The 288358-nt window shown below is 37.5% G+C and overlaps 5 protein-coding genes across 15 annotated transcripts; 2 read left to right on the top strand and 3 right to left on the bottom strand.

Annotated features, from left to right (window-relative positions):
• Nucleotides 1–88624: 88624 nt before the first annotated feature.
• On the bottom strand, nt 88625–111241 carry LOC122751687 (protein-lysine methyltransferase METTL21E-like). Of its 7 annotated transcripts, none has more exons than XM_043998825.1 (7): nt 111088–111241; nt 110705–110860; nt 109812–109886; nt 97356–97424; nt 93238–93404; nt 92081–92198; nt 88625–90210 (listed from the first exon to the last, which is right to left on the bottom strand). In XM_043998825.1, the coding sequence occupies exons 3-7, from the start codon at nt 109876–109878 to the stop codon at nt 89807–89809; spliced, it is 825 nt and encodes a 274-aa protein (XP_043854760.1). In that variant the 5' UTR covers nt 109879–109886; nt 110705–110860; nt 111088–111241; the 3' UTR covers nt 88625–89806. The 7 variants fall into 7 exon arrangements, with proteins under 7 accessions (XP_043854760.1, XP_043854758.1, XP_043854763.1 ...); XM_043998823.1 differs by having other exon boundaries at nt 110779–110860; XM_043998828.1 differs by lacking the exon at nt 97356–97424.
• Nucleotides 111242–118339: 7098 nt separating this feature from the next.
• On the bottom strand, nt 118340–148477 carry ERCC5 (ERCC excision repair 5, endonuclease). 3 transcript variants are annotated; one of them, XM_043993144.1, is made up of 16 exons: nt 148444–148463; nt 147932–148184; nt 144872–145047; nt 144290–144405; nt 143292–143378; nt 141584–141644; nt 137928–138071; nt 136900–137107; nt 135043–136218; nt 133374–133630; nt 132652–132771; nt 131165–131378; nt 130356–130500; nt 127331–127531; nt 125428–125512; nt 118340–119274 (listed from the first exon to the last, which is right to left on the bottom strand). In XM_043993144.1, the coding sequence occupies exons 2-16, from the start codon at nt 148017–148019 to the stop codon at nt 118681–118683; spliced, it is 3672 nt and encodes a 1223-aa protein (XP_043849079.1). In that variant the 5' UTR covers nt 148020–148184; nt 148444–148463; the 3' UTR covers nt 118340–118680. The 3 variants fall into 3 exon arrangements, with proteins under 3 accessions (XP_043849079.1, XP_043849078.1, XP_043849080.1); XM_043993143.1 differs by having other exon boundaries at nt 147932–148477; XM_043993145.1 differs by lacking the exon at nt 125428–125512 and having other exon boundaries at nt 127471–127531; nt 147932–148477.
• Nucleotides 148478–151994: 3517 nt separating this feature from the next.
• On the bottom strand, nt 151995–192215 carry BIVM (basic, immunoglobulin-like variable motif containing). Of its 3 annotated transcripts, none has more exons than XM_043993148.1 (10): nt 192069–192215; nt 184992–185572; nt 181408–181534; nt 179171–179266; nt 178461–178565; nt 176771–176865; nt 158090–158222; nt 156075–156158; nt 155289–155385; nt 151995–153778 (listed from the first exon to the last, which is right to left on the bottom strand). In XM_043993148.1, the coding sequence occupies exons 2-10, from the start codon at nt 185470–185472 to the stop codon at nt 153485–153487; spliced, it is 1512 nt and encodes a 503-aa protein (XP_043849083.1). In that variant the 5' UTR covers nt 185473–185572; nt 192069–192215; the 3' UTR covers nt 151995–153484. The 3 variants fall into 3 exon arrangements, with proteins under 3 accessions (XP_043849083.1, XP_043849081.1, XP_043849082.1); XM_043993146.1 differs by having other exon boundaries at nt 156075–156161; nt 192069–192214; XM_043993147.1 differs by lacking the exon at nt 192069–192215 and adding an exon at nt 191873–192049 and having other exon boundaries at nt 156075–156161.
• Nucleotides 192216–194938: 2723 nt separating this feature from the next.
• Nucleotides 194939–213987, top strand: POGLUT2 (protein O-glucosyltransferase 2). The gene is made up of 10 exons (XM_043995400.1): nt 194939–195522; nt 197005–197210; nt 200173–200378; nt 201198–201275; nt 204828–205000; nt 205199–205436; nt 207458–207667; nt 208751–208840; nt 210527–210634; nt 213919–213987. Exons 1-10 carry the CDS (start codon nt 195341–195343, stop codon nt 213934–213936), a joined length of 1509 nt encoding a protein of 502 aa, XP_043851335.1. The 5' UTR covers nt 194939–195340; the 3' UTR covers nt 213937–213987.
• Nucleotides 213988–226358: 12371 nt separating this feature from the next.
• On the top strand, nt 226359–249177 carry TEX30 (testis expressed 30). Its single transcript, XM_043996460.1, has 6 exons — nt 226359–226591; nt 242759–242832; nt 243097–243342; nt 246706–246757; nt 247632–247837; nt 248831–249177. The coding sequence occupies exons 2-6, from the start codon at nt 242815–242817 to the stop codon at nt 249002–249004; spliced, it is 696 nt and encodes a 231-aa protein (XP_043852395.1). The 5' UTR covers nt 226359–226591; nt 242759–242814; the 3' UTR covers nt 249005–249177.
• The last annotated feature ends 39181 nt before the right edge of the window (nt 249178–288358 follow it).

Raw genomic sequence — 288358 nt, 5'->3', positions numbered from 1 at the left:
CCATAGTTATACTATGCAGAAGAGAAGAAGTTTAACAGTATTGTCGGGCAAGTAAAATGCTGGAATTATGTCTGCAGGAGTATATATGAAAATTCTGTTTGAAACCTTTGTTTCTTTGGATTCAGAAAATGTAATCATTCGTCAGTTGAATAAACCCCTATGGCAAATTTGTGGTACAGACAAAACCAATGCTAAAGAACTCCAGATTTTCTACCATAAAGAACATTATGACAGCATTAGAAAAATCAATGACAATTCAGAAACCCCTGCCACTTTGCCATGCAGAGAATTGGGGAACCAGTTAAAACAATGTGGTGTATCCCAAACTCTAGCAATATAATAACTTAACTTTAACAAGCTTTTCCTCATACAGGTAAACCACTGAGAGCACATGGCCTTGTTTTCTGGCCTACCTCAACCTCCCCCACCCTTTCCTTTCCCCCACTTAACCCTACTTCCTTAAAAGTGTTTTGTTTTTGTTTTTGTTTTTGAAAGGCATTGAAAAGGCTTTAAATTCACCACATACTTAAGTTTCCTCACGAACACAAAAGAGTACTTAGCAAACCTTTTGCTTTTTTGGTTTTGGGTTTGGTTTTGGTTTGGTTTTTTACTTTTGTTTCTTTTGCTTTCTTTTTAACTCAATTTTGTAAACTGAGTAAATTTCAAAGATATTTTAAGTATATGCTGTGGGGCCATTGGGCCTCAGAAGCTGAAGAGAACCATGGGTTTAATGAGTTTGTTTATGGGATTATGTTTAAAAAAGGGGAGGGGTATTGAACCCTATTGCCTGGTTTATCAATGAACATATTGAATATTGAGTCTTGCTGATTGACATCTTATTTCTTTTTGATAAATTGATTATCACGTCAAGTATATATTATTATCATACTAGATAGAGAATTCATGTACAAGATGATGTCGTTTACTTGCTAAAAGAAGGTTATGTAATAATGTTTAATATTATCAGCCATTTACATTCATTTATCATTTATATGTCATTGTGACTATGTCTACTCTGGGTATGGTTTGGAATCATTGTATATATTACAAGTATATCCTCAGTTATGCATCATAATATGCATTTTTACCATCATGTTGTCTTTGGTGAAATTAATATGAGATTTATGAATTATGGAAACATCATTTCAGAGACTAATTGCTCTTACAATGACCTTGATGCAGGCCCTGGAAAGAATATATGTACAACAGGAGGAGAGACAGGTATACATAAGATGTCCATATTTTGCTTATGATGGCGACTCTGTAGACCACAATTACTGGACATAGTCCAGTTTCTTCCTCTCTCCCTCTGAAAATAGCCTGGTGTCATGGAAGCTCCAACACATGCACCTAGTTTAACTTAACTTGTTTTCTTTTTTTCTCAGTCTGATGGCTTGGCAGAATCCATCCACCTAGGGCCTAGCAAAATTACTGGATGTCTTAGAACCATGAGATGTGGTATGGTAACCTTTCCATAATATTTTCAGGTGTCATCATGGACATATTACTAAATTTGGTCTTGATGCAGACACATGGTGGTAAGAAGTGTTATAGATTGTATAACTGCCTCAACTATGTATTATATGGGTATAAATCCTCCAAAAGGGGGGGAGGAATGATATATATATATATATATATATATATATATATGTATATATATAAAGTTTGAGTATGGGCTATATTTTGAAGAACTCTCACTGTTTAATTTGATCATTGACAATGCTATGCTAAAAATTAGTGAAAATCCAGTAGTTCAACAGCTAAAGAAGTGAGTCCAGAGATAACCAGAGTCCAGACCAGAGTCCAGTTTTCCTGATAACATCCCACCACTCCAAGAGGACAAGATCTCAAAGACTTTAAATGAACAGTTTCGTTTTGTTGTTTTTCTTTTCCCCTTCTGTTATTATATACACCATTTGCAACATGTATTCTCTGAAGAGGCTCTCCCTCTGCAGGCAGTGTCAAAGAGCAGTTCATGAGGGACTGCCCCTCTAGACAAAATTTCCCCTTTCTCCTTTTCCTATATTGTTATTTACATATTGTTTATTAGCATAAGGTGTGTTTCATCAAGGAAACACTTGTGTTCCTAGAAGAAACAAAAGGGGGAATGTGTGGTATGGAATAATGGAATGTGGTAGATAAGGGAATTTAGCAGATACTCAAAGGCCCACCTGGAGATTAATCTAAACTGATTGAATTAAGTGAGAGTGATTGACTGCTGATTAGCCTACTTCAGTTAACTAGATTGTAAGCGCATCTGGCTGGCCCTTAAGAGGGTATTGTTCTCAGAAGCTAAAAACTTTGAACTTAACTTGAGACCACCTTCAAGTCCAGTGAACCAATGGATTTGAATGATGCTATTCGATCAGCTTGAAGAACCTCCCATTTCTGGGAGGAGAACATGAAGGAGGAAGTTGATGCTGGCAGAGGACTTCTTCTTCTTTGGGTTCAAGACATAGTCTTGGTGGCAGAACTTCAAGTGGGAGGCTAGGAAGGCTAGGATTTCCATGCTATAAGAAATCTGTTCTCAATCTTTCTCTCTCTTTACTATCTTATATCTTTTAATAAACCCTTAAAAGCCTAAACTCTTGGTGAATTTATCGGTGATTTTAGCCAGTTTCCCCCCCAAACTGGGGGGGGCACAGATTAGAACCCACATTTAGATTTTTAAACAACACAATGTATAGAGCAGTGAGAGTACTTGCCCTGGAGTCAGGAAGACCTGAGTTCAAATCTGACATCAGAAACTTACTAGCTGTGTGACCTTGAGCAAGTCACTTAACCTCAGTCTGCCTTAGTTTCCTTACCTGTAAAATATGAATATTAATAGCACCTACATCCCAAGGTCATTGTAGGGGTCAAATGAGATAACAGTTGATAAAGGGCTTTGCACATATTATTAACCCAATTCTACAAGCATTTATAGACTAAGTACTTACTGTTTGTATAGCTCAGGTGAAAAGAAATATACCATACACATGATAACATAAGGAGAAGAAAGAGTAAGGGAATAAGTATTTGCTTAGTGCCCACTATGTGTTAGATACTATGCCGAGTGCTTTACAAATATAGCCTGTACTTAAAATTGCTGGAGTTGAGAAAGGCTTCCCATAAAAGGTGGCACACAAGCTGAGTCTGAAAGGAAGCTAGGCATTCTTTTTTTTTTTTGGTGAGGCAATTGGGGTTAAGTGACTTGCCCAGTGTCACACAGCTAGTAAGTGTTAAGTGTCTGAGGCCGGATTTGAACTCAGGTCCTCCTGACTCCAGGGCCAGTGCTCTATCCACTGCACCACCTAGCTGCCGGAAGCTAGGCATTCTAAGGCGTCAAAGTGAAGGGGGAATGTATTCCAGATATGGGAGACATCCTATGCAAAAACACTGGGGTGAGGAGAGAAGGAATGCAATGTCCTTGGAATAGCATAAAGGATCGCTTGGCTGGAAGACAGATTATGTGACAGAGAGTAATAGGAAATAAGCCTAGACATGTAGACTGGATTATGAAGAGCTTTAAATGCACAGCTGAGGAGTTTGTGTTTTATCCAAGAGTCAATAAAGAACCCCTAAATACTCTTGACATGACAGACTCATTATAGAGAGATTGTATCTGCAGCAGTGGGGAGGGTGGATTGGCAAGGGGTGAGACTAATAGGGGGGAATCCCATTTTAATGGTCCAGGTTAGAGTCCATGAGGGTCTAAAAAAAAAGATAGAAGTCATTGTAGTAGAGATAAGAGGACATCTAAAATATATTGTAGAGATAGAAGCAATAAGATTCCAAATTATATAACACCTGCAAGTAGGCACTGACAGGGTTTTTCCAGTTACTGCTCTGGTATAGTTCAAAAAATGAACAGGAGAAAAAATGCCTAGTATCTAAATGGTTATGGTAATGAAAGTTTACACAGCACTGTCCTCATGGCAGCCTGGGAGGTAAATTGTGCAATAACATTGTCCTTGTTTTACAAATAACTAATCTAATATTCTGAAAAGTTAAGTGGTTTATCCAGTATTATGGTTTGTTCTTGCTGTTCTTCAGTTGTGTCCTCCTCTTCATGACCTCATTTGAGGTGTTCTTGGCAAAGATACTGGAAGTGGTTTATCATTTCCTTCTCCAGTTAATTTTACAGATGAGGAAAGTGAGGCAAACAGGGTTAACTGACTTGTCCAGATTCACACAGCTAGTAAGTGTCTGAGGCCAGATTAGAACTCAGGTCTTCCTGCCTCCAGGCCCTGGCCCTCTATCCACTTCACCACCTAGCTGCTTATAGTACTACAGTTAGTGAATGCCAGAGCCAAGGCTTGAGCCCTACAGCTCCTGGTTGTAGACCTACTGCCCTTTCTACTAGATTATGCAACTTTGACGAACTGAATGATCCATTGCTTTTCTTCTCAATGGGTGGGGGAAAGGCTAGAGGGAGGGAGAGAATATGGAATTCAAAATGTAAAAAGAGAATGTCAAAAAATAAATATTTTTAAAAGAAATAACTGAATAGAAAAGAAGAAAGGGAAACTGCTGGAGATAGTTCAGAATACCAGTAGAATCAATCAACATGAATTTAGTAGAAACCTAATATGTGCCAGGTACTGGATTATATGCTAGGGTTGGATATGTGTTGTTGTTTTTGTTGTTTAATTGTTTTAATTTTAATTTATTTTATTTTTAATTTATAGAATAAAACAAGCATTTCTATAACATAGTATGATAAAAAAAAAAGATGATTGCACATGAAACTGCAATTCTACTATGTAGAATTCGCTATTCCTTTCAAACATAAAACAAGATGATTATGTCAATTTCTTTTTTTTCTTTTGTTTCTTCCCTACTTCTACCCCCCACCCCAGAGATGGCTACTATTAGACCCAAATTGGTATGTATATGTGTGTGTGTGTACTTTTTTTTTTTTAATGAAACACTCCCTACTCACAAAGTGCTTACATTGTAGTGGGGGAGTAAAAAAAAAGAACATATAGAAAGTAAACATAAAAGAAATATAAATAGAATAAATACAAAGTGATTAGCAAGGACGGGCACCAACAGTCGGGGATCAGGAAAGGCTTTGTGAAGAAGGTGGTCCTTGAGCTGTGTCCTGAAGAGAGGGATTCTGGGAGGCTGGGGACATGCATTCCAGGGATGGAAGCCCAAACTAAAGTTGGGAAATACACCTAAAAGGAAACAGAACATATAGATACCCACAAGGTGGTGATTTGAATCCTGGCCCAGTATCAGGAGATGTAGATTTAATCCTAGGTCTGACACTTACAAACTACATGAGTATAGGCCAATTCCCTTACCACATCGGGCCTCAGTTTCCTCAGGTGCAAAATGGGGCTTATAACATTGCTTTGTCTATCTCAGAGGGTTGCTGTGAGAATAGTTTACTATCCTTGCAATGCTAGATAAAGATAAGTCATTATTATTAATGACAGCAGGGAACAGGGGAAAACAACAGGGAAAGTATGAGTTCCCACTATTCTCAAAGTCTCCTACCCTATAATAGCCTCCCCGTTTTTCCAGCTATTACCCATGTTTCTCCCTGGAGTGTGCCTTATGTACAAAGTTATTTTTGTTAAGTGCTTCTGCATTGTCTCTGTATAGCTGGCTTTCATCTCCCCACAAAGTTTAATAAGTGAGCATACTTGCAGCCATCTCAGTTCTGGAAATGTGTTTGCAAGATTTAAACAATGGCAACATCGATTTGACTTATTCACTGGGCAGCCTTGACGTGCCTCTTTCTCCTTTTGTTATGAATTTGATTTGACGGGTATTGATTATAAGTGAAGCTGACATAGGACACAAAAGAAAATTCAGTATTGTCTAGAATCCACATGCAGAGAAGCATAGTTTAGCAGTGAGCTAGATACAATGTATTCACTTGCTTTACTGTTAATAGGATTTCCTCAAACTCATGAAGACCAAACATCAGCAAATTACAAGGACCTGAGGCATAGAGATCCATATAATATTAACCCCTTTACTGGGGACGTTAATGGGCATCATTGAATTACCATTGGAGGAAAATTACCGTATGTACTAGTACATTTTTGTAAACACTGCAGAGTGATGCTGTCAGCCAAATTTTTCTATTCCCGATCTCTATCTGAATGTATGCTTAATTAAACATAATTACTCTGACAAAATCACTTGGTATATAAGAGAGAACTGAAATGCTTTTCAAATTGTATACAGTTGACCAAAAATTAATTATCTCAGGCTAACCTACTCATTTATTCTGAAGAAGATCTAAGGGAGATCGAAATGGAAGGAAGTTTGTGAGTGTTAATAAGAACATAACAGGTACTCAGAGAAGTGCTAATTGAATGAACTATGTAAAAAAAAAAAGTTGGAAAACAAATTCATAACTCCTTCCACTATTCTTTCTCTGGATTTGGAGAGCCTTTTCCATCATGAGTCCCTTGGAACTTTATTGTACCATTGTATTGGTGAGAAGAATCCAATCTATCACAAAAACTGTCCATTTCTGAAACATGCCTCCACAAGTACCCTTATCCTGACATGTATTGTTTTCTCCCATTAAAATACAAGTTCCTTGAGGCCAGGGACTGCCTTGCTTATTTGTACTTGTATTCTCAGAGGTTAACATAGTAACTGGCATATGAGCGATTGCTTAATAATTTGTTTATTGTTCATCTTTCATTTCACTCTTTAACTCAGAGAAAGTTTTCATTAAGGTTGGTCTACGGTGACTTTTACAAGGGCACCAGTATCTTCCTACAGGAGGCAACCCAATTCCAATTTCTTACCCAATTCCAACTGCAAGATCCTTTCATCGTGGTACTGATTTCTCAGGCCAAGCTTGCCTTCCCAGCCACTCTGCCTTCTCCAAGAGTTCATGTACAGGCAGGGAGGGCGGCTAGGTGATACAGTGGATAGAGCACCAGCCCTGGATTTAGGAGGACCTGAGTTCAAATCTGGCCTCAGACACTTGACACTTACTAGCTGTGTGACCCTGGGCAAGTCACTTAACCCTCATTGTCCCAGAAAACAAATAAACAAACAACATCAACAACAAAACCATGTAAACCAATTTCCAGTCCACCTTGGCATTCTCAGCTTCACTGTTCATTCTATGATTTTATAATCATTCTCCTTTTTATCAGGTAAGAGGGTAGGAGATGGGGACATGTTCATCTTCAAAGTATGGCCTTAGCAGCCCATAGGACACAGCCCCAAACCCTGTAAGCATCTATTACCTATTAACAAAAGGCATTAATGACCTGGAGTGTTGGTTAGAAGTGCCCGAAAACCCAGACAAGTTACTCAGGGTAAGAACAAGGCATGAGACAATGACCCACTAGTCAAGTAAGACAGTGGTTCAAAAGAAGGACGATCGTGCCAGAAAACCCTGAAGTGAAAAACATATCCTTACCCTCCTCCCCACCATTGGAACCTACCTATCCTAGGTTGTGGAAATGATTTACCTAAAGAACTCGACAGACCCATCTTTGTCCACATGTAATATGACTTCTGTTTTCCTTCCAAAAGTGTCCCCCCAAATAGCTCAGTTCTCAATATTTCCCTGAATATACTAGTAGGATGTTAGGGGGAAATAAGGATTAGAAATGGTGTGGCCGAGTTCTGAGGCAGAAGAAATCATTGTCTTCCATGGTATACTTGCTAAGGTGGTTCCTACCTGGGAACAGGGCTATAACTATCCTGATAGCCAAGGAAGTACCATGAAAAAAAGCCCCAGCGTGAGCAGCATAAAGGGCAGCTAGGTAGATAGTAGGTAGTGGGTAGAGCACTGGGCCTGGAGTCAGGAGGGCCTGAGTTCAAATTTGGCCTCAGGCACTTAATAGTTGTATGACCCTGGCAAGTCACTTAACCCTGTGTGTGCCTCAGTTCCTCATCTATAAAATGAGCTGGAGAAGGAAATGGCAAACCACTGCAGTATCTCTGCAAGAAAACACCAGATTGCATCACTGAGAATTAGATACTACTGAAATGACTCAACACCAACAAGAGCAGCATAAAAGATGTACTCGAAAAATTTGGAAAACAATGTAGTACTACAGAAAGATCACTGGATTTGTCATTAGAGGATCAGGGTTAAAATCTCAATTCTGCTACTCATTACCTCTTTGACCTTTGGCAATTACTTTGGGCCTAGTTCTTCATCTAGAAAATGTGGAGGTTGGACTAAATGGCCATCTCTTCTATTCTCACCAGGCTTCAGGAATCCCTTCCTGCCTCTCCCACACTTCACCCTACTTTTCAACTTTTTTTTTTTTTAGTGAGGCAATTGGGGTTAAGTGACTTGCCCAGGGTCACACAGCTAATAAGTGTCAAGGGTCTGAGGCTGGATTTGAACTCAGGTCCTCCTGAATCCAGGGCCAGTGCTCTATCCACTGCACCACCTAGCTGCCCCTCAACTTCTTTTTAAGTGTTGTCTTTTCCATTTAAAGGAAAGCTCTGAGGGGCAGGGATTCTCTCTGTCTCTGTCTCTGTCTCTGTCTCTGTCTCTCTCTCTCTCTGTCTATCTTTCTCTCTCTCTCTCTGTCTTTCTCTCTCTCTGTGTGTGTCTCTCTCTCCCTCCTTCTCTTTTTCCCTCTCCCTCCCTCCTTCCTTCCCTTCCTCCTTTTCCCTCCCTCCCCATCCTCTCTCCCTGCTTTCCTCCCTCCCTCCTCCCCTCCTTCTCTCTGCCTCTGTCTCTCTCTGTCTCTCTCTGTCTCTCTCCCCCTCTGTGTGTGTGCCTCTAGTATTTTTGCTTTCTCTGCATTTAACACAATGACTGCCACATAGTAAACTCTTATCAAATGCCTGCTGACTGACTAAATTAACATTTACTCACTATGGGCAGGAGCCATTCTAGGTCCTGGGAATACAATGACAGAAAATTTTTAAATGAAAACTGTCTTCGGGAAACTGAGGTTAATTGAAGTAAATTGACTTGCTCAAGGTCACACAGAGAATCGGGTCAAGGGCAGAACCAAGGTGAGGTCTCACTGTGAGTCAGAGCTCTTTCCATTATAGTTCCTTTTCTCATACATAAACCAGACCACTTCAAATAAATATTTACATACAGTGCTTTAGGTTCTGATTTAAGCTACATCCTTTTAAAAATGGGATTTTCCTCTAATGATTCACTTTATCCTTTTGCCTTGCCTCATGTTTTTGCAATGAACCTCCAGGATCCACATTAGAAACCTAGAGTAGAATTATGGGATTTGAACAGTGAAGCAAACTATTACCGTGCAGTTGTCCCTCTTTTATCTTGGTAACCACAAACCAATTTCTTCAAGCAATTTTCACCCGCAAACATACGCACTTGAACATTTTCTTTTAAATAAATTGCTCTCGAACAAACTCCTAGGATGCAATTAGTTTGACAGCACATTTCTTACTATGAAAGGCTGAGCCAAGCCTTCTTCCATTGGGCACGAGTGGCAAAGGTTAAAGATGCCCTCCTGTAAAGTACCGCACAGTTAAACAAAGCAATTTTGTAATTACCTGCTACACAACTGGATAGACTCCAAGTTTCATAATTAATTTAACCTACACATGATCTACTGTGCAGACAAATTAGCCCAGGGTGTGGAGAGGTGGGAAGGGGGATGCAAGGGAGAGTGGGATGGATTTAGCTTCTCTTGAGCAAAGTTTGGACATTGGGTTTTTTCCCTCCATTTGTTCAGCAACTTTTCATAAATAAAAACACCTTTCTATTTCCCAGGGTAACTGTCTTCTCAGGTAACTGTCAAAAGATTTGAGGAATTTTAGCTGAGTCACCAGGAATCTCTTCTGGGGACTTCAGGAGTCTTGATACTACTAAATAAACCATAAAGGGATACCCAGCACATTTTAAAATCAACCCCCAAGATCCCTAATCACAACAGGTGCTCAACTAATGCCTGATGTGAAACTGAAGGAACTCATTATAATCATCACGTAGAGTCAAAACTCCATGAAAGAGAAATCTCTGTTTCCCAATGGGCTCAAATTACTACCACATAGCAAGGCAGGCAAATTCCCATCATGCTATGCTGCTGGGCAGTTTCCAGACATAACAGGCCACTAGTTGCTCCTTCTTTCCCCATCCTAAACGAGTGAAAGAAAGCCAGGCTCCAGCAAATGTCCAATTTGGGGATGGGAGGGTGGAAGAGAAGGGAAAGGAGGGAGGGAAGGAAGCTAGTCAAATCCTGTTCTACAACTGATGAGGAGTAAGGAAAAAAAAAAAAATATATATATATATATAGTAGTGCCAGAATTCAGCACACCAAGGTCTTTAAATGATCTTTTTAAAACTACCATACTGACCAAGGATTTTTATTCAATATCCACAGGACTTGGCACATTTTCTCTGAGTATTAATCCTGATGTTGGCCTAAAATCACTGCTGAGTATGCCAACCTATTAATTATTCTATAGTTTCAGCCTGAAAATAAAAAAGCTAAATGAGGAAGGATTGTTTTTTTCCAGTGGAGTTTATCTCTTGCCATTAGATATCAGTAGCGTGAAGAAAAAGAAAAAAGAAAAAAAAGTTAAAATTCTTTCTGCAAATTGATAGTTGCCCCGGAGTTTGCAGCTGATAAAAGAAAAATTACAAAATTTCTAGCTAAAATTAAATTGCCAAAACTGGATCTCCTGGATAACGAGAAACTGATTGCCTCTATTACTGAAGAGGAAATGAAAACAGCAATAGAGAAACTTGCAAGTACTGCGTCTCCTGTGGTGATGAGTGCCAATTGGAACTGTGTTCAGCTTTTCAGGAAGAACCAAGAGATTTGTTATGCAGGATTTGTGAGGAATGTGTATATGAGAAAAAATGAATGCCCCAATACAGGTACCCTCTTACTTGTGATTTTTCAAAAGAACCTGGGGTCCTGTTTCTTTAATCAATTGAGATGCAAAAGTCATAGCATTCAAATGGATCTCAATTAACTAAATAAAACAGATTGGAAGTAGTTCCATGGATAGCTGCTTATCACTGATAATCCATGTAAAATATCTAATCAGTTATAGCTGGCAAATAGATTAAGCCTCCCATCTCTGATGATTTATGAATAACCACAGAAAGCCTTTGAAAGGCTAGAATGGGAATATTTTCAAGAGGTCCTAAATAGGTTTTATTTTCAAGAGTCTTAATGAATGAGTTTTCAAGAATTGCAAATTATTTGAGATTATTCTTGCCCTTATTCAAGGTTCACCTTTCTTCTTAAGAAGAAGTGTGTTTCACTAGTCTCTAACGTTGTTTGCAGTGTTGCTATTGCTGGGGAAAAGAAGCTCTCAGTCAATGCAAAACCAAAGTTACTTCAGGTGATAACAGATTAATAAAGCCTAGCATACAAATAAATAAATGAATGAATGAACAAATGAATGAATGATAGATAGATAGATAGATAGATAGATAGATAGATAGATAGATAGATAGATAGATAAATGCCTCTGGCTGTTTCCCATGTCTGCAGGTTCTCCCTCCTCCACCCAGACTATTGACCTCCCTAGCTTCCTTTAAGTCCCAACTAAAATCCCACCTTCCACAGAAAGCCTTCCCCAACTCCTCTTAATTCTAGAGCTTTCCTTCTATTAATTATTTCCTATATATTATATATAGTTTGCTTTGTATATATGTGTTTACATATTGGCTATCTTATTAGATTGTAAGTCCCTGTACTGCCTTTTGCCTCTTTTGTATTCCGAGCTCTTAGCACAGTGCTTGGCATTCAGTAGGTACCTAATAAATGTAAATTGAATTGAATTGAATTCTACTCATTTCCATTTATTCCATATTTCCAATTTCTTTACAGCCACCTCTCATCAAAACTCTTCACAGCGGTGCAGCTAGATGGTACAGTGGATAGAGCACCGGCCCTGGAGTCAGGAGGACCTGAATTCAAATCTGGCCTCAGACACTTAACACTTACTAGCTGAGTGACCCTGGGCAAGTCACTTAACCCCAATTGCCTCACTAAAACAAAAAAAACAAAAACCAAAAAACCTCTTCACAGTCTGTAGGTACCATTGCACCCACTTTAGACAATCAATCAACTATTAAGCCCCACCCCCTTGGAATACAAATAGAAGCCCCCCCCCCCCAAAGGCACTGCTTACATTCTAAAGGGGGAAGACTACACATAAAAGGAAGTTGAAATGAAGGTTGTGGGGAAGACAAAGATGTAAAGTGCCTTCTCCAAGATCCCCTAGAAAATGTATGATAACCCATTCATCACACTACCCTATCAATAGCCTAATCAAAAGCTATCGAGGCATTATGAAACAGAAAGAATGTTGACTCAGAAATCAAAGTACCTGGATTCAAATTCTATCTCTGAAGGCAGAAACTTCCTTTGGGATCTGGGAAAAGTCACTTAACCTCTCTAGTACTCAGTCTGCTTATCTGTAAAAGGAGGCAGGGGTTGAATTGAGGTTCCTGTCACCTCTACATTTGTGATCCTCTGACAAAGTATGGTATCCTCCATGAAACTGAGGAGATCCTTATTTTTCCACCACAGTACAAAGCACTTTGCAATTAATCATTAACTTAGTCCTAGTAGTAGTAGGCTTCCGCCAGTCTCGGATGACCATGGATCAGCGCCTTAAAGAGCCATGGGCCACAGTGTGGCTGTGCAGTCCGATACGGAAACCGCAGCTCCTGTGGCAACGAGGACATCATCGGAAAACTGTGCTCTCTGTTGTCCATCGGTTCCTGTGTCTCATTCGTTTTTCTTCTTCCTGAGCCTGAAGGCCCATCTCAGCTGAGAGCAAGCTGCTCCTGAGTACTGAACTCCCTCAGGCACGGTCCTTGGCCATCTCCTCCCAGCTGCCGATGTCTATTCCCAGAGCCCTCAAGTCTCACTTGCTTACATCTCTGTAGCGAAGCTGGGGGCGTCCAGCAGGTCTTTGGCCCGAGGCTAACTCGCCATAGAGTAGGCCTTTAGCAATGTGCCTGTCTTGCATGCAGTGCACATGACCGAGCCTGTGCAGCCATCTTTGTTTCAATAGCGTGTAGATACTCAGAAGTTGCGCGTTGGAGCACTTCTATTATAACTTCGTCCTATTGATTTTTAAAATCAGAATCACTGAATGAAAGTTAGAAGGTATATTGTGATGGTTTCTGAAATGATTCTATAGACCTCTGCAAACACAGACTTGGATGTCTTATTCCCATGATTTTGGGGGAAGGAGGGGCAATGAGGATCAAGTGACTTGCCCAAGGTCACACAGCTAGTAAGTGTCAATTGTCTGAGGCTGGATTTGAACTCAAGTCCTCCTGAATCTAGGGCCCATGCTTTATCCACTGTGCCACCTAGCTGCCCCCATGATTTCTTAATCACTACCTCTATCCCAGCACTTGATGGCACCTGGAAAATAACACTTCCCTAAGTGACTGAAACATTCCAAAGGCTAGATCTATTGAGGCAAAAGTTTATATTTGATTTTCAGGCCCTGAATCATGGAATCATAGAATCTTAGAGATTAACAAGACCTTAGGGACCAACCTCTTGTATCTATAATAATCTCATTTATAACAGCTCTAGCAGGTATTCATCCAGCCTCTGCCTGATCATTTCCAAGAGTAGATATTAAATATCTTGACAATTCAGGACAATCCCAAATGTTCCTTCTATTGAGCTGAAATTGGCCACCTTTTAATTCCATCCATTCATTGTTTCTAGTTCTTCCCTTTAAAAAAGACCTAATCCTTCTTCTGCATCATAGGCCTTCAAATATTTGAACAAAGCTAAACTCCATCTCTCACCTAATCCTAATCCATTTCTTTTCTCTAAGCCAACCAGTCCCAATTCCTTTGAGCAATTCTCCCGTGACAATGATTTTGAAGGCCTCATCATAATGGATAGACCAGTTTGTCTCTTTTTAAATTCAGTATCCCCAAATTCAGCACAGTATTCCAGATGTGACCTAACACAGTCACTGCCTCCTTTGTTGTGAATGTCATTCTTCTGTCAATATAATGACAGATTACATTCAATAGACTATAAACTCATCAAAGGCAGAAATAATTTCATTTTTGTCTTTGTTTCACCAACACCTAGCATGGTGTTTGGAACTTATCAGGTGCTTAATAAATGCTCATTCAATAGAATTGAATTAAATTTTTCATGTGATGGATGTATTTCAATTAATTATTTTCTCACCTATATTTTGTATTGACAGAGATGAGTTACTTCCCAGAGAATGACTCTGAGGATAGTGACTAATGTATTAAAAAGCTGCTTATATTCACAAATTGGATAGTCTCCAGAGAACTCTTAGAACCTTTGAAAACATTAGCATCTTTATAGCAATGTCTATAATAATTTCTGACTTATAAACAGATTGATTTTGACATTGTCTTTTCATCTAATTGTGTGTGAAATACATTTTTCCATTTTCTAAATATCAAAACCAGATTGAGTGAAAGTGAGCTGTCGAATTTTATGTTTATGAGCATAAATTATTGTATTGTGCTGAAAGTACTAAAAATTATTGACAGAATCACAAGAAACAACATGCTGAGAAAACTATTAACTAGCATTTATGGTTTGGATGGGAATAGTAATTTCATGTATTAAAGAGAGGATGATATCCTTTGATATTAGTTCAATGAAGCCATGAGTTCATTGATATGGGTGTTCCCTCAAGAGATACAGCAACCTACCTTTGTCTTTTTAACCTATTGACCTCTGATCTATAGTCTCCCATGAAGATATAGACCCCCTTCACATGGTGGGTCTAACCAATGTGCTTAGAACCTTCTTAAAAATCTCCTGACATTGGAGGGATATCAATATAGCATAAGGGTTTCTCATCCCTCCTCCTCACTAAAGGACTGGCCCATCTCATCTTCTAGATATGCTTCTGATTGATTTTCTACCACACCATGCACATAATTCATCATTTGTAATGTACTACACACAAGTTATACTCACCATGTATCTTTCCATTGCCTTGGAGTAACCTGAAATTTTGATTCGTTCCTGCCATATGGCAACACTAGAAGAATATTGGTGTGGATAGAGCACCGGCCCTGGAGTCAGGAGTACCTGAGTTCAAATCCGGCCTCAGACACTTAACACTTACTAGCTGTGTGACCCTAGGCAAGTCACTTAACCCCAATTGCCTCACTAAAAAAAGAAGAAGAAGAAGAAGAATATTGGTATTCCAAAAAAGCTGGAATTTTCTTTCGAGGAGAAGTTTGCAGTCATTAAAATCAAGGGACAGTTTCCCAAATCAAATTCAGATCACTCTGTTACTCCTGTGTAATTCTGGACCAGTTCCTGGACCATTGTCCATATCTGGCCAAAGTACACATATCAATGATACAGCTCTATGGTTTTGTAAATCTAATTTCTTATCACAGTCTAATCAATATGCTGTTATCATCCTTAACTTCAAGAAGGATATACTAGGTATCTTTTATATATGAAAGGTAAAAATCTTGATGCAGTTGCTTGCACACTTTACCTGGTTTCCCAGTGAATATGTTGTCTTACAAATTAAGCACAAATATAATGCATTTCATAGGGGTAGGGGCTTGATTTCACTGATGTAAGAAACCTGTGTTGGGGGCAGCTAGGTGGCGCAGTGGATAGAGCACTGGCCCTGGATTCAGGAGGATGTGAGTTCAAATCCAGCCTCAGACACTTATCACTTACTAGCTGTGTGACCCTGGGCAAGTCACTTAACCCCAACTGCCCTGCAAAAAAAAATAAAGAAAGAAAAGAAACCTGTGAGATGAGGAAATTCCCTCTACCAATGCACCTTCTCTCCAACCTATTGTCTTGAAGAGTTTCCTAGAGCACTGAGAGGTTAAAGTCAAACATCTCAACAAATGTCAGAGATGAGACTTGAACACAAATCTTTCTGGCTTTGAGAACATCCTACCAACCACTACACCATGCAGTCCCATCTTTCCATAAATTAGACATCATTTGAACGTTGTATCTCAGCTCCTTTCATCAGAACTATGATGTCCACTTTAATACTCTGACTGTAGGAGAGGACCCAACTACTACTAATAATAATATGAAGTATCAGACATACTGGATAGAACCCTGGAATAAGAGCCAGAAAGACCTCGATTCATTCTCCTTTGCTGGGTCTTCATTTGGGTCACAAATATTAATCATAGGTGTCAATCCAAGGGTCTGTCCTGGGCTTCTTCTCTTCTACCGCTATATTATCACTCCTTCCTCTTTTCTGCTGCGTGGTTTCCATGGTTTCCTCTAAGTTCCAGCTAAATTCCCTTCTTCAGGGGCAGCTAGGTGGCACAGTGGTTAAAGCACCAACCCTGGATTCAAGAGAACCTGAGTTCAAATCCGACCTCAGACACTTGACACTTACTAGCTGTGTGACCCTGGGCAAGTCACTTAACCCTCATTGCCCTGCAAAAATGATGATGATGATGATGATGATATAAAATTCCTTCTTCTATAAGAAGGGTATTCTGATGCCCTTTCAAGCTAGTGTCTTCCTTATGTTGATCATCTCCCATTTATCTTGTGTATCTCATTTGTACATTACTCTTTTTTTGTTGTTGTTGTCTGTCTCCCCCATTAGCCTTTGAGTTGCTTGAGATTAAGAACTGTCTTTTGCCTTTATTTGTATCCTCAGCACTTAGCAGAGTGCTGGGCATATGGTTGGTGTTTAATGAATGTTTATTGACTATCTTTCCTGGAGATATCAAATCTGATACCTTCAATTATCATCTCTACGTTGTTGTTATTGTTTGTCCTTTGTTTTTGAAGAGGACCAAAGGCATCAGCAGGGTGATATCTTGACTTGTGAGTGAATTGGATTTAAGTGAGGCAGAGCTGTGCAAAGTCATCTGCCTCACTCTCTCTCCTCCAGGGTCATCTGAGTCCAGTGGCAATACATAGATCAGAATGACTGGAGATGACACCACCACCACCACCACCATCTAACCTCTCCACATCCAGTCTCACATTTCTAGATATTTATTAGAATAGACATCTCAAGTAGGATGTCCCATAGAATTCTCAAACTCATAAAGTCCAAAAAGAACTCATCATTCCCTTCAAATTCTTCCTTCTTCCTAACTTTCTTATTACTGCTATGCTCCCAATTACCCAGGCTCATAATCTAGGTGTTATCCTTGATTCCTCACTCAGCCCCTGTGACCAATTTGTTGTGAAGGTCTGTCATTTCTACCTTTGTAACATCTCTCATATATCCCCTCTGGCACTATAGTCACCTTGGTGCAAATCCTCATCCCCTCATACCTGGACTATCACAATGGTCTACTGGTTAGTCTCCTTGCCTGTCTCTCCCCAGTATAGTTCATCTCCAACTCAATTGCCAAAGCGATCTTCCTAAAAGGAAGGTCTGACCATATTGTCCTCACTGCCTCCTCACTGAATCATACTGTCCCTCTATAACCTCTAAGATCAATGATAAAATCTTGTTTGGCCCATCACAACCTGGCCTCTTCCTACCTTTCCAGTCTTCTTACACTTTCTCCCTTCATGTGCTCTAAGATCCAGCTACAACAACCTGTTTGCTGTTTCTCACATAAGGCATTCTTATCTCTCTACTTAGCACCTTTTCATTGGCTGTCTCCAATGCCTAGAATGTTCTGCCTCCTCATTAACACCTCCTGGCTTCCCTAGATTCTTTCAAGATTCTGCTCAAATTCTACCTTCTATAAAAGGCCTTTTTCTGGTCTCCATTCCTTCTTCCTTCCTTTCTCCTCACACATCCCCCCGACACATCCCCAACCTCACCTCCACCTTTTCTCTGAGATTACCTCCCATTTACACTCTATATAAATAACTATTTGCATGTTATCCCTCCCACTAGAATGTGAGCTTCTTGGGGGGGGGGTGGCAGGCACCATGATTTTCCCTTTCTTTGTATTCCTAGCTCTTAGCACAGTCAATAGCCATGTATTTTGTGCTTACTAAGTGTTAGGCACTCTGATAAGTGCTGGAAATACAAAGAAAGGAGATGAAAAGCTCTCTTGAATTTCTCAGCAATGTGGTAAATCATGCAAAGAGAAGGCCTATTTTAAGCCTGTCCCAGGGTACAACCAAGATACCTAATTACCTAAATTCCCTGAAGGACATCTTAATGGCAAGGAACTAGATAGTGGGAGGGGAAATTGATCATGAATCATAAACAGTTGACACCTACAAAAACAAAAATAAGTGAACTAGGTAGCAGATAAGCAATTTGCTCTAAAACAGATTTTAATTTCATAGCATGGCAAAACTACTTTGAAATCACTTTTCTATTCTGAATTCTCACCCAAAGGAAATACAGCCTTATACAAATATAAGCCTCCCAATGTTAATTCACTTGAGTCATTCTGAAGAAATAATAATGATTCTTTACATTTATAAGACATTTTGTAGTTAACAAAGTAATTACACAACCACTGTTTCATTTAAGCTTCAAAAACAACCCCACGAGGTCAGAAAATCAGGTGTTTATTGGGGAAAAAAAGTGTTGGTGAGAGAAGTTAATTGACTTGTCAAGGTCACACAGCCAATTATTGCCAGAGCTGAGAATGGAACCCAGGCTTCCAGCTAGTCTATTTATTGCTCATTTGACTACACCATGCTATTTGGTGGTTTGCCCCATGGAAATTAAACTTGGTTTTAATGTGATAACAGGTTTAGAGGTAGAAGGGATCTTGCAGGCCACCTTCTTCAACCTCTTCTTTTTATAGATAAGGAGGAATCTGAGGCCCAGAGTGTTTAAGTGACCCGCCCAATGTCACATAAAGTCAGAGGCAGAATTTGAACCCAACCCCTCTGACTCCAAATCCAGCACTCTTTATAATACCATGCCTCTCTGAGAAATAAAGTTTGCAAAAGGCTAAGCCTCTTGCCAAGATGACACAGCTAACTATCAGAGAGAGGATTCAAACCCAGATCTGCTAATGTCAAAGAACAGCATTCTCTCTATTGCACCATGCTGGCTTCTCTCTGAGGGAGAGTTAGAACAAAGTCAGCAAATCAATTAATTCCAAACAGCACCTAGAACAGTGCCTGTCACACATTAGGCATTTAAATGCTTAATGAAATTAATTGAAGCAAATCCATTTTTTTCCTCAGGCCTTTCTGGTTATCTTGTGCCCTGATCATACAATCATTCTTTTTTTTTTTTTTAACAGATAGAAAGAAATAAAAACATTTTCTATTTCATGAAGCACAGGCATTTTTGAGCATTTGTGTCATAGTTACTGAAGAAAGTTGTGTAGAAAACAGATTGCTTGGTACTGTGTAAACAAATAGAAAATAGATGATGGCATCCCTTATAAATGGTATCTACAATGAACTAAATAGATCATTAAACATTTTATGGGAAAGCTCCGTGGAGTGCTTGCTGTACTTTGTCTGCAAGGCAGGAATCTCCCTTTGAGCTTCTGTGACATAGGACATCAAATCTCATTCACTGTTATACTGTTATGGGATTGTACTGACCAATTTGAGTGTTAAACACTTTTAAATTAGATTATGAACTGCTAATTTCTCTCAAATGACTTGAACTAGTGGAAGACATCTGTTTTCTCAAAGTAAAATGAGCAATGACCAGTTTCAAATACGTATATGTGTATTCATGTGTATGGATGCCTCATATGCATGGGACTTGGGGAACATATATGTTATCTGTTTAATTCAGTTATAATAAATTCAGTGATCATCTAGAGATTATACAGCTATATGACTAGCTTTTGACCTTGAGCAAAATGATTAATCTATCTCAGCTTCAGGGTTGTTTTTGCCCCAATAACAACTTACAGGGAATGGAGAGAAACAACAAGACTATTGTTTAATGAAAGTTTTTTTTTTCTTAACATCTATATTATATTATTTTAAAGCCCTTGTTTAAAGGTTCACAACTTGGACACTGAAAATGAGTTTAAGTTCAGGCTTGATCTTCTATTGTCAGCCTACTCTTTTTGTTGTTTTTGCTTTTTAAAATGAATGTATCTTTATCTGCTAAGAGAGTGTAAGGTAGCCCGGACAGAATGCAATTTGTAGTGGGTGAATAACCTAAGGCACAATTACTGTGACAGAATATCATTTCTCAAAGAAGAACAAAGAAAAAATATACCCCAAAACATTTCATCTTGTTAAATAATAAATGACCAGAGGAACCCAAAACGAGAAGAATTAAGAGGCCTAGGAAAAGGAGGGAACGAATGTTTTCTAAAGAGAATTGCAAAGGACTTCTGGTGTCACAAATTATATTGCCTTTCACTGCAATTGGGTTCCCTAGGGGGAAGTTCTAAAAGGCTTATTTGAATTTTTCAGAAGTTTGTTTCAAGTAAAAATTATGGGATACACCAGACAATCCATTAAGAAGCACTCTCCATTAAAACTAAGAAAAAAGAAACTTATGAGTTAAACACAGCATTTGAAAGTATTAAACACTAAAAATAATACTTGGGTACATTTCCACCTGATGTAATTTTGTGGAAGGATATTATCCATGGAACACTTGTTAGAGAGCTTTTTAAGCACGTCAGCAGCCTCTAGAAGCTTTTAACCCCATCAGACAAAACTCTACCTTCCTTAACTCTGAGAAAAGCCAATCTTCTGAATACAATTTATCTTCATTCAGATGAACAGAGGCTGGCATTTTCCATCTAAGTCCCATGTTCATGATGCTTTAATGAAGTAGATATCCCCCCTCCTTGTCTCCCTACCTCGGCCAACCCATCACAGGCCCTGCTTTCTTCTAGGACTAGTGGCTAAGCATGGGGATCAATTCCAACTTTTGTCATGTCATCCTGTTTCTGACTGGGCCATCCCAAAGACATTTAAGTGTCCTAGAAATACCTTTCAGAAGAGCATTGCATAATCAGTTTCTATGAACTTGGAAAGAAAACTGATAGCTACAAGATACTGAGAATGTCCTGGACTCAGTGTTCTGTCACATAAATATGAGGCCTTTGAAATCTGTCAAGGTTCAGTGTGTAGGGGGTAAAAAAAACCCTCCTGTGGATCTTGAATAAATGCCATGTTGAGAGAAAAAGAATTTTGTTTTTCAAGAGGGCAGAGGAAAAATGTTTGTATTAACACAACTCATGTCTTCCATGTCTTCCCTACTTTTTGAGAAAAACACCCTTTCCACACCAATCACCTCATCCCTGTCATTTTATTTCCCCTTATTTTACCACATCAGAAATGGCCAAAATAAATGATAAAGATGAAAACCTTACAAGATTTCTGCTATATAGTCATCATCTCTATTTTATTCCATGGGTTCCTTCTCTCTCTCCCTGCTACCCTTGTATGTCTATGACCTTATTAAATGTTTAATTTAGACTAAACCCATTATGCAAAAAAATTCACATTAATTGAGCCTATTTGAAAAGAGTTATGCTAGGTCTATAAAAAGGGAGTAGCAAAAGGTTCTTTCCCTTAAGCAGATGGTATGATATAAGGGAAAGAGAGCTAAACTACAAATCAGAAGACATTGGCTTGAATCATGATTCAGAAAGTTACTAGCTGTGTTTCAATGGCACATCACCTAGCCTCTATGGGCATCAGTTTGATCAACTGGAAAATGGGGATAATAATAATTCTACTATTTACACCAAAGGGTTGTGAATAAAATGTTACATAAACTGCTATATGAATATAAACTTTATTAATATCTATTTGAGAAAACAAAAGTTACTCTCACATAAAACATTTAACTAACTATACAAAGTCGTATATAACTGCCAAGTAAGTCCAGAGGTATCAAAGAGTGAGCCGTGCCACCAGCCAAATTCAGACGTGGCTGGAACCAGATTAAAAAGTAATTGGGAAACAAAATAAATAAAAATGCAATACAGCATTTTGTTGTTGTTCAGTTGCATCCAAATTTATATATACATAGTCCATGGGGTTTTCTTGGCAAAGACACTGGAGTGGTTTGCCATTTTATATATGGTTAACTAAGGAAAATAAGGGTTAAGTGACTTGCCCAGGGTCATACAGATAGTACACATCTGAGGCTATATTTGAACTCAAGTCTTCCTGACTCCAGATCCAGTTCTCTATCCAGTATATCAGCTAGCTGCCTGAAATTTGCAGGAGCAAAAATTTGTTCTGGGCCATAGTTGCCAAGAAATTCTTTACAAAAAGATGCATTTAATTGCTGGTGGAGCTGTGAACTGATCCAACCATTCTGGAGAGCAATTTGGAATTATGCCCAAAGGGCTATAAAGTTGTACATACCCTTTGACCCACTTTGGGGTCTTTTTCCCAAAGAGATCATTAAAAAGGGAAAAGGACCCACATGTACAAAAATATTTATAGCAGCTCTTTTTGGGGTGGCAAGGAATTGGAAATTGAGGGGCTGCCCATCAATTGGGGAATAGCTGAACAAGTTGTAGTATATGAATGTAATGGAATTCTATTGTGCTGTAAGAAACGATGAGCGGGAGGAGTTCAGAGAAACCTGGAGGGTCTTACATGAGCTGATGATGAGTGAGATGAGCAGAACCAGAAGAATGTTGTACACAGTATCATCTACATTATGTGTTGATCAACTGTGATAGACTAGATTCTTCTCACCAATCCAATGGTACAAGAAAGTTCCAAAGGACTCATGATGGAAAAGGATCTCCAAATGGGGGGGGGGGAGGAGGGAGGAGGGAGGGGGGAGGGGGAGGGGGAGGGGGGGAACTGTGGAATATGGATGCTGAATGAACCATACAATTTCTTTTGTTTTTGGTGCTGTTGTTTTTCTTTTTTGAGGTTTTTCCTTTTTTACTCTGATTCTTCTCTTATAACATGACTAATGCAGAAATATCTTTAATGTTATTATGTATATATAACCTATATCAGATTACCTGCTGTCTAGGGGAGGGGGGGAGGGAGGGAGAAAAATTGGAAATTGGAAATCTTATATAAGCAAATGTTGAAATGAATTTTCTACATGTAACTGGAAAATAATAAAATACTTTTATCAGAAAAAAGATGCATTGAAAAATAAGTAGAATTTGGGTAGATGGGGAGGAATGTGAAGTAATTTCAAATGGAGGAAATGAAATGAACAAATCACAAAAGCAGAAATGTAATTGTTGTACTTAAAATCCAATGAGGACAGGCCAGTCAAAGTGATATGTTTGTGTTGGGGAATATTGCAGCATAAGGTTTAAAAGTGATAAAGTAGATGACACAAAGGTCTCATTTGTAAGTCAAAAGTATTGATGTAGCCAAATATGAAGGAAAGGTTTTACATCAAGATGGCTGTAAGGGGAGAATGACTAGACTAGACGAGACTAGACTAGATTAGATTGGACAGGACAGGACAGGACAGGACAGGACAGGATAGGATAGGATAGCATAGGATAGCATAGGATAGGATAGGATAGACTAGGATAGGATAGACTAGGATAGGATAGCATAGGATAGGATAGGATAGGATTGGATAGACTAGGATAGGATAGGATAGGATAGGATAGGATAGGATAGGATTGGATAGACTAGGATAGGATAGGATAGAATTGGATAGACTAGGATAGGATAGGATAGGATAGGATAGGATAGGATAGGATAGGATAGGATAGGATAGGATAGGATAGGATGGGATGGGATGGGATGGGATGGGATGGGATGGGATGGGATGGGATGGGATGGGATGGGATAGGATAGGATGGGATGGGATGGGATGGGATGGGAAAGGATGGGATGGGATGGGATAGGATGGGATGGGATGGGATGGGATGGGATAGGATGGGATAGGATAGGATAGGATAGGATAGGATAGGATAGGATAGGATAGGATAGGATAGGATAGGATAGGATAGGATAGGATAGGATGGGATAGGATGGGATGGGATGGGATGGGATGGGATGGGATGGGATGGGATGGGATGGGATGGGATGGGATGGGATGGGATAGGATGGGATGGGATAGCATAGGATAGGATAGGATAGGATAGGATAGGATAGGATAGGATAGGATAGGATAGGATAGGATAGGATAGGATAGGATAGGATAGGATAGGATGGGATGGGATGGGATGGGATGGGATGGGATGGGATGGGATGGGATGGGATGGGATGGGATGGGATGGGATGGGATGGGATGGGATAGGATAGGATGGGATAAGATAGGATGGGATGGGATAGGATAGGATAGGATAGGATAGGATAGGATAGGATAGGATAGGATAGGATAGGATAGGATAGGATAGGATAGGATAGGATAGGATAGGATAGGATAGGATAGGATAGGATAGGATAGGATAGGATAGGATGGGATAGGATAGGATAGACTAGGATAGGATGGGATAGGATGGGATAGCATAGGATAGCATAGGATAGGATAGGATAGGATAGAAGAGAAGAAAAACCACTAATAAAAAACTCTCAATGTATTGAACATACAGTATCAAACTCTTCTAGTCAAAAAGCTAAGTCTCCATTGATGAAAATGTCTCCTAGAGACAGCTAAACTAGGTGGTACAAAGGATAAAGTGCTGAACCTAAAGCCAAGAAGGCCTGAATTCAGAATCCTACCTCATAATCTTATGAGTTATGTGGCTCTGAGCAAATCACATAACCTTTCCCAGCCTCGGTTTCCCCATCTGTGAAATGGAGTAATATGTATCTCACAGGCTTATTATGAGGTTCAAATGAGAAAATATTTGTTTCACAGACTTTAAAGTGCTATGTAAATGCTATTTAATATTAGTTATCATTGTTATTATTATTCATAGACCCACCAGCTCACAAGACAAAACAACTATATCTCCCAGAGCTTCAGAAGTTAAATTCTATTCTGGCTTACACTAAAAATACTTTTTACCCACACAAAAAAATTTTTGAATGACTATAGGATTCATTTCTTCCACTTTTATTTAAAATGTCCCTTAAACCCCTTTTTAAGGGAGTTATTTTAGGACTCATAGACTCGACCCTGTACCCCACAAACATTTGTGAATTATATTAATATATTCTTTTTTTTAACAGATTTCTTTCTCTTTTTTTTGCTGGGCAATGAGGGTTAAGTGACTTGCCCAGGGTCACACAGCTAGTAAGTGTCAAGTGTATGAGATCAGATTTGAACTCAGGTCCTCCTGAATCCAGGGCCAGTGCTTTATCCACTGAGCCACCTAGCTGCCCCTATATTAATATATTCTTAAGCCCAAAGTTTTTTCTTGAGGTTAAATTAGTTTGAGAAAGCCTGTTCTCCACAAGGGTTATCACATTGTTAATACTAAATGTTAATAACTATTCATCTCACTATCATGATACAGTATAATGGTCTTTCATAGAGTAAATGGGACCATTGATCAATGGATCATTTATTTAGAGCTAAAATGAACCTTACTGGTAATCAAGCCCAACCTTCTTATTTTACAGATGGAAAACACTAAGGCCTAGAGAGGTTAAGTGACAGAGGCCATTATTGGCAGCGGTATGATTCAAATCTAATTTTTCTGATTCCAAATACAGTGCTCTTTCACATTATACAATGGAGGAATTGTAAGGGACCTTAAGGATGGTGATCTAGTCTACCTCTCCTATAACAGATGAGGAACCTGAAGACAAGAGAGGTTAAGCAATTTGTCCAAGGTCACATAGGAAGTAAGTTAACAAGCCAGGATTTGAACCCAGACCATCCGACTGCAAACTAGCATTCTTTCCACTCAACATGTTCTGCCCTTGATGGTACAAGATATCAGGCATCCAGTTTATTCCAGTGGACAGTGGTAGAACTGCCAATATCATGTAGATCACGTACATGCTATACCATGAGAGTACAGATGTATTTCGGTGGAACTCTCTCTGTAATCTCTTTTTGGTTCCCATCACTTTTAATATCTTGGCACTAGGATTCAGAGACTACTTGTACTTATGTATAAAACAAAAAGGAAAAAAAGACTTTTGACTCTTTTGACTCTCTGTCCTTTCAAAATTATAGATGAAATGATAAAAATTATGGAGATCTAATATCCTCAATCCAACCTTACAAATTCAAGCTAATGTCTTTGCTATCATATTAGATAAGCATAAAATGTAAAAGTTGAAAGGGACATCACTTAATATAATCAATACCCAAACCCCCTCTACAAAATTCTGGACAAGTGCTCATCCAGTCTTCCTTCCAAGACTTCCAGGGAAAGGGAGAACTGCTATCACCTAAGACTTCTCATTCTACTGTTGGATATCTCTAATTATTAGGAAATTTTTCATTCTTTCAGACCTAAATAAGCTTCTATTCAATGTCCAAACACTGTTCCTACTTCTGACCTTGGAGGCCACACCAAATAAGTTTATCCCTCTTCCATATGATAGCCCTTCAGATACTTAAAGATAACTGTTATGTGTTAGGACAGTGGTAAGCTGGGGGCAGCTAGGTGGCACAGTTGATAGAATACTGGCCCTGGATTCAGGAGGACCTGAGCTCAAATCAGGCCTCAGACACTTGACACTTACTAGCTGCATGTCCCTGGGCAAATCACTTAACCCTGTTTCCCTCAGTTTCCTCATTTGTAAAATGAGCTGGAGAAGGAACTCTGACAAGAAAACCCCAAATGGGGCCACAAGGAATTGAACACAACAGAATAAAAATTATGTTTTAAGTTTTTCCTTTTCCTACCTGAACCTTCCAAGTTCCTTTAATCAGTCCTCAGATTACATGATCTTCAATATCTAATTAAACAATGCACACAAATACATCAATTCAGCTATTGTGTAACATCTAGGTGTTATTTTATTTTATCTTTTCTTGGGGGGTGGTTGCGGGGCAATGAGGGTTAAATGACTTGCCCAAGGTCACCCAGCTAGTAAGTGTCAAGTGTCTGAGGCCAGACTTCAACTCAGGTCCTCCTGAATCCAGGGCCAGTGCTTTATCCACTGTGCCACCTAGCCGCCCCCAACATCTAAGTTTTATAAAAAATAATAATAGCTAGCATTTACATAGAACTTTAAGGTCTCAAAAACACTTTACATATGCTATCTCATTTGAAACTCACAACAACACTGGGAGGTAAGTGCTATGTGCTGTGATTTTTGTCATTTTACACATGAAGCTAAGGAAGTGACTTGTCCAGAGTCACGAGGCTACTAAAAGTTCTAAGGCAGTATTGGAATGCAGATCTTCCTAATTCCAAGGCCTATCCTCTATCTACTGCCCCATCTGGATGTCCATATTTAATAATGACAACAACAACAATAAAGGAAGATTGGAGAAGACAAGGAACAGAAGTATCAAAATTCGGTGGGGACTGTGGCCAGTCCACTCTCCTGCCTCCCGGCCTCTCTCTCTTCTCTCTCCCTTGCATCCCGATAGCCTCTGTGAGCCTTCCTGCCTGGCTTCATCTACATCTCAAAAAGGGTAATCAGCCTGGTACAGAGCCAAGATGCTGTACAAGTCGGTGATGATGGGCATGAGGTGGGCAAGGGTGTGCTGACCATCCAACTGGTCAAGAATGGCTTTGTGCCAGACCATGACCCCACCATTGAGAATTCCTACCTCTCATATGGCTGAGTCACTGGCTGAGTGACCCTGGACAAGTCATTTAATCTCTGAGCAGTCTAGATCAAACTCAAATAGAAATAGGGGCCACTAAGCCATACATAAGGATCTCTGGGCCTGCAGATTGAAAACCACATACACACTGGAACTATTCTAGCAGAATATGAATGATAACCTGCCACAGAGGCTGTGTACTATAACCAACATTCCATTCAGTAATTTTAATAAGAGCTTATTCTATTCAAGGCATAGTCTTAGGCTTTGAGGACACAAGGACAACAGTAAAACACCCCTAAATATTATATAATATGTCTAGAATATAATATAATATTATTTATACAAATAATATATCAATACATTAAAATCAGAAAGGCACTACATTTTAATCCCATTCACTTAGCACGGCAGGCGGGGTGGGGGGAGTGAGGGGAAGTGTTGGCTGCATGTGGCCTGTAGACTATGTATTTGATCCCTCTGCTCTAGGCAACTTGATAAAACCATCCATTGCAAAAAAAAAAAAGTTGCTGATCTGCACTACTTGAGGGAGTTTCTTTACCTAAGCTATGCTGATGAATTCACAAATCCAGTCCCTCTCCCTACCCCAATTACACAGTGCTTTATAATTTCTAAAGTGCTTACTCTACAACAGCTCAGCAAGGAAGCTAAGGTTCAGATGGGTTAGTCCATAGTGACCCACCTCCTAAGTCGTCTAGCCAACAATAAATAGCAAGTCTAAGTCCCAGGCTCTTCAAGGTCAGGGGTTTGTTTTTACTGTTGTCCTTGTATCCCCAAAACCTAAGACTGTGCCTTGAATGCAGTAGGCGCTCGTTAAAGTTATGGAATTGAATTTTGGTGATAGCACACTGCCCCTCTGGCGGGTTATCATTCATATTCTGCTAGAACAGTCCCAGTGATAAGCAACTCTCTCCTGAAGTGACTCTTCCCAATTTGGGACAAGTCTAATTGTTAGACTTTCTTCCTTATGTAGTACTCAAGTCTACCTCCCTCTCACTTCTGCCCCTTGGTCCTCTTTTGTTATCTGGTGCTTCCTAGGATAAACCCTTTTCACATGACAGCCTCTCAAATGCTCATAAGAGAGCTATAGTCACCACTAAATATATTCTCCAACCTGAGCATCCCTATTTCCTTCAACTTTCCTTTATAAAACAAGACTCAGAGGTTCCTCACCATCATGATTACCTTTCTATGAATGTGCCTAGATTATTAATGTCACTTTGAAAACATGGAATCTGTCTTTTTTTTATTTTTTGTTATAAATGATAGATTTTGGGGGACAATCCCAAGTGGAAAGGAAAATTGGAAAATAAAGGTGATGTAAAAATAAATTATATCAGGGGCAGCTAGGTGGTGCAGTGGATAAAGCACTGGCCCTGGATACAGGAGGACCTGAGTTCAAATCCGGCCTCAGACACTTGACACTAGCTGTGTGACCGTGGGCAAGTCACTTAACCCTCATTGTCCCGCAAAACAAAAAAACAAACAAAAAAAGAATAATAAAAATAAAAGGATATCAACAAAAATTTTAATTTAAATGTGTGTATTTATGTGCGTGTGTGTGTGCGTGCGTGCGTGCGTGCGTGTTTGTGTGTGTGTGTGTGTGTGTGTGTGTGTGTGTGTGTGTGTGTGTGTGTAAAATATCTAGTACTTAGAAGGAAGCTAGGTAGCACAGTGGATAGAATTCTAGGCCTAGAGTTAAGAAGACATCTCCTGAGTTCAAATCTAGTCTCAGACACTTTCTCTGTGACCCTGAGCAGGTCACTTAACCCTCTTTGCCTCAATTTCCTTTTCTATAAAATGAGGTGGAGAAGGAAATAGCAAATCACTCCAGTATCTGCCAAGAAAACCCTAAATGGCATCACAAAGAGTAAGACATGAGTAAAAACTGAACAACAACAAAAAGTACTTAACACAATACTCTACATGTGATCTGACCAAACAGTAGATAATAGGATTGCAATCTTTTCTTTGAACACTATTCATCAATCAATGCAGCCTAATTGTATTAGAGTAGAGGTTCTCAAAGTATGGTACAACTACCCATATGGGTCTCCAACCTTGCAGGGAGTCCAAGAGATAAAAACTATTTTCAAAGTTATACTAAGATGTTAATTTTCCCATTGAAATACAACCATTTTCAACTGCATATCTGTGAAAGGCTGGATTTTCATCATATACTTCAATCAAAACAACACATCACAACAGATTGAATGCAGAAACAGATATGAAAAACCAGCTGTCTACTATTAAGTGAGAAATTAAAGAGATCTACAAAAATATGTAAAACAAGGCCACTCTTCTCACTAACTTTCTTGCTTTGGAAAATATAACTATTTTTTATAAAATGTGTTATTTATGTTAACATGTAATGTGGGTTTATTATTGTTATATTTGAATGAATTAATAACTTTTAAAATGTTTCAGTTTTAATTTCTAATACAGTAAATATTGACACATATAGCCCACATAAACAAAAGCTCTTTGGGGTCCTCAACAACTTTTAAAGGTGTTAAGAGATCCTGAGATCAAAATATTTGTGAACCACTTCATTGGAGGCAGCATGGAATAATGGATAGAGAGCCAGACTATGAGCAGGAAGACGGGTTCAAATTGTAGACTCAAACATGCTGACTTTGTGATCCAGAGAAAGTCACTTAATCTCCCAATATTCTAGGCAACTCTCTAAGATTATAAATTACAGAAAAGGTGCCAGCCTTAGTTGATAGCAGGAGTTTCTTCATCTGGAATTTCCTTTTACTGGTGAAATCATAAGTCAAGTCCCTATCCTATGATTGTATTAGCTACTTTATCATCAACAGTTTCTCATATTGAAAATACTGTCAACAAAAAAACCCCAAGTCCTTTTTAAATGTAGCAAAAGATCTCCTTCAGTTTGTGTTTGTGCACCCCATGGAATAGTTAATAGAAGTATTCTCAAGATGGGGCAGGTAGGTGGCAGTGGATAGAGTGCCAGACCTGGAATCAGGTAGACTCATCTTCAAATCAAGCCTCAATTGTGTGGTTCTGGGCAAGTCACTGAACTGTTTGCCTCAGTTTCCTCATCTATAAAATGAGCTGTAGAAGGAAATAGCAAGCCACTCCAATATCTTTGCCAATAAAATCCCAAATAGGACCACAAAGAGTCAGACACAACTGAAAATAAGTAAACAACAATTCTCAAGATCACACAGTTATTAGGGAAGTTTGTCATAATCATTCAATTCGGTTTAGCAAAAATGGTTCAGTATCTCCTATATTCAAGGCACTGTTCTAGGCACTGAGAATAGAAAAATGAAAAAATGTCACATTTCCTGACCTCAAGGAGATTTATAGTCAAGTAGCAAAGACATGACCTCTGCACAAAGGAAGTAATTGATACCAGCTTTCAAAGAAATAGATTTTTAAAAGTAAGATGAGGAGGGAGCTTATGCAAGACCTGAAGGACTGAAAGAACTATTCCCTAAGAATGTTATTGAAAAGGGGGTGGGGTAGAAGAATCTATCTGTAAAACATATGAATATACATGTATATATGTATGTGTAATATATCCATGGTGACAGTCACAAAAATGACTCATGTCAGAGGATTAGAAAATGGTGAATGCTGATGAAATTATAGGTATATGCATTTGGTATATGCAAAAACTAGAATATTATTTTCCTACAATAAAAGGCATTAAGAATTTAAAAAATACGGATAGATATATGAAGAGGAAAGAATGAGTCATCTATAAACTAACTGAAAGTCTGCAAAGTAAATAAATAATGATACTGATAATATCAACAAAATTTAGAATAGTATACAGAAGAGGATTCAGATGGAGAAATGGAAACAAATGATGCCTTTTTGTTACTATCTTTATGACATTAAAATACATATTTGATGCATTGATCTCCATCTAGATATATACATATAGACACATTTCTATCAAAATGTAAATAATGGAATTTATGGCTTTATGTATAACCGTTGGTCATTCTTTTCTTTTTTTTTTTTTTAGTGAGGCAATTGGGGTTAAGTGACTTGCCCAGGGTCACACAGCTAGTTAGTGTTAAGTGTCTGAGGCCAGATTTGAACTCGGGTACTCCCAACTCCAGGGCCGGTGCTCTATCCACTGCACCACCTAGCTGCCCCATTGGTCATTCTTTTCATGTATTTGAATGTGTGTTTTTATCAATGATTGATAATTTAGAATTAATCATTTTTTAAATCCCTAAAGAATTGATTCAGGCCCCACTTCCTCAGTGAAGCTTTCTGGAACCCCACTACTGACAGTGTTCTTTCCTTCCTCATTTTTTCTTAAAACACTGTGTCTGGACCTCCTTATATTCTGCCTTGTATTTGTGATACTTCTCCTTTCCTCCCTAATACCACCTAAGAGGAGGTGTGGTTGGGAGTATGCCAATGTACATGTACACTGGCAGAGGAATCTGGGGCAGAGGATTTGGGTGGTGTTTACCTACAGGACAGAGTTTTAGAAGAGAATAGAGAAAGCAATGAAAATGGGAACAAAGCCAATCTGTCCTTGCCCTCCAGCCAATTGCCTTTACTAAGATTTTAATAACCAGTCTACACATCCTTTGGGACATGAGATAGATCTAGGTATTAAGAAGTTAATTCAGTAGAAACAGGGAAGAAACATACCATAGCCAGTGGAGGTGGGAAAATGGGAATCACCTGAAAGAGACCAGGACCAGATGCAGTCTACATACAGAAGCTATGCTATCTTCATATTAATTTTGATTGAAACAAGGGTTTCTACAGAGCTTATGCTCAAATCTTCCTTGGAAAACTAAGGATGCCAAGGACAAGGTTACTCATTGTTTGTGCCTTTGGGGATGGTAGATAAGACTAGGGTCCTTAACCTGGGGCCCATGGGTAGTTTCAAAAGAGTCTGTGAACTTGGATGGGAAAAAACCCATAGCTTTATTTCATTCATCTCTAACTGAAATAATTTTTAATTATTCATAGTCCATAGGCTTCACCAGACTGCCAAAAAGGGTCAATGGTTAAAAAAAAGGTTATAAAACCCTGTTCTTATACATGTTTTTATATATCTATATATACATGTATAGATATATATATATAATATATTTGTATTTCTATATTAATTTAAATTTAAAATATAAGCCCCCTTGAGAATAGAGGTTATTCCATTCATTGTATCTGTGTCTTCAGTGCCTACCCCAGTACCTGGTACAGAGTAGGTAGGAACTTAAGAAATAATCAATTGATGAAATGGTGGATTGACCAAGGGAGAGACGAGCATCAACATTCTAAATTCTTGATTTACTCCAACAAATTGGACACTAATTCTGACCTGCTAGGAGGTTTTGCCATGAAAAGAAAAAGCCCAAGAGCAAACACCTTCCTTGTTCCTTGTGACAGTAGCTTGTGGAAGAGGAACCAAAACTACCACATTTGGGCCTTTTTTTTTGGCAGGGCAATGAGGGTTAAGTGACTTGCCCAGGGTCACACAGTTAGTGTCAAGTGTCTGAGGCCGGATTTGAACTCAGGCCCTCCTGAATCCAGGGCTGGTGCTTTATCCACTGTGCCACCTAGCTGCCCCCATCCACTCCGCCCCCTAGCTGCCTCCTGGGCCTTCTTGATGATACAGTTTCTGGTTGGATGAGGACTGTTCAATCTTGGGGATATCTACAGAGTGTGTGCTGATGTTATTTACTTTATTCATTTCTACTATTCTGACTAAAGTATTAAACCATATGTTTCATATGTGAATCAATGACAATCAGTAAAGTAATAAAATGGAGAAATTTTCTGAAAGATCAGGGTTGTCTTGACATGATTGCATGATCCATACACCAAACCTAGACAAGTAAGATAAAGATAAGGGCTTTCCCCACAGCTCCCACAGCTCCCCATGTAAACAGGTTGGGAGTCCTGTGGGTGCCTCAGACTTAAGTCATGATTTATCTCTCCTCTCAGTCTTACATGGTGATTAAAGCACTTTGTTGTAACATGCTACACTTTACAACATGCTCAGATTTCCATTATTTTTGAAAATAGCTTCCTATTTCCATCTCCTCAAGCTAGCATCCTCAATACACTTTCAGTCTTCAACCCATTGCAAATCAACCCCATAAGTCTACTGAAAAAGATTTTTTCCTGTAGTAAAGACTTCTTAAAGGCCAAATTGAATGATCTTTTTTCAACATTCATTCTCTCTGGACTTTGGAAGATTTGATGCCACTGACCACCCAGTCTCCTAGATATTTTCATCTCTCTTGACTAACAATACTGCTCTCTTCTGATTTTCCTTCTACCTAACTGACCATTATTTCTCAACCTCATTTACTAATTTATTTCTGTTTCTCTCCCACCCCAATCCCTGATATGATGAAATAAGAACTATTGTATTGGACTGAACTCATGGTCAAGTCAGTATAGGGGTTGAAGTTTCATTGAGTCAATCAGATCATACCACCAAACTTAATGTAACTATCAAAAGTAAACACTAGGATATCTTTATCAGTTATGAACAATTCCATTGAGTAAATCAATTAATCATAGGTATGAACTAAGTATGAATAAGGAATAGGCATCTCTATTGCAATGATCAATCAAAGGTTTTACTTAAATGCCAAAAGTCCTTGTAAGATATTGTATAAAATGAAGTGACATTGTACAGGACGTATATTAATACATAATTTTTTTTGGTGAGGCAATTAGGATTAAGTGACTTGCCTAGGGTCACACAGCTAGTAAGTGTCAAATGTCTGAGGCCGGATTTGAACTCAGGTCCTCCTGAATCCAGGGCCAGTGCTTTATCCACTGCACCACCTAGCCACCCCATATATTAATACATATTAATAAATTTTTGAGGAAAACTTGGTCATATTCTCTGGATTTTGCATAAAATAGCAAATCATGGAATCCAAGTATCCAAGTGTCTGGCAGCTGAGAGGAGATAGCCATCCCAGCCAAACACCCAAGAGGGAATCAGTTGGGCATAAGAGACAAGACTCCATTCTCTTCCCCTACAACAGTTCACCAGAGTAGGATCTTGGGAATTTTGGAGGGTGGGAGGATTAGCCTTTTTTAAGCACCCTAATAATGCTCCTGGAATAGCAGTGACAAGCATCAATGTTTGCATTAAAATCCAATGGCAAATTGGTCCCCTTCTTAAGGGGAACTTCATGAGTACCCTCCAGAAGGGGAGAAAAAGACTTTTAATCAATCAATAAATATTTATTAAGAGACAGGAACTGTACTAAGCTCAGGAGCTGTGAGCTACCTCATTAGCACTTATGATATCAAAGTTTGACTTCACTTTCCCTAAGACTATGTATATACTGGTGGAAAAGTGTGTCAAAGACTTTGGGAAAGATGTTTTGTACCCAACATTCTTACTGTACCACCTTAGTAAATAGCCCTTCTATAAGCTAATTACTTCTATCAGATGAATTGATATTAACTATTGTTAAGGGCTAAAATTCTAACTAGTCTGTCTAAAACATTTAATGAGTGGTCGCCAATAAATTATAAGCTTTAGCAAGAGTTAGACTTTTAAGCATTTATTAAGGAGAATAAGAATTTGGTAAAGAGAGAGAAAGGCCTAGATTCCTATCTATTAAAGGGAGAGCACATTTCTAGCTCCGCTCTCCACCACAGTCCAAAGGAAAGAACCTGAGACCGAGCGCCAGTCTCTTCCTTCCTCCTCCCACTAGCCCGCGTCACTTCCTGACGCCAAAGAAAAGACTCCTGGTCTTGCCCTCAAAGACCTTCGCTTCATGGGCGGAACTCTTCTACAGTAAGTCTCCAGCAGGTGGCATCATTCCAATCGTTACACTATTAATCAATGAGGAAATGCACCAGTAGAGGCTCATGAGTTATAATCCCTAAGAGTTGACCCTGATAGGAGATGCCAGAGCCACCTTCTGAGGACTCAGGTTGCTGGTACCAGTAGGGCTTGGAAGAATGCCAAATGCTTATGCTACACCAGTTCTACAGAGCAAGCTGATTCATAGTTTCTACCCTGTGGATTTGTCCCATCTTCCTCATTAACATGGAAATCTGGAGAAAGTAGAGGAAGGACTATTTTCCATTGATTTTTGTTTTGTATTCTATTTTTATTTTATTTTTAATTTATGGAAGCATTTCCATAACATAGTACAATAAAAAAAAATGATTGTACATGAAACTGCAAAGCTACTGTGCACAGCTTGCTAATCCTTTCAAATATACAAAAAATATCATGTACATTTTTTTCTTCCCTCCCCCACTTTGTGATGTTTAAAATCTAATTGCTATGACTAAAAAATCTAGTGTGTGGTCACCTTCAATTAGATTCTTATAGCACCATTCTTTGGGCATTAAATATTTATTAAAGTATATTAGGGCTTAGTAAAGTGAAAACGTGTAGTTTAGAAGGAAAGAGCCTAGCTCCCTGGACCTGTTGCTCCTACTGTGACCTCCAATGAAAAGAAATATCCCCCATTCCCCTCAAGCAGAAGCTCCCTGTGGGAGCTCCCGCACAGTCCCAACACACAGCTCCAAGCTAATTGGCTGGTAGCATTGATTGACTTGACTTACAGGTGGTTCTGTGAATAGATGTAACAGTTCTATGAATAGATGTAACTTCTGGATGCTAGCCACATGCTTTCTCCTCAGGGGGACATTGCCCTGGTTCTCACAATGTCTTTTTCAATAGGGGGATGGTGCTCTGATTCTCACAACCTCTACCCTAGAGATGGTTACCATTAAACACAAATAGGTATATGTGTGTATGTATGTATGTAAAATTATTCTGTATATACTTCTATTTATCAGTTCTTTCTCTGGATACAGATAGTGTCTTTCTTCATTTGTCCATTATATAGTTCATTTGGATATTGATTATAGACAAAATAACTTATTTGTTCAGTCATTCTTAAAACAATATTGCTATTACTGTATACAATGTTCTCTTGGTTCTGCTTATTTTGCTCTTCATTATCCCATGCAAGTTTTTCTAAAATCATTGAGCTCATAATTTCTTATAGCAAAGTAGTATTCCATCATAATCATATACCACAACTTGTTCAGCCATTTCCCAATTAATAGACATCACAGCAATTTCCAGTTCTTTGCCAACACAAAAAGAGCTGCTATAAACATTCTAAAACAAAAGGTTCCTTTCCTTTTTCCCTAATCATCTTTGGAAACAGATCAAATTTCCATTGATTTATAAGGTAAGGAATTGATTTCTATTCATTTATGAGGAATTCTGAACAATTTTATTCAATCAGTTTTCCCATATAATCCTGTTAAATGTTTTATTATTTGATTTCTGGTGATTTGCCCAGTCTGTGAGTAGCATCTGCACTGGATAAGGACTTGAGCCAAGACCAAATTCCCCTTGCCCCACAATGAAACTGAGTGTAATGCCATATGGGTCTCCCGGGATGAAGTCGGAGTTTCCCTGTTACATGTATCCATTTGTACCACTTTAGAAGATGCTACTGTGGGAAGTCACATTTCCTTTTACTTTATTTAAATGTACCTCTTACAGCTTTCAAGGGTTGAACTCTACTTTTAATATTCCAGAATTTCATGGACAAGTCAGCAAGCATTTATTAAGTAGCTACTTAGTGCCAGACACTGTGTTCAGCACTGGCAAATCTATTCATACTTTAAAGGCCTAACTCTGCTCATGATTTTATAAACTTCTATCCTTTTCTTTTTCAGTTTTTGTCTTTTCAGCATGAAAAGTGGGCATCTTTTGAGTTTATACTTATGCAGAACTATTCTCAACCCTTTGAAAATATATTTAACCTCTTTCATTTGCATCATAACATTTTTGATGACTAGAACCACACTTCATATTCTAAGGATGTGTGGGCAGTGCTTTTTTTCAGAGTAGAAAAATATTCCATGTTGTTTCCAATCATCTTTTGGAGGGTAGCAGCATTTTGTTGACCTTTCCTACTTCATAATCAATAGGTAAATAATTGTTTTCGGGGCAGCTAGGTGGCGCAGTGGGTAAAGCACCGGCCCTGGATTCAGGAGTACCTGAGTTCAAATCCGGTCTCAGACACTTGACACTTACTAGCTGTGTGACCCTGGGCAAGTCACTTAACCCCCATTGCCCCGCAAAAAAAAAAAAAATGTTTTCAGGAGTCTCCAGTGACTTCTAATTCTCCTTCCTTGATCATAATTTTGTTTCTCAAGTCCATCATCATATTGGTTTTTTAAACTTACTTTTCCATTGTATTTTTGTTTACACTGAAACTCATCTACTATTTTTCTGCCAGATCTATGTCTTCATGAGCCTTTCCAGATCTTACCAATGTTTATCCCTATGGATTTGGCAATTCACCACCTGGAAGAATTTCATTTCATCTGCAAACTTAGTGATTTTATTGTACATTCCCTTTTCCAGGTCACTTACTAAAATCTTAAGTAAGAGTATTTCTTGCACTGCTTCTAATAGAACTTCAATGATATAACTTTACATTCTTCTATTTATTGCCATTAACTATTCATACAATTGGCCTATTTATCTCTCTCTGTTGTTTTTTGTTTCTAAGTTAGAAATTTATTCATGATTTTAAAAAAATAGTTCTCCCCTTGTGCCTGTCCCTAGGTGTGTTAAATTTTAATGTCCTTTGGTATAAAAATTGTACAAAAATGTTTGAAAGTTTAAACAGATTATGTCCATTTGCTTCCTTTTATCCATATATCTCCTTAAAGAACTCTAATCAACTGTGAAATTTCAATATTTTGATGTTGTAATGGATTTGCAATTTCATCAATGTGTATAGTCCCTTGAATGGTGCAGAGAGCAACACATCCATTCCTTATATTTTGCAAATACTGTCCATGCCCTTCCACAAATCCTCTAATGGGGGTCCCCCTGAAAGCTAGCTACCTTTTTCTAGATTCCTTGGAATTCCATGTTTACCAGTGGAGCTCTTGAGCCAGCCACAAGCTGTCTATTATTCTAATCACATGACTGACCTACCTTCATTCCAATTATTCATCTCAAAGATGACAGTATTTATACTACTTCTCCTGTTCAATTCCTCATTGGTAATATGCTAAAATCTATTCAAGTCATCATAAGCCTTTTCACTGCCATTAGCATGACCCTGAATTTTAATTCTTTAGCAACTGTGGTGTTTTATTACTCAGAACTACAAAGTATTACTGGAATAATACTAATGTAAAAAAGTTGGGCCTTTGCTTCAAGAAAAAGCTTTTCGTCAATCTCCCAAAGGCTATCTGAAATGTTTTCCTCCTGCTGCTCAATTTTTTGTCAGGCTCATTGTGCATGCATGGTGTCTATCCCAGATGAATGTAGTCCTAAGTGCTATGGGGAATCTGGGTTTTAATAAATAACATCTCATCAATTGGTCAGGCATTAGATTAGGCTTGCTAAATTCAAACCTAGAAAGTCTTCCTAGAGGAAATCCTACACACACACACACACACACACACACACACACACACACACACACACACTCAACAATATATCTGACATGTCCAAAAACTGAACTCATTATCTTTCCTCTAAGACCTACCCCTTTTATTAAATTTACTATTTCTAGTGAGGGCACCACCATTCTTCTATTCATCTAATTTTGCCATGGAATTAATTAACCTAGATTCCTCAATCTCACTTGTCTCACCCTAATCGGTTGCTGAACTTTATCATTTCTATCCCCACAATATCTCTCATATCCATCTCCTTCTTTCTCCTCTAGTACCTATTATCTCAGTAACCCTATTTTTGTTCTTTAACACTTCTTGCCTAGACTATGTGAATACTCCCTAATTGACTCTTATGCCTCAAGTCCTCCTCTCTGATTCATCCTCCATAGAGCTGCCTAAGTAATTTTCCAAAGTACAGTCAAACCAAGTCACTCCCTTCCTCAATAAACTCTTATGACTCCCTATTGATTCAAGGGTCAAATAGAAACTTTCTGTTTAGATTTTAAATTCCTTCACAACTTGATACCAACCTACCTTTTCAAGCATTTTACTCATTACTCTCCTTCATGAACATTAGAGTTCAGCTTTCTTTCTATTCCTTTCATATTCTTATTAACACACCTTTGCAGTGCTTATCCACCATACTTTGAATGCACTTCCACCTCACCTCTTCCTCTGAGAATTCTTTGACTGCTTCAGAACTCTCCTTATGTGATAGCTTCTACATGAAACATTTATTGGTACTTCCAGCAACTAATATCCCACCCTCAAAAATCACTTTTTAGATAGGTAGATAGATAGACAGACAGACATTTATGTACTAGTAGTCTCCCTTGATAGAAGGCAAGCTTCTTGAGGGACTATTTCATTTTTGTCTTTGTATTACCGGCTTGGTACATATCAGGAGAGTAACAAATGATTGTTGATTTATTGGAATATTTTTCAAGGTCTTTAGTGAAAGGAAGTCTGGAATTCTCTAATCAAAAATGACCCTCCCAGGGGGCAGCTAGGTGGCTCAGTGGAAAAAGCACGGGTCCTGGATTCAGGAGGATCTGAGTTCAAATCCAGCCTCAGACACTTGACCCTGGGCAAGTCACTTAACCCTCATTGCCCCACAAAAAAAAAAATTACCCTCCTCACCTACCAAATACCCAGGATTCATAACCTTGACATCTATCCAGTTTCAAAAAAAAAAATCCTTTTTAGGGAGTGAACACTGGGTCAGAGAATGGACTCATTTCATTTAGGAAAGCACCTAGCCCAGTACTTCCACAGACTGTCAATTCTTAGCTATTATTTAAGCTAATGATTTTGATAATTGCAGTGATTCTATCACTATTTCCTTCAACATCCTTATATCAGTCTATCAATACCACTTTGAATGGATGTGAAACTGTTTTGAAAAGCACAATGTGATATGCAAATGTAGGGCATTATTATAACAACTACTATCCTTTCAAAATTGAGTTGGATCAGGCTCTTCTCCAACAAGAAGTAGATTTCAGAGAGGAAAACAGTACAACTAACTGAAGTGAGGTTCCTTTGTGCTGGACACAGAATAAATCAATACCTAGGTTTTATTTGAGTACAGTTTATAAAACTACGTCTGATAATTTGTTCCTCCTTTTCACAAGCAATACAGAGCTCTTGATAACTTTATATTTTAAAATCTAATGATAAATATGGTCATGTTTTCCATAATCATACATGTATAACCCATATCTGATTGTTTGCTGCCTCAGTGAGGGGGGAAAAAAGAAAAGAAAAGAGGGATAAAAATTGGAACCTAAAACTATAAATAAAAATGTTTATTATTTTTAAAATCTGGATTACAAAAAGAAAATAACTCATGGATGACTTAGGAAGAAAAGAAGAAGAAAAGATGGGGGGGGATATAAAGCAGGAAAGGAATTCAACATAAAACTATCTCCTATTTATCTCCCCTCAGTCTTACTAGTAGTTGATAAATTTACCTAAATACAGCAGTTCAAAGGCTGAAAGACAAAGACTTTAGAATTTTCCAAGTACAGCAACAAAAGAAAACTGAAAGCCAGTGGTTGGAGCATAGTGTGCCTGATGCCACTAAAGTTAAGTTTTGGTCTCTTCAAGCACATGAACCCTACTATCATCAAAGCTCTAGGTCCTTCAAATGGTGAACACAAATATTCACAGTAATGGAAAACTCAACATGGCCCTGATTACCATTAGGGAATCAATGAATAGCTCCATCTTACTTGAAAGGAGAGAGCTCCAGCCAATAATAGTCCACAATAAACTCAGAAAAGTCCATATAATGTCTCCTAAATATTTATTTTATTTTTAAATATTTATTTTGTCTGACATTTATGGAAAATATTGATGAATTTTAATGCTTTAAATTAGTGTTTATACTATGCTAAAATGTTTTAGAAGTTCTACGTAGCAGAAAATACTTTGCAAAATATGAAGATCTTGCCCTCAGGAAACTCAAAGTACAATAAAGAAAGGTATTTTCAGTTTTAACCAAACACGAGCACACCCTGAGTCAGGAAACATCCAATTTATAAATGTTAGTTGTTGTTTGTCCTTCATTTTTGAAGAGAACCAATGATATCACAGAGTGATGTTTTGGCTTATGTGTGAATTGGATTTGTGAGGCAGAGTTGCACAAAGTCATCAACCTCACTTTCTCTTCCAGAGTTATCAAAGTCCAATGGGAGGACAAAAGTCAAGACAATTGGCAATGGCCTGGGAGGAAGTGAATAACCTTGGCTGTCTTTGATGTCTGACCAAGCTCTGTTTATTTGTTTGTTTTGTAAGCTTGCTTCAGCCAACTTCATGGCCATTGGAACAAATTGTTTTCATCTGCTCATTCTTCTGGGAGAAATCTTTACATACTTGGGGGTAGTAACCCCACTTAACATGGTTACCTTCAACTTGGATTAGTCTGTCTGCCAAGATAGTTTACCAGGGTATGGCCACTGGACATGCTACAGCATCTTGGATCTCATAGATCTTAAATTAACATAAACTCTGATACTTGGTGACTTCAATTCAAAGTGGGGAAAGATGGGGAGAAATACATGGGCAAGTAGACATCATGGACAAGGTTTGAGAAGAGGCCAAAGACTTGTAGATTACACAGAACACTCATGTCTTCTTATCTTGAACACTTTCTTGGGAAAAAAAAGAATTGGTGGGTGATACATATGGAGAGCAACAAAAAAACATTGAAAAGAAAACAAAATAGATGTATTATACTATATGGTCATGGACTTATTATTGATGTAGAAATTATTTGATATGAATCAATGGCTTGTGCACAGTCAGACATTATCTTGTGAGAACTATAATCAGATTTTGAGGGAGGGAAGAATGAATAATGATGATAACAATATAAGGAATACAAATGAAACAACTCAATCCTGGACTATCTAAACAAATAATTGACAAAAATAGGAAACAGGCAACAGAAATTTAAATGTCTTAACCAATTTCATTTTTTCAATATTTGCTTGATTATTAGTATTGTGGCAGCATTGTTTTCTATGATTATTTCATTACAAGTAAAAAACAATAGTGATGTTAAAGAGACTTATCTGAGCTACCACAGAAAAGTTACAATGACATTATATTCTTTCTATGGGAAAATGTAATCCAAGTCCATAGAACTAATTTAACAAATGGATGTTGTTAATACAACCCACTTAAATTAAAAACTGTTGTGTATAGTGTCAAATAAGATAATGTATATAAAAACACATTATAAACCTCAAAGTTCTTTGTAAATATACTAATATGGGGTTTTGCTACCTTGTTTTTTAAAAATGGTGCAAACACTGCCCGATATAGACTGGAGATGTGCCTGCTCTGAATATTGGCCTGGAATTATAGAGTGAAGTAGCTAAAGTGTTCCTGAAATGAAAGGTTCTAAACTTAAAATGATAATAATTCAAAAAATGAGAGAATCTGTTTGAAACACAGAAAGTATTTACCTTTGGTTGATTTCAATTGTAACAAAATCTGGCTAGTTTCAATATATTGGAGGTTACTGGCAAAGTGGAATTTTTAAAGTTAAAACAACTATATTATCAAACCTCCAGTTTTCTCTTTTATAAAATAACTATATTCATTTCCCAAATCTGACACTATGGTCACCAATTCCCTTTGAAATGATATTCACTCACAGGAATGTGGCAAGTTACAATGACATAAGACCTTTTTTTAAACAATGGATATTTTCTTAGCAGCCAAGTTGCAAGTGCTTAAAGGAAATGTATACTTCCTCAACTTTCTAATGGGAACCTTTAACATATGTAGCAAGTCTGTTAAAATTCATGTCAATGAGTATAAAGAGCTTTTGCTGCTTGCCGACAGAGTAGAAGCCATGTATTTTTGGCCCAGAAATAATTAGATTGGCTATCGCTTTGGGCTAATTTTTGGTCCTTTGATATCCAAGTAAAATATTGATAAGAAGGAATAAAATGTTAACGTCTTTTTAATGCATAGAGATTTCAATGACCAAGACTGAAATGTAAGGAGACAACATTGCTGAAAATGCCTGCTCTTAGTAATGTCACCTTTTTCTAAAACCAGGCTTAATGTTGTATTATCCCAAAGAAACCTTTGTGACCGATTCACTCTATATGAGATGAGTCAGGGGCGTGAGCCCTCTTCTTAACAGAGGCTTGGCACAGAATCCTTCACTACTGTTGACAGCAATTAGCACTAATTGGTACCCTGGCTAGCAGGCTCACAGAAAGGTCAATGGTGGAATTAACAGGAAGAACAAATTGCCCTCTCACTTTGCAAGGAAATTCACTGGTGAAGTAGCAGATCTTGTCTATGGATGCTGGTGCTGTCAGGTATGGCAGAGGGTCCATTTTCCAGGACTTTCATGCAAACAATAGAAATTTATGTAACTCAATAAGCTTCAGTGGCTCCCTATTACTTCTAAGATCAAGTACACACTCACCTTGTTTCCATTAAAGAGGGATGGAGAGGGGAATAGATTTTACTTACTATCTTCTATTTTCTTTTGACCCCCCCTTCCCATCTCTTCCTTTAATCTTTGATTCTTACATTCTCCAATATTCTTAAATATTACAAAAACTATCAAGGAGCAAATATTCTGTAAGCATTATTTCTAGCTAACCCCTCTAAAATATATGTTATTTATATGTAATCCTTATAACCAAACTCACAGAGTATCTAGGCAAAGATGGGGGGGTCAATCAGTACATATCAAGCATCAAGGCATAGTGTTAAGTGATGGGGATACAAATAAATGCAAAAGTCTTTGATCACTATCTACTGGGGGAGACAACTTGCAAACAACCATATATCTTTGATCTCTATTGGTTAGTCTTTGTTTCCTCTTCTACAAATTTTTCGCCCTAACTGGAATGTGGAAGAGGAGAAGAGGAAAAGTATTAAATGAAATTATGTTTGTGGACAACTTTCATCATGATGAGGAATTATTATTATATCCCTAAATTATATAATTAATTATGAGTCAAGATAGAATAGTGGATAAAGCTGACCTTACGGTCAAGACCTTACTGTCTTTAAATCTTACTTCTGACACATACTGTCTGTATGACCCTGAGCAAGTCACTTAACCTCTGTGTGCCCCAGGCAGCTCTCTAAAATTATGGAGAAAAGTTAAAAATCTATATTGGTGGAAGGATTTTTCTTTCCATGAGCTCCTTGTACAATTCAAATCATGAGTTCAGTCTTTATATATGCGCACATATATACACATATGACATATATCATATGCTCATATAATGATATACAATTACTTTTTGGTGCTGATCTATAATTTTTTGGGATAAGGAATTAACTCCTAATGAGAAAAAATTCTCCCCCAATGCAAATCAGTGAGTATTCTGCAACTTCTTTCTTGGGAGAATTGCCTTTTTAAAAGGTTGACTTATTCAGAGTCACACAACCAGTATATATCAGAAGTGGGACTGGAATGCTGGTCATCCTGTCTCCAAGGCTGGATCTCTATCCACTCTACTATGCTGCTAATAAATTATATTATTTTGCTTATTGTTTTAATATTCATATTTTAGTATACTATGTTAGTAATAGAATTTGCCAATAAATGCCATTACTAAATAAGGTTGCATTTTTAAACTGAATTTTTTTATCTTAGTCTCCTAAAATTAGAGATTTGGGGAAAAAACACTAAAGAATTATCAGAGAATGAACATTAATTGTCCCTTTCCCTGCTGTGCATAACACCTAATGGACTTGGTGTCATTCACAGGCGAATAGGAAGGCAAAGAAATGCTGGCAGCCTACCACCCCATAAACCTAGAGCCTCCCTTTCATTCTGCTCAAGAGAAAAAATATTTCAGGGGACCGAGTGGGAGGGCAAGAACAGGAAGTGGACAGGCAAGTGAGCAAGTTCATCATAAGCAATAATATCAAGAACTAAGTCAGGGGGCAGCTACGTGGTGCAGTGGATAGAGCACCGGCCCTGGAGTCAGGAGGATCTGAGTTCAAATCCGACCTCAGACACTTAACACTTACTAGCTGTGTGGCCCTGGGCAAGTCACTTAACCCCAATTGCCTCACTAAAACAAAATAAAAAAAAGAAAATTATTCTAAGAACTAAGTCAATGCTCTTCTGCCTTTCCCATCTAAGGTAGGAAGTAATGCTTCATTATAAGACAAATTGTACTTCTACCTTTGGCTATCTTAGAAAGATAAGATGGAAAGCTTCAAGAGGAGCTCAACCAGAATGGGGAAGGGCCATCTGAGAATCTTTTGAGGGAGCTAAGAGTGTTTATCTTGGAGAAGGGAAGACTTGGGGAAGGAGACATCATAGTTTTCTTCAAGTATTTGAAGGGCCATCATATGGAAGAATGATTCATCTTGTTCTTCTCAGCACTGGGAGGTCCATACAAAGATCAGTATGTGAAAGTTGCAAAGAAGTAGATTTAAGTGTAAGAGCTTAAAGAGACTATCAAAGCCAGAAAAGAAGGACAGGTAGAAAATATGGTCATAAAGTAAACTGATCAGGGGCAGCTAGGTGGTGCAGTGGATAAAGCACCGGTCCTGGATTCAGGAAAACCTGAGTTCAAATTTTTAGACACTTGATACTTACTAGCTGTGTGACCATGGGCAAGTCACTTAACCCTCATTGCCCCACCAAAAAAAAAAAAATCCCACAAACCAAATAAAATAATCTGGTCAGGGTCTTATAAAGACTAGACCAAATGTAGATCACTCCACCTGGACAAACTGATTCTAGTTTAGAAAGGTCAAGAGAACAAGTCATCCAGAAATCTGGATAACCAGGAATCCAGAAATAAAGTCCTTGCCAGTTGTTATTTTCTGGTCAGTGCAGCACTGATGCCCTGGAGGGCAAGAAGGATAAATGATTCTAGTACCCAGACCAGTAGTAGCTAAGACTAGTACTCAGCCAGGAGCAATGTTGCATTGGGATATGAATTTTGTGAGAATAATGCTATGTAGAAACTATGCTAAACCTGAGTCCACTCTCCCCAAAGATCAAGGTGGTATAGGTGAGTTTTGAGAGAAAACATTTTTACTTTTGCTCTTGCTATATTTTCAAAATATTGTAAATGAAATGTGTGCTAGTCACTGGTTATTAACAGTGGGGAAAACACAACTGGTGGGGGCTTGAGCTGATAGTATTAAAGAAGAGATACCCCAAAACTTTCAGGATCCCCCTGGAATCCTTATGGGAAATGTTGCAAATCTTTCTCTAGAAAAGTGTGACAAGAGAATACTTGCTACACTTGTTAGTATCTTTAAAAATTGCATTTTAAGGGCAACTAGGTAGCTCAATGGATAGAGCATGGGGCCTGGATTCAGGCGGACCTGAGTTCAAATCCAGCCTCAGACGCTTGACACTTACTAGCTGTGTGACCCTGGGCAAGTCACTTAACCCTCATTGCCCCTCAAAAAATTGCATTTTATATTACTTCTATGTCTGTGGTATTTAAGAAAGCAAATCCTATTCTACAGGTAAGTATGAAATGGTATTTCAATAATGAAATCTGATTTTCATTCTTCATTGCATTTCTGATTTTTTTCCAATTCTATTTGCTTTTACCCCAAATGGAAACTCTTATTGAAGAATTGGTGTTCTTATTTAAAAAAAAAAAGTTTTGGCTTAAAAACCTATCTAACTACTCAAGTTCCAGAAACACAGAGCAAGCAGAGAAAAGTGGACCACATCTCACGACTAAGTGCATTTTATACATGTCAACCAGTTACTAGTGGCAGGGACTACTTTCAGAGCTGAGTTTCTGGCCCCTCCATCAACCCCATAATAATTTCCTGTCTTTGCTCTGGACCTCTGGGAAAACATACGTGTACATTATTTATATCTTTTGCCTTTGGCACCTTGAGTGCACACATTTCAAAAATGTGGACAAAAGATGGGCCCAGTTGTGCTGATGGGCACTTCCACATTGCAAAACATCCCTAAAAATTACTTTTTTATCTAGTTTTCCCTCAGGCATTTTAGTGCTGCTCAAAACTCACAAAGCAGGTAAATTCAAAAACCTCACACCAAGTGTAGCTGGCAGAGTTTTATTCAGTTGATTTTTTTTTTAAAAAGCATTTAATAGTTATAAGCATCTTAAGCACTGTTTAAGCACAATAAACCATTTTGAAGGTTTTGAATCCATATCAATTCTAGACCATATAATTATTAAGGCTTCCTAACTAGTGCAGAATAGAATTTTATGTTATATTCTTTTTTCTCTTCCTTTGTCTAACAAATCCCAGGACATTAAGAATAAGATCCCTAATCACATAATGTCCATATTGTAAACTTAAACACACAAAAGTCAGGAAATTTAAAATTAAGATTCTCATAACCATTTTGATTCATCTATGTGCCAATAATACAGAAATGTAGGTTCCTGTTTGTTTTCTAGCTATGCAATTTTATTGCACAATATACAAAGTATGGATAGGTTAACATTGCAAAGAGAATGTTAACTTTTACTTCTTTTGACTTTAGTGTTCTTAAATGAGTACACATTGAACATACAATTCTGCATTTAAATGCAAATAGTGAAAGGCTTGATTTTTCATATTTTACTTATTTGTTGGCTAGGTAGATAGGATAACTAACTAAATTAAATATGCATAGTCAACTTTTTGGACAGCTAGATGGTGCAGTAGATAGGGCAAGAGTCAGAAAGACCTCAGTTCAAATCCAGTCTTAGACACTTATTAGCTATGTGACCCTTATTCCTGTATGTCTCAGTTTCCTCTTCTGTAAAATGAGCTGGAGAAGGAAATGGCAACCCACTCCAGTATATTTACCAAGAAAATCCCAAATAAGGTTATGAAGAGTCAGATATGACTCTTCAAGAAGAAAATCATTGTTTTTCCTTTAAAAAAGATTTTTCTCTTTCCTCTTCAATAATGACACCTCACATTTATTGTGTAATATAGTGGCAGGAGTACTAAAGTTGGAGTCAAATGAACTAGGTTCAAATCCTGGTTCTACTATTTCCTATTCGTATGACTTTGGCAAGTCACTTAACCTCTCCTGGCCCCAATTGCTCATCCATAAAATGAGGGTATTGGACTAGACAATCTCTAAGGTTCCTTCTGGTTTCAAATCTTTAATACTATTACATATGATATAAAGATTGTAAGCTCTTCCATTAGACTATAAGCTTCTTGAGGGCAAAGATTATATTCTGCCTCGTTTTGTATCCTCAAGGATTAACACAGTGCCTGGCACATAGGCACTCAATAAATGTTGATTGATTGATTGATTGATTGATATAGCATATGAACGTTTTTAAAGCATTTGCTTCACAATAACTGCATATTAAATATTATTAACCCCATTTTACCATGTGAATACTAAGGCTCACATCTAGTAAGTGATTTATACAAGATCAATTACACAACTAAAATAATTAAACCCCAGTTTCCTCACTACAAATCCAAAACATTTTCCATTGCATCATGCTTATGTATTCACTAGAACATACCCGACAAGCCAGATATGCAAGAGAATCCCTAGATAAATTGCACTTGGTGTTGGCCATTTTTGCCTTTATTTTTCAGTAAGGTCTTTTCTTATCCATTCAATAGAAGCCTTAGAAAAAGTAGAAACTTTTTAAAATGCAAAACTGAGAAAAATAATTTTTCCTGAATTGTGGGAAGGTGATGGCATGTTAGGAACCAGGCAACTCAAAACCCCCACATACAGCCCACTAAAGCTCTCAAAATGTACCAAAAGTAAAGATGATTAAGAAAAAGAAAAAGCTATAAATTCCCCCATCCAATTGAGGAACACACAAAAGACTGCCAGAATCTTGGGGAAGCTCTAATGGAGACGAGTTGAGATAGGCAGAAGGCAAAGCTCTGAAGTAGCACAGATGCAAAGCATGCCATAGTGCCATACAAGCCCTCACTCAGCCCCACCAAAGGCATGAAGGAAGACAGGTTAGGGTCATCAGTAGCCAAGCACCCAGGCCCAGGCAGCACAACACCATGCAGCAACACACCAAGGCAGCCCATGCCCAAAGCCACAGCAAGGACAAAAGCAGGAGAAAGGAACAGGAAATAAAGTGCTACCAGCACAGTCAATACTATCTGGTTGGGGCTCCTCAGTTTTATATCAAGGGATGGAGCCATCAGGAGATTAATAACTATTCAAGAAGAGGGAGATAGAAAAGGAGGCAAGACCAAAACTCAAGTCAAGCTTAGAAACAAACCAGAAACTGAGCAAAACCCCAGGAATTCCTGCAGAAGATGGAGCCTTCTCTTAGCCATCACATCTAAGACCAAATGGGGTTTGCCCAGACCATGAATGAGAGAAGAGTCTGATCCAAACAAAAAGTTCCACTACAGAAACTAAAGCTGGAGAGAGGAGTAAACAGAAGAAAACACTGAGCACAAAGAAAAAATATTATGGAGTAAGAGAAGCCCAGAAAGAGATAAATCCAGACTAAGGTAATTCCATAACAAATGCAAGTTGAACCACAGAGAAAATGTCCTGGACATAAGGACTACAAGAGTCCCTAGGGAAAATAAAATGATATAAAAATGTAATGTCAAAGGAAATGATAGCTAAGGAGGAAAGAATGGCAAACAGAATTAATAACTTGGAACAGATGACAGTAAACTTTTTCCAAGAATTAAGCTCCCTTAAAATTAAAATAGGTTGAACAGAAAACAGCAATTCCATATGATTAAAAGAACTGTTAAAATAAAATCAAAAGATTGAAAAAACTTAAAATGTGAAAACAGGTCAAGGAAAAATAATCTAAGAAATCTCTAACTACCTGAAAATTATGACCAAAAAAATGAATAAAGCCTGAATATGATATGCCAGGAAATCATAAGAGATTCAGAAGGCAGAATATAAATAGCAAGAATCTACTGGTCACCTCACGAATGAAACCTCAAAATAAAATCTCCAAATAATATCATAGAAAAAAAATCCAGAGCTTCCAGCTTTGCCAAGCAGGCAAAAAGAGAAAAAAAAAGGTACCACATAACTATAACTGAAAGGAACTACAATATTAGAAGGATAGACTGTGAATTGGGAATTAAAAGGAAATAAAGAAAAAGTAAAAACCTATGGTTAGGAGTGAGGCAAAGCAAAGAGAAGACATTCAACAAATTGGAAACCACTTTAGTTATAGATTATTGATGTTAAGCAAACTTTTCTTTCACCATCTTCTATAAAAGAAGAAGAAAAAGTATGGTATAAGATGGATGGATGTATATAATAAATTGTTTTAACCAAGAATGTACATGAGATTAATTTATCCATAAAACAGAAAATACCCAAATGGATTAGAAAGCAGAATCTAATGATATTTTGCAAAGAAATGTACATTTGAAACATTAAGATTTACAAAGAGTTAAAATAAAGTAAGAGGCAGGAGTAAAATTTACTATGTTTCAGGTAAACTCCAAAAAAACCCCCCCAAAAGAGTAGTAATCATTGTTTGAGACAAAACAGTGGTAAAAATGAACACAATAAGATAAGATAAGGAAGGTAACTACATTAGGTTTAAAGATACCATAGGAAATAATATTCATGCATGTATGAATTTGAATTAATAATAAATGTATATTCATACATGAATATTTGTATGTGTATATTTATATAATATATAGGAGAAAATTCATGTACCTAAATAATTTCATCAAGAAAAGATAGAAAAAAATTGATAAATTGAGTAGGTAATTTAAAAATAGAAAACTCCATTAAATACCCTAACTAAAATTTAAAACCTTAAATAAATACCAATATAGAAATTCTGAAAATTAAAAAATTAATAAAATTTTAAAAAATTAATTGATAAAACAAGGACCTTTTCAATTTTAAAAATAATAAAATGGAAAAACAGTTAATGATAGTTAATAAAAAGATAAGAAAATTCAATTATTTATATCAAGAATTTTAAAGGCAAATTCAGAATAATTGATGATGAAGTAAAGAAAATAATAAGGAAAATTTGGCAATTTGTCAGTAAAAACTGATAACTTGGGTGAAATGGATAAATGTTTACAAAAATATAAAATACACATATTTACAGAATAAGAGAGGTTAATTAAATAAGCTGATATCAGAAAAAGAAATTTAGCAAGTCATAAACTGCACCCCCACCAAAAAAAAAAAAAAAAAAAACCTCCGGACCAGATGGAATTACAAGTGAATCCTACCAATAATTTCAAGAACAATTCATTCTAAAATTACATAAATGTTTGCAAAAATAGGAAAATTAAGAATACTTTCAATGTCACTCTATGATATAATCTTGATACCTAAACAAAGTAGAGAAATACAACTATAACTGCCAATGAATACAACAGTGATTCAAAATATCAAATAAAATATTAAAAAAGAGACTACCACATATTAAATAGATTGTGCACATTATGAGGTTGGATTTATGCCAGGAATATAAGGTTGGTTCAATATAAGGAAAGCTATAAACATAATTTTGTTGTTGCTCAGTTGCTCTTCAGTTGTGTCTGACTCTTCATGACCCCATTTGAGGTTTTCTTGGCAAAGATATTGGAATGGTTTTCCCTTTTCTTCTCTAGTTTATTTTACATTTGAGGAAACTGAGACAAATAAGATTAAGGGACTTGCCCAGGGACACACAACTAGTAAGTGTTTGAGATCAGATTTGATGAGTCTTCCTGACTCCAGGTCCAGCACTCCATCCACTGCATCACCTAGCTGCCTATAAGAATAAACTAGAACATGAAATCCAGAATATAAGCATAAGCAAAGAAAAAATACAATCACCCCTTTTTCAGGTTATATGATAGTTTATTTAGGGAACCCCAATGTATTTGATACAATAATTTCAGCAAAGTTGCGAGATATGAAATAAATCAATATAAAATCTTCTGCAGCTCTGTATATCACACACACACACACACACACCAGAAAGAGATAGAAAAAGAAATTCCACTTAAAATGGAGTTTACTTGGATGTCTACCTACTAAGACACATACAACTATAAATTTACAACTATAAAATATGTTTTACAAAAATAAAAATGGATTTAAATTAGAGAATACTAATATCTCATAGGCAAACTATTTCAATATGATAAAATTATAATACTACATTAATTTACTAATTCAGTGCCACACCAATCAAATTACCAAAGGATTACTCTATAGAGCTAAATAATAATAATAAAATTCATATGGAGGAATAAATGGTCAAGAATATCAAGGAAAATAATGAAAAATGTAGTCAAGATCAGAAACTCACAATACCAGATCATGAACCATACTACAAAGCAGTATTCATCAAAAGATTTGGTTGTATCTAAAATATAGGTCTGCCAATGGAAAAATATAGGCACACAATATATGGCAGCAAACACATATAATGGTATTATGTTTAATGAACCCAAATACCTCAACTACTGAGGTGAGGATTCACAATCCAACAGAAACTGTTAGGAAAATCAGAAAGCAATCTGGCTAACAGAAAGGATAGTTGAACATCCCACACCATATGCTAAGGTAAGCTCCAAAAACATTCATGACTAAGATGCTAAAATATAATAATCAATATCTTGCACCATTTACCAAGATAAGGTCAAAATGAATACATAACCTAAATATAAAGAGAGATATTACAAGAAAAATTTGAAGAATAGGGAACACATTGACTATCAGACTTATGAATACAGAAACAATTTCTGAATAAATAAGAGAGAAGACAGAGTAAGGTATAAAATGGACAATTTTGATTACATTAAATTAAAAACATCTTTACAAATAAAACAAATGTAGCCAAGATCAGCAAGAAAGCAGAAAATTGCGGGGGGGGATCTTTTAGACATATTCTCAGATAAAGAACTTTGTAAAATCTATAATAATACAAATCACTTTCCAATTGATAAATAGTCAAGGAAAATGAACAGGCAGTTTTCCAATGAAGAAATCAAAATAATTTATAGTCACATGAAAAAATGCTCTAAATCACTATTGATTAGAAAATCACAAATTAAACAACCTTGAGATATTATTTTATACCTATCAGATTGACTAAAATAATTGAAGGAGAAAACAAGTGTTGATGGGGATGTGGAAAAAACAGGACACTAATTTAGTGTTGGTAAAATTGTAAGCTAATCCAACCATTTTGAAGAGCAATCCGAAATCATGCCCAAAGAGTTATTAAACTGCCTATACCCTTTGAACCAGCAATACTACTACAAAGTCTATTTCCAAAGATGATCAAGGAAAGAAAAAGACCTTTATGTTCTAAAATATTTACAGCAACTCTCTTTGTGTGGGCAAAGAACTGGAAATTTCAGAAATGCTAGTCAATTAGGGAATGGCTAAACAAGTTGTGTATATTATTTTGATGAAATACTACTGTACTATAAGAAATTATGAGCTCATTGATCTTAGAAAAACGAATAGATTTGCATGAAATAATCAAGAATGAAATGAGCAGAACCAAGAGAATGTTGTATACAGTAACAGCAATATTGTTTTAAGAACAACTTTGAGTGAATAAGTTATTTATAACTATTATAAATACCCAAATTAACTACAAAGAACATACAAATAAGACACTATCTGTATCCAGATAAAGAAATGATAAATAAAAGTATTTATAGAATGATTATATATATATAAAACACATGTCTGTATATAATGGTAACCATCTCTAGGGTGTTAGTGGGGGAGGGAAGAAAAAAGGAGGGGAAAAAGAAAGGTACATGATGATTTTATTTTAAATTCAAAAGGAATAGCAAGTTGTATAAGGGCTAAAATTCTAGCTATGATGTCTAAAATCTACTAAAATCTAATGAGTGGTCACCTTAAATCAGAAGCTTTAGCAAAAGTTTAGATTTTTAAGTATTTATTAAAGTGCAATCAGAAGTTGGTGAGGAGAAAGAGAGAGATAAAAGGCAAACTTCCTCTAACTACCTAAATAGACCCCAGCATCCGACCCCCCAAGCCAAGGTCAGGAACCCAAGAGACCAACGCTTCAGCGGCTACTCCCAGAACCTCTTGTGAAACAGGAAAAAGGACCATCCACACACACAGCTCCAAGCTAATTGGCTGGTAACTTTGATTGACAGGACCCATGAGCAAACATCACTTCCTGATGGCAAACTGACCTTCAAAACCCCAGAAAAGGTCACTTCCAGATACTAAAGTCACATGGTTTCTAAGTCACATGTTTTCTCCTCATGGCAGAGCTTCCCTGCAATATCTCTCCAGCAGGGAGTGTCATTCCAATTCTCACAGTTGTACATAATAGATTTGCAGTTTCATGTGCAATCATCTTTTTATTATACTATATTATGGAAATGTTTTTTTATTCCATAAGTTAAAAATAAAATAAGACATAAAAAACAATAAGGGCAAGGAAGAAAATACTTTAAACAATTATTGATAGGGAAAGAGTATATGACCAAACAAGGGATAGAGAGTGTCATGGAAATTAAATGGGCAATTACACAAAATTTAACAGGTTTTATACAAGTAAAACTAACACATTTAAAATTAAAAGGGAAACAGCTGATTATAAAAAAATTTCCAAGCAAATTTCTCTGATAAAAGTGTCATATCCAAGTCATACAGGGAATTGATTTAAATATATGAGGAGACATTCCCCAATAGATACATGACCAAAGAATTTGAATAAGCAGTTTTCAAAAGAAGAAATCCAATCACATGAATCAACAATATTAATAGTCATATGAAAAATATTCCAAATCACTAATAATTAGAGATGTGCAAATTAAAGCAACTCTGAGAAGACAGGAGGAAGGAAGGAAGGAAGGAAAATAAAAAAGAAAGGAAAAAAGAATCACCAAAGCATTTTAAATGCACAGGAGATAACAGAGAAAAGACAAGAAGAATGGCAGCTCAGCAGAACAGCTTTAAAAATCACATCTTAAATTTGTTGCATATTTTAAAATAAAAGCCTACTGACAAACTAGAAAGCCAGCATTGAAAATTACATGTTGAATTTATTATATAATTTTAAAATAAACGTAAGATACACATCATGGTAATTTGTGATTCAGGTAAAATTATTTTGTTGTTCAACTATGTATATGGGGATGATTATTTTATTTGGTGTTTGTTAAGTTTAGAATTTTCAAAAATATATTTTGATAATAACCACCGTAATTCTACCTCTCCAGCCCACAGCCCCTTTAAACTGTAAACCATACTATCTTCCAGCATAGCTCTGACTGCAAAGGACGTATTATTGGCAGCATTAAGTGCTACACAAAACATTTTAAAGTCTAATTAACTTCCAATCCAACAAACTTCTTGTCATCTAATCACAGCTGCCAAGCCAGCGTTCATAGCTGGTGTTCTATTAAAATGCCAAATTAACTTATTAGTTTCTTTATGAATTTTTTCAGCATATGTATACATGCAAATTGTAAAATTCAGGAGAATTCTGCTGTTGATGCACCGCAAATGCTGAGAACCGTTTCAGATGTGGAAACTACAAATCCTGAAAAAAAAATCATCTTAAAATTAATCATTATTGGAAGAAAGGAAAACATTTTTTAAAATGCCTGTGTAGTAAGACCATCTCCTAGTAACAATTGCTCAACAGCATTTATTTATTAAGCATTTTCTCTATGCCAAGCACTGTGTTGGACACTGGACAAAATGAAAACAGTCCTTGACTTCACAGAGCTTACAATAAATACATTAGGGAAGGGGTGGGGGTAGGGAGGGAATAGGAATGGTGGGTTTCAACCTGGAATAGATAAATAAACCCAAGAATATACATATATACATACATACAGATAGATAGATAGATAGATAGATAGATAGATAGATAGATAGATAGATAGATAGATAGATAGATAGATAGATAGATAAAGTAACCTGTTCTCCTCTCCTCTCAAGATTCTAGACTCGGACATATGAGCTTATATGACTGTCATGTATGTGAGAGCATGTCTGTTCATGTGTTTCATAGCATTATAGATTTAGAGCTGAAAGGGACCATAGAAGAAGCCAGTAAGTGATCAGTTTCACTTGAAAGGCTTATTAGTTATAATAAGTAATAAAGCTAAGTCAATTCAAGAAATCAGCTCTAAAGGTCCTCTGATGCCATGGGCCTACATAGGCCTCTGATTTAAAACACACTTTTCCATACACAGTACGGGCTGACCTTTCTGACAATCCATTTTTTGGCATGGTAATACTACAAAGGATGGACAGGGAAAGTGACCCTCCAGAAAAGAAAACTCAAAGACATATGTTTAGCTACTACTTGAGCTGGAGGAGACTTATTACTAAAATTAAACTTAAAGACTGTTATGAATAAGTTTATGTATCACCTTCAAGATTCAGAGTAAGAGCCACAGGCCCAAGAGATATGCTGAATGCTATATTCTAAAGTCCTGTCCTTGTTACTTAATGATAAGAACCACATTCATGAGTGTCTTTTTGACACAGGTTCTCCCAGAAGCAATACACCTATTACCCATTAAAATAGGTAGCTAATGTAAAGTACCACACAGGTTCAAAAATTTATCTTTGCAAGTATAGGGTAAAGAAAGAACGGTTCAAAATGAGTTAGTGTGATCTGCCAGATAAAAAACCTAACCAGGCCTTAGGCTGCATTAATAGGAGAGGAACTGGAAAGGCCAAATGAGAACATGTGAGCACTTCCCAGTGTTCTTTGCTCATTCGTCAGCCATGCCATTCCTCCTAACTGGTGTAGTACCAAAGGCTTTGTCTCAGGCCCTCTACTCTTTTCTCTTTCTAACGTTCCTTCTAAGCTATTCTCTCAACTAGCACTGGCACTCACACACACAGGTTGGGTCCACAGGAGAGTAAGTGCTACCCTTCAGGTCCTAGGAGGTAATAAAGTTGGGAAATGGGGTAGATTCTAAGCTCCTAGCAGTATGCTTTCCATTAACAATCCCCCAATAGACTTAGTTAGCCCTTGTTAAAGGCATTAACAGAGGTGATATAGTGAAAAAAAGTATAAACATCTCCCTCCCAAAACCAGGGACACACTCTCCCACAAATATATACAGCATCCATGGGAAGACTGGGCTGAAACCTGAGTCCTAAAACTTGAATACAATGGTAGGGAGACACACATATAGGTAGCACTTGTGGAAAAAGATAAATAAATCACACCTGATACTTCACAATGTAGAAGTCTTTTCTCTCTTCATAAAGTCCTTTGACACTTGGTAAATCACATCTGCTGAGCAGGCTGCTCAATTGTGCTCTGAGAGATAGTTCCTTTCTTGAGCATGTTGTGGACATGACTCTCCAAATGCAAGGGACCATGCTTCCTGAAGATACCTCCTCCCTACCTCCTTAAGAAATGATACATTTTTTGACACATCTCTCAAACATGTTAAGGATCAGAGAGATGCTATTTTTTAAATGTCAGAGATCAGAGAGGTAGGTGGGAGTGATATTCTGATAGCTCTCAGTATCTTCATACTTAATATCCTGCTTCAGCCATCTATCATATGTTCCATGAAACTCTATTTCCAATCATTTCATTTCTTTCCTTTAATTTTCCCTTCTGGAAGATACACTTAATGAAAAAATCTTAGGTCTAAAGTCTTGGGTCACTTCTGCCTCTAACTGTTTGAAAACAAGGTAACAAAGAAAAAACTCAAGGTTATCACTTTCATGTCTTCTTCCATTTAAAGGCAATCTTTTTTTAAAAAAGAGAAAGACAGATATGTGGATCTAATGTGAATCTATGTGATGTTAAAGAATAAGGTTTGATTTTCCAGACTACAGATTACTTTATTAAGATGACAATCTCCTAGAAAGGACAAGGAAGAAAAATCAATCAGTAAACATTTATTATGCACCTACTGTATTCCAGATGCTGTGCTAAGGAAGAGATGCTGTGGCCTGAGTTTTGAAGAGAAATTTGATAAGCAGAGAAATGTCAATATGAAGCTGTAATCTGGCTACTATAAAGGGTGACAGCTATGACACAGAAGGACCATTAGGGAGGAGGTGTTCAATGATTCTGAGTAGAAAATAACAGGAGAGTTAAGAATAGTAACTACAGCTTCTGTCATCTACATACCAATGAATAGATTATAGGCAATAAAGAAAGTAAGCTTAAAATTTTAACCCAAGCAGAATGGGAATCCCCTAGTCCTGGCAATGGGGACTTTATGATGTAAATACAGCAAAGAAACAAGTATATTTTGTCAAATTAAACTACTAATTGAAGTATTAGGGAAGTCATGACAAAAATACATTGAAGTGCCCCTAAACAAGGATGAATATAAAATAGGAGTAATCTTGGGAAGCATAAAGCTCAGACTAAGCAGAGGGCCTGCAAAAAATTTTCTTAAATCCTAAGGAGAGCAAAGGGAATTCGTTTTAGCCTTTTGTTAAGCATGTAAAGAACAGAACATGGGTAAGAAAGGGCCATTGCTTGGGGGGAAGGCAAGGTAACATAGAAAAGGTGGGGAAATGCAGTTCTCATCTTTGCTTCCTTCAAATAGGATGGCATTCTAAATAGAAAAGATATGACAAATGTGATTAAAATCCAATTAGAAAACAAGATTACCTTCAAGTTCAGGTCTCTAGGAACAAAGTATGGCCTATCTTATTTAAAGAACTTGAAGATATGATCGAAGAACTCTGTCAGCAGCCTTAATATATCTATGGTTTATATATACATACACACACACACACATATATATATATATATGGTTTTTGTGCAGTTGTTTTTCAGTTGTGTCCAACTCTTTGTGACCCCATTTAAGGTTTTCTTGGCAGAGATGTTGGAGTGATTTGCTACTTCCTTTTCCAGCTCAGGTTACAGATGAATAGGGTTAAGTGACTTGTCCAGGGTCACACAGCTAATAAATGTCTGAGGCTGCATTTGAACTCAGGAAGATGAGTCTTTCTAACTCCGGGACCAGCACTCTATCCACTATGCCACCTAGCTACCCGCTACCAACACTGGTAGCAGTGCTTAAATATTAAATATAGGCAAACATAAAACCAATTGTCCAAAGGACAAGAAAGTTGATTCCAGTGATCTTTATGTCAATTTCCACCAGAATTATAAAATTAATTATTATAGATTATGGACACTTAGAGAAAAATGCAGTGGTGACTAGAAGTGATCCCCAAAATAAACTTTGAATTAATCCATGAGAGTTAATCAAGAAACATTTTTTAAGCACTTACTATGTGGCAGGGACTTTGCTTAGCAAGTCATACTCTGATTATATCACTAGACATATGTTTTTTTAAAGACAGGATAATAATTCTACTCTATTCTTTTCTAGTTGCAAAATTTAAGAGGGATATATATATACAAATTATAGCCTATTCAAATGAGGGCAATCAGGACAGGGAAGAGTCTGGAAACCATAATATAAGAAATGGTTGGGGTAGCTAGGTGGCACAGTGGATAAAGCACCCGCCTTGGATTAAGAAGGGTCTGAGTTAAAATCCGACCTCAGACACTTTACACTTACTAGCTGTGTGACTCTGGGCAAGTCACTTAACCCGAACTGCCTCACCAAAATAAAAAAGAAAGAAAGAAATGGTTTGTAGAATCAGAGATTCTTAGCTTATTATGTAACAGCAGAAGTCATCACAGTAAATGATATTTGTGACATTTTGTGGTCTTAAACATAACCATTTACTTAATAGTAAGGCAAAAGAAATTATAATAACACCATAGATCGAATATTATTAAAGCAAGTTCATAAATAATAAATCTTATAAACATCAAAATCCACAGATAAGCTTCAGTTCTACCCTCCCACTAATCCATCCATTGTAATGAAATAAATATAAAGAAAATTGGATATAACTTACAGGAATCTGACCAAAAAAAGGAAAACCCACATGCTTAAGGTACCTCCCAACTCTGGACTATGGGTTCTGATATTAATCCGTTCAAGGAGTACTTGCACCACAAAAAAAAAAAATTGCTGGGGCAGCTAGATGGCACAGTGGATAGAGCACCGGCCCTGGAGTCAAGAGTACCTGAATTCAAATCCGGCCTCAGACACTTAACACTTACTGGCTGTATGACCCTGGGCAAGTCACTTAACCCCAATTGCCTCACACACACAAAAAAAATTGCTACTCTGCTCACTATTTTACTTGTTGGTAATCACTACTCTTCAGCTCAAGAAATCTTCTCTTTTGTATTCAAACACACATTTACACAAACTCCTTCAATTTACAATCATCCTTAAAAGGACATCTAGGAAACATTACCTTTTTCCTTTTCTTTTTTGTAACTCTTGTCAATATGAATGAGTTTTCTTTAAGCCAGAGAATGACAAAACCCATAAAACTAGCTTATCTCTGAGCTAAAGAGACCAGGCCATCCCAGTATTCATTGATCCTGATGCTTCATTCTCCAGCCATAACAGAGTTCACAGCAACACAGCTCAGGCTGCCAATGCCCTTTAAACAGACTTAGAACCAGGATATCAAAGCTACAAAAGAGGATCTGTTTTTTCTTCTTAGGCCAGATGTGGCATCAGAGAAGATTCACCTCTCTCCACCTCTAGGATGTAGGTGGTGTGGGGCAATAACCATCACTGGAACTCTTGGCCAACAAAGTTAATTCTCTTCACACACACGCCCATCGCCACCGCCACCACCACCCCCATCAGGAATCACTTAGCTAAAGCCTTCTAACAGCTTCTAACTCCCACAGATCCAATAAAACAGCATTTCAGTCCTCTGCTATAGTTTCAATTCTCCTATACAGGTTTCCTATATACTTCTATGATTTAGATAAGAGCCTCATGACTCTCAGTGGCTTCAAAGTCTACTTCAAAAATTCATTCCAAAGTCCCCAGATTTCCCCCCTAGCAAATCAGTAGTCTTTTTTTAAATTGTACCTCATCTCCAAATGTTTATGTGGCCATATTTTTTTAAATTCTTTAGTCACAAAAAATGCATATGCAAATGATCTGAGGTACCAAGAAAGCCTTGCTATTCCTAAGGAGCACAACATGAGACTTTAGACACTAGCTTAGCTTTTCAAAATGAAATTACCCAATGAACACATTCACAACAGATGCCACAAAAGACCACTGTGGACACATCCAGGAGTCAGAGCTATGCTCAGAGGTAAGTCTGATGGAAAAAAAAAGTTGACTAGAGGTAGAGAATGTCACTTTTGCCCAGCCCTGTGACATACTTTCTCTGTGTAGCCCTGACACGTCAGGACTATAGGTAAGGAAAGGGAGACAACTGTGCTCATTCCCATTAATTGTTTAAACTACATTTTTTTAAAGAAAAAGAACTGCCCCCAACCTCCAGGAATGTTGCTTCTTCATTTTTGTTAGTTTATGTTGTGTCCTTGCTGTCTAAATCTTGGATATAAACATGAAGAAAACAATGTCAGAGAAGTGACACTGGGCAGGCAAGGCTCTGAGAAGGGGTGAGGGCACCTTCCCTTGAGACCTGCATTTAGTTCTCTCTTATCTCCCTTATACTGTTTTCTCTTTCCCTTGACACTAGCTCCCACCCTGCTAAGGATCACTTCCTGAATAACACCTGCTCAGTGCTGCGTGGAGAGAACAGAATCCCAGTTCACTGAAGCTGAACTTTGAGGGTTTGGGGAAAATGCTGATGTTGTGGCTCATTGGGCAGACAACAGGCTTTATGTTTAACATGGTAATATTCTCATTCCTATTGATTAGAGCAATTAATTTAACCTAGAGCAGGGGTCAGGTGGTGGGTTTTCTATCCTCAGAAAACAACTAATTAATCTTTATTGACTGTGCTCCTGGGAAAATGGATCAAAGAATGTGGCTGAAGTTGTTTGCCAATATATTTGGGGGCTTTCATGTGGAAAATTCTCTCATTAGTAATTATGAGTGAGAAAAACTGAAATTCACAAATGATTTGGTAAATCATAAATCGGGGACAGAAAAAAATGGGGTCTGAAAATTGTCTTTGTTTTTTCTGGAGTTTGAGTTCTGGTCTTATTATTGTTGTTATTGTTCTTGTTGTTGTTCTTGTCCTATGATTTCATCAATATGATGAACTTTAGGTGTGGAAACTCTCTCCACTGGTGCAGATCCACAACTCATCTATAAACTATATGCTTGCTGCACTGAGAGATTAATTGACTTGTCCAGAGTCACATTGCCAGCCTGTATCAGAGGTTTAAATCCAAGTCCTTCTGACTGAACAACTGACATTCTAGGTACTATCTATCCCATATTGCCTCTATTCTTTGAGTTCAGGCTCATAATTGTAAGAGAGAAAAAATTCCTTACCCCCAAAAGTCATATTTATCTAATATTTTTATTGATATCCTTCATCGTGATGATGACAATGATGTCAATGGATCCCAAGATTTTAAATTCCTTCCTAATTTGTGAGGGTTTGGTATTATTATTTATTTGATAGGTGTTTATTTTGTTTTATAGGTATTATTTGTTTTACAAGTATTATTTTATGGGTATTATTATTTGTTTCATAGAAGAATCTGACACTGATTACTCACATGCTCAGTTGAAAATGGAAACTATACCCAACTCCTACACCATTCTACCTGTTGCCAAAGTAAGCCCACAAAATAGTTCACTAATTACTTCTCTCTGCCTTCACTTCCAGTCTAATTAGCAGCAGCTGCTCTGGCTACCCTGTCCAAGAGGATGTCTGGCAAAATAGCCAGCTCAGCATTTGCCTCGGTTGCATAGGCAGTCTATCAGAGGATCATAGGGTCATAGGCCTAGAGCTGAAAGGGACCTTTGTTTTGAAGATCAGGAAACTGGGGCTCAGAGAGGTGAAGCAACTTGTCCATGATCACACAGTTAACTTCAGATATGGAATTTGAACACAGGTCTTCTGACTCTGGAGCCATTTGTCTGTCCCTTTGCCATGGTGACATAGCCACTAACCCTGTATCTATATTATGTGACAGAGACAGCACTCAAAAGGCACCATGAGGATGGGAGTTGTATCTTAAAGGTCAGGTGTATCATCATCGCCATCATATTAAAAAATGAGAATAATTTACTGACAATACAACTGTAAATAGGCGCTATCTTGAGCTTTGGACAAAAAAAAATTTTTTTAAATACCCACTGCATCTAGAGCCAGAGGAACTGATTCATGTCCTACCTTGTCACTTCCTGTTTTTGTGGACTTGGGCAAGTCACTTAACCTGTATAGCCTCAGTTTTCTCATCTGTAAAAGAAAGAAGTTGGACTGGATATCTTCTAAGATTCCTTCCCACTCTAAATCTATGATCTTATGTATATGCCCTATCTGTCACTCAGTCCCTTACAACCAATTTAAATTCTGGAACTGGTCTTGGGGAGATAAAAACATAAATTAAACAACCCCTGCCCTCTAAGAGCTTAAATTCTATTGGGAAACAAGAATTCCAAAACTAAAGCAAGGTTCCAGGAAAATTGTCTCTACCCTTTTCTAACTGAAGAATAAGTGATTTTCTAGCACCTCCTGTGATGATCCGAAAGCACAATCCCCTGTTCAATATATTCAAGTGGTAGGTTACCATATTACTTTTATAATCAAATACAAATTCCTATGTTTGGAACGTAAAGCCCTTCACAACCTGGCTCCAACCTTCCTTTTCTGCTTATTAAACATTATTCCCCCTCACACACTTTAAGATCCAGCCAAACTGGCATCATATGGAGCATTTCATCTTCCTTCTCCATGACTTTGCATAGGCCATCCCTGGTGCCTAGAATGTACTCTGTTCTCAGCATTACTTCTTATGATCCACTGTTTCCTTGAAAATTCAATTCAAGGACAATCTCCTCCCTGAGGTTTTCCTGTTCTTCCCCGGATACTATTTTTCTCCTCCCAAAAAATTATATTGTATTTACTTTGTGTATAATTTGTATCTATGTATTTTACAAGTACTTATATATGTATGTGTTGTCTCTACTCATATAGCATAAGCTCTTTGAGAGTGGGGAACATTTCAATTTTGTGTATAACTATCACACTGAGGTTTCATGTTTGGGAGGCCAATGCCACAAGCCAAATATTAAACAAATATTCCTTGAATCCAGTTGTCATGGTTAATGGACCTGGAATTATAATCGAGGGTAAGAGGGTCCACCATATCCAATTTAGTGCCCAGAGTGCATAGAGAAGACATGAAGAAATGAGAAATCCTATTTAGCTTCCAGCTTAGTCACAGTACCCAAGTACCCACCTCCTGCACTTCAAGGTGATTGAAAGCTCCCATCTAATCTCCATCTGCCTCTCCATATCCCACATTAATGTCTCACTCAGTCTTTCTATTTTTGTTGGATAGACCCATGAAGAAGTTTTGCAGGTGCTCAAAAGAAAATTCCATCTTTTTGTATAGTAAGAGGAGTTAAAGAGACAAAAGGCATTTCAGCTGTCTTCATGTGGTTTATAGCACTTCCCTGGTCATCAGAACAATCTTTTCTAAATATTGTATTTAAGGCCATAACACTTAAATGTGAGTAACTCAATGGCAGGCACTGTGTTTGTTTTGTCTTGTTTTGTATCCCTAGTGCCTAGCATATTGCCTTGCACCTAGTAGGCATTTAACAAATATTGGTTGAATTTAATTAAATGCAGGATAATTTTATTTTCTAGCTCCATCTTGTGTAACTCCCAATTTTCTAATCTAAAAGCATTGCCAGAGAGACTCAGGATACCAGTAGTATCTATGGCAACTGAGTATGTGTTTACCCAGACTTCATAGGACCCTATGACATTAACCTTGGCATTGAGATGAACTAAAGGGAGAGGCACAGGATGAAATGCATCTTGATAGAGCCACATGAAGATATGTAGGGATAGACTGAAACATTTAAGGTTCATTCCAGTTCTGATATTCTGTGATTCTGTGACCATTGTCCCATTAACCCAAGCTTAAATAACTTTTTTTAAGGAGTTTTGGCTCCTCTCTTCCCCTCTACACACACACACACACACACACACACACACACACATCTATTCAATTACCAAATCCTGCCAGTTCTACCTCAATTTCTCATATATGCCTCTTTTCCTTTTCACTTCTACTGCAACCTCCCTAATTCAAGTCATAATTCCCTCTCATTTTAATTATTATACTAGCCTTCTAACTGAATTTTTTGCCTCTGGTCTCTCCAATAGCCCCCTCTACAGGGGATTCATCTTTCATATGTGTGCCAAATAATTCTTTCTAATGTACCTGTATAGCTGTGCCAATCTCTTATTCATAAGTCTCCAGTATTCTCCAGAGAACACTCACTGCCTTTGGAATCACTGAATCTGGGTTCAAATCCTATGTCTGATTCTTACTACCTTTGGGCAAATTACCCAATTTCCTTGGACCCCCATTTCCACATCTGTAAAATGAGGGGAAGAGAGAGGAATTAGATGGCCACAGAAGTCACTTCTCTCTCTACTCTCTCTACGATCCTGTGATATATTCCCCCTTGCCTACAGGATGAAATATAAATTCCCTAGCCTAACATGTAAGTACCTTCACAATCTGGTTCTAGCCTACCTTTCAGAATAATTTCACACCTCTCTACTCCATACTTTAGCCAACTGAGACTACAAGCTGTTCCATTATCTCACCCTGTTCTTCCCCATGGCCACAGATTTACTCACACCTTCCCTCCAGCCTAGAATAGACTGCTTCACAGGCATCTCCACCTACAAAAAGTCCTCCAAAGGCCCAAAAGTCCTTCAAGGCCCAACTCAAGTACCAACTTCTCATGAAGTCTTCCCAAATATTCCTAGTTAGAAGGATTCCCTCTCTCCCAGAATCTCTCCTGCTTCTTTGATCGCTCCTATTCACTATTACATTTTAACCTGGATTACTGTTATTTGTTTCCATGCAAGGTCCTCGAAGGTAGAGACTAAGTCAATTCTTTTTTTCTCCTTCACATTTTTATACGGAGCACCTAGCTACACTCCTTGAATAAAATAGACACTTCAGAAATCCTAATTCATGATGGAGTCTGAATGCAGATTGAAGCATACTATTTTCACCTTTTTTTTTGTTTTTCATGGCTCTTCACTTTTGTTCTGTTCCTTCTTTCACAACATGACTAATAGTAGTGGAAATATGTTTAACATGATTGCACATGTATAATCTATATAGGCAAGATTGCTTACTGTCTTGGGGGGGTGGAAGGGAGGGAGAAAAATTTTGAATTCAAAATCTTATGAAAAAAAGAATGTTGAAAACTCTTTACATGTAATTGGAAAAAATAAAATACTATTTACCAAAAAAAAGATAAAAGAAACCTTAATTCAAACTTGAATTGAGCCTGTCTTCATTGCTTCTTGTACCTATCCTCTTCCATTCCATTTTCATTCCCCCTTCCCTAGCCCTGACTCTCAGTACCTCTAACCTGGACTATTGAAATAATCTACTGTCGCCAATAATCTCCAGTCTATCCTCTGTACTTCGGCCAAATTAATCTGCCTGATGCAAAAGCCTGACCTTCACTCTCACCTGCTCAAAAATCTTCAATTGCTACCCATAGTTAAGCAAATGAAATGTAAATTCAATAGACAAGCATTTAAGGCCAGGCTTAATGTACCTCCTTGTCCAATATCCTTTTCACACTACCACCATTCATGTACTCTACCAACACCCAGAATGCACTGTTCAACAATCCCCAAACACCTCTCCAATTCTCCCACCTCTATGCCTTTGCTCATTCTATTCACAACTAAAATACCTTCTATCCACCAATAACCCCATTTCTACCTGTTGCTGTTCTAGCCATCCTTCAAGAATTAGCTCAAATGCCATTTCTTTCATGAATCTTCCTCCATTCTTTTTTTTTTTGAGGGGAGGGCGGGACAATAAGAGCTAAGTGACTTGCCCAGGGTCACACAGCGAGTATGTGTCAAGTTTCTAAGGCTGGATTTGAATTCAGGTCTTCCTGAATCCAAGGCGGGATGCTTTATCCACTGCACCACCTAGCTGCCCCCTTCCATTCTTTAATGTTATTTTTATTATTCTTTAATATACTCCAAGTCAGAAATGATAGATTTTCCTCTTAAAACTCAAAACACTTACCTTGTACTTGTCTCTCATTCTATTATATTTTGTTTTGTTTTAGGATTATTTGTATACTTCTTGTCTTTCCATAAGTTCCTTGATGGTGGGAACCATATCTTATTTAACTTTTTATCTCTTTTGATGTTTAGCACAGTGCTTTAGAAGTCATAGATTTTTGTTCAACTGAATTAAGGATGAATATATCAGTCTGGGTGACTGCCCTGTATATAGTAGGATGAATCAAAAAAGATTCAATATTCCAACATGCATGTGATGCCATTCACAAAAGTAGGGAAATCTGGGAGTGGGTGTTGTTTAGGGAGGAAGATAAGTACTATTATGAACATGTGGACTTTGAGGTGATAGAGAATCAAACCATCAAGTCCCCAAACTCACCCAGTCAATGAGGCTGAATTTTCACCCTGCTTCTGCTTCCTAGATCTCTACCAAACCATATCTTTTATGATCGATGCATAATGCTTCTCTCTCAAGCTCCCTAGATTTTTTCCATAGACATTTCATAGAATCATGAAGTCTTGGAGCAGAAAAGGGCTTTAGCAATCTTCTGGTTCAGGAGCAGCCAACAGGTGTTTTGTAAGTACATAAGTGCAACTCTTTTAGCCAAAACAAATGACTGTCTGTATCACTTTATTGCCTCATATCATGGATTATTAGCCTTGGAGGAGAGAAGAGCTCAGGTTTTTTAACTTTATGTTTTTTCCACCCATAGCAGATCATAGAGCCCCACCACCCTGCCCCCATCCCTCCTCATCCCCCTCCACCTCTGGGCCCCGCATGGGTCTCTCCTCAGTCATCACTCTCATTGTGCAATGCTGTTTCCTTTCCTGCTGCTTCCTTCTTCTTTCCCTGTCTTCCTCTTGCTCTAACTCTATACCTCATCTCCTCAGGGACAGATTTTCCCTATCTTTCAAGATGAAAAAAGAAAACAAATAGCTAATCTGATCATTCATAATGAAATAAAGAAGGCTATTGGACCTCCTAGAGTTCTCTCTCCAATCTCAAATCCAAGTATATATATATTATACCAAGTGTCTTTTCGGAAATGGTAAATTGTTATTTGGTTTTTCAGTAGAACTATTGCATTAACTTGTGTGAATTAAATAAAATAATAAAGCTGTATATACCAGCACAGATGAGATCACAGATGTGCTGGAACCAGCTCAAACCAACTCATGATTGTTAAATTTTCAGGGTGAGCATTTATACCTCAGAAATCAGTAAATGTTATAAATCAGGTCTTAATTGTTTTGTTAATCTCTAGATTTTAAGTGATGGAGAAAATGTTAATAATGCAAATTAAACTTAAGTGTCATGAGGGGGCAGCTAGGTGGCACAGTAAATAAAGCACTGGCCCTGGATTCAGGAGGACCTGAGTTCAAATCCAGCCTCACACTTGACACTTACTAGTTGTGTGACCCTGGGTAAGTCACTTAACCCTCATTGCCCCACAAAATAAACAAATGTGGCATGGGTTTATTTGGTAGGGGGAGAAGCTTATTAACATACCCCTGGATAAGATTGATATAAAATATTTCTCTGGCATTAAATGTATATGTATATACATATATACATGTGTGTATATACATACACACATATTTTTCTGTCTACTTACATATATGTAGATATATAACATGATGTAGTTCTAAAAATTTTACTCTGTCTCTTCTTCCTAATAAAGTTGCTAAATTATGACCTGATCTACTCCTAAAAAATTTCTCAGATGGGAAGACCAGAGGTCTAGAGAGATTAAATGTCTTACTGAGTCACATAGCTCAAATGCAGGACTGAGACCATAACCCAGGTCCAGAGCATGTAACCAGGTAAACATCTAATAAACAACACTAATCCAGAGCTCTTTACACTATGTCTCTACTCCAGCTCCCTATTCATATTCTTTTTGGACTCCATAACCCACACTACACCTTTCCCAAGTGATTAAATGTGCCATTTGGAAGGAATTTTAAATTTTCCTTTTAACAGAGTAGGATGGATTTTGGACACTGACATTTTGCACTGCCACCTGAACCTACCCCCCACCCCCAAAAATCGTAAGAAAATCATGTCATTCTTGTCCATGTTGACTGAAATGAGCCAGTAGCAAAAGTCTTCACAGCTTATCTCAAATGGTTCAAACTGGGAACTGTTGGAAGCTAATGAACCCCAGGGAAGCTAAGTCCAGCCGGCCCTGTGTCTCAGGCTGTGTGAGTGAAATCTGACCATTTGCATTGCCTCTTCATTCTACTTCTCTCCCACACACGAATACCCACAGAACCAGATGGATACTTATGTAGGATTAAAAGGCCTACAAACAATGTGGAAACTAGCCCTTATTTCCCCCTTTCCCGGTGAATTCATTTCATAATATGTGCATATTATAGGGGGTAGGGGGTGGAATTTAAACAATCCCTAATTAAGGAAGAAAGCACCACATATTTATCACATTATACTGTTGTGTATTTACCCCTTACCGCTTTTGATGCATTTGCATATAATCTTTCATAATTCAATTCACTTGTTTAAATCTTTTTTTTTTTAATTTTTAGATATTTATTCAGAAGAATGAATTTGTTCTACAGATCACTGGGGACTCCCAGTGGTGATCCGGTGTAATTTCAGACTTAGATTTCGATCTTGAAGAATAACAACAAATCTTAAGTTTTCTTTTTGCCTAGTTGTTAGATGCAAAAAATCAAGAGCACCTTTGTACGTCTTGTCTATTTCCTTTATACCAAAGTTGAAACCCCTCCAGGTGTTGTTTTACAAGTAGGGGCTCTTGCTTTCACTAAACTTTCCTTTCTGGTCACTTTATTGCAGATATGACAAGGTAGGCTTCAAGCTCTACTGGCCCATATAAGAATGCACCCTAAACTCTCCACAGAGCCTGCTTATCCTTAGGAAAATACAGGACAATGAAGAGAGTGTCAAATTCTAATTTTCTGTCTTAGTTGGCTTTGAGGTTTTCCTTGGGGTATTATACAGTTTTCCAACATCCCCAGTTGTCCAAAGTTGTGACTTACTGTCTGTCCTCCAAGGTTTTTCATTAGGCCATCAGAATCATGCCTCCTGGACATTACTCAGATACTGCTTAGCATTCCCCTGTTCCAGAATTCTGGCCCCTCCTAAAACTGTTCTCACTAAGCAGCATTCTAACACAAGCCTCTCCTTCTAAACCTCTACCTCCAGTCCAATATCCTGTTCTTTGCACTCAGTGGTCTGACATCATGAAAGCACACTGAAGCTTATCCCATATCAGTTTACCCTCTGTGTGTCTCCTTCAGCTCAGGATGGGGCTTAACTCTGCAGCGCTGACCCGAGCAGAAATGAGATGCCTCTTACATAATGACCATCCAGAAAAAAGAGCTCTAAGGGACCATTTCTACTAAGCCAGCATCATACTATGCCAGTGTACTTCAGTCTTTCCAGTATCTTTGCCCTCCTGTCTTCTGCTCATGAAGGCCTCATTGCCATGTGTCTTGGTTGGAGGGATTACTCAAAGGCAATTTCCATGAGCTGGTATTCTCACATTGCTTCTAGGATTAACTCGCTGCTGATGTGGCAAGCCATCCCACACAGAACAGCGGTCACAAACAGATCCCGTGTTTCAAATTACACCCCTTCCTTGGCTCACACTACTGAAAAGCTGAAGACAAGAGTGCCTAACGCTTCATTTGCTTCTTTCTCTCTGAGCCACCTAGAAGGAAGCCTCTGCTATGACAACTCCTCTACAAAAGCTGTCTCCCCTCCTCACATGTGCAGACATGAGGTCAGCTGGTGCTATTAAATGGACTTGCATAGTGTCTCTCCAAAAAATCTCCTGCCGACAGGAATTTATTTCATGAGTTAGTACTCAGAGTACACAGTGGGAGATAAAGACCCAGTAAAGCCTGATAGAGATCTCATTTGAACTGACATGAATTCCACCCAACCTGTCCCAGACAGTGTACTTCTGTCACTGAGTGGTGGTGAGGCAGTAGTAAACACTAGCTGAAATGACTTACTTCAAGTTAACTAATGTCCAATTTGAACTTTAACAAGTTTCTCAGATGCAGCTGTACTGAGAAGGTTTGTACCACAAAGAGCTATACCTGGCAGGTGGTCTTCCATCCAGAAACTCCCTGCTTCATCAAAAGAGGGACTGAAGGGGCAGCTAGGTGGCACAGTGGATAGAGCACTGGCCCCGGAGTCAGGAGTACCTGAGTTCAAATCCGGCCTCAGACTCTTGACACTTACTAGCTGTGTGACCCTGGGCAAGTCACTTAACCCCCATTGCCCCCCCCCCCAAAAAAAAGAGGGACTGAACAGGCACAATAATAGCTCACATTTGCATAGTACTTTAAGGTCGGACAAAGTACTCTGCAAATATTATCTCATTTTATTCTCACAACAATCCTGGGCTGTAGGTGCTATTTTTATCCCCATTTGAAGAATGAGAAAACTGTGACAGGGAGAAGTCAAATGATTTGCCCAAGGTAATACAGTAAATAAATGACTAAGGCCAAATTTGAACTCAGGTCTTCCTGACTCCAGGGTTAGCACTCTATCCACTGTAGTTCCTTATGATTTAAGGTTAGGTTTTCCTATTTCCTTTAAAGGGTAACCAGGTGGCACAGTGGATAGAGTGCCAGGCTTGGAGTCAGGAAGACCTGAGTTCAAATTTAGCCTCGGACACTTCCGAGCTGTATAACCCTGGGCAAATCAAATAATTCTGCTTGCCTCAGTTTCCTCACCTATAAAGTGAGCTGGAGAAGGAAATGGCAAACCACTCCAGTAAGTTTGCCAAGAAAACCCCAAATGGGGTCACAAAGAGTTGGACAGAACTGAAACAACTGAACAACACCCCCACTAAAGCCAGAACTGAGTTCAGTTAAAATTGCATTGAATAGCACTACTTTGTCTCAATAAGCTTTGCATTAGACACCCTCCCCCTTGAATTAATGATAGTAATTGCTAGCTTTTATATAGCACTTTAAATTTTGCAAAATGCTTTAATCCTAGGAACAACTCAAGAGGTAGGTGATATTATTATCTTCATTTAATAAATGAGAAAACTGAGGCAGACAGAAGTTAAGTGACTTGCCCAGGGTCACACAGCTAATAAACGTCTGAGGATAGATTTGAACTGAAGTCTCCCTGATTCCAAGTCCAGCACCCTTTCTATTGATCCACTTAGCTAACTAATTAATTATTTAAAGCTATATCTCTAAATACTCTGCACATTTGAGTGTATTCCCAATAGTTTTGGTACAATATAAGGCCTCCCTAAGACCATCTCCCCCAAAAGAAATAGCATTGCTCCACATTCAATTCCCTTTGCTGGTATTCAAGTATAAAATAGACTTATTTCCTCTTATTGATCATCTTCACTTTTAACCTGACTGTCAATATTTTTAGAGAGTGGAAATGGGTAAGAGTGTTAATCATTTACTAGCTATAAACTGTACTTTTACCTACAAGCACTGGTGGGCCCAAAGCACTACTCACAGAGAATTTAAGAAGCTCGTACACTTCCATAGCATCTTCTTTAGGCTTCCTTACAGTGGATTGTGACAAAGAACCCATCAGCACCACTGTGGCTTACTATCAGACACAAAATACAACACAAAGAAAGTCCCACAAATGTAATTGAAATCAAGGCTGTGAAAGAAATCCAAGGAGGCAGAGGGGCCACCCAGGAATTAAAAATAAACATGATGAAAGGCTCAAAATATATAGACTGTGGTCTGTCTAGATGAGGAAATGTAAAAAAGCAATTCTGCAAAAGCTAAGAAATCCCCCCAAACAGTCTTTGGCAAGTGTATTTTCATGTCAAATATTTCTGTATATTATGAAACAAGAATTTTCCATATTTATACAGGAAATGAATAGTGTATGCTAATTTTCATTCCTCTTGGGCATTTCCTTACAAAAACCATTAATCCCTAGATAATACAAACTCATTCTGGATTAAAAATGTTTCTTCTTTATTCATCCATCTAAAAAACCTGCCATAAATAAAATTCAGCATTTGCCAGACCCTTTTATTTTTCTTCAGTGTCAAAAATCATAAAGAATAAGCATTTGAAAAAAAAAATCAATCATTCTTGATGACTTTATAACTGTCCCTCAAACTTCCAGCATTTTAAAACACATGAACAGTGTACAATGTTAACTACTCCGATTCTGTATCTGAGGTTGAATTGGAGGGAGCTGCTATAGAAACTTAAATAAAGTCTCACGTCAAATCCGTGAGTGAGAGAAAGAACACTGCTCTTTGAGCCTGGCCAATAAAGTGTCAAACATAATAAAGGGCAAAGGCCAATTCAACAGAATAGACAGTCAATAGTGTGTGCACCCAGAAGAAATCTAAACACAGCACTGCTAAGTACAGTCCTGGGTAAACAGTAATGTTACAGCACAGGAAACCTGTGGGGAAAGGAGTTAATATGACCATGGAATTAATTGGTACTAATGCCACCTGACAAGCAGCTTACATATTAGTGCTGCTAGTCCATTAAATGGCATATTGTTTTCAGTTTTGTGTAAAGCATACAGCTAAGTAAATATTGAAATTGGACTTGTAGGTAATATCCTAGACTTAATTTTGCATCACAACCATAAACATGCCAAAACATGGATGGTTAAGGATTGTTATTCTAATTCTTTGTGAAGTAGTTCTAGGCTTACTAAAGAAGAAAGATGTGTATGTAGGTATACGGACACATATGTATATATGCACATAGAATAATAAATGCCCACGCATATAATATGTTGTGTATATAAGTTATGTATGATGGTTTTCTTGTTCATGTATAGAAATATATGTGTATTCTATATAGTATAAGTATTGTTAACCTGGAAATTAAGGAAATATAGGAGAAATAAGGTCTTTAATTAGAGCAGAGGAACAATAGCTCCTGGTATCACAAAGCAAGAAGCTATGAATGGGGTAACAGAACAAAAGGGAACCAAAAGATTGCTCCAGAGTCACATATAACTACTTAATGTAAATGAATCTTTGACAAAAGACACTATAGAACTGCTCTGGAGTTAAGTATAGATGCTACTTAACTCTAAATAGAGACTATTTAATGTAGGTGGACCCTTTACATAATAACAAAGTCCAGGTGGGGGATCGTAGGGAGAGGATAGTTTTCTTGGGGGAGATCCATAAGTCATTCAAGAGTCTGGAATTGATAAAGATTGGTTAGCCCCAGGCAATTCACCTGCCTATGTGGGGGGACTGGGTGGGGAATCAGTCAGTTCTCAGTAAATTTGTAGGTATTATATATGTATAAATATATGTGTATAATATTTTGTGTTTAAAGCATAGGTACATATATACTGTACACATATGTGTATATAAATATGCTAACTGTTACTTTTTTCACATTTAAAAGTTTCCCTTAGTTTTACAATGGAGATTTCAAGCAGAATTGACTCACAAAGCAATAAAACACAAAGAGCTTGGTGTCAGAAGGAGTTAAACCAGTTAATGCCAACGCTTCTGAAAAGAGGACAACAAAAAGATACAAAATAAAAAAGATCTGCTGGTGTGCAGGACTTCTACGGTAAGCATAGTAGAATCCCCATATTTAGACTCTGGCAATGTACCCCCTTGGTACTTGACATACTGTGCGAAAGAGTAACAAGGTCTTTAAGATGAAATTGGGAAATTTGACTGGACCTGACAAAATACAGAAAATCACATATACTGAAGACCCCTAAATTTTAAAGGTACTTGTAGACTTGTTTTCAAGGTACTATAAATCAAATTAAGAAAGATTTTTTTTCTAAATGAAAAGACCATAAATAATAAGTAGTATTCAGGGGTTGGTGTGATGCTGAAATGGGATGATGGCTATAAAGCACTTTGTAAACCTTAAAGCATTATATCTATATTTCTATCTATACCATCTCTATATCTCTCTACGTATGCCTGTTGTTGTTAGTCTCCAGTCATCAGGACTCCAATCTAATCTTTCTACCATATTTCTGATAAGCTCAAACGATGCTTATAGAGGAATACAAGGATGTGCTGGTTAATATTTAACAACTGGGCTGGAGTGGGGAGAGGATAAGAGAATCACAGACACTTAAATGTAATATGTATTATTAATACTTTCTTAAGTCTAGGTAATCATCAGAACAATCAATCAAGCTCTGATTTATAGTTATTACCTATTTCTGAGGTGTAAATGTTCACATTGAAAATTTAACAATCACTTTGCAAGTGTGTTAAAACTGGCTCCAGCAATCAATCAATCAATCAACATTTATTATGTGCCTACTATGTTCCTGGCACTGTTCTAAGCACTGAAGATACAAAAAGAGGCAAAAGACAGTCCCTGATCTCGTTACTTACAATCAAAAATGGGGGAGACAACACACAAACAAATCTATACAAAGCAAGCTATATACAGGATAAATGAGAAATAGTTAAAAGAAGAAAAGCACTGTAATTAAGAGAGACTAGGGCAGGCTTCCCATGTAAGGTGGGTTTTTAGATGGGATTGGAAGGAAACCAAGGAAATCAGTATCCTAAGTGGAGGAGGAAGAGGGTTCTAGACATGGGGGATGGCCAGAGAAAATGCCTGAACCAAGAGATAGAGTATCTTGTTTATGGAATACCAGGAGGCCAACATTGCTGGATGAAAGAATATGTGTTGGTAAGGTGTTGGAAGACTGGAAAGATAGGAGAGGGTTATGTTGATAAAGACCTTTGAATGCCAAACAAAGCATTTTTGTATTTAGCCCTAGAGGCAATGGGGAACCCCTGTAGTTTATTGAGCAGAGGGATGATAGAATAAGACCCATCCCACCTCCCCAAAAAGACAATATGTCGACATCCTTTCTAATTTAAACTCTACGTCTGTTTCTAATCTAAAACCACATCTCCTGTCTAATTTATAAAACCCCCATGATATTGATCTGGATGGCACAGTGGATAAAGTGCTGGGCCTGGAGTCAGGAAGACCTGAGTTCAAATCCAGCCTTAGACACTAATCGTGTGATCTTGGGCAAGTTACTTAACTTCTTTTTTCTCCATTTCCTTATATGCAAAATGGGGATAATAATAGCCCCTACCTCCCATGGTTGTTGTGAGGATCAAATAATAATTGTGTAATGATTGGAGTGACGCCACCTGCTGTAGGAAAGCTCTGCCATGAGGAGAAGGCATCTGAGGGCAAGCCATGTGGTTTTCCTTGGTGTCAGGAAGTGACATTTGCTCGTGGGTAATGTCTATAAAAGAGGCGAGGCTTGCTCTCTCGGGCTCTTTTCTGGAGGACCTCAGAGGGGAGAGGAGCTGGAAACATTGGTTCACTGAGATAGACAGCTGAATCTAGGCCTCTTTCTCTCTCTTCACCAAATTCTTATTCTCCTTAATAAATGCTTAAAAGTCTAAACTCTTGCTAAATATTTTAGACAGACAAGCTAGAATTTTAGCCCTTACAATTGTAAAGTACTTAGTATGCAATAGATAGATAAATGATAGATAGATAGATAGATAGATAGATAGATAGATAGATAGATAGATAGGTAGGTAGGTAGGTAGGTAGGTAGGTAGGTAGGTAGGTAGGTAGGTAGGTAGGTAGGTAGATAGGTAGGTAGATATGTCATGGGGAAAATAGGGTAGGGGGGTTGGGATAGGGGTAGGGGTAGGGGTAGGGGTTTGGGGTCCTTAGGAATTCCTCTTTAAAGAATTATACCCTCTTGCATACAAAAGCAGTTAGAATAAGATAGTCATTTATTTAGAGGAAGGGGAAGGGAAGGGAAACCATGAAAGAAATCCTTGGACTTCTCATGGGGAGAAAGGCATGGCAGAGTGTGGCTCTGAGATACCAATCTCCTCAAGCAGGAGACAGGCAGGTACTTTTATAGAAGACTAATGGGGGTGACCATCTGACTGTGGAAAGTGAGGAAGGACCATCCCCCACTGGTGGTGGCTGGAGGAGTTGAGTGAGGGGTGGCTGAAGGTCTCTCAAGCCATCTCCTCAGGACACAAAGGAAGCAGCCACAGCTAATCTTATCACCCCAGGGTTGAGGGAGACTAGAATAAAGGGTGGGGGTCCCAGAGCCAGCTCAGTCCAATCTGGTTCCACTTATCTCTCTAGGTGTATCTGTCCTCTGGTTTAGTTTCTCAAGGAGAAGGTTCTTTGATGTGCCCCAGATAACTTCTGGGGTGCTATTGATGTGGGCTGGAATTTGGGGTCAAATTGATCATGAGTCATTCCAAAAGAATTACAAGACTCAGTGACTCAGTTTACTAAGTTTTATTGCAATACTGTGGGTGACCACAGGGAGAGAACCAGAATATTGGAAAGGTATCTCTCACATAAGGAAAGGAAAGACAGTTATATTTATAGTATAGATAAATTGATTATCAGTCTTATTATAATAATCTCCACCTTGGGGAGGTGCAGGGGAGGGCCTGTCCTACTCATTATAATATTCTCCACCTAGGGGTGTTACAAGGGAGGGCTTATCCTAATTTGGAGTTCCTGGGGGTCCTAAGCCAACCCCCGAGTCGGGTACCTTTCTCAGTGGAGGTGTGTTTTGGGGGTTTACACGTCATAAGGTGAATCTGGGGACAAATTTGGCCTTTTCTGCGCATGTCTCTTTCTGATTCCCATGGCTAGTTTCAAAATATAATCATTTTTCATTAGAATTTCTATAGGTTGTCTTTTTCCTTTATTGTTATTTTGACCTGACCCGTTCTGGTCTGTTATGAATGTTGATCACCACGGGTATGAGAACCTAACATAAGTTATCCATTAACTGGGATCTGACTCCCTTTTAGAGCTAATATCTGAATTAGAGCTTGGGTCTTAGGTTTTTCTATTAACCCCTTTTTGCCTCCTACATCATTATGGGCCCATAACAGATAGATAGATAGATAGACAGATAGACAGACACAGATAGATAGATAGATAGATAGATAGATAGATAGATAGATAGATAGATAGATAGATAGATAGATAGATAGATAGATGCAGTATTATTAATATTACCTACATATTTATTAAGGACTTCTTTAATAAAAAAATACAGGAAGGGAATGGGCAGACTATATCAACTGATTTTGTACAAGAGACCACATCTCATTCCTAGTCATACAAATGACTCAGAGAAATATAAGAGCTCACTGGGCCAAGGGAAACATTTCAATATGAAAAACAAACATGTATATGGGGGAAAACATGGGATCCAGGGAGAAAAAGAATAGGTTTTTGCAGGTTGATCAACAATAACCCTTTAAAAAGTATTTGACTTGGCAGAAGGAAGCATAGCCCTAAAGGTTGTTTTTAAATGAGAAGCCTCCCACATATATGACATCATTGAAGATTCCATATCAGATGAGGCTGCAGAAATAAAGGGAGGCATAAAAAGGAGACATACATACAGTATACATCCCCTAAAGGTATTCATCAGGTCAAGAAGCACACAGTATTTTCAGTGATCCCAAGTTACTCACTGTGGCAAAAGTCCATCTTTTTAACTGGAATATTTTCCTTACGATGCTATAATGGCTGTGGTAAAACAGCCGTTCTCAGTGTGACATGAATCGTATTTCTGCCCCAGTAGACAAGCATAGGCCTGTTTCAAATCGACCCCAGTCATGAAGCATCTGGGGATGGCCATGTCTCTGAGGACTAGACACAAGAAAAGAGTCAAAGAGCAGCTCAGGGAGGAAATGAGACAGAGAAGAGAGAAAAGAGTACAGGTGCCAGAGGGTTTTCAAGAACACAGATCACATTGGTATAAACAAAGATTCACTGGGTCAGAGAGGAATAGGCATATAAAATAATAGATAACACTGTGCTTTAAGGTTTGTAAAGTACTTTACATATACTGTATTTGTTTTTTATCCTCACAACAACTCGGTAAGGTAAGAGCTATTATTATCTTCACTTTTCAGATGAAGAAACTGAGGCAGAGAAAGGCTAAATGACTTGCCCAGGGGCACACGATTACCTGAGGATGAATTTGAATTTGAGTCTTCTCAACTCAAGATCTAATGCTCTATCGGCATTGAGCTAAGGGGCAATGAGAACTATAGGTATCTATCTACAAAATTATTTGTTAATAGTAATGTACTAAACAGTGTTTTCAATCATCCTAGAGTGTGTGCTGCAACAAAAGTCAATCTTTTAAACTCATTATGCTTGTTAATTCTCCTACAGCATATTAATGATCATTTATGTGCAAGTGATAAAATGGATCAATAAAATGCACTTTTAAGATATGATGCAAAAGACATCAAAAAGCATATATGCGAATGGAAAAGAAGATTGGCAGACCACTTTATGGAGAAGTAGAGTGGTATGCTCATGCATATGGTATTTTTTTTCATGAATACAATATTCAAAGAACCAGCAGAAGACTTCAAACACCTTGGAAGATTTATGGGAAAACATAAACAGGAATCACGCAAAGTAAGAAGGAATGTATGGGTTCTGTAGAAGCTGGCTTAACTAAAAAAAAAAAAATCCAGTTTTGAAAATCTTTCCTCCATTAGGCATGAAACAAAGGAACTTAAATGTCAGTATTCCCCCTTATCCTGGTAAACTCAAATTGTTCAATTTTTTTGTAGTGAACATTGGGGTTCTACTTTCCTGTGCTCCGGAGAATGTCACCCACTGTAGAAAACAGCTTAACCTAAGCACCACTTAGGTGATTTCTAAGTGCCTGTCTTTGCCTCGGCAAATTCCTCTCCTTTTTCCTTTGCCTCGGTAACTTCAAGATGTCCCAGTTTTTATATAAGGAAGTCTAACTCTGAGACATTCTGGTGCTCCCTTTCGTTTTTGACTGACTGGTATAAAAAATTCACAATACCGAAATCCTATGAGGCAGTTATCTGCTTCAAAGTTAGATAACTGACTCATTTTCAAATAGAAACTAGGCAAAATCTGACCACCTGGAGAATGGTCTTTATTCCACAAGAATTTCAGTCTGTACCAGTGGAGAGAGCCTCCCTACCAACCACTGAAGTGACCAGGTAATTAGGTAGAAACCAGCAGTCACTTTTTATTTTCATAATGGGTACAGTACTGCTAGGTTGCACAGTGTGCCAGGTCTGGAGTCAAAAAGACTCCTCTTTCTGAGTTCAAATCTGCTCTCAGACATTTACAAGCTATGTGACCCTGGGCAAGTGAAATAACCCTCTTTGCCTCAGTTTCCTCATCTGTAACAAAAAGCTGGAGAAGGAAATGGCAAACCATCCCAGCATCTTTGCCAAGAAAACCAAATGGGGTCATGAAGAGTCAAACATGGCTGAAAAACTGGACAAGATTTTTCTTTCACAGCGAGGTGTTAAGCAACTAAAATTTATTCGTTAGTGATGCTTTTTTTAACTTTACATTATTATCAAATAGTCATGTGAGCAGACACTGCTGAAAAATCAACTAGACATGGGATTTTGTCATGGTTTTGCAACTAAATACCCGTGTAACTTCACTTCTTTCTTCACTTTGTCTCTTTGTAAATGAGGGTATTGTACCAAAATGATCTCCAAGGTCCATTTTAGCTCTAATTCCTTTGATACTTTCACCTAGCAGGCCACATCAGGATTTCTTAATCTTTTCTGTGTCATGGACCTCTTTGGCAGTCTGTTGAAGCCGATGGACTTCATCTCAGAATAATGTCTTAAAATGCATAAAATAAGGGGCGGCTAGGTGGCGCAGTGGATAGAGCACTGGCCCTGGATTCAGGAGGACCTGAGTTCAAATCTGGCCTCAGACACCTAACACTTATTAGCTGTGTGACCCTAGGCAAGTCACTTAGCCCCAAATGCCTCACTTTAAAAAAAAGAAAAGAAAAAAAAATACATAAAATAAAACAAATGGGATTGCAAAGGAAACCAAATATATTAACATATGGTTATAAAAATATTTTTCAATTCTAAAAATAAATTCATAGACTGTCAGTTAAGAATTCCTGTCCCAGAAGTTTACAGTGATGTTCTAGATCAGTAGTTAAAAGTTACTGAGGACTCCCCAAAGAACTGTTGTGAATGTGGGTTATATCTATCCATATTTGCCATGTTAGAAATTAAAGCATCTTGGGTATTTTTATGAAAATAGTTTTGACCTTGAGTTTCCCTGAAACAAGTCTGGGGAACTGCCAGGAATCTCAAGACCAAACTTTGATAAACACTGTTCCAGACTGGAGACCAAACTCCTGAAATATGGGCCATAAGTACAAAAAGAATGTATTGTTACGAGTTCTTCTGATCAATTTTCAATGAGCTCATTCAACCAGCTGCTTCGTCTGTTATGAGATTTCACAGGTCCACCAATTACCCATAAAGCAAGAGGATAGGGCATGGGTCTGGGTGTGGAATGAGGGAAGCTACTAAAAAAATTTCAGGAGACCAAAATAGCAATACGTAAAACACGATAAACTAGTCACTTCTGTAACAAGGATTTTGGTTCCAATCCACTGTTTCCTCTGCTTAGTTGGTAGAGTCGGGGTTATTGATACAGCCTGGGGCATTCAAGGGTACAACTAGGAGGTGTAGACAGTAATGATCAAGAAGAGTATTATACTACAGATTAGGGCCTGATTTACTGTTTTGTTGATTCTCTAGACTTAAGAAAGTAGATAGAGAAAATGTTAATAATGAATACTAAACTTAAAAGTATGTCCTACATACATTTTTTTCAGTCGGTTCTTGAACATTTATCAAAACATTTACCAGCACACCAATGAATCCTGTCTATATATCTGACACAAAAAAGCAAAAATCAGGTAACAATCTCTATTGAAAACTTGACAGTGAACAACATTCATACTACTAAAACCTCAGAGAAAGACTGTAAGAATTAAACAGAGGCTTAGAGGGATTCACTCAAGCCCAGCTTGCCAAAAAAAGGAAATCCCACACAAGGACGACTCCCCTGGGATGACGTAAATATAAACCAGCCCATGACTTTGATGCAGGTGAAAACAACTTGGCTTAAGAAAAACCTGTCAAGAGCTTCTCAAAATAGAGGCTGCTGAAATTAAATCAATGTAAATTAGAATTCAGGAAAGAGGAAAGAAACTGTAACAACCCAAAGATAAAGAACAGATGTGTACCCAGAAATTAGGTGACACACTGGAAACAGGAGTGTGTGGGTGTTGCAATCTGAAAAAAAGAATGAGGTAAACAGGATGAAACAATGGAGATCTCGAGTTTGGGGTAGCTGCTTTGGAATACAGAAAAGGAGGAATTTTGAAGGGTAACACAGGTAATATGATCCTGGCTGTCCTTGGGAGAAAGATATCCTGTCTTCCTTTCAGGAGAGCAGTTCATCAGGCAAACAAGTCCCCTGCAAGATTAACATGTTAGCTTCCAACCAGTTCTTATACAACCTGGATTGATTTAACAAAAACAAAACAACAACAAAAAAACCACCATGAGATATTTCAAAAGCTCCATCTCTGATTCTGAAGCAACTTTCTGATCTATATTGAATTTCTTGTACTAAGAATGAGGAGAAATGACATCAATATACCATGCCACATTTGTAGAGCACTTCAAAGCTTTTATATATATATTGGTTAATTTCCTCTCCTGAAAGAAAAAAATCCTGTTAGGAAGGTTATCCCATTATATAGATGAGGAAACTGATGTTCATAGAATTTAGCAACTTAGACAAGGTCATAATGCTAGCCGAGAAAGAATTACAGAATCCAGGTCTCCTAACCCTAAAATATATCCAGTAACTGAAGAAGAATCAGTCCTCTTGGTACAGAATCCCCATTGTAAACTTAAATTAGGTCACCTTGTAAGAATTCTGTCAGTAAATATCTCCACAGGGTACCAAAGAGTAGTTTCTGTACTAAGAATCAACCTATAAAGTAGTTTGGTATGCTGAGACCGCATTGTAAATGAAAAGAAATGGGGGCGGAACCGAACAGTATTGGAGTTGGAGTTAGGGGAAGTGGATTCAAATCTCGCCTATGCTATCTGCTATCAGTGTGTTCTTGGATAGGTCACTTCATTTCTCTGGACCTCCATTCTGTGATCTATCAAATGAGAGGGTTGAACTAGAGGACCTCTAGGGTCCCATCCTGAACTAAATGGATGATCCTAATTATAATAACCAAGCTTAGTAGCTGACAAGAGCTGAGAAAATGTACCTTCCTTCATTACATGTAGGAGACTTAGAGAGCTGGAATATTGCATCTGCTGTTGATATGTTGGTTAATTTTGCTGAACTACTATTTTTTTCCTTTTTTATGATCTTGGTTTCTAAGTATGATTCACTGGATGGAAGATAGATGGATATATAAAAAATTAATCTGATGAAAAAGCAGAAGGCACAAATAAAAATAGGAATATGCCTAACCAACAATAAGATCATGGGGGCATAGACTTAGAGCTGAAAGGGTCCTTGGAGATGATCAATTCTGAATTCCTTATTTTACTGAATAGACATCTGAAGACCACAGTGTTTAAAGGGTTTGAGATTAGAGTGGTTGGCTTCGTTGTGGTGACTAGTGTGGGAATGGAACCTGAGGTTTCTACTGCCCACTCTTCACCCATCCACTCACTGCCTAAGAAATTCTTCACTGTCATGGATGTCTGCTTCATGGATTGCAAACAGAGACATCTGCATGTGTTATTTTTTTTTTTGAGATCATTTTATCCCAGTTTTATTTCCATTACATTTTTTGTGCTTATCAATCAATCAATTGCTAAGCATTAGTTAAATGCCTTCTATTACAAAGAATGTGTGGGGACCAATTTTTAATTGAGGAGTGTTAGCTAAGTAGCTCGCCACAATATTGGGGCAAGGAAGGAGACTGGCAGCCTCCCTCAAAACAGAGCAGGATTTATTTTAACATGAATGAACTTAAAAAAAAAAAACCACAAACAGGATCAGTAGGATCAAGGGAAAGGAAATAAAATGGGGAAAGGGAAATTATACAACCTGAAATACACCACCACCCAGGAATCAGCTGAGAATACACAGCAGAGCTCCTGTTGCCTTCCAGATTCCAGCTAGAATGCCAGGGGGTGAAAAAAACAAAACTCCCTTCTTCCCAGCACACCCCACCCAGCCCCCAGCCAATTGGTTGGCCACTCTGACAGTCACATGACTGCCCTCACTAGGCTTCCAATCATTATAATTTTGCCAGGCCCAGGTAGGCATCGGCGAGTGGTGATGATGTGAGGTGCCAGTGCGATAGCAATGGCTACAACCAGTGGGTGGAGCACCACGTGGTTTGCGGAGCCCCAGGCCAGTGCACACAGAGGTTTGTTTTTTTTTTTTAATTCTAGCCAAACATCTGCATGTGTTATAACTGAGGGTAGAAGGATTGAGGGGATTGGAATCTGTTGTGGCCAAAATTATTGGTGTAAATGTATCATAAAGATGAGCTGTGCCACCTTTTTGAAGTAAAAGCAACCTAAATTTTCTTTTTGATTCATGAGCAATGACTGGGTCTCAGAGTAGAGATGAGATGCTAACTGCAGTTTTCAAAGACCTTGACAAATATTATACCTGTGTCAGTAGGTTACTAGGTTATACAACTGTATTCTTCCTTTCAGAAAAGGGAACCTTTTTTGTTCTTTCCTTTTGTAAGCAGAAGAGAGGATTTGAACCCAGGTTCTTTCAGCAATTTTTTCTACTGCATCATGTGGGGAAAAGCTTAATCATGGCTACTATAGAAAGAAAGCAGTGTTGCTGAGTATGAAACTACTATAGAAAGAAAGCAATGCTAATAAGTCTGAAGACTAAAATCTTGAGTCAACCCCCAATTGCAATTAGCTGACAAGGCTGCTTTACCCCTAAATCTATTGGGGTACTAGGATTCATGGGATCTTTTGGCTTTGGTCTTCTATCTTTTAGCATACTATCAAAGTTGAAATCACAAAATAACTACACAGTTTTGCTCTAGAAATGTATTTAACATGAATTATCAGAATATGGGATTTGGGAAATCTTAATTCAATAATGAGCATCCCAATCTAAATTGAACTACCTTAAACATTCACCATGAATAGTTAGAGGAATTCTTAGCTCAACAATATATAAATCTATCAATAATGAAATCTATAGAATAAAAATATAATCCTTCATAATAATACATGGGTACATAAGTATTGCTATAAAGAGAATGGTACCAGATTACCTGCTCTACCTACAGAAGTTAAACCTCTGGTCAGCCTCCTTAGAAGTAATATAATGCCAGCGGCAGCTAGGTGGCACAGTGGATAAAGCACCAGCCCTGGATTCAGGAGAACCTGAGTTCAAATCTTCCCTTAGACATTTGACACTTACTAGCTGTGTGACCCTGGGCAAGTCACTTAACCTTCATTGCCCCACAAAAACAAACAAAACAAAAAAAAAAAGAAAAGAAAATTACTGAGAAACAAAGAGATTGGACGTTATGGTCAAGACAAGGTAAAATAATGCCTATTCATATTGGAAACCTGAAGGTGGCTCAATACTCATCCACAATGAAAACTGCCTCAGACATTGGTTTGGGACTCTGACCCCACCCTCCCATTAAGTAAACAGAGATCCATCTTTCTCCTCCAAGGCCACAGAACTGAATCACAAGGGAACTGCCCTAGGTCTAGGATAAGATCCTATCTGTGACCAACTGGGGGACATTTCTGTACTGCCAGGAGGTAGGTGGGGGAGGGGAAATCTCTTCTATTTCCCTCCTCCCCCATTTAAATAACCAAGAGGTACACTGTCAATCATGACATTCCAAAGGATATTGAAACTGAGAAAATCTTGGAACATTCCCCCATCATTCCCATTGGTAGGCCGATTGTGCAATATCCACCATCAATTATGCCCACCATATTATTTACAATGGGAGAAGCTAAAATATCCATTGGCAATTATGGCATTATCAGAGAAAGGGAGGGGCTAGAGATACCTTGTAACAATAGTTACCACCTATTACTGTCTTAACTATTACTCAGCACAAAATTCTCACTAGACTGTGTTTGCATTTTGACCCTAACGGACTTGTGCTTTATTCTAATATTTAAAGCACAAGTATATAATCACACAGAATTACAAATATTTGTGACTTTGTTCAACAGAAGAGCTTTAAATATGTTCAGCCATATACATCTGGGCATTTGAGTTTAGAATTAGAGCCCTACATCTTCCCATCTATATCTTCAACCTTGTTCAGTCATTTTCAGTGATATCCAATGCTTCATGACCATTTGTAGCAAAGATATTGAAGTGGCTGGCCATTTCCTTTTCCAGCTCATTTTACAAATGAAGAAACTGAGGCAAAGAGGGTTAGGTAACTTGCCCAGGGTTACAAAGCTAGTAAGTGTCTGAGGTCATATTTGAATTCAGGAAGATTAGTCTTCCTGACTCCAGACCCAGCACTCTAGCCACTGTGCCACTTAGCTGCTCTATATCTTTAACTTACCATTTAAAATATTTATTTCTGCATCTGTGATGATATGAAAGGATAACTGATTTGGATCTAACACATAGCAACACTCAACATTGAAAACACTTTTCTATGCATTTGATTTCTAGCTTTATTTAACAAGAGACTCATGAAATGCCCTTGTGTATAACTTCAATTTGACAAGTTTGATCCATTCCAGAGGTTATAGCAGAAAACCCACCCCACAATGCAAAGACTGGCTGCTATAGTAGACTACCAGGAAGTTTCATCTAATAGAGAAACAAATACAGTATGAATTTCCCCTTCCCTAGTTGATGTGGCAATAACTCTACAGCCAAACATTTCCTCCTAAAGGAGAATAGTGTATTCCCATCTTTGTGAATATAATCAACTACAAATTATATCTATTTTAAAGTCATATTTATTATAGACTATTCCGTGGGAGTATAAAATATTCCACTTTCATTTTAGTAAGAACACTGAATGCTGGGGAGGTATGTTCTCCTTACCCAAACATTGATGCACTATTGGGGCTGACCATATGTATTATTCTTTAACTAGAAAGAGGTGCCAAGTGAAGTCTGTAAGAAAGATAGCTCAAAGGAGGCAAGCTCTCTTTAACTTCCAAATCCAAGAACTATGCCTAGGAGGATTGCCTCCATGGGAGAAGATGTCTTCTAGGTTATATGACCCATTATTTCAGATAATAATCCATATCATTTGAAAAGGGCCACAAGTAGCAACATGTTACTTCTTTGAGGGTTTCTGTGACATTATTCAAGTTTAATATTTCAGTTCGGGTTTTAACATCAGGTTGCTTGTGACATTAACATGGTCTGCTGTATGTTCATAAGGTTCATTTAGAGAAGCAATCCCTGAATCGAGAAAAGGTCAAATGATATGAACAGGCAGTTTTCAGATAAAGAAATCAGAGCTATCTATAGTCATATGAGGAAGTACTCCAAATCACTTTTGATTAGAGAAATGCAAATTAAAACAACTCTGAGGTATAGCTCAAGCTTATCAGATTGGCTAATAGGACAAAAAAAGGAAAATGATAAATGTTGGAAGGATGTGGAAAAATTGGGACACTAATGAACTGTTGGTGGATTTGTGAACTCATCCAACCATTCTGGAGAGCAATTTGGAACTATGTACCAAGGCCAACCAAACCATGCATACCCTTTGATCCAGCAATACCACTACCAGGTCTGTATCCCAAAGAGATTATAAAAAAGGAAAAAGAACATACGCATGCAAAAATATTTATAGCAACTCTTTTCATGGAAGCAAAATATTAGAAACTGAGGGGATCCCCATCAATCGGGGAATGGCTGAACAAGTTGTGGTATATGAATGTAGTGGAATACTATTGTGTAATAAGAAATAATGATCAGGCAGACTTCAAAAAACCTTGAAAGACTTTATAAACTTATGCAAATTGAAATGAGCAGAATGAGGAAAACATTATACACTGTAACAGCAACATTGTGTGATGATCAATGATGAATGACTTCACCTTCTCAGCAACTCAATGATCCAAGACATTTATAAAGGACTCGATGATGGAAAATGCTATGCACAACCAGATAAAAAAACTCATGGACTCAATGCAAATCAAACCATACTTTTTCAGTTTATTTTTTTCCCTTTTGGTCTGTTTCTTCTTTCACAACTGTGACTAATGTGGAAATGTGTTTTACATGATTGCATATATGTGTATGTGTACATATATTTTTATATATAACCTAAATCAAATTGCTTACCATTTTAGGAAGAGGGAAGGGGAGGGAGAAAAATATGGAATTTAAAATCTTGTAAAAATAAATGCTAAAAATTGTCTTCACATAAAGTTGGAAAGCAATAAAATACTATTAGAGAAGCAGTCAACAAGCATTCAAACAAATGTTTTTATGTTCCAGGCACTATGATCATGCACAAGAAAGATGCCCCTCCCCCCCAAAAAAGCCCCTGCTCTCAAAGAACTTCCGTTGTAATGATGGATACCACATGTAAATAATTAGGGACATACAAGATACCTACAGAGTGGATGAAGGCAATTCAAAAGCAGGCAGGGTATGAGTAGCTATGGGAACTGGAACCCTAAAGAAGGTAAAAATCTGAATTGTGTCCTTAAGAAAGCTGGAGAAATCTGGAAGGAGCTGTGTCCTTCTTTCTTTTTTTTTCTTTTTTTTTTGCGGGGCAATGATGGCCAAGTGACTTGACCAGGGTCACACAGCTAGTGTCAAGTGTCTGAGGCCGGATTTGAACTCAGGTCCTCCTGAATCCAAGGCCAGTGCCCTATCCACTTCGACACCTAGCTGCCCCAGCTGTGTCCTTCTTTAAGCCAGGAATCATCTGAATAGATATGGTAATTGAATTGCAATCACAAAGTGAGCTTACATAGAGCAGAGGTTCTTAAACTACCCCCTTCCCCCCCTCATATTATTGGACCCCTTTAGTCTGGTAAAATCCGTGGACCACTTCTCATGATAATGTTTATAAATTCATGAAATAAAATACATAGGATTATAAAGGAAACCAATTATATTTAAAAGTTATCAAAATGTTTTTAAAGTAATTTCATGGGGTCTAGATTAAGACCCCTTGGTATATAGAAAAAGAAGAAGGGGACCCAGGACAGAGTTTTGGGGGAACTCCCATGGTTAATACAGCATGACATGGATGAAGAAGTAGCAAAGGAGACTGAGGAGGAACAGTCGAATAGATATGAGGTCAGCCAGAAGAGAGAAAGAGAGCAGTATCACAAAAATCTAGAGAACAAAGAACTCGGGGAAAAAGTGATCAATAGTGGCAAATGCTGCAGAGAAGTCAGGGGTCGGGATTGAGAAAAGACCATTAGATTTGGCAATTAAGAGACCACTGGAAACTTTGCAGAAAGCAATTTCAGTTAAATGATGAGGTCAGAAGCCAAATTGCAGAGCAGCTAGAAGCAAATGAAAGGAGATGAAGTAGAGGCACAGATTATAGGCAAATGAAAAATGGCCTTTGCTCCCCTCCCTTCTCTACCTGGGTATACCTTGGCAGTATTTTCAGATCATTATCTGAGAGTATCATGACTTCCTACCATTTTTCTTCATGGCTTTATACAATTTAATGTTCAAACTAGGGAAATTAGAAATTTCCTCCAGGTCAAACAATTCTTGAAACCTATCCACAAATTTATTTTCCTTATCTAACCTAAATTTCATGACCCAGAGGATAATGGTGGTGTCTTTACACAGGTGGTCAAAGGTGATAAGGAGCTCATCCAGGAAGGGGTGGGCATATACAACATCTGTGGCTAGAATATAGTCAAAATGGTTTGAAGACTTGGGGAAGTTCTTCTCTAAGCCCATCCCCCAAGATAATTCCTTCACATGAGGCTGATGTTTGCATTTCATTTTGGTGTTTCTGGAAACATTATACCGAAGGTTTCCAAGTAAATTGGGCAGGTCTGTGGCAATCACTCGGGCACCTATAACACAAAGGAACAATGGTGAAAGTCACCCCTTCAGTATGGAATAAAATGGTCAAACATCATACCCATAAACATCCAGAAAGACCACACTGACCAAAAGCTATTATTTACCCAAGGGACCAAGTACTCCAACAACATACACTGAAATGAAAGCCCATTCACCAAATTAGTATTCAAATAGGCAATTCAAAATGTTGGGCTTCCATAGTACTAAAAGATGGACTAAAAAATAAATACAATTTAGCTAAGTTCTTTCCCTATGCGCCTATTATAGGCTAGAGAAAAGGATCTTATCAATGAATGCTAAGTGGCAGTTCCTCTTCTATGGAAATGGTCATCAGGTGTAACCAGCAGTCGAAGGAGAACAGATTCTATGCCAATTCCCTACCTAAGCAAAGACAACGAAACCTTCCCAAAATGCATTCAAACTAGCATATTTAAGGAATTTGTGTCTTGTTTTTAACTACCAATTTTGTCAAAAGAATGGACATCTAATTAATTTGTCAAATCTACCTCAAAAGTTGGCAATTTATGGGTACGAATAAAATTTTAGGCAGCTAGATGATGGAGTGGATAGAATGCTAGACTTGAGGTCAGGAAGACCTGAGTTCAAATACTTCCATTTACTAGCAGAATAATGTATGGTAAGTCACTTTATTTTTCTCAGCTTCAGTTTTCTCATATATAAAATAGATTGTAATAACTACTTCGCTGGATTAAAAGAGATAATATATGTAAAGCACTTTGTAAACCTGAATGCACTATGTAAACATTATGTAACATTAAAACATTATGTAAAAAACATTAAACATTATGTAAACTATGTACAGGGTGAGCCAAAAGTCACAAAGGTGTTTCAATATTTAATAACTCTTTTATTTTTGTTTTTAATTTACTATACCATAGCATCATATACAGCATGTATAGGGAATGAATTTACATTATGTGTGAAAAATCAAATCTCATAAATGACAAAAAATAAAGAAAAAATAATTTTCAAAAAGTTATTGAAACTTTGTGACCTTTGGCCCACCCGGTATTATTTCTACCAATACCAAGTAGAGTTCAACTTTGTGTAAAGAACTGTAGTACACACTAGACTCTTTGGTGTTGATCACGACTCTAAGAATGTCATTTAGCCAGTTGGAAAGGTACAAATTGCTAAGACCTGGGGCCCTCTTAAGGTTTTTTAATGCCTATGCATAAAAGAATAAGCCTAACTTAAAAAAAACAAAACAGACTTTTTTTTTTTAAAGAGAAAAATTGAAACAGATTTAGGCATGTCTATAACACACACAGCTAGATGAAAAAAGAAGAATCAACAGAACAAAGGTAAACCAGTTAAAGAGAGAGTGAAAATGAACTAAAGAAGCAATTCCAGGTACAAATACATAGAAACAGAAGACAACCTCCATTCTCAAATCTTCTGTGTGGCTGTTCGAAACAAGTGTTCCTTCAGAAAGAAGGTATTCAGTCCCCAAAAGGGAATGCACAGCTTTGTGGAGGGCATGAGAACTTGACTAGCCTTCATCTCATCTTAGAATCATTAACAAGCATGGATTATCCCTGTCCCTAATTCTTTTTCCACCCTTCTACTTATCAAACTTTATAGGGGTTGCCACCCACTCACTGTTGGTTTATGCTTTCTGTGATAGCAGAAGTTGGCATATAACTGTGCTTTCACGAAATATTCTGAAGGAACCATTAATACTGACCTTTTAAGGATAGATCTTCCTGATGAAGCCTATTGAAAGTATTTGAAAAGCTAAAAATAGCTACATAATATTTTTCACCAGATGGTGATGGACACTGATGTTATTTTTCATTAGAACCCCTAACTCCAGCCAATCAAAAGTACCCAACTTACCCAGTAAACTTGCCACTATTGAGACTAGTCCTGTCCCAGCCCCAATTTCAATTACATTTTTGTCAACCAGATTATACTGCTTTGAATTTGTTTCCAGAAAGTGACAGAGAACAAGAGCCTGTAAAGGAATGAAAAACAGAAATATTGTGCTAGCAAATCACAAATGAAAATGAAATCCCTCCTTTTATTGACCTAGAAAATGTATTTTGCATGGACTCTCCAAGCATATTTGCAACACTTCATAAGAATGTCAACAGAAAAAAAATATATTCCAATGAAATCAACCAATCACCTTAAGGAAAACTATGAACAAAAATCATGGAATGTTCCAAAAACCTTAAGTTCAGTCATTTAGGTTCAATCAGGTCTCAAAAGTGGAGGAAGGAAAGAGGATAACTTTTACAAACAAGGGCTCTTTAGGTTGAGAATAAGGAGTTACTACTGGTCAATTTTCATAGTGAGGCAGATTAGTGATTGTCCCCAAACACCATTTCCTTGATGGTACGATACCTTTTTAGAAGACTATTAGTGTCAAGGCTGGGAATGAATTTATTTTTAGTTATTTGATATGAACACAGCTAGTATAAAAAGAGGAATTTTAATTTTCTACCAAGCACCTGGAGTCATGAAAACTAAATATATAAACAGTGCTTTCTGCCAGATCTTCGACCCAGTCAATAATCTTGAAAAAGCAGAAATGGGACTGATAAAAGCAATTTCCCAGTCATGTAGTATCTATCTTTTAGTGTTGTTTCTGTTACCAAGACTCAGTAGGGATCATGGTACCCACTATCTTCCACTGCATGTTCTACTACATAACAAGAAACTCTCTTTTAAAATTGTTAACGTCTGAATATAGATTAAAGCAACACTTTTTTGAGGGTGGGCAAATTGGGGGAGGGTTGGTCTGTGGTTTTTTTTACAACATGACTAATATGGAAATATGTTTTACATGATTGCACATGTACAACCTATATCAAATTGCTTACCATCTTAGAGAAAGGAGACAGGAAGGAGAAAGGGAGAGAATTTGGAGCTCGAATTATTTTTAAATGTTAAAAATTGTTTTTACATGCAATTGGGCAAAAATAAAATATTATATTCTTTAAAAAGATAACCTCTTTCCTGAAAAATGATTTAAATATTAAAAATAATACCGATGGCCAGACAACAGCACCATAGCAATCAGTGGCTTCTGTAATTCTTATCTCATGTCCAGCAAAATGAAAACCTTCCCAGGAAGTGGTTGTTATCAGAGATGGAAAAAAACATCTTGCCATGATCTCTGAGACCACCTGTTGGTCTTCATTTTCTCCGTTTTTGCCTGGAAATAAAATGACAAGGGACAAAGAGTTTTAGCAAACTAATATGTTAAATATAGCTTCTTCTCTTTTCCCTCCGTAAAAAAGGAAATATGTCTACAATTTTATAGACTGACTAGGAATCAAATGGGAAATTCAAAAGGACAGAGAGATACTAAATATAATCTTACCTAAGGCTATCTCCCTGACTTTTCTCTTAAGTTCAATAAATATTGATACACACCCCCTCCAACTTGAACTTACCTATGTGACAGTATGGATTATGAAAAGGGATCACACAAGTCATCGAGTTGCTCTGATGACAAAACCATCCATCACTAGTGCAGCCTTGTCAATCCACAGCAAAAATTAATCACCTGCAACCTTCCTAACCCTCAATCAACAAATGCTAGTAGTAGAATGAATAAACTCAGCACTCATTGAGGATGAAATCTACTCACCTGGAATAAATTGTCATCTTCCCTGAGTAAGCACATGAAAATATGTTATGGAGTATGACACAGAATTCAATCAGAAATGGTAAATCTGTTCCCTTTAGGGACGTGGCTGAGTAATTTCTTCTAATTTCTCACTGTAATTTGAAAGATCACTCTGGCATAGGTATTTGATCCAATGATTAACAATTCATTTTGATTAGGTCATTTTCCTCAAGTGATAACTAATGATGAATAGAGACTGTTTGTTCATGTATTATGTATACTTCTATAGTATGTGACACAATTGGTCATAAAATGGCATAAATAAAAAGACACCATAAGTAGGCAGAGTAGTTAGTTCTTTGTAGGATTTGTTATGAGAGACATGAAAAAGAAGCCCCAACCAAAAATATCTCTCCTGCCAGACCCAGTGATAATCACAATTGTTAAGTACATAATATTTTAGGCAACTATGTGACACAGTAGATAGTCTGGAGTCAGAAAGATGTTCAAATCTGGCCTCAGACACTTAGTAGCTGTGTGGCCCTGGGCAAATCACTTAACTATGTTTGCCTCAGTTTCCTCATCTGTAAAATGAACTGGAGAAGGAAATGGCAAGCCACTTCAGTATCTCTGCCAAAAAAGAAAAACCAAGTGGGGTCACAAAGAGTCAGATGCAACTCAAATTACTGAGCAACAACCTAGTATCTATATGAATACCTAGAATACAAGGCAGCATTTATTGTGTCAAGTGGCTTGTAAAGACAAAGTATATTAGAGGTTCAGAATGTGTATTTTAAAATTCTAAATGTGGGTTCTAATCTTTCCCCCAATTTTGGGGAGAAACTGGATAAAATCACTGATAAATGAGTTTAGGTTTTTTAAGGGTTTACTAAAAGATATAAGATAGTAAAGAAAGAGAAAGATCGGGAACAGATTTCTTATAGCATGGAAATCCTAGCCTTCCTAAACCTCCCACTTGATGTCCTGCCACCAAGCTGATGTCTCCAACCAAAAGAGATCAATCAACCTTCAGCCAGCATCTGCTTCCTACTTCATGTTCTCCTCCCAGAAATAGAAGGTTCTTCAAGCTGATTGGCTAGCATCGTTCAAATCCATTGGTTCACTGGACTTGAAGGTGGTCTAGAGTTAAGTTCAAAGTTTTTTAGCTTCTGAGAACAATACCTTCTTAAGGGCTAGCCAGATGTGCTTATAATCTAGTTAACTGAAGTAGGCTAATCAGCAGTCAATCAATCTCACTTAATTCAATCAGTTTAGATTAATCTCCAGGTGGGCCTTTGAGTATCTGCTAAATCCCCTTATCTACCACATTCCATTATCTTGAAACAAGAAAGCATAAATGCAAAAATATCTAGTGGGCAGTTGGACATGTGGGACTAGAGTGAGAAAAAAACAATACTGATTCTAAAGGAATAGGTCATCGATTGGGTTGGAAAAAGCCGTAAAGATCTTCTGACCCCATGAAGCATCAAGGGGTCCATGAAGCATCAAGGGGTCTATGAATAGATCTGGAGGGAGGGAAGAGTCAATGAATTAGATGGGGGAAAGAATTACATTTTTGTTTTCACTAATCTCTAACTGAAATTTAGCATTTCCTTCAATTATTTAAAAACATCATTCTGAGAAGGGGTCTGTAGGCTTCACCAGACTAACAAAAAGGTCCAAGATACCCCAAAAAGATTAAGAACCCTTTCTAGTCCAACCCCCTCATTTTACAGATTAGGAAACTGAGGTCTAGAGAGGTTCCATGAGTTCACACCAAATCAGATGAGTAGTAAACAGCAAAACCAGGATCTGTAGGAGAAACACATATTCTGTCCTGGAATCCAGTACTTCTTTCCAGTACATCATTGTTGTTGTTTGTTCAATCATTTCAGCTGTGTCCAAATTTTTATGATTCCATTTGGGGTTTTCCTGGCAGAGATATCGGAGTAGTTTGCAATTTCCTTCTCCAGCTCATTTTATAGAAGAGGAAACCAAGGCACTTGCCCAGAGTCAATCTGCTAGTAAGGGTCTGGGGCCAAATTTTAACTCGGGAAAATGAGTCTTTCTAACTCCAGGACTAATGCTCCACCTAGCTGCCCAAGGACACCATGCTGACATTAAAATAGAAGTGATTAGCAAATTGTTTTCCACAAACCTCTCCAACCTAAAGAAGATATGGAGTGCACACAACATAGAATGAATGCAGAAAGAGCTTCTGTGCCTAAGGGAAAGAGGACTGGAAACCTAGCCAGACCATTCATCTTCCCCAAGAATTTACCTTGGGTAGGGATGCTAGCTAGGTCCCCACAGCCTCTGTTCAAGGAGGCTGAGGATGCCCAACCCCTGGGGTTATATGCCCAAAGCAGAAGAGGCAGAGTCAAAGAATGAGGAAAGAAGTCAGAGATAAGTGAGTGGGATTGCAAGAAATAGGCTGGAAAACCAAAGTCCAAGTGAGAAAACGAGTAAAAACCTATCTCACAAGCAGATAAAGCAACAGAGATATTCATAAAGAGAAGAAAGAATTAGTAAAAACTCAAACACAGGTCAGAATGCAATGAACAAATATTAAAGTATCATACTATAAAGGATACTTTAACCAATAGAAGAATTCTATGGATCCCTCTGATATGATGAAGAAATAAGAAGAAACTCTAGACTGGTACAAAAGAGAAAAGAAACTTTAAAACAGGGCAAGAGTTATAATTAGATCATATATCAGAGCTCAGTGCAGAATTTCAAAAACAAGAGTACAGAATTTAGAAGACAAGAAGGACAGAAGCATACAGAAAGTTTGTTAGAAGGGATCTCAATAGCTATTAACTCTATGACATGTACAAAAAGGACTCTCACTATAAAATACCAAACAAGTGATGATCCAGCCTATAGACATGAAGGTTTCCAATGGGTGAGGGGAATCTCACCAACTTCTAAAGCAATCTATTCCACTTTTGGACAGTTCTCATAGGAAATTTGCTTATTTATTTGTTTTCCTCAATGTCATCCAAATTTGCCTCTTTGCTGCTTCTTTTTTTTTTTTTTTTTGGTGAGGCAATTGGGGTTAAGTGACTTGCCCAGGGTCACACAGCTAGTAAGTGTTAAGTGTCTGAGGCAGGATTTGAACTCAGGTACTCCTGACTCCAAGGCCGGTGCTCTATCCACTGCGCCATCTAGCTGCCCCTGCTGCTTCTACCCATGCTCCTAGTTTTGCCTTCTAGATCCAAACAGAATAATTCGAATCCATCTTCTATATGACATGCCTTGAAATACTTGAAGCCATTAGGGTTAAACCAATGTCTTATACTGAATGCCACATAAGCGCACATTGGATATGCAACCTGAATATTAAAGGTCATTCATTTTTTTAAATCAAAAGAAAACAATATCAGGCATTCATCATAATAGGTAAAAGAAAATTCTTAACCAAACAAGGAATAGAAGCAATTACAAAAGATTTTTTTTAATTTTATTTCCTTGAAATTGAAAAACTTTTTCAGGTAGGGTAAGAAAAGAGTCAATATCATTAACTTTTACCAAATATCTTTAATGAGGGGCTGAAATCCAAGATATGCTCAAGTGATAAAGGGAGATGAATAAGCAAATCTGAAAAGAAAAATACAAACTATTAATAACTATATGAAAGATTGCTCCAAATCATAGAAAATTAGAGAAATGCATGTCAAAACAACTCTGAGGTTTTACCTCATATCAAGCAAATTGGCAAAGATTATAAAAGATAGAAATAATTAGTGTTGGAAGAGCCAAATAAAAACAGGCAAATTTGATACACTATGAATGGAGTTATGAATTGGCTCGACTATTATAGAAATCAATTTGGAATTATTCTAAGACAGTAACTAAAATGCTTATATATCCTTTACCCAGAGATCTCATTGCTATATGCAAGGTCAAACATAGGAAGAAAGATCCCATAAACACCAAAATATTTATGGCAGAAATTTTGGTGATAGCAAAGAACTAGAAACAAAACAAAACAGGGTTAGGGAATTGTGAAATAAATTGTGGTATGTGGAGATAATGGAATATTACTGTACTGTAGATGAAAATGAAGAATACAGAAAAGCATGAAAAGATATATGAACTAATCAAACATGAAGTAAGACGAACCAAGAAAACATTATCCATTGACTAAAATAATGTAAATAGAAAGATCACAAAAAATCAAAATTAAATTCTGTAGCAGCATTTTCTTTTGTTTTTGTTTTGCAGGCAATGGGGGTTAAGTGACTTGCCCAAGGTCACAGAGCTAGTAAGTGTCAAATGTTTGAGGCTGGATTTGAACTCAGGTACTCCTGAATCCAGGGCCGGTGCTTTAACCACTGCACCATCTAACTGCCCCCCAAAATTAAATTCTGTATAATTATAATAATCAAATTTACTCCCCCCAAAAAATTATTCCACCAGAAAGAGATAAGAAAATTCACCTTACTCCCTTCTTTACATAAATGAGATGATCTAGATATATAATATTGCATTACTGTAAGACAACTGAAATATTGGTTAGTTTTACAATTATTTTTTTACTTTTTAGTCATAAGGAATGGTTCCTTGCATAGGGCAATGGAGAGCTATATTTGGAAATGAAGGTTATGTTTAAAAATATCAATTGAAAAAGCCATACCTATACCACAACATTTACACTTTGGCTTCCACCTCTGACCTGAAACACACACTCCCACCTCTGGAACCTTCATTTTCTGACTAGTGCACATTCACTTTATGTTGCCCAGATCCCAATCTACCACACCACTTCCAGCAATCTGTGTCCCCTTCTCTTTCAATCCACCGCACCCCCCACTTTCCAACTTTAGCTCTGAGAGCAATAATCCAATCAATACTACCATTCTAGAATGAGCATGTCAATCAATTACCCTATTTTTCCAAACACCATTCACTTTGACTGCCATATGTCTGTTGTCTTTCCCCATTAGAATGAGCTTCTTGAGGTTAGAGACAGTCTTACTTCCTAGTTCTCCATTATGCAATTCTTCATTCATTCATTCATTGTTTGTGTCTGGATTTGGAAAAGCAACATGGTATGGTGGATAGACTGATGACCTTGAAGTCTACCTCTGACACATATGGCTGTGTGACCCTGGTCAAGTCACTTAAGTTCTCAGTAATCTAGGCAATTCTCCAAAACTATAAGTTGCAGGTGTAGAAAGGACCCAACATGAATTATTTTCACCATTCATGTCTCCATTGTGCTTTGGGTAACAACTTCAATTCTTTGTAGACTATGGCATTCCAAGACTTGCAGCTTTACAATATCCCTAGGAGAGCACTGATATTAAAAAGGGGGTCTCTTGTTTCAGAGATAAGTAAAAGATGGGGGGAGGGGGTTGGAAATTAACAGTTGGGGCAGCTAGATGGCACAGTGGATAGAGTACCGGCCCTGGAATCAGGAGTACCTGAGTTCAAATCCGGCCTCAGACACTTAACACTTACTAGCTGTGTGACCCTGGGCAAGTCACTTAACCCCAATTACCTCACCAAAAAAAAAAAAAAAGAAATTAACAGCCATTGTTGGTGTGACCTCTCCCAAGGCCAGAGCCCTAGCAGGCACTTCCTGCCAAATTGGTTAAATGTCCAACCTTTAGCAAACCTATTGCAAAAGCCAAGAGAAATAATAGTTTCCCATGGAAATACCTACCATCACCACAGACCATAGAAGCATCTACCCAAAGAAGATGGTTCCATAATAAAATGATATGCTTTAGCAACAGCCATATCTTACATTAAATTTCACTACATTTCTACCTGTACAATTGGCTACATCCACATTCAGGAAGCAGCTCCAAAAGGCACAGATAACATCTCTGGTGTGCCTTATTTGACCTTTAGCTTTCAATTCACCATATTCACTTGTCTTTGCTAAGATTTTTCTGGCACCTCCTGCTCTTCTAGTTCTTTAGGGAAAAAGAGAGAACATTAATTGCTTCCTTGACCTTTATCTGAACTTGTCCTCATGGGGCCCAATGCACACTCCTTCTAGGTAGTAGCAGTGTTTTGACATGTCACCTAAGGTCTCAGGGACTAATAGAAGTTAGAGCACACTAAATCCCAAGTGCAGCACTAGGTTCTGAGTCTTTGATATAACAAGTTTGCCAATGAGCATTTGCCAAGATAACCTCACATCTCTGCCAATGCACTTTCCAATAAGGGCTGGTTGGACAAAGCAGCCTGGCTATCCTGATAGCTGCAGAGATGATAGCAAAACCTTTCACTGTTTTTCACCTAAAGAACTATTTTAATAAGTATAACTAATAATTTCTTTCCAAGCATGACCATATTATGCTCCTTTGCCTTTATGGGGAACATGGGGGAATGAGTGCAACATTTCCATGTGGATGCAATATTGTAGTAAAGCTACCTAATACCCACAAAATTACAATCAATATATTTGTATTTCCCAAAACAAGATATAGGATATACACCCATCAGTGGACCAAATCTGCTTACCATATAGAGTGATTCAGAATAACTTTTATAACCAGGAGGGACAGGTTATGTTTTATATGGAAAACATTATAATACTTAGAATTCATAAGCGATAGGCAGGTTGAATAAAACTTAATTGACAATGGTTCATATTCATGTTCCTTTTTGCATTTAAATGCTAACATGAATACTATAGACATCGCATAAGAAGCCATCCTTGTAAAAATAATTAGCCTATTAACAGCATGAGACCAAAGTGGATTGGTCTTTAGTTCTTTACTACAATGTGTCTTGGAATTACTTTTGGGATTAGAAAATGACAAAGCTCTTTTCTGAATAAAAGTTTTAGGCCTTTATTTTCCTTTATTCTGTCACACTTGGATTTTTAAGGTTCCTTTTCTTTTATTTCTTACAAAGACACTATTTCGGTTCATAGCCTTTGGTCCCAATTGAAGTAAAAAACATAATTCAAGGGACTAGAAATTTCTAAAATTTCATCATTAAAAAAAAAAATCTACAAATGGGAAGTTGATCCTTATCCTCCTAAAGCATATACCCTAAAATTTGAATAATCAATCAACTGTTTGGCGCTGTGGCAAGACAAGTGACTTTTTCATTCGTTTTTCTTCAGCTTTCAGTTTGAATACAAATATTTTCTTTTGACAATAAATGGTATCAAATAAATGGGATTCTACTCTAATTTTGGGGGAAAAATTACTTTTCCACCTAGACTCTCCTTTTGTTACCTGGTACCTTGGAAATAAGAAAGCTGGAATTGGAAATCCAGCTTCCACACTGAACCTGTTACCTCAGCTGTGTCACATTGCCTTCACTATCCTCCAAATGAGAATCATCCCAATTTCTGGCATCTAAGCAAAAGATGCTGATGTGAATCTGAAATATCATGTTATCATCTCAAAAAACAAATCCATCACTAACATAGGGGTACTGGAAAGAGCAGATAAGGAACTAAGATATAACCAAGATCACTGCATTCATTACAACATGCACTTCACAGATTTCGTTGGCTAATACATTTTAATTATTTGTGATAGCACATTTTATTAATGTAATGAAGTCTTAGAAACCTGAGACTTTATGCCAGCTCTCTGCTATTAAATCTTTTCCAAGAGGTGAGGAAAGACTACCAGGTGCTCCTGTTTTCCTGAGAATTAGAGGGGGTTTGTACATGAAGTGAAAATTAGCAGGTTTTACCACATTATGAAGATGATTTTCTTGAGTGGAAAATTAAAGAGTGTTCTATAGTGAACTCACTTCCTTTGTTTGATTTCAGCAAGTCTTCATGTATGGGGGCCCTGTCTACTGCTTCTTATTTCTATTGTAGGCCAACAAAAACATGGACTTACAGAAGGTTCAGTTCATAGAAATACCTCAGTACTTTACCTCAATTCCCTGTCTGATACACATTTAAACAAGTCTTGAAAGGCCATCACAAGTGAATTCAAGCTTCCATTTGGAGACTGTCGGGGAAATCTGGGTTTGTGCAAAATTCAAAGTGAAACCCCTCTAGGTGATGAAAGAAGCTATCATTCAATAGGGACATCTATTTGAGGATGAATGTCATGTGCCCCTTGCAGACGCCTGGAGATAAAAAGTCACCGTTTAAGATCACAGGCCAAACTGAAAGATAAAACCCTGAATTCCTTAGCAATGTCAAAGTCTGAGGCCCTTCTTTCCCAAGAAAAAATTCCTGAAATTATTCCACAAATGTTGTCCATCTTTAGTTCTTCATGAATAGTAGCTGCCAAAGTTCTAATTTAACAAAGAACAGAGCACTATGCTTAGCACATAGTAAGTGCTTGATAAATGCTTCTTGACTGACTGACCAAATGACACTATCTTTTACAGTCTTGTAGAAGGTAATGTTACTTCTAACATTGGAAGACTATAAATGTCAAAGAAAATAAGAAAATGTCATTGTTCGGGTATGTCTGACTCTTTATCACCCCATTTGGAGTTTTCTTGGGAAAAATACTGGAGTGCTTGGCCATTTCCTTCTCCAACTCATTTTACAGATGAGAAAACTGAGGCCAACAGGATTAAGTGATTTTCCCAGGGTCACATAGCCAGTAAGTGTCTGAGGCCAGATTTAAATTCAGTAAGATGAGTCTTCCTGACTCCAGGCCCTGTACTCTATCCAACTGCATCACCTTGCTGCCCAAATAGAAAGATAGAGCTTAGTTAAAACTTGAGTATCAACTAAATTAGACAATTAATTTTTTCCAAATAGCATATGTTTAAAAGAACTTTTAAGTCACATTACTACAATTTACCTTACATTGTATCTTAGAATCTCACCTTAGAACAAACTATTAAATATCTCCCTCCAAGGAAGAGGAGTTATTACTTTTCAAAATATTTAAAAGTTCCTTTTAAATGAATAGATTCATTTTGTAAGTATATGCATTGTAGTAACTTGGCTCACAGAATTTATCTTAGCATCCCTTAAATGTGAGGCATTCCTTCCATACCAGTAAAGTTTTATTTTGTTTTTGTCTTTGTATGACCAGAACTTAGCACAGTGACTGATACTTTGGAAGGAGTAAGGAGACTGAGTAAGAGGGAAGTTGGGGCAAGGGAGACCCGTGAATTTATTAGTGTAGGGAAAGCATAGTGAGGAAACTCCTTCTACCAATGCAGTTAAGAAAATGCTCTATAAATTATAGTCTTAGACATTTGCCTTAAATATTGAGAGGTTAAGTGACTTGCCCAGTGACACACAGTCAGTATTGTTAAAGTCAGGCCTTGAACCAAGGTCTTCTTTACTCCACGGTCATCTCTCTATCTATTTGGCCAGGTTGCCTCTTACCTGAGAGCTAGTAGGGGCTTAACAAATGCTTATAAAAAGGAAATTAATTCAGTTAAATGGAAAGTTATTCAAGTCAACTTTCTCTTCTTTCTAAAAAGGAAAGAGCATTACATAAATTTTATCTTCTACAAATTCCAGGTGAACCCATTCCAATTTCAGAAATGTTTACAAATCAATACAAACTTGAGATTCTTGAAACCTCACAAAATGATCTTTTACAGTTTATTCCTTTTCATGTGATGTCCTGAGAAGAAAATCATTTTGGATCCTGTCTGTAAGTTAGCTATGGTTATTCAAAGGCATGGAACCACTGAAATTCACCAGATTGACCAGGATGAGTATATATTAGACCCAGTGATGGTCCTTCAAGATAGAGAACACTCAAATATAGCTAAATATAGCTGGCTTCATCCTAGTACCATATCAGATATGCTGTATAGAGTCCATTGAATATTGGCAAGGATGCTGTAGGTGTGAGAGACTTGAAGTAGTCATAAAAGGGGATTAATGCAGCAAGGAACATAGACAACAATCTATCAATATCATGCTAAAAAGTGAGAGCTCAGAAAATGCATAGCACAAAATTAGTTTTGCTTGTTTTGGTTTGTTGTATAAAGGAGATAAAATAGATTTTAGTTATTTGAAAAAATATAAGTTTTTACATGAAAGTACATAGCATCCAACACAGGGCACATCTTTGAAATGTGTAGAAACAGCAGTATTTTGTAAGGTTACATGGGTGGCTTTAAGTTAGAATGAAACATGAGTCCTGGTGGCACCTGGTGCTAAAGAGTTTACTGATCTCTGTCCAAGAATAAGATGTTGAGTGTAACAGAACTAGGGCAGGAAAAGTCAACATGCTTTAGTACTTTAAAGTACTTTATATTCCTCTAAGTAGAAGCCATTCCAAATTAACTTCACCTTGCTGCAGTCACTCTAACTGAAATGAAAGGGATGCTCATCAATTGGAGGATAAATAAATGGAATACTATTGTTCTGTAAGAAATTATGAAGAGGAAAGTTTCAGAGAAACCCGGGAAGGTTTGTATGAACTGATGCAGACTGAAGTGAGCAGAACCAGGAGAACAATTTATACAACATGGTAAAGACAAACAACTTGAAAAGAATTAAGAACTCTAATCAACACAATGACTGTGATTAAAAAAGAGGACTCATGATCATACATGCTACCACCTAGACAAAAAAGATGATAGACTAAGGGTGAAGACTGAGACAGATGATAGATGATAGATAGATAGATAGATAGATAGATAGATAGATAGATAGATAGATAGATAGATAGATAAATAGATAGATAGATTTGGAGATGAACAGTATAGGAATTTGTTGACTATGCATATTTGTTATGAAGGGTTTTTCTTTCCTTTTCAATAGGTGGGGAGGGAGGGAGAAAATAGATTTTTATTCATTGAAAAAAACAAAATTAATTTTAAAAACCTCAAACTCTCTCGGTAATACTTGTATACCCATTTTTATAACTATACTTGCTACATATATGTGGACAGGTTTTTTTTTAATCTTTATTTATATTGATTCCCTGTCCCAAACCTAAATTAGTTCATACTTCCTTTGAATGTTCCAAATCTGTGCACACTGTGCTCATTAACTACCGCTAATGACTAAAATAATAATGTTCACTATTTAGTGATATTCATGATAACCACAGAAATTTGGGGCAATCCAAGCTAGTTAAACAGGAGATTGCATGAAGTTATCAGAAGTTTCCAACTGGAGCAACACAAATCACATTCAAATAACCCAAGCAGGTCAACATTGAATATTTAACTACCTGTCCTGCCCAGAGATCTCCTAACCAAGGAAGATTCTCCAGATGTGTAAGATAGGCCAAAGAAGGGGGAAAACAGTTATAACTCCTAGAAGTATTACATACAATGTATGGGGAGAAGAACAGCTCACTCCAACTAATCATCTCCATTAATGACATGGAAAAACGACTGTTATGATTGCTCTGTACACTTGTGTCAATCACAGCACTGTTGCTTCAATATTTGTGTGGTTATCTTTTTCATCTCAATATGTTGATGATTGTATGGGTATGGCAATAATATGTGTTTCCATACAATCACAGTTGAAATCTTCACCAAACATGGGATTCATTCCAAAGACATAGCACTGAGAACAGAATAAAAAATTAAAATTCTCACTGCTTCTGGAAGGCAAATCATAAAAAAGGCTAATAAAAGCCCAAATCTAGAGCTAAAAAGGACTTCAAGCTATATAGTCGACCTCGTTCATTTTACAGATGAAGAAACTAAGGCCCAGAGATGTTATGTGATTTTCCTCAATGTCACAAATGTAATAAGTATCTGAAGTAGAATTTGTACTTCAGTCTCTGAATCTAGAATCAATTCTATTTTCCATTATACTGACATGTTACATACTTGCCATAAATCAATCTAAAAGAGAGGCCAACATTCATAAATGTAAACTGACTGGAGGGGAAGGAGAGTGAAGGGGACTGGACATAAGATTTCACTGGTGTAGGGAACTCCTAGAGAGAGAATCATCTCAATCAATACATTTCTATAACTGTTCTTCAATTTAGAAGTTTGTAGCCTGTGGCACTAAGAACATCAGGCCTGGAGTCACGAAGACCTGAGCTCATATCCAGCCTCAGATATCTGCTAGTTGTGTGACCCTGAGCAAGTCACTTAACTTCCATTTGCCTCAGTTTCCTCATCTGTAAAATGGGGATAATAATAGTGCCTACCTCCCAGGGTTATCGTGAGATTCAAATGAGATAATAATTGTAAAAGTGTGGGGCAGCTAGGTGGCGCAGGGGCAGCTAGGTGGCGCAGTGGATAGAGCACCAGCCCTGGAGTCAGGAGTACCTGAGTTCAAATCCGGCCTCAGACACTTAACACTTCCTAGCTGTGTGACCCTGGGCAAGTCACTTAACCCCAATTGCCTCACTTTAAAAAAAAAAGTGCTTAGCATAGTGCCTAGGCCATTGTAAGCACTATTTAAATGCTTGTTGTTGTTGTTATCATTATTATTATTTGGACATGATCACAGAATTTCATCCACTGAATGTATATTTATTTTATTATATGCATTTATTGTATAATGCACATGTGTTATATAATATATAAATATATTTGTGGAGTAGCCTCTGAGGCTACTCCTTCTCATTCCCATTCCCATTGGTGGGTTCAGTCTCCAAGGGAATAATTACTAACCATGATATCAAAAGTGGGTCTGAGGGGCAGCTAGGTGGCACAGTGGATAAAAACACTGGCCCTGGATTCAGGAGGACTTGAGTTCAAATCTGGCCTCAGACACTTGACATTTACTAGTTGTGTGACCTTAGGCAAGTCACTTAATCCTCATTGCCCTGACTCCCCCCCCAAAAAAAAGTAGGTCTGTGCTTCTAAAACTCTAGCTCGTGAGCCCTACAATGGTGAGCTTGTCTTTAATACTCAACCAATAGATACAATTAGAACAAAGAAAAGGCCAATACTAAGATGGCAAGAACTATATACCCTGCTCCCCCCAGAAAACCTTAGAGCATGGCCTCCCACAAATACAGACAAAGTCCATCATAAGCAGGGGAAATCTTCACACAGCTGGTTCCAAGCTCCCCTTGCAATTCAACCAGGGAAACTTTTTCTGACTTTATATAGGTATTATAGGGCATCGACACACTTTCACACTTGGTTTCATATATTAACACTACATTACCTCTGTTATTTGTCCCTTACTTTCTGAAATTCAACTGAGCTGGAGAGGAGGGGAGACTCTATAATATATGTGTCTTTTTACCAAATGAATAATTTTTAGATGTTTGAATATATAAATTTATTTTCATGCTTATATTTTAATATATGTGAATTTTTACATAGTTTTCTTTACATGATAATTTAGTCTCAATCTTTTATTAAATCTCAACTTAGTCTTGTAATTTATAAGCATGAACCTATTGTTTAGGCCTCTAGTCCAGAAAGACTTTAGATTACGTATATTCAAAAGTCGTACACATTTAACAGAGCATATTTATATTGATTATTTTTTACAGTTTTTACTTCAAAGTATACATTATATCAGTATATGATATCAGTGCTATGGAAATGGACATTAAATAAATATTAAGTCTAAAAATAATTATAGTAATGTTAGACATATGATATATATGCTAAAAGATACTTTGCATTCTGGCTTCCAACCTCATGGTTCAACTGAGACTGCTCTCTCCAAAATTACCAATTATCTCTCTTTTTTTTCTTCAGGGCAATGGGGGGGGTTAAGTGACTTCCCCAGGGTCACATAGCTAATAAGTGTCAAGTGTCTGAGGCCGGATTTGAACTCAGGTACTCCTGAATCCAGGGCCAGTGCTTTATCCACTGCGCCACCTAGCTGCCCCAGTCCTGGGCTTTCTTAATCAGGGTCTGAGTGGAGATGGTGTTCAAGGTGGCCACCCCACTAATTATCTCTTGATTGCCAAATCTTATTATCTCATCTCAGTCTCATCCTTAAACTCTCTGTTTCTTTTGACACTGTTTGATCACCTTCTACTGGATACTCTCTCTTAACTGGCTTTTTATGATAGAATTCTTTCTTGATTCTTCTCCTAACTATTCAGTTCTTTCTTCTCAGGATTCTTTGCTGTATTACCATCATATCATCCTGTATCATACTCCCTAATTATGGATGTTCCCTAAGGCCCTGCCCTGGGCCCTCTTATCTTATCTCTCTATACCCTGTCATGGAGCCCTCATCCATCATCTCTCATGGGTTTTTACTTATCTCTAAGATAACTCATCTATCTATATATCCAACCCCAGTTTCTCTCCACCCCGCCCCTAAGGTCCGGTCTCCTATTGCCAACTGCTTATTAGATGTTTGAAATTGGCTGTCCTGGAGACACCTTAAACTCATATCTAAGGAAAACTCATTATCTTTCCTCCTAAGCCCACCCTGCTTCCAAACTTTCCTAATTTCTGTCAAAGTCACCACAGTTCTTCTAGTCTCACAGGTTTGGAACTCTGTGATACAGCCAAACTAATCTTTCTCTCTGTTCCTTACATACAATAATCCAACTCTTGTCTCTATGACTTTTTTTTTTTGGCAGGGCAATGGGGGTTAAGTGACTTGCCCAGGGTCACACAGCTAGTAAGTGTCAAGTGTCTGAGGCTGGCTTTGAACTCAGGTCCTTCAGAATCTAGGGCCAGTGCTTTATCCACTGCGCTACCTAACTGCGCCACCTAGCTGCCCCTCTGACTTTTCAACTGACCTCCCATGCTTTCAAAGCACCCCCACCTCACTTTGATCTTCCCCTCTTTCTTTAAGATGCAGGTCAAGCTCTGCCTTCTATATATTCTTTCCTGATCTCCCCAACATAGCACCAGCCTCCCTAACTACCTCATATTTATTTGTATGTATTCTCTTTCCATCTAATCTGAATACTTATATATGTATATATGCTTGTGTATATATTGTTATATGTATAAACACTTATGTGTGTATGTATACTCTGTATATATACATATATATGTAAGGGCTAAAATTCTAGCTATCTAAAATCTAATGAGTGGTCACCAATAAATTATAAGCTTTAGCAAGAGTATTTAAGTGTTTAAGTATTTATTAAAGAGCATTAGGATCAGAGAGAAAGGTAAAAATCTAACTATTTCTGTGAGACCCTTTCATCCAACCCACCATGGCAAGGTCAGGAACCAAAAAGAGACAGAACCCTTCTGCCAGCGTCCACTTCCTACTTCATGTCCTCCTCCCAGAAATGGGAGGTTCCTCAAGTTGATTGGCTGGTAGCCTTGATAGACAGTACTCACGAGCAAATGTCACTTCCTGATGCTAAGGACCTTAACCTCATGGCTTGCCCTCAGAGGCCTTCTCCTCATGGCAGAGCTTTTCTACAGTAAGTCTCCAGCAGGTGGCATCATTCCAAATGTTACATATATATATATATATATATATATATATATATATATACTTACATATGTCCTTGTTGCCTCCCCAGATAGAATGACAGTGCTTTGTCTCATTCTTTGCATTTGGGTCCCCAACACCTAGCACAATACATTCCTAGTGCTGAGCACAGGCAGTAGACACTTTATCAGTGCTTATTGAGCATTATATAGAGGGAGCTTGGTGACTAAGTGGTTAGAGCACTGGGCCTGGAGTCAGGAAAACCTAAGTTCAAATCTAGCCTTGGACACTTACTAGCCATGTGATGATGGGCAAATCACTTAACCTCTGTTGGCCTCAGTTTCATCAACTGTAAAACACAGTTAAAACAATGCCTACCTCTCAAGGTTTTTTGAGGATGAAATGAAAGAATATTTGTGAAGCACTTGGCACACAGTTGACTCTGTATAAATGTTTATTCCCTTCTAACACCCATCCCCAGCCTTACTCCCACAGCCAGGGCTGATTGACAGTGGCTGGTACTTAATAAATACTTGTTCTTTGTCATCAATGAAATTAGTAAACATTTCAAAAATAAAACATATGTACTTCCAATTATTATCTTTTTAGCATTGATCAAGAAATATAATGAAATATATTTTTCAAAGGTTTTGATTTTTCTTGCCTTCTCAATGGGTGGGGGAAGAGAAAATAAAAGGGAGAGAATTTGAAAATAAAAACAAAAAAAATTGAATTTTTAAAAAGAAATAGAATAAAAGAGAAACTTCCTTTACCTCCTTGAGCTTCTGCTTCCATTATTTCATCCGTTAATAAATGACTGTATTGTGATTTCATTTCCATTCTGTAAACTAAATAAGATACCATACAATGAGTTTATTAAAATAACAAGTTGTTGAAAATGAATACTGAACATTTAAGTTTATTCAATATCCTCTTATCTCTAATATAATGCATAAAAAAGAGGTTAAATTAAAATTTTAAATTATTAGCTAGGAAAGATTTTTTTTTAATCCAAACAGATTTTTCCCCATGGAAATATGACTTTTTAAAAAAGGGAGTTAACAAACCTAGACATTTTAGATGTTTTTGGTAGGAAGGTTAACAAACAGATCATTCACAACAGACCTCCAAAGGGAGTTATCATCTTTATGTTGACTAGTGAAACAAAAACCCTATAAACTTAGCAGCAATAAAAAGCTAGTAGACAGGGGATTGTTGTTTTCAGATTAGTGAAACCACAGCATCAGCTTTAATATAGGTTTCATTTTTGACAGTCAAACAAAACTGTCCTTTACCTCTACCTATCCATTATCTGCCCATTGTTATATAGCAAACGGCTCAATATGCAAATGTATTTAGTAGCATCTACTTACTATCAGTCTTTTTCTCTCTGTCTCTCTGTCTCTCTGTGTCTCTGTATTTCTGTCTCTATGTCTGTCTCTCCCTCTCCCCCCTCCTTCCCTCTCCGTCTCTCCCTCCCCCTCCTCTTCCCCCATCTCTCCCTCTCCCTGCTTACACACACACACATACACACACACACACACACACACACACACACACAGAGATACACACATTCTACTGGTTAAAGACTTCAGAACCAAAAATATTTTTTTTGTTTCTCAACTCTAGCATATAATGTGAGCAAATGCAATATTGTAACACTCACCGGAACTTCAGGACTTATTGATTTGCTACTTTCTATCTCAATTTGGGGTCTGTAACAAGTTTGGATTATACTACCTTGCATTGATATAGCACCACCTTTCTTCTGAAGACTTCAGATTACTCAATCCACACATCCACCTTCCTGTTCACAGCATCCCTGTAAGTTAAATTGGAGACAGGAATTATCTTCCCTCTATTTCATAGACAAGGAAACAAGAGTGGTTAAATTACAGACTTATCTAGGGTTACACAGTTAATCAGTGGCAGAACTGGGACTCCTAGTTCCCTGTTCAGGGTTCTTTCCAGTAAACAAAGTGGTCTCCATTTACTGTAAATTTGCATTAAGCCTACTGCTTATTGATCTGGTGGTAAGTCTAAACATACCCAAATGTTTCAGTCATGTTTTCCTGAAGGCATAGAGGACCATCCACAGCTTCTTTTTCTTCTTTTTTTTTTTCATGATGAGACCACTGATTACCCCCTGAGAGAACAGCACTAAAATGAGCTAGTACTGTAAAAAGTTGGCAAGGAGATCTCAGAGAAGGGATTAAGGATCATGACAGCTGCAGCTGAGGTGCCTCTGGCTGTATAGCACTGAAGGCCTGGAACATCTATGAGCAAGGGAGCTAGGGAGCAACTACAGGACATTACATAAGGAAGGAGTAGCTCAGAATAATAACACATCTTAATTTAATTCTCCAAACACTGATTATATGCCTATTACCTTCAAAGTGCTATGGTATACCTTGGGGACACAAAGCTCCTGACTTCAAGGATCTTACAGTTTAGGGGTATGGGGGGGGAGGGGACATGTTTACAAATAATATAATAAGATAATTTAAAGAATGATTAAGTGTATAGAAGCACCAAGGTTTAGATTTGGAAGGGATCTGAAAGATTATCTATTCCAACCCTTTAATTTTATAGCTAAGGCAATTGAGGCCCAGAGAGGTGGTCCAAGGTCACTCAAGTATTAAGTAGCAGACATGGGATTTGAACCAAGGTCCTATGACTCCAAAACCACAATGCACACTTCTAAATATCAAACATGGTATCACAAGGTATATGTGTGAAACATATATGTATATGTAATATACACAACATATATTTTTTGTTTATATGTAATATACACAATATATTTGTTGTTCAAGTTATGTCAAACTCTTCATGACCCCTATTTGGGGTTTTCTTGGCAAAGATACTGGAGTAGTTTGCCTTTTCCTTCTCCAGTTCCTTTTACAGATGAGAAAACTGAGGCAAACAAGGTTAAATGACTTTCCCAGGTTAACACAGCTAATAAGTGTCTGAGGCCAGATTTGAACACAGGAAGATAAATTTTCCTGACTCCAGGTACTACACTTTATCCACTGCACCACCTAGCTGCCCACATAATATATTCAAAAATATGTATGATATATGCAAATATGTTATATGTGCATATGTATATATACATATGCATATGATAGGCAATGGGGAGCCATCTGACAAAGCCCTAGGAGTGGCAACACCCCTTAGACGAAGGCTTCATACACTTTTTCCACTCATGGCCCCTTTTCTCCTGAGAAAATGTATATAGATAAATAAAATAGGTATATACAACCTACTGTTGCCAAATTTTTCATGACCCCCCCACATTTAGTTACATGATCCCATATGGGGTCACAATGCATAGTTTAAGAAGCTTTGCCCTAGACTGTCAGTATTCTTCCAAAATAGCTCTCACAGCCATCATCCATGGAGGAACTTCCTGTGAAGAAGGGACCAGACTTCCTCACCAATTGTCAACCAACTACTACTACCCACAGGGCAGGAAAACCAGCCTGACTGAAGCATCAAGGCATCCTGGGAGAGAGACAGAAGGAAGGCAGCAAGCACCATGCAGGTCAGGCCACCACCACCACCACCACCACCTTGAACACCATCTCCACTCAGACCCTGATTAAGAAAGCCCAGGACCGGGGCAGCTAGGTGGCGCAGTGGATAAAGCACCGGCCCTGGATTCAGGAGTACCTGAGTTCAAATCCGGCCTCAGACACTTAACACTTACTAGCTGTGTGACCCTGGGCAAGTCACTTCACCCCAATTGCCTCACTAAAAAAAAAAAAAAAAAAAGCCCAGGACCTTGAACCCAAGAACCTGGGAATGGCAATGCATCTAGCCGTGCTCACAGCCAGAATCCTGAGAAGCAGCCCAGGTGGATATACAACCTGACAACTCCTGAGGATGCTACAGTCACATCTACACAGAAATCTTGTCACCTAAGTCTATGACACTGTGCTCTTTTCCTTTGACCTTGAAGAGATTTCTGGTCCATCATTCCGAGCAATTCTTTCCATGCTACTAGTGGCAGGGTTATCCATTTCTGGCCATTTGTGTCCAGCATTGGTTTCTTGATGCTGCTGAGGCTGTCTTGATGCTACCTTAGTTCAATGACTGATAAGCAGATCCTGGAGAACTGTGGTAGCTGATACCAGCAATGCAGATGGGGCAGAGGAGTTAGGGATATGAGATGCATAAAAGGCCATTAATAAAGAAAGAGACTGAAGAGGGCTGACAGTTTCCATAAGAGATAGGCAAGAGACCATTCCCCACTACAACTTTTGTTCATTTGCGTAGTCGATCTTGCCAGGATTCCTTTCCACCACCTCACCAACCGTGCAACTCCTTTCCCTCTTGGAGCAGGGAGTGTTGGGGGGAGGAGGAGAAGAGGCAGGAGCGTGTTGGAGTCAGTTCAAACTAGCTCTAGAGAACCAAATGTTAAATTTTCAGTGTGAGCATTTACACCTCAGAAATAACAAATGTTACAAATTAGGGCTTGATTTATTGTTTTGTTGATTTCTAAACTTAAGTGGTGAAAAAAATGTTAGTAATGCAGATGAAATTTAAAAGTGTGTCATGAGTTATTTTTTTTTTATTCTGGGTGAGTGGGTGGTTAAATATTTTGCCTGCATACCACAGGGTGGGGGGATGATGCAGTGAAGCAGTTTCTTTATAGTTCTTCTATATGACAGTTCTTTTACCATTGAGATACCACTTTAAATCACATGGTCACCAAAAAGTGGATTATCTGAGCCTATGAATCAGGCTGTCAGTCAAGGACAAGTTTCACAGATGTAGAGTGAAGGCAATGCCCAGAAAGAGTCATGTCAAGATTTTCACAATTGTCACATTTCAAATAGACCGTTTCTTTCCCCCTGTTAAATTTTGAATCAGGCCAGTAGAGGACTCCTATGGCCTTAGAGCAATCTTCAAAGTTTGAAGGTGAGCACTCTCTAGTGGGCAGTCATGATAATGCAACTATTTGGGAAGAAGCTTGGGCCGGCACAGTTGACATCCCTATTTGCTATTTGTTTGATAGTAGTGCCACCTGGTGATCAAATTGTGTAATACACTCCCCAGTTTATAATTTCTTTATTCAAGAAGTCTGACAAAGAGAATTACATTGTCTACAGACATCAGAATTAAACAAAGGATTTATCTCTTGTGGAATTTATTAAAAATGTGTAAAGTCTGTGATTATTTGTGGAGATGGAAAATAAATGCTACTTATAGAGAGTTTAGGAGTAGAAATCTACAGGGTACTTCAGAGGGAAGGAAGAAATGGATTAAGCTTAATATAGCTAATAACTCCCCTTAGTTTTCAAAGTGTTTAGAGTTGTTCTAGATTCTAGATTCTAGATTCAAATAGCCATGTTGCTGTACATTCACTATTCTGAGAAGCCTCAATATATTTTCCATGATATTGATACTAGTAAAACATCTCTTCAAATGACAGTGGCCTCCTAGAAGCTAACTGAAGTTAAAGGCTTAGTAAATCAGTCATTTATATGCTCAGTATTTCATGTTTCTATTTTCCAGGCACTGAGGATACAAACACACACACACACACAAGTCTCTACCCTCAAGGAGTTCACATTCTAATGGAGTATAGGATAGTAATTATGTGTAACTATGTAAAATGATAGGTAGACAGACAGAGATATAGTATAAATAGAAAGTAAGCTCAGAAGAAAGGTACTAGTAGTGGGGTCTGGGAATGAAAACTGAGAAAGGCCTTTTGCAAAAGATGGGATTTGATCTGATAGGCCAGGGAAGCCAAGAGGAGCTACAGGCATGGAAAACATCTAGTGAAAAGAAAAGGAATCAGAAAATGGAATATCTTGGGGGCAGTGGAATATCTTAGGTGGCGCAGTGGACAAAGCAATGGCCCTGGATTCAGGAGGACCTGACTTCAAACATGGCCTCAGACACTTGACACTTACTAACTGTGTGACCCTGGGCAAGTCACTTAACCCTCATTGCCCTGCAGAAAGAAAGAAACAAAGAAACAAAGAAAGAAACAAAGAAATGGAATATCTTATGTGAGAAACAGAAAATAGGCCAGTGTGTTGGGATCATAGAATATATAGAAGGAAGAACAGTATAAGGGGATTGGAATGGTAGGAAGGACCTAATCTGTGAATGGCTTTAAATGCCAGAGGATTTTATATTTGTTCTCAGAAAAAACAATGAAGTTTGAGGGGGAAAGGAATATGCCTTAGGAAAATCACTCTAGCAGCTGCATAGAGAGTGGATTGGAGCAGGGAGAGACTTGACACAAGGAGACCAAACAGAAGTCTATTGTTCAGGGGAGAGATGACAAAGCCCTCAGAGGATGGTCCAGGCTCTGAGTGGAAAGAAGGGGATGCATACAAGAGATGTTGTAAAGGTAGAAATGAAAAACAAAACTTAAGAGATTGGATATACAGAGTAAATGAAAGTGAGAAATCAAGGATGGCAAGGAGATTGTGAGCCTGAGTGACTGGAAGAATGGTGGTGCCCTCCAAAGTACATTTGGGAGGAAAGAGAGAAAATTTAGTTCAAGATGTCCAAAAGGTAATTGGTGATGTGAGATTAGAGAGATTAGAGTTGGATGTAAATCATCTTCATAGAGATGATACTTGCACTTACTGGAGCTAAGATCACTGAGATAGTATAGAGGGAGAAGACCTAAGACAGCCCCTTCTGGCATACAGAAAGTTGATGGACATGGCATGAAATGATCCATCCAGGAAAGACAGATGGGTAGGAGTAGAACCAGGGGATAGCAATTTCAAGAAAACCTAGAGAGAATCCAAGAGGCAAAAGTGATTGACAGTGCCATGGGCTGCAAAGGGTTCAGAAAGTATGAAGATTGGGGAAGGTGGGGAGCCATTAAGATTTGGCAATTAAGAGATTATTGGTAACTTTAGGGGAAATAGATTTAGTTGAATAATGCAGTCAGAAGCCAGATTGAAGAAGGTTTAGAAGCAAGTGAAAAAAATAGACTTGGTGTAGAAAATTTTCTTAAGTTTAGCAAGAGAAATAAAAGATGGGACCTATGCAGTAGAAAGGGTAAAATAAACAAGTCTTTTTAAGTCTGGGGGAGATATGGTTATATTCATAGAGAACAGATGGGGAGAGATTAAAAATTAGAAACAATGGAGATGATAGAGAGGACAAACTGCTAGAAAAGATAGGAAGGAATGGGGTCAAGGGTGCATGTCAAGGGGTTTGTCTTGCCAAGGAGAAGGGCCACATCATCATGTCAGTCAGAGATGAAGGAGATGAAGGAAGTTTATCTAAGTGATGTGAAATCAGGAAAAGAAAAGGGACCACTTTCAGTGAATGTTCTCAGTGTCTTTCAGCAAAGTATGAGGCAAGATCCACAGCTAAAAGGGTGGGGGCAAGGGGGGGTTGAGAAGGAATGAGGTTTAGAATTGTCCCCATAGTAAATAGGCAAGTTAATCAATTAATAATAATAGCTGACATTTAATTAGGGCTTCCCATATTTCAGGTACTCTGCTAAGTGCTTCACAATTATTTCATTTGATCCTCATGACCTAGGAGGTAGGTGCTATTAGTGTCTCCATTTTATACATGAGGAAACTGAAGCAAACAGAGGCTAAGTCATTTGCTCAAGAGGTCACAGAGCTGGTGTCTCAGGCCAAGTTTGAACCAAGTTTGGTGTCTTCCCGACACCAGGCCCTGCACTCTATCCACTATCCACCTAGTTATAAAAGCATTGCCTTACTTCAGTGCTAACTCCAGTTAAAACTATGTAATATAGGGGGCAGCTAGTGGTGCAGTGGATAAAGTACTGGCCCTGGATTCAGGAGAACCCAAGTTCAAATCTAGCCTCAGACACTTGACACTTACTAGCTGTGTGACCCTGGGCAAGTCACTTAACCCTCATTGCCCCGCCAAAAAAAAAAAAAAAACAAAAAAAAAAACTGTAATATAAATTTATATGGGCCCAGTCGACATGATTTTTACTTTTTCCACCGTTGTTCAGCAACACAAATAGAAGTAGAGGGGAATGGTGGAAGGTAAAGATATGTATATAATTTTTATAAAAGGGAGGCCTAGGCAAAGTGCTGAGAAATGTAAGCAACAGGCTGTATTCAGTGGGATTGTTAGGGGAAGCTTCATTGAAAGAGGTGGCCCCTATGTCAGGACTGGAAACTTCTTCAATGAAGAAGTGAATTACTGTGAGTCCATTCTAGGCATTGAGGGATGGTGTCGGAAGTCAACAAAAGTACAAGAACACATGGAGGGATATCTAATGAGGCAGGTACACAGCTTATGTGAATACTTTAATTCATCTTTAGCTTGAAATAAAAACCCCTAAGTTGTTTTTTTGGTGAGGCAATTGGGGTTAAGTGACTTGCCCAGAGTCACACTATCCACTGCGCCACCTAGCTGCCCCCCAAGTTATTTTCACATGAAGTATGCCACCTATCTATGCTTGCACAGTTGATTTTTTTGGAAACTAAATTCAGGACTTTGTATTTGTCACTATTTAATTTAATCCTCGCTAATTTTGACCTTCTGTAACAGCCTCTTCAAATACTGTTATCCTGATTTTGTTATCCAACTAATTGGCTATTTCTCCCAGCTAATAAAATATGAAAGTTTATATTATTTTCCAAAGTCATTGATAAGATGCTAAATGATTATAACCACAATCACTAGAACTATAGCCCTCAGTCATATACTCCATTTATAAAAGCCCATGATTAAAACTGTTGTAGTGAATACAGGGAAACAGGAATTCTAGCACTAGACTACTTCTTCAGACACTTACAAGGTGTGTAACCCTAGGTTTCTTTGAGCCTATTACCTCATCTGCAAAATGGGGATAATAACCCCAATCTCACAAAGTTGTTTTAAGGATTAAATGAAATAATGTATGTAAAGCATTCTGAGAACTTAAAGTATTATACAGATGTAAGCCACCATTAAAATACTTTCCAGTAAGGGGCTTCCTTCTCTCCTTCCAAATGAACCTTGAGACAAGGCGGGGAAAATACCCTATTTTTCACACTATTAAAGATCTCTTTTCCACTGTCCAAAAACAACAGTCCAAACAGAATGTGAATCCAGGCTTAATGTTAACCCATTTCACATGGTAGCAAGGCCTTCTGAGAATATTCAGAAGAATGCAAACATGGAGTGACAATGTCAGGGAGAAAACAATTCAGTGATGCAAAAAAATGCCACATTTCCATTGGTCTGACCAGAATGGGATGTAAATGGCATGCAACAAAACCATGGAAGATTTTAAGATCTAGATTAAAAATATAACAATGAAACATTCAAACACAAATTAGGGCTTGCTAAATTTTATTTTCTCTTTATAACAAATTCATTAGGAAATTTTATTACACCTAATTTCTCTCTTTATACAGATAGATGTATCTAGATCAAGATCTGTGATTTCATGAGCATAAATACTTCTGGTAAAGAAAATTCCTCTACCAACCCAGATCTGCAACTATTCTAAAACTTAGTTTTAAATAGTTGCCTGGGGCACCAAGAAGTTAAGTGACTTGCACTAGAGTCACACAGTCAATATGTATCAGTGACAGGACTGGAACCCAAGTCAGCATGACTCTGGGGCCAGCTCCTTATATCTATCCCCTATTTGGTTCTCGTAGCTACAGGCAGAAAAGTAGGTTATGTTTTTCTTTTCTTCCCCCTCACGTTTCTTTGTTTCCCTTTTTTTTTCTCAAACACAGATCTAGCAGTCACCGTAACCATTTGTGTTCCTTTGCCATCTTCATCACTGGAGCTGCTAGTCCCTTCTTCATTCTTCTCAGAATCATGTTGTATCATCTCCTGGAAACCTGAAGAGGCGTTATTTGGCTGCTTAGTAGGTTTTCCCCTCTTGACCTTGTTTGAAGATGTACTTTCAGAATCTTCCCCTAAAGATACATCGAATGATTCTGAGAAATAGGCTTCCCCAACAAAGCCACCTCCACCACATTTATTCTCCTGATTGGCACTAGAAAGCACTTTTCTTTTTAAATTTTGAGGTTTTTCCAATTTATTTTCTGTGGTTTTCTTCCCATTTTTGTCCTTTCTTTTTTCAAGTGATTTAGAGTCTCTCTCCATGGCAGCAGTAGCTGCTTCTATTTCACCAGCTTCTTCTTCCCTTTCTTTCCTGAGCATACATGTCACAGCTCTGTTGAGTCTCTGGCTCTTAATTCTTTTAACATGTTGTTTCTCATGTTGTATCAGCCTAAAGAAAGAATCAATGTGGAGCTGTGTCTATAAAAGAAGAAACAAAAACAAATCAGAGAAGGAGGTGATGTTTATGACTCCACATGAGGATAACGTGAACACTAGTGAATGACAACTGATTACTATTTCAGAAAATAATAATTTGCTGCCTTTCAAATGAAGTCAAGTCTATCATAGGTAGATTATCTAAAAGAGACCTTATTTTCTAGGTCCTGATTATTCACACCCCCCCCAAAAAAAGTCTTACTTTCTAGGTTTCACTGGCAGCACCTGCACTAACTCTGCTAATTAAGACCTTTGTTTATATCCACATCATCTAGCAGATGTATTCCTATTCACTCTTTCTTTGGATGTCACCTAGAAACACATTTCCTAAATCCATAGCAGTCATCCTCTCAAAAAAAAAAACACACAAAGAGTTAAATATCCCCTGGGAATAATTTATATTGGTTATATTGTTTCTCTGTGAATTCTCTTGATTACTGCTTTTAAAAAAACAAGTATGTGGTAGCATACACCTGTAATCTTTGCTACCAGGGAGACTGAGGCCACTGGACTGCTTGAGCTATAAATTTCTGAACTACAGTAGATTAAGCTAATAGTATATCTGCATTAAGTCAGCACCAACAAAGTAACTCCCTGGGAAGAGAAGACCACCAGAAGCCTAAAGAAGAGAGAACTTGCCCAAATAAAAAACAGACCAGGTCAAAGCTCCTGTGCTAATTGGTGGCAGGATCTAGCCCCTATGTAGCTGCGGCACAATTCTAGCCTAGATGAGATAGGGAGAACCAGTCTCAAAAAACCCCCAAAACCCCCAGAAAAACAACAACAAAAATAGCCCCCAAATTTAGCAAGAATTAGGGAAACACTAGATGTTAGTTCAATTACAATCTACCCAGTTATCTCATAATCTTCTTGTGAAAGACTTGTAATAATAGTAATCTCCTCTTGAAAATAACATCTGATACAGGGTAGAGCCAAGATGGCAGAGTAAAGGAAGCACTACAGCCAAGTTCTCCCAATTCTCTCCTTCAAACAACTTTAAAATAATGCCTTAAATCAAATTCTGGAGTGAGAGAACAAACAAAAGGTCAGGTTGAAACATTTTTCTAGCCCAAGACAACTCAGGTGGTTGTAAGGAGGGATCTGTGACACCACTGGAGAGGCTGGTTCAGAGACATGTGATGGCCACAACAGCTGTGGACCTTGGAAACAGTGACAGCAGCAACAGCAGCAGCTTCAGCAGCTTCAGGGGCTCTCAAGCCAGAGACAGTAAGGACATTGGACAACTGGTCAGAAAGGGATTTTAAGGGACTCTGAACTGACACTGAGCACAGAACTGGATGCTATTTGGCAACTTCATTGCCCATATGCAGTTCTGGGTCACAGTTCCAGAGTAGAAAGGGGAGCTTTTGGTCACAAAGTATCAAAGGCCCTTTCTAGGAAAGGACCAGAATGCAGACCAGGAGAGAAGTGACCACACCTCTCCCCAGATCATACCATCTTGGAAGCACTGAAGATTTACAAACCTCCAGAATTAGCTCTAAAAACAGAAGCTTAAAAAGCCTGAAGCTTGGTAAAGTGCCTCTTCCTTCACTGCCTCAGGTGAACAGAGCCCAAATTAAACATAAAGCACAAAGTCAAGAAATAGGCTAGAAAACAATGAGTGAGCAACAACAAAAAAGAACATGACCACTAAAAACTACTACGGTGACAGGGAAGATCAAGAAACAAACTCAGAAGAAGATAATGATGTCAAAACATCTACAATCAAAGCCTAAAAGGAAAAAAATATATAAATTGGGCACAAGCCAAACAAGAATTCCCAGAAGACCTAAAAAATCATTTTGAAAATAAAATGACAATGGTAGAGGAAAATTTTGTAAAATAAGAGCAATACAGGAAAATGATAAAAAGACAATTAAGAGCTTGTTAAAAGACGCACAAAAAAATACCAAAAATAACACCTTAAAAAAATTTGGCCAAATGGAAAAAGAGGTGTAATACTTCACTGAAGAAAAGAATGCCTTAAAAAGCAGAAATGGCCAAATGGAAAAAAGAGAAACAAAAGCTTATTGAAGAAAATAATCAAGCATTCCTTATGAAAAGACTAGAGATGAATAAAAAATTTGGCCTTCAAATATAAATACAAAATACAAAACTCAAACATAAACACGAAAGACAAATCATAAGTGACTCTAAAAGGTCAAACTGTTTATATTCCTATATGGGAAGATAATACGTGTAATACCTAAGAACTTTATCATCATCAGGGCAGTCAGGAGGGAAAATAAATAGAAGGCATAGGATTAAGCTGATTACATTGGGATGATCTCCCAAAAAAAAAAAAAAAAAAGAACTAGATGGGCAAGAAAGAGGGATACACTGGGAGAAGAGGAAAAGAAGAAGTGGGGAAAATGATCTCACATAACAAAGACATGCAAGGAAAATGGGTGGGTGAGGAAACAATGCTTGAACCTCACTGTCATCTAAATTGGTTCAAAGATAGAAGAATAAACACACACACACAGTTAGATATAGAAATCTATCTTAACCAGCAGGGAAACTGGAGGGGAAGGGTATAAGGGGGCTGATTAAAGGAAGCAGTCAGAAGCAAAATGGACTTTTAAGGAAGGACAGGATAAAAATAGAGAAAGATAAACAGAAAAAAATAGGATGTATGGAAAATCACAGTAAGTAATCATAACTGTGAACATGACTGGAATGAACTCACCCATAAAACAAAAGCAGAAGAACAGATTAGAAACCAGAACCCAACAATATGTTGTTTACAAGAAATACTCTTAAAATAAAAAGATACACACAGATTAAAATGAGGAGCTGGTGCACAATCTATTATGCTTCAGCTAAAATAAAAAAGTCAAGAGTAGCAATCATGATCTCAAACAAAACAAAAGCAAAAACAGATCTAATTAAAAGAAATAAGCAGGAAAACTGCATCTTGCTAAAAGACAATGACATATTCACCAAATGGTATAGCATCCAAACTCTTAAAGGAAAAGTTAAATGAGTTACAGGAAGAAATAGAGAATAAAACTAAATTAAAGCAAATACTGGAAGTATTTTGCCCAATTGCATGACAAATCTTACTGAAATGGATAAATATTTACAAAAATATAAATTGCTTAGATTAGAATAAGAGAACATATTTACAAAATATTTTTCACACAAAGACATTTCCAAACTGGAAAATGTTAATTACTCATGAGTAGACTGTAATAAAAATGACTATTTTCCCTAATTTACTTATTCAGTGCCAAACCAAACTACCAAAGAATTATTTTATAAAGCTAGAAAAAATAATAATAAAATTCCTCTGGCAGAACAAAAGGTCAAGAATACCAAGTGAATCAATGGAAGAAAATGTGAAGGAAAGTAGCCTAGTAGTACCAAATTTCAAACCATATTACAAAGCAATAATCATCAAACCAATTTGGTACCGGCAAAGAAATAGACTGGTGGATCAGTGAAATATATTAGGTACATAATGCACAATGGTAAATAACCATAGTAACCTAGTGTTTGATAAACCCAAAGATCCATGCTTTGGGGCTAAAAATTCACCATCTGATAAGAATTGCTGGAAAAACTGGAAAAGTTTGACAGAAATTAGGCATAGGCCAACATCTCATACCATATACCAAAATGGGTAAATGATTTAAAAATAAAGAGTGATATCCTTAGCAAAAAGGTGAACATGGAAAAATCAAATCTATGGATAAGAGAAGATTTTATGATCAAACAAATGAAAAAGAGAATCACAGAAAGAAAAATGGATACTTTTGATTAAATTAGAAAGGTTTTGTACAAACAAAATCAAAGCAGCCACGATTAGAAGGAAAGCAAAAAACTTGGGGGAGGAGAGGATAGGAAGGGGAGAATTTACATCAAGTTTCTCTGAGGCCTCATTTCTCAAATACATAGAGAACTGAGTCAAACTTATAAAAATGAGTCATTCCCCAACTGACAAATGGTCATGGATATGAAAATATTCAGAAAAAGAAATCAAACTATCTATAGTGGAATGAAAAATGCTCTAAATCACTACTGATTAAAGAAATGCAAATTAAAACAAGTCTGAGGTACCACTTCACATCTATCAGATTGGCTAACATGATGGAAAAGGAAAATGATAAATGCTGAAGGGGATGTGGAAAAATTGGAACAGTAATGCACTGTTGGTAGAACTGTGAACTGGTCCAATCATTCTGGAAAGCAATTTGGAACTATGTCCAAAAAGCTATAAAACTATACATGCCCTTTGACCCAGCAATACAACTACTAGGTCTGTATTCCAAAAAGTTCAAAGAAAAGAGAAAAGAACCTATATGTACAAAATTATTTACAGCACCTCTTTATGTGGTGGCAAAGTACTGAAAATTGAGAGGATGTCCATAAACTGGGGAGTGGCTAAACAAGGTGTATTGTGGCATGTGACTACTGGAAAACTACTGCTTCATAAGAAATGGCAAGCTGGATGGTCTCAGAAAAACCAGGGAATACTAATATGAACTAACAACATGAAGTGGGCAGAACCAGGAGAATATTGTATATAGTAACAGTAATATCATAAAAGTGATCGAATGTGAAAAACTAATGAGTTACTCTGATTAAGACAATGATCCAAATTAAAAAAAAAAAAATGCTAACCTCCAAAATGAGAAGTGAACTGAGTACAAAATCGTAGTGTACTTATTCACTCTATTTTTGTTGTTTTTTTTTCTTTTTTTGCAGCATGGATAATGTGTACATGTTTTGTATGACTTTACATGCACAATTAATAGCATACTGCTTACACCCTCAATGAAATGGGTGAGGGTGGGAGGGAGAAAATCTGGAATTCAAATTTTAATTTTTTTTTTTTAACAGGGCAATGGGGTTAAGTGACTTGCCCAGGGTCACACAGCTAGTAAGTGTCAAGTGTCTGAGGCCGGATTTGAACTCAGGAACTCCTGAATCCAGGGCCAGTGCTTTATCCACTGCGCCACCTAGCCACCCCTGGAATTCAAATTTTAAAAAACTGAATCCTAAAAATAACTTTTTTAAAAGAGGGAAATAAAATGAATGTTAAAAATAAATAACTTAAGAAAAAAGAATTATAGAAAATAATATGTAAATGAATCAAGCCACAATTATGATTTGATTTTAAGTAAAGTTATCTTAAAAAGTCTCAGGCTAGAAAGCTCCACTTTTGATAAACAGCTCCTTGTTAAGAGTATGGAGGCCAAGATAGATTCCTAAGACATCTACATGGGATGATGTTAGGGGTCATTGACAAGATCCCCCTTTTCATACAAATTTCCACTTCTCAGGAAGTAGATTATGTTTCTGCTTCTCTGGGCCTAAATTTGTTCATTTGTAAAATCAGGGGACTGAACCAGATGATCATAAAGGTATATTTGAATTATAAATCTTATGGTATTATGAATATAAATACAATTGGGCAGGTTAATACGCTAAGTCACTAATATGATGATATGCATTAATTTAGCAAATTAATTTCCCCTGAATGAAGACAAAGGGAACCTGGGAAAAATAGATAGCAGAAAAATATAATGTGCTTCCCAATTCTGTGTAAAGCCAGCCCTGAACAACTGCAGGGTTTCCAATGTGTTCTTATATAATTTATTCATAATTTTTGGATAGGGACCAAGCCTGTAAATTCATTTGTACGTGGAACTCCCAGGTGAGGAAAATTCCCAATATATCAAAGCAGGGCTCCATCTTCTTTGCAACTTACCATCTTAGAGAGTTGCCTAGAGCAACCATTGTCAAACTCAAATAGAAATGGATCCTTACCAATCCTTAGAAAACCACAAATTAACAGCATCTATGCCGTACTGTATTTTGATTTATTTTATTATGCATTTCCCAGTTACATTTTAATCTGTTTGGCCTGAGGTTTGACACTTCTGGCTTAGAACACTGAAAGATTAAGTGACTTGTCCAACATCATTTAGGATGTATCAGAAGCCAGAAAGTCTTCCTGGCTCCAAGTCCAACTCTCTACCCACAATGCAACACCACCTCGGGTAGTCAATGAAATTATGCAGAACAGTAAATTGATGTTTTTATCAATTTAGAAATTAATATAGTCCTTTAGGGCTGATTTCATCTTTCCAATCACAGTTAAGAAACAGTTAAATAGTCCATCATTACCTGATGTGTATTCAGCTGTTTTAGTACAGGTAACAAAGATTCATCTGTCTTTGTTCTGTTCCAGCCAAAATAACGCTGACAAAACATGCAGGTTGTTAAGGTTTTATATTCCTTTAATTTTTTTTTTTACACAGAATGATGGTTGTTGTTTGTCCTTCATCCTTTTTTTCCCCTGGGGCAATGAAGGTTAAGTGACTTGCCCAGGATCACAAAGCTAGTAAATGTCAAGTGTCTAAGGCCATATTTGAACTCAGGTCCTCCTGAATCCAGGGCCATTGCTTTATCCACTGTGCCACCTAGCAGCCCCCATTTGTCCTTCATTCTTGAAAAGGACCATGACAAATGTCATGGCTTGCAATTAACTGAATTTAAGTGATGAAGGGTTGTGCAATGTCACCAGTCTCACCCCTCCTGAGTCACCGGGGTCCAGTGGCAAAATATATTATTAGGACAACTGGAAATGGTCCCAGATGCAGTGGGAGACCTTTGCTTTTTAAACTAAGGCCTTTCACAAGTCTTTATGTTTTTTAACAACTAAGTGATCAAGAGGAGCCCCTACAATATCAAATGACAATCATATCTTAAAATAACAAATATTATATTTTAAAATAACAAATTACAATTATATTTTAAAATGCATAATTTGTAAAACTACAATAGTAAGGTCAAGAAATAAATAAGCCCGTTAAGTATTATACCAAATAAAAGTTATCTGGCATCATTTTCTACCTAATATCTTTTCAAATAAAAGAAATCCAATTAAATAAAAACTATTTCAGAATACAGATTTTCCATTAAAGAAAAGTAAAACCAAGCAAATTTCTACAAGGAATGACAGACTTGTTTGTATCAATCTTTCTCTAAGAATTAACAATCCAGTGCTGATGACAAGCTTCCTTTGAATTTCCAATTGTCCCCTTGAGGAATGTTTCCTTTAATGCTCCCCAAGTACACTTTACAAATATAAACAATATACTAGAGACAAATTGTTTGTTGGCATTTGTTATGGCTTGTATAACAATGATTAGTAAAATGAATAATGTCCCTATTCTTTATAACTGATAACAAAATGAATAACTCATCATATTTCATTGGGTCAATAGCCATTAGCTCATATGCATACTAGTCAGGTTCATAAATAGAGGTCCTGGATTCAAATTCTAGCTCTGGTATTTACTACCTGGGTGACCTTGGACAACAGGTCATTTAACTTTCTGCGCTTCAGTTTTCTTCATGTGTAAAAAGGAGTTGATCTCGATGACATTCTGAGGATACTTTCACTTTTTCTTTTTTTTTTTTTGTGAGGCAATTGGGATTAAGTGACTTGCCCAGGGTCACACAGCTAGTAAGTGTTAAGTGTCTGAGGCTGGACTTGAACTCAGGTCCTCCTGACTCCAGGGCCAGTGCTCTATTCACTGCGCCACCTAGCTGCCCCAATACTTTCACTTCTAAACTGATGATACTATGAACAATTTCAAAGCCTAGTAAGAAGAAGAAATAAATCAGCCAGATGAATCCAATATAGACATCTGGTACCATTTTCTTCCTAATACCATTACACTGTTGTAAACATTTATGTCCCTAATTGATCACTATTCCTTTTCCCAGGGAGGTACATCAATACAAAACAAAACATGACCAAATTAGCATTTTCTACTCTTTCAGAATAAACTGTACTTAGCCTGAATAAGCATAATCACATCTACAACTGCAATAAGACTTCCAATGTTTAATAACGAAGGTACCTATTTTGCAGTAAGATTAGAATCTTAAGTAAAAATTCAAAGAAAACGGATATAGGTTCACTTCCTACAGATTTGACATATCTAAAATTACAAAATAAAATCAAATAAAAATTTGATTCATGGTTCCTTTTGTTATATGTTAAGCAGTAAAAGGATATTCTCTAATTTTTTCAAGATCTGGTTTTCCCCACAAGAATGCTCCTTTTGAATCATCCACCACAGGTTTCAGGTAAGCTTCTGCAACAGCTGGGTTAGGGAAACCAGGAGAAAGTTGTAATTGTCGCAATTTCTTTTTCACCTTGGTGTCATGGGGATTGGGTCTTATTTTCTTAGTCTTTTGAGCTTCATTCCACCATTCTCTGAAGAATAAAGAAAAATAGTCTCCATAAAACACTCAATAAATCACAGCCTCTTTTTTTGTTTGCAGGGCAATGAGGGTTAAGTGACTTTCCCAGGGTCACACAACTAAGTGTCAAGTGTCTGAGGCCGGAGTTGAACTCAGTATTTTTATTAGCATTTTTTAAATTTTATTTTCCTCTTCAAATCCAAATTCTCTCCTTCTCTCTAGCCTTCCCCCACCCACTGAGAAAGCATGAAATACAATACCCATTACACACACATATTTCCATATTCATAATATATTTATTCTCTCCCCCATAATACTGAGGGGGAAAAAATCAAGAAAAATATATTTGTATACAAGAGGTCTCATTTTGCCATCTCAGATTTTATTTATCCTCTCTTTGGGCAGTGCTTAAAGACATCTACATTTCACTCTGTGTAGCAAGGTGGGAATCTAAAATAAGAGGCAACATTTGTCTAGCTCTTCTTATCCAATAACAAACATGCTTACCTCCCAAACCCAACATAAGACAAGCACTGGGCAGGAATTAAAATGTTTGCTAACTGAAAGGAAAACACAAAATCATCGTTCAATCACTTTGTAAATTATCTCTCTGCCAATATCTGCCTTCCTTATTAACGTGATAGTATATGTGATCTGATAACTTCATACACAAGTTTCCACTAATGTGCTTTGTGATTAAGGGATTTTCAATCACAAATAAGATAATATGTATTTAAATTCATTAGTGAAATTTAACCTATACTACATTTATAAAATTTAATCATTAATAAAACATATTCCCTGTATAAGAGTATAAATAACAAAAGGAGAAAGAAGGGAATGGTACAGTAAAAAGAGGCATGGCTTTGGGGTTTGAGGGCCTGGGCTTGAAGCCTGGCACCACCATTTATTGCCTGTAGCCTTAGGCAAATCATCTTACTCTTCAGGTCTTGTTTTCTCATCAATAAAATGGGGGGGGGGGGCCGGTCTAAATGATTTCTAACAGCCCTTCAAGCTTTATAGTATTTTTTTTCAATCTGCTAATTTAGAAAGCTAAAGACTGAGGTAGAGTGGCAGTGCATAATTACTATCTCCCTTTACAAAAGGAAAACAGGAAATTAAACTCTCTTAAAGGTTAAAATATTAAAATGTATCAATTTAGGTGAAATTGAAACTAAAGCTATAGATAACAATTAACATATACATTAGACTTTAAAACAAAACCAAAAAACTTAAATTCCTGCTACGTAAAGTCTATTATAAATAGTAAAATTTTCTCATGTAATTAGGTCAGAAAGTTTGAAAAGTGATATAAGATTCCAGCCCATTTCTTTCTAGTATAGTTGGTTTTTAAACAGATGCTCCATTATAAGGATGAGAGGGAATTTGAAAGTAAACCAATTATCTTCCTATTTAAGCAGAAAGGAAAATGGTTTCAAGTCAATAACCATCCTGTCAAGATTACATTACATGACAATTAGTCAACATCTAGGCTATTTATCTAACGGATTAACAATTTCAGAAGAAAAATGGAAATTAAAATCATTAAAAGGAAATAAAAACTTGAACATAACAGATGGAAAATGTCTTGAAAGTTCTTTTAAGAATTTCTTAAAAGGTATTTACTTTTTAAGTAAAATAGGACACTCATGGAATAACACAGTAAAACATACTCAATGAGACACTAAATTGTAAAAAATCTGATACTGCTCTATCTATAATGTTAAAATGTTAAAATTCTCAAAGAGTAAAAATACAAAATAATAACAAACGACAACAATAATGGTTTACATTTCTATGGCTTGTTAAGGCTTATAAAGTGTTTTCCTCACAAAAACACTGAGATGAGACATATAATTATCCCTATTTTATAGAGTAAGAAGTTCAGAGAAATAGTGATCCATCTATAACAACTAGACCTCCATTAGTTTCAGAGCTAAGACTTGATTCTCGGCCTTTTGACTTTAAATTCAATGATCTTTATATTAAAACACACTGAAGAAAAGTGTTCCAAAGTAGTAGTGGAAGTATGCCATAGATATTCAGTAGTAGACCACTAAAAGCAAAAACTTCTGTATAGAACACAGAACCCTAGAATTTTAGGTCTGGATGAGAGGTATGAGATAAATAAAGAAACCTAAAGTCTACTAGTCAAAAATTCCAGGTTCAACTTTTATTCCTAATAATCCAAAAACCTTCATATGTTTTAAAGGTTGATTCAGTATAAGATGAGATCTGATATAAAGTGACATTAGTCATGGATCTTTAAAATAAACTACACACATTTGGCTACCTAATACAAATCTTTTTTTTTTTCCTAGTACAAATCTTAAGAGTCACATACATTCCTGATTCTGTGTGCTGCAGACAGCCTGACACTGCTCTAAAAACTAGAGGCCTATCAGTCTAGGAGATGCTAAATTCTACCACTAGACACACTGGCTCTCCCAAATGACATGCAGCAAAAGGAAGGAAAGTCAGCCTGTATGGAGAGAGAAATTCCCTAGGCCATTACACACCAGAGGCTAATTTGTGCATTGTGATATTCCTCAAGATAAAAAATGCTGGTCCTCCCACATAGAACCTCCTTCCCTCCTTCCCTCATACACACACATGTAGAATGACATAAACAATGCCTCTTTGGGACCTTCAATCCAAACAAGGACACCTCCCCCTCTTATCTCTGGATAATAGTAATCTTTGAGGATTTCATTATGCAACACTAGTTATGCTTGTATTCTCAATGTTCCCTCTCTTTTTAGTTAAATATTATCAATAAAAAGTCTTACATAGGATTTTATTTAAAAAAAAATAAAGCACACTGAATGAGTACTCACGAAAATTTTAAGAGAGGCTCTAAGCCATGCCCAGGAAATTCGTTGAGAATTTCCATGGCTGTTACACAGCCAACAGTGGGTATCCCTTCTGTGTAATCACTTCCAAGCAAATAGGCCAAATTAATCAATTTGCTCCGGTCTAATCCTATAGAGTAAGAGACATCAATCAATTAATATGTATTAAACTCCTACTATGTGCCAGACATTCTGCTAAGCATTGCCATATTTCTTCAAAGTATCGATTTATTTACCATTTTAAAATAGAAGTTACTGACCAAATAAACATTTTTAGATTATTTAAAAAGAGGTTAACTATTAATTCCTGGTATATCAGCTCCAAAGCTATAGGGTTCAGAGGATTAACATAACTAACATAATTAAACTGTTCCCCTAATTCTACCATCTTTGCCCTCTACCTAGGTCTGTTAGTCTTCTAAACATGACCCCCATGTTTCCTACTATCTAACCAGCCAATTATTTAAGCTGAAATAAGAGCCTGAATATTCTCATTTTCCAATTTTTTCTTAAATCTAGTTCCAAACACTATGATCATGGGTGTATGAATATATGAAAGTTTATACACACAATGCCACCATTAACACTAGGTCATCACATTGGTCCTCAGAAAGTAAATTACATTTAAAGATTGAAGACTTTTTTAGAATGCAATCTGTTTAAACTCTTATGTCTAGGTACTGAACTATAAGGTCCCCCTAGGAGTGCATTGCAAAGACTACTTTTTAATATTAAATAAATGTTTAATTAGCATGAACAAACAAATATGTAAATATAACCCTTCGAGGTCTTACCTAGTTGGTTGTGAAAGTCTATATACTGATAATATTCTACAAACTTGTCTTTGCTGAAGAAGTTTTTATACACATGCCGTGCTCCAAAAAGCCAGATATCACTATCATCAGTGATTGTTCCAGAAGTCTGATCAGTCAAATCCAAAATGGCACACTGAGCCTCTGCCTCCATAGGCGCCTCAACGTAAGGAATGCCAAATAATCGTAGAAGTTCCTATTGAGATTGAGAATGCAGTGAAGACTTATTAAAAAATATCCTAGCTTGCTTTGGGCTCAAAGTGAAATCCATATTTTAAAGGTTTATTCAATGCAATTTCCCAAACTGTCTCCTGAGGGATGCTGGAAATCTATATCAGTAGCGTAAAAAAATTTTGACCATGCACCCCTAACATTTACTTATTTAGAAATGACAAGTGTACTACTATACTAAAAATCATGTGACAAAACTGTCAATTTTGCCTCTATAGTCACTTCAGGTATTTGGTCTGGGTTAGGTAATAATCTCCCTTAGGGGTCCAAGGCTAAGGCAGCCACACAAGAAGGCCCCTGGTAGGAGCAGGCAAAGTGTTGAAAAGGATATTATAATTGTGTTGAGGACAAGGCCATGGCTGATCGTGGGAGCTGTGGGTGGAATAGGAGCAGCTGTCCCACTCTTGTACTGGTTGATCACATACCCTTGAGGTGAAGTTATGGTTTCCTTAAATTCATTTTATGGCCCCCACTTTAGAAATTATTAATCTATATGATGTTACTAAGGATTATGCAAGAACATTTTACTGTTAGTAATAACTTTTTGTGGTTTTTACAAGAGAAATTTTCAAAACAAATATCAGCTCAATTTCTTCTATTTTAATACCTTATTTTTAAGTATTTTTATCCAAAAGATATATAGCAGGGCTAACAAAACTTCTCCTGCTACAATGTTTTCCAATTGTAATTCAGGGCAACTTCATTCCCCAGCACCCCCCAGACCTACATTTCTGGGTTCCACAAAAATATTTAAGGTTTGTATCCTATAGCCAAATGTATGTGGTGCAATACTCCAACCTAAATCACTTCTAATCAGCCCCAGGCCTGCAAAACATGTCTTATCCCACTATCAACCAGGACACCAAGGCCTTGCAGGCATGGACATCAATCCGCTTTGCCACTGTGTCAGAACCCTGGCCCAGGTTACCCCAAGTTTTTCATCTCCTGCTGAGGAAATAATCAAATCCACACTACATTGTTACTGAAAAGGGCATGACAATCCACCACTTTATGGATCCACTCACGATGCCTGTAACTATCTAGACCAAAGATCCTTTCTCTAGCTACCACTTCTCTATGTGCTGTAGAAGTAGAACATAGGTAGAACATAAGTTCTTTGAGACCAGTGAGTGTCTCACTTTTATATTTTTATCCCTAGCACCTAGCACATGTAGCAGGTACTAAATAAGTGCTTATTGATTGTTAGTTAAAGGAAGCTTACAATAGAATAAACCTACCTGACTTTCCAAGAACATCTGGCCCGTTACAGTTGCAGCAATCCGTTCTTGTTGTTGTTTTTGAGCTTTCAATGAATTCTGTTCAACTAAGAGATCATTCTCCAGAGCTTCCAGTTCCTCCTGCATATGAATTATATTTTGGGTAATATTAAGTCTAATTTAATAAAACTAGGGGTACAACGCATAGAGTGCTAGACCTGGAGTAAGGCAGAGGAATTCTAATCCAGCCTCAGACACTTAATAACTGACCTGAGGCCAGTCACTTAACCTCTGTCTGTCTCAGTTTCTTCATCTACAAAACAGAGACTTACCTCCTGAAGTTGTTCTGAGGATAAAATAATACTTGTAAAGTGTTTTGCAAACGTTAGAGCACTATATAAATAATTGTAAAGTGCTTAGTACAGTGCTTGGCATATAAGCACTATATAAATGTTAGCTATTTTTTTTTAACTGAAACTACTGACATGTTTTTTCTCCTTATAAGGAATTCCACTTGACTTTCCAAGTAAAACCAATATTTTTGGTATGTCTTCACTAAATAAAGCACAAGCAAAAGTGGAGTCTATCTGTGACATAGTCATTACATAAAAAGGAGATGATCAGCAAAAAGAAATGAAGAAGCATGCAAATATCACACTTGTGTTGTTTCAGTAAGTCCTTGAAAATCAACTGTTACTTACTTGAAGTTCCCTTTAATAGTAAAATAAAATCAAACTATTTACCAAATTAATATCTTGCCATTCATTGATTGTTTCATCTGTTTCTTTTTCATTCCCTTCCTCTGGCTGCTTAGATGACTCCATGATTTCAGGAGAGTCTCTTGGGAGGTTTTCAGTGGCCACAACAGCTCCTTTTCTCTCAATGTCTGTAACCTCCTCTTCAATGACTGACTTTTCCTCATGCTCAGTAAGAGGTCTGAATACTTCATGTATATCATGTTCATCACTACTACTTTCGTTGTCCACTTCAATGAAACTACCTGTTCCAAAATGAAGATCATTTTTTTCAGCATTAATATTTGACAACTGAAATAATTTTAATAACTACTTGCAAAAGCTTTCCCCCAAATTTTTTTTCTTCAAAAATTCACATATTTTGATTCAGATGACTGTTAATAATTTGCAATTCTTTTGAAATTGTTTGTTCATAGCCTTTAACCACTTATGCAATAGAAAATATTTCTTGCTCTTCCAGATTTAAGTTATCTTCCTTACACTTACTAGCTGTGTGACCCTGGGCAAGTCACTTAACCCCAACTGCCTCACCCAAAAAAAAAAAGTTGTCTTCCTTACATGTCTTGGTGAGACCCTTATCAGAAATATCTGATGCAAATTGAAATTATCTATTTTATCATTTGTGACCACCTCTATCCCTTGTTTGGTTAAGAACTCACCCCCCACCCCCACACCCCACCCTTGGCACTACTATGAAAAGTTCTCTTCTAATTTTTTAATAGAATGACCATAAAAATTCAAATTACATGTCCATTGATGAAAGCAAGAACTGCATTTCAATAGTAAAAGCTTAATGGGAAAGCACTGAATTTGACAAATGAATATCAATTTCTCTCCTACTAATAGGAAGGACTATATCAATTTGTTTTTTTTTTCAATTTGGGATCAAATATTTTAGATAACCATTTTAAAATGAATTCATTTAATTTTCTCAAATACTAACTTTAGTACTATATAGACAGAAAAATTTTAAGTTAATCAGTATTATTATTGGGGGGGGGGCAGGCAATGAGGGTTAAGTGACTTGCCCAGGGTCACACAGCTAGTGTCAAGTATCTGAGGCCGGATTTGAACTCAGGTCCTCCTGAATCCAGGGCCAGTGCTTTATATTCTGTACCACCTAGCTGCCCCAACAGTATTATTTTTTTTTAATTCCCTTCAGAGGAAGAAAACTGAGCTCCAGTTTAGCTTTCCAAAGTTTTATTCCCTCCACACACTCCAAATTCCCTAAAGTAGTTTACTAGCTATTCTCCAAGCTTAGTTATTCCATGTCCCATTGACACAGACAACCCATCGGCCTGTAACATACATCCTCCATGTCTCTATTTCTTGGAGTAGATTCCTTCAAAGTCCAACTCAGGCACCATCCCTATAATAAGCTTTTCCTGATTGCCAAAGTACTTAGGCACAGTGCTGGGCATATAGTAAGCACTTAATGCCTGCTGCCTACCTGCTGCCTGTTCTTTCTCTCAAATTACTTCCTACTTTATCTGTGTACATGTCATATCCCCAGAGTCTAGTACATTGTTAATAATTTTGTTGAACTGAATTAGCATTTTCAAGGGATATGGAGCTAATTATAATCAGATGTTGATTTCAACATGCTTTCATACTCCCTACTAAGAACTTAAAGGTAAAAAAAAATTACAGTACCTACCATCAGATTCACTCTCTTCTGAGTCCATTTCTGTTACTACCATTGTCTCTGGTGTTGCTGAAATTAAATCTTGAGCTAAAGATTCATTCTTTTCACCAACTTGTAGAGTTTTCTGTGAATTCTCATGTTCACTGGGCCCACAGCTTGCTACAGTTTTTGTTGTAGCAAGAAAATTACTTACTTCCATCAAAGGGGTATTTACTGATTTTAAGTTATTTACTTCTTGGAAAGAGTTAGTTTCAATTTCAGATTGATTTTTTTTATACTGTATTTCCTTATCACTTGAAACAACCAACAGAGAAGAATCACACTTGTTTGGAGATATGAAAATATCCTTCTCTAATTCAGTACTCATAGGTTTTTCTTTATCTTCAGATACAAAAACTGTGCTTGTCAATTGAGTTGCCATTTGGGGGACTTTATTAACCTCAATCCCTGATTCACCAATATCTATGTTAACTGTGTACTCGGAATGAGTTGTAAGAATAATTTCTTTTTCATCCTTAAAAGTAGATTTAACACTTGGCCCAAAGACCGCATTTGCTGAATGACTTAGTGATGCTGGTTCTTCTCTAACAATGGACTCATCCTTTCCTAAAAGGGCAATATTTGATGAATAAATTGTAGGTGCAGATTCGTGTTCATTCTTAATGTTGCATTTATCTCCTTGTGCAAAAATCATATTTTCTGAATGAGATACTGTTGCAAACTGTCTTTCTTTGTTTTCTCTAACTTTAAGGAAATCATCTTCCTTTTCTGACCTATTTAGAAGAATCCCTTTAATTTCTGACACTCCATTATAAGAGTTTCTCCCATCATTTGCTTTTACATCATCATCATCATCATCAAGAACTCCTTGAATTGCCAATAGAGTTCTAGGCGATACAGAGCCTTCATCTATTCCAGGAGAGTTATGTGCTTTTTTCACACTGAACTGCTTTTTATTTTCATTCTCCAGCTCTTCTTCAGAGCTACTTTCCATCATGGCTGCTTGGATAGCTAATAAGGTCCTCGGGGAAGGAGGAGCTGCTGCATCAGCATAAGTGTCTTTCTCTGTCTTCAGCTTCTCAAATGATGACGATGATTTTGCATCAAAAGGATGCGGGCTATACATTTTACTAGAAGAAGGAAGAACTGATTTAGTATCCATTTCTTCAGCTTTCTTAGCTTGACTGCCTTAAAAAAAGTTAAGAGATTTTTAATATGTACTGTCAAAATGTGACAACATAATTTAACATAAAAACAGGCATTTATCAGAGTTCATTTCAGTATTTAAATTTATGAAAACAGGAATTTAACATCTGAATTCCACATTCAATGACTTCAAAGGAGACTGAACTAAGAAAAGAAACAGCTGACTCTTAGGTATACCTTTTTTTTTTTTTTTTTGGTGGGGGGCAATAAGAGTTAAATTACTTGCCCAGGGTCACACAGCTAGTAAGTGTCCAGTGTCTGAGGCCGGATTTGAACTCAGGTCCTCCTGAATCCAGGGCTGATGTTTTATCCACTGTGCCACCTAGCTGCCCACCTAGCTAGTACTAGCTGTGTGACCCTGGGTAAGTCACTTAACCCCAATTGCCCTGCAAAAAGAAAAAGAAAAAAAGAAAAAAAAAGGTATACCTTTTAATCTCAACTAGCCAGCCTGCTCAGTGCTCTTTCTGTAGAGTTTAAACATTATACATGTTTGCTGAATTGAACCCATTAATAGTTTTAGTAATTGTGTCGTTAAACATAAGAATTCATTAAGTTCACCAATTATACTCTCCTGGACTGCAATTTATAGAATTCGTAGATGAAAGACAGATTTTGTTGTTATAATTTCAGCCTGCCATCAAATTAAGGACTTATAACTGATACCTTTTATCAAGATGTAATGAGAAGTATCCTCGGAAATTACTTTCCTTGATTCTACCACCTTCATAAAACCCCCTTCATTTTCATATTGTCTTTGGATCTCGCCCGAATGTTGTTGATTCATCTCTTTTTGTACATTTTCTATGTGTCGGTTCAAGTTGTTTTTTTTAAGTAATCCCTGGAGTTGATACGCTGAAAAGTCATTGGACTCCTTAAAGCAAAATAAATAATTTAAATAGGGATAATATGATTATATTTTCCCAAAATCCAACAACTGAATTCCTTTCATAGGTAATATCTTTCTACTGATGATGCTATTATTTCACTAGATTATTAAAAATTTAATCTGGGATAAAAACAAGGAAGTAGAATAAAACACTCTGTGCCACACTACCCAGGTGACTTTGGACAAGTCCAAAACTCTCAGAGCCTCAGTTTACTCATCTGTGAATGAAGGGATAGGACTAAATTATTTCAAATGAATCTATGATCCTATGACTCCATGAAGGAATACTAAATTTATTTTTAAAACACATTAAAAATAGTAAGAATTGAACAAAAAGGAGAATTCATAGAAACATTTTATAATGAATGAGGCTTTTGAAAATTTAACTTCACTTTAGCATAAAAATAGTTTTCCTTTGGAATCACAGAATTTCAGAGTTGGAAGGGATCTTGGAAACCTTCTAGGCCAACTTGTACCTGACCAAGAAGAATCCCTCCTATGACTTGCCCAGCAAGTGGTCATCTGGCCATTATTTAAAGACTTTTGGTGAGGGGTAATTCCTGACAGTCCATTCAACTTCAGAAAAGAATCTAAGTGTTAGGAAGTTTTTCCTTATATTGAGCTGTTCTTTAAAAGATACAGAGTAATTCCATATGTAATGCCCTGTAGATAGTGCCAAGATATTCATGTTTCTGTGATTCTGAATTGTAGTACTACAGATGGGAATTTTCAGATAAGAGATATTTCCATTCCTTTCAGGGTAATAGTAAAATTATTCAAAGAATGAATACACTATGCATTTTACCTCAGGCATTGCTTCAAACAATGTTCTTCTTCGCTTAGTAAATTCTTTCATATCAGTCAAGATTTCATGCTTTATTTCTGGTGGTAGACAGCTGAAGTCTTCAGATTCAATGTCTATAGCATGAGGATTATGAAAGAATTCTTCCTATATGTATTAAAATATAATCCTGTGAAATCAAATATCTATAAAACAGTATCTATCTACAAAATAATTCCCTTAACAAAGGTAACTTAAAACTAAGAATGACAATTTTGTTTTACTCTCAAACTGGAATTGTACTGAAGGGGGAAGGGTATACATACATACATAGTATGAACAGACATGCATTTGTATTTATGTAGATAGATGCACATGATGTGTGTGTGTGTGTGCGTGCGTGCATGCGTGCATGCATGCGTGTGTGTGAAATATATTGGGGCTGGAACTTGGGAGGAGTCATTGAGACCAAAAATTTTATCAGAGTGGGGAATTCTCAGCATAGAAACTTCTTCTACCAATGGAGATCAGCAGCTTAATATATGTTATAGTCTTAAAGAGATGTCTGGGCCTCTAAGAAGTAACTTGCCCATGGTCATATAATAAATAGTCAGACTCACAACCTGAACACAGGTCTTTATGTCATGTTGTTTCTCATGTGTGTATGCAAGCATGTACACATATGAAAACACGTGAATTGGGTATTTCCCTGGCATTATTAAACACGAAACTTTTGATAAATATTCCAGAAGAACAGCAAACACTCACTAGAGATCTATGTGCAAAGAAAAATACTACGTGCAGGGAGAGACATGAAGTTGATATTTATAATAACAGCTCTCCAGAAGCAGGAGAACAATTTGTACAATAATAATATTATTAAAAAAAATACTTTGAAAGACTTAGGAACTCTGGTCAATGCAATAACCAACCACAAATCCCAATTCCAGTGAGGAAAAATGCTATCATCTTCTGAGATAAAAGTGATGGGCATGAGGTGCAGGAGGAAACATACATTTTCAGTGGAAGGAAGATCCTCCTCAAAAAAGAGGGTGATTCATTGAAGCATTTATTTAAATGTGTAGAAGACAACATAAGGAACCCACAGAAGAAAACCTGAACAAGTAGGACAGTTCTGAAAGTTACATGTCAAATTTATCTTACTGTTAAGTTGTGAATTAAAACATTTTTTAAAAAACATAATACCTTAGATCTAAATAGCATTTGAAAATTTACAATATGCCTTTCTAAATAGGACATGGTCTATGACCTCTATAATCTAGTAAGAAAGACAAGATTTAACAATAGGTAAATAACTATAACACAAAAGAGTCTATTTTGAACTTTGAAAAGCAATTTAATTTTTGAGGAAAATTATTTTAAAGAAATGCAAATCTAAAACAAAAAATATTATGTATACCTATTATGCCTCCTGAATGATCATCAGCATTTTAATTTATTCTTGCCTCTCTTCAAGAAAATAAAATCACTTTACCAAAAAAAGACATTTATTAGAATGCTTCTATGAAAAAGGTAACTTTAGAGATGATAAATAACTTAACAAATTTGTGAAGTATATTTTTTCTGCATTGTGCGGTAAAGTTGAAAATGTCTATGGCTGTATCTAAATACTCAGGAGCATATGATGCAATTCTAATAATTCTTAGAAATAAGCCTTTTATTTACTTTTTTAAAATGACATTTTAATACCATGTTCACTTCTCAACTATTTCATAACTGTTCACATTCCAGTATGGAAAGAAAAAAAATTGTCCAGGAAACTTACATAAAAAAAAGTAAAAAATTCTTAAAATCAGGAAAAAAAATAAAGGCTATCCCAATAGTTTTGTCCCTTCTAAAGAAAAGACTAGATGTGGTATTATCAGAATAATACTAACTGAGAGTAAAAGGGCAAGTTCAATTTTTAGTACTATCTTTGGGAATTATATTATAAAGGAGGGGAAAAAGTCCCAAAGTCAGGACAAACTACAATTAGTTATGATACATTCTTATATTTGCTTATGTATAAAATACCTGGATCCCTACTATCATTTTGGGCCCTACAATCAGGCTGGTGAAAGTGTATAGGGTCAGGGCAGTGAGTTGGCGCAGTGGACAGAGCACTGGCCCTGGATTCAGGAGGACCTGAGTTCAAATGCAGCCTCAGACACTACTTGACACTTACTAGCTGTGTGACCCTGGGCAAGTCACTTAACCCTCATTGTCCTGCCCCAAAAAAACAAAAACCAATATCATTTAATTGATTAAGATCAATTAGCTTTCACAAAGGTATATATACTGAGAAAGTGTATAGGAAAAAATAGCACCTACCACAAAAATAACTAGAGAAGAATTTCAAACTGAAAATATTTTAGCATTTTCCAAAAATTGTTTTATGTATTATTGTTAGGGATATGGAATTGGATCACTTGATTTCAATGATTAAACTTTCAAATAAAGAAACTCCTTCTCTGTAACATATAATCTCAAAGAGTTGCCTACAGTCTTCAGAGGTTAAGATACTTGCCTAGAATCACACAGTCAAGTATGTACCAGAGGCAGGAATTCTAGTCTTTCCAAGGCTGACACTCTCTATCCACTAAGACAATTAACAACATTAATGATAAATCATTTTAGTCAAAAAAGAAAATTTCATCATATAGAATATTGTTAATTAACATGTAAGTACTGCCTAGCTTTGAGAAATGAATAGTAATGCTTTTATTCATCTTTATCTTATTTTATAAAAAATATTTTGATGGAACTTTGATCCCACCAATGGGCATAGTCCTTCCAAGAGTGCAGATTGCAAGCCAACCAAAGCTGTTCATCCTGTACAACCCTTTCCTGTGTCCTCCAATAAGTCCTCCAAAAAGTGTCTCCTCAAAGTGCTGGGGACTGGTCTCTAGATCTCAACACTGCGTGGATACCAACAGAGCATACAGACTATAAATCTGTTTTCTTATTATCTCACTATATAAACAATTCACCTCTTCTGATCATACATGTCTCAATTTTTTAAATCTTTCTTTTGGGAGACACAAAAATATAAACGCACCCAGAATGAACTGCCAGACAGTAGTTATGCTTATAATTCATAGCTTCCCTACAAAAGAGAGGCCCGGGCTTCTCAATAACTATGCAAAGGAATCATAAGCTCTCATAAGTCCTACAAAGCTGGGAAAGGACTTCATAACATTTTGGGGGGTCTAAGAAATAGGGTAGATGAATATAAATAAAATTGACTCTCAAAAGATAATTTGTTTTTTCAGTGACAGAAGCTAAAGAAAACCTGGTTATAATCTACATGAGTGGAAATTAAACTTACACTGATGAAACCAGAAATCCTTGAATTACTGATAAAGAAAGACAATTATGCTAGAATGTTAACACTTCTGCTTAATAAACTTGGAAAGTAATATCTACTGCAGATAATCCAACCATTTTACATACTGTTCTAAACAGAACTGAGAATGCATCAGTTTTTTGTTTGGTTGTTTTGTTTTGTTTTTTCAGGTCCTCCTGAATCCAGGACCAGTGCTTTATCCACTGCACCATCTAGCTGCCCCAGTTTTAATTTTAAAAAGACATTTTTATATATACATATCAGATATATTAAGATTATTTTTCCATTCCATGAAAAATACTATTTCTAACTTTGAAAAAATATTTCTGATTACCTGTAATGCTTGTTTTTGACTCATTCTTATTTGCCATTCCTTTTCATCTTCCTCCTCTGAGCTAAAGTTTCAATTAACAAACAAGGATGGAAGTTTTAGTACACATTAAAATATTTTCTATAAACACACAGTAAATAACTATGAATCTAGTTAAGTACCTTTGAGCAATTATATGCATACCACTTTACCACATGATGTAGACAATACAAAGTATACATGATTCATGCCCTCAAAGACTTTATAATCTATTTGGAAGAGATAGGACATGAAAAGTTAGAAATGTAAGAGTTAAGAAACAATGGAAAAAACACACAGATGTCAATACAGAAAACTACAATTGAGTGATAAATCATATAGATAAATAAAGGGGTACCATAAGATATAGTAATCAGAGAAGGTTTCATGGAGTTAGTGAGGCTAGAGCTGGTCCTTGAAAAGTAGGTCAGATTTGGAAAAAAAGAAAGGGGAAGGGGCATTCCAGGAACCTCAAACATAGAAGCAAGGAACAAGGATCTGAATGCACAGGGGGTTAATCAGACCACAGGTCTGGCTTCAGTACTTTGTTCATCATTTAGCAGTGATGACAGATGATGTTGGAAAAATAGTCTGTAGTCTAAGATCAGAGTGCAGAGATCCATGAATACCAGGGTAAGGAGTTTGATATCTTGGCAATGGAGGGCTATTTAAGGTTTTTGAGAAGCTGAGGGACAACATGAAAATGGGTGACTAAGGAAAATTAATCTAACATCCGCATGGAAGAACCATTACTAAAAATGTCAAAGAATGAGGGGATGTGAGTCTGGATTTAAGATGGTGGCAATGATAAAAAAAGGGACGATATGAACTCAAAGACATTGTGAAAGAATTGACAGGGTTTGGCAGAGTTTTTGCTTATAGAAAAAAAGAAGGAAGAGAGAAAAGCAATCAAAATTATTTATAAGTTTTGAGATAATTCTACTGTGATAACAGAAATAAGGACCTAAGCAACGGTGACAAGCTCTGAAATACTGTAGAACAATTAAAATCCTTACACACAAAATATCATGATACATTTTTTTCTCAACACAAGATGATACAGAATAACTGGCCAGTTCCAGGTTTTGTTACAGAATTTGCTGTAAAATCAAGTCTTTTCACATAGTGAATATTCATTACATGTTAATTATTTTGGAGTTTTAATCCCATTCCAAATAAGCACTATAACAAACACCCACAGTCTTAAAATTTCCTAAATTTTGGAAACTATTGAAAATTAAATAAATTAAATCACAATTCTATTCTACTGAGGTTCAAATTACAAGGCAGTAATCCATTTTGTGGGAAGACTTGTTAATTATGAGTAGAGACTTCAAATTTTGAACATCAGTTATAAAAATTAAATACTTGCCAATCAAAGCTTAAGAAAAATTTTTAAATCATATTGCAAGTTCTGAATACATATATATATGTATATATATATATATATATATATGTATATATATACTTTTATTACCAAGATAAAAATACAAAAGTCTTCCACTAAGAAAACAAATAGCGTATACCACATCACAAAAGAAAGTCTGTTAAATGAGTCACCTTGTAAATATAGTTCTAAAAAGAGATGTTAATTCCTACCTGGCTTTGTCTATGTTAGAGATTATGGTTTAAACCTGTTATGATTACAGCATCAGTTATAGCTATTATTTTTTAAAGTAAAAAAAATGTTTACCTATTTTTTTCCTCCTCTTGTAATGAAGGCAAAATATAAATGTCATCTTCTCTTTGAACCTGGGTAAGACTAGGAAGTGCTTCATCTCTTAAAAAAAAAATTTAAACAGAGATATCAAAAGACCATCTTTCCAATCATAGTATACCTTTACTTTCACCTCTCTTGATGAGATTAAAAAAGCAAAATATTTCTCCCAGGAATGACCTAATCTACCTACGGCTGCTACTTTATGTTTTGTTTTTTTGGGAGGCAGTTGGGGTTAAGTGACTTGCCCAGGGTCACACAGCCAGTAAGTGTTAAGTGTCTGAGGCTGAATTTGAACTCAGGTCCTCCTGACTCTGGGGCCAGTGCTCTATCCACTGTGCCACCTAGCTGCCCCCGGACAGCTGCTACTTATGAAACAGAAATATACTTGCTCCTTGAAACTATATTCCAAACTGTTTCCTCTTCTGCTATTGCTTCTGAGGAACAGGAAGAGAAAAATGATAGAGAATAAGGAGAAAAGAGCACTCCTGCATTCCGATCTTTTTGTATTTCTTTTTGCTTATATTTGTATTCCCATCACTTGGAAAAGTGTCAGACACATAGTAGTGTTTAATAAATGCCTGTTTCCTTCCTTCTTCACAGTTCCCTATTTCTCCTACTGCCTTTTCCTAAACCTGCTCTGGAACTATCACCCTGGAAGGTCCAAGGTCTCTCAAAATAAGAAATTTTTCACATAACCAATAATGGAGTTTAAAATATTTTAGATTAAATATACTCAAAATAATAATTTTTTCCTTCATTCGGCATATGAGGAAACAGACTCAAAGAGATTACATGGCTTGCAGAAGGGAACCAGAAAACCAAGGCTTTCTTACTCATCACACAATACTATTCCCACTATACTGTTCTGTGGTACAAGATTTCTGTCTGACACAAATTGGGAACTGAGGTAAGATTAAGTGGACAGCCTAACCAATGAAGTTATCTTATTTCAAACACATCAAACATCTTACCTTTTGCCTCTCAAAGCAGTTTTGATAGCTTGTCTTTTTAAGAATGTCTTCAAAAGTTTTTCTGTAGTTTTCTTGGAGTCACTAGATGCCAAATCTTTTCTTTGTCTTCTCTTAGCCTACAAAGAGAGAGAGTTTTATGGCAGAGGGTAGATTGCCTCTGAAATGCCTTCAGAGCCATTCTGTAAAATACAAAAGAAAAATCCATCTCATTACTTTATAAACATTTGTTATTTGTTTTGGTTGTTCTGCTTTTCTCCTCTCTGCTTGTCTCCACCACTGACAACCATATTCCTTGACTCCAAATGGAGGAAGAAATAGGGAAAGGAGGAGAAAGGTGGAACAGTTTGCAAAATCAATGGTTAGGAGAAAGAGCAGGTTTAGGAAAAGGCAGTAGGAGAAATAGGGAACTGTGATCAGAAAAGGGAATTTTAGAATTCCCCCACCTTAAACCTCAAACAATTACAGGTAATAATGAGGTCTAGAGATGTGGCCACTCCTGAGTGGCTATGGTACAATGCAAATAGAAGTCATGGGAGTTATGGGGAGTTAATAAAATTGGGGATAAAAAAAAAATGCACATACCAAAGTCTGTTTCTTCAACAGTGGTGCTTCTCCATCAAAAACAAAAATTGGACGGATTCTGAAAAATAATAGCTTGCAAAGTCGATGAAACAGAGTGAGAAGATGGGCATTTTCAATTGAGTTTCCATGTCTGTCCCTGACTCCTTTAAGTGCCTGATTCAGCCAAATGCTAATATCTGTAAGAATTATCAAGGGAAAAATGCTTTTGCAATTGTGAAATATATACTCAACACTCAATGGAAATCAACTACAATCTGAACAATTATTCATAACTATTTTAAATACAAAATCATTTAACTCTGTTTGGTCTTTTGCTACTATAAACTATTTTTTTTTTTATCATTTGTGAAACCAGAAGCCAAAAGCCTAATTTTAATCAATTACTTTATCTTCTTATAGAACAAAGTTTTAAAATGTGTTTGTATTCTGTTAAACATGTATTAAAGCACAATTTATTACAAAGGCAACAACATCTTGTCATTTTTGAAGAGGAAAAGTAACATCATGAGGTGATAGCTTTACTCAGAGCATAAACTGGATAAGTGAGGTAGAATTTCATGAAGTCATTAGCCTCAATCTCTCTTTCAGTCATCAAGGTTCAGTGGCAAGACAAAAGTGAATATGACTGGCAATGGCCCAGGAAGCAGTGGATGACCTTAATGTCTTCAATGTCCAACCTTCTAAGCACTCCACAGCACCTGCTTCATCCACCCCCATGGTCAAAAAAACAAGTTGTTCTCATAGTCCCATTCCAGCAGGGAAAGTCAGCACATGCTTGCAGCAGATGTCCCCCTACTCACAAATAATCTGAGGCCTGTTGATTACCCTCTGTGGTACAGCCCATCTGCCAAGAGTTTTACCAGGATCTAGTCACTTCAAGTGCTACAGCTTCTTGGAGCTACAGGTAAGAGCTGGGAGGTGGATGCCAAAAGTAGATGAGCAACCTTGGCAATGTCTCAGGCAAGCCCTTACACCAGAAGTGCTAGTGCTCCCTGAATACCCCATAGATGCCACCTGGGATGTATAGGAAAGGAAGAGGCATTCCCCACCAAAAGAGCTGAACAAAACTAACATCACACAAAAATCACACACTGATGACTGATAAGGCTCTAAGAAACTTTATATTCAATATGTGACCTCTGAAAATCTAGTTCAAGTCTATTCTAATAATTCATTCACTTGCTAATTTTGTGTAAAACAAAGGAATTTATGCAAATTGCTGTTGTAGGAATAAGAGATGGGGAAAAGAATGAGACCTATAATTTCACTAACATGCAGGTTAATGCCTGCTTTGCAACTCAGTCTTAGAATATGACTCAGAAAACTAAGAAGTCAAGTGACTTATTAGGCATCACATAGACAGTATGTGTCAAGGGCCGAACTTTAACCTAGGATGTTCTGGCTCTGAGGTCAGTTCTCTATCTACTACAACATGGTGTACAACAAGATTCAACTAAAGTCAATAAAAGTACAAAAATTGTGAATTATATTCTTTTCTCATTTTAGATAAGGTAAATGAAGCAGAATGACTTGCCTGAAGTCTCAAAAGTAGTACTTAATAAACAGCAAAACACATCAATTTTAAGCCCCACAATTTACTTAACTATATCAGAAAGCATAACTAAACTAGAGAGGGTGGAAAGGGTCCATAAAGTTAAATGAGCTGAAATATTTTGAGCAAGCAAATGTTTCTAATTATACCAAGACTTAAAAAAGCAAGACTCACTGCATCCATGCTTCTATTTGAGACTGAAAAAAATACGTATTTGTAGCAAATTAATGTACCATAGTAATGAGCCTGGGCTCCACAAGATGTGAAACTCTAAAAAAAGAAGGCAAAGAATCCTAGGATGCTTTAATCCTACAACCAGAGCCATATGATAGAACAGATGAAACTTATTTAGTACTATAAAGCATTAAAAAAGTACTTTCCTCACAGTATCTTCTTTTATAAAATAGCACACAAATTCAGAGAGGTTAAATGACTTATACAGATCACAAAGCTTATAAAAGTAAAATCCTAGTCCAGCACCTTTCCTATTGTCACAATGTCTCAGCAGGGTTAGAAAAACCACATTTGTAAATTTTTTATTTTTTGTTTTGGTTTTTGGGTGAGGCAATTGGGGATAAGTGACTTGCCCAGGGTCACACAGCTAGTAAGTGTCAACTGTTTGAGGCTTGATTTGAACTCAGGTCTTCCTGACTCCAGAGACGGTGCTCTATTCACTGCACCACCTAGCTGCCCCTGTAAATTTTTTAAATGAGCTAATATTATTCTCTCCCTCTCCCATAGTATTTTAAGGGAAAGTAATGACTCCAGAGTAAGAAAGCTTGGGTTGAAATCCCACCTCTGGCATATAATATTTGGCATTAGACAGTCACTAAACTTCTCAGAGCCAGCCTCATTTTCTTCATCTCAAAAATGTGGGAATTTAAGTACCTGACCTCAATGTCCCTTGCAGTTTCAGAGTAATGATCCTATGATTTCTGAGACGAGTTAAGCAAATCTAGAATCATATAAGATGTTGGTGAAGTGGAAAGAATTCTGAACCTAGATTTACAGGGATGAAATTCAAAACCAGCTTTCTGCCACTTACTACCTGTGTAAACTAGGACGAGTCACTTCACTTCTCTGGGTCTCTCTTTCCTCACTCGTTAACTGAGTAGGGTTTGAACTCCATGATCTCTAAGATCCCTCTCAGCTCTAGATCAACTATTTTCACAAATGGAAAGCAAGTCTAGTATTAAGATGTAAAGAATGTTTATAATCCTAACAAGTCACAGATACCATTCATCATTTGTCCAAGAGATAAGAATCAATGAGCATTTATTAAGCACCAGACACCGAGCTATATAGTAGGGATAAAAAGAGTCAGCTAAACCAGGATGCAGAAAACTGAATTGTGGGATTTTAAGGAAAAGATTTTTTTTAATTTTTTAGGAAAAGATCTTAAAGACCCAATCTAAACCTCTCATTTTAGAAACGATGTAGTGCTAATGCTAGGATTCCACAAAAGCATTCCCCGCCTCACAAAAGCACAACGATCATTTTAAGGATACCAACAGCAAGAATTTTTCCTTCCAGCGTTTCTGGATTTATCTGTCTTCCCGAACACTCAAGCAGCTTCCAAAGTCCCTGGACTCCCATTGCTCCTGGGTTTTCTCAAATCACCTTTACGGAGTCAGACCTGTCAGAAACAACCTGCAAGACCGTTTCCACCAGAATGACAGAGGAGCGTGAGTTTTGGATGTTTGCGTCTCTAGGTTTTTTGCTCCCTTCTACCCGGTCAAGGCGCCGTCAGGCACTGGGTTCCTGGAGCAGAAAGGAAAAGGGAAGGAAGCGGTGGCCAACAGGGACCAACCTCCAGGCCCATCCCTAACCTCGAAGTTAACCCCAACTTCTCCCAGTTCACAAAAAATAAATAAATAAATATCCCTCAAGTCTTAGAAAACGAACAACTCCTTCCCAGCCGCAAGTTGTGCGAGTCCATTCTGTCGCTCACTCTTCAGTCGGCAGTTAGTTTAGGATTAGGAAAGGACCAAGTAACCACCAGGTGTCCCCAGCAGCTCACCTTCGATGGCCGTCAGAGACCCAGGCGAAGTTGGGTTCCGCCGGAACCCGACTTCGACGCAGAGCTTCCGGCTTCCGCAAAAAGTCCCTCCCACCTCCGTTCAGGAAGTCCCGCCTTATCACTTCCACCAGCCCAACCACCGGCTGTCGCGCACACGTTACGTCACGCAGAAAGACGAGCTGATGCAGGGGACGGCCTTGGAGCCTCGGAGCAGAAACTTCCGGAAGAAGTTGCCGACGCACCTCGCGTCTAACTATTGTGTGGCGCCGGATGTGGACTTTTCCCTAGTCCCGCCCTCCCGTCGCCTCGGAAGGGCTCCAGTCCTGCACTCCATCTGGGTGTGGGCGGAGGGCCAGCCAAGATTGCCCCTTAATCGTGTCTTTGCTTCCCCCGAGAGACCCATTCTCAGGACCCTACCTGCCGCTTGACTGCCTTATGCTCCTTCCCAAAGCACGTTTTTTCCTCTTTATTTCAGTATCATCCCACCTCTACCCCCTCCTCCCTGAATATTTACGTTTTCCCTTCTTCGTGCACCCTCCCTTGGATATTGTTTTCAGAGTAAAATGAGCGACTGATCTCGCAGTTCCTCTAGGGTAGAGACCTGGTCTCATTCACGTTTGCCTCCCTCACGTGACCCGGCACTGTGCACCCACTTAGTAGGCGGGGAGCATTGAATGAATTGAGTGTTTCATTCCTTTAAGCATAGTGTATCCCTCTTGGAAAGGGTGGCTTCCAAAGTTTTTTATACTTAACCTGACGGTTGAAACAGAAAGAAGATCATTTTTTTAAGTGAGGATTTTCATAAAAGGATCTAGACATGTACATTAATATCACAACGATCACATCGAAAATAGTTATTTTCCCCCTCTTTAAAACAAATTACTCTGGAGGAAGGAGGTATATATTTGGAAAAAAGCTGATGTAAGAACAAAAAGTAACAAGGGGTTTTTTTGGGGGGAGGGGTATTTTTACTGTTTTAAATAAATTATTTAAGCCTCTTTTTCTAGTTGGAAATTTTCGCTGAACAAAATTTTGAGTGCTGAAATAATTTAAGGTCGGCTTCTACAAATAAGTCATGTTAAAGGGTTTTTGTCATCTGTGCTGTAGTTATATCTCTGCATTACGAAACGTGCTTTTTTTCCAGTTTACTTACAATCTGTTTTGTGTGGGATATTTGGAAAATAAAGGTGATGTGAAAACAAAAGGTAGCAATTGACACTATTTACAAATTTTAAAAGGAAAAAAAACGTATTTTTGCCTCTTTTTCTAGTTATAAATTTATCTACCTGGGCAGCTGGGTAGCACAGTGGATAGAGTGCCTGGACTGGAGGGAGGAAGACCCATGGACCCATCATTCTGAGTTCAAATTTAGCATCCATTGCACACTTACTAGTGCTGTCACGGGTGAGTCACAACCCTGTTTGCCTCAGTTTCTTCAACTATAAAATGAGCTGGAGAAGGAAATGGCAAACCACTCCAGTGTCTTTGCCAAGAAAACCCCAAATGGAGTCAGGAAGAGTTGGGTACAAAGTACCTAGTTTCAGATCCCACCTCTGCCACCTATTAGCTGTAAGACATTGGGTGGGTCACTTCAGTCATCCAGTACAGCGATTACATCTGAAGTATACACAACTTTCTATCCTAGATTCCTACTTCTCTGTGGTGAGAAGTGATGCTTCCTTGTCTATTCTCATGGCCCATTGTTTTTTTTCAATTTTATAGTTCTTTCCTTTTAGAGATATTTCAATTTATATTATTTTATTAATTATACATATTGTTCTTTTGGTCCTGATTGTTTTTTTATCAAATGATATAATTTGTCCCTCATTTTTCAAAATTCCGTATTCATTTTTTACTACATAATGTTTCCTTATATTCATATACATTTCATCAGCCATTCCCCAACTGATGGACATCCACTTTGTTTCTAATTCTTTGCTACCATACAGTGTTGTTATGTACATTTTGAAATATTTATCCTGGATCATAGGCTGTGTGACCCTGGACAAGTCATTTATTTTCAAAGTGCTTTGGGCAAATTTCTAAAACTCTGTGTTCCAAAGAATGTGTCAAGTTACACTGAAAGTTTGATTGCCTGGGAGCTCTCTACTATACCAATGAAATCACAGATCCAATCCCTATTCCTGGGATCATAGAGTTTGAGCTGGAAGGGACTTCAGAAGCCAGCCCCCTTATTTTATAGGAAACTAAGGGTAAGGGAAGGGAATAAGCATTTATATAGTGTCTACTATGTATGTACCAGGCTCTGTGCTGTGTTTAAAAAAAAAAAATCTCATGTTCAAGAGTTCAGGTACTTTGATGCTAAATCCAAAACACTTTGTACTGTACCATGGACATTTGTTTCTGTCCTTGGCCTTTTTATATGGCCATTAAATGTATTGGTGAGCCAAACAGTATGAACAATTAAGTCACTTTTCTGGCCTAATGCCAAACTCATCCAGAATGGCTGTGACAGTCCCAACAATAATACATTAATACACCTGTCATCCCACATATTCTAGAAGCTTTTGAGCAATGTGCAAAAAAAAATCCATTTCTTTCTAAATAAATTACATATTTACTAAGTTATTTGTTCTTAGGTAAAAAAAGAACACTTCATAATGAAGAAATGTTCTAGGTCTATAAAGTAATGTAATTAAAGAATTACAGAGTTTTTCTATTTTAACTTTTTTCTCTTTTCCTCTTGTTTTAGCTCAACTGAAATAAATGCATTATGCTTTTTAAAAATCATTCCCTTTTATCAAATCCTATAGAAATATATTAGTTATGCTACATTGTAATGTGTTCCTGGATATTTGTTGTTGTTGTTTCAGTTGTGTACAACTCTCCATGACCCAATTTGGCATTTTCTTGGTAAAGATACTGGAATGGTTTGCCATTTCTTTCTCCAGCTCATTTTACAGATGAGAAAACTGAGGCAAACAGGGTTAAGTGACTTGCCACAGCTAGTGTCTGAAGTCAGATTTTAACTCAGGAAGATGAGTTTTCATGACTCCAGGCCTGGCACTCTATTCTCTGAATCACCTAGCTGCCCTCCTAGATATACGACACATATTAAATTATGTCCCCTAAAACACAATTAACAATAGCTAAAAGCCAGATAAGTAATATGTTTAGCCAATAAGGTATCCTTTAGTTTACCTATTGGTGCCATTATAAAAGAACTTTAAATCTTTTGGTCAAAACTCATTAGGCAGAAAGAAATAAGTTGTGCAAATTATTATTGTTATTTGGACCAGAGTTGTGATTTCATCAGTGTAGGGAATTCCTAAATGAGGAAATTCCTTCTCCTGTTATACATCTGCAAATGTTCAGAAACCTGGGGTCTTAGAAATCTGCCTGGGGCACTGAGGGGTTAAGTTACTTGCCCAAGATCATACGACCAATATGCATCAGTAGCTAGACTTGAACCCAGGTCTCCCTGATTCAGGCCAGTTCACTTGTCTACTACTAAACTAAATTTTAGGGTCATTGAACAATAAATGCCCAAATTCACAAATATTCACATGACTAAAAGTAAAAAAAAAACCCACACGCAAAAAAAAGCTTTATTTAAAGAACAAAGTTTTCTAAAAGTTCCAGTCTTAGTTAACAAAATCAACAACCTACAAATCCTAACCCATTTTATTTAAACAGAGGTTTAGTGTTCCCTTTAGGAAAAAATGAGCATCCTATTACCATGTTCTCATTTGTAGAATACACAAGTGGATAATGGATATGGAATTTTTAAAAAATAAACTAGGAATCACCTTTTACTAGAGGTTTATTTCAGAAGAACTGCCAAAGTCTCACCATTTTGTAATTATGAAGGTATTTTGTTTTAATACTCCCCAAAAGACCCTTGAAAAGAAAGAAAAGCAAGAAAATCCCAGCTTCTAGAATTCACAAATTGTTAGCAATGAGAGTAGGGTTCAGAATTTCCCAAGTGTGAGTAGAATTCTAACATGTGAAATTCACCCCTCAGATTTTTATTTTTATCTTAAATGCTTGCTTTATGTATCAATTGATTATGTGGATCAGATTCAGGGATTCAGCAGCAAATTCGTGGATCTTACACTAAGACTGAATTAGATAATTAAAGCAATATCCTGGTTGTACTTAGTGGCTAGAAGATTCCTTAATGTTTATATTTACTTGTGCCTCCATCCTATAATGGGACCAGTCCAATTCTTAGGAGATCCCAGTCCATATCACTAATTAGTAGTTTGAAGTTTCAGACACCTAACCCATCCCTCCCCCCAAATTAAATTTTAAAATCTATAAGCAACATGGATTACAAATAGGATCCAGATTTCTAATCTATGTTTTACAGAAATTTGCCAGGTCAAAAAAGGCAAAAGTATATGGAGTCAATGGACTAAATTACCCACAACCAATGGATGGTGTACTCAGTGCCAAGATGTTTCAGTTATGTCTCCTTGTTGAGATTTCTGATAAAGGTTAACAGGCAAAAAGTCAAGTGTGGTGGTAGTGATACTGATACTTGTATAAAGAGTTACCAAAACACACTAGACAATTTCAGATGAGCCTTTATCATTATACACCTTAGCTGAAATTAGTAATTGGTGGCTCTATCAGCTACATTTTTAAAAGGGATGCCGAGGACCTACATTTTAATCTTTTATGCAGAATAATCTTCAATGTTCATCTGAGAAAAGTTATTTAAAATTTCATGCTTGGTTACATAGTTCATATCTTGGGTCTGTTAAATATATTTTATATTCAACTTCTTTAGAAAGTAATCACAGCTTAATTTTGGTTTTAAAAAAGAAATTGCTTTCCACTTTGATTGCTTATTTGCTTTAATTTTTTTTTTAAGTATAATACTCTGTGCTTATCTGTTCACATATCTGAGATCACTGATCACAATCATTTACAAGCTTAGGTACTGAAAAACTACATGACTGTTTTATCCCACACAATGAGATCTATTCATACATAACACAAGCTTAGTAAAACCCCCTACTACTGCATGTCCTACTCCAAGTTTTCATACACAACTGTGTAGAACTGAACCCATTTAATCATTTCCATCATAATCACTATAACCCAAATAGGCACTATTTCGTCTTTCATTAATACTGGACATCTTTTTCCATGCTGACTCCTGATGAAAACTAGCACTCAAAGATCGGCCCAGACGCCCATGATGCTTCTTAGAGATGTTGTCTTCACTCTCAGATTTGGCAAGTCCCTGTGTATGTGCTGGAGGTTGTGTTTCTTGTCGGATATTTCCAAATGGGAAGTTCCAAAGGCCAAATCTTTGCCAATTAAGTCTCTGAAAGGCTATAATACAGTGTAGATTCCCTCCTACCTAAAAGACAAATATTCAGTTCAAGAAATAGGCATCCAGCACCTAAAATACAAGTTCCTGCGCTAAGTGCTCAGGGAGATAAATAAAATTCAGTCCCAAACCCCCACACTGACGATCTAGTTGGGAAAATAAGATTTTTTTTTTTAAAGGAGAGGGGCAGGGGCTGCTAGATGGCACAGTGGATACAGCACCGGCCCTGGAGTCAGGAGGACCTGAGTTCAAATTCGACCTCAGACACTTAACACTTACTAGCTGTGTGACCCTGGGCAAGTCACTTAACCCCAATTGCCTCACCAAAAAAAAAAAAAAAGGAGAGGGGCATCTGGACTGATGGTTACATCTATATAGGGAACTCCCAGTAGGGAAATTCCCTATGAAAATCAGTAATGTAGCCACCCAGAGATTAAATATCTCACTCAGTCACATAGCTAATATATAGCGAAGATAGAACTTGAACACAGATCTTCCTACTGTCAAGGCCAACTCTCTATCAACTACATAATTCTGCCTGTCATTAGATGAGGTAAGATACAAAAATAAAGGATAATATAAAATTGGATACAGTATGTGACATAATAAGGCCTTGAATACTTGTGCTTTATTCTGTTAAGACAAAGAAGGAAAATTATATTCACACAGGTACATGTCTCTCTCTCTCTCTCTTTTTTTTTTGGGGGGGGGGGGGGGCCAGGCAATGAGGGTTAAAATGACTTGCCCAGGGTCACACAGCTAGCAAATGTCAAGTGTCTGAGCCCTGATTTGAACTCCTCTTGAATCTAGGGCCAGTGCTTTATCCACTGCGCCACCTAGCTGCCCCCTACATGTCTCTTAATAAAATATAATAATAATAACATTTTACAGGGTTTTACATTTGTTATCTCATTTTATCCTGAGATACCTGCGAGGTTGGTATTATTATTATCCTCATTAGACAGTTGAGGAAACTGAGATAAAGAAAGGTTGACTTGTACAGATCTCAGAGCTGGTGAGTCTCCACAACAGGATTTTAACTTGGGCTTTCCTAATTCTATGTCCAACACTCCATCCAACATATCACCTCACTTCCTTAAGGGTACGGAGTGGCTTACTGTGTGGTCACAGCACCTAGCATGTAGGCACTTAATAAATACTTGCTGATTGATTGACTAAAGCCCTAAAGCTTCCTTATAATTCCCCTTTCTTTCCTCCTACCTGCCTCAAAAGTATAATGCCCTTCCCAGATTCTACCTACATTTTCTTGTCTCTTTTCCTACTGCTTACCTTTCTTCAAAGCACCAAAGGTCCAAAGCATTTCTCAATCTCTCTCCTTTCACCGAGCAGTAAAGTGCCCTGAACAATGATGCCATCATATTCTGGTCTCTCCCTCTACTCCCTTAAATTATCTCCACTTTTTTGTAGGCTGTAGTTTAAAGGACTTGGGGAAGAAAAGGTATAATCTCAAAGTTTTTTAGCATGGGTGGCAATTTTTGGTGAGTTGGAAAATGCATCTTTAGGTAGAATCTTGTCTTACCTTCTTTGTTTTTCTATACTGTAACCCCCTTTCTAGGTGTCGAATATCGAGGTACTCTGGATTTTGAGTGTTAAGGTCAACAACAATGTCTGCCCATCTAGAGTCAAGAAGAAAATTCAGGAGTTTGTTTTTGTTTTTTAAAAAGAACTAGAATAAAATTTTAATGAATATTTTTCATCTAGGCAAACTGCTACAACATTAATGGTTATTACAATACAAACTCTTTAAGGGAAGAATATTTCATTTTTGTCTTTTTATTTGAGTGTCTTTAGCAAATATTTAATAAATGTGAGATCACACATTTAGAGTTGGAAGGGACCTTAGTTGACATCTTGTCTAACCTCATCATTTTACATGTGAGGAAATTGAGGCACAGAGAAGTTAAGTGAAATGACCAAGATTACTAAAGAAGTGACAAAGATGAGATTAAAAACCATGTTCCCTGACTCCAATTCCAGCACTCCTTAATCTATAGCAAAATGACTACAAAAATATTGGTTGAACTGAATGAGCTTTACCATGCTAATACTTCATTTTTCAAATTATTTTTTTACCATTACATGACATAACATAGCTATAAGCAATATTCTTTATAACAATACGTGTTGTTTTTTTAATCCAAAATTCTAGGTCAATAATTGAGTTTAAAATAATATTGCATAGTACATACACATAATGATATTGACAGTGATATCAGGCTGATGCACAAAAACTGTATATTTTCCTTTGGTTGCAGGCAGGCCCAGATAAAGAATTAAAATGTAAGTCAACAGTACCTCAACTTACTTTTTACAGTGAATGGTAGGATGTTTTCTACTTGGCTCCCCAATTAAGATCCAATATTCTACTTCTTGCTGCAACAAGTGACTCCTGCTAAATACAAAATACATTCAGAATAAACTCAGGTCACAATATGCACCAATGCCTTAATCAAAGTGAAGGTTTTGGGTTCCCTTCAGAGTTCTGCATTAACTATAACAAGATGATAATTTGGTTCCAATGGAAAAATATATATACTAATACAGTAGGCACTAAAAGTTGGGAAAACTGTAAGAACTTAGGCATTGTAAAATTTCTGACAATTACTAAAAAAAATGGGGCATAACATTTAGTCTCATCTCATGCTTCCAATGAATGGGACTAGGAGAGTTGATGTACACCAACTCTCAGACTCTGGAAGGAGAGAAAATGTTATATTCACTTTTTTGGATTATATACCAAAGACTACTGCAAGTTTCACAAAGTGCTACAGAAGTAATAGCTCTTAAAAAGCAAGGGGTCAAAAGGGAATTCACAGTTCACAATGAAAGAGGTTCTCTGGAATAAAGTAAAATTAATTATAAGATATCATTGAAACAATGGAAACCCCATTTCAGTATTTCTTTAATGATGAAAATGCCTTCCAACAACACACTTCATTGCTGGAAACTTCCTACTAAAGGAAAAATAGGCAACAAAGGAATTTGTTCTAGGATATGAATTTCCTTCCTGCCTCACCTTCATTAGATACTTCCCATTGAGAAGTGAACTGTGACTCTCTGCTGCTGCTCTTGAGAAGAGATGCTGTCCTCAGGAGAATATTTTGATAATGAAAGATATATGTGGTTCTGGCTATGTTCCCCAAGATATGTTATTCCCAACTAAGCAGACCACTTTACTGGTTCTTCCATCAGCCAGGTCTAGGACCTATTTTCTGTTTACTTCCAGTCATTACCAACAACCCTAGAGAGTTCAGATTATCCCAGGGGCAGCTAGGTGGCACAGTGGATAAAGCACCATCCCTGGATTCAGGAGGACCCAAGTTCAAATACGGTCTCACACACTTGACACTTAATAGCTGTGTGACCCTGGGCAAATCACTTTAACCCTCATTGCTCCACCAAAAAAAAAAAAAAAGAGTTCAGATTATCCCTTAGGAACCTTCTATAACCAAGATGAATTTATTCAGTTGGAGCTATTCCCAGAGGATTCCTTATTTATCAAGGATATTTGCCCTCTCCATCCTCATCCAAGATCCATAGCATGATATTTCACTGATACTTTTAACTATGCCAGCATATTACTTCAAGATATCATGAAGAATCCATTTCAATGAAGTTTAAACATAAGAACTAGGACTGAGATGCCTAAATTTTCTTTGCTAACAAACTCTCTGGATGTGGTTCCTGTGTCAAGTCTGATGCACTTTTTGTCTTTAAGTTTTCCAAAGATTCTTTCCAAGATTATTTTCTCCAATTAAGGTTTCAATCATATGTAAGAACAAACAAAATAAAACTGAAAAAATTTTAAACAGAATAAACAGAAATCAATGTGTCAACAAAAGACACACTTGCTATTGTTTTGAGTTCCTAGCAAAAGGAAGCTGTCCAAGACACCAAGACAATCCCAGACAACTAATGATACTATTCACCTCCAAAGAAAGAACTGATATTGATTGAACACAGACTGAAGCATGTTATTTTTCACTTTCTTTCATTTTTTCCTTTCATTCAAGTTTTCTTATAAAAATGACTAATATTACCATATTAGTTTTCCATTATTATTATTATTATTATTATTAGTTTTACATAATTGCACATGTATAACCCTTATCTGATTGCTTACTGCCTCAGGGAGGGAGGAGGGGAAGGAGGGAAAAATAGATAAAATGTGGAATTCAAAACTTTAAATAAAAATGTTTATTATTTTAAAAAAACATGAAGCTACACTCCCAGTTGCTATGGAACCAAACCAAAAAACAGATAGCTTCTGCAAAATAAAAATATTATCACCTTTAAAGAATTCCCATTGATAAAGCTTACCTGTAAGCTTTATTAGCTTTAATTGGTGTCGCTTCAAATCCAATTGGACAAAAGTAATGATTCTGGCAATGGTAAATGTAAGCCAGTGATTCATCTTTCAGTCCATGTGTTAATTTTGACAATGCCCCTGAAGCTACAAAGAGATAAATACCTGAGTCTCCAGAAAAATGAGTGACAACATTTTATAGAAATTTCTATAAGAAAATGTCATTTGGTACACAAAGAAAATTTCTAAATGCATTGGCAAAGGACAGGTTGCCAGAAGTTACACATTTAAGCTTGCACTTCAGAAAAAAAAGTATTTCAATCAAGATAACTTTATAATTTTAAACTGAAATTGTAATATACTAAATTCCTTGTTTCCCAACATATTTTGAGTAGAACACATTCTAACAGTCCATAAACTTTAATCATCAATTCTGTGCTTATTTCCCATAATTTACAAGTCAATCTAAATCTCATACATCAACAAACTCTTCTCAATATGCGAGCTCCTACTTGAAATAAAGAGAACTTATAAAATTTCTCAAGAGCTACAGATTGGAGGCAAATCTCTCATCTTCTAAGTGGTGACATAAAAAAGTCTCTTTAAGAAGATGGCTCATCTTTCTGGCAGGAGCAGCAGTAAGCTCATCTTCCCAACCTTTTTATTTGTATGTTTCTGACATTTATCTGTCAAGTAACATCAAGGTGTATTATGCCAAGAAAATAGTTCTTACAAGGCCTCAGAACTGAGACTTCCAACTGGAGTTCGATTAACTTGTATTTCCAGTAAAAAAAAAAAAACTAAATTATTCATTAACCAAAAAGTCCATTAAGGCAGAAATACTAACAATAACTGAAATGGATGATGATAAGCTTCCAAGTCAGAATAGTAATAAGGTTGACAGTTAATTGATTTTGTGGCTGCTAAAATAGCTAAAGATAGCTAAGAAAAGCCTATTTAATGACTGCAGCACAGAACTAAGGAAACAAGGAATGCTTACCTAAGGTCCTCAGCAATACACAGACTTTCTGCCCTCTTATGCCTTCAAATAATTTTCCAAGAATAGCCCCTTCTATAGGCCTATATTAATAAGTATAAATTCCACCAAGTGCATCACTATATTATACAAGGTCTCTCCTACAAATTTGTTTATTTCATAATTACAATGGTTAAGGAGGCCTTCTGTATTAATGACAAGGTTCGCCAAATGCCCCTATTTGAAGATGATGTCACACTTGTATAGAATACTAAAAACCCCAATTAAATTCACAGTAAATCTAAAGAGATTTAACTATTCACACCACAAAAACGCAATGTTTAAAAAAATACATTGCCCACATTATGATATGTAGTTATACAAGTTGGCCATTAAGTTAGTTCACTTACATCTGAATACTCATATATTATCATATCTATTTACCTATATGCACATATACACACTATTCCTACAACTGGACAATAAACTGGGTTTAGAATTGAATAGGTTGATAAATCAGGATAGACAGCATTTGGGAATGTTCACAGTATTTTCAATGTTCCCAAACTGCTCTCTGCAACAAAAACCCATCTCTTTTATGAGATATTACAAATAATTGAACACCAAAATCCTGAGAGAGTCCAAAATGCAGATGACTCAAACGATAAGATACAGGACAAGTTTAAATAAACTCTAATATGTTAGCTATGATGCTTTGCTTGCATAAGAGGAATAGAATAAAAGATATAATTGAAGATATGTAAGAGCAATAAAAAGGCAGACGAGTAAGGTACGGAGAATAAGAAACAGGTTGACAAATAGTCTAAGTGTTATATTGGTGCCCCTCAAAATATAAAAAGAATCTGAGTAATACCACCAATGCATTAGGTTGATTGCCTTTGTAGGACTCATGAAAATTTTTACATAAAAATTGCTCATATGCAAAACGAGGTGTGGAATAGCCGCTATCTAGATTGGTAGAGGGAGTTTCCACATCAATGAAATCATGGACTCAGCAAAATACCAAAGCAAAACCTTTTTATAAATTTTATTTGAAGTCCCAAAATATAAAAATTAACACATTATAGTAATATAAATGAAAATGCACACAAGAACTAAAATATATCTAATATAACATGTAAGAAATTCAATGTTCTATTTTCTATAATTGGTATCCACTATAGAAAAATTGCAAGTTATTGAGAAAATATAAAGAATGACTTTTGGCAACTGTCTAATTCATAAATAATTTAAATATGTAAGAATTAAAGAAACTTGTACACCCAATATTCGAAGATGTAATGAAAGAATCAAATAGAGTAATAGCTTATTTACTCGACATCTATGGAAAAGGACATACAATGTGGGAAAGGAGAATGATAACAGAAATAGGTTAAGTCTGGTGAGAGCTGACTGTGGGAAAGGGGAAGGGTGAAGGGCAAACAGGAAGGAAGAAGGGAAAGATGATAAGTATTTTTTTAAATGGGGGAATAAATCATATTCAGTCAAAATTGACTTAACTAAAGGGTATATGAAAACATTCTTAAATGATACAATAAAGACATAAATGGATAAATAAATCCATTCTAAACAAGTATAAATAAAAAATACTAACAATATTAAGAGCATTAACACTCTCAGGACAAAATCATTTTTCAAATATATGTATGCTCAGTATTGTCTTCAAAAAGTGCTATTATTTCCCTATTACTATCAAGGAAACCACCATGCTCTGAGTAACCTTCAGGATCATTCTTAATTTCTTTTTCTTCTTTACCCCATATATCCAATATTTTGACAAATTTTATAGTTTCTACCTTCACTATGCCTCTAATATATTGTCCCTGCTCTCTCCTTCTCACTGAATTGCAGTGGCTACTTATTACCTCCAGGATCGAAAAGAAACTCCCCTAACATTTAAAAGTCATCTTAACATGATCCTTTCCTACCTTTCCAGTCATCTTACACATTCCTCTCCTCCATTCACACTATGATTCAGCTATTCCAGCCTTCTTAAAAGTTCCTTCAACGAGACACTTAATTTCCTATGGCCATGCCATTGCATAGGATTACTCCTATGCCTATGATGTTCTGCCTCCTCACCTCTACTGCTTTATTTCTCTGGCTTCCTTCAAGATTCAGTTCAAATCCCATTTTATGTAGAAGCCTTTCCAGTTTCCCCTCCCCCAAGTAGTGACTGTTGCTTTAAGATTCCCTTCCTCCTTTTCAGTATAGACCTTATCTATAACTAGTTATTTCCATGTTTATTAGAACATGTGCTCTTCAAAGACAGAAACTACAGGGTTTGATTTGCTTTGATTTTGCCCTTTTTTGTATCACCAGTTCACAGTATATATAATGCCTGGCATTTAATAAATGCTTGACTGTTAAATATAAGCAGTGGCCTTTCTATAACAATGTATTCTAAACACATACATTAAAGCTAACATTTATATAGTGCCTACTATGTGCCAGATGCTTTACAATTATTATCTCATTTCATCCTCACAACAACCCTAGGAGGCAAACACTAATATCCCCATTTTACAGATGAGTAAACTGAGGCAAACAGAGATTAAACGACTTGCCCAGGATCACACAACTAGAGTAAGTATTCCTGACTTTAGGCCCAGTGCTCTATCCATTACACCACCTAGCTGCCTCAAGAATTTTAGCATTGGAAGGTAATTTTGAGTTCACCTCCGATCTAATTCATTCCTCATCTGTAAAATCAAGATAATAATGGCACACTTTGTATCTAAGAGGATTGTTGAGAAAAAAGCACTTTGTAAATCTTTACAATACTCTATGTGATCCAATTCAATCCAATAAGCATTTATTAAATCCCTACTGGTTGGTTGGTGGTTATCCTTCATTCTTGAAGAGAATCAAAATGACACCACTATGTTGGGGTCAAGTTACAGGGTATCTGACTGTGGCTGATCAGACCAATATGAGCTCAGAATGTTCTATCACAGGTTGAGCACAAATAAAGATGACTTTGTGTATCTCATGGTTTTTTTGAGCCACTTCAATTCTGCTTTGCTCACAGAGCACGGCACCTTCTCTGATGAGGGCACACCATGCTGGGCAGTCCTTCACCAGCATCTCCCATGTCACAAATCAATTCCAAAGTTCTTCCTAGGTCCCTATTATGTACAAAGTACCAAAATAGATAGTAAGATACAAAGATAGAACAAAAAGCAGTGTCTGCCCTTAAGGAGCTTACATTCTATCAGGGAGATACAACATGTAAACAAAAAACCTATTTCTGGCCATTGGAAGACAAGAGAGCACTTATGACCAAAGGCATCAAGAAAGCCTTTCCATAAGATGACAGGAGATAATTTTAGAATGAAGGGAGAGCTTGTGGAAGGTAGAGATTAGGAGGGAAGGCATTCAAGAAACTAAAGACAGCCTATGCACAAAGTCACAAGGGCAAGAGGTGGAATGACAAATATGAAGGGAATTGTAAGAATATTTGCCTAGAATGCTGAGTTCTGAAAGAGGAGAGTAGAATAATGTGAAATTAGCCTGGAAAGGTAGGTTGAAGTCAGGCTTTAAATGCCAAGCTGAGGAAATTGTATTTTATCCTAAAGGGAGTAGGGAGTCACTGAAGGTTCTTGAGCTGGGGAATGACATGATCAAACCTAATCTTTAAGAAGCACAATAGAGCTGAGTTTTTATTTTACAGATAAAGAAACTGAAGCCAAGAGAGGTTAAATGCTTGACCAGGGTGCTTTGTAAATTATAAAGTACAATATAAGATATTATTATCAAAAATGAAATAAATTACAATACAACCTATGTTCCATGCTTTCCCACATGTGCACTTTTGTTTTGTGCCTGAAATGCCCTCAAACCTTCCATCTTAACCACTTATAATCCACATCATCCTTTAAGGCCTACCTCAAATGTCATCTTGCTACATGAAGCCTTTTAAGGTTTCACATAGCCCCCAAATTTCCCTTGTCAAATTGCTAGAGTACTTTGTTTGGACATTTTTTATTCATTTACCAGGAACCATTTTACATCATAGCCATTTGTATACATGTTAAATACCCCAACTAGACTGAAAGCTTTATGAGAGCAGGGATGGTGTCATTTATCATCTTATTTCTTCAAGTGTCTATATATAAGTAGATAGTTAATACTTCTGTTAAAATTTAATAACATCAGAGGAATATAACATTTACTGTGCTGTTCTTTTAGATTATTTAATGATTCACTTGTGTTAGTAGAACAAGGAAATGCTACAGTTCAGCTGCCTCTGTACTTCTGCCATAAAGCCCTACTACATGCTAATATAGTTCAAATACACTATCATTCAAGACAATTCTTCAGTTTATGGAAAAAAAGAATAGTTGTACCTAGGAAAGAGAAAATATCTCCATAAAAACAGAAGGATTTTCTATATACTTCAGTTCTGTTACTGCTAGTAGAGGTGCTAGAAGGCAGGAATAAGGTTGAATGCTTTATGTCTAAATCATTCATATCAAACTCCTGTAAGGAATTAATTGTGCTTTGTGGTTTTTATAACCCTATCTTTGTTTCATTATGGTCAGAATTTAAAAAATGTAAGCTTGAAAAGCCTAAGAGAAGATAGGTGTGTACTTTGGGAAATAATTGAACAAACAAGAGGAACTCTGACCACCGGGAACATTTATTGAAACTAAGTAACTAGACCTCCTCTAATAGCTTCCCCACACCCACATGAGTCTGGCCAGATTATAATGGGGACAGCCCATGTGGGTGTGCTGAGCCAATTAGAGACTCAGCATGGCCAAGAACCGCCCCTCCCCTTCCTGTGGGAGAGACACTTAGATACAGTTTGAGGCAGTTAGAGGAGGAGGGAGAGAGGGAGTTTTTAGGAGGAGAGTGTTCTGAGGGAAATGGGGGAAGGAAGGCAGCCAGTTAGAGGAGTTGCTGGTCTTTGACCTTCAGATAAAAACAAAAAAGACTGCAAGTAAATTCTCCTTAGAGCTACAGATTTTGGGTGTTGGTGAGTTTGTGTTTTTGAGGCAAAGATAGCTCTTTGGAGCTGGCTGGACTGGAGACAGTTTCAGGGTGCCTGGGGCCTTTTTACCCCAGAGATTTAGATTCCCTAACTCTATTAACCTCACTTGTGTTTTGAACTTGTTCCCATTAATAAACCTGTTTTGTTTTTTGAAAGAGGCTGTCTCCTTTCTTACCACAATACGACGGTGAGCCACCCACTTAACTCTTCCCATACTAAATTTGGCCCTTACGCTCCATTGGTATACACTAGCATTAACTAGGAAATAGACTTCTTTACATTCGCTAAGCAACCACTAATCAAGTTCTCAAATCATAAAAATGGTCTATCCATTAAGACTGAACTGTTGGGCTGCATCCTGATTTTTTATGCAGTTGTTAGTCAACAAGCATTTATTAAACATCTACTATGTTGCAGGTATGGTGCTAAGCTCAGAAGGACTGATTCTTCTACTTGATCTAGGAAGATACTGGGAAAAAAAGATGGGGGAGGAGGAAAGATGGAATAAACTGTTGTATAAATCCAGGTTCAAATTTTCTAATGTTCTTTTTACCATCAAGAGTATTGTCAGATTCAAGATACCCAGGCTTGTAACCTTGGGCTCATCCTAAACTCCTCACTCTCTCTCTCACCACCTCCGTATCCAATTTGTTGTCAAATCTTGTAGATTCTATCTTCAAACCATCTCTTCATATATACATACATACACATACACATACACACACACACACACACACACACACACATATCTCTCTCTGCTCAGAGCCATAATTCTGGTACCAGTCCTCATCACCTTTTTCCTAGTTGAACTTCTAGTTGACCTCTGTTCCTCAATCCTCTCCCCACTCCAAGTGATCTTCCACTTAGCCATCAAAGTGATCTTCCTAAAGAACAGATCTGACCATGTCATTCCCCTTCATTAATCTCTTGAAATTCCCTATTACCTCATGAACTACTATAAAGATCTCTGTTTGGCTTTTAAAACCTTTAAAAACATGACCTCTTCTTAACCCTTCCAGTCATCTCACACCTTACTCCCCACCATGAACTCTATAATCTAGTGACTCTGGCCTCCATTTCCCAACTCTGTGTACTTTTCACAGGCTCTCCCTGCTTCATCTCCACTACCTAAATTCCCTGGCTTCCTTCAAGTCACAGCTATAATCCCCTTGAGGCAAATGAGGACTATGACATCAGACGTGTTATTGATTAGTGACCAGGTTAGCATGGTTAGTGAATAGAGTCCTGGATTTGGAGTCAGGGAGACCTGAGTTTATACTACACCTCTTATTCCTTCTTATGTGACCCTGAGCAATTTCTCTGAGATTCAGTTTCTTTATCTGTAAAATGAGAGAATTCGACTCTATGTCCTCTGAGTTCCCTTCAATCTATGATCAAAATGAAACCTAGAGAAGACCTTAGCTTACAAAGGCCATGATCTCCAGCTGTATCCAAAGCCATCACCATCTGTCTGGACCTGTGTCCTGCCACTGGACTCTGATGACTCTGGAAGACAGAGTGAGGCTGATGCACATTTTTGCTTCAGTTAAATCCAATTCCCTTGAAAGTCAAGACGTCACCCTCCTGATATCATTGGTCCTCTTTGAGAACAAAGGACAAACAGCAACAAATCTATGATCCTCTCAGAACTTACTAAGAATTATGACCAAAATAGATATAAGGAGAAATAAGTAGAGAAAGATGTTTGATTCCCACATTTTTAAATTGACAAAAAAATTCAGAGTAGCAAAGTTGAACACATTATACAATACTAAATGATATCAACTTGCTAGAGTTTGCAATTAGTTCCTAGAAAGAAATGAAGTACTAATTTCCAGAAAATTTTTAAGTCAATCAAGTATTCAGATCATAAAAGTATCTTTCACTGATACATTTCTGACAAAAATAGCACTGACTAGAATCAGAAGACTTTGGTTCAAATCTTGCCTCTGACACTTTCCTTTGTGACCTGGATCACTACTTTACCTCCATAAGCTTCAGTTTCCTCTTCTATAAATTGAGAGCATTAGCTTCATGGCCCATAGGGTGCCTCTCTTCCAGATTTAGATTTATAATCCTATAATCTGTTGTGAAAGCAATTCAAGTGAATGGTTTTGTTGAAGACTTAAAAGATATTATATATTTGTGGGTATATATAATATAGTATATATAAAACATATCACATATGTTAGTATAATATCTGTATACAACATATGCATATTATATATACATCTGTGTACATAATATATAATATCTAATATCCTTTTAAGTCTTCAACAAAACCATCCATCTAAATATACCTTATAAATTTGTATATATTTTGTATATATTATATATAATACACACACACATACATATATATCACACACACAGAGTGCATGGCACAGAGTATCTAATTCAATCTCTTTGCTTCACAGATGAGGAAACAGAAGCCTACTTAACCTTGTTTTGGAGTTGTTTTTTTGGTTTGTTTGTTGTTGTTTTTTTGCGGGGCAATTGGGGTTAAGTGACTTACCCAGGGTCACACAGCTAGTAAGTGTCAAGTATCTGAGGCCGGATTTGAACTCAGGCCCTCCTGAATCCAAGGCACGTGCTTTATCCACTGCACCACCTAGCTGCCCCCCTTGTATTTCTTTTAAATGAACTTATGTAGACTCTTTTTTGTTTTGTTTTGTTTTGTTTTGTTTTGTTTTGTGGGGCAATGGGGGCTAAGTGACTTGCCCAGGGTCACACAGCTGGTAAGTGTCAAGTGTCTGTGGCCAGATTTGAACTCAGGTACTCCTGAATCCAGGGCTGGTGCTTTATCCACTGCGCCACCTAGCTGCCCCCTTTATGTAGACTCTTAATCCAATTCTTTTCTAAGCACTCACAATTACTTTAATAAGTTATTTAAAATTCTGCCAATGATCAATACTAAAGTCACTGGGGTTTAGTTTCCAGAATCATTTCTTTTTGGAAAGATATCTCTCCCAGACTACATGCTTTCACAGGTGATTTTATCTACAAATTCTTTCAGTACCCTACAGTTTGTCTGGCTTAATACTTTGAACTTATTTAAAACAGCTTCCCTCCCTCCCCCTTTCTCTCTCCCTCCCCCTTTCTCTCTCCCTCCCCCTTTCTCTCTCCCTCCCTCCCTCCCCCTCTCCTCTCTCTCTCTCTCTCTCTCCTCTCTCTCTCTCTCCTCTCTCTCTCTCTCTCTCTCTCTCCCTCTCTCTCTCTCTCTCTCTCTCTCCCCCCTCCCTCCCTCCCTCCTTCTCTCCAGTGTCTTCTTTTTGATGTTTGTTCTACCCTTTCTATTTTGAAAGTCACTTTTCTTCAAAAAGAAGACAAGAACAAAATGCCTTCTGTCATAACATGTCACATAATAATTTTTAAAAGTCCATCTGTTCACAATCTACTAACTCCATAAACACTGAGACTTTCCTTCCCTTGTTTTTTTATTCTAAGCAAAATTTTTAACGGAAAATTGCTATTTGCTTTAACATTTTTTCTCAAATCTAAGCTCCCTCTGAGCTTTAGCATTCTTTACACTATTCTCTAAATGTGTGCCATTCCTGCACTACCTGCACTGCTCTTGGCTGTGTTCCAGTCCTAGCTTTAATTCATGTCCTCCTTAAGACTGAATGTAGAGGTCTCTATGCGAGGCCATATCAGCCTCCTTAGCTGAACACCCTTGTGTCTTCCACATTAGTACAGCTGAGACTAGGGACAGACAAACAGGCAATCATCTAAGGTGTAATATATAAAGAGTACAATTAAGGACACAGATTAATACTACATTTTCTAAATTAACCTACTTTTAATGCTAGAAAGTGCTGCCCTATGTAAATAAGTATTTATTTTGTGGTAGGTTATCACTTGTACTAATATGAATGTTCAAAGCCTTTGTGTATAGGAGGTGTGATTTTCAGACTTTGATCCAGATGCCCAAATGCTTTGTGCCAGCTCTGTTCATTAGTATTATTCAAGTAGTTACTCAAAATTTAATTTTTTCATAATCATTTACCTCTTGAAATATTTGTTCATTAAGGAATGTCACATCTAACTTTTCTGAGAATATTCTTCAATCAACTTTCCTAAAGTTTGAGCATAGCACTTACATTGTCCAGTGCTCTTTCTTGACTTTGATAAGTTTCAAGATGGAAAATGCTTCTGTTTGCTTTTAAAGATGTCTTGAGCAGGACACAAAAGTTTTTAAATTTAAAACACAGTAGTATTCAACAGAATTGGCCTGGTTGAATCATAAAGTATTTTTTGTTTATGCTAAATGTATTCAAATGGGGAAGGAAGAATATCCATTTAACTAAAACTATCCAATTTTTTGCCTAAAATACAGAATTATTTCATTGACTAGAAATCGAGTAATTTAGGCTAAAGCAAAAAGATACAATTATTTCTAAATATGCCATAATATTATTTATATATTTTTTTCATTTCAAAGCATTTTATGTTTCAATCAATCTATGACATGGGGAGCATATGTTATCTATATTTTGAAGACAGTATAGATGCATTAAAGGATTTGTTCAAGGTGTTCCAATTAAATCAAAGGGAACTAAAATTAGATCTTGCTACCCACTATTATTTTCTTTCTAAAATATGATTTTTCTTTCATGAAATAGAAAATATTTTACTGGTAGATAATTTATATTATATACATACACACATACATGTATAATATAGATGTGTGTATATAATTATATATATATACACATATATAAAAATACACACACATATAAAACACTACACGTAAATCTATACAAATTGGCCTCTGTCCAGGATCGACCGATGGAAAGACACATACATATATATTATATGTATATGTGTATATATATATATATATATATATGGGGGGGTGTATATATATGTATATAGAGAGAGGTATATGTATGTATACACACATCTAAATTAGATGTGTTTAAAACCATGGACACATTTTGGCAATGAATATGAAGCTCTGTGCCAAAAAAATTTTTTAAAAACAACAAAGTAGGTATAGGAATGAAACTGTTTCTGGGGACATTGGAGCTGAGAGGAAAGAAAATGCACTTTCTGAACCAACTCTTAAACTAATCAGACCTAAAAATTTCACTCTGAAGACCTGAGTGCTAACATAGCCAAATGTAAATCAATATTTCTTGAGCACCAATCTATGGCCCAATACTTCTCTAACAAGTATTAAGGAGGAGGAAGCACAAGACTGGGGGGAAGAACAGAGAAAAAAAGCAAGGAAGAGAAGATAACAAACAAATGAGAGACATTTTTATAACACAGATAGTAGCAAAATAGTACTACATGCTTTGCAATTAAATGAGAAAAGTTTGGTGTTAAAGTGTTTCCAAGCTCTCTGAATGCAACTTTACAAGAAAAGGAATTGGTGAGAAAATGGTACTAGACATCAAGAAGGCAAACTAATGAATCAGGAAACCTAAAGAAAGTCACAAATGTGGAACAAGTTGTACTATCTTTTAGGAAATCAAAATTAATTAAATAGGAACTGGCATGCCTTTTCAAGAGTACACAAAAAACAAGAAATGCTGAGGAGGAAGAAGTATACAATGGAAATGAAAAAGCAAAGAAAACAAAAAACCACAAGATATTAAAACTTCTATGAAGAAAGGGCAACAACTGAAAAGGGAAAACAAGTCTTTTTTTTTCTTTTTATCCACTTTTAACAGGGAAACAGAAAAAAATGGAAATTCAGGTTTTTGCCCACTGCCCAGGGGAAAAAAAAAAAAGATGGTAATTATTAGGAAAGGAGGAAGCAGATAGATAGACTGGGGATAATTTTAAACATATAAATGTCAGTAGAACCAAGAGACATGCATCCTAAAGTGTTAAGGGAATTTGCTAATAAACTTACCGAACCATAAATATTTATTTTTGAAAAGTCATGAAGAACTGGGGAGGTACCAGAATATTGGAAAAAAGCAAATGCAGTACTGATCTTCAAAAGAGGAAGAGAAGTGATCCTGGAAGTTACCATCCAGTAAGTCTAACGTCAATCCCTATTAAAATAATGGAATAGAATCTTAGAGTTGGAATGGACCTTCAGAGGTCATACACATTTCAGAGAAAAACTTTGGAATTTTAGAATTTTGCTTCCTAAACTTTCTCTGATCCAGAACCCTTCTATCATTTCATTACATCCTAAGGATTGTCCCTTTCCCCAAAAATATGGCACCTAATGAAATGTTTACATCTGACTTCTCTCTTTCCTCATAATTCATCCAAGCTATGTTTCTTTACTTTTACAATATCAGAATATACACTGTCACTTGAGATCCCTTCAGATGTCCCATGATGCTGTCAAACTTGATGCAACATCAGTCAGTCCATTTCTTCCCAATTCTGTTCACTTAACCCTACAGTTCTTCCCTACCTCTTGAATTGTGCCTGCTTCTGCTATCCAAAATAGTAAAGTATGGGTAAAAATCTCTTAGTCAGAGGTGGCTGCAGCTAGGCAAGTGTGACAGAGAACAATTCAGAAGTAGTCCTCCCTTTTTCCACTGATACACGCTTAGCTCTGATGACAACATTAGAAGTCTATCAGTGGGGGCAGCTTGGTGGCACAGTGGATAAAGCACTGGCCCTGGATTCAGGAAGACCTGAGTTCAAATCCGGCCTCATACACTTACACTTACTAGCTGTGTGACCCTGGGCAAGTCACATAACCCTCATTGCCCCGCAAAAAAAAAAAAAAAGTCTATCAGTGTACCAGATATCTTTTAATTCTTTGCCTACTGAGGAAATCTCTTGTTAAGGAACAAAAGATAGGGGTAAAAGGGACAATATATGGGGGAAAGAAAAAGAAAATTACATGTACAGATAGAAGGGAAAAGATAAAAAGATAGGAGGGAAGATAGTCTCAAACCCCACACCATCTCTCTATAACAGAGCTCATTAAAGATAGATTTCTGGTCTCAAGGGAGTTGCAAAATATGTCACAGAGCTTAATGTATATTCTGTAGATGCCCTATATCACACCTTCTGACCCATTCCTCAGTAAGTGTCTTCACCTGACCAGCATTTGGTCTGGAAAGAATGTGGAACACCAAAAACCAAAAAGACAGCCATTGGTTAGCTGGTAAGCACTGATTTCAGACATACTATATTGTCAATGATGAACAATACTAAATATGATTCTTCTATTCCTTTGCAAGAGGCAATGTGGGCTGAGGTCAGCCATTTAAGGATGCTAAAAATGTGTTTATGAAGAATCATCTGCATATTTTGGGTTTCTAAGTGACATTGGTGGCTGATTAATTTTAGAAGGGGTGTTAGCAGGATAACTACACAGTTTTATAATTCCCTTTAACTGAGGTATATTTTCTATAAGCTATGGAATTCATAGTTAATGGAGAGTTTATATTAAAAGTATGTTGGAGGATAGAGCAGCAGCCCTGGATTCAGGAGTACCTGAGTTCAAATCCAGCCTCAGACACTTAACACTTACTAGCTGTGTGACTCTGGGCAAGTCACTTAACCCCAATTGCCTCACTAAAAAAAAAAAAGTATGTTGGGGCAGCTAGGTGGCGCAGTGGATAGAGCACCAGCCCTGGAGTCAGGAGTACCTGAGATAAAAACCGGCCTCAGACACCTAACACTTACTAGCTGTGTGACGCTGGGCAAATCACTTAACCCCAATTGCGTCACTAAAAAAAAAAAAAATTTAAAGTATGTCAAAAATTATTTCATATTTAAGTGACATTACCCCCATAAAAGTTATTACTGTGCTATCACATGATCTGAAAATTATAATAGTGAGCTAAGTTTATGATAATGGCAACAATTGAAAATGAAAAGATTACTATAATTTTCTGCATATTGCTGGTATATGTGAATTCCAAAGTAAGCTTTCACCACTAAAAATTAAAGTGTTATTCCTGATAACAAATATCTCTAAACATATACATAAACACATGTTCTTTGAAAATGTCATCTAGTTACATAGAAAGTCCTAAGTCAAAAACACACTAGTGAATTCAACCAAAACTAAACTTTTAAAAAATCAGTGAAAACCATATGTATGTGTATGTGCATTTATTTTTTAAATGATAGACATGTTGGTTAGAAAAGACATACTTTTAAAATTCAAAATGGTAGGCAGGTTAGGGTAGAGGGCAGAAAACACAGGATAATTGTGGACAATAAAGTAAATGTGCAGACACATGGATAATCTGGACCACATATGAAGAGGTATAAGTTTTCTATCTGCATGATCAGTTTTTCTGCTTGCCTGAAATGACCAGAAGAGTATATCAAAACAACAAAAAAAGATGCATTTTTACGTAGCCGTGTCAGAAAATAGGACAAATTTATATTATGTCTATCACCAAATATTCTTAATAGTATTAATATTATTCTACTATCTATAGCATACTAACATTTAAATGTTTTATGCTGCTTCCTTAAAAAATGCAGTTAGATAGTATTTGGTTTCTAGAATAAAAGTCGCATTGGTCACATTGAACAGAATTAAATCAAGTTAAATGCTGAAGGGTCATAAAGAGTACTACACAACTGAAAAACTAATGAACAACAACAACAAACACTGATATCTGCTGAAGACAGAAGGAAAAAAGAATGGGAACTTCACAGAACTTTCTGATTCTAGAAAAATAGTAGCAACATGAGAATAAAATAATAACAAAATTCTTCTATAGGCACGAAAGGTCACGAATCTTAAAGGAAATGATGAAAAACACTAGGAATGAAGTGGGTTACCAGACAGTACCAGATCTAGTGACACTATAAAACAATGACTACCAAAATTATTTTGCATTGGAAAAAAAAGTTTCTCAATTAAACAGATTAGATAATCAAGACCCACCACATTAGCCTAGTTTTTGATAAGTACAGCCACATTAACATTGAGAAAAAGATTTCCTATTTGACCAAGACTGCATGGAGAGACTGAAAAACAGTTTAAATTAATCATATGCAATTTATCACAAACTGCAAATGCATACACAACCTAAATATAAAAGGTCATGTCATAAAAAAATAGCAGAGAATGAAAGGATAGACATATCTAAGGGGGAAATTCTTAACTAAAAAATGGATAGAGATGATCAAAGAAGAAAAATCAACAACTTTGTAAAAATTCAGTAATTTTTGCACAAAATCAATTCAGTTAGAACAGAAATTAGCAGGAGAAATATCTCTGCTGAAAGTGAGAAGCAAGACATATATGGAATCAATATAAATATATGAGAGTAAGAACTATCTGGCAAAGATGAATTGTTAAAGAATATGAGAGTTATCAAAAGAAGCAATATAAGTTATCAAACAAAAATGTTTCAAATCACTAATAAGAAGAGAACTGAGATTAGCATCAAAATGTATTAGATAAATAGCTGGCCTTGGATTCAGCAGACCTGAGTTCAAGTCCCACCTTTGACACAGTATAGCTGTGTGAGCCTGGATGAAAAAGAAAGATGTAAATTCAAACAACTCTAAGGCTTTTTTACTCCATACCCTTCAGATCAGCAAAGGACAAAAGTGGCTTCAGGAAGACAGGAACATTATTTGAGCTGTCAGTACAGCTAGCTATAAATTTGAACAAGTAGTGTGGGAGATCATTTTATTCTAATACCCACAGCTAGCATTTATCGGGGCCTTAAAATTTTCAAAGCTCTTTACATGTTATCTTAATTGATCCTCTCACCAATCCTATGAAATGAGTACCACTATTATTCCTCTTTTACAGATGAAAAAACAGACTGAGAAAGGTTAAGTAATTTGCTCAGGTCACAGAGCCAATAAAGTTCTGAGGCAGGATTTAAATTCAGGTCTCCCTGCCTCCAAGTCCAATACTCTATTCACTGTTCCTTCCAGCTGCCCAACATAAATAATACTCTAACAGAAAATAAAACATACATACTCTGACAAGTGATACAACTACTAGTCATATACCGCAAGGGGGTTAAAGACAGAAAGAAAGGTATATACAAAAAATGGATTTTTTTGTATTTCCAAACTACCTTAACGATTAAACAAATCATGGTCAATGAATGCAATGGAATATCATCATGCTGTAAGACATGGCAAATGTGAAGAAATCAGAGTGACTCTGGAAGACTTCTTGAACTTGTGCAGAGTGAAATAAGAAGCAGAAGAACAATGTACACCATGAGCACAATAATGAAAAAGAAAAGCAAAACTGAAAGACTTCCGAACTCACATCCATGGAGTGATTAATTATGATTTCACTAGAATGTTGACAAAGCATGCCTTCTGTCTCTCTCACCAAAGAGTGGTAGAACTTTAGTTGTGACATAGAGCACACATTTTCAGACACAGCCAAGATAATAATGTGTTTGCTTTACTATGTTTATTTGTCATAAGGGACCTCTCTATTGAGTGGGAGAAGTCAGAGGCAAGTGAAAATGATAAAAGAAAGAGCATCCAAAAAAAATAGCCAAAAAATTAATATTTTTAAATGACCCAAATTATGGAAGTCTGTGATGTAAAAATATTTTTTCTATGCTATGAACAGAACAGAATGGAATAATATCGTAAAAGACCACTCCAGAGAATGAAAGTGAAGTTAGTAAGCTGAGTTTATGGTACATCAGTCCTTGCAATTCCACCAATGAACTGTGACGGGGGTGTGGGAGAGGGGGATGTTGTGGAGAGGAGTGGAGGATTTGGAATAAAGTGATAATCTGGGAGCAACCATGGACGAAGAAGTGTTTCTAAGAATTAATAACCAGGGGCAGCTAGGTGGCGCAGTGGATAGAGCACCGGCCCTGGAGTCAGGAGTTCCTGAGTTCAAATCCGGCCTCAGACACTTAACACTTACTTGCTATGTGACCCTGGGCAAGTCACTTAACCCCCATTGCCTCACTTAAAAAAAAAAAAAAAAGAATTAATAACCAATGTAGTACTACAAACTTCTTTTATATAACTCTAAGGTCATTTATCAAACAGAAGGTGAAATTATGAGCATTCCAGTGATATAGATCTACTAGAGAGCATTCTAAATAAATCAACAGCAATCTCTTACTCCCAGGGAGCTATGACTAAACTATATATGGCTATCGCACAGATAAGGAAGGACTTGGTAAGCTATCTAAAAATAGTTAGAAACAGGAAACATCAAATGTATTGCTTATAGTGAATATAAAAGGAAATAAAATTAGGTATGAACAGAAGGAAAAAAAAGATTAGTTTTAACTAGGTGTTTCTAGAGTGAAATTTATTTATCTACAAAACTGTGTTCTAAGGGAAAATATATATATAAAGGATACAAACCTAGAATAAGTTTACCCATAATCACCTACATTTGAACTCTAAAATATCTTCCTTTTTTCCTTTTAGTCCATAAAATTAATGTGAAAAAATTACTGAAAATATTTTAAACACTATATTTTGGCTTGTGGTACATATTAATTTTAGAATAAAGGTATGGTAGCACACAATATCAAACATTTATGATGATGAATGTAAATTCCAGGGGCAGCTAGGTGGTGCAGTGGATAAAGCACTGGCCTTGGATTCCAGAGTACCTGAGTTCAAATCCAGCCTCAGACACTTGACACTAGCTGTATGACCCTGGGCGAGTCACTTAAACCCCCATAGCCCACCAAAAAAAAAAAAAAAAGAATAAAGAATGAAAATTTCTTAGGCCTGTCCCTATCATCTTCCTTTAACTTGTCTGAGACTATTTCTTTTTGAGAAATGGACAAATCTTGAAAACCTAAGGTCAAAAGGGAAACTCTGGATTATTATCCACAATGGATGTAAGAACAGAGGCCTTCTACAGTTCAAGATGCCTTTTTATGCCTCAGAAAATTCTACTTCCTGGGATAATTAACCAAGTATGACATATTGACTAACTAGTGATGGCATAACAACAGCTAAGACTTCTATAGCATTCCACATACATTATCCCATTTGATTTTCAGTCATCCTGTCAAGTTGAATATTATTCCCAGTTTTACAAATAAGGAACTGAGGTCCATCCAGGGTAAGTGACTTGCCAAGTCCACTCAATTTGCAAGTAGCAGTTAAGGCTTAATAACCCTAGAGTTTATGGTTCTGTAGTTAGTATTCTTTTCACTACAACATAGCTGCCCCTGCCAAAACTCAAATACCTGTGTGGGTTTAAAAAAAAAGGGGAATGGAGGGAGTTTGATAAGTCAGTCTGTGACTGCTGAGTGGCAATCACAGGACTGTCAACTCTCCTGTCTTCCAAATTTCAGATTGTTATTCCTATAGAAATATTAGATCTCCAAATAAGAGAATCAACAGGGTTTCTTTCCCACTCCTCCCTTACTTTAGCACCTGGATGAGACATGGTGTTTGATCTAGCATGCCCTCAGGGAAAGACTGTTAGAGGTGGAGTCAGAGAACCCGGGTTCATATCCTAGCATTGTCACTTACTATATAACCCTGTCCAAGTCTCTTCACTTTTTTTTTGTTTTTGTTTTTTTGTTTTGTTTTGCTTTGTTTTTATCTCTTTTTTTTTTTTGTCTCTTCACTTCTTGATGCCTTGGTTTTCTCATCTATAAAATGCAAGTTAGATTATATGGCCTCTAAGGTCACTTTTAGCTCTAAATCTGAGATACTAAGCTGTTTGTAGAAAAATCAATACATTAACCTTTAACTTTGGTGACAAGTATAAGAAGTTAAATTCAAAATATGTTAAAAGGAAAAAAAAAACCCACACCTCAATTGTCTTGATGTTATACTTACCAGTTTCTCCAGCTGTTTTATTCTTCCCATGAGGTTTATAGAGAACATAAGAACAGCCTTTTACATGAAAGTGGTCATTAATTTGTCTAAACCATCTGAAAAAGCAAGAAGACTTATTATAGAACATTTTTTTGAAGAAAGCAAGCAACGCAAATTAAAATAAAGCTAAGTCAAAAATATAACATATTTAATATAACAATAATATTTACAGTAACCTCAAATAAAATATGTTCCTTCTATCAAGTAAACATCCTTCAGTACTAAAACTTTTCAAGGGGGGCAGCTAGGTGGCACAGTGAATAAAGTAATGGTCCTGGATTCAGAAGGACCTGAGTTCAAATCCGGCCTCAGACATTTGACACTTATTAGTTGTATGATCCTGGGCAAGTCATTTAACTCCAATTGCCCCACCCCCCCAAAAAAAACCACACACACAAATGTGGTCTCAGCACTTACTAAGTGTGTGACCTTCGGCAAGTCACTTAACTCTTAAAAAAAAACCCAATACTTTTAAAAATAAGTATATACCTAGAAAACAAAGTAGGTGTCCATTGACTGGGTAATAGCAGAGAGGGGAAAACTATAATAGATGAATGTCATAGAATATTATTGTACAGTAAGGAATAACAGAAAGAATTCAGAGGAACATAAGAAGATTTCCATGAACTGATGCAGTGATGTGAGAACAATGAACAAAATGGCTACAACAATACAAATGAAAAAAATCACTAAAAGCAAGCTGAACTCTAAGTAACTGAAAAAGTAATGAATGTCTCAGAGAACAAGTAATGAAACCTGCTTCCCCCATCCTCACAGGAGGGAGGCAGAGGCCTAGTAGGACAAAACAGTATATACATTGTCAAATGTGGTTCCTGTATCTTGTGTTTGGCTTAACTGTTTTCCTTTCTCATAAAGGAAGGTTTAATCTTTAGGGGGAATTTGTAAACGGGTTATAATATAAAGACAAAAAAGAAGCAATGAAATTTATCTTAAGAATAAAAATTAGGATCTATGATTTAAAGTGAGAAGTTATCCTGTTACATATAGGTTGATTTAATTTGCATAAACTAAGGCAAAGTGAAGTAAACAGGACCAAGAGAACAATTTATACAACAGCAACACTACTGTCAAGACAAATAGCTTTGAAAGGCTGAGGAACTCTGATCAATGTAATGACCAAGAAGTCTCATGATGAAACATGCTACCCACCAGATAGAGAGATGATGGACTCCAAGTGCAGAATGAAGGAGTCTATGTGTGCATGTTTACACATATATTTTATATGTGTGTATTCACATACTTATATATACATGTGTGTGTTCATACATGCATATACATATACACACATGAATGAGATGGCCAACAGGAGAACTGGCTTGACATTAAATGTTTGTAACAAGTTATATTTTTCTTGCTGAGAGCGGAGATATAGGGAAGAGGATTTAGACCTGAAAATAAAATAAAACTGGACTTTCACTAAGACTGCTTCATACCTCATTAATGTGATATATTTGGGCATACAGTCAACTCAGGAATTTGTTTTGCTTGAATATATATGTTTGTAACAGGTTTTGTTTTTCTTGCTTTTTAGTGAGGTACAGTATCTAAAGAGGGAGATGTGGAGGGAGACAGTGGTGTATAGAATTTGGACCTGAAAAAAAATTGAATTTTCATAAAAGTTATTTCATACCTCATTAATGTGGTATTTCCAGTAAAAGGACCAAACCGAATATCTTCAAATGGGGGTTGAAAGCCCAAAATGTGTAAAGCCTCTTCTTGAGTAACAGGTGGAAGACTACAAGAAAAGCAGCATTTATAATACACAGATATTTATATAATAACAATATTGTCAGGACAAATAGCTTTGTATGACTGAGAAACTCTGATCGATGTAATGATCCACCACAGTTCCAGATAGGTAGATACCCATATGACAAAAATACTTTAACAAAGACAAAGAGAAATTATCACAGAAATACAACTTTAAAATACAAGTCTGAGTTGGGAGAGGCAGCACATGCCAATGATCCCTACCTACTTCCAGGGATACTGCAGCTGGCAGATATCTTGAGCTTGGGAGTTCTGAATTTCTGCGAGCTAAGCCAATCAGGTGTCAACACTAAGACTAACACCAAATAGGTGAGTCCATTCAAGTTAGGTCTTACCAGGTAGCCAAAGAGGTGCAGATAAGCACAGGTCAGAAAAGGAATAAGTCAAAATTCCTGTGCCAATCACTGGTGATATTTGGCTCACAAGTAGCCCTTCCACTTTCAGCCAGTGAGATATGAGAAGACCCAGTATTAAGGGGGGTAAATTCTTATCGGATCAGAGGTGCAACAGATAAGTCAAGTTCAAAAAGCATTTGGGGGACACTGTATTTCAATGATATATATGACTTACTTTCCAGCTCCCATTGTGCTATACAAGAAATTCCAACAAGAGATCAAGGAGGAGATACCACAGGAAGTCTTATACTGAGGTCGACTGATACAGTACCTGAAAAGAGAATTGTTTATTTTCATTATTTGAATAGAAGCTATGCAAATAGATAGCTTATCAAAGGTCATATGATAATTGAAGGTTGCATTTTATGAAATATCAATCAATAAGCATTTATTAAGCACCTGCTAATTCCCAGGAACTGTAGTAGGTGATGGGGATATACTCAATGAATAAATCAATCTCTGTTTTCAAGATGATGAGGAAGGACATTCCAGGCAAGAGGAAGAGCCAGTGCAAAAACACAGAGTGAAGATGAAAGGCTAGAGGATTTAGGGTTGGATAAATCAATCTGAGAATCCTATCCATACAGAAAACTCCCATCAGCCTTTTCAATGGCTGTTCCCCACGCAGGAACTGCTCTCCTTCCTCACCTCCTCCACCTCCTGACTTCCCTAGCTTCCTGCAGCACTCATCTCAGATCCCACTTTCTGAAAGAGGCCTTTTTCAGTTCACCCCCACCTTCACCCCCATTCCTACTGCTACAAGGCACTGCTAGTGCCTTCCTTCTAAGATGTCTTCCATCTACTCTGTATGTAGCTTGTACATACATATTTGTCTCATGTTGAATCTCATTAGAATATGGTCTCCTCAAAAGTAGGGAATGTTTTTATCTTTCTTTCTGTCCCCAGCACTTATAGTGCCTGGCGTGTAGTAAGCACATAATAAAATTTGGTGATTGACTAACTGATTTGCCCAACTGCTAAGTAAAAGAGCTGGGGTAAGAACCTAGATTTCTAGAGCCCAGAGTTCTTTCTAGCTTACTATTCTTAATTCTTCAGTGGTTTCATGATCTCTAAAGGGGTACTCCCTGATCATTTAGATCCTAACCCATATACATCTCATTCTGTAAGATTTTGATCAATGACCCTCCATATTTCTCAATATGAATTTGAAAACAAAGTATAAATCCATATTTCTTCAAATTATTTTCAACTGATATTTATGCTTCTTTCTCATATTTCAAAAGAATTTTATATACCAATGTTGTCATGGAGCAGACATATACCAATGTGCAGAAAATATCTTTAAATCAAATATTAATCAAGTGTCTACTATATTCAAGACACTGAACTCTGACTCATAGCACTTTAAAAGAAGCATAAAAGTTTTTTCATGTAAAACTGTTTAATGCTACCAAACATTAGAGGTATAGGGATCCTTAGAGATCATCCATTCCAACCTTCTCATTTAAAAAAAAAAAAAAGAGGGGCGGCTAGGTGGCACAGTGGATTAAGCACCAGCCCTGGATTCAGGAGTACCTGAGTTCAAATCCGACCTCAGACACTTGATACTTACTAGCTGTGTGATCCTGGGCAGGTCACTTAACCCCCATTCCCCCAGGAAAAAAAAAAAGAGGAAATTGAAGCTTAGAAATGTTAATTGACTTTTCCAAGGTCACACAGCTTGTTAGTAGCGGACATAAAACTAAAAGCCAGGATTCCTATTCCAATGTCCTTTTTTCAATACCTCAAGGAATTTATAACCTAATTTCTGTAAACAGAAAATTGCTTAAACAGTTCAGGATAATGAAAAAAACTCAAGAAACACTGAATTTAACTTATCTTTCTTCCCCTAGTTATGTTCTACTAACAGACTTAATGAATAGTGTAATTGCCCTGAAGATGGAGGGAATGGAAAACAAGAGGCTTTGATAAGCTGCAATCTAAATTATTTTTACCTGAATCATCTAGAGTTAGCTGAAAATGGGGAAAAAAATACAGATATTCTTCAAAGAACACATATCACACGTACTCTATATTTCAATTCTTTCATAACAAGTAGGCAAATCCGGCCTCAGACACTTGACACTTACTAGCTGTGTGACCCTGGGCAAGTCACTTAACCCTCATTGCTCTGCCAAAAAAAAAAAAGATTAAGTGACTTGACCAAAGTTGCAAAAAATGTATTTGAACCTATATATACTTTGTCGTTATATATATTTTATGTATATTTCCTGTCTTTCTAACCAAACTGCGAGCCCCATGAGAACAGGTACTATTTCACACTTCTTTGGATCTTCACCACCACAAGCACTGACCATATTAGCACTAAAATTTCATATAAATTAGTAAGAAATTAGTGACAAACATGCTTAAGTGCTTTTAACTATTTGATAACTGCCATTAAAATACTACCATCGCCTGAGGTCTAATACTTTTCGCTGCTTAATGTCTTCAAGTGTAGAATACTGAGGACACTCCTTGTTATGTTTTCCCTTTTTTTCTGAAGTCTTTTTTTTGGAAACTTGTTTCTTCACGTTGCCTGAAAAAGGAAATCTTGGAATTACTACTTCATAGTATGTTACAATTACAATCGCTTCCAAATGTACAGTAAAACTTAAAAGGGATTTTTGTCAGTATCGTTAAAAATGATATGCTCAAGCGTATTTAAATACCACTTATTTCTGGGAATCCTCCATTGCTATAAAAAAAATTCCTAACTGAAATATCAAAAGTGTTTCTTTTCCAGAGCCTCACATTTTTGTCACTTAGCTTATAAATTATCTATATAACTTTAGTCACATCTGAAAAATGAGATAACCATATGGCAATATGTTTAAGTTACCTTTTTTAAAAATCATTTATAAAACCATAAAATTAACTCTTGCAATAAAACCATTAAAAGCATTAAGGTAATATCTGAAAAGTACTATTTTGAAAACTTCAGACCATAGACTTTAAAAAATAATTACATATATACAGTGTTAAAAAAAAAAATCATTGGTTAGGGGCAGCTAGGTGGCACAGTGGATAAAGCACCGGCCCTGGATTCAGGAGGACCTAAATTCAAATCTGACCTCAGTCACTTGACACTTACTAGCTGTGTGACCCTGGGCAAGTCACTTAACCCCAATTGCCTCACCCAAAAATAAAAATCATTGGCTCTAGGACCAGAGCCAAAACCATCTGTAACCTTCACATAGACTAATTTCATTGAAGTGCTCTATAAATTAATGATAATAACTGACATTTATATTCCACTTTAAAGATTACAAAGCAGTTTACAAACAATATTTCATTTGGGCCTCACAATAGCCTATGAGTTACATACAAAAGATATTATTGTCCCCATTTTGCCAATAAGGACATCAGGACTGAAAGAAGATCCATGATCTACTTGTCTATGCTCACAAAATCAGTATCAGAAACAGGATTTGAACCTGAGCCTTCTGAATTACAAGCTTAGTAATTTAAACATTGTGCACAGAGAAAGCAATACTGTTTGATGAAGAACTGTTACTGATGTAACTATTCTCAGCAATACAATGATCCAAGACAATCCCAAAAAACTAATGATGAAGCATACTATCCACCTCCATAGAAAGAACTGATACTTATTGAACACAGACTGAAGCATGCTATTTTTCACTTTATTTCTTTCATTTTTTTATTCATTCTCTTGTACAAAATGACTACTACGATAACGTTTTACATAATTGCACATGTATAACCCACATCTGATTGCTTACCACAAATGGGGGGGGGTAGAGAAAAAATTTGGAACTTAAAACTATAAATAACAATGTTTATTATCAAAAATAAATAAATGAATAAATGCATGAATGAATGAATTGAAATGATTAAACCAGTTAAATATTTTTAAATATTTGATTATGTCTTAGGTGTTTGTTTTTAAATAAAGTATGTATTCTTTTATTGACCTAGATTATCTAAAAGCTAGTACCTTCTAATCATGAGTCTTTTCAGGGAGTTTATGGGTACGGCAGGTCCAGAATCATGACTAACACTAGTAGAAGAGACTCCTAGTGTAGAATTCACTCCACTGATTTAGATCAGCAACTCATCTGTTAGTTATAGTCTTCTATAGTTGCCTTGGGCACTTAGAAGTACCTTGTACATCGTTAAATGGCTAGTATGTGTCAGAGGCAGAATATCAGCCCAGGCCTTCATGACCAAATGATTCTATCCACTTGCGCTACCTCTTCCATTAGTCCTTTGGCAATCCTGAAGTGTAAATATTCAGCAACGTTCTAAGAGAAAAACCATCAAAATATTGGGCATCAACTTTAATCCACAGTAGCACGTGCTCTATACGGTAACCTGTCCGTAATGCAACCAGTTATTGGCTAGAATTATACCTGTTGTTGTTAGAGAGGGAATTATATTATTCCAGATGAAATTCTGGGGTAGTGAAAACTTTAAGAAGAGGAAACAAAATTTCCCCTTGAATCATTTCTTCTGATCCTTCTCAGATCCAATTTAATTTTTCACAGAGCTTAACCACCACTGGCAAAACTTTGCCAAAACTTCTGATGCCAAACTCATACTTATCTCTGACTCTTGGTTCCTTCATATGTAAAGAGTGGGTATTGGACTACATCACCTCCAAAGTCCTTTTCAGTCAATGAATGTTTTCCCTCCCTTTTAACTGTGAGCCTTGGTTTCTAGAACCACAAAGGAAAGAAAACCTATCTCCTGCCATGTTTCCTGGGTTTTCTAATCATCTCTCAGTTGCCTTTTTTTTTTTTTTTTTAGTGAGGCAATTGGGGTTAAGTGACTTGTCCAGGGTCACACAGCTAGTAAGTGTTAAGTGTGTGAGGCCGGATTTGAACTCAGGTACTCCTGACTCCAGGGCCAGTGCTCTATCCACTGCACCACCTAGCTGCCCCTCTCAGTTGCTTTTTTAAACAAATGGATCTAGGACCTGACAGGTAAGAGATCTGAGACTAAAGTATAGGGCTGTGCACAGCCAATCTCAACCCCCCAACCACAGGTCAAATCGGCCTACATAGCTGTTTGTGTTCATGTGTTCTTGCTCTTCCTTAGCATTTAATTCCTATAATCCTCTTGGGACATATGCCTGTTGTACATTCCAAATATGCATATGCCATGAAATACCAAACATTCTAACTTAGCAGTGAGCAGGCTCAAAGACTTAACTGCATTCAATGTTGTAGAAGGCAAATGGGGTCATTTAGCTTAATAGATATTCCTAGGGTAGAATTGGGGTAGAGGATAGTGGGAAGAAAGATGTAGGAAAGTTCACCACAAACTAATCCTGATAGCAAATCCCTACTTTTCCCCTCTACTTCAATCACTCCCACCCAACTACCTGATTACTGAAGGAGCAGAGGTGGCATTTGTATAGCACTGTAAGTTTAAAAGCACTTTCTCCATAGACCTGGGTCCTAATTTTAACTTAGCCACTGATTAACAGAGTGAAGTGAAACAATTCACTGAACTTCCCTTAATCTCAGTTTACTCATCTATAACATGAGTATAAAACCATATACTCTACATACTACCCCCATCGTTAATATATGTAAAGGGGTGTTACTATAGAAATCTGAATGCACAAAAGAAATACATTAATGAAATAAAATCCTCTTTTTTTTACAGAAGTGGTGACTTCAAGTTATCAAAAATAATACACAGAGGGGCAGCTAGGTGGAGCAGTGGATAAAGCACCGGCCCTGGATTCAGGAGGACCTGAGTTCAAATCTGTGACCTCAGACACTTGACACTTACTAGCTGTGTGACCCTGGGCAAGTCACTTAACCCCAATTGCGTCACCAAAAAAAAAAATACATAAAGCTGTAATGTACCCAAAGGCACAAAACAGAAATGCTTATTTGTTTTAGACAATAATTTCAGTCCTTGTATTTGGGGAGAAATCGTTTAAACCATTTATTTCTCTAAGTATGTTCTTATTAAAAAGCTTTTATTTTTCTTTACATTTGAATTAAGTGATTCCTTACCTGATTTATTTTTCAAGTTTGCAGTCACTCCATTAAATTCCGACTTATCGATTTCCCAGGCAAGTGGCAGCTTGCCAAAACTGTTAGATAAGCTTTCCAAGTTACTATCTTCATTGTAGATGAACTCTGAGGAACTAGTTGGGATACCAATGTATCTGGCTGAATTATTTCCAACAGTTACAGAACTGCTATTGGCAAGGCAAGAAGAAAGAGAAGAGTTTGGAGTTTTATAGATTGAGGTTGCCTGGTTGAGAAAGGCATAGTCTGAGCAGATGGCATAGATTTTTTCCCGAGTATGAGTCACTGGACAACTCCATGGATAACGACCATCTCCTCCAGAACCCAGTGGTACTGTTGGAGCATCGGTGGGGCAGAAGGATTTGACAGCAACTTTCAAATTCTGTTCTGGAGATTTGCTTTCGGGCTTATGGTCACCGTTTCCAGAATCATTTGATCTTTCTGTGTCTACAATGTTAGGCATTGAATGAAATGGCAAAATGTTGTTTCCAAGAAGATTTATTGCAACAACTTCAACAGCCTACAGCATTCTCCAAAGATTTACACGGGGTTATTTGGAACACCTAAATAAAGAGGGAGGAACAAAGAGAAATAGATCAGCAAGCAAATACATGCCCCTAAGAGAAATGAAATGTTTACTATTAAATGATATTCACCCTTAGTTACAAATGGCCTCTGGAGCAACTGACAAGCCTCTGTTTATATTACTTTAAAATGAAACACTTATGAAAATCAATAAGCATTTATTAAGTGACTACTACATGTTGATCACTGTGCTAGGAAATTATGTTAACTTTATTTTTTGAAGGTGAAGTACTATAGAAACTCAAAATAGGAAGGGTGAAGTTCATAGAACTTCACTGAAGTGTCTTAATCAGCAAAGTGTAAGTAACCTATATAGAAATCTATCACCTGACAAGAAGCGATCCTAATTGGTTAAGAAAAGGGTTGATTATCAAGTCCAGACGGGTTACCTTTGGAAGAAAGTGGAGAAAGGTTTAAACAAGTAATTGAATAGAGGACTTGGGAACTGGAGATAGAGAACACAACAGAGAACCACCTGGTGAACACAATCACAAGCAGCTTTAGGAGAAAACCTTGCTCTGTAGGGGGCACACACCTTCAGAACAGAGACTTTCAAAGGACTTAATCCCAATTCCATCATTCTTTGATCTTTCCAACTCTTGGCAAAATAGGTTGTTCCTCCATTCATTTCCTTATTTATAGAAGCACAGAACGTTGGAGTTTGAAAGGAACCTGAGAGGTCATGTAGTCCAACCCCCACCCCTCCCAATTCTAAGTAGAAATAAAAATATTGACAACTTTCAACCTTTATAAAAATAAAAAAGTACTGAAAAATTATCAAGACATACAGAAAATAACAAGTATTCAAAGGATTAATTAAATCCACAGAGAAGCCAACCAACAATGTAAAAAGACAGTGGCCCCAGAATAAGAAAACCTAAGTTCCTGACTATTCCCCTTACTAGCTGTATGCCCTTGAGCAAATTACTTATTTTTTGGAGCCTGGGTGGGTAAATGGCAGGTGAAAGTGGGGGTGGGGGAGAAGTAAATACCTGTTTACATAGTATCTATATGAAAGAACTTTGTAACAACATTTATCCATTCAACAAATATATATGTATATATTTGGATATTTATATATAAACTCTTATTATTTTTAGCTAATTCCAAAAGCCATTCTACTATCTAACTATATCCACTGGAAGAGAATTAATCTGCTTTAAATCTATCACACTAAATTTTAAAACTATTTTTTTTAACTTTAGCATCTGTTCAGGAAATGTGTTGTTGTTGTTTTGAGGTAAACTTTGGAATTTCCTTCTGCTGATACAAATCAGACTTGCTCTACACCTTATAGTCTTAGAGAGCTTCCTCAGACAGAAAGGTTAAGTCAACTCAACATGCACTTATTAAAGAGCCTTCTACTATGTCAGGCACTATGCTAAGGGGTGAAGTTAAAAAGAAAAGCAAAAGACATTCCCTGTTCTCAAAGAGCTCAAGAACTAATAAGGGAAACAATAAAACAACTATATAGAATAAGATTAAAAACTGGATGAATTGGAAAAAACCAAGAACGGGAAGACATTATTAGCATTAAGAGGGATCGGGAGAGGTTTCCTGCAGATGTGAACTTATCTGGGATTTGGAGATAGGAGAGCCAAGAGGCAGAGATAAAGGAGTTATTTTCAGGTAGGAGGGACAGCCAATGAAAATGCACAGAGTAGGAAGATGGAATGTCTTTTATAAGGAATAGTAAGAGTATATGTGGTGAAGTAAGATGTAAGTAAATTGGAAAAGTAGGATGGTGTCCCATTATGGAAGGCTTTTTGACTTGCCATTACTCTCACAGCCAGCATGGACTTGAATCCAGACCTTCCCAACTCTATGACCAGCACTCTACCACATCGCAGTTTATTTTTATGAAACCATCTAATAAACATTCAATATTCTTCTTAGAAGATTTTTTTTGTGAAAATTGTTTTTTGAAATATTTTTGTTAAATATTTTAACAAAGTAAGATTATACTTAGAGGTAGTGAAAGCTTTCTTATGAGGGGATGACAATGCTATTTGAATTTTTGCTCAGAAGTATAAGGAATACAGTCACAGAAGACAAACAATGAGAGAAGTTAACTAAAAACTGAACAGTTGAGAAGATATGAACATTTCTCAAAATAAGAAAACAAACTATTAACCATAGGAAAGAATGTTCCAAAGCACTACTAACATAAATGCAAATTAAAACAACTCTGAGGTTTCACCTTTCACCCAGTAAATTAGCAAAGAAGACCAAAAATGAGAATAGTCATTGTTGGAGGGGTTAGAGAAAGACATTCACACTGATACATTGTTGACAGAGCTGTGACCTGATCCAATCATTCTGGAAAGGAATTTGAAATTATGTGAAAAGAGTGACTAAAATGCCAATAGCCTTTGACCTAGAGATTCCACTGCAGGGCACAGTCAAAAGAGGTCTATGACAAAAATAAAGACCCCCATGTATGCCAAAATATTCACAGTAGCAATTTTTTTAGTAGCAAAGAAATAGAAACAACAAGATAGCCATCAGTAGGGTAATAGCCTGACAAAGTATATTATATGACTGTAACACTACTATCAAAAAAAATCAAAACCAAATGCTGAGAAATTATAATTCCCAATCTTGGTCCCAAAGAAGAGTTATGAAAGTACACATCTTCAACCTTCTTTGCAGAGTTGGGTATCTATGGGTATGGAACACTACCTATAACATCAAACTTTTTTTATATGTTGGTTAGTTTTGTAGAACTTTTTCCTTTGGATTCTATATTGTAAAGGATATTTCGCAGATTAAAGGGATACATTGGGATGTAGGTGATGTAAAAAAAAGATCTCAATAATTTTTTTCGGGGGGGTGGGGTAGGGCAATGAGGGTTAAGCTACTTGCTCAAGGTCACACAGCTAGTAAGTGTCAAGTGTCTGAGGTCACATTTGAACTCAGGTCCACCTGAATCCAGGGCCAGTGCTTTATCTACTGCACCACCTAGCTGCCCCCACCCAGTAATAGAGTGAAAAAAGATTAGTGGAAGTAGATGATGACTCTCTGTTGAGAGGTACCATGTTGACCTGACCTCATCAATGAGGAAGCATGCTGTCTTCCTGAGACTTGTATCTTGTACATGATTGTCTCACAAGACCTGGCAAACCTAATGACCATACTCAATTTTAGTGATTCCCATGGGAATAAATAGTGAGAAGACCGGAGACCATGCCAGTAAAGGAATTAGGTATGTTTAGTCTAGAGAAGAAAAGACGGGTTAAGTGCTACAATTGCTATATTCAAAATTTTTTATCACATAAAATGATAAAACTTATTCAACTTATCTCCAGAGGCAAAATAGGAACAATAATAATGTTATAGTAAATTTTCACCTATATGTAAAAAGTGGTTTCATAATAATTTAGAGCTCTACAAAAATCTCAGGAATTGATACCATCCCTAGAAATCTTCAATCGGAAGTAAGCTAAACATTATTGGACATATTGGAGAAGATTCCTTAATTTGGACAAGATGACTCCTGAGGGTGCCTTCCAACTGAGCTTGTGTGGTCCTGTCCATATGGAACAAGACCAATCCAGAGGTTAAAATAGTTTTAAGAACTATTATTGTCCTTAGTTATTTCTCTAGTCTTATTAAAAACAAATGATAGCTTCAAAATGAATAGTAAATAGTGGGGCAGCTAGGTGGCACAGTGGATAAAGCACCGGCCCTGGATTCAGGAGTTCCTGAGTTCAAATCCTGCCTCAGACACTTAACACTTACTAGCTGTGTGACCCTGGGCAAGTCACTTAACCCCATTGCCCATGTTAAAAATTTAAAAAAAAAATGAATAGTAAATACTGGATGGGGTGATAAGGCACTGTGGAGATTATTGAGGACCAGATTCTTCTCATCCTCAATATTTATTTGCCTTGTCTGCTGACAACTCCATTGGAGGAAAGGGAGTCTATTTAATACCAATCTTCTCATGTTTGTGTTTGTTACCAGCTCTGGTCTAGCAGGGGAAAGTTGAAAACTCTGGTTTATTGAAGTTTTAACTATTATGTGTGGAGTTCTATTATCCATGCTGTCCCTGTTCTTTATTACAAACAATATAAAATCAACTATGGGATTGAAGCTTTAGGGGGGGTATGTACATACACATATATGTACATATATACATATACCTATGAACATACATATACATACATGTATCTGTGTGTGTATATACACAGCTTTTTCTTGCAATTTGAAGCCTAAGAGAAAGCATTCTAGAGGAAGACAAGATCAGTCCTTTATCTATTTCCCAACATTAATATGCTGTTCAAGTAAAATAATGCTTCATTTGTCTAATAATTGAAATTTCTTCTTCTAAATGTCACAAAGAAAAAAAACTAACTTGACCATCATGCATGGAAGGCCTTCTAAAACCTATAACATATTTTTCTTCCTTCTCAAACATAACACACTGAACACAATTAAAACTTTTCTTCATTACTCAAGGTCATATTTATGAACATCAATGACTGTGTAGCACTATAAAACAGTGATTCTTTCAGGGTTCCTGGGGTATATAGAGCAGCTTGCCTCAGACTGCTTTATGTATTTTTTGAAAATTTTGTCGGTTTTTATAATATTCAGTCTCTTTTCTCATTCTCAGTTCAAATACAATATGATTTTCTTCATCACCCCAGTGTTAGTACCCTTTCCCAAAATTTGGTAGAAATATGCTAATTAGAGGGAGAAACTTTCCAACCAAAGATAAGCTCCAAATCAAGTACCCCAATACTTGTATTTGATATTGGTATGCTTTTGTAAATTTTTTATTCTCAGTAATGAGAGATTCCTTAATGGTATAGGTGTTTCATTTTTTGTCTTTGTATTCCCAATACCTAGCATAGTGCCTTGAACATAGCAGTGATAGATACTTAATGGATGAATGAAATAGTCAAACAATATCTCCCTTATTGTTGCTATCAGTTTGCTATCTCTAGAAGCCCTTTCTCCTAATTTGCAATTTGAAATCTGCCAGGGACCATGAAAACAAATAACTAAGCTTTTTAGAACTGTACCTAAAATAAGAGTTAAGAGTTTCTCATTGAAATCTCCCAAAGTTAATGAACTTAGAGTAGGGAGACTTGGGTTCAAATCCTAGATCTGATATTTACTAGCTCTCGGACCAAGTCACTTAACCTCTATAGAGTGGCAGTTTGCTCATAATTTACACTGCCTAATGGGGTGGTTTTGAGGAAAATTCTTTGTAAACAAGAAAGCACTATATAAATGTATTATCATTAACTTTGTTGAATCTATTTAGGCTTTTCTGAAGCTTCTTCCCCACTATCAACTGCACTCCAGACAGGTTGCCAAATAACTGCTTATGTCAGAAGGTGCTGTTAATGAAATGTACCTAAAACCCTGTAAGCTCAGATCTGGTTTCTTCTAAAAGTTCTTCATAATTTATTTATCAACACATTTATAACAAGTGCTCCTCACCTTAGGCATTAGAGTCTTTCCTGAAAAGTTGTATGTAAACTGAACCTTAGATGAATATTTTAAAAACACGAGTTTGTTGTTTAAAAGAATCATATTAAACCCAGTAAAAAAACAAAGAAAAAAAAAAGCTTTTGCAGAGCAGAAAACCACCTAATTTGTCGCTGCTGCTTTGTAAGCGATAATTGTTAGATACCGAGTTTAAAGAGGGAGATGCACTAAGAAGCTATTCCTCCAAAAATCAATATTGCCCCCCCACTCCTCTTAGTGGACCCATTTTACATGGGGGAAACTGAGGCATTGGGGCAGTTGAATGACTTTATCAAGGTCAAATAACAGGTTAACAGCACAGCCAGGACTAGATCGTAGATTACCTTCCTCTGTAATGTTAGTCCCATCAGACAATAACGAACCACAAGGACTGCAGCCAGCCTTCCTCCCCTCCGTCCCCCTGCCCGCGTCGGTACACCTCACTCAGCTTTCACCTATCCTTAAGCCATATTCCTTCCTCCCCCCCCCCCCCCCCGCCCTCCTCTTTCCTAAATCAGAACAGGAGCTCAGGATCTCGGGGAAGAAGGCTGGACTGCCTAGCTGACCTCTAAGGTCTCTTCCGAGGCTAGAATCCCTCTAAGGGCACACAAGGCACAAGCATCCCGATTGCCTGGGGCACCGCGGGGAGCAGAAGAAGGTGGCCCCAGGACCAAACACTGCTTTTCCTCTCTTTTCCTGCAGCTCAGGGAGCCGGTGTCGGCTCCCTTGGCTCAGGTTGGAGGCCGGCAGAGGGGGAGGGAAGTGGGGCAGGAGCCTTAGGGTCGTCAGTCTCGGACCTTGTCTCCGAGTCGAAGTGGCACCGCGACAGGTCGGGAGGAGCGGGGAGCGACAGGGCAGTGCGCCTAGCCCCTGCTGGTCTGGCGGCGGCCGAGGGCTCGGACCGCTGGGCCTCGGCTAGGGGAAGATGCGAGCTGGGAGAGAGGTACCCCCGGGACCGGCCGCATGCACGCACGCACACACGTACTCACTCACCCCGGGCAGCTGCAGAGCCGGAGCAGCCTCGAGGTTCCAGCCCCAGCGAGCCCCGTCTCCCTCCCCTCCGGAGATGTGGTTTCTACCTCCCCGGGGTTGGCTAAGTAGCAGAAGGGGTGGAGAAAGGCCCAGCCTGTCAGAGCATGCAGGGATAGACCGCCCCGGCCCCAGCACCGGAAGCTCAGGGCTCCGATCCCAAATCGGGTGGCCGGAGGGCGGGACGGGGGGACGATGCTCGGGCTTTTACCGTGGATTCACATTTTTCTGCCGGCTTCTGTGTCCCTGGGGGGAAAGGTCACAGTAGCTGCAGCGGGAAAGGCTGTACCCGTCGCTATTCATTTATCCTCTGAAGCAAAAGTGAATTCTGGCCTGGCTTTGGAAAGGGGCCGGTTCCCACTGTCTACTCTATCCCTATCTAAGCTTAGCGGCAGCTAAGGAGGAGGCAAGACACAAAAGTAGCAGCTGGTCCGGGTCTAGCACCGAGCCAGAAAAAAAAGACGTGGACTAATGAGATGGAGGAGGGGAAAGCAGGATGGAATGAGGAAATGCTCCAATGGGTTTAATAGTACTTGGCTTTTAGATAGCACCTCAAGGCCTTTTCTCAGATTTCTTATTTCAATAGCTGTAGCAAGCCCACAGAGGGGTCACTGGGATCGTGAAGCAACTGAAGACTGTGCCACCAGATTTATTGAACCGTAAGCTGTCCCGCAAGCATTTATTAAGCCCTTAACAATATGAGAGGAGGTTTGACATGGTCAGACCGTAAAGATTTTTAAATCATGTCTCTACTATTTTGAAGTCCCTGTAATAATATTAAAAGACAGAAGAGAGGGCAGCTAGGTGGCGTAGTAGATAAAGCACTGGCCCTGGATTGAAGAGGACCTGAGTTCAAATTCGAACTCAGACACTTGACACTTACTAGCTATATGACCCTGGGCAAGTCACTTAACCCTCATTGCCCTGCAAAAAAAAAGAAAAGACAGAAAGACTCATTCTACAGGTCGGGCTCTCATGGATTTTTAAAAAAGATTCTTCTTTGTGGCAGATGAAAGATAAAATAACTGAGGAAAACAAAAGTTTGATATTCTAAGCATATCAATGTATTAAACAATGCAGGCCAATTGCTTAACAAATTAGAACCAGGGCTCTTTCTCAGCTCAGAGCTGCTTTGTTAGGCGATTGGCCTGCATTGCTTACTAAATCGATTTGCTGAAGGATTGCACCTTTATTTTCCTGAGTCATTTCATCTTTAACCTGCCATAATTTTTGACAAGCCATCCCAGGCCAACAGCTTTCAATAAAAACTCCCTAGAGTACTACAATTTCACTTTTTCTTGCAAGATTCCTTCCAGAGGTAGGATTCCTGCTCTTGATCCCTATTTCTTCTGAGCTAAGGAAAAGTTTAGGTTTAGTTTAGATTTAGTTTTCCATAGTGATTGGAGTGGTATAGAGTAAGATTGTTTGCTACAGGGATTGAGACTGTTTAAATTTAGGTTAAATTTGTCCCAGCAACTGGAGCAGTTTAGTTTGGGCCCACCTTAGGGATTCCCTAAGTTTAGGTTTGGTTGGGGCAGCTAGGTGATACAGTGGATAGAGCTCTGGGCCTCAAGTCAGGAAGAGTCTTCCTGATTTCAAATCTAGCCTCAGATACTTAACTAGCTGTGTGACTCAAGGTAAGTCATTTAACCATGTTTGCCTCAGTTTCCTCATCTATAAAATGAGCTAGAAAAGGAAATGGCAAAACACTCCATTATATTTGCCAAGAAAACCCCAAATGGGTTTACAGAGTCAGACTTAACTAAACACAAAATTCCAAAATATTGCAAAATCAATCAATTAATCAATCAACAATAATTTATTAAAGATCTATTATATGTCAGGCCCTGAGAATGAAGAGACAGATTAAATATTAAGGGAGACAGCTGGCTAGGGTACTGGATAAGGTGCTGGGCCCAGAGTCAAAAAGAGTTCAAATATGACCTCAGACACTTACTAGCTGTGTGATCCTAGGCAATTCACTTACCCTACAAACTCTTACAGATGTTACCCTTCTAAGATAAATAGGAGCCTGGGACCCCTAAGAATCCTTATTTATTGTGAGGTCTTATACCTCGTGGTCAGTTATATAAAAACACATATTAACTGTGATCCCTAGTCGGTATCCATTGAGGAGGAAGCCAGCAATACACAAATTTAAAGCCAACTCTGATGTCTACCCTTTCCCTTAGTCCCAGTCAGTACCTCCTACATTTCTCATGGAGATCTCTGATCACTACAATGGCCCAGTTAAGTCTAGAAACACTACAACTTCCAGAATGCAACCTTTCCTTCCCTTCCTCCCTCTCCCATTGTTTCATGAAAATCCTGTCCTACAGGACCCTGGGAACTGAAGTTTATTTTCCTATCTCCAAAAGACCCTCCTCTCCCACTACTCACCCTCACACCTTTTGAGGGTAAGGGAGAAGAGAGGTATTCATACCCAAAGAATTCAAGTCTTCAATTAATAGTCATTCAATTTCAAAATGTTGCTTTGTTTACCTTTACATTATGACTTATGAATATAGAGCTATACAGTGAGTCTGAAAGTGTAAATTTCTGAGAGAGTTGAGTTTTGGGGAAGCAAACAGGGTTTTTTGTGACTCGAGACTGTAGTACTTCATATTCTGAGTATTGATTAGTATGAATGATAATATTTTTCTTCTCACTGAGAACAGGTAATGTGTTGAATAAATGAGATTCAATTAAATGCTATCCCTCTCAGATTTCCGCTATTTCATTTACATGAACTACATTTCCCAGAATCCCCTTGGACCCAAAGCTATTTAAGAATTACATCCATTTGGAAAAGAGATTATTTAGCAACTATTTGAGAAAAGAGCCAATCACTTTTGCTTTCACCTTTGGCTGGTCCTGGAGGGCGACTCACCCAAGGTGATGCTCTAGCTGCAGGAGTGTAAAAGAAAAATTCATTTTGTTCGTTGTAAAGAACAGCGTGGGGCTTGGTTGAATCCTCTGTGTGGTTAGCATAATTGAAAGAGAATCCCCATCTCCTGCGAGTAACTCTCCTGGAGGAAATAGAGGTATTCGAGCTTTGGGTTATTATTAAGGAGAACCTACTTCAAATGTAATTGCAGTTATAATTGCCAGATGTGTTTGCAGCTATAACTGGTGAATGAACGTGTCTCCACGAACGAAGTGGCACGTTCCCTGCTGGTGCTGGCCACATTGGAAACTTCATTGTCTGTGTGTTGTTTCACCAGTAAACCTTGTAAATGTTTAGCATTTTGTTGCTTTGCTACCTCTTTCTGGAAACAACTCCAGCATTTGCTGCGACCGGTGAAGAGAGACAAGTGAACCCAGAAAACTGTTTGATATGGGGACCTGGCCTAAAAGCCAATGTTGTTCTGCCTGCCCGGTATTTCTATATTCAGGCTGTGGATTCCACAGGTCAGAAGTAAGTAAGACAGCTTCTCCTTAATACTATTTTTAAGCATGGTTAAATCTTTCCTAATTTCATAGGCTATTTCTGGGGAAGGAAAAAAAAAAAAAAGAAGGAAGGGAGGGAGAATTTTCAGATTCTTTTCTCTTAAAAATTTGCCAAATTCCTCTACTGCAAGTAGTGTTAACCTTATAAATGCCAGTTCTCCCATGTTCTACTTATTATTGACTAATAAGACTTGACTTGGTGGTCTTTCTATTGACACTTTTTCTTAAGCATGATGGAGAATATTTTCAACAGAGAGATTGAAAACCATCCCGCCTGCCGTAGTCCTCTCATTTGCTTGGTGAGAGACTCCTTTGTTTTAAATCTAACTTTTTCAGAAGTAAGAATGAGAGTTTCCTGAGGGCAAAGACCGGGTTTTTTTTACTTTCTTTGTATCCCAGTGCTTACCCACAGTGCCTGGCACATGGTGAGTGCTTAGTAAATACTTATTGACCAACCGATCGATAAAGGGTTTAAGAAATTTGAAATTAATTTCAACCCAACTTTTACTCTAGACTACATTTCAGCTCCATCTAGTGGTTTCACCCCCTTTTTTTCTCTTTAGACTGTTCCCTTCCATTCACCTGAAATTAAAAATGTTTTGCAATTTTCAAAGGAAAATTGCAACATTATTTCTAACATGGAGGTGGCAAAGTATGAAATCGATGAGTTGTTTGTTACAAGAGAAATCCTACCACTGTAAGAGGTTCAATTCATTAAAAGTGTTTCATAATCAATGCTTTTTTAAATACTATTTTAAAACAAATACTTCTGAATTCATAACTTTTTTTTTCCACTAATGGATGTTCTGTAGAAACAGAATCTTTGGAACTGGCCAGTTAATACAGATATGGAAAAGTTTGGGGTAGGAACAAATAATTCTCTGGGTTTTTTTTGTTTTTTTTTTCTCTTTTTTTGTTTTTTCTCTATTTGGTTTTAAAATTAAATGATGGTGACTTTGGTCACCAGGTCACATGATTGTTCAAACATTCAGAAAAATCTGTGGCCTGATATATAGGCACAGAGCTCAATAACCATTCCTTTTAAGATCACTTCTGTTCATTTAAAGTAATTGTTTAAGGTAGAAGTTACAAGTCATAAGATAAAATAATGTGCCTACTCTGCTAAAATGCATTTTGTGAAAGATTAATCTTGTTCACATAGATCTGTCTAGCACTATTCTGGGACAAGTTTCTGCTAAAAAATATCACTGCTACCTGAACAACTGCCTTTTCTCCATCTTTCTGCATTTGTGGTACATCTTTGCCACTTCAATATCAGAAATGTATGGCAGAAAATGAGAAAGCAAAAAGGAAAATAAAAGACAAAGGAGAGTAATAAAGGCTATTTACTATCATGATCAGGCTACAAATTTCCTTTGAGTACAATTTGGAGAACTTTATTAAAAGATACATTTTTTGTCCTCATAAGTTGTCATTATTCCTGTTATAGGTTCACTTCCTCTCCAGGTGAAAAGGTATTCCAAGTTAAGATTTCAGCACCAGATGAACAGTTCACACGAGTTGGAGTACAAGTTTTGGACCGAAAGGATGGATCCTTCATTGTGAGATACAGAATGTATGCAAGCTACAAAAATCTGAAGATAGAAGTTAAAGTCCAGGGTCAACATGTAGCCAAGTCTCCATATATTTTGAAAGGTAATTTAAGATATGGCTAATTGCAACACTTCTTTGCATGGCTTATTTCTTGAAAACCCAGAAACAAATAATAATTTTTTCTTTTTTTAGTAGAACTATTTTGACATTAATTCATAAACGTCATAGTTTGAAAGCCCTTAAGGAATAAATTGAAACTGAGTGTGATGACGCACTCCTGTAATTTCACTTACTGGAGAAGCTGAGGCTGATGAATTACCTGAGCTTGGGAGTTCTGAGCTATAGTAAATCAGGTATCTGCATTAAGTCTTACATTTGTATGATGGGCTCTGGAATAGGGGAAGCCACGAGGCTACCTAAGGATGGGCAAATGAAAATTCCCATGTCAGGCAATAGTGAGATGAGGCCTGTGAGTGACTGTGACACCTAGCCTGATTGAGATAAGGAGACGAAGCCTCCAAAAAAAGAAGAGTAAATTGAAGCCTGGAGTGATTCAGAAGCTTGACAAAAAGAGAAAAGGTCTCTCAAGATTGTATCTGAAAAGAATTTATATCTTAATTAAAGATAAATATGAATATTTATAAAAAAAGAACACAATCTATGAAGAAAAAGGCAGGCAAATAAACAGCTGAGTTGTTTTTTTTTTCCTCAGAAGATCCACCATTATTTCTTGAGTGTAGATACTATCAAATATTCAAATCACAAGCCTGCATCTATTATTATATTATCTTCATGGGTTCTTGTGATTCCTCCTCAAAAAAACATCCCCATCTAGTGGGTGAGCAACTTTCCCTGAACCTAACTAGCCTAGTCTTGGCAGCTGAGGAAAAGCAAATATTCCTTTTTTTTTTTTTTTTTGGTGGGGCAATGAGGGTTAAGTGACTTGCCCAGAGCCACACAGCTAGTAAGTGTCAAGTGTCTGAGTCTGGATTTGAACTCAGGTCCTCCTGAATCCAGGGCCGGTGCTTTATCTACTGCACCACCTAGCTGCCCCCTACCTACTTGGCCCCCAAAAGCAAATATTCTTGCTGCTATAACATGGTATGTTTTTAGATTGGAAAACAATTTGATTTTTATAAGATATTTGGTCATTTTTTTAAATAAAAGCTATTTACAGAGAAGTATAAATGTGGTCACTTTTTTCTTTTCCGACCCAGTGTTTCATTCAATAAATATTAAGTGATGTTCAGGGCACTGTGCAAGACACTGTGGAGAACACAAACTGAGTAAGATTCCCTGCCTCCCAGAAGTTTACAATATAGTTACAACTTATTTCACCCAGATCACTAAGTATAGGTTGTGTAATATTGGGGAAGCAAAAGATTATTTTAAACTTAGCAGGAGAACATCATGGCTGCCTATAAAGTGAAGAATTACAAAACTTTATGCTCCCAGAACTCGCAAAATTGGCAGTTCTTGAGACATACATAAGCTCTATTTCAACAAGTAGAATAAAAAAAAAAAATGATGTATTTCCCAGAGAGAAATTCAAATCCAGGATGGAAAATGGTCAGATAAGTAGCTGTTTAACAGCTTCAGAATCTAAGTTTTATAGCCAGAATGTTGAAGAGTATATTTGCCTTAATAGTTCAAGGGTTCCTGATTTCATTAATGTTGATATTCTTGCTGAATCAAGTAGCAACCCTTCCATACCTTAGTAGACAGTCTTCTTGAATCTTGTGGCCAAAAAAGAAATCACCTTGGAGCCGGCTGGGGAAAACCACATGTCCCCATGGCCAAGTTTATCTATGCTATTCCTCAGAAAATAGATGTGTGGAATCTGTCCTTTGGCTCATACTCAAAGCCTTTCCAACTTGGTAGAACACATGAGAGTTTGTGATGTTCTTTTATAGCCTTTTGGGACATAGAGTCACTTTCATGCCTTACTGACACATCAAAATAGAATTTTAGTTAGATGGGGGGGGACGATTTATTAAGTAAATATTAAAACTTGGTCACTGGAATTTCCACAGGAGACCCAAAAGCTGGATGATTATGTAATAATGAAAGTAAGGACAGGGTTTTTGTTTTTTTCTTTTTAATGGGGAGAGAGAGAAAATAGATGGGTTTTTTTTTCTGAAATCCACTTGCTCATCATTTCTTATTACATAATAGTATTCCATTACATTCATATACCATAACTTATTCAGCCATTCCCCAGTTGATGAGCATCCCCTTAATTTCCAATTTTTGCCACCAGAAAAAGAGCTTCATTTTTGTACATACAGGTCATTCCCCTTTTTTTAATTATCTCTTTGAGATACAGACCTAGTAGTGGTATTGCTGGGTCAAAGGGTATTCACAGTTTGGTTGCCCTTTGGGCATAGTTCCAAATTGTTCTCCATAATGATTGGATCAGTTCACAACTCCACCAACAGTACATTAAGTGTCCCAATTTTCTCACATCCTCTCTAACATTTGTCATTTTCCTTTTTTGTCATATTAGCCAATCTGATAGGTATAAGTAACCTCAGAGTTGTTTTAATTGCATTTCTCTAATAAAAAGTAGAAACTATATTTTTTATTAACAAAGCATCCTGATTCTAATAATTACTACCTGAATGACTAAGGCCAGATCTCCATATGCTCTATTAAGTTGCTTATAAATATAATCATTCTTACTTTTAATATAAGCACTTGTCCACAAATGGTGGTGGTAGTGGTGGTAGGGAGGATGGCGTTCATGGTTAGCTTAGAAGAGATCACTACATGAAGTCAAAAAGGTGGTACAATTATAACAAGAATTCTTTTCAGCACATAACAGAATTTGGTATATAGTGGGTCCTTCTTGACACCCCAATACGTTTGGTTACTATTGTCCTGGAAGAATTGGCACTAAAAATATTCCAGGATAATAAAACAATATTTTAGTAGCCTATAATTCCCCTCTAATTTGTCCAAAAGCTTTTACTTTATATGTAATGGTAGTGATGTTCTGTGCGTGTGAGAATACTAAGTGACATTATTGCTGCTACATTTTGACACATGATTTTTATGTAATTAGGTCCTGTCTACCATGAGAACTGTAACTGTCCTACTGAAGACAGTGCTACCTGGCTAAAGGAGATGAACTGCCCCCAAAACATCCCTCAGATTCAGAGAGACCTTGAACCTTTCCCCACAGTGGATCCAGATAAGATTGCAGTAGAAATCCCACAGAGGTTTGGACAAAGACAGAGCTTGTGCCACTACACCTTGAAAGACAACAAGGTATTGGTTAAAAGGACAATTCTATGTTTGGGCCTTTGCCCTTATTAAAGAGGCAAAACTTAGTAAGAAAAAGTTGAAAAGGAATTTATTAACATCAAGGCAGAATTCATTGGTGGGTTGGTGCTGGGGCTCCCCAGATTTAAGGGGTAACCAACTTTTATAGAGTTAGCATCTTCCATAGAAGGGCAAAGGTATTTTGATTGGATCACACAACTGTGAGGAGGTAGGACTTTTGCTGCCTCTGTACTTCTCTTTATATTTTGACTGGTTCAGGATTCTAATGAGGAGATGGGCTAAGTGAGCAAGGAGTACCACATTGCCACTTTTCATTCTGAGCAGATGGGATCAGTGAAAAAGAAATACCATTAGAGCTAATGCAGACTGCCCTCTTCTGCAGGACCACCCTCCCCAAAGTCAAGCAAGATTAAAACATGGTGTCCACCCAAATGACTCTGCATTAGTGCCTGATTTTACATGGTACAATAATGCATGTAGTAATTTTCATTTGTTTTCCATTTTTCATCTCATATATACCATATATCATATCTATCACTAGGTAGAGTTTTATAAAAAATCACAATAACAATGATATGACCTGCTTGTTCTTTTTTTTTTTTTTGGTGAGGCAATTGGGGTTAAGTGACTTGACCAGGGTCACACAGCTAGTAAGTGTTAAGTGTCTGAGGCTGGATTTGAACTCAGGTCCTCCTGAATCCAGGGCCAGTGCTCTATCCACTGTGCCACCTAGCTGCCCCCTGCTTGTTCTTAATGAAGGCAATACTTTTTGACTGGCATATCTGCTTTCAAATTTTCTTTCAGATCTATATCAAGACTCATGGTGAACATGTAGGTTTTAGGATTTTCATGGATGCCATTCTACTTTCTTTAACCAGAAAAGTGAGTATGTTTTATCTCTTGATTAGAGTGCACATCTCAAGTTCAAGCTTCTTTCTATGAAGTATTTATAGACAGGTAAACATCAGTGGTGTTCTATATTATAGCATTTTTAAGAAGCTGCCTTCAGTCCAAGTCAGAGGACAACCTCATAGATTTTAAACAGCCTTAGAATGAGGTGTTTTGGATGCTTCAGTATGTTAAGCTTACATGAATTGGAGGGTGAAGATTCTAGTGACATATTTTGGTGTCCATATTTAAATATCTCAAACTGCTGAGGACAATCAGCTACATACTGTTGATACCACAAACTACCTACTGGGCATCTCCAACTTAATTTTTCCATATATACAAAATAGAAAATTATCTTTTCCCCAAACCACCTTCCCTTCCTAATTTCCTGATTTCTATTAAAACTCTACCCAGTCACCCAAGTTCACAGTCATTCCCAACTTTGCCTTCAGAGCCCTTTCCCCCCATATCCCAACAATTCCCAAGGCTTGGCAATAGTACCTCCACAATCTCTCTAAAATCATTCCTCTCTATCCAGTCATTTGGCGACCACTTTAGTTCAGGACCTCATTACCTTTCATTGGGACAATTACATTGGCGTCTGAAATAGTTTCCCTGCAGCATCCTTCCCTTCCTTCCCCCCTGCCTCTCTTTCTCCAATCCATCCTCCAAACAGGTAGCAAATTGATACTCCTAAAGCTAAGTCCTCACCATGTTGCTCTCCAGCTCAGGAAGCTCCAATGACACCCAATTGCTTCTAGGATAAAAACAAGACGTCCTATGATGTTTTAAATCATTCACACTCTAGCTGCTCCCTAAACTTTCCAAGCTTATCGTACATTTCTCTCCTTGTAGCATTTTATGTTCAAACCAAAGTGCCTTACATACTGTTCATCCTATGCATTTCCATCTCTTATCTCTTTGCCTCTGAACAGGATGTCCCCAGTGCCTGATATGAACTCCCTCTTCATCTTAGCCACCTTTAAATCCATCATTAGCTTCCTTTAGCTCAAAATGCCACTTCTCACAAGAATCCTATACTGATCCCTTAAGTAATTAGTGCCCCCCAAATTACCTTGTATCTCCTTTGTATCCATGTTGTATTGCTTAATCTATTTGAATGATGCTCCACTTAACCCCTCCCTACTTCATCATAAGTTTCTATAAGGACAAAAGCCATTTTGTTGTTGTCACCTTATTCCTAGTACCCAGCACAGTAGGGATTTAATAAATGCTTATTCAATTCATTAATGAATCAGCCGAAGGCACCTGTCCTATTTGATTTCCTTGTTGTATAATGTATAATATAAATGAAATATAAGTAAACAACAAACATTTATAAAGCACCTTAGAGGATCACAAAGCACTCGAAAAATATTCTGCATGTATGGAACTGTATAGGAAAAATCCTATCTCTCGGTTATAGAAGAAACATTGAAATTGTACGGTAAGAGAATCAGCCAAAACTAACTAACTAACTAAATAAATAAATAAAAAGAATAATGGTCATGATTCTAGTACTCTACTCCATTGCATTGAACACCAGGATGAGTTTCAATTGTCCCTTGCCACTAACTCAGTGCAGATCTTGCTTGGGAAATAAATCTAATTTACAAGTAACTTAAGTATGTAATTAGATGTGTCATTTATATTTCTGAACCTCAGTTTCCTGATCTACAAAATGGGATAATATCTTCCCTATCAATCCCACATAGCTGTGTTAAGGAGCTAATGAGATAATTTATACAGTACTTTTATTTTTGTTATTAAGAAAAATCAATAGAGCAAGAACCTATAATTTTATCATCAATGCAAATGCAATCCCTCTAAAATTTGGTAGATAAGTCTCAGAGACTTGTCTAAGGCTCACAAGAAGTTAATTGCCTTGCCTGGGCTTACAGAGGTATTAAGTGTCAGAGTTCAGATTTGAACCAAGGTCCTTTTAATTCCAAGTTCATCATTTTATTCTGTCTCATTATTATTAAGATAGAGAAAATAGATTTATATAATGCATTGAGTATAACTTATTTCTGAGTCAGTAGAAAAATATCAACTGATTGTATTTTTGATTTAAAGTATAAACCAATGCAAATGCTCTCTTAATCAAATTTAGATCTCTCCCCAAAGGGGAAGACCAGAGAATGCTAAGGCTAGTTCTCAAGATTTAAATCCCCTTCTTCCTAAAAGAGAAGGCAACCAGAGAAAGACAATGCCTCTAAAATTAAAGTTTGTATTAAACAGAGAAGAAAAGAAAAATTTAACATGTCGCAAGGGTACTATCCAGCCTATGCTAAAGAGGACACCGTGCAATAGATTGGAAGGGGTTTTATACAGTTTAAACAAAGGCAGGTGGGGCAGCTAGGTGGCGCAGTGGATAGAGCGCCGGCCCTGGATTCAGGAGGACCTGAGTTCAAATCCGGCCTCAGACACTTAACACTTCCTAGCTGTGTGACCCTAGGCCAGTCACTTAACCCCAATTGCCTCACACACACACAAAAAAAAACCAAAGACAGGTAAGGAATTTGGAGGAAAGGGATCTGTGTGTGCGTGCATGCATGCATGATTTCAAGGGTGGAGGAAGTGGCCTTTGATAAGGAGGCAGTTCAGTTCAAGGCTTGATTAGGAGGTGTCTTGTTAAGGAGATCTCTTCAAAAAGAAAAAGGATGTTCCAAAGTTAGAGAATAGCTGAAGAAAAGGTCCATATCCATAGTTACATATCCTGTAGTCAGAGAAGTCTTTGGATTCAGGGTTACTATTCCCTGCCCATCCAGCTACATTTACTCTTGGTCATTTAAAGGATTGTTGGTTTGTCAGCCAATGAAGCCAGTCCTTACAAAGTTGTTCTGGTTATCTGGATAATTGGCGGCGGGGGAGGGGGGGCGGAGGTCAAGAAAATCAAAGTACACATTTTTACAAAAGATAAACTATTTTGTCAAAAACTGGAGTTTCAACTTGTTTTCAAAGGGATATCTGAGTCCAGTACTTTTCTCCAGTCTCTCTTTCCCTCCTTACTTAGTCCTCTTCTTTCTTTCTCTCTTATATTCTCTCCTTTCTTTCCCTCTCCCTTTCCTGCTCTCCTGCCTCTGCTTGTCTGTCTCCCTCCTCTCTCTACAGATGATTTTTCAATTTCTTAGCCTGTTGTTACTAAATTATTCTCATTTTTATTTTGTAGAAGAAATGGATCTCTTTTTCTGAGAAACATTTATCAATTAAAATTAGTAATGGAAACTCAGTGAAATGATGGCTCCCCAAACCATGATGTGTGGACCCAAGCAAGTTTAATAAGAAGAATAATTCCGTCTAGCAAATGTTTACTGTATAATACTTTATAAAATGCTTTCACACATTCTATATTTACTGGGTGGAATCATCCTTATTATTATTAAACCCACTTGGGTTCATACATCATGGCCTGGCAACCCATCATTTCCTTGGATTTTCATTTCTGATGTGACTGATAAACATTATTCTAAGAAAGAACAATGTGACACACCTAACAACTCTTGTGGCAGTCAATCACTAGGATTATTTTTGTTTTCTTAGGTGAAAATACCAGATGTTGAGTTTTTTGTTAATTTGGGAGATTGGCCTTTGGAGAAAAGGAAATCTAATGCAAACCTCCATCCCATATTTTCCTGGTGTGGTTCTACTGATTCCAAAGATATTGTGATGCCAACCTATGACTTGACTGACTCTGTTTTAGAAACTATGGGCCGGTAAGAAGTCACTTACAGTTTTCTCAGAGCAGGAGTTTTATTTCTCTTCTGACTTTTATCCAAATAAAATTATGATGTATGAGCCATCAATTCTATGGTTACTTAGTTTTATGTAATCACATGATTTCTAACATATAGAACCTGTGAATCCATGATATGACAGTTTTAGAGAAAAAAAATAATTGATTTTTCTTTTAGGGTGAGTTTGGATATGATGTCTGTCCAAGCTAACACAGGACCTTCATGGGAGAACAAAAATACTACAGCCCTCTGGAGAGGGCGAGACAGCCGGAAAGAAAGACTTGAGCTTGTAAAACTCAGTAGAAAACACCCAGAACTCATAGATGCTGCTTTTACCAACTTTTTCTTTTTTAAACATGATGAAAGTTTATATGGTCCCATTGTGAAGCACATTTCATTTTTTGATTTCTTTAAGGTAAGACATCAGTAATTTTTATAACTTTTTCTCAAGGTTCTAATTTTTGTGACTAACCTTTATGAGTCCCAAGTGTTTGTCCTTATTTAAATGCTACCTTCTGTTTTATTAAAGCATTTTGCCCAGAAAGAACTTAACTCATCCTCATTTTCCCAAAGCCATACATGTTGTTTACAGCTGGCACAGGATGAGAATTACTTGGCATTCAGGTGGCTATTCCCAAGCCATCTGGTGGGAAAGATCTAGCTCCTGGCCAAATGCTACATCACCTCTGTTTTCCTTAGATCAAAGGGGGCTTCTTATGCCCAACATGTGAATTGTTCTTACTACATAGAAAATAGCCCCAACCCACCAAACCTAACTGGGTTTTCCACTCCAGCATGTCTTACAGCCTATCAGATTTATTTTTTGCTTGTGAAAGTATCCATTATCAACAAAAATATTTTGCTATACAAAGAATGAAACATATAAAAAACTAAATTGTAACATTTTGCTTTTTTAAATATATGTGCGCTTTGCTATATATTAAATGTAACAAGGTAATAGCAAAACTGTTTTATTTGTATCCCCTCCTGCACTTTTTGTGGGGTTTTTTTTCTGTACATTAAAAAAAAATGTTTTACTGATGTTTGTTCTTTTCGCATACCTATCGCTACCTACCAGTCATCCATCCCCTTTACCCCCACATCTCTCCAATAGAATTCTGTCCTTACAAATATTTATAATCCAGCAAAACAAATCAACACATTGGCTATGTCTGTGAATTTATATCTCAGTCCATTCTCTGTCAAGAGATGGATGGTATATTTAATCATCAGTCTTTTGAAGTCACTATTGTTCATTGCTTTGAGCAGAGATTGGTAGTCTTTTAAAGTTGTTTTCCTTGACATTATTTTTGCTACCCTTGAGAAAAATGTTATCTTATTTTTGCTCCTTTCACTTCACATGTATTCATTTTTATACTTAAAAAAGGTGGTTTGGGTTTTTTTTTTTAGCTCTACCTGTATTTTAGTAATCATTAAATGTTTTGTTGTGTACCTTCTACCATCAACAGCTGCACAAAACCTTTATCAAGCACTTTAGATTAAGCTACTATGGTAGGTGCTGGGAATATGAAGAGTTCTTACAATTGTCCTAATTTTCTGAATTGTGTTTGTCATTTCCTATGGCGGCAACATTATTCTATTATGTTCATATACTACAATTTGTTCAGCCATTTTCCAGTTGATGGACTTTTATTTTCCAATTTTTTTTGTTATCAGAAAAAGTGTTGTTATAAACATGCTCGTATATATGGACCCTTTCTCTCTGTTGTTGATCTCTGGAATATATCCCTATAATTAGTATTTCTAGGTCAGAGGCCATACAATTTAGTCACTTTTTTTTTAGCATAGTTCCAAATTTTTTTCCCCTAAAGTGGTCAAATCAATTCACAGTTCCACCAATAGTGTACCTACTTTCTTTATGATGACTGACTTCTCAAAGCCTCTGCTATTTTCACATTAGCCCCCGCCCCTTAAAATCCAAAGCATTTTCTACATATTAGAGGCCTGCAATTATAACATTTCTGCAAGTTTGCCAATTTTCAAGGTCTTTCGTCCCAAGGCTTTTTATTCCCAGAAGACATTTGTGTAGCCATCTGGTGTTTAAGAGAGACAGTTAACATGGTACAGAACGTGATCTCATTAGGCACACAAGTGAAGTAAATAAAAGACTACAGCCATTACACTTTCACAAATAAACAAATATTCCTTATGGTGTCACCTTCTAAATAAAATCTTCAATTTAAAAAAAAAAAAAGGTTCTTTCAGATTTAGCCTTGTTGCTGATTTTGTGATCTCCGGGGCACCATCCAAACTGAACATTTTGTTCTCAGTCAGTATGCAGGGAACAATAAAACATTAACACAATAACGTTAACTAAATGGTAAAAGCAGGGAAGAAAATCAGCTGCTCAAACTGTCCCAGGGGGTGAGAAGGAAACCTAATTGCAATTCTTTTCTGGTGTATTTTGTTTTACAGCATAAGTATCAGATTAATATTGATGGTACCGTTGCAGCATACAGGCTGCCTTATCTACTAGTTGGCAACAGTGTTGTGCTAAAGCAAGACTCTATTTATTATGAACACTTTTACAATGAGCTGCAACCCTGGAAACATTACATACCGGTGAAAAGCAACTTGAGTGATCTCTTGGAAAAACTTCAATGGGCTAAAGACCATGATGAAGAGGTAAGGCAAAACTTTCATCAACTTAGTTCAGTGAATATGGATTGAACTTTGGCTGTGTGCAGAGCAATGTGGTAGGCAAAGAGGTGGAGATTTGAAATGTAGATATCAGTTAACATTTATTAAGAGCCTACTATATGCCAGGTACTGTGCAAAATGCTAGGGTACAAAGATGAAAAAAAAAGATAGTTCCTGCCCTCAAGGAGCTTAGAACTTAATGAGGGGAGACAACGCACAAAGGAGGAGTTGGGGGAGGTGTAAAGAAGGAAATGCACCGGCAGATGGGCCTGATGAAGAAGTTCAAGGAAGATGTCTACAAAATTGGTCTCTGGATCTGGCAGGATCGTATTGTATAGACCTCTTCCAGAAACAAACAAACAAACAAACTTTTCCTCATGGAAGCTACTTTAATTTCCCTCCTCTTCTACCCTCAGAATTTACACAGGAGAAGATGCTCAGTCCAATTCCCCACTATATACTTGTGACTGAAAAACCAGACCTAAGTTGTATGTTTCTCGATCCATCAGTGACTTTGTCATATGTAAACCAGCAGCAGCTATGCCACCTAATATAGCAAATGGATCACTGCTTGTAGCAATAAGAAAATGAAGGGGTCATTAGGCACTCCAAAAGAGAGCTAGCACTCCTCCATCCTTAAGGGGGGTAATTCTGGTTTTCATTGAAATGAGGAGTTTTAGGAAAGCAGCCTCTAAAATAATTGCTCACTAAAAGTCACAGAATTGAAATTGAGTTCTTATTCATTTTGTGAGGTCATTCTCTCCTCATTTACTTTTTTCATCCTTGGGAGGAAAGAAGGGGACTTATTTTTTCCAATTCTGTTTTGGTACTTTTGTTTTCTCCCTATTTGAATTCCCAAATCAGCACTTTAAATATGCCTTTGCTTGGCCTGTGAGGAGAACAGTCCATTAAATGTCTCCCATTCCATGCCATCTTCTGTTTTGCTGGCTTTGCCTCAGTGCTCTGCTGCCATATCACATACACAAATTGGAACATTTTATTCACCTCAAAAAAGAAGCCTCATTGTAAAAATTATATAATAATGAAAAATGCCATTTTCTTTCATAGGCAAAGGCAATAGCAAAAGCTGGGCAAGAATTTGCAAGAAACAACCTCATGGGCGATAACATATTTTGCTATTATTTCAAGCTTTTCCAGGTCAGTATTTGCAAAGGTAATATAAACATAACTTGTGGTTGTAAATGCCTCCATGGTATAGGTGCTATTTTGCTAGATAATTTGCAAGCACACACATACACACACACACACACAATTGTGTAACTATATCTTTTTTGCAATTGTGAATGATAGAAAATCAGGGACATTGTAAGTAATCAAAAGCCAAAGGACAAATAATGGAAAAGGTCATTATCAGTTGATAATATGTAGTTTCCCTTAGGCCTAGGTGGTGGTCTATTTGTCAGTAAATCGGTCTGTAATCATGCAACATTGTGCATAGATTCATATGTGTTCCTTGTGAAATATTTATTACAGTAAGGTCTCTCTTTAAACAGTACAAATTATGTTTTAGCCTGTTGCTATGCTTCTTTAAAAAAAAATCAGAAAGGAACCTAGGAAATTGTTGCCACAGACACAAACTCTCAGGGCTACTAATCCAAACATAATTGACAATAAAATCTGCCTGTTGCAGAACAAAAAAGTAATAAATAATTTGCATTTAATGGATCTTGTAGCTGCGGCTCCTGTATCGAACTGCACAGTCATACTGTGGCCTGTGGCTCTTCTGTGGCTCTTCAAGGCGCTGATCCATGGTCGTCTGCGACAGGCAGAAGCCTACTACTAATGGATCTCGTTCAGAATTTGTTTCAGGATTGAAAAATACAATGTAGCTTTACTCTAGTGTTCCCTGCTATAGCATAAAGCTTGGTATATAGCAAGGGTCTGTAAGGATGTACTTCCCAACAGCCATTTTTTCTTTGATTTAGAAGATAGTACATCACACCTCTGGCTCAAGGAGCCAGTGTATTTGCATTGTTTAAAATGTAATCATTTGTGAAAAATTGCTGCTTGGATTTCTTCTATGATGTATTAATAGCCTAGCTATGATGTCAGAACAAAACATTCATTCATAAATACGTGAGGTATTTATTCATTGTACACCCTATATAAGACATTCTAAATACTGTGCAGGATTCAAATTTACATCAACTAGTATGCCTGCCCTCAAGGAACTTATACACAAGCAGGGGAGATAAAGCACATATACACCTATCTACTCCACAAGTCAAATCAATTCCCTACTGTATGTGGAGCACTGTGCTGGCTTCTGAGAGAGATACAAAGTTTAGATAAGGTTCCACCTTTGCCTTCATGGAGCTTATTGCCCAGTTGGGGGATATGACACATACAAAGATAAACAAAGGTATATGTTCTAGATGAGCCTTGGGAACCAGGTATTAGCTATACTGAGAAAGGAGGAATCAGAAACTAGTATTTTATGCATGCTCTGAACAGTTGGCAGCTCTCCCTACCCCACACTGGCTGAGGAGGAGGGTGAAGGATCTCGCCATATTAGAAGTCTATGAGGGGCAGCTAGATGGTTCAGTGGATAAAGCACCGGCCCTGGATTCAGGAGGACCTGAGTTCAAATCCAGCCTCAGATACTTGATACTAGCTGTGTAACCCTGGGCAAGTCGCTTAACCCCCATTGCCCCACAAAAAAAAAAAAAAAAAAGTCTATGGCATGGACCTTGTTAGGATAGGGTCAATCCAATTCAGCAAACATTAATTGTATAAAAGTAAAGCTCTGGCATAGTCAGTTCTTTAAAAGGTATTGGAAGTCCATTATCTTAGAATGGAAATGTAGTATTTTTGTTTAACTAGGAATATGCTAGTTTACAAGTGACTGAACCCAAAGTTCGAGATGGTATGGAGAAGGTGGAATCTCAGTCTGAAGATGACCTCTTTCCCTGTAAATGCCATAGAAAAAAGGTAGGTGTGGCTATTGTTCTATTTCACTAAACTGCACTTTTTTGATTTTATTCGTTACTGTTACCAGCACTACCATTCATCTAGTCTCCTGTGTTTGAAACCTTGATTCTTCTCACTCATCCTCAAATCTGCTTATTTGCCAAGTCCCTTTCTGTATACCTCCACAATACTTTCTCACATCTGTCCCCTCTGTTTTATTCCAGATGAATCCTTGAAATACATGACTTGAATCTCTAGTTTGGCATCAATGTAGTAATCGTTACATTTTAGGTTCTGTTAAGACATGGTTCAGAATTTGCCCTAAGTAAATGATCATCTAGCATGTTCATTCATTTTCTCCATAAAGACAAAATGAGAGACTTTATCAAATACTGTGTAGAAATTCAGCTGTACTATGGCTATAACATTCTGCTGACATGCCTGTCTTAGTAACCCTTGAATGTTAATCTGGTACAACAGCCATGTAGAAAAAGGTTAGCTGTGGTTTCTTCTTTCCAAAAGGACATTTCTCAGGTCAGTCTAAAGGGGAAATATCTTTAAAATAGAATTATTGTGGAAATGATGGGCTTCTCATCTCTAAAGTTCTTGAAGCAAACATTTAGTGATCCCAATAGCTATAACTATAATATTAGCCAGCATTTATCTCATGTTTTAAGGTTTGCAAAATGCTTGATGTATGTTATCCTGTTTGATTCTCAGGACAACCCTGTGGTGTAGGTACCTTTATTTCCCTGATTTTATAGCTAAGGATATTGAAGATCACAGAAATTAAATGATTGACCTAGGGTCACACATTTAATAAATGTCTGGTGTAGGATTTTAACTCGGCTCTTCCAGATTCCAAGTCAGGCATTTTATCCACTACACTGTCTAGTAGCCTGTTTAGCTGATCACCTAGCTTTTTGTCAGGGATGTTGTGGAAGGACATCTGTTCAGGTTCATTTTGAACTAGCTAATTGTAGAGGTCCTGCTAAGATTTCTTTGATTCTGATTCTAGTTTATTAGTGAAAGGAAGAGAAATAATATGATGACTTGAGTATGGTATGAGAATTCCCGAGCTGTGATTATTTTCAAAAAGTTGAAAGGAAGCCAGAAGAAATGGACAGATCCAAGGTAATAAAGCAAGATTGAATGATAATTGCCATAGTGAAGTATTGGAAGGCACAAGTAGAAGGGTTAGTGTTGGCAGAGAAAAGGAGTACTTTATCCTCAAAGATAAGAGGAAAGGAGAAGAGGATAGGTGGAAATAAATAGAGGTTTTGAATTATAGAGGGAGGGAAATGAGGAAGTTCCATGATAGATGGCCTCAATATTCTCTCTAAATAGGAGAATAGGCCATCTGTCTGGAGGGGAAAGGGTTGGACAGAGTGTTACTGGTGATAATGAAATTAGAGCCTAGATTTGAATAAATCACTGTGGAGCATGTGTTAGGAAATTAATCAGAGATAAATAAAAGGATTTCTATGCCAAACTAAGTCCAGACAGCTAGGCGAAGGAGTGGATAGAGTGCTGGGTCTAGAGTCAAGAAGACTCATATTTCTGAGTTCAGTTCTAGCCTCAGACACATACTAGCTATGTGACCCTGGGCAAGTCACTTAATCCTGTTTTCCTCAGTTTCATCATCTATAAAATGAGCTGTAGAAGCAAATAGCAAACCACCCCAGTATCTTTGCCAAGAAAACACTAAATGGGGTCACAAAGAGTTAGAGACAACTAAAACAATGGAACAACAAGAACAACTGGATGCTCAGTTGAACTTAGATAAAATGAATATATAGTGGATCCATTCAGCATACTTTTTCAATGATTCAGGAGATAGCCAATACTGAGGGTGATTCTTGGGTAATGAGTATCAGAATGATGGTATCAAGATAAAGGGTTCCATGGTGAAGGACAGGTCCTTATCGAAATTAAACATATGTGTGTGTGTATGTATGTATGTATGTATGTATATACACACACACATACATATGTATTAGAGATATAGATGTGGTTCTTGTGTAATGGCCAAATAGACTTTTTATTAAGGGTCTGTGAGATCACAGCAACTAATAATGTTGAAATTTCCAGGATCTTATATAAAACTTATGATAATTTATAATCAAGGCATGCATAGCTTAGTCTTTTAAAAATATTTTTAAATGAGAATTTTACTGATTTAAAAGTTTATGTGTATATTAATGGGATATAGTTGATTTTAATAAGTCCCTGGAGGAGAAATAACAATCAATTAGTAGAATGTATAATGACTTCTATGTAAACATGCTTTGAAAGTGAGTAGGCTTTTGTCAATATCTATTTTATCATATTTCTAATGCTTGAAGACTATTTCATTTTTTAAAATAGGTTAACTTATTTTCCCTGTAAGTGTTAATAGTTGTACAGAATTGATTTGGGGGATTATATTTCTGGATTCTCCAAACTTTGTTAGCTTTTAAAATATCAATTAGAGCTAGTTTCTCCTTATGGATGAGTCTTCTATTTGTTTATGTAGACAATATTATTCTCTCCTTTACATGCCTAGTGTAATAATAATATTTTTTTAAGTTATACTACTCACATTCATGTTGGCCAGTGAGTCCTCCCTCCACACTAGCATAATGAAGGATTCAGTTTTTGTTTTGGGCGGGGAGGGGGTGATTTATAATGTAAGATTATTGAAATCCATTACTTATAACTGTTATATTTGTTGCATAATCTGTTCTACCTCCCTCCCCAACTTCACTTAGTTTACCCTAGTGGCTAACTAGGCAAAGACTCAGGAAGTAATTGGTAGGAAAGAAGATAGCTCACTGCCATTTAGTGGAAGGAAGGAAAAGAAGAAAGACATTAACTGTTCTACATAATCAGGCTATAATTATACCCTATGTAAATCACTTAGGCAAAGTAAAGATTAGGCATCTGGACTGCCTCTCTCCCACACCCTGCCTATCTATGATTTGAAGTAAAGAGAGAAGACTTTAGAGAAAAGGGAGTCCCATAGAGTTTCATTTGCCTAAGGTCTCACATCCAAGTATTTGACAAGATTATAATCAAAGCCAGTATTAAAACCCACTTCTTACTTCTAATCTCTCTTCTTTCTCTCTGCCATATTCCCTTTTCTCCTTAGTGACTGATCTTGGCATTTGTTTTCACCCAATTTCTCCTACACAAAATGTCGAGGCCCCATAGTGAGTGCCCTGGCTCTCCTTCCTATTTTACATACTAAGAAATAATAAAGAAATACAGTAATAGGAATGAAAGGATTGTGTCAGTGTTGATAACTTTGTTCTTTGTCATTTCAGGCCAAAGATGAACTCTGAAGTTAAGAAATTTCTTTTCTTGGAATGTTGGTGCTCAGGATAGTTCCTTAAGAAAAGAAAAAAAAAGATTATTTTTATTACAATACTTAAGTGGACAAAGAAAACCTTTGCAGTGCAATATTTCGAATTATAAAAAGACAATTTTGTTCTGTTATTATTCAGTGTTATTCCTAGGACTTTGTTTAAAACACATTTTTACAGTTTTGTAATAAAAGAATAAAATCATCATTATGTTTAAGTCTTGTCTTATACTGAGTGAATTGTTTATTATATCTATACAGGAAAGAATTCTTTTTTTCCTGGATAACATTTTCAAAAAGGAGATTCAGAGATTTTCTCAAGATGAATCTGTTGTTTTAGGACATATACCCATTCTTTCAGGTCACTAGTGATCCATATAGTGCCAAATATTACAAGATAATGGGATAATGGAATCTAAGAGTTGGAAGAAATACTTTAATCAGATTTAATTTTATAATTAACATTTATTTTTTCTTCCTCTCTTCTCTCCCTGCCCAAAAAATCATTAAAGAAAAAAGGAAAACAATAGAAAATAAACCCTTGTAATAAATACATATAGTTGAGTAAAACAAATTCCCTCATTGGCCTTATCCAAAAAATATATGTCTCATTCTGCATCTTGAATCCATGATTTCTCTGGGATAGGATGGGAAGCAGAATTCATCATAAATCCCCTGGAATCATGCTTGGTCATTGTATTGATTAGAGTTCTTAAGTCTTTCAAAGTCGTTTCTTTATAATATTGTTGTATAAACTATTCTCCTGGTTTTTCTCATTTAGCTTTGCACCAGTTCATATAAGTCTTCCCAGATTTCTCTGAAACCATCCCTTTAGTCATTTCTTAAAGCATAGTAATATTTTATGTTCGAATACAATAATTTGTTCAATATAATAATAGTAATACTAGGTCAAAGGGGGTATACATAGTTTATTGACTTCGGGGGCACAGTTACAAATTGCTTTCCAGAATGACTCTACCAACTATAAATGAATGCCCATTCTCTCATAGCCCTTCCATTACTTATAATTTTCCTTTTTTGATTTCTTGTAACTCCTATCCACTAAGCCCAACTTTTACCCTCTAGTGCTGCACAGTAGGTACTTAATAAATTCGGGGTTGTTTGTTTGTTTGTTTGTTTTTGGTAATTGAAGATCATTGTCTGATGGAGACAGGTCCAAGAACTACATTTCAATTAAGACTCACTGAAACTTCTTCAGTTGCCTTGGTTATCAATCTCTTTCTCTCTCTCTCTTTTTTTTTTAAATCTCTTTTTAATGGGATACTATGTACCTGGTCAATATAGTTGTAAGGATGGAGGACTTTGTGTGTCTTAGGTATTAGCACTAAATGTATTTGCTATTAAGCCAAATGCTCCCCATGCCTAAATGTAACTGAAAAGCACCGCATCTGTGACTGAGACACACTTGGTGTTTTGGGGGAAGAAAATTTGTGTATGTATCAGGACACACTTTGAGAAAGTTTGGTGTATGAGCAAGGAACTGCAACTGAGAGATCTCCCATGTGTCAATTGGAAAGGGAAAATGCCCGAATGAAAAGAACACTGGACTTGGAGTCAGAAGACTTGTGCCTTATATTAGCTCTACTATATGCTAGCTATGTGGTTTGGGGCAAATCATTTAACTTCTCTGAAATTCAGTTTCTTCATCAGAAAAAAATGAAATGAAATTTTTTCTTTTTTTTTTATTATGAAGTTAAATAACCTTTCCTTATGTAAAGAAGAACAGAAAAATTGGATTGTATGGAAGTGTAAACTGTATTACAGCGGTTCTTAAAGTGTGGTCTGTGAAACTCCAGGGGTTGTTCTCTCTATACATATACATATACATGTACACACAAATATGTGTACATGTATGTACATGTGGGTATATATGTGTGTATATATTTGCATATATACACACACAAATATCTCCATGTATGAAGCCATATTTTCTTCATATACTTCAACCAGAACAACCTATTACCACAGATTAAATTAAAAGGCAGATATGAGAATCTAACTCTTTTCTATTAAGCCAGACATTAAAGATATTTGCAGACAATATATAAAATAGTGCCACTTCTCACTAATTGTTTTTGTTTTGAAAAATACTTTTCATAAAAATACTATTTATGTTAACATACAATAGATATACTTTAAATAAATTAATATTTTTAAATATTCCAATTTTCATGTGTAACATAGTAAGTATTAATATATATTAACTCACATAAACAAAACCTCTTTGGGGTCCTCAACTTTTTAAGGGTGAACAGGGTCCTGAGAATAAAAAGGTTGAGAACATCGGCTACATACCTCTTGGATCTTGTTTTTTAAGTACATATTAAACACATTAGTTCCAACACTCTAGTGCTTGCATATGTCCCCTTCTGAACTTCATTCTGCTCTCTTTTATGTATTTTTTTTAAGTGAGGCAATTGGGGTTAAGTGACTTGCCCAGGGTCACACAGCTAGTAAGTGTTAAGTGTCTGAGGCCGGATTTGAACTCAGGTACTCCTGACTCCAGGGCCGGTGCTCTATCCACTGTGCCACCTAGCCGCCCCTCTTTTATGTATTTTTAAAAAATATTTTGATGTCTTTTCTTCCTTTTTTCCTAGTATCACTATACTTCCATAACTAGCCTCTCCCCCCAAAAAATGAAAAGAAAAGCCCTTCTCTAATAAATAAATATGGACTTGATGTCTTCAGGTCTTTCCTACAGGCCTAACCAAATTAAGCCATATGAGATAACTTTGGGAGCCATGTTGTTTCCCCATCATTGGGGTGGCATTTAGTATACGAAAGAAGTAACTCACTAAATTCATGCCCGCTTAATAGTATTTCAGTTGGTTAAGAGAATTTATCATCTAGAAGTTCTTGATCTATTACCGGCAAGTAGTTACTAGTAGAATTTAACTCCTTGTTTCTAAAGTCAAGACCAGGAGTGTAAACTGAATTTCTGAGAATGTATTTTATCTTCTCCATACCATTGTAAGATCCTGTTATAATTAGCTATGAGTAGTTTTAACCTTCTCCTTGCACAATCATACTATTTCAGAGTTGGAAGGACCATTAGAGATCTACTATACCTGTTTTACAAAGAAAAGAGCCGGGGCATAGAGAAGGAAGGAAACAAACATTTATTAAGCATCCATTATATCAGGCACTATGTTAAGTGCTTTACAAGTATTATCTCATTAGATTTTCATAACCCCAGGAAGTAGGTGCTATTATTATCCTTATTTTACATTAGAGGAAACTGAGGCTGAGAGAGGTTAAGTGACTTTCCAGGGTTCACAAAGCTGTTAAGTGTTTGAGGTAGGATTTGAACTCAGATCTTTCTGACTTCAACAACAGTGCTCTATCCATTAGTTGCTTCTAGAGGGGAGGGAAGGGAAGTCACATGGAGTAAGGACTAGAAACCAGTTCTCTTTAGTTCTTTCAACTACACTGCAACACCCCTCAACTCTGTCCCCCCATCAAAACTGCTATTGTTTCCTATTCCAAAATTACCTTATGTATACTTTATGTATGTTTTATATCTACTTAAATGGGGACATGTTTCCTTGATTAAAAGTAAAGTCTTTTAAGACTCTTTTTTGTCTTTGTACCCCCAATACTTGCCACGGTACCTAGGACATAGTCGGTACTTAATAAATGCTTATTGATCAAAATCTCCATTAAGGAGGACCTCTGTATTCTGAGGGGTTACAAAGTAGTAATGTCAATAGGTCCATTTGAATGATAATGGGAATATTCTTCTCCCCCTCTCCCCATATTGATCTGAGGATGGGATAAGTAAAATGTCCAGGATAAATGATTATTATTATTATTTCCAACTTAGATGGATTCATCCATTTAAAAGGCTTTTAAAAAATAGAATGATGGTGAACTTGCTGTCATATGAGGTGCTCAAGGGAGTTTTGTAGAGGGAATTCTTCCATCGTGAAAAAGGTTGGGATAGATGACCTCCAAGTCACTCTCCAATTTTAGATTTCTATGATTTTTATCTTTTTGTCCATGTCTCACTGCGGCTTGGAAGTGAGCTTGGGATCTCAAAGGCTACGCCAGTAGAATCCAAGCTCTGTTAGGTCCTACCAAGCAAGAAAGACTTGGAGCATGAGCCTGGAAGTGGCCTGTGTCTATGTTGTGGAAGGATTTGCCCTGAAGAGGCTCATCACCATAAGACTTGTCATCGTGTCATAACATTTTTCAGCCATAGCAAAGACTATTTCCTGTGCTGTGGCAGGTGTTGTCCTCTGTATCTACATCATGGATTCCTGAATGACTAAAGTTAGTTAAAAAAAAAAAAAAGCAAGAGGAAGAGTTAGCAAAACTTGGAAGAGCATGAATAGCTTCAGGAAATTTTACTGCTCAGCTGATGCTCATTTCTGTAATCTGTCCAACTACTCCTCCTCAGGTCACATCATTAAGCACAGAGGTATAGGTAGAAACATCCCAGTGTGTTACAAATTAGATATTTCTCCTTCAGTGTTCTCTCCCTATGCTCTGCCTAAAGCCAGAGGTTGTTGAGTTCAATGCAAAAAATATTACAACACAGGGAATACTCCATCAGTTTCAGGAATACATGTTCAGTGGTATTAATGGTATTAATGATAGACTCCAACTTCATTGACCATAACAACTGGAGTAAAGGAGTTGCCTGCCCGTTGTTGGGGGAAACTCCATAATGTTAGGATCCCATGAATCTTGGACTTGAGTGGAGAGCTAAGAGACATGGATTTAGTGGAAGAAGGAGGGAGCTATGGGAAAGAGATGTGAAGGTAGCTTTCCAGCCACAGAAAGCATGCTGAAGAGAAGAGGGCCTTTGGCCAGAGTGAGAAGAAGTTTTTTCTATATGATATATAGATGAGTGTGCAAACCCAGAAGGGTCCTGACACCTGTGGAACCAGAAAAGCAAATGAACACACCTTGGAGGTATCTACAGTTCTCCATATTAATAAAGTTGTTGTAGTTTGTCCTTCATTATCAAAGAGATCCATGACATCAGGATGATGTTATGACTTGCCATGAATTGGATTTAAGTGAGAGAGGGCTGTGCAAGATCACCAACCTCACTCTCTCCTCTCTCTCCCCTCCATTACTACTTTGTCACTGGACCTCCATCTAGGTTAGACATTTGACCCTGTGTAACCCTGGGCAAGTCACTTAACCCTCATTGCCCCACAAAAAAAAAATGAAGTCTGGGTGAAGTCTATGAAACTTAGATCACTCAAATGTTGGCAAAAATGACATTAGAAAAGAATCTAGACCAAGCTGATGGGGGCACAATGGCTCCCACCTAGAACTGGTTCCTCCAGGCCAAATATCATCAGGAAAGTTCTTTAGCTATCTAGACAAAGAGATCTGTCTCCACCCAAGATTCCTTTTTAAGCTTGGGTTGGGCTTGACTCAGATGAATCCTACTTTTCTTGGAGTGGGGAGAGGGGAGAAAGGACTAAGAAAGAAAGGGAGATCACTGGGGTCCCCAAAGATATCAGTTATTAATAACTATTTCTCACAATGAGGAGCAGCTGGCGTTGATTGAGCAGGATGTTGACAGGCCTGTACTTTAGGAGTATTATAATGGCAGCTGTAGAGTATTGATTGGAGTGGGAAATACAAGGTAACTTGAAGAAAGCAAAAATACAAACAGCTGGGCAGGTGGGATCAAGATAAGCTTCGTGGAAGAGGCCACTGAGCGAGGCTCTTTTTTTTTTAAATTTGTAAATAGTATTTTATTGTTTCTAATTACATGTAAAAAGTTTTCAAAATTCATTTTTTGTAAGATTTTGAGTTTGAAATTTTTCTCCCTCCCTCCCTATAGCTCCCCAAGAAGGCAAGCAATCTGATGTAGGTGTAATGTTAAACATATTTCCACATTAGTCATGTTATGAAAAAAGAATCAGAGCAAAAGGGAAAAACCACGAGAAAGAAAACAAAAAAAAAATGAAAATAGAATCCTTTAATCTGCGTTCAGACTCCATAGTTCTTTCTCTGCATGGGGAGAACATTTTCCATCATAAGTCTTGGATCATTGTGTTGTTGAGAAGAGCTAAGTCTATCATAATTGATCATCACACAATGTTGCTGTTATTATGTACAATGTTCCAGTGGGCTAAACTTTAAAGGATGAGAGGGAATCTGAGAGGCAAACATGAGAATTTTAGGCATGGGGAAAGACTTGTATAAATGCAGGAAATAGAATGCCAGCTCTAGAAAATAACTGGTAACTCAGTTTGGCTATGTAAAAAAAATAAGGTTACCTTAAATTGCTTGAGCCTCCCAGTTATGCAGGTAACCAGATGATTGTATGAGAACTTGTCTGACATACCAACAATTCATTGCTGTAGCCAAGAGCAGATGCTCTGAAGCCAATGGAGCTCATATCAGATTATCTACAGAGTTGTCATTATCTGTTAAGATTGCCAGAGAATTCCTGCTTCACATCCTCTATCTCATTGCTTGGGCTCAAGAAATGAGTTATCAAGTTGATTTGCATTATGAAGGGCATCCTGTTGCAAATCAGGAAACAGGGAGTTAATTAATGTGGGCCTGACTGACTTATCAATAAAGAAACAAAAATTAATTGTCCAGGGACTATACAAACCTTTCCCCCTTTCAACTGTTTAAATACTCCCCTTTCAATTGGAAGTTGAGGGGGTGCCCATCAATTGGGGAATGGCTGGACAAGTTGTGGTATATGAATACAATGGAATACTACTGTGCTGTAAGAAATGATGAGCAGGAGGAGTTCAGAGAAACCTGGAGGGTCTTATGTGAGCTGATGATGAGTGAGATGAGCAGAACCAGAAGAACATTGTACACAGTATCATCAACATTGAGTGTTGACCTACTGTGATGGACTATATTCTTCTCACCAATGCAATGGTACGGAAGAGTTCCAGGGAACTCATGATAGAAGAGGATCTCCAAATCCAAGGGAAAAAAAAAAAAAGAACTGTGGAGTATAGATGCTGATTGAACCATACTATTTCTTTTGTTTTGGGTGCTGTTGGTTTTTTTTTTTCTAATTTGAGGTTTTGCATCACTACTCTGATTTTTTCTCTTGTAACAGGATTAATGTTATTATGTGTGTGTATATATATATATATATATGTGTGTGTGTGTGTGTGTGTGTGTGTGCGTGTATATATATATATCTATATGTATATGTATATAGATATATAGATATAACCTATATCAGATTACCTGCTGTCTAGGGGAGGGGAGAGGGAGGGGAGGGAGGGAGAAAAATCTGAAATTGTAAAGCTTGTATAAACAAAAGTTGAGAACTATCTTTACATGTAACGGAAAAAATAAAATACCTTATATGTAAAAAAACCAAACAAACAAAAAACCAAACAACAACAAAAAAAAAATAAATACTCCCCTTTCCCAAGTCTGGGTGGAACCTCAATTGAGAGGATTCCCATGAAATGCATGTAATTGGTAGGGACCAATCCCAGCCCTTTCTACTCTTTCCTTGGTGAGTTTTATTCATGTCCCACACTCTGTGTGTGTGTGTGTGTGTGTGTGTGTGTGTGTGTACTCAAGGATATTTTGCTAGCCCTGTTTCCCTTCTCTGTCTTCTCTCTTTCTGTCTGTGTCGCTGCCTTTCTCTTTTTCCCTCTTCAACTCCTCAGACGATTTTACATTTTGACTTTGTACCAGAAATGTATCTCTTTTTTTTTTAGAGTAACATTTCTTAATCAAAATCAATAATATAACAGATAACAAAAGATATTAGGCGGGTGAGCCAAGATTTGAACGTAACATTTTTTGGGTACTACTAATGCAGGGCTCTTTCCACTAAACCACATTTCAGAGACAAGTAGCACAGAAAATGAGAAGTCATTAATGGATTGTAATGTGCACTGTGAGACTATGATCCCCGAGCTACAATGACATCACAGATCCATAAAAGCATTGAAGAAAGGCCTTTAATAAATGCTTTGTGAGTGATTGACTGCATTTGTTAAAGATGAAAATCAGGTTCACAGAGAATATAGGAGAGCAAAAATGGCATCTTTTCAATTTAAACAACAAAAAGTTTTGTCTGTTCCCACATAACTAAGGAATGTGGTGAGGGGTTTTTGTCTTTCATTTTATTTTATTTAACAAGAATTTGTATTCTTTCCCTCCCAGCCTATATCGCTAATTTAAAAGAAAAAAAATGTAAAATATGCATAGTCAAGCCAAAAATATTCTTACACATTATTCATATCTAAAACTATATCTTTCATTCAATGCCTTGAATCCACCACTTCTCTGTCAGGAAATAGGTAGCATAGCTCATCATTAGTTCTCTGGAATCACGGTTGGTTATTGAATTCAATTTTATTTTATTTTTTGATGTGTATTCTCCTCCTCCCTCCAGCCCCCAATTGAGAAAACAAGAAAAACAAAATAAACAAAAAAACCACCCTAGTTACAAATATGTTTAGTCAAGCAAAACAAATCCCCACATTAGCTGTGTCAAAAAAAAAAGTCTCAATTTAGGCTTAAGTTGGTCAGAATTCTTGAATAAGCCCATCAGAGTTGCTTTTCTATACAATGTTGTGGTTATTGCATAAATGTTTTTCCTTATTCTGTTCATTCTTCATCGGTTTATAAGGTCCTCCCAGGTTTTTCTGAAATCATCACTATTATGATTTTATAATACTATTCCATTAGAGCAGCTAGATAGTTCAGTGGACAGAGCTCTGGGCTTGGAGTCAGGAAGACCTGAGTTCAGATCTGGTATTCAGATACTTAGTAGCTGTGTGACCTTAGGCAACTTTATTTCTGCTTTAATCCACTGGAGAAGAAAATGACAAACCACTCCAGTATCTTTGCCAAAAAAAAAAACCATAGACCAATCAGGAAGAGTTGGACGCAACTGAACAACAAAGGTATTCTATTATATTCATATACTATAATTTGTTTGGCCATACTTCCTTAGTTTCCAGTTCTTAGCCACTACAAAAAGGAGCTGCTATAAATATTTTTATATGCATGAATTCTTTTCCTCTTTCTTTGATCTCTTTGGCTATAGGCCTAGTAGAGGTATCACTAGGTCAAGTCAAGTTAAGTCAAGACACATTTATTAAGTACTTACTATATCAGGCACTGTGCTAAGAAGTGCAGGAAATACTAATACAAGAAGAAATATAATCCCTACCCGCAAGAAGCTTACGTTCTCATGGTATAATACAACATAAGGAAGCTGAAAAGCAAAGGTGTATGTGGAGGAGGAGGTGAAGATACAAGGTTTGAGCATGTTAGAAAAAATCTAGATATTTTTAAAAATGCATCTTGAGAAGAAATAAAGACATGGCTGAGCTGGGCATCCTCCTTAAAATGGAAGCTGTGGGAGGAACCAAACAATCAAAGAGGTGGATGGTACTTTCAGTGTTTGAAGTTCAAGTGTATCATGAGCTTCCAGGGTAAAGAGGTTTCTCTGGAATGGGAGATAAATTCGAGAGTCAGGAGTGAAGTCATTTTAGTTACTTTGGGGAATAATTCCAAATTATTTTCTAGAATAGTTATTCCAATTTATTTCTCCAACAAGGCATTAATATGCCCGTTTTCCCTGAATCTCTTCCAATATTCCTCATTTTTTGGGGTCAACTGCCAATCTGATAGGCATGAGGAGGAACCTCAAAGTTTCTTGAAATCTGCTTTTCTTTATTAGTGATTTGTAGCAATTTTTTTCACATACTTGTCAATAGCTTTGAAGTCTTTCTTTGAGAACTGCCTATTCATAAATAGTATGCATAAAGACATTTAATTATAGAGTCAACTGTTTATTATGAGCATTATTGCTTGTAAAAATCATGAGTTATGTGAAGCAATTTTATACTGTAGAATATGGTATGGTTCTCCGCATCAACCGGAAGGTGCTTTAAATTAGAGAAAACACTCACCTTAAACAACTCAAACATAATTAGGAAGGTAAATTTACTGGGAAATTGAAGCAAATGGGATGGAGGAGAAAATGAATGAATGAATGAAAAAGCATTTCCTAACGTGTTAAAGTTAAATACCTACTATGTGTCATATACTGTTCTAAGCACCTAGAGAAATCCATTAATTATTTCATTCCAAAGCCTCATAAAACCATTTTAGATTATTTGCTGCGTTCTAATCTTTGTCCTTGTGGTCTTTTGATATTCTCTTCCAATGACGTTGATGTGAAAGAAGGACTTTCTATATACAGTCTGTACACATACTAAGTATAAATTCTTCCAACCTTGACAGATAAAACAATCTTCTTTTGAACCTTCAACACAATTATTACTAATCTTTGGAATTAGGCTATTTTATGCATATTTAAGTGACTATGCCCCAAGCCCAGGCCTTTGTTGCACCGTGAATTGCCATTTGCCTGAACTCCAAACCAGACCACAGATTGAATTCCAAATTAAGTGTCAAAAAGCTCAGGACCCAGTACTTAACAACTAAAGAACATTTATTTTAAATCCTGAAAGCATTTCCTAGAAGCTACCAAAAGCTGAAAATTCCTTTTTCATTGTCTTCCCCCAGAGCCTTTACAAACTGAGACAGGGTTGGAGAATCCTTCAGAAGAGAAAAACCCCTCATTTTACCTTTTGAGTACTGTGAAAATTTCTCTGTTGTGAAATTTCATTAGCAAATTTTTAAGGAAAAATTTTAAAAAGATGCACTTGTCAAGGCAATTAACACATGCTTAAAGGAGACTAATGAATGCTTTCAGTGTGCTTCCAAATCTAGACTCTGGAATCATGTGTCACTTTCCATAGTGCCAGTATTTGAAAGGAGAAAAAGTCTGGTCTGCTTTGACAATTTTTGTTCCTCTATGTATACTGCATGCAACAGAAAAGAGATCTGGACCTGGGCCAGGAAGCCCCAGAGAAAAGCAGTTTTGCTTGCTTAAAGAGGGCAAGGACAGGGGGCAGCTAGGTGGCGCAGTGGATAAGGCACCTGCCCTGGATTCAGGAGGACCTGAGTTCAAATCCGACCTCAGACACTTGACACTAGCTGTGTGACCCTGGGCAAGTCACTTAACCCCCATTGCCCCGCAAAAAAAAAAACCCAAAAAACAAACAAAAAAAGAGGGCAAGGACACTCCGTCTACGATATGAGAGGGAAAAAAAAAAAACAACCACAAATTTGAGGTTGAGTAAGAGGGCCCCTCAGGTTGGATCGTTTCTCTGCTAAAGTCACCTGGGTGACTTTGCCCATTTCTCCTCTCCCAGCCCTGAGAAAGCAGGTTCCTTAATCTTCAAAATAATGGAGTTTAGCTAGAATCCTTAATCTTTTCGTGGGTGTCATGAAACTCTTTAGTGAAGCCTTTGGTACCCCTTCTCAGAATGATGTTTTGTTTTAAATAAAATGCATGATTACAAAAGAAGCCAACTACTAAAAGTCGGCCTGTCAGTCGTTCACGGATCCCAGGTTGAGAAAGCTTGGATTAGATGATCTCTGATTGATTCGATGGGGCCAAGTAGGTGGTGCAATAGATCGAGCCCCGACCTTGGACCCAGGAAGATCTGAGTTCAAATTCGCCTCAGTCACTTACTTAGCTGTGTGTCGCTGGACAAGTCACTTAACCCCTATTGCCTCAATTCCTCATCTGTAAAATTGGGACACGCAAGAAGGAAATGGCAAACTACTCCAGTATTTTCCAAGAAAACCTCATATGCAGAAGCCCATGGGACCACGTGGAGTTGGAAACGACTGAACAACAAGTAGATCCCTTAAGAAGTTAACCCAGCCCGGGCAGCTAGGTGGCGCAGTGACCCTGGAGTCAGGAGGACCTGAGTTCAAATCCGACCTCAGACACTTAACACTTACTAGCTGTGTGACCCTGGGCATATCACTTAACCCCAATTGCCTCACTTAAAAAAAATGAGGTTCTTCCCTTTCCTTCCCTACCGTCAAAAGCTTTGCACAGTGCCCGGCACCTAGTAGGTGCTGAATAAATATGCGTTCCCTTCTCTCTTTTCCTCTTCCCCTTCTAGCTCTGAATCCAGTGAGAGACTGAAGTTTGTATGTCTGTTTTGTTTTTATTGTAGTTTTTCTCTTTCTCCTGCGCTGTTTGCAGCTCAGGAGCGCTGCCAGCCCACCCAACCCGCGGGTTCGCATGACTATTGGCAGCCATGTCATACAGTAGGCGCTCAATAAATGTTAGCGGACTGTTTTATTGAGTAGCGAGGCCGCAACGAGTGTAGGGTAGGATAGAAAACGTTAACGGCCAGCGTGCGGCGCTCTCCGCGTCTGGGGGAGGAGCCGAGATCTGGAGAAAAGCGGGTCAGACGCTGGGGATCTGGCGTTCGGGAGGGGGTGGGTGGGTAGGAAAACCCAAGCGCAGCGGAGCTCGCCCAAGGAATCGGGTTTTTCCAGGTAAGCAGGCTTTGGAGCAAAGCAAGCGACCCCCTCTCCCGGCTCCTGTGCACAACTGCACCTACGTGCACACAACTGCCCCAGCCCGCAAACGTAGAAAGGAACCTCCTCGCTAGCTAGATTGGTGCATCCGGATTCAATGAATCAATTCCCTAAGCGCCTTTTTCCCGCCTTCACTTCCTCCTACCACGGGTGTGAGGGCTGCTGTGCCCATGCTCCAGGTGCTGCGTGTCGCGCCCTGATTGGAGAAACTGTCATCCAGGAGGAAGGTCTGGGTAATTTATTGCAACTCTCTTAGCCGCCTGGAGAGAAAGAGCCGTTAGATAAATTTGTAGCATTTGAGACTCCAGGCTGTTTTCCGCCTTAGCCAGTAAGCGCCCCAAGGGCAGGAACTGGTGTTGCTTAAGTATTTCCATGCCTACGCCCAGAACTGTGCCTCGATAGTAGTGTAGCATGGAAATGGATTTACTGAAATTTATGGTGTGCATTTCAGCGATCCCCGGCCCCCACTCCCAATACTGCAGCAGGTTTAATTTCCTATTTCAAATTGTCCCTCCTGAAGTTTAGCTTGCTTTGCTCGGTTAGATGTTCTGTCCATTTGGGTGGGGGTGGAGAAACCCAGAGAATACGCCAGGAAGCTTGCAGTGTGGGTGAAGGGAACTAAGGGTTTTAAGATTCAGAGTGAAAGAAGGAAAGCATTCAGAGGATCCTAGCTGAAATTTACATATGTAATCCTACTCCTACAGATGAGGCTCAGCGTCCTAAAGGTAGTAAGTGATCGAAGGGGAATTTGAACTCAGGCCCTCCAAATGGTGCTCAATGCTAGTGGTCTTTCCATTCTCCTTAAAAAAATTTTTAATAGAAATATATTTTCTTTCTCTCTTATCTCCCAACCCATTGGTCGTTTCAACACTTAATAGTATAGTTAAACATATGGTACTGTTACTGATACTTTTGTTCCCTTTTTTTTTTCATTTTCCCCTTAAGCTTCTTGATCTTTTATTCTCCATGTGAATTTTAATTTTATTTCTGTAGAATAATCATTTAGTTGATTGGTATGACCTTGAGAAAGGTAATTAATTTGGATAATATTGCCATTTTTATTATATTGACAAGGAACAATGAGCATTTTTCCAATTATTTAGATCTGTATCCAAACAGTGGTTTGCTGTTGTATTTATATCGTTGTGGCAGGGATCTTGGTATATCAACTCTCAAACATTTTATACCTTAGGTGGTTATTTTAAATAGAATTTCGCTTTCCTTCTCCATTCCTGCTGGTGACCCCATATAAAGCAAAACTTGCTGGGTCTTGGTTTTACGCCTTTGCTACTTGCATTTTCTAAGGGGTTGTTGTTCTTAGTCCTTCCTCCTCAAAGAGGATTTGGATTTAAGTGAGGCAGAGCTGTGCAAAGTCATAGGTCTCACTCTCTCCTACAAAGCAATTTTGAATGATAGGCCAAATCGAGATGGTGAAGAGTTTTTTTTTGTTTTTTTTTTTGGTCGGGGCAATGGGGGTTAAGTGACTTGCCCAGGGTCACACAGCTAGTTAGTGTCAAGTGTCTGAGGCCGGATTTGAACTCAGGTCCTCCTGAATCCAGGGCCAGTGCTTTATCCACTGCACCACCTAGCCACCCCCCCCCCAGTTTTAAATGAGAAACACAGGGGTTTGTATTTTATCCAGTACACAAGAGAGAGTCAGTGAAACTTTTTGAGCAAAGGAATGAGACCTGCACTTTATGATGATCAAGTTTGTTGCTGAATGTAGGATGGATTTGAGAGACTGTGACAGGGAAACTAGTGTGCTATTGAAATAGTCTCTGAGAGGTAAGGAGAGCCTGAACTAAGGTGGTTGTGGTATGAATAGAGGGACGGAGCCAAAAATGACATGTTGAGGAGGTAGAATCTACAAAAATTGGCAACTGAACGGGTATTTGGGGGAGGAAATAGGGGAATTGTTTAGATCTGACATCATGAGAAAAGAATTCAATAATTGTGTTCATATAGTTGCTAAATTTGTCTTGGCAGGTAGAGTTCCAAGTATTTTATATTGTCCACAGTTATTTTATTTATTTATTTTGTGGGGCAGTGAAGGTTAAGTGACTTGCCCAGGGTCACACAGCTAGTGTCAAGTGGCTAAGGCAGGATGTGAATTCAGGTCCTCCGGGACCCAGGACTGGTGCTTTATCCACTGCACCACCTAGCTGCCCCTCACGGTTATTTTCAATGGAATTTCTCCTTCTATCTTGGTGCTTGCCTAAATTGATAATATGTAGATGTAATGGGGGGGAATGGGGTACGGGTTTGTTAGGGGTTGGGGTTCTTAAGAATTCCTCTTTAAAGAATTAGACCCAGGGACAGCTAGGTGGTGCAGTAGATACAGCACCGGCCCTGGATAAAGGAGTACCTGAGTTCAAATCCGGCCTCAGACACTTAACACTTACTAGCTGTGTGACCCTGGGCAAGTCACTTAAACCCAATTGCCTCACTAAAAAAAAAAAAAAAAAGAATTACACCCTCTTGCACACAAAAGCAGTTAGAATAAGATGGTAGTTTATTTAGGGGCAAGGGAAGGGAAGGGGGAGGGAAGGGAAACCATGAAAGAAATCCTTGGACTTCTCATGGGGACATAGGCACAAAGCACGTGGCTCAGAGTTACCAATCTCTTCGAGCAGGAGACTGGCAGGTACTTTTATAGAGGACTGATGGGGGGGGGGGGAGAGTGACCATCTGACTGTGGAAAGTTCCTTTAGTGAGCGAGGATCATCCCCCACTGGTGCTGGCTGGGGGAATTGGGTGAGGAGTGGAGGACCATCCCCCACTGGTAGTGACTGGAGGAATTGGGTAAGAGGTGGCTACGGATCTCTCTTCAGGACACAAAGGTTGTAGCCACACCCAAATTTATCTCCTCAGGGGTATGGGAGACCAGAATGAAGGATGGGAATCCGAAGCTAGCTCAGTCAGATTTGGTTCCGCTTATCTCTCTAGGGTATTTGTCCTCTGGTTTAGCCTCTCAAGGACAAGATTCCTCGGTGTGCCCCAGAGAACTTCTGGGGTGCTCTGCACCCCATGACATAGACATGCTGATTATTTATATGTATTGAGGGTACAGAGCACCCCAGAAGTTCTCTGGGGCACACCGAGGAATCTTCTCCTTGAGAAACTAAACCAGAGGACAGATATGCCTAGAAAGATGGGCAGACCTCCACCCTTCATTCTGATCTCCCTTACCCCGGGGAGATAAGTTTGGGTGTGGCTGTGGCCTTTGTGTCCTGAAGAGAGAGATGGCTTGAGAGATCCTTAGCCACCCCTCACCCAATTCCTCCAGTCACCACCAGTGGGGGATGGTCCTCCACTCCTCACCCAATTCCCCCAGCCAGCACCAGTGGGGGATGGTCCTCCCTCACTAAAGGAACTTTCCACAGGCAGATGGTCACTCCCATCAGCCCCCTATAAAAGTACCTACCAGGGGCAGCTAGGTGGTGCAGTGGATAGAGCACAGGCCCTGGAGTCAGGAGTACCTGAGTTCAAATCCTGTTTCAGACTCTTAACACTTACTAGCTGTGTGACCCTGGGCAAGTCACTTAACCTCAATTGCTTCACAAAAAAAAAAAGAACCTACCAGCCTCCTGCTTGAGGAGATTGGTACCTCAGAGCCATGTGTTTTGTTCCATACCTATCTCCCCATGAGAAGTCCAAGGATTTCCTTCATGGTTTCCCTTCCCTCCCCGCTTCTAAATAAACTACCATCTTATTCTAACTGCTTTTGTGTGCAAGAGGGTGTAATTCTTTAAAGAGGAATTCCTAAGAACCCCAACCCCTAACCCAACCTGTACCCCATTTTCCCCCATAACATATGTGTTTATGTTGTATATGCAACTTTGTTGGTTGTTAATTATTTCAAGTAGTTTTTAGTTGATTCTCTAAGATTCTTTAAGTATAACATCATATCATCTGCAAAGTGATGTTTTGTTTCTTCATTGCCTATTCTAATTCCTTCGGTTTCTTTTTCTTCTGTTATTGCTATAGCTAACATTTCTTGTTGTTTGACCTTTGTTCTCCAACAGGATCATGACATCAGGAGGTGATGTCATGACTTGCAGTGAATTGGATTTAAGTGAGGGAGGGCTGTGCAAAATCACCAGCTTCACTCTCTCCTCCCAAACTATCTGGGTCCAGAGGCAATCTATATATCAGGATGACTGGAGATGGCCCTGGATTGAGCTGGAGATGACCTTTTTAAGCTAAAGTCTTTCCCAGTTCTCAGTAATAACCAAATAAATAAAAGGGAAGGAAGGAAGTCAATCTGTCTGTCAGTCTGGGAGGGGAAGGCCCTAAGGATTTCTGGCTGAAATAGAAGCAGTTGGTATTTGTATTCACTCTGAGCCATTAAAAGGCCAAACAATGGCCAATCAGGTTTGGGTTGGGACCCATTGTTGACCAATCTATAAGAGTCTGAGTGATTTGGGGCTAAGGTATGGTCCTTAAAAAAATTGAGGCTGTGCAGTAGATGAAGTACCTGTCCTGGATTCAGGAGGATCTGAGTTCAAATCCAGCCTCAGACACTTGACACTTACTAGCTGTGTGACCCCGGGCAAATCACTTAACTCTCATTGCCCCACAAAAAAAAAATGAGGCTGTGAACCCCAAGTTAAATTGTGACGTTTCAGCAATCAAGACATCTTCTTTTGGGCAAAGCACCTGCAGGTAAGGGTATGATTCCTTAAATGGACAGAGGAAGAAGAGGTAGAAGGAAAGGGAGAGGAAGCCGAGTTGCCCAGCTAGAGTTTGCCACTTGGTTTTCCGGTGGGGCAGATCTTACTCACAGAGTGCTGGTTGTTGCTTGACCTTCGTTCTTGAAGAGAACCCTGATATCAGGAGGTGATGTCATTACTTGCAGTGAATTGAAGTGAGAGAGAGTCTTGCAAAGTCACCAACTTCACTTTCTCCTCTAGAGCCATCTAACATTTCTAGTACAGTATTGAATAATAGGCATGATAATAGGCATCCTTGCTTCACCCCTATTAGTACTGAGAACACTTCTAGCTTATCCTCATTACAGATAATGCTTGCTGATGGTTTTAGATAAATATTACTTATCATTTTAAACTCCATTTATTCCTATGCTTTCTAGTATTTTCAATGGGAATGGGTATTGTACTTTGTGAAAGGCTTTTTCTGTATCTATTGAGATAATCGTATGATTTCTGTTGGCTTTGTTATTGATATGGTCAATTATGCTGATAGTTTTCCTAATATTGAACCATCCCTGCATTCCTGGTATAAATCCCACTTGGTCATAGTGCATGCATGATCCTTGTGATATATTGCTGTAATCTTCTTATTAGTATTTTATTTAAATTTTTGCATCAATATTCATTAAGGAAATTGGTCTATAATTTTCTTTTTCTGTTTTGGCTTCTCCTGGCTTATGTATCAGCAACCATATTTGTGTCATAAAAGGAATTTGGTAAGATTCCTTTTGCCTGTTTTTCCAAATTTATAGGATTGGAATTAATTGTCCTTTAAATGTTTGGTTGAATTCACTTGTGAATCCATCTAGTCCTGGATTTTTTTCCTTAGGGAGCTCATAGATAGCCTTGTTCAATTTCTTTTTCTAAGATAGTTAGTTAAGTATTCTATTTCTTCTTTTAATCTGGGAAATTTATATTTTTGTAAATATTCATCCATTTCACTTAGGTTGTTACATTTCTTGGCATATAATCAGGTAAAGTAGGTCCTAATAGTTACTTTAATTTCATCTTCATTGGTGATGAATTTACCTTTTTCATTGTTGATACTGGTATTTTGATTTTCTTCTTTTTTTAATCAAATGAAGAAGTGGTTTTTTTACTTTATGTTTATTCTCTCCTTTGATTTTCAGGATTTCCATTTTGGTTCTTAATTGGGGATTTTTAATTTGTTCTTTTTCTAGTTGTTTTTTTTTAATTACATGCCTAAGAGATTGATCTTCTCTGTCTCTATTTTATTGATGTAAGCATTTGGAGATACAACATTTTCCCTAATTACTACTCTAGCTGCATCCCATAAATTTTGGTATGTTGTCTCATTGTTGTCATTCTCTTTAATGAAATTATTGATTTTCTATAATGCATTCTCTGACCCACCCATTCTTTAGGATTAGATTATTTTGTTTCCAATTAATTTTTAATCTGTTTCCATACCCTTTTATTGAATGTAATTGTTATTGCATTATGATCTGAAAATGATGCACTTAATATTTCTGATTTCCTGCATTTGCTTGTAAGGTTTTTATGCTCTAATACATGGTAAATTTTTTTATCATAAAAGTATTTTATTATTTTCTAGTTATTTTCTAGTTTTCAACATTTTTTTTCCCTAAGATTTCTAGTTTCAAATTTTTCTCCCTTTCCCCTCCCCAAGACAGCAAGCAATCTGATATAGGTTATATATGTACAATCACATTAAACATATTTCTGCATTAGTAATGCTGTGAAATAAGAATCAGAACAAAAGGGAAAAATCTCAAAAAAGAAAAACAAAAAAAGTAGAAATAGTATGGTTCAATCTGCATCTAGATTTTACAATTCTTTTTTTCTGGATTTGGAGAGCATTTTCCATCATGAGTCCTTTGGAACAATCTTGGACCATTGTATTGCTAAGAAGAGTCAAGTCTATCACAGTCAATCAACACACAATGTTGTTGATACTGTGTACAATGTTCTCCTGGTTCTTCTCATCTCATTCAGCATCAGTGCATGTAAGTCCTTCCAGGTTTCTCTGAAATCCACCTGCTCATCATTTCTTACAGCACAATTAGTATTCCATTACATTCATATATCACAGCTTGTTCAGCCATTCCCCAATTGATGGGCATCCCCTTGTGAGGGCCAAAATTTTATACACTGAGTGTTATTTGGGTGAATCGCCTTAATATTGGGGTCCTGGAAATATGAGGGACCTTTAAAGTTTAATCCTCCCCTCTGAACAGCCCTTTTTAAGATATTTCTCCCAGGCCAATAAGAAAGGAGCCTCTAAGCTTTAGTTCACAAAAGGATCAGATTTTATTATTTGGGAATTAATTAAACAACAAAGGTGAAACTAATAAAAATCAAAGATTAGGAAAATGGAAATGCAGATGAATATTATTAACTCTAAACTTAACCTATGCAATCCCAGACTGTTCCCAATTAAGTTAGTTCAAAGGAAGGGTTTTCCGTAAGTAACTCACCCAAGCCTGAACAGCCCGCCAGACTGAGAACCAGCACACCACCACCTCAAGGGCCCAAGCAGAAAGAAGGAAGCCAGCTCCCAAGGGAAGTAGCCCACCTCCCTTCCCAATTGTTCAATGTCCCCTCCCCCAAAAGGGGAGGTCCTTCAAAAAGCTGCCTTTGTAATTTGGGGTGGGCCAGGTGTGGCCCCTCCCAAATGAGTTGGCTAAAAACGTGAATATTAATCTTTACCCCAAATAATTTTTACCACACCCTCAATTTCCAATTCCTTGCCACCACAAAAGGAACAGCTATAAATATTTTTCTACATGTGGATCCTTTACCCTTTTTCATGATCTCTTTCGGAAAAAGGCCCAATAGTGGTATTGCTGGGCCAAAGGGTATGCACAGTTTTATAGCCTTTTGGACATAGTTCCAAATTGCTCTCCAGAATGGTTGGATCAGTTCACAGCTCCACCAACAATGCATTAGTATTTCAATTTTTCAACAGCTTCTCCAACATTTATTATTTTCCTTTTTTGTCATATTAGCCAATCTGATAGGTATCAGGTGGTACCTCAGAGTTGTTTTAATTTGCCTTTCTCTAATCAATAGTGATTTAGAGCATTTTTTCATATGGCAATAGATAGCTTTGATTTCTTTATCAGAAAAACTGCCTGTTCATGTCCTTTGACTATTTCTCAATTGGGGAATGACTTGGATTCTTGTAAATTTGATTTAGTTCCTTATATATTTTAGAAATGAGGCCTTTATCAGAAGTACTGGCTATAAAAATTGTTTCCCAGCTTTCTGCCTCCCTTCTAATTTTGGATGTATTGCTTCTGTTTGTACAAAACCTTTTTAATTTAATGTAATCAAAATCATCCATTTTGCATTTCATAATATTCTCTATCTCTTGTTTGGTCATAAACGGTTCTCCTTTCCAAAGATCTGATAGGTACACTATTCCTTCCTCTCCTAATTTACCTATGGTATCACCTTTTATGACTAAATCATGTACCCATTTTGACCTTATTTTAGTATAAGGTGTAAGATGTTGGTCTATGCCTATTTTCTGCCATACTATGTTCCAGTTTTCCCAGCAGTTTTTGTCAAATACTGAGTTCCTATCCCAGAAGCTGGAGTCTTTGGGTTTATTAAACAGTATGTTACTAAAGTCATTTACTACTGTGTCTCCTGTGCCTAATCTATTCCATTGATCCACCACTCTATTTCTTAGCCAATACCAAATAGTTTTGATGGCTACTACTTTATAATAAAGCTTCAGATTTGGTACAGCTAGCCCACCTTCCTGTGTATTTTTATTTTGTTAGTTCCCTTGATATTCTTGACCTTTTGTTCTTCCAGATGAATTTTATTATTATTTTTTCTAGCTCTATAAAATAATTTTTAGGTAGTTTGATTGGTATGAACTGAATAAATAAATTAATTTAGGTAGAATTGTCATTTTTATTATATTAGCTCGGCCTATTCATGAACAATTGATATTTTTCCATTTATATAGATCTGATTTGATTTGTGTGAAAAGTGTTTTGTAATTGTGTTCATAGAGTTCCTGGATTTGTCTTGGCAAGTAGATTCCCCAAGTATTTTATATTGTCAACTATTAATTTAAATGGAATTTCTCTTTCTATCTCTTGCTGCTGGACTTTGTTGGTCATGTATAGAAATGATGATTTATGTGGATTTATTTTATATCCTGCAACTTTGCTAAAGTTGTTAATTTTTTCAAGTAGTTTTTCAGTTGATTCTCTAGGATTTTCTAAGTATGCCATCTTATCATCTGCAAAGAGCAATAGTTTTGTTTCCTGCTTGCCTATTCTAAGTCCTTTAATTCCTTTTTCTTCTCTTATTGCTAGAGCTAACATTTCTAGTACAATATTAAATAATAGAGGTGATAATGTACATCCCTGTTTCACCCCGATCTTATTGGGAATGCCTCTAACTTATCCCCATTACATATAATGTTTGCTAATGGTTTTAGATAGATACTGCTTATTATTTTAAGGAAAGTTCCACCTATTCCTATGCTCTCTAGTTTTTTTTTTTTTTTTATGAAATTGATTGACTTTTTTTATTTTTTTGGTAAGGCAATTGGGGTCAAGTGACTTGCCCAGGGTCACACAGCTGGTAAGTGTCAAGTGTTTGAGGCCATATTTGAACTCAGGTCCTCCTGAATTCAGGGCCAGTGCTTTATCCACTGGGCCACCTAGCTGCCCCTTCTAGTGTTTTTATTAGGAATGGGTGCTGTATTTTGTCAAAAGCTTTCTCTGCATCTATTGAGAGAGTCATATGATTTTGGTTAGTTTTGTTATTGATGTGGTTGATTATGTTGATAGCTTTTCTAATGTTGAACCAGCCCTGCATTCCTGGTGCAAATACCACCTGGTCATAGTGTATTATCCTGGTGATCACTTGCTGTAATCTATTTGCTAATATCTTATTTAAGATTTTTGCATCAATATTCATTATGGAAATTGGTCTATAATTTTTTTTCTCTGTTTTGGCTCTGTCTGGTTTTGATATCAACATCATATTTGTGTTGTAAAAGGAATTTGGTAGAATTCCTTCTTCACCTATTTTTCCTAATAATTTGTATAGTATTAGAATTAATTGTTCTTTAAATGTTTCCTAGAATTCACTTGTAAGTCCATATGGCCCTGAAGATTTTTTCTTAGGGAGTTCATTAATGGCTTGTTCAATTTCTTTTTCTAATATGGGCTTGTTTAAGGATTTTATTTCCTCTTCAGTTAACCTGGGCAATTTGTATTTTTCTAAATATTTATGCATTTCAACATGGTCAGTTTTTGTGGAGATGCCTTGTACAGATGAAAAAAAAAGGTAACCATTTCTATTCTAGAAAGAACTTCTTTCTATTCCCATTCGATTTCTCCAGAGGTCTATCATAGCTATCTTTTCTAAAATTCTGTTCTTTTCCTTAACTTCTTTCTTATTTATTTTTTGGTTAAATTTATCTCATTTTGAAAAGGGAAAGTTGAGGTCCCCCACTGTTTAGTTTTACTGTCTTTTTTTTTTGGTTAGGCAGTTGGGGTTAAGTGACTTGCCCAGGGTCACACAGCTAGTAATTGTTGAATGTCTGAGGTCAGATTTGAACTCAGGTCCTTCTGAATCCAGGGCCGGTGTTCTATCTCTTACTGTCTATTTCATCCCGTAATTTATTTAACTTTTCCTTTAAGAATTGGGATGTTCTAGCATTTGGTGCATATATATTGAGTATTGTTATTACTTCATTGTTTGTGGTACATTTTAGCAAGATATAAATTTCCTTCCTTGTCTCTTTTAGATATATTTTTGCTTTTGTTTTGTCTAAGATCATGATTGCTACCCCTACTATTTTTTTTAAATTTCAGCTGATGCATAATATATTCTGCTCTAGCCTCTTATTTTGACTCTGTATGTGTCTCTGTTTCAAGTGTGTTTCTTATAAACAACATATTGTTGGATTTTGGTGTGAGTTCATCCCATTCCCATGCACAGTTATGATTACTAACTCTGTATTTCCCTTTAATGTAAAAGTAGCTAAATCACATGTTGTCTTGACTGTGGTTACTCAACATTTGAATTGTTTCTTTCTGGCTGCATGCAACATTTTTCCTTGACCTGGGAGCTCTGGAATTTGACTGTAATATTCCTGGAAGTTTTCATTTTGGGATCTCTTTCTTTTTTACATAAATAGTATCTTTTTCCAATTACACATTAAGATAGTCTTCACCATTCTTATTTTTTTTTCTTTGTTTTTGTAGGGCAATGAGGGTCAAGTGACTTTCCCAGGGTCACACGGCTAGTTAAGTGTCAAGTGTCTGAGGCTGGATTTGAACTCAGGTCCTCCTGAATCCAAGGCCAGTGCTTTATCCACTGTGCCACCTAGCTGCCCCACCATTCATTTTTATAAGATTTTGAGTTCCACATTTTTCTTTCTCCCTCTCCACCCTCTCCCCAAGACAGCAAGCAATCTTATATAGATATGTGCAGTCATGTAAAACATATCTCCATATTAGTAATGTTGTGAAAGAAGAAACAGAAAAAAACCCATTCTTATCGATTTGACTCAGTTCTCTATTTTTTGATTAATGAAGCTTTTATCAGAATCTCTTGATGTAAAAAATTGTTTCCTAGCTTTCTACTTTCTTTTGAATATTGGTTGTATTGATTTTATTTGTGCAAAACCTTTTTAATTTAATGTAATCAAAATTCTCCATTTTGCATTTCATAATGCTCTCTATCTCTTCTTTGGTCATAAATTTTTTCCTTCTCCATAGATCTGACAGGTAAACAATTCCTTGATCTCTTAATTTGCTTATGGTATTACCCTTTATGTATAAACCATGTACCCATTTTAACCTCATCTTGGTATAGGGTATGAGATGTTGATCTATACTTAGTTTCTGCCATACTATTTTCTTGGAATTTCTTTTCGGCATTAATTAGTAGATTCTTTCAATATTTATTTTACCCTCTGGTTCTAAGATATCAGGGCAGTTTTCCTTGATAATTTCTTGAAATATGACATCTGGACTCTTTTTTTTTTATTATACCTTTCAGGTAATAATTCTTAAATTTTCTCTCCTCAATATATTTTCCAGGTCGGTTGTTTTTCCAATGAGATATTTCACATTTTCTTATCTTTTTTTTTCATTCTTTTGATTTTGTTTTATTTTTTCTTGATGTCTTATGAAGTCATTAGCTTGTGCAGTTCTAATTTTTAAGGAATTTTTTTTTCCTGAGTGAGCATTTTTACCTCTTTTTTTCCATTTGGCCAGTTCAACTTTTTAAAAAGGTCTTTTCTTCAGTGGATTTTTGTATCTCTTTTACCATTTGACCTATTCTGTTAAGGTATGAGTTTCTAAAAAAATTTTTTTGTGCTTCTGGCACCAAGCTGTTGCCTCTCTTTTCATAATTTTTTTGGTATCACTTTCATTCTCCCTCCCCCTGATTTTCCTCTATCTCTCTCATTTCATTTTACAAAATTTTTTGAACTCTTCCAGGAAATCGTTTTGGACTTAAGTCCAATTCACATTTTTCTTTGAGGCTTTGCATATAGCTATTTTAACCACATTGTCTTCTTCTGAATTTGTGCCTTGATATTCTCTGTTACTATAGTAACTTCCTATGGTCAGGGTCTTTTTTTGTTGTTTGCTCCTTTTCCTAGCTTATTTCTTGACTTTTATCTTTATGTTAACATTGAATTCTGCTCCTGGGTTGGAGGGGACACTGTCTCAGTTTCCAGTTTTTTGTGTTTCTGTTTTCAGGGCTAGTTTTGGGGGTCTGCAAGTTTATAGCTCTTCCAAGTGGTATGCCCTAAGGGAAGGTGTGGTTATTGCTCTCCTGGCCTGTGTTCTGGTCTGTGAGCAATCAAAAGCACTCTTCTTCACCATGGACCTCTTATCAGGGCCTTTTCTCCCTTGTGGCTGTAAATACTGTTGCTTTTTATGTCCCTGGAAATGTGACTTGGGCCTCTGTTCTCCTGCAGTTGCAACAACCACTGTTCTTTTCTGCTGTGGACCTGAGACCAGGTGTTTCTTTATAAGTGACCACTCTGCCCTGGAACTATGACAAGGGCTCCTGCTCCCCTGCAGCAGCAAGCATTGGTGGGCTAGTTATCCTCTTTGTCCTGAAATTGAGATCTAGAATTCTGTATAGGCAATGCAACAGTCCTGAACCCACCTTGGAAAGAGTCCCCTGTAATCTCCTTTTGGCCAGTTGTCCGACCCCCTTAGTCATTGTGGGTTGAGAGCTCCAGAAACTACAGCTGCCTATGTAGCCACATCCAAGGCCCAGTGCTGGCTTGCCAGGGCATGGCCATAGACCATGCACTGTGGTATAGACCTGACTACCACCCTAATGAGACAGAATTGCCTTGCCAACCTCCTAAATTATCTTGGACTGGAAAATGTTTAATCCCAATCTTTTGTTGGTTTTGCTGCTCCAGAGTTCTAGTTGAGAATTCTATTTGAGGTGTTATTGTAAAGTTGTTTGGAGGGGAATTTGGGAGAGTTCAGGTGAGTCCCTCCCTTACTCTACCAACATGTCCTTACATCACTGTAAAGAATTAATTGTTATTTGAGGTTTTTATGCCTCTTCAAGCACTGGCCTGGGGCTCCGCAAGCCTCACGGTGCTCCACCCACTGGTTGTAGCCATTGCCATAGTTGTGGCACCTCACGTCATCACCACTGACCAACGCCTACATGGGTCTGGCAAAATTATAATGATTGGAAGCAAAGTGAGGGCAGTCATGTGACTGTCAGAGCGGCCATCCCATTGACTGGGGCTGTGTGGGGTGTTTCTAGGTTTGGGGAAGAGAACTGGGCATTCTAGGTGGAAGCTGGAAAGTGACAGGCGTTCTGCTGCCTATTCTCAGCTGATTCCTGGGCGGTGGTATTTTTTCAGGTATTATAATTTCCCTTTCCCCATTTTATTTCCTTTCCCTTGATCCTACTGATCCTGTTTGTGTTGTGTTTTTTTTTTTTAAGTTCGTTCTTGTTAAAATAAATCTTGTTCTGTTTTGAGGGAGGCTGCCGGTCTCCTTCCTTGCCCCAATATTTCGGCAAGCCACTTAGCTAGCACTCCCTAATTAAAAAATTGTCCCCACATCATCAAGGGAGAAACTTAATGAGATTGCTGTCTTCCTTCTACTGCATATGTATTTGTAGAAGGCATGTTGTTTTCTCATTTAGAATGTAAGGTAATGGGGCATCTAGGGGGCATAGTGGATAAAAGCACCGGCCCTGATTCAGGAGGACCTGAGTTCAAATCTGACCTCAGACACTTGACACTTACTAGCTGTGTGACCCTGGGTAAGTCACTTAACCCTCATTCCCCACCCCCACCCCCCAAATAGAATGTAAGGTACTTCAGGGTGGAGACACTTTGCTTTCTGTTGTGTTCTTAGTATCTAGCATGGGGTCCATCACTTAGTAAGTGCTTGATGAATGCTTGCTGACTAACTATGTTCTGACTTTTTAAACATTTTTATTTTCATCTGTGTATTGGTGAGTAATTTCAGTTGACCTCTTCTCTTGGCAGAAATACTGGAGTGGTTTACTATTTCCTTCTCCACCTCTTTTTATGGATGAGAAAACTGAGACAAAAAGGGTTAAGTGACTTGCCTGGGGTCACACAGCTAGTAAGTGTCTGAGGCCAGATTTAAACTCAGGAAGATCAGTCTTCCTAACTCTAGGGCACTGTGCAACTTAGCTGCCACTTTTTATGTGTATGTGTGAACAAATGTCTCCATGTATTGACCATGGTCATGTCATGTCTCTTTTCTGAAGATCAGTTTTCTTCTCTAAAATGAAAGGGTTGGGCTTCCTGCTCTGTCTCCATGGTTATTAACTAATTAGGTGAACACCGATGTTAGCTTTCTGTCAGCTGGACAAGACCAGTCCTGTTCTCATGACTGTATGTTCTAATGACCAGTGATGGTCTCATCACTGCCTACCCACAGTTACTATCACTCCTGAAATATTCTAGAATGTTTCTGCTAACCGTTGCCACAACAAATACTGAATTCTCAAAGGTTGGGGGGAGAGCAGGAGAAAAGAAAAGTTTAAATCTCTAGAAAAGGTAAGAAGGGCTAGTTCAACCAGGAAACAGGAGGGGCCTGGCAGTGGTTATGGTATGAACAATGGGAGGCTTCGACAGGTAAGATAGTAATGGAAAAATAGAAGAGAACTATCTCTAATTAACATTAGGAGACCATAGCCTTATGTTGGGGTTGGCTATGTCTGGGATTAATGATGTTTAGAATCCTGTTCATTCAAATTTAGCAAACATTTATTAACCATCTGCTACATTCAAAGCACAGGTATAACTGATGGGAATATTAATTTTAAAAAATTATACAGTTCCTGATCTCAAAAAGCTTATATTCTGTTTTGAGGTAGGATTATAAGATGTATATAGGTAAGCATAATATAAAGTTGTGAGTGATGGAGCCTAAGGAATCCAGATGACGTGCTCTCTCTAGGAAAATTTGAGGAAGAAGAGAATATTTTTAACCAAGGTTATTCAGAGAAGGCTTCCTGGAGGTGGTAGCTTGAAGTTCCTTGAAAACTTCTTATTCTATCTTATTCATCTATGAATGCCCTGGTTGAGTGTGGTACCTTCTACAAATGAAATTCTTAATGGGAGGGATTGATTATAAAAGTCAGAGATAAGGAAGGAATGGCCTTCCCAAGATAGGGTGTCCTGTGTTACAGTGGAAAGAATATGGCTCTGTGTTCAGAGGATGTCTTACAAAATCTTCCCCTGGTATGTCTCCTAACCTTCTTGGGCCTCACTTTCCTTAACTGTAATAAGGTGATTAGATTAATTGGCCTCTAAATTCCCTTTCCATCTCTAAATCTCTGATTCTTCAGTGGTAAGATTGGTACCACTTATGCAGGATTTCCTCTTCCTACACCAGCAGTTTAATGTGGTTCATTACATTTATTTGTCTTAGGACTCAGCGTTGAGCTTTCACCACAGTCCACAGTGCTTGTTGAGAGACCTGACCAGACCCCTCTGTGATCCTAGTTCCTCTTTTGGAAAGGAAGCAGTCTCTTCCAGCTGGCCCATTTGATCCAAGCTTCCATGTTGATTTTTCAAACCAGCATAACATAGGAGCATAGATTTAGCCCTGGAAACTATGTTGGAAACCATCAAGGTCAATTCACTTATTTTAGTGACAGCTTGGTAGAGTAGAGGATAAATTGCTGGACTTGCAATAAGTTTCAGATCTTCCCTCAGACATCACTAGCTGTGTGACCCTGGGTAAGTCATTTATCTTCTCATGACCTCATTTTCATCATCTGCAAAATGAGGATAATAGTGCCTTCCTCACAGGGTAATAATAATGACTCCCAAATACTTTGTCAGGACTAGCTATCATCATCACTAATGTTATCATGGATGGGAAGGAGTTCCAAGAAATGACTTGAGCAAGGTCCCACAGGTTGAAGGTTGCTAGCAAAATCCAACTTTTTCCACTGTCCCATGTTGCCTTGGTATCGTACTCTGTTCTATTTATTATTCACTTACTTCCCTTGGTCATAAAACCGGTGAAGAGTATCCATGGAAACTATGGGAAATGATGAAAAGAACCTTTGATACTTAACATTCAGTGTGGTCACTTATCTATTCAGTGGCAAGTGGCTTTTAATGTATTTGTCTCAGCTGTTCAAAGTGGTCATTCACTTCAGTATTTTTTTTTCTGGTTTCAGAGCAGAGGTGTTTGCTTCAAAGAAATATATGCTGAGTTTCTAAATTGATCCTGAAGATGAGTAATTATTCAGAGGTAATGCATGTGTTCATTCATGTACTTTATTTCTGGATTCTTAGACTTCTCTATTTTTTTTTCTGACATATAACTTCAGGCCATCTTTTCCTTCCAATTTCAACCCCCACTAATCTTACTTGTTGACAATATCTTGTTCTCTCTTAAGACCAGGCATAGTGATCCTGTGGCGGATGCCAGGCTATCTCTCAGAGCTAAACAATCTGACTATGGTTACTCAGACTGAGAAGTAATTATTTGTCCCTTTGGTCTGTTCCTTTGTAGGTTAAATTGAAAATTCCTTTTGGAAATAAGAACCTAGATGCTGTCTGTTCTGTCCCTGACAAGATATTAACTGACCGGGTGTTAATATACGCAGTGATTCTCACCCATGGAGCTGCTGGAGATATGAATTTTCCTCAACTGAAGTCACTGGCAAACCATCTTGCTAGTCATGGGATCCTGTGCCTGAGGTTTACTTGCAAAGGCCTCAATATTACACACAGAATAAAGGCATATAAAGCAGTTTTGGTAAGATTAGTCATTGCTGTGTTTCATAAGGGAAGATTCTGAAGTTTAAGGAAATCCAACGAAAATGAATCTATTCTTTCAGTGGAGGTTTTAGCTAGCATTTCCGAGGCATTTATTCAACAGACACTTAAAAAAAAAACCCTTCTTTTAGGCAAGGCACCCAAAGATGAATAAGATGTGATTTCTAGCCTTAGAGAAGTTGACATACTTGATAGAGAGGGCTGAACTCAAGAGTCAGAAAGACTTTCAAATCCTGCTTCAGACACCTGTCTCAGACATTTACTAGTGGTGAGTCCTTTGGCAAATCAGTTAATCTCTCTTAGCCTCGGTTTCCTCGTCTGTAAGGAAAGTTATAGTACCTTCCTCATAAGGTTATATGAGAATCAAATGAGAAAATGCAAGTAAATAAGGCATGTTGTAAACTTAAGAGTACTATACAGATGTTTACTGTTTTTAAAATTAAGAATGATAATGAAGTGAACACCAGTAACTGAAATACCATAGTGCTGTATGGAAAGTACCATTCAGAGAAGTATAAACAAAATATTATAGGAGTTCAGGAAGGAGCTATCAATTCTAGCCAGGGGTGAATCAAGGAAAGCTTTATGGAGGTGGCTGAGTTGTGAAAGAGGTGATGGTGAGTGATAAAGCACAAAATTATGTTTTGGTCAGATTGTTAATGACCTTGAATACCAATTTCAGAAGTTTGGGGCTCATTTAGTAGAAAACGGAGGGCCATGGAAGATATATCCTTACAAATAACTTTTTGGGGGTCATGAAAATTTATCATCAATTTCTTCTGTTTGTTAGTGGGAGAGTTGTTTCCATGGTGATGAGCTCAGCATCACAATTGCAGCCAGAGTCTCAGTCTAATGGAAGTATTGGTACAGCTCTAGAATTCTAAACTGATAATAAATTATAGGGTTAGAGCAAAACTTTGCAGGTCCTGCTTGTGTGCATTTTCTACTCTTTCTTGAATATCTCTGCTGTACCTTCCCCAGACCATCTTAGCAACACTGTAAGATTATGCTTCGAAAGCCCAGCTCTGTTCTCAGGTCTCTCCTCCACCCCACAAACTTTCTTTTTTTTCACCCGCAAAACTTTCAGTGGCTTCCTGTTGCCCATTCAGTAAAGGCGAAACTTCTTAGCCTCCATTGAAGCCCCCAGTTAGTTAGTTGCATTCAGTCTACTTCTCCACCTTTAGCTCCTGCTGCTCAATTTGTATTCTGTTCCAGCTAAATAAGATCATTCACTGTTCCCCAGATGTATTTGGTGCTCTGTAAAACAATGCCACCTTCAGCATCTCTCCGGGATGAAATGCTACCCATCCTTAAAACCTAGCTAAAATGCTATTCCCCCTATAAAACTTTGTTTGATTTAAGGTGAATGGAACCCCCTCCCTTCTTTTTTTTGTAACATTTTCCTCTTATATTTTGTATTCATGTCTTAATTGTTCTAGCATTGACTGGGAAAGTTCCTTAAGGAAGGGACCATGTCTCATAGTTTACATTTACATTTGTACTAGCACAGCACTTTGTTTATTACTTTTTTTTTTTCAGGGCAATGTGGGTTAAGTGACTTTCCCAGGGTCACACAGCTAGTAAGTGTCAAGCGTCTGAGGTCAGATTTGAACTCAGGTCCTCCTGACTCCAGGGCCAGTGACTTATCCACTGCACCACCTAGCTGCCCAGCAAAGTACTTTGTAATTAATAAATGTTTGTGGAATTGAAAAATGAAAAATATCTTCATAATCTTGGGTAGTATCTTTTTCATAGATTTTTATAGATTTGAGGAGGGCCATAGGTGCTCCTAATAAGGCAACATTTTGCTATATTTCTGAAATGTGGAACTTTTTTCAGAATCTCAGAATTAGAAGAGACCCAAGAGGCTAGTTGGTCACCTGTCAAACCCAACCAACTCTCCATCTGAGGAACCTCTCACCTTCTGAGGCAGCCCAGTCTAGCTTTGAACAACTGTGGTTTTTAGGAAGTTTTTCCTTTCATTAAGCCAAAATCCTTCATGAGACTTTCACATATTTCTCATAGTTCTGCCTTGTCGGGCTAAGTAAAAGAGAATGAACTTGTCCATATTACAGACATGGTATCCAGTACTTGAGGACAGGTGTTTTATTCCCTCCCTTCTACTTCCATCTATCTTTAGTCTTCCCTAGGTTAATCACTCCCTGTTTGATTATTATGTAATGTTATATTAAACATTGTATCTTAAGCACTGCTGTACTAGGTGCTTGGAATACAACAAACAAAATAATCCCTTTTCTTAAGGTGCTTTTAAATTCTACTTGAGGGTGAGTGATGGAGGACAATGAATGAAGATAAATTTAATGCAAAATAGGTGTGGATGGTGACCAAGGAGAGAGCCCGAGTTCTTTAGAAATAGCTCGGGTGAGGGGACAGCTAGGTGGCACAGTGGATAAAGCACTGGCTCTGGATTCAGGAGGACCTGAGTTCAAATTCAGCCTCAGACATTTGACACTTACTAGCTGTGTGACCCTGGGCAAGTCACTTAACCCTCACTGCCCCACAAAAAAAAAAAGAAAGAAAGAAAGAAATAACTGGGGTGGGAGAGTATATGTTTAGGTAAGGACGTTGGGAAAAAGGTTCTTTGGAGTGAGTGGTATCTGAAATGAAATAAAGGACAATAAAGATGCTGAAAGATGAAGATGAGAGAGACCACATTCCAGGCATAGGAGGTACCAGTCCATATGCATGGAGTTTGAAGAGGGCATGTTGGATTTATTAATAGCTAGTAATCCCTTTTGACTGGTTTACAGAGTGCAAGTTAGGGAGTAGTGACTTCCTCTTCTCTCACCCTCCTTGGTTACCCTCTTGGGGATACACTCCAGTCTGTCATTGTCCTTCCTAAAACATTTATTCCTAGAAACAAAGATTATTCAGCTGGGAGTTGATCAGGGCAGAACACAATAGTTACCTTGTTCCAAATCTTTTGTACTTAATAATGCAGTCTACGCTTATACTAGTTGTTTTGTTTTGTTTTGTTCTTTATAGAATCAACTCATAATTGAATAGGAAAGCCTTTTTCCATCATCTTCAGCAAGTAGCCATCTAGCCTTTACCTGGAGACCTCTAGGAATGATCAATTATTTGGTTTTGTCTAAAGCTTTTTAGTTATACACACACACACACACACACACACACACACACACACACACACACACACACCCCCAATTAATGTCAAGCTCAAAAGGACACCAAGTACTTTTTATTTAACATGGATATAAGAACCACCCACATTATGTGTTTTCCTGTGGCTAGCATCCTGTATCACTGCATAGAGGAATACTTTCTGTATTAATTTCTTCTGTCTTTGGTTCATTTTTCTTAGGAATACCTGAAGAATTCAGATGAATACAGACTTGCAGGTATTTTTCTTGGGGGTAAGTTGCTGATTTTAAAATTTTGTTGTTATTTAAAGATCTCCCTCTTTCTTTTTTAATACAGATGCAGTCCGTTGCTGAAGAGACGCATCAGATTGGCTACTGGGTGATGAATTTAGGTCTCTAGCAGCTCATAAAGGCATATAGGTGCTGTGACCTCTCTTGGTGGAATGGGGCACCCACATTGACAAAATCATGGATTCTTTAACTATTGAGGAAATAATAGAAGAGAAACAAAATTACTTTGAACAGAATGCTAATGTTAGGATCCTTTAAAAAATTGTTTTGAATGATAACTTAGTAGGATCTCAAAGCCCTTTTCTGACTTTAATTAATTTTGTATCTGCTGTCTACTTCACATGAGAAAATGACACGAAGGAGTCAGGTATTCTCCCTTAATCCGTTATTGTTCAGGCAGGAAGATCCCTTGGTTAGTACTGTGCTTGAAGGGGAGCCAGCAAAAAGAGCACACACTTTAGAGAAGGAAGATCTGGGTTTCAAATCCCAGCTTTCTCACCTACTACTAACCTGTGTGACCTTGGGCAAGTCACTTAACACTTACAGGCCTCAGTTTCCTTGTCTATAAAATGTAAAGGTTAGAGTAGAAGGTCCCTTCCAGCTCTCAATCTGTGAATGTTGGACCCTCAGAAAATCATGGCAGCTTGACATTTGTACAGGCAAGATTTGTTATTAACCTCTTGTTATTTGTTCTAGGATCTTCAAGGCCTCTGCTTATCTAACTGCCACATTCATTGTGTGGAACAAAGTGGAATGTATGCCATCCCACGTGTGGGAGATGAGTTTTAAAGTTGGACTTTCTTTACTGTTGTCTGCCCTCCTGGATAACTTTTGACTCTTTTTTAAACGATTCTAGGTCGTTCAATGGGTTCTAGAGCTGCTGCCTCTGTGATGTGTCAGATTGAACCAGAAGATGTCGATGACTTTATCCGAGGTCTCATTTGCTTTTCTTATCCCCTGCACCGTCCAAAGCAGCAGCACAAGCTCAGGAATGAAAGTTTGCTGCTTATAAAAGGCCCCGTGCTCTTTGTTTCAGGCTCAGCAGATGAGATGTGTGAGAAGGTAAAAGCTATGGTTTAGAGTGTTTATTAGATAAAGTTCTTCAGGAAGAAATAAACTTACTTGGGAAATCCACATCAATTCAGAAGAGCTGACTTTGTTTGTCAGGCTCACATTCATTTTGTACTCAAGGTGCCCTCAGACTTGAGAGAAGCAGAGAGCATTGATCCCATAGTTACACTGGTCCATTTTGTATGCTAGGTAAAGGCTAGTTGGCTGAGTGGAAATGAATGCTGACATACAGGAACAAGAAAAATGAAATTTTGGTTCTATTGAGAACTTTCATCTTCTGTTAAAGCTATATTATTAGTTCTATAGGCTAGTTCAACTTTTAGCATTCAGCCATATTATTCCTTTGTAAAAAATATTCCCAGGGTAACCTTATACTTTGACAAGGACATTACTATTTAATACACTCACTTTATCCTATAACAGCATTGGAAAAATGGATCATTTTAAAGAACTTAAGATCAATTCTGTAATCCAACATGGTTCTAGAAGACCAATGATGAAGAATTTCACTCATGTCCTGACAATTGATAGATTCAAGATGACAGAATAATACATACATATTTAGATATTCCAATTCAAGAATTTGTTTTGCTTGACTTTTTTTTTTAAGTGGGCATGAATGAGGTGAGAGAGAGGAAATGTTTATTAATTGAAAATAAATTTATTTAATATGGTGCTGTTATAACATACTAACATGTAAAGTTTAACACAGCTCCCCAGACATCTGAATTTGTCTTTGGGAGTACCACACACGATTCAATTAACCTACAACTGATACACAATTATCAATAATAAATTCTTAGCAAATTGTTGTCCCTCTGGAGGTAAGAAAGATGGACTGTCTCAGATGCATATCTTTGTATATATTAAAAGGGGGAGGAGAGAATGCCCTAGTAACTTACTTGGTAGATGAGATGGTAGAGGATAGCATACTCACAAAATTAGCATTTAAATCTGGTTTCCTCTATATATGTTTTCTTTTAGAAATTGCTGGAGAAAGTAGCAAAGACAATGAAAGCTCCTACTAAGATCCACTGGGTTAAAAAAGCCAGTCATGCTATGGTTGTGAAAGGACGCTCTGCAGATGATGTTTTGAAGGAAATCAACTCACGTGTTCTTTCCTGGATCCAAGAAGTCATTGAACTGGACAAGAAATAATTCATTGATTAAAAGCCATGTGCCATTTGGGATTTGTATATTTGATTCGATAAGGAAAACAGAAAATCTCTCAGAATTGTGAGACATGTGTTAGATTTGTTTAATATGTCTTTATTAATGTGCTTTGAAAGTAAATGTTAAGCTTTGTTTAAAAAAAGAGAGATGTGAAAATATTGAGGTTATAGTAGAGCTAAGTGGCTTTTATCAAATCTACTTTTTCAAAAATTAAATATATAGTTTTTCCCACTTATGCTACTTTGTTGTTATATAATTTGGTATTCTTCAAATATTTCTTTAGAAATTTAATTTCTTTAAAAAAACCTAAACTATACAGTATACTTGGTTCATTGGTATTTTACAGAGTGAATAAAGTTATCCGTTAGTCTGGTACCTCATACTGGTGAAATTACAGGTTTGGACAAATAAGTAAAACCAGTCACGTAAGCATATAACTAATACTTTGATTACTATGGAGGAAGAAAGGGGAAGAAAAGCAGTCACTTTAGCATACCTTAATGTATACCAAACCCCATCCCCCCAAAAAACCCATAAATGTGTCTTTTATTTATCCTTACAATAGCTACATACCATAATGAGGTTAATTTGGTGACTGCAGAAAGAAGGAACATTTCTTTGAAACAAAGAACTCAGATTATATACAATTCCAAAGCAAATTAACAATTTTTTATCTGTGAATTGGATAAAGGTATAGATTACAAATTTCCCAAATTTGCAAATGCCACAAAGCAAGGAATTATAGCTAACACTTTAGATTATACAGGATCTCAGAAGATCCCAACAAGCTAGGACGTTGGACTCAGTCTAGTAAGGGGAAATTTAATAGGGATAAAAAGGTGTTGGGGTTTTTTTTAACTTAATTGATGCTCTTTTTTACATCACTCATTTTCCAATCATCCCACCCCCTCACTCTTCAATAGAAATCTTTCCTCATACCAAAAAGTATATAGCTAAGCAAAAGAAAGCAACACATCGACCAATACATTTAGTCTTACATTTAGGTTAACATATTTAACTTCACCAAATAGAAGATAATAAGACTAGCTAGTAATTCATCTAGTAGTTTTAATTCAGTACAAAAAATTTGTTGTCAACACTGCATTATAGCAGCTAAGAAAAAAAAAAACTAAGGTAATTAGGATTCATTAAGAGGAGCATAGTGTGCAATATTTGGAACACAATAATCCTCCATATTTTGTTCAATTTTCAGTGTCTTGTTTCTTTTCTTTTTTTTTTTTTTTTTTGGTGGGGCAATGAGGGTTAAGTGACTTGCCCAGGGTCACACAGCTAGTAAGTGTCAAGTACCTAAGTCTGGATTTGAACTCAGGTCCTCCTGAATCCAGGGCCGGTGCTTTATCCACTGTGCCACCTAGCTGCCCCCTTCAGTGCCTTGTTTCAAGAAAGGCATTGATAAATTGTAGAATGTCTTTTGGAGAGCTGCCAAGAATGGTGTAAGACCTCCAGATCTTTCCATCTGAGGATTAGTTGAAGGAGATAAAGTCTGAAGAAGAGGAGACTTAATGACAACTGTGTTCAAGAATTTGAAGGGGCTATTTATTGGAGGAGGGACTGGGTTTTTGTTCTACTTACCCTTGGAGAGGTCTAAGTTCAAGAGAAGCAGATTTTAGCTCCATATAAGGAAACTTTCTAATTACTACAAGGTGGAATGGGCTGTTCCAGGAGAGAGTTTGTTCTCCCTTACAAGTTCCTTGAAGAAAAGACTGAATGACCACTTAGGTATCTTTAAAAGGGGATATTTGGTCATGTATCAGTTGAATTAGATAGTCTGTACTTCTATGAACTCATAACTTACGTATAGGAAAAAGCTGCAATAGAAATCTCTTGCTGTTCTGGGGAGCTGCTTCTCAACCAAACCTTTTCTCTTGGGAGGGTGCTTATGGTATTCCTTGGCAGTAGCTAAACACAATATTAGACCCAAAGGATTTAGTTACTAGGGAATTGGGGGGATGGTGGTGGAAAGGAGATGATGTACATGTAATATAAATATGTTTGAATTTTCATAGGGTCAATTTGATGGGGGACATTCGTTGTCAGGGTTAATTAACAATAATAATAGCTTATATATACAGCACTTAATACTGTCCTAAGACCTTTACAATTATTTAATTTGATCCTTGCCACAACCCTGCAAAGGAGGTGCTATTATTCCCATTTTACAGATGAGGAAAGTGAGGCAGACGTGACTTGCCCAGGCTCACACAGCTAGTAAGGGTCTGAGGCCAAATTTGAACTCTGGTCTTCCTGACTCCAGGCTTGGCCCTCGGTCCACTGCACCAATCTAGCTGCCCTCCAAAGTGCATTGTCTCTAAAGTTTATTATATTCAAAAACTGAATTAAATTTGTAAAAACCCAACTTTGCTTGTTAACCTGGTCATGGTTTCTGCCTAGCAAGAGAGTCTTGAGTGACAGGGTAAGCAAAGGGGATACAATTAATAAAAACAGTCCCTGTCCTCCAAGAACTACAGTCTAATAAGAGGGTACAACATGCAAAAGGAGGCAGAAAGGGAGTGGGGAGAGGGATCTTGGAAGGGGAGCAGTGGGAACGTCAAAGGGAGGTATCTTCCAGCCCTCCAAGTAGGAAGGGGTGTCAGTCAAGGCTTGAATTATTAGCATGGTGATGAGCTTAACCGGTGATGACATTAACCACATAAATATAATAAAGGCAGGAGAATGATTGTGGCCTTGCCCTTTGGGTTTAGCTTTTGTTCCTATGCCTTTCTCCTTTCTATTTATTTGCCCAGGAAGCCAATAGAATCCAGGCCCCAAAGAGACCCTGGGGTGGGGGGTTGTTGTAAGGGCAACCTTACTAGTGGTGTTTACTGATGGTGGTTCATCCTTCATTTTCTGGGGGTTTTTTTGTTTGCTTGTTTGTGGGTTTGTTTGGGGTTTTTTTGGTGAGGCAAGTGGGGTTAAGTGACTTGCCTAGGGTCACACAGCCAGTGTCAAGTGTACGAGGTCGGATTTGAACTCAGGTCCTCCTGAATCCAGGGCCTGTGCTTTATCCACTGTGCCACCTAGCCGCCCCCATGCTTCATTTTCAGAGAGGACTAATGACATGGGGTGATGTCTTGACTTGTCCGTGAATTGGCTTTAAGTGAGGCAGAAAATAGAAGCAAATTACTTTATGAGAAATCAAGACACAATAAAGCAAATTCAAATGAATTTTAAAAAGAGGGCAATGTGCACAAAGTGTCAGCCTCACCCTCTCTTCCAGAGTCAATCAAAGTCCAGTGGCAAGACAAAAGTCGGGATGACTGATGGTGGCCTGAGATGCAGTGGATGCCTTGGCATCATCAGTGTCTGACCAAGCTCTGAGTTCTCTTCAGCACCTGCTTTAGCTTCCTTCCTTCATAGCTGTTGGAATGAATTGTTCTCATCAGCCCATTCCACCAAGAGAAGTCTTTACAGGCTTGGGGTAGACATCTCCCTAACTCACTGATGGGTCTGAGTCCTGCTGGTTACCCTCAACCTGGTTTAGACTGTCTGCCTGGTTGGTTTTACATTGCATATGCTATAGCTTCTTGGATCCCCAGATGAGAGTTGGGTAATAGGTAGACACCAAAGGTGGATGAGCAGCTCTGAAAAGGTCTTGGCAAGCCCTCACACCAGAGGTGCTAGTTCTCCCTGAATACCCGCTATGTCCCATTGCTTACTGGTTACAGTTTGACAATAAGATGTTTAGGAGGAAGCTGCAAAAAATTGCTGATTTGAAGTCAAAGTGAGATTTCTGACAAGAGCCCCTGCCTTTGTAGAGCTAAGCCTATGGACACTAGTTAGCTGGGACTGCTATATGTGTTCCTAAGAGCTAGGCTGATGTATGGAGAGTGTTCTGGAGAGAAAACAAATGCCCATTACAGTCAAAGCTCTGAGAAGGAATACCCCACCTTGTCATCCCCTCTCACCTCTTGGTGAGAGAAGTCATTGGGTTCACGAGTCCCTATCTTTTCTAGAACAGCTGTTAGCAAAAAGCACCTGGGCTTTAAAGTAAAAGAGTAACAGAAACTACCCTCCCTCTTATATTGGAGTAGCACCTTAGTAGAGGATGGTAACTGCAGCCAGAAGCTGGTGAAAGAGCTTTGTGCCAATAAATATTTCTGGCAGAAATCAATAGGATCAGTCAGTACCATCAAACGGTGGCTAATGGGAGATGGGCACAAAATAGGAAGCCACACCTCATAGATGCCACACATGAACCACAAGGACCAACAGACAATGTGCCTCACCCAACCAGTGGGGAGCAAAGCTAGCCAGAGCAGACACCAGCAGCTGTGTAGCTACTCACGTCCTTGTGACCACACGTGTTCCATATGTGTGTGCCCGGGCTATGCCTGCCTCCAAATGTTCCCTACCTAAGTCTATTCTTCCTAGGGATGGTGTAACATTCGTGGAAGAGTGTATCCCATTTTTACAGAGGAAATGTCTCCCTGCTATTTTTCTTTATTTTTTTAAAATTAATTAATTTTTTTTCCGTTACATGTAAAGATAGTTCTCAACTTTTGTTTATACAAGCTTTCCAATTTCAGATTTTTCTCCTTCCCTCCCCTCCCCTCCTTCCCCTAGACAGCAGGTAATCTGATATAGGTTATATATATGTATATGTATATATGTATATATATACATAATAACATTAATCCTATTCCTGCATTAGTCATGTTATAAGAGAAAAATAAGAGCAATGATGAAAAAACTCAAAATAGAAAAAAACAACAGCACCAAAAACAAAAGAAATAGTATGGTTCATTCAGCATCTATACTCCACAGTTCTTTTTTTTTTTTCTTGGATTTGGAGATCCTCTTCTATCATGAGTTCCCTGGAACTCTTCCGTACCATTGCATTGGTGAGAAGAATATAGTCCATCACAGTAGGTCAACACTCAATGTTGATGATACTGTGTACAATGTTCTTCTGGTTCTGCTCATCTCACTCATCATCAGCCCATGCAAGACCCTCCAGGTTTCTCTGAACTCCTCCTGCTCATCGTTTCGTACAGCACAATAGTATTCCATTGTATTCATATACCACAACTTGTCCAGCCATTCCCCAATTGATGGGCATCCCCTCAACTTCCAATTCCTTGCCACCACATAAAGAGCAGCTATAAATATTTTTGTACATGTGGGTCCCTTTCCCCTTTCCATGATTTCTTTGGGAAAAAGACCCAAAAGTGGTATTGCTGGGTCAAAGGGTATGGACAGCTTTATCACCCTTTGGGCATAATTCCAAATTGCTCTCCAGAATGGTTGGATCAGTTCACAGCTCCACCAACAATGCATTAGTGTTCCAATTTTCCCACAGTTTCTCCAACATTTATTATTTTCCTTTTTTGTCATTTTCCTGCTATTTTTCTTACTATGCAATTGCATTAAATGCCTTTGTGTGAATGAGAATTCGGAAAAACAGGGTCAGGTTTGTATGAACTGATGAAGAATGAAGAATGAAGAAGCAAAAGCAGAAAAAAAATGAACAGTGGCTACACTAATGTAACTGAAAAAAATGTTAAAAGGAAGCCTACATTTGAATAATTTGTAATTAACAATCCTGATCCCAGCAAACCAATAACAAAAGCTCCTTTTTGGAGAATCAAGGGAATATGGGACAACATATTGCATACATTTTTAGGTATCATTTTGTTTTGGCTTTGCTGTTTATCTTTATTGTTCTTTATTATTATTTCAGTTGTGTTTGACTCTTTGTGACCTCATTTGAGGTTTTCTTGATAAAGATACTAGAGTAGTTTGCCATTTCCTTACCTAGCTCATTTTATAGGTAAGGAAGTGAGGCAAACAGGATTAAGTGACTAACCCAGGGTCATGTAGCTAGTAAGTGTCTGGGGCCAGATTTAAGTTCAGGAAGATGAGTCTTCCTGACTTCTTGCCACCTATTTGCCCTATCTTTGTTACAAGACTGCTTTTGGTAAAGACATGGGTGGCCTAAGGAAGGGAAGGAGTAGATCCAAAAATTTCTGTGATGTAAAAATAAAGGCTGCAATAAAACATTAAAAAATCCCAATAAGGTGGCACACCAGGGAGACTCATAAACATCTGAAAAAGGGAAAAACAGAATTGGTCTTGATTTACCTTGTGTAAACATAGATCTCAAGCAGGAGGTGGAGCTATTGTTCCTTTTCATTTCTTAAGAGTGATTTCCTCAGTAGCCCAAACTGGAGTTAACCCATATTATATACAAAGAACAAAAGACATTGAGCCTAGGAGCTAATCCAATACAAAACATCTCATTTGAGGTAGATACATTTTAGCTGGATCACACGTAAATAGTGATTCTGTTCTCATGAAAGAAAGCTAAGTCTATTGACTACATTTTAGTCTTATGCTCCAAAGAACATTAGTGGAAAATTTATTTGGAAGGCAAGTTATTTCAGCCCTTTCTTCCTCTGTAAAATTAAGTGATCAGACTCATCCTTTAGGGTCTTTCCGGTGCTGATTTTGTTTTAGTCTCTACGCTAGATGAAATAGAGGCAATTTCTGCCCTTCTAGGTACTGGCACTATAGGTCATGAAGCTGCCACTCCTGCTATCCCAGTGAAAAAAACCTCTGCCTCCTGTCTGAGGTTGATCTTGTGTTAATTTCTACTCTTCCCAAATTGGGAAAAACTACAAATCCCAAGGTCTTGTTTGTTTGTTGTTTTTGTGGCCAGTCAGTAAACTCCTTGTCAGAGGTTGTTACATTCAGATCATAGGATTTAGGACTGGAAGAGATCTTAAAGATGTGTTGTGTTTCTTTAACATTTCCTCAGCAGTTAACACCCCCAAGTAAGAGCATGAACTATTTTTAAAAAATTTAATTTAATTTTTTTTTAATGAATGAACTCTTCAAACTTCAAATTCTCAGTCAGGAAACCACGGAAGGTCAGAGCTGGAAAGAGATCATTCAGTCCAATCACTTATTTTTATAGAGTTAGAAACTGATTGAGAGAAACTTGAACAAAGACATACAGCACATAAGGGATTCAATCCCAGTCCTAAATTTAAGTCCAGTTTCAGTGTTCTGGCCACTTTTGACTAAGGTTGACGATGGTAGGGTTTATAAGAGTATGTCATCTATAGGATCTTCAGGCTAGTAAAGACTTTGAGGAGAGGAGAATCAGGTTACTGACCACAAAGGTCTCACTCCATCTCATCCTTAGTTCTGACAGTACTTAAGCAGTTTCTATATGGAGGGACCATAAGACACACTTTGTGCAATAGTGAAGTATCATTGTGTTACAATGAAATCATTTACTGGGAAACAGCCAAAGAGAAGACAGTACAGAATAAAGTAATTCATATTGATACTGATTTTATTTTAATTTTAATTTTTTTTAGTGAGGCAATTGGGGTTAAGTGACTTGCCCAGGGTCACACAGCTAGTAAGTATTAAGTGTCTGAGGTCAGATTTGAACTCAGGTACTCCTGACTCCAGGGCCGGTGTTCTATCCACTGTGCCACCTAGCTTCCCCCTGAGAATGATTTTTTAAAAGCTTATTCATGGGGCAGCTAGGTGGCACAGTGGATAAAGCACTGGCCCTCGATTCAGGAGGACATGAGTTCAAATCCAACCTCAGACACTTAACACTTACTAGCTGTGTGTGTGTGTGTGACCCTGAGCAAGTCATTTAACCCCAATTGCCTCACCAAAAAAAAAAAAAAGTTTATTCATCTTTTTTTAAAAAGTCACTTTTCATATAGTGCCCTTCCCCTCTCTAATACACTAACATTGAATCTTCCCTTGTAACAAAGGAAAACAGTTAAGCAAAACAAATGACAAATGACCATATCTGATAGCATATACAGTATTTCACATCCATAGCTCCCCATCTTTCTCCCAAGAGGGCGGACATATTTCATCATGTATTCTCCAGGACCATGATGGATCACTAATGGATCAGTTTAGCTGTCTTTTAGCATTTTTTTCTTTTACATTATTTCATGCAGCATGTATGTTATTCTCCTGCTTCTTCTCCATAGGACTTACAGCAAACCTTCCCAAGATTTCCTCACATCTATGATTTCTTAAAATTCAGTAGTAATATTTTTTACATTCATATATTATTATCACTCAATTAATAAGCATTTGTGAACATGTTTATTATATGCCAGCCACTGTGTTTAATGTGGCCTAACAAAGAAAAGCAAAACCAGACTCTACCCTCTTGCATTCTAGAGCTTGCATCCTAATAGGGGAGATAACATGGACATTATTATATATATCAAAGATGTAAACAGTGTCCATACAAGTGATCTTAGAGAAGAAGGCTCCAGTGCACTGGAGAGGTGTCCTTCAAGTAATGTCATTTGAATTGAATCTTGCCGGAAGCTGGGGGTGATAAGATGATAAGAGGCAGAGGTGAGGAGGCAGAGTATTCCATGCATAGTCCATACAGAGGCGTGGAGATGGGAGATAGAGTGTCTTGTCATGCTATGAAGAGCTTTAAATACCAAACTGAGCAGTTTATATTTGATTTTATTAAAGGTAATAAATAGGGAGCCAATGGCGTTTATTGAATATATGTCTGTGGGTTGTGTGTGTGTGTGTGTGTGTGTGTATGCATGTATGTGTATGTGTGTGTTTGTGTGGAGGGGAAGAGGTGAGGTCAGCACCATGTGACATGATCAGACCTTTAGGAATTATTTTGGCTGCTATTTAGAGGGTGAATTTGAGTAGGGAGAGATTTGAGACAAGGACACCAATTAGAAGGCTATTGTGTTATAGAATACTATTGAACTGTAAGAAATTATGGAGATGGTTTCAGAGAAATCTGGGAAGACTGTATGAAGAGATGCCGAGTGAAACGAGCAGAAATAGGAGAAGAATTAATACAATCAGAGCAATATTGTAAAGACAAACAACTTAGAACCTGCATCAACACAATGACCAATCATCATTCCAGAGGATTCAAGATAAAACAAACATATTACCTATCTCCTGAGAGTGATGATGGATTCAGAGTACAGATGGAAACTTTTTTAAAACATAGCCAATGCAGGAATTTGTTTTGCTTGACTCTACATGTTTGTAATAGGAGTTTTTTTCTTTCTTTCTCGATGTGGGATGGTGGCTGAGGGAAAGGAAGATGGAATAGAATGAATGCTGATCAGAAAAACAAAAAAGAAAAAAAGAAAATTGTTGCAGCAAACCAGGGAGAAGTGGTAAGGACCTGAACTAGAGAGATGACTGTGTCAATGGAAAGGAGATATATATGAGAGACATTGAAAAAGTAGAAATGACAAGATTTGACAACTGATTGCATACGTGTGGCAAGGGATGTTGAGAATTTGAGGGTAATATCAAGATAACATAAAGGTTATGAGCTTACACAAATAGGAAGATGGTGGGAATATTGAGAGTAATATGAAAATTGGAAATAATAGAGTTTGGAAGAAAAGATAATGAGTTCTGTTTTGGACATGTTGAATTTGAGATATCTATGGGAATCTAATCTGAAATGTTCAGTAGGTGGTTGATGATGGAGTCCCAGATCATCAAGAGAGAGAAGGGCTGTGCATATAGATCTTGTAATCATCTGCAGAAAGATGATAAGTGAACCAATGGAAAGTGATGAGGCTATCAAACGAGATAGTATAAAACAAAAAGAGAAGGCCTACAACAGTGTTCATCATCCCTGGAGTCTTTCAGGTGGCACCCGGTTACCATTCTCTTCTCTCCTCATTTCTGACTGCTTCCATCTCTTCTTGTGTGACCGCCTTTCTCCCAGCATTGCCTCTTGTTACTTGTCCTACTCAGATGCCATGGTGAGGTGGACCTGAATTCAAATCCAGCCTCTGACACTCCCTAAGTGTGGGACCTTGGGCAAGTCATTTTACCTGCTTGCCTCAGTCTCCTCAAGTGTAAAATGAGGATATTAATAGCACCTCCCTTCTAGGGTCGGGGAGAAGATCAAATGATATCATGTTTGTAAAAAATATTTGCTCAGCGTTAAAAACTTTGTTTTGCTATTTAGACACTTTTAAAAAATGGCCAGTGGGGAGTGCTATTACTCATTTCCATAACTGCCAAGATTTACCTGAAAGAAAGATTTTGGCCACATAAAGAAGGATACCTTTATAGAATAGTAGCATTGTCTTTCTGTGACTTAGCAGAAAGTGGAATTAATAAAGACTGGGGCCAACAGCCCATTGATTAGAAAAAACTGACCTGCAAAATTGAGCATGTAGTATTAATATTTTTATACACATAGGCTAACCAATTCACATCAGTGTGGAGCAATGCTTGACAAAATTGAAATCTAAAAATGTAAATGCAAAATGGCTCCTGATTTTCCTGGTGTAATTTCAAGAAAAACTGTCAAAAAGAGCTTCTTTCATCTTTTTGTAATTTGTCATTAAAAAAAAAAAAGATTTCTGTGCATAACCTGAGGGCATAGCACTTAATAAATGCTTGTTCCCTTTCTTCCTTTCTTTGTGATTGGGGGTGGAGTGGGGATTGTGTATTCCCAAAGACTGTCAGTTGAGTGGAGCCTGGGGACAGACTGTGTGTCTGCCCTAAGAAGACCCGGCTATGTTTGAGGAGGACCATCATCGGAGCATGATGTGGATAACAGTCCAACTAAAGAGACTGAGGAGTGGTAAAAACCAAGGGAAGACCCAGAGACAAGACAGTATTGAGGAAGAAGAAGTGATCAGTACTGTCAAATTATACAGAAAAGTCAAGACAGGTGAAGATTGAGAAAAGATTTGGGCATTAAGATCACAACTTTGGAGACAGCTGTTTTAGGTGAATGATGAAACTGGAAGCTGAATTGCAGAGATTTTAGAAGAGTCAGAAGAGAGGAGGTGGAGATAGAGTATGATGACTTAAGGAGCTTAGCCAAGGAAGGAAGGAGAAATAAAGGGATATAGGGAAGGGGTATGGTGGGACCAAGAGAGTGTTTTTAAGGATGGAATAGGAGGAATGATATGGCAGCAGGGAAGGAAACTAAATTGGGAGACAATGAAGATAAAAAAGAATGGGTATGATAGCGGGAGCAATCTGCTGGGAAAGATGAGAGGCGTTGGAATCAAAGACTAGCTGAGGTAAGGACTACCTTTTTATCAGAGATAGGAGGGAAGGATGAGATAGTGAGTGAAGGAGGCATCTAGGTAGCACAGTGGATAAAGCACCGGCCCTGGATTCAGAAGGACCTGAGTTCAAATCAAGCCTCAGACACCTGACACTTACTAGCTAGCTGTGTGACCCTCGGCAAGTCACAAACAAAAAAAAGGAGTGATAATGACAAATGGATGGAATATGAGAAGAAGAGAAGATAGAGAACTTATTAAATGGCCTCAAGTTTTTCAGTGAAGTATGGATTGAGCTCCTCAGTTGAAAAGGTGCAAACAGGAAGTGCTCTGGGAGGTTTGAAAAGAGACTAGAGCATCTGGAACAGCCACTGTAAGTGTAAAAGAAAATCAGTTAGGGAGGAGTAGGCCTCTTGTCTGTTCTATGAACAGGACACTCCACCTCTCACCTCCTTTTGCGGGGCAACGAGGGCTAAGTGACTTGCCCAGGGTCACACAGCTAGTGTCAAGTGTCTGAGGCTGGATTTGAACTCAGGTCCTCCTGAATCCGAGGCCAGTGCTTTATCAACTGCACCATCTAGCTCCCCCCCCCCCCCTGGCATTTTCTCTTACTGTCATTGATGCCTGGAATTCTCTCCCTCCTCCCGCACTGACTTGCTGAATTCCCTAGCTTTTAAGTACCAACTGAAATCCCATTTTTTATAGAAAGCTTTCCCCAATACCTCTTAAAAATGCACTCAGGAATCTTGATTCCAAGTCTAACCCTACTTCCACAGCTGTACAAAATACAGAGGACAGCTAGGTGCCACAATGGGCTTGGAATCAGGAAGGTTCATCTTCATGGGTTCAAATCTAGCCTCAGACACTTACTAATTCTGTGACCCTGGGCAAGTCCCTTAATCATGTTGACCTTAGTGAGTCATCTGTACTATGGCCTAGAGAAGGAAATGGCAAACCACTCCAGTATCTCTGTGAAGAAAACCCCAAATGGGGTCAGAAAAAGTCTGATATGACTGAAACAACTCAACAACAGACATCAAAATATAGATTATCCCTGTCAATTCCTTTAATAGGTTCCCAACCAGAAATAACTCATAAAGCCCCACCCCCCTCCAATTTTGTCACAATTTCTACCCATAGAAACTTTTTAGGATTTAATAAGAGAATTAATGATTGTTCCTAAATACTGTTTCCCTCATTTCTGACAATCGATATCTTCTTAAGTGACCTTTTTCTTCATCAGTTAAATGAAAGGGTTGGAATAGATGACCTTTAATATACTGTCTAGATCTAAATCTATATTTCTGTAGAATTTAAGATGCTTGAAAGCAGGGATAATTTCATTTTCATCTTTATATTCCCAGAACCTTGTGTTTAATAATTGCTTGTCAATCAGTTTAATGAATGATTAGCCTCAGATACTTACTAGCTGTGTGACCCTGTGCAAGTCACATAACTTCTATTTGCCTTATTCCACTGGAGAAGGAAATTGAAAATCACTCCAGTGTTTTTGCCAAGAGAACCCCATGGTGGGGGGGATTAAGAATTAGACACAACTGAACAATAACAACTAGGGGGCAGCTAGGTGGCACAGTGAATGGAGTGCTGGGCCTGGAGTCAGGAATACCCGAGTTCAAATCCAGCTTCAGAACTTACTAGTTCTGTGACCCTGTGACCCTGGAGAAGTCACTTAGCCCTATTTGCCTCAATTTCCTCATCTGTCAAATGAGCTGGAGAAGGAAATGGCAAACCCCTGCAGTATCTTTGCCAAGAAAACTCCAAATGTGGTCACAAAGAGTTGGACACGACTGAAACAACTAAAAAATAACAACAAAAAAGTCTCATGATGCTTTCTGAAATCAGTAGGACTTATTTTTTCTGAAATGGTCCTGAATGTCTCTCTAAAATTTAATTTTCTTAGTGGCTAGAGTCAATTGATATGAGCTCAGTTAGACCCACTATGACACGTTTCTCACTGCAGTCAAGGCCAAGACTAGTCACTGTTACACTTGATAGCATAATGGGCTGTAGTGACACTTTCCTCTGACAGAGCACTGACTGTGGTTATGAAAAATGGCTATTCCAACTATGAGTGTTTTCAGGCATTCTAATTTGAGGACTTAAAAATGGAACACCAACCTCAAACTATTATAAACATTAGATTTATCTATAAAACTGCTATTGTTGAGTTAAGGAAGGGGAGATAACAATAATGGAAGAAGAAGTAGTTGCTATGTTATGGGACTATCTTGAGTCCTGGGGTTCTGTCTATGACTGGAAGGCTGTCTTTATCATGACCTTCCTGGTAATTGTTTTTGAGCTACTCCTCTTGGAACTCTGTAGGACTTGTCAGAAAAAGATTGCAGAAAGAAAGGTCCAGAAGGAATGCAGCTCAGATTCTTTGGAGGTAAGAGTCAATGTGGTGAATTGAAGGAGACGAGGTTTATTTTGTTGTCTCCAATTTTTAAAAAATACATTTACTTTGTTAAACATCAAAGTCGGACATCTAGGTCTGCATCTTTTCTGAAAATTTGTTATTTTTGTCATTTTTTTTTTCTGACACGCTTTGAGTCTATCACTTACTAACAAGCAGCATGCGTCTATTCCTTTTAGGCCCATACTGACCTCCCATAAAATTAGAAGAAAATTAAACGCATTGCTTTGCTTTTCTAAACTATCACTTTCTTCTTTGAAATAGGAGGAAGAAAATACTTTTCTGAAAAGCTTGGGATGTGGTAAATATGGTGCTATTTTAGTAACTTTTTATTTGATATAAAACATACCTAAATCAAGCTGTCCTACTAATTGATTTCCCCCTTATTTATTTCTAGAGAACTGGCCACGTACTCAATTGCCTCCACAAAGAAGGTAAGTGAAATATCTTAGCACTAAGATACATTAGCTATTCTTTGTCAAATTTTATTCTTTTTTGTTTTCAGAAAAAAAAAGTTTCCATTTCTAAAAGTTTTTGGATGTAATTTTAAAAAAATGTTCATTATATAACACGAGAGGGGTGGAGCCAAGATGGCGGAGGAAAGGGAGTGACTTGCCCGAGCTCTCCCCAAGAATCCTCTAAATACTTTCAAATAATGCCATAAGACAATCTCTACAGCAGCAGAACCCACAAAAGAATAAGGTGAAATCATTTTCTTTCTTTTCCTTTTTTTTTTTTTTTTTGGTGAGGCTATTGGGGTTAAGTGACTTGCCCAGGGTCACACAGCTAGTAAGTGTTATGCCTGAAGCCAGATTTGAACTCAAGTCCTCCTGAATCCAGGGCCAGTGCTCTATCCACTGTGCCACCTAGCTGCCCCTGAAGTAATTTTCTAGCCAAAGACAACTTAGAAGGTAGGCAGGAAATGTCTGTTATACCAGGGTGAGAAAAGAGCTCAGCCCAGGGCAGGCTATGCCAGCACAGCCCCAGCCCCAGCATAGACCCAGCCCCAGTGAACCAGGAGCAGGTCTCAGGAGCCTCTGAATCAGTGGTGGAACCCAGCCCATAGATGGTAAGTGGATTTAACAGTTGGTCAGATGGAGATTACAGGGGTCTCTTTGCCAGCACTTAGGCAAGACTCTGTTGTTTTGCCCATACTCGGATCCAGGTCACAGTCTTGGGTGGCTGTCCCAGGTGGGGGTGAAGCACAAGCACATAAGAGCTTGCAGCAACAGTGGAGCAGTTTTCTGTTCATACTTCCAGGGCAGAAAAGCAGGCCTGTGGTTGCTTGCAGACCAGAGCACAGGTCAGGTGAGTAATAAAAATACCTCTCTTTAAATCATTACACCTTGAAAGAGCTAAGGACTTACAAATTCCTAGAAGTATCTCAGAGAACAGCTACTCAAACCCCCTGAATCTTGGGACAGTGCATCCTCCACACTGGAAGCAGTGGTCCACTTTAACAAAGAGTTAAAAGTCAAGAAATAAGCTGGGAAAATGAGCAGACAGAAAAAGATGCTGGCCCTAGAAAGTTTCTATGGTGACAAGGAGGATCAAAATACACCCTCAGAAGAAGATAACAAAGCCAAAGCTCCTAAATCCAAAGATTCCAAGAAGAATATGAATTGGTCTCAGGACATAGAAGTGATCAAGAAGGACTTTGAAAATAAAGTAAGAGATGTAGAGGGAAAAAATAGAAATATAAATGAGAGTGATGCAAGAAAACCATGGGAAAAAAGTCAACAGCTTGGTAAAGGAGACACAAAAAATAATGAAGAAAATAAGACCTTAAGAAACAGGCTGGGGGCAGCTGGGTGGTACAGTGGATAAAGCACTCGCCCTGGATTCAAGAGGACCTGAGTTCAAATCTGACTTCAGACACTTGACATGAGCTGTGTGACCCTGGACAAGTCACTTAACCCTCATCGTCCCACAAAAAAACAAAAACAAAAAATACAAAAACCAACAACAACAAAACCCAGAGTGGGCCAAATGGTAAATGAGGTACAAAAGACCAATGAGGAAAAAGAATGCCTTGAAAAGCCAAATTGGCCAAATGGAAAAAGAGGTAAAAAAGCTCTCTGAAGAAAATAATTCCTTAAAAATTAGAATTGAGGGGCAGCTAGGTGGTACAGTGGATAAAGCACTGGCCCTGGATTCAGGAGAACCTGAGTTCAAATCTGGCCTCAGACACTTGACACTTACTAGTTGTGTGACCCTGGGCAAGTCACTTAACCCCAATTGCCTCACCCAAAAATAAATTAGAATTGAGCAAATGGAAGCTAATGACAAATCAAGAAACAATAAAGCAAAACCAAAAGAATGAAAAAAAAAATAGAAGGCAATGTGAAATGTCTCATTTAAAAAATAACTGACTTAGAAAATAGATCCAGGAGAGATAATTTGAAAATTATTGGAATATTTGAAACCCATGATCAAAAAAGAGCCTAGACATCATCTTCCAAGAAATTATCAGGAAAATTTGCCCTGATATTCTAGAACCAGAAGGTAAAATAGAACTTGAAAGAATCAACTAATCACCTCCTTAAAGAGATTCCAAAATGAAAACTTCCAGGAATATTATAGCCAAATCCCAGAGCTCTGAGGTGAAGGAGAAAATATTGCAAGCAGCCAGAGGGAAGCAATTCAAGTATTGTGGAGCCACAGTCAGGATAACACAAGATCTAGCAGCTTCTACACTAAAGGATCAGAGGGCAGAGAATAAGATATTCCAGAGGGCAAAGGAACTGGGATTACAACCAAGAATCACCTATCCAGAAAAATTGATTATAATCCTTCAGGGGAAAAAAATAAGAATTCAATGAAAGAGGGGACTTTCAGGCATTCTTGATGAAAAGACGTGAGCTGAATAGAAAATTTGACTTTCAAATACAAGACCCTAGAGAAACATAAAAAGGTAAACAGGAAAAAGAAATCATAAAGGATATTAAAACTGCTTACATTCCTACATGGGAAGATGATACTTGTAACTCATAAGAACTTTTTCATTATTAGAGCAGCTGTACGAAGTATATTTAGGCAGAGGACATAGGTATGAGTTGAATATGAAGGAATGATATCTTTGTTTTTGTTTTTGTTTGTTTGTTTTTTTGTTTATTTTGTGGGGCAATGAGGGTTAAGTGACTTCCCCAGGGTCACACAGCTAGTAAGTGTTAAGTGTCTGAGGCCGGATTTGAACTCAGGTCCTCCTGGATCCAGGGCTGGTGCTTTATCCACTGCGCCACCTAGCCGCCTCACTTTTGTTTTTGTTTTTGTTTTGGATGATATCTTTAAAAAAAATAAAATTAAGGGGTGAGAGAAATACACTGAGAGAAAGGGAAAGGGAGAGGTGAAATAGGGTAAAGTACCTTATATAAAAGAAACTAGAAAAAGCTTATACAGTGGAGGGTAAGATGGGGGAGGTGCTGAGGAGTGAGTGAACCTTACTCTCATCAGAATTGGCTCAAAGAGGGAATAACATACCCATTCAATTTGGTATAGTAATCTATCTTACCCTGTAGGAAAGTAGGAGAGAAAGGGGATGGGGGGAAGTGATAGAAGGGAGGAGAGTTTAGGGGAGTGGGCAGTCAGAAGCAAAACACTTTTGAGGAGGGACAGGGTGAAAGAAGATAGAAAATTGAGTAAATGTCATGGGGAGGGAATAGGATGAAGGGAAATACAGTTAGCAATACTAACTGAAAAAAATTTGAAGCAAGTTTGTCTGACAGGCTTCATTTCTCAAACACATAGAGAAATAAGTCAAATTTATTAAAATAAGAGCCATTCCCCAACCAATAAATGATCAAAAGATATGAAGTTTTCAAATGAAATAATCAAAGCTACCTATAGCCATATGAAAAAAAATACTCTAACTCATTATTGATTAGAGATGCAGGTCAAAACAATACTTGGGTTCTCATATCTATTGGATTAGATAATAGGACAGCAGAGAAAAATGTCAAATTGTAGGGGATATGGGGAAAATGAGTCATCAATGCACTCTTGGTGAAATTCTAAACTGACTCAAATATTCTGTAGAGCAATTTGGAACTATGGCCAAAGGGCTATAAAACCATATACACTCGGGGAAACTAGGTCTAGCTAGGCTAGACATTACCATTTATGCAACCAATCTTCATAAGATGTTCAACCAATCTTTCATTATCCTGGTTCACATCTTCTGATACATTTTCAAGTTTATCTATGTCCTTCCTAACATGTGCCACTCTAAAACTGAAAACAATACAACAGACAAAGTATGTTCATGGTAGAATAGCAGTACCTTTTTCAGTATAAGACATTATGCCTCTTTCAATGTCATTTAAGCTTACCCAAGTTGTCAACTTCTCTGAAACCCAGGTTTCTTCAACTGTAAAATGCTTATAATGATACCTGTCACAGTGCCCACATCACAGGATTGCTGCAGGACTCAAATAAGATAATATACATAAGATGCTTTTGCAAACTTTAAAGTATTAGACAAATAGCAGTGATTATTATTCAAATACCTAGATTCTTTTCTAGATGAAACAATATATAGGCAAACCTCCCCATCTTTTGCTTGCAAAGTTGTTCTTTTTGGGGGCAGCTAGATGGTGCAGTGGTAAAGCACTGGCCCTGGATTCAGGAGTACCTGAGTTCAAATCTGGCCTCAGACACTTGACACTTACTAGCTGTGTGACCCTGGGCAAGTCACTTCACCCTCATTGCCCTGCAAAAAAAATTGTTCTTTTTTGAACCCCATATAAGATTATATTAATCTTATTTGTTCTTATCATAGTTGCTGTAATTCCAAATACAGCATTTGTATTTCACCATGCTACCTCCTTGATTGTCTCCAAGAGAATAGACAAGTGACTAATAGAATAATAGGGCCAAATGACATCAGGAAAATTTAGGGGTAATGAGATTAATTTCTTTAGCTATGTTTAATTCCCAGTACTGGGACTTGGAGAAAAGTTAGCTTGAAGATGTAAATTTGAGAATATTTCAAGGTAATTTTCAAAACTGATAGAAATGGATGACATCCCTGAGGGAGAAGGTGTAGAGCAAGGTAAGAAGGCAGATAAAGAATCATTGGGAAAAACCAAATGATGGGGGTGAAGAGAACCAGGAAAAGGGTCAGAAAATAAATGGTTGCATGGATAGGAGAGTGAGGAGAGTATGTTATCATGGAAACTGGAAGAGGAATAGAGAGAATCAAGGGGGAGGGGGATGGACAACAGTATCAGATGCAGTAGAACAGTCAAGGAAGATAATGACTGAGAAAAAAAAAACTATTGAATTAGACAATTAGGAGGTCGTTGGTGACCTCTGAGCAAAAAGTTTAAGTAGAGTGATAGGGATAGAAGTGAGATTTGAAATATGTGGGTAGTGAAAAAAATGGAGGTAGTAAGTATAAACAATTAGTTGAAGATGATTAGCAATTAAAGGAAGAAGAGATGAGATGGTAGCTCTTAAGAGGTAACATGACATTGCCTCCTGCAACCCCTGAGGAGTTCAGGGCTATTTAAGGGGAGGTCTCTTATCTTTGCTTTAGTTTTGCTCTATGTGCTCCCAAACTTATTAACAGGTCATCCTAAACCCATGATCATCTGGTTTCATCTTCCATTCTAAATTCATTTCATATTACTCTATAAGAACTCTGCCTTCTGGACAAACTAGCTTACTTTCTAGGTTTCAAACTTGGCTTTTGCACAAGTCTTTCTACATGCCTGGAATGAATGCTATCCTCCCCTCTACCATTAAAGCAAGAAAAGTTGTATTGCAACCACTGTTTGTAATTGTATCTACATGCATATTTATATACATATGTATATATAGATATATATTTGTGTGTGTATGTATGTGTCTATATATACATATATATACATATAAATGTGGAATCATGATTTTCTGATTATATTTGCTACTTCATAAAACTCAGATTTCTCATGACAATACCTTATCATTGTTACCTTCTCCCATGCTAACCCATTCTTCTCTTACATCTTTACAATATATAGGCTAGGAGGAAGAACCAACATGCCCTTGGCTGTCCATTACCACTTCCCTGCTCTTCCTCCACTACTATATTCAGCAAGAGACCTCTTGTCCTTTGTCCTCTATTGACCTTTCCATATCATTATTGCTATCATCAAATGTCCAAGTCACTCTGATTTTTTAAGTTTGTGTTTTCAGTTCATAAGCATTCATTTTCTCTCCCTTCTCTTCCTCCTCCAACTGAAAAAAGAAAAAAGAAACCTTTGCAGTAAATATGTATCGTCACACAAATTAAAATCTCAAATTATCCAGGTCACTCTTTGCTTTTCCTTAAGAAGCTCAGCACCACCTCCAGTCCTCCCCATTCCTGACAATCCTGAAGGCAGAGAGAGTAATCCTTATACCTGATAGCCAGCTGGACATTTCTGCTTTAGGGCCCTTTGTAGGCCTACTCGGTTCCAGCTCAGCAACCAACTTAAAAGTGGTTTTTTTTTTCATCATGTGATAAGCAGACAGGAAACAGTTATAGAACACTTGAACATGTTTTGAAGTAGAGAACCACATTTTGTGGGTTTGGCAGTACCCTGGATGGCCTGTGAGGTAGAGGAGGACATTATTCTTTTTTTTTTTTTTTAGTGAGGCAATTGGGGTTAAGTGACTTGCCCAGGGTCACACAGCTAGTAAGTATTAAGTGTCTGAGGCCGGATTTGAACTCAGGTACTGCTGACTTCAGGACCAGTGCTCTATCCACTGTGCCACCTAGCTGCCCCAGGACATTACTCTTAATTATATAAGAGCCTTCTTTGGAGAACAGAGAAACAGAAATTGACAGTGTGACAGAAGAAGAAGAAGATGAACTTGAAGAGTGGACAAGAGACTTCCCCTGAGCGTACGACATATGGGGAAAATTTACCAGAAGCAGGCTTACTAAAAGTGCATCCTCCTAGCACTGGGCTCACACTGGCCAATTCCACTTCCACTCCCCTCCATTATAAAATTTGCTATCTTTGGTCAATTGACTGAAATACATTTGGCATACAATGTTCCTATCTCCAATCCAGAACAGTCCTGTGAAGTCCAAGGGAGGCATAAACATTGTGCTTTTTCTTGCCTTCCAAATGCTATATAGTAAACAGCATGGCACAATCCTACCTGGTTAAGCAAAAGTCACAATTGTCTCCACATGTTGAGTTACACAGATTGGACAAGTAAGAAACATTTTATAAAGTTTACTATTTATTGCTTACTCAGTACTCAACAAGGTCTTGGTGCAAGCTGGAAACAGTCTTCCCCAGCCCAAAGGCAATAAAGAAAAAGGCAAAGAAAATCCAGTTTTCTATTTCAGAGGGAAACCTGGTCCCTTTCAATGTTTCCAAATGTCCTGGAACTCTTCCTGGGGTCACCTAGAAATCACTCCCTCTCCTTCAGCTAGAAACCAAAGTACCTGTGTGAAATCTCTTCAGTGCATTGGTCCTTCTTAATGAGGGTCTGAATAAAATTTTCAAGTGTCCCTTACTATGCAAGGCTCACCAAATCTTCTCCAGAGGTGTTATTTCCTTTGTGGTCAGGCAAATTTCCTAGATTTTATTTTTTAAAATGCATTCTTTAAATCTGATTTTTAACTGGTTAATTCAGACTATTTCCATTTAATTTTATACATGTTAAATTTGATTTGTCTTATTGGTGGGGTTTGGTTTTTTTTTTTTTTTTTGCATTTTTGTCCTCAATGTTATCTAGATGAAGTAAATACTTTAGCTTCTTAAAAACAACTTCCTTTTTCTTCTTTGGAATTATTTGTGACCATATTATCAGACTTTTGTTTTCTAGAGACTCCTAACTCTCTTAGAGGTTCAAATGTATCACATGGAATCATGGTTATCTTTCCCCTAAACATTTTGAAATATGCTTTTGAAAGTTTTGGATGCATATCTGATCATACTCAACATTACTTTTGTTTGCTACTATCAACTCTAGGATGGCACGATCACTTTTTAAAATTTCCCATTACTGCTACATTACCAGCCAGTTCCTTGGTCAGAATGAAGTATCTCTCTTTTCTCAGAAAGGCAACTGGGAGTCAATCTAGCTGTTGGATCTTAACCAGCTTGGGTTTTTAAACAACAAAAGGAATGAGATTGGAAGAGCCACTTAGGGCCCTCAAAAGGCAACCTCATTATCCAAGAAGCCATCTTTTTGTCCCTGACTACCCCACACCTAAGACCAGGGGTTCTTAATCCTTTTTATGTCATTGATGCCTTTTTATCAGTTTAGTGAAGTCAGACTTCTCAGAATAATGCTTGTTGCCTACATTTATAATAGAAGGGAATGCCAAATTTTGGTTAGCGATTAGTGAAAATAAAGATGTCTTTTTCTCCATTCATGTTTTTATAGATGCCCTCAATCTATCCACAGAATTCTTGGGTTTCTGTTGACTGAAATTAAAGAGTCTGTGCCTTAGACCCATCCCTTCAGCTGACTCTGTGTTCTAGGCTTTAACTGCTTCTTCGACTTCTCCTTGGATTGGTTTCTTTCTCAGCTTTGTGAATTTAGGAACTCATTCTCCCCACCCCTACTACTTCTCTACTTATGCCATAGATTCCCTTAGTCTTGAGAAAGTCTTGGCTCCCTAACCTCATATGATCTCTGCCCAGTAATGGTATTTAGAAATCACCCCAGATTAAGGGAATTAGAAGAAGGATCTGCTACCTTTTTTTTGTAGGGCTTTTTTCCCCTCTTATAACAAGCATCCCTTACTATCTGAAACATTTATACACAACCTCATCGTGCTGAGAGATTTTCTAACCATATCGTTGACACAGGCAAAAATCTAAAATTTAAAAAATAGTAGTTTAGATTGATTGGGGAGGGCAGAGGCCAACCTGAAGTAGTAAAAAGTTCAAATAAAACATTATGAAAGGAAGTACAGTTTTATTATTACACGTGACTATTTTGGAATGCAATGTAGATTAAAAAATCTTATACCAATAGTAAGGCCCTCAGCTTAGAGCCTCTGACTAGGCTCTAACTGTTACAATACCTCAAAAGAATGTTTGCAACCTTTACATATCTAGTACACTAGGGATATATTAATATTTTCTGGTGGGAGGAGTTTGGCTATTGGGTTTCTAATATTCAGGCAGTAAACTTGGCCTCTCTAAAAAATGAAGGTATGCCACACTGTCTTCCCAGATTAATGAACTCAGCCGACTCTCAAAGCCTTCATTAGTTTATCTGATCACGTTGTCTAGAATCATGCTCCTTTTATAGTTATAGCATTTCTGAATTCATATTCTTATGGGCAACTTACACGAAGTATCTATCTTCTAACAAATGGCATTTTTTTACATAGCACTTTTGAGATCTATGAACTGCTTTACCTAGATTTTTTTCATAGAATCCTCATAACAACTCTGTGATAAAAAGAAATATGGGTATTATTATTATTATTATTATTATTTGCATTTTACAGATGAGAAAACTGAAGTTGAGAGATAGTTTGTGACTGGCCTATAGTCACTCAGCTAATATTTGTATAATTTGTTCTTCTCTAAATAGGTTGCTCTACACTTTTGATTGAATTTTAATTCATTTATATTTGCCCAGTGCTTTAACTTGCTGAAGACATTCACTTTTCTGGGGCGCTACACGTGCCCGCCAAACATTCATCAGACGGACATTCAGTGAGGGCTGATTTGGTTCAAGGCACTGTGTCTTTAATAGTTATGATACATTATCTCACAAACCTTAAATTGCTATGTAAATGCTATTATTATCATGTTTAGTGAAGTTAGAGAAGTACCTGCTACCTCCAAATCTTACGTTTAGGGCTTTAAAAATAACTTAACTGAAACATATATATGTGTGTGTGTGTATCTATATAGATATATCTCCTTATAATGAAAGATCTGTCATCTATATTTCTGAAATCTGTATGATATAGGATTAAAACATTAATTTAAATTAATTGGGGGGCAGAGGCCAACTTGAAGTAATGAGAAGTTCAAATAAAATATTATGAAAGAAAGTGCATTTTGTTATTTTCAGTTTTATGCAATAACTTAAACTAGTAGCCTAGGATTAATTCATTCTTTCCAATGGTGGTTTTGAGAGATCCTTGAGGACCTTGTGTTAATGGATGATTAGCTTATATGATGACATATAAGCTCTTTGTTTGCCTGGTGTATTAACAAATACATTGAATTTAGAATCAGAGGAATTAGGATTGATTATTAGCTCCTTGACTTACTAGTTGTGTAATTTTGAGAAAATATTTGACTTTTCTATGGCAGAGTATGGATATGAGCCTGTGTCCTCTGGAGCAGTGGATAGAATGCCAGGCCTGGGGTCAGGAAGAGCTGAGTTCAAATTTGACCTCAGACACTTATTAGCTGTGTGACTGTGGGCAAATCACTTTGCCTCAGTTTCTTCATCTATAAAATGAGCTGGAAAAGGAAATGGTAAACCATTCCAGTATCTTTGCCAAGAAAACCCCAAATGGGATCAGAAGAGTCAGATACAACTGAAATGACTGAACCACCACTATCACCACCACCAACATCTCTGCCTCTAAATCTAATTCTCTGGTATGATGTACCATACTAATTCTTCTGGATTAAGTGTTGCACTTGAAGTTATCAAGATTCAAATTGACTTAGTGCCTCTGCATTTACTAGCTCTGTGAGCCTGAGAAAATCACTTAACCTTTCTGAGCATCATCAAATGAGAGGGTTAGACTAGATGGTACCTAAAGTTCCTTCCAGATCTCCATGCTGCTTGTAATCTCATAATCACTTCTGAACACTGATCACCACCTATATGTGTAGTTTCTGGAGGCTTTGACTGTATTTGCCACTATCTCTAGCTTTCTGGTCCAGTTTAAACTCTTCCTCAAAAAGACCAAGCATCACCACTTAGTTTTCAGCTCTTTTTGAAAAGGTGAATAATTTGGGCAAGGATCAACCAAGAAAAGGAAAAGAAAAAAGCAAAATGTTCATTCATATTATCTGACCTTATTTCCTTAGTTTTGGCTCTGAAACTTTCCATCTATCTCAGCAGGATATTCTCAGTCTCAGGCAGCCAATGTCTTAGAATAAAGAGCAAGATCCTCCCAGCTAGTGAATGTCCCTCTCACCTTCAGCTACTTTTTCTTTGGATTCTTCCTGGTGAAGATTTTTGAGTCTCTCCACCAGAGACCTCACCTGAAAACTTACATGAACATTTAATAGGTTTTCCAAGACTTTTATCTCTGGACATGGTAATATAAGCCTAGTGATGGTAATTTGCCCAATAACTGCCAAATAGTTCTGAGGCTCAATGTTCTCCACTTTTACTACCCTAAGCATCTTCCATTCTGTTACTTAGACAAGTAGAGAGAAAAAAGCACAAAGAGACTGTGCCAAGTCTAAGGGAAAAGGTCATCACTGTTTTGGTTAACTGGTCAGCCCAGATGCAGCCACTTAAAGCCTGAAAGGACCTTTGGCCCATGTTTTTATGATGTATACAGAACTTTATGGTTTACGTTTATTTTCTCATTCAATCCTGGAAGGAGTCCTATGAAGTAACTAGCATTGACATAGCCTTTAAGGTTTGTAAAGCACTTTAAAAGGTTATCTCATGGGACAGTCAGGTGGTGCAGTGGATAGAGCAACAGCTCTGGAGTCAGGAGGAGCTGAGTTCCTCAAGGACGATCTGGGGGCCTCAGACACTTGACACTTACTAGCTGTGTGACCCTGGGCAAGTCACTTAGCCCCAATTTCCCCTTCCTTCTTACCTTAAAATCACTTTTAAAATGTTATCTCATTTGATCCTTACAATAATTCTGGGAGTTGGTGCTACTATTATCCCAAATTTGCTGCTGATGAAATGGGTACACAGAGGTTTTCATGACTTGCTCAGGATTATACAAGTTATTATACAAGGGTCATACAATGTCTGAGGCAGGATTTGGATTCATGTTTTCCTGACTCTAGATTTAGTGGTCTGTCCACCATGCCACCTAAAAGTTGCCTCGTAGGTAGGTAATGCAATTATTTTTTCTGTGTTATAGATGAGAAAAATGAGATCTGTAGAAATTAAATGACTTATTAAAAGTCATACAAGTGACAGAGCTGGAATTGAAATCATAACTCTTTCTGAGTGTAAGCTCATTTCTCTTTCTACCTCACAACACTGTAGTTTTCCACTAAATCCTTACAAAATTGTTAGTTGTGTAATAATAGCTCCCGGGCAGCTAGGTGGTACAGTGGATAGAGGGCTGGCTCTGGAATTAGGAGGACCAGAGTTCAAATCTGACCTCAGACATGTACTAATTGTGTGACCCTGAACGAGTCACTGTTTGCCTCAGTTTCCTCATTTGTAAAATGAGATGGAGAAGGAAATGGCAAACCATTCCAGTCTTTGCCAAGAAAACCCCAAATGAGGTCACAGAGAGTCAAACATGACTGAAACAACCCAACAATAAAAATAATATCTCACATTTATGCAGTGCTTTATATAGCATTAAAAACCAAGATTTCTGGAAATAGGTAGCACAAGTATTGTTATTTCTGGGACTACTGGGACTAAGAAAAGTCAAGTGATTTGCCCAGGGTAACACAGCTAGTATGTATTAAAGTCAGGCCTTGAACTAAAACTAAGATGATGTAAATGGCAAGAAAGACATAGTATAAAATCTGGTTCTTACTTTTTTCATTGTATCCTCCAAAATTTGTTATACTCAAAAGAAAACCATACAGAAGCCTACTGGCTTCTGGAATATAATCTGAAAATTCAAATCCTATCAAAACCGTATATCAAAAACTACACTGTGCTGCTTTCCTAATCTAAGTCTTAACTCCTATAATTTTTGAGGGAAGAGGGCCCTAATTGTCCTTTGTTTTTTTTAAAGACCTTACTATCTTGATAAGGGAAAAATAAATTCTTGGAAATTTATAAAAAGAATTCCTTTCACCCAGTTAACTGAAGTGTTGAAAGAGTAGCAAATCCTTTTGTAATGTAGCTTAGCTCCTTGCTTTAGTTATTTTGTAAATTTGATTTTTATATTTTTCTTCTTAATGAGGACATACCTGGATTAGAAAGAAATATGTACTAAGTTTGACTCTATGTCCACATTCTGTATTTTCTTATAGGCTTGGAGCTTTATCAAGGAATCAACTTCTGTCTTCACTTGACCCTCAGAATACAGAAGACATCATTAATGAGATGCTTTCAACTTCATATGAAACATGGTCTGGTACCAGTGATAATGAAAGCCAATTAAGTTGGCCCAGTGGCAGTGGAAGTTGGCTATCATTTTCAAGTGAGGCTATTTCATCTTCTTCATTTTTAAATTCTTTACACAGGAAGCCCCCTCTCAATCATAGAAGATTCTCTCATCTTACGTTCGAAACACTACCATTTTCGTCGAGAAGATTACTACCAATGAGGAAAATGTGTGCAAATAAAAATAAGAATGTACGCTTTTCTTCTGATCATAACTTTTTGAAAAAATCCAAGATCACATTAGAAAATGATGACCTAGATTTGACACCATGCCCTTCAGCTCATTTATATCTTCCCAGAAACAAAATTAGGCTTCTAGAAGAGAATTTGAGAAATCAAATCCCTTCAAAATCTCAGCCTGTGATAAAGATTAAAACTACTTATCAAAGCTCCAACTTTGCTAAATTGAATCAAGCACCGCTGTACCCATCAGAAGAAACTCCTTGTAAAAGAGGGAAAATCCCCCAAGAGTCATTATTTTGCTACCAAGATGATATGAGGTCCAACGTTTTCATACATCCTCAAGGTTCATCACAATCAGAAGTTTCAGTCCAAACTGAAACCCCAAGTCAGCCCCAAGATTGCAATCAGACCCAAAACAATATTAATATCCAGACTTCAGTGAAAGTCCAAGGTTTGTCCCAGTTTCAAAATGCTTATTATGAGAAGCAGGAACAATTCACTACTAACTTTTTAGATGAAAGTTCACCAATTTTATCTCTGACAAAAGACGAAACAATAAATCCAAATATATTAAATATTATGGAGAACCTAAACATTTTAAATCCAAAGGAAGAGCAGCAAAAATGTTCAGCAGTGCCTAGTATTTGTGCACCTGGTTCATCTCAAACAAGGAACAAAAGTGACTTGAAAAGTACAATGGGTCCCAGAGTTATGAGTCTCAAGGCAAGGAAAACATCAGCTTCACAGCTACTTAATATCCCAGGCTATGGTACATTAGCTAATAGAAGGAAACTGGAATGGAACATTACAAAATCAGACAATACTTGTGAAATGAATCCATGGAAAGTCTTACCAGATTCAACCCTGGAAGCTATACAAACTTCTTTGCCCAGTTCATCTCTTGGTCATTGTAGAGTAAGGACAAAGACAGATATGCTAAGAGTCACAAAAATGAAGTCTCCTCCACAGGTACAGAGCAAAAAGTCACCAGAGAAAATACTATCACCACAGAAAATATCATCACCAGAAAAAATATCATACGCGCAACCACTTGAGAAGACGCCACGATCAGTTGGAAATAAAGGTGAATTTAATGGATCAACAAATACCTCTACACTTAGTTCAGAGAGCTCAGATAGCAAAACACAGCAAAGTAAAAACTCTGGTATAATTGGAACAGGATTAGTTGTGAACAACAAAGAAAAGAGTCGCCCACCATATGCAAATAAGATAGAATTTCTTGCTCTAGAACATGATGCTCAGAAATCCAAGTATGTACATCAAACTCTTTTCAATTCTGTTTCTTTCCCCAAGAAGTTTTCATTTCAACCTGAAAAGGCAAAGAAAATAAATAATGCTACCAAGCCAGAGAATTTTAAAATGTCAAATTCACTGGGAAAGAATGTACCAAATACAGCTAATATGCCTGAGTATGACTGTTCCAGATCTGGAAAAAGACTTAAATTGTTTATTTCAAAGCAGAAGACTCTGCAGCCAAGAGTAGTATTAAAATCTTTTCTCTGTTCTATTTTTGCCCCTGTCAAGTCTCCACTTCAAAGTGAAAAACAGAATAAAAGAGAATGTTTAGGAGAAGACATGGACAGAATAATACAAGATCGATCTCAAGGAGCAGAGACGTCATTAACTGAAGTAAAATGTGAACCCCTTCTTGATTTGGAAACAGTTGCCAGTCTCCAAATTGCACCCTCCCAAGAAGAGAGATCACTAACTCAGGCACAATTGGTGGAGTGTGATTGCCTAAGAGATTCTATAACCCAGGGAAACTGTACAAATCAGCAAGAATGGTTCACCACAAAGCAGGAGAGGCAACAGGATCCAAAATGTTTACCAATACCTATTTCAAAATCTGAGAGTGGTGTTAAGCTTTGTATTCCTCCACTTGAACAAAATCCAGTAGAAATCTTGGAAGACTCGAAAAAATCAGTATGTCCTCTAAGTCGTGAAGAAACCAAAAGATCACTTGAGAATCACATAAAAGCAACAGATATTTTACAGTCTATTTATACCACTGTTCATAGTCCCTCTCAAATTAAAATCAAATATGTAAAAATAATGGAAGACCAGAACAATTCAATATGTATACCTCTGATTTTTGAAGAAATCAAACAGTCTAAGTCCAAAGTAGAAACAGGAGTTGATTCAAAATGTAGCAATGCTACCATGCCCACTCTATGTCCAAGTACAACAAAAGTGCAAATAATGACAGACATTAAAAATACAATTCCTTCTCCAGAAATCAAAAGGTCTGAATCCTGTGGAGTGACAGAAGTTGATCCAAATCTAGCAAAGTCAGATATATGTGTCATTACAACCACAGTAGAAACAGTATCAGATGGTGATTCAGTGTATTGTGTTCCAGTTTGTGAAGAAATCAAGTTACCTCTTGAGACTCAGATGAAACCTGAAGACCTTTCAGAATCGGACATTACCTCTATGCCTTGTCTATGCTCTACTGCAATAGTCCAACCAATAGAAGACATAAAAGAGACTGTCGCTCCTCTAGTTTGTGAAGAAATTCAAAACCCCCCTGATGACATTTGTAAATCTAGTGATGCATGGTTTTGCAGTTCATCTTCAGTTGAGCCAAATTCATTGTCTTTAAGTTATGAAGAAAAAATCCAAAGACCCCTTGGGTCCCACAAAACAACAAAAGGTGTTTTGGAATCTATATTTACTTCTACACCCAATCAAAATTCTAGGAAAATTAAAAACGTAGAAGTAATAGCAGACATGAGCAATTTAGAATGTTCTTCAGTTGATGAAGACATGCAAAACTCCAGTGAGTGTCCCATTGTTTTGGAACCTTCAGACACCTCAATTTCCCTTCCCCCTGAAGTTAAAAAGAAATCAGTACAAACACTAGAAGATGTGAAAAAATCAATATGTTCTCCAATTTGTGATGAAATCATAAAGTCCTTAGAGTCTCATATCACTGAAGCTATTTCAAATTCCATAGATGCCTCCACACAAAGCCCATGCCCCATTAAAAAGAAATCAGTAGAAGTAGTATTGGATTTGAAAAAATCATTGTTTTCTCTTCCAATTCCTGTAGAAACCAAAAGGTCCCTTGAGACCTACATAAAAGCTGGAGGTATTATGGAATCTAAAGGCACCTCTAACCCTTGTCCTGTTCAAAAGAGAATATCACAATTACCATCAGACATGAAAAATTCAGCATTTCCCCCTCCATATGGAGAAATGCAGAGTTCTTTTGAGACTCACATAAAAATTCATCCAGAAAGGAACTGGGAAATTGACAGAAAAACAGATAAGCTTCTACAGGAGGATACATTTCTAGTGAAAGAGGGTCAAGAACAAATTGTAGCAGATGTAACAAAAGAAATGCAGGTCTCCACACACCCTGGTGGGAGAAAGAAAGCTTTTCTGAAGGGTGGAGGCACTGTAGCAATGGGTTGCTTCAAATCACAATTACGCTCCATCTCTGTTCTTGATAGGCTCAACAGTAATGAAAAAATGAATCTTATCTTTCATTTCCAAAAAAAGAGACTAGAATTGAAACAGGGAAGGATCCATACAATAGCAAATGAATCTTACCAAAACTTACCTTCTCCCATTAAGCCACATACATCAAAAGAAGCTCATAGCGATAGGCGAGTATTTCCGAGATGTAAAAAATTAAACTTTATGCCTCAGGAAGAGGTTGATTCCATAGAGATGAACTTAAAACACAAATACCTGATGTTTCTTTTTGGATTTCCTTTTAATAGCCAGAGCTTATTAAAAGTAACCATCCCAAAGGCTGTAATTCCCATCCCTCCAATGGTCTACCAGAAATGTAAAGCTAAATACATTGAACAGAATATGATAGCAATTAAAAGAGAAGTTAGGGAGGAATTAGAATCACATGTCCGTGAAAAACAGAAACTTGGTTTTTCAAATTCAATCATGAGTTCTCTTCCCCAAAGCTTCATGCCCAGTCCTCCAAAAAACATATGTGGTCCAGAAGAAGAAAAAGCTGTGAAAAGAGTAATCTGTTCTCTTTTCATTGAGGGTGAAACAAGGAGGAGTTTACCATGCCATCTGAGAAAAATGGCAGCTGAGCAGAAGGGTGGCATTCCCTTGAAAGTAATGAAATGTGAGAATACAACAAAAGAATTATGCCCTGTCAGCAGTATGAAAGCAGTGATTGTTAACAAATTAAATGTCACAAATTATGTCAATGAGAGCATTAAACAGGCTGTGGAGGTCAATATGCAGTTAAGGCTGAATCAAAAGTCTTCATGTATACCTGCTGAAAATAAGGGAGGGTCACTGCCTCTAGTTTTCCAGAGATTCACAGCCAGTGATTTAAGGAAGCTTGTCAAATATTTTTTAGTGAAAACATTGGAGGTCAAAATGAACATGATTCCTGGAGTAGTACAAGAATCCATTAAACTGGTATATAATCAGGTCCAAAGAAAACCTCTATTAGAATCAGTTTATCCTAATAACAAAGTCACAAAGCCAAGGAGCATGAAATTGCCATTCATGGAGCCCAAGTCTCTTCATCAAATCATTCTTAATTTACAACACAAATGTCTTATGTTTCTCCTGGGACTTCCTGTTGAGACACTGTCCCCTAAGCCGATTATGCCTCCCAACTATCTGCCTAGACCTAAATTTAATAAAAAAGGTAAGGCTGTAAATGGAGATGGAAACAAAATTTGCTTTACCATTGATATGGAGAAGTTAGAACGACACATTTCTTTCAAAAAGCAAAACCCTTACAAAATCCCTCCATCAATTATAAAATTACTAAAGTCATTTATCCTATCTGTTTGTCCTCCTGAATACATTCCTATGGCAATGGATGACAGGACAATTTTGGAAAAAACACTTTCTCTGAATTACTCCAGCCTTGTCCTTGACTCTCAATGTTTAACACAGAAAGATGGTTGCGAGCCTTCCTTGAGAAAACATCATTGGTCTCTAGGAGAAGAGAAATTCAATGTCTGTCTTAAAATACCTCCAAAATTGATGAAAACTGTCCCTGATCCTCTAAGAGATGCACTGACAAATACTGATAGCTCTGTGGACTCAAAAGTATTTTGCCTTCAGAAAGCAGAAATTTGTCCTGTGTCCCAGAAAAGCAAATGTAAATCACCTACTATACCCAAGAAGATAGAGCTTGTTGTTGCTCAGACAAACACTGACTTAGTGTTTGACTTAAGTGAAACATCGCCTCAGAAGACTGAAAATGCTCCTGTCTTCTTTGAAATCCATAGTGAATGTTCAACATCTTCATCTGAGATGTGTGACATCTTTGAAACTAAGACAGGAGTTAAAGCAAACACTGATAGTTGTAGCTTAAAAGCCTTGTATCAGAAGCCAAGTCAGGAAGATGTCTGGAGATCTGCTGAATTAAAGAAATCTCTACTTCCCCCCAAGGAAAGAGTGGAAATGGAAATGCCTTCCCAGAGATCTGTTGAATTAAAAAAATCTCCACCTCCACCCAAGAAAAGAGTGGAAATGGAAATGCCTTTCCAGACACCAACTGTGATCTTCAGAACTTTTAAAAAATTCTGGGAAAATGTGCCTTTATCAGATGGTGGTCCTTTAAGACAGAATCAGAAGGAAATGTATCTTGACATTCCACTTAAGTTAGAGGAATTCAATCCTTTGGAAGAACTCAGCAAGACAAACCAAGTCAGGACAAAAACAAAGTCAATTTACCAGAAAGGAGATTTAATTCCCCAAAGTATTCAAGCTTGTGGAAGGCACAGGACCCTTATAACACCACCTTATTATAAAGCTCATCAACATAGAAAAAAGAAATTGCATTCCCAAATTAATTCTCCTTACTGGATGTCTGATAGGTCATTAGAAACTCAGTCCATGCCATATTCATTACCCATAGAAGACAGACTTTCAAGGAAGACATGGAGTCACGTAAGCTGTCCCTTGGCTTCCCTAACTGACTCAAGCATCAAACTGAGCCTCAAAACAAATGACGGGAAAATTGTTTTCAGTCTGAAAAATAAAGATGGAAAGAAGCCTAATGTTGATCTGCCCAAAGAGAATACTATGAAACTTGACCATTCTTGCAATTTTACAGAGAGTGAAGAGAAACAGAAAAAGCAAGAGGAAGGATGTCACTCTGGTTTAGAAAGTCCAGAGTGGTATTTCTTAAATAAACCTAAATCAGTTTTAAAACATCAGCATGAAAATGACTTTTTTCATTTTAGGAGAAAAAACAATCAACCTTTTTTTTATGCCTGCACACCAGCAGATTCTTCAGGGAACAAATCCAAGACGATTCGCTGGAATATCCCCCAAAATACCTCTGGACAAAGTAAGTTTAGAATTCCCTTGGTAGCAAGGTTTTCAAATCCAGAGAAAATATGGAGTTCATCAAAGAAGTTTTTAGAGGCAGTCTCAGGGCCCTTTAACTTCTGCCCAGTCCATCAAAAATGATGCAAACCAGATCTAGACCTCGCGTCAAATTGTGAAGTAATAAAACCAAGTAAAATCCATTTTTTCCTTTGGTAGAGTGTTTAATAAATCAATTGTATAAATCACACTTGTTTAATTGCCAGCAGGGGCTGAGGAGAAAGACTTGGAGTCTGGGGGTTCTTAGACATCATTAGAAGAAACAAATATGATATTGGAAGAATGTCTCTGGAGCTCAGATAATTCTAGTACTCCAGTGGATACTAGTTTACTCTGAATTGGACTAAGGCTGCAGAATGCCCACTAAATCATATCTGCTGTTGGTAACATCTCACCATTCCTGAAATGAGTCAAACATCTAAGTGAATAGCAAAAACTGTAATTGACATAGATTTCATGTTTATTTATTTATTTTTTAGTGAGGCAATTGGGGTTAAGCGACTTGCCCAGGGTCACACAGCTAGTAAGTGTTAAGTGTCTGAGGCCGGATTTGAACTCAGGTCCTCCTGAATCCAGGGCCAGTGCTCTATCCACTGCGCCATCTAGCTGCCCCTAGATTTCATGTTTAAACCAATTTTTGGTTATTATGTTTTACATGAAATATTCTTTGAAATTTTTTTTTTTGGTGAGGCAATTGGGGTTAAGTGACTTGCCCAGGGTCACACAGCCAGTAAATATTAAGTGTCTGAGGCTGGATTTGAACTCAGGTCCTCCTGAATCCAGGGCCTGTGCTCTATCCACTGTGCCACCTGGCTGCCCCAGTCCTTGAATTCTTGGTCTCATTGGTGTTGGTTTTCTCTCCCTTGATGTAGATTATGACCCCTCCATGGCATATCATTCTGTATGATTGGCAGCTCAGTCTTTCATTAAATCCTTTTTCCATCTAATGTGTTGAATCCTTCCTCTGGTTAATTTATTATTTCACTGCACAATATGCACACAGTTCTTTACCCCTCACTTGACTTTTTTACCCCTTTTTAATTTTTCTGTTCATAAATGCCACTGATGAAGGATATAGTGGGAAAGAGCATTGGATTTTTAAACAGAATAGCAGAACTTTAATCTTGGTTCACATACTTATTGCTCTTACAACTTTGGGCATGGCACTACAGTTCACTTGATCTCAGTTTCTACATCTACAGAATGAGAGGATTAGACTAAGCAATGAAGGAGGTCCTTTCCAAGCCTGAAAATTTTACCCTTTATGACCCTTATCATGCACAATTCATCACTACTTTTACGTCATTGACAGTTTGGAGAAAGTGGTCAACAGAGCGCTAGACCCAGAGTCAAGAAAACATGAGTTCAAATCCTGCCTCAGACACTCACTAGCTGTGTGACCCTGAATAAGTCACTAAATCTCTCTCTGCCTTGGTTTCACCATATGTAAAATAGAGATGATAATAGCATCTACTTCCCAGGTTTGTTGTGAGGATCAAATGAGGTAATGTTTGTAAATCACATGGCATTGTGCCTGGCACATAGTAGGTGCTTCATAAATGCTTGTTAAAAAAATCTTGAGGGAGCAACTAGGTGGGGCAGTGGATAAAGTACTGGTCCTAAATTCAGGAGGACCTGAGTTCAAATCCGGCCTCAGACACTTGACACTTACTAGCTGTGTGACCCTGGGCAAGTCACTTAACCCTCATTGCCCTGCAAAAAAATCTTGAAATAATTTCTGATGGCATTTCAGACTGATGCCACCTGTAAAGGCCAGTTGTCAATAGGATCCAAAGAGACAGAGAAATACTACAATTTGGGGATGTGTTGAACATGAATTTGAGGAAAGACAGAGAAATTCAAGGACATAGATGGATAAAACAAATATAAGGACAGAGAGAAAGTAAGATGGCTTTTGGGGCAGGGAGAGTCTTATTATGAATTTCATCTGCCCTTGACAATAGCTGGATACTCCCATTAGTGATAAGACTATTCCAATGACTATGGTCTACTTGCTCCTCCGTACAAAGTACACCGTCTTCCAACTCTGGGCATTTTCACTGGCTCCCCCCTCCCCACAAATGCTCTTCATCCTCATCTCTGCCTTTTGGCTTTCCTGTCCTTCAGCTAAAATCTCACCTTCTTCATGAAGTCTTTTCCAGTCCTCCATATCACTGATGCCTTTCCTTTTAGATGATCACACACAATGCACATATGTGTTATATGTATGTTATAGCTATGTACATGCATGTATACATATGTCTCTGTCTGTGTTTATATACACATATATTGTATGTGTATATATCTATAGATATGTTTGTTTGTATTTAGTCATTTGAATGTTGTCTCCCCCATTAGATTGTGAACTCCTTGAGGGCAGGTACTGTTTTTGCCTTTCTTTGTATCCCAAGTGCTTAGCACTGCATCTGAAAGATATAGTAGGTAATAAATAAATACTTATTGACCTGACTTGATGAACAAGTGCGTAAGAGTTATAGGGAGTTGGGGGGAGGATTCTAGACAGCTCAGCCAATGAACAGGAAGCAGTAGAAAGAGAATTAGAGATTCCTGCTTATAATATAATTATAAACAGAAAAATAATGTCATCAAGAGCTAGGGCCACTAACTTTATGAAATTCTCTCAGAAACTGAGAGGATCAGCATTTAAGAATTGTACTTTAATATATGAATCCCTTTCATTTACTCCTAGAGGGAAAGGAGAGGAATACCTGAGACAAAGTATGGTAAACTAGAAGTCCTGGGTTTGAAGCATGTATATAGAATGAAGGCTAAGTTTGGAAGAAACTCATAGCTCATATAGTAGTGTTTAAATATGTATGATATGAGTGCCTGTTTAAAACAGATATATGGTTGTAGTTGACATAAATAGATATCACTTATATCAGGATTACCTCTCTCCAAGGGAGACAGCACTGTTCAATTTGTGACTTGAGTGGAGCAGGAGAGGGGCTATGGCTGAATTTTTGCTTCTTCTTTTTTTTTTTAAATTTTATTTACTTATTTATTTATTTATTTATTTATTTATTTATTTATTTATTTATTCATTCATTCATTCATTCATTCATTTATTTATTCATTCATTCATTCATTCATTCATTCATCCATTCATTTATTCGTTTATTCATTTATTCGTTTATTCATTTATTCATTCATTCATTTATTTATTTATTTGTTTGTTTGTTTGTTTGTTTTAGTGAGGCAATTGGGGTTAAGTGACTTGCCCAGGGTCACATAGCTAGTAAGTGTTAAGTGTCTGAGGCCAGTTTGAACTCAGGTACTCCTGACTCCAGGGCCGGTGCTCTATCCACTGCACCACCTAGCTGCCCTGTCTTTGCTTCTTCTATCATGTATTTCCAAGGGTGGGACAAACTCTCTTTCTTTCCTTTCTTTCTTTCTTTCTTTCTTTCTTTCTTTCTTTCTTTCTTTCTTTCTTTCTTTCTTTCTTTCTTTCTTTCTTTCTTTCTTTCTTTCTTTCTTTCTTTCTTTCGCAGGGCAATGAAGGTTAAGTGACTTGCCCAGGGCCACATAGCTAGTAAGTATCAAGTGTCTGAGGCTGGATTTGAATTCAGGTCTTCCTGAATCCAGGGCCAGTGCTTTATCCACTGTGCCACCTAGCTGCCCCTATCTTTTTTTCTTTCCCCATAAATATTGCTAAAGTAAAAGTACCATTTTCTTGGTCACTCTTTAAAATAACACAACTAATTACATTTTCTTTTCTTTTCAGATCTTTATTCTCTCCCACCTGCCCCCACCCCTCTACATTGAGAAAACAAGAAAAGTAAAACCCCTGTTACAAACATGTATGGTCAAGCAAAAGAAATTCCCACATTGGACACCTTAAAACAAAAAGTCTCACTCTGTATTCTAAGTCCGTCACCCCTCTATCAGGAGTTGGGTAGCATGTTTCATTTCAAGTCCTTTGGTATTGTTGTTAGTTATTGTTAGTTGATCGGAGTTCCTAAGCATTCAAAGTTGTTTGTCTTTCTGATATTGCTTTTATTGTATCAGCTGTACTCCTGGTTCTGCTCATGCTACTCTGCATTAGTTCATTCAAATCCTCCCCTATTTCTCTGAAACAATCTTCATCATTCTTACAAAAGAATAGTATTCCACCACATATGTAGCTGCTAACTTGTCTAGCCACTCCTCAATTTATAGATACTCTCTCAATTTCTAATTATTTGCTACTACAGAAAGAACTATTGTAAATACTTTTGTACATATGGGTCCTTTTCCTCTTTCTTTGATCTCTTTGGTGTATAGACCTAGTAATGGTATTTCTGTGTCAAAGAATATGTACAATTTAGTAGTTTTTGGGGCATAGCTCTGAATTGCTTTCCAGAATGTCTGGACCAGTTTACAGCTCCATCAACATCATTAAAGTACTTGTTTTCCCACAGCCCCTTTGGCATATGTCATTTTTCTGTTAATGTGTGTTTCCTATATGGGGTATTTTGGATAAAAGAATCTTTCCATTAATACAAATCATAATCTGTTTATGACTTGGGTAAATCCTAGGGGGCTACTTGAGGTTAAGCGACTTTCCTAGGCTTACATGACCAGTGAGTTTCAGAGGCAGAATCAGAATTTAGGAGTTCTTGACTTCAACCTCAGCGCTCTTATCTGTCTCCAGATATGGATCCAAAGGGAAGTTGACTGAAGTAGCAAGGAAGAAACTCATGATTAATAGAAAGTAGTTACATTTATATATATATATATATATATATATATATATATACTTTTTTTTTTAGTGAGGCAATTGGGGTTAAGTGACTTGCCCAGGGTCACATAGCTATTAAGTGTCTGAGGCCAGATTTGAACTTAGGTACTCCTGACTCCAGGGTTGGTGCTCTATCCACTGCACCATCTAGCTGCCCCAAAAGTAGTTACATTTTAATGGTTTAGTCACTTTGTCCGGTATGCGGTCTTTAATTCCTCACAGTTGTCTCCATGCCTCTTAGATGTGATTTTGGAGACTCACCGTCCTATTGCTACCGCTTCCTATGGAAAAAAGGATGCCTTTCTCCTATAATTGAGTGCTGGCTTAAAGTTGGAGTTAAAATTTTTGAAACATCCTATATGTGCCTACATTTGATTTTATTCAACTCAACTCTATGGTGTTGTTTCATGCATGTGACTTAGGCACTTGGGATAACTTGGATATAATTATGTTATATAATTGAATGGGTAGTGTATGAAGTGTGGCTATCAATCATACTTTATGCTCCCAGGGTAATTTCTACTGGCTACATGACTCCAGCTATTATTCAACCTGCTTGTTACCAGCAAGCCTCTATTCCTGCATGCCAACACTTGCTGTCAGTCTTATTGGTCAGGTTTTCTCAAAGGGATCAAAAACTCTATTGCAGCCAATAGACATCCAAATCCAGCCAGTGACTCATCCCTTTGTTGAATCTAGATTTGCTTCTTTTCCTTCTATGGAGTCATTCCTGAGTAATGCAGAGAGTACTTAACAAAATCTTTAACTGCCTCTGGCCCCAAGACCATGTCCAGTCATTTCCTACATTTTCCCCTTGGCTGAATCACTTTGGACAACATTATATGGATGATGGAAAAATGGCAAAGTTTGTCTGGGTATAGACCATAGGAAAGTAAGATTTAGAGACAATAGAGCAGGGTGAACTGTGGGAGTGTTGAGGGTAACAACTCTCTGTTAGTCACTGCTACTAAAATAGGAACAGAAATATGACATCATTGTTAATGAAATATTTTAGCCAGAATGATAAGACCATTCTCACTAAACCCCTTTGTTTTGTTTCTACTAGATATATTGTGTTGCATTTGTTAGGATAGACACATGGGGAAATGAGCATGTAGTTTAGAAATGGAATGCTATTTTGTTGGAAACTGGAGTTTCTTTTTTCTTTTAATTTCCCTTCCCTTCCCTTCCCTTCCCTTCCCTTCCCTTCCCTTCCCTTCCCTTCCCTTCCCTTCCCTTCCCTTCCCTTCCCTTCCCTTCCCTTCCCTTTCCCATGTTTCCTTTCTTAAATTATAATATGCTTTGAAATCTTTCTACTGCATAGACACACCCTGAAATCCTACAAATTTCAA

This window comes from Dromiciops gliroides, chromosome 3, assembly GCF_019393635.1.
Source record: "Dromiciops gliroides isolate mDroGli1 chromosome 3, mDroGli1.pri, whole genome shotgun sequence".
In the NCBI taxonomy this organism is placed as follows: Eukaryota; Metazoa; Chordata; class Mammalia; order Microbiotheria; family Microbiotheriidae; genus Dromiciops; species Dromiciops gliroides.
The sequence above is the reverse complement of the archived record's forward strand: the minus strand, read 5'-3'. Positions and strand labels throughout refer to the sequence as shown.

Excerpts from the sequence above, each read along its gene's own strand:
- LOC122751687 (XM_043998823.1), bottom strand. Across the intron at positions 97,425-109,811 it reads GGAAGCAGAAGCTCAAGGAG|ATTTGCTTATTCATCTCCCT; the intron begins GTAAAGGAAGTT and ends TTTTCTTTTCAG. Across the intron at positions 92,199-93,237 it reads GTGCTGTTGTCTGGCCATCG|GCTCTTGTTCTCTGTCACTT; the intron begins GTATTATTTTTA and ends ATTCCTTTACAG.
- ERCC5 (XM_043993143.1), bottom strand. The coding sequence starts at position 148,019 with ATGGGAGTCCAGGGACTTTGGAAGCTGCTTGAGTGTTCGGGAAGACAG. Across the intron at positions 127,532-130,355 it reads GAGCCTCTCTTAAAATTTTC|AGAATGGTGGAATGAAGCTC; the intron begins GTGAGTACTCAT and ends TTTATTCTTCAG. Across the intron at positions 125,513-127,330 it reads GATCTTGAAAAAATTAGAGA|GTTTTGTCAGCGTTATTTTG; the intron begins ATATCCTTTTAC and ends AACAACCTGCAT.
- BIVM (XM_043993146.1), bottom strand. The coding sequence starts at position 185,472 with ATGCCTAACATTGTAGACACAGAAAGATCAAATGATTCTGGAAACGGT. Across the intron at positions 181,535-184,991 it reads AAACTTGAAAAATAAATCAG|GCAACGTGAAGAAACAAGTT; the intron begins GTAAGGAATCAC and ends TTCCTTTTTCAG. Across the intron at positions 158,223-176,770 it reads TAAAACAGCTGGAGAAACTG|CTTCAGGGGCATTGTCAAAA; the intron begins GTAAGTATAACA and ends ATCTCTTTGTAG.
- POGLUT2 (XM_043995400.1), top strand. The coding sequence starts at position 195,341 with ATGTTTAGCATTTTGTTGCTTTGCTACCTCTTTCTGGAAACAACTCCA. Across the intron at positions 195,523-197,004 it reads GTGGATTCCACAGGTCAGAA|GTTCACTTCCTCTCCAGGTG; the intron begins GTAAGTAAGACA and ends TTCCTGTTATAG. Across the intron at positions 208,841-210,526 it reads ATTATTTCAAGCTTTTCCAG|GAATATGCTAGTTTACAAGT; the intron begins GTCAGTATTTGC and ends TTGTTTAACTAG.
- TEX30 (XM_043996460.1), top strand. Across the intron at positions 243,343-246,705 it reads AGGCATATAAAGCAGTTTTG|GAATACCTGAAGAATTCAGA; the intron begins GTAAGATTAGTC and ends CATTTTTCTTAG. Across the intron at positions 247,838-248,830 it reads CAGATGAGATGTGTGAGAAG|AAATTGCTGGAGAAAGTAGC; the intron begins GTAAAAGCTATG and ends GTTTTCTTTTAG.